The sequence below is a fragment of the Phyllobates terribilis genome, unplaced genomic scaffold (genome assembly GCF_046119375.1).
Source record: "Phyllobates terribilis strain yellow unplaced genomic scaffold, ASM4611937v1 Scaffold_1__5_contigs__length_1240528914, whole genome shotgun sequence".
NCBI lineage: Eukaryota > Metazoa > Chordata > Amphibia > Anura > Dendrobatidae > Phyllobates > Phyllobates terribilis.
In genome coordinates this window covers 358,076,293-358,364,650 of record NW_027362761.1, presented here as the reverse complement: position 1 = coordinate 358,364,650, position 288,358 = coordinate 358,076,293, and the positions used below count along the sequence as shown (strand labels likewise).

Sequence of the window (288,358 nt, the reverse complement as noted above, 5' to 3'; positions counted from 1 at the left end):
GGTGTCCAGATGCGAAGTGCGAAGCCGTGTGCTTCGGTGGCACAAGGACGCATTGCCGTGTGCTTGAGCGGCACCATTACGCAGGGCCGTGTGCTTCGGTGGCACTTATACGCATTGCAGTGTGTTTGAGTGGCACCAGTACGCATTGCTGTGTGCTTCGGTGGCACCCTTACGCTTGACCGTTTGCTTCAGTGGCTCCATGACGCATTGCCGTAGGCTTAAATGGCACCAGTATGCAGGGCCGCATGCTTCGATGGCACCCATATGCAGGACCGTGTGCTTCGGTGGCACCGGGATGAGTTGCCGTGTGCTTTCGTGGCACCGGCACACGAGACCGTGTGCTTCGGTGGCACCCGGGCGCGGATTGTGTGCTTCGGTGGCACCCAGTCGTGGAACCTTGTGCTTTGGTGGCATCCGGATGCAAGGCCGTGTGCTTCGGTGTCACCGGGACGCATTGCCGTGTGTTTCCGTGGCACCGGGACGTGTTTCTGTGTGCTTTGATGGCACCGGTATGCGGAACCGTGTGCTTCGGGGGCACATGGACGCAGAATGAGTGCTTCGGTGGCACCCGGATGTGGGACCGTGTGTTTCGGTGGCTCCAAGACGCATTGCCGTGTGCTTCCATGGCAAAGGTATGCGGGACAGTGTGCTTCAGTGGCACATGGATACGGGACATGTGCTTCAGTGGCACCTGGACGTGGGACCGCGTGCTTCAGTGGCACCGGAACGCGGGACCGTGTGCTTTGAAGGTGTCCGGATGCGAAGCCGTGTGCTTCGGTGGCACAAGGACGCATTGCTGTGTGCTTGAGCGGCACCATTACGCAGGGCCGTGTGCTTCGGTGGCACTGGTATGCGGGGCCATGTGCTTCTGTGGAACCTGTACACGGGGCCGTATTCTTCGGTGGCACCGATACGCATTGCTGTATGTTTGAGTGGCACCAGTACGCATTGCCGTGTGCTTCAGTGGCACCTTAACGCGGGACCGTGTGCTTCAGTGGCATCCGGATGTGGGGCCGTGTGATTCGGAGGCACCGGGATGCGTTGCCGTGTGCTTCGGTGGCACCGATACGCATTGCAGTGTGTTTGAGTGGCACCAGTATGCATTGCCGTGAGCTTCGGTGGCACCCTTACGCGGGACCATGTGCTTCGGTGGCACCGGGACGCATTGCCGTGGGCTTGAGTGGCACCAGTACGCAGGGCCGCGTGCTTCAATGGCACCCATATGCGGGACCGTGTGCTTCGGTGGCACCGGTACGCGAGACCGTGTGCTTCGGTGGCACCCAGATTCGGATTGTGTGCTTCGGTGGCACCCGGTCGTGGAACCGTGTGCTTTGGTGGCATCTGGATGCGGGGCTGTGTACTCCGGTGGCACCGGGACGAATTCCCGTGTGCTTCCATGGCACCAGTACGCGGGACCGTGTGCTTCAGCGGTACACGGATGTGGATTGTGTGCTTCAGTGGCACCCGGTCGTGGATCCGTGTGCTTCGGTGGCACCAGGACGCATTGCCGGGGCTTCAGTGGCATCAGTACGCAAGGCCGCGTGCTTCGAAGGCACCCATATGCGGGACCATGTGCTTCGGTGGCACCGGGATGCATTGCCGTTTGCTTCCGTGGCACCGGTATGCGAGGCCGTGTGCTTCGGTGTCAATCGGAGGCGGGGCCGTGTGCTTCGGTGTCAACCGGAGGCGGGACCGTGTGCTTCGGTGGCACTTATACGCATTGCAGTGTGTTTGAGTGGCACCAGTACGCATTGCCGTGTGCTTCGGTGGCACCCTTACGCGTGACCGTTTGCTTCGGTTGCTCCGGGACGCATTGCCGTAGGCTTAAGTGGCACCAGTATGCAGGGCCGCATGCTTTGATGGCAGCCATATGCGGGACCGTGTGCTTCGGGGGCACACGGACGCAGATTGTGTGCTTCAGTGGCACCCGGATGTGGGACCGTGTGCTTCGGTGGCACCAAGACGCATTGCCGTGTGCTTCCGTGGCACCGGTACGCGGGACAGTGTGCTTCAGTGGCACACGGATGCGGGACCGTGTGCTCGGTGGCACCTGGTTGCGGGACCATGTGCTTCGGTGGCATCCGGATGCGGGGCCGTGTGCTCCGGTGGCACCCGGGCGCGGATTGTGTGCTTCGGTGGCAATCAGTCGTGGAACCTTGTGCTTTGGTGGCATCCGGATGCAAGGCCGTGTGCTTCGGTGTCACCGGGACGCATTGCCGTGTGTTTCCGTGGCACCGGGACGTGTTTCCGTGTGCTTTGGTGGCACCGGTATGCGGAACCGTGTGCTTCGGGGGCACACGGACGCAGATTGTGTGCTTCAGTGGCACCCGGATGTGGGACCGTGTGCTTCGGTGGCAACAAGACGCATTGCCGTGTGCTTCCGTGGCACCGGTACGCGGGACAGTGTGCTTCAGTGGCACACGGATACGGGACATGTGCTTCAGTGGCACCCGGATGTGGGACCGTGTGCTTCAGTGGCACCGGAACGCGGGACCGTGTGCTTTGAAAGCGTCCAGATGCGAAGCCGTGTGCTTCGGTGGCACAAGGACCCATTGCTGTGTGCTTGAGCGGCACCATTACGCAGGGCCGTGTGCTTCGGTGGCACCGGTATGCAGGGCCGTGTGCTTTTGAGGAACCTGTACACGGGGCCGTATTCTTCTGTGTCACTCTGAGGCGGGACTGTGTGCTTCGGTGGCACCGATACGCATTGCCGTATGTTTGAGTGGCACCAGTACGCATTGCCGGGTGCTTCAGTGGCACCTTTACGCGGGACCGTGTGCTTCAGTGGCATCCGGATGTGGGGCCGTGTGATTCGGTGGCACCGGGATGCGTTGCCATGTGCTTCGGTGGCACCGATATGCATTGCCGTGTGTTTGAGTGGCACCAGTACGCATTGCCGTGAGCTTCGGTGGCACCCTTACGCGGGACCATGTGCTTCGGTGGCACCGGGAAGCATTGCCGTGGGCTTGAGTGGCACCAGTACGCAGGGCCGCGTGCTTCGATGGCACCCATATGCAGGACCGTGTGCTTCGGGGGCACACGGACGCAGATTGTGTGCTTCGGTGGCACCCGGATGTGGGACCTTGTGCTTCGTTGGCACCAAGAAGCATTGCCGTGTGCTTCCGTGGCACCGGTACGCGGGACAGTGTGCTTCAGTGGCACACGGATGCGGGACCGTGTGCTTCGGCGGCACACGTATGCGAGACCGTGTGCTCGGTGGCACCTGGTTGCGGGACCATGTGCTTCGGTGGCATCCGGATGCGGGGCCGTGTGCTCCGGTGGCACCCATATGCGGGACCGTGTGCTTAGGTGGCAACGGGATGCCTTGTCGTGTGCTACGTGGCACCGGTATGTGGGGCCGTGTGCTTTGGTCTCACTCAGAGGCGGGACCGTGTGCTTCGGTGGCACTGATACGCATTGCCATGTGTTTGAGTGGCACCAGTACGAATTGCTGTGTGCTTTGCGGGACCGTGTACTTCGGTGGCACCGGGATGTGTTGCTGTGTGCTTCGGTGGCACCGGTACGCGGGACAGTGTGCTTCGGTGGCACCCGGACATGGGACCGTGTGCTTTGGTGGCATCCGGGTGCAAGACCGTGTGCTTCAGTGGCACCGGGATGCATTGCCGTGTGCGTCCGTGGCACCGGGACATGTTGCCATGTGCTTTGGTGGCACTTTGGTGTGCTTTTTGTGGATGCGGGAACATGTGCTTTGGTGGTATCCGGATGCGGGGCCGTGTGCTTCAGTGGCACCCATATGTGGGACCGTGTGCTTCAGTGGCACCAGGATGCCTTGCCATGTGCTACCTTGGCACCGGTATGCGGGGCCGTGTGCTTCAGTCTCACCCGGAGGCGGGACCGTGTGCTTCGGTGGCATCAATACGCATTGCCGTGTGTTTGAGTGGCACCAGTACGCATTGCTGTGTGCTTCGGTGGCAACCTTATGCGGGACCCTGTGCTTCAGTGGCACAGGGATGTGTTTCCGTGTTATTCGGAGGCGGGACCGTGTGCTTCGGTGGCATCCAGACATGGATTGTGTGCTTTGGTGGCACCCGGATGTGGGACCGTGTGCTTCGGTGGCACACGGACGCGGATTGTGTGCTTCGGTGGCACCTGGACGCGGGAACGTGTGCTTCGGAGGCATCTGAATGCGGGGCCGAGTGCTTTGGTGGTACTGGGACGCATTGCCGTGTGCTTGAGTAGCACCAGTACGCAGGGCCGCGTACTTCGGTGGCACCCATATGCGGGACCATGTGCTTCGGTGGCACCGGGATGCGTTGCCGTGTGCTTTCGTGGCACCGGTACGTGAGACGGTGTGCTTCTTTGGTACCCCGACGCAGGGCCGTGTGCTTCCGTGGCAGCCGGACGTGGGACCGTGTGCTTTGGTGACATCCGAATGCAAGGTCGTGTGCTTCGGTGGTACCGAGATGCATTGCCGTGTGCTTCCGTGGCACTGGTACACGGGACAGTCTGCTTCATTGGCACACGGTTGCAGGACCGTGTGCTTCGGTGGCACCCGTACGCGAGATCGTGTGCTCAGTGGCACCCGGACGTGAGACCGTGTGCTTCGGTGGCACCTGGATACAGGACCGTATGCTTCTGTGGCACCGGTACGCGGAACCGTGTGTTTCGGTGGCACTGGACGCGGATTGTGTGCTTTGGTGGCACCCGGACGTGGATTGTGTGCTTCGTTGACACCCGTATGCAGCGCCGTGTGCTTCGGTGGCACTAGAATGCGGGACCGTGTGCTTCTCTGGCACCAGTACGCGGGATCATGTGATTCGTTGGCACCCGGACGCGGGGCCGTATACTTAGGTGGCACCCGTATGCGGGACCGTGTGCTTCGGTGGCACCAGAACACGTTGCCATGTGCTTCGTTGGAAACGGTACGTGGCACCATGTGCTTCAGTGGCACCCGGATGCGGGGCCGTGTGCTTCAGTGTCACCCGGACGCGGGACCATGTGCTTCGGTGGCACCCGTACGCAGGAATGTGTGCTTCGGTGGCACTGGGATGCGTTGCCGTGTGCTTCAGTGGCACCGATATGCGGGACCGTGTGCTTCGGTGGCACACGGATACGGGGCCACGTGCTTTGGTGGCACCTGAACCTGGGACCGTGTGCTTCAGTGGCACCCTTACACGGGACCGTGTGCTTCGATGGTACCTGGATGCATTGCCGTGTGCTTCGGTGGCACCCGAACGCGGGCTTCGGTGGCACCCGGACGCGAGGATATGTGCAGTGGCGTACCTCCAATGGCGGCAGGCTATTTGACTGCTTTGAGGCCCATTAGCCAGGGGGCCCCCATATCTGTCCATGGGCGGACATACCGGGGCCTGGAGGGTCAGAGGGTCCTTGCCGGGCGGCTAATATTGAGTGGAATCTGGCCTGCTTCTCGGAGCCCGAAGCTCCGGGGGGCCCATGGCCAGATTACCCTCTTCACACGCGGCGATGGGAGTGAGGAAATGGCAGAGGATCTGGAGAAATCCATCCTCTGCTTCCTGCCAGGTGCTTCCTCCATGACACAGACACGTGCAACTTGATGATGTCATCATGCAGCGTGCGCCTGGGTCAGGGAGAAGGTTGCTGGGAACAAGGATGCTGCAGGGGAGCGAGCTGAGAGGTAAGTTGTATTTTTTTTTTTATTGAAATGCTGGAGAGACGAATAGGAGAATGAGGGGAGTTGGGGGAGAGCAATGATGGGGATGGTAGCGATGGGGACAGCAATGATGGATGGTGGCGATGGGGAGAGCAATGATGGGGCTGATGGGGCTGGGGAGAGCAATTATGGGGCTGGGGAGAGCAATGATGGGTATGGTGGGGCTGGGGAGAGCAATGTTGGGGATGGTGGCGATGGGGAGAGCAATGATGGGGCTGATAGGGCTAGGGAGAGCAATGGTGGGGCTAGGGAGAGCAATGATGGGGTGGTGGCAATGGGCACAGCAATGATGGGGATGGTGGCGATGGGGAGAACAAAGGTGGGGCTGGGGAGAGCAATGATGGGGCTGATTGGACTGGGGAGAGCAATGATGGGGCTGGGGAGAGCAATGATGTGGTTGGGGAGAGCAATGATGGGAATGTTGGGGCTGGGGAGAGCAATGATGGGGCTGGAGAGAGCAATGATGGGGATGGTGGCAATGGGGAGAGCAATGATGGGGCTGGGGAGAGCAATGATGGGGATGGTGGGGCTGGGGAGAGCAATGATGGGGCTTGGGAAAGCAATGATGGGACTGGGGAGAGCAATGATGGGGAGTGTGGGGCTGGGGAGAGCAATGATGGGGCTGGGAATAGCAATGATGGGGATAGTGGCGATGGGGAGAGCAAAGATGGGGATGGTGGAGCTGGGGAGAGCAGTGATGGGGATGGTGGGGCTGGGGAGAGCAATGATGGGGATGGGGAGAGCAATGATGGGGCCAGGGAGAGCAATGATGGGGCTGGGGAGAGAAAAGATGGGGCTGGGGAAAGCAATGATAGGGCTGGGGAGAGCAATGATGTGGTAGGAGAGAGCAATGATGGGGTTGAGGAGGGCAGTGATGGGGTTGGGGAGGGCAATGATGGGGTTGAGGAGAGCAATGATGGAGATGGGGAGAGCAATGATGGGGATGGGGAAAGCAATGATGAGGATGGGGAGAGCAATGATGGGGATGGTGGGAGAGAGCAATGACGGGTTGCTGGGAGAGAGCAATGGTGGGGATGGGGAGAGCAATGATGGGGGTGCTGGGAGAGAGCAATGATGGAGGTGCTGGGAGAGAGCAATGATGGGGTTGCTGGGAGAGAGCAATGATGGAGGTGCTGGGACAGAGCAATGACGGGGGTGCTGGGACAGAGCAATGACGGGGGTGCTGGGAGAGAGCAATAATGGGGGTGGTGGGAGAGAGCAATGATGGGCGTGCTGGGAGAGAGATGATGATGGTGCTGGGAGAGAGCAATGATGGAGGTGCTGGGACAGAGCAATGATGACGGTGCTGGGAGAGAGCAATGCAGGGAGTACTGGGAGAGAGCAATGATGGGGTTGCTGGGAGAGAGAAATTATGGGGGTGCTGAGAGACATTATGGGGGTGCTGGGAAAGAGTAAGTATGGGCGTGCTGGGAGAGAGCAATTATGGGGGTTTCACTTTGCTTGTACTGTAAAGCCTTGTCTATTTTCCGTGTGTACATAGCCTTAAGGTTAATTGGGGAGAGTCACAGAGACTGAATAATTTATATTATTGGCCGGTGGAGATTATAATTAATGGGGGGCACAGTGCTGCTTATCACTTTATATTTTGATTACTAAGTGACTAATAGTATAATAATGGTGGGGTACATATCTGTATTCAGGGGAGCAGTGTGGAGGAGACACATGTATATATACAATATATGTGACCTTTTTATTTTTAGGGCTGCACTGATCATTGTCACTAGCTGGGAGATGTCGACATCAAGGTCTGACCAGACGGAGAAGAAACAGCAGAAACTGTCTCTGATCAGATGACACGTCACCGGTAAGTACCTGAATGTAAATATTATTCTGTATCTGCACTATAGGACTTGGAGTGATATACAGTACAGACCAAAAGTTTGGACACACCTTCTCATTTAAAGATTTTTCTGTATTTTCATGACTTTGAAAATTGTACATTCACACTGAAGGCATCAAAACTATGAATTAACACATGTGGAATTATATACTTAACAAAAAAGTGTGAAACAACTGAAAATATGTCTTATATTCTAGGTTCTTCAAAGTAGCCACCTTTTGCTTTGATGACTGCTTTGCACACTCTTGGCATTCTCTTGATGAGCTTCAAGAGGTAGTCACCAGAAATGGTCTTCCAACAATCTTGAAGGAGTTCCCAGAGATGCTTAGCACTTGTTGGCCCTTTTGCCTTCACTCTGCGGTCCAGCGGACCCCAAACCATCTCGATTGGGTTCAGGTCTGGTGACTGTGGAGGCCAGGTCACCTGGCGTAGCACCCCATCACTCTTCTTCTTGGTCAAATAGCCCTTACACAGCCTGGAGGTGTGTTTGGGGTCATTGTCCTGTTGAAAAATAAATGAAGGTCCAACTAAACACAAACTGGATGGAATAGCATGCAGCTGCAAGATGCTGTGGTAGCCATGCTGGTTCCGTATGCCTTCAATTTTGAATAAATCCCCAACAGTGTCACCAGCAAAGCACCCCCACACCATCACACCTCCTCCTCCATGCTTCACGGTGGGAACCAGGCATGTAGAGTCCATCCGTTCACCTTTGCTGCGTCGCACAAAGACACGGTGGTTGGAACCAAAGATCTCAAATGTCCATTCCTTGTGTTCTTTAGCCCAAACAAGTCTCTTCTGCTTGTTGCCTGTCCTTAGCAGTGGTTTCCTAGCAGCTATTTTACCATGAAGGTCTGCTGTACAAAGTCTCCTCTTAACAGTTCTTGTAGAGATGTGTCTGCTGCTAGAACTCTGTGTGGCATTGACCTGGTCTCTAATCTGAGCTGCTGTTAACCTGCGATTTTTGAAGCTGGTGACTCGGATAAACTTATCCTCAGAAGCAGAGGTGACTCTTGGTCTTCCTTTCCTGGGGCGGTCCTTATGTGAGCCAGTTTCTTTGTAGCGCTTGATGGTTTTTGCAACTGCACTTGGGGACACTTTCAAAGTTTGCCCAATTTTTTGGACTGACTGACCTTCATTTCTTAAAGTAATGATGGCCACTCGTTTTTCTTTACTTAGCTGCTTTTTTCTTGCCATAATACAAATTCTAATACTCTATTCAGTAGGACTATCAGCTGTGTATCACTTAACTTCTGCACAACACAACTGATGGTCCCAACCCCATTTATAAGGCAAGAAATCCCACTTATTAAACCTGACAGGGCACACCTGTGAAGTGAAAACCATTTCCGGTGACTACCTCTTGAAGCTCATCAAGAGAATGCCAAGAGTGTGCAAAGCAGTCATCAAAGCAAAAGGTGGCTACTTTGAAGAACCTAGAATATAAGACATGTTTTCAGTTGTTTCACACTTTTTTGTTAAGTATACAATACCACATTTGTTAATTCATAGTTTTGATGCCTTCAGTGTGAATGTACAATTTTCAAAGTCATGAAAATACAGAAAAATCTTTAAATGAGAAGGTGTGTCCAAATTTTGGTCTGTATTGTATGTTATCTGTAAAATCCTTTAGGCTGCATTGTCACATATGTGTGAAATGTCCGTGTGCTGCCAGCTTTTTTATCGGATGGTCCACGGACTCGTAGAGTTTTATAGATCCATTCACACATGAAAATCATGGATCTGAGAATGAGATCTGTGAGGGTCAGAGAATGTCCTGTTCTGAGCTGATTTTGAGGATCACAATAGGACATGCTCAATGCATCTGTAAATCAGGGCAGCACACCGACTCTGCACACAGATGCAGGAATGTAGCCGTATTATGTATAGCATACTCCCTTAGTATATAGTGTACTCACTTATTATGTATAGCGCCGTCCTTAGTTTTATAGTTTCATCTTGTATTATGTATAAAACCCTCCTTTACGTATCATACTCCCTAGCTCTAGGGGCTCACAGTTGGGGGATCATACTGTGTTGGGGTCACCATACTTTGCTTTGGGAGTTGAGGTGGGGTACAGTAGGGTCATTATACTGTGCATGTGGAGGAATTCACCATGGGGGTATCATACTGTGCTTGGGGTACACTTTTGTTGGCATCATACTTTATGGGGGCAATGAAAGAGGAATCTAGGACTTCAGGAGGAAAATTACTATGTAAAGGATGGAAAGTTATGAGATCTGCTCTTCTGTGACCCCGACAATTATTTTCATTTTTTTTGGGGGGGGGGGGGGGGGGGCAATTAGACCTTCTGCTATGGGGTCCCATGATTCCTATGTACGCCCCTTGATGTGTGCTTTGGTGGCTTCGGTGGCGCCCGGACGCATGACTGTGTGCTTTGATGGCACCGGTACGTGGGACCGTGTGCTTCGGTGGCACTGGGACGCATTGCCGTGTGTTTCAGAGGCATGTGGAAGTCGATCCATTAAACGGTCCACAGCAGGGGCACATTTATAAGATTATTTTAGCACAAGAAGATTTTATTTAAATATATCCAATTATGGAAGTTAAGTTATAACCCCTTTAAGTACCAGATGTGGAGCGGTAAGCAGAGTCACGGACAACTAGGACACAGCAAGGAGCTGCATCCAGGATCATGGCAGCAGGGACACAGCTGGGATCAGGTTCATGACCACAAGCTATAACAAGAAATGGTCCTTGGACATAACTGGTATACTGCAGGAGCAGATCATGGACTCAGAACTAGGAGATGTAAGGAACAGAGTCCAGGACAAATTCAAGTTGGGAACCATGGAAAGCGACCAGGATTAGGCGAGTGGTCACAGCATAGGCCAAATACAGGGAGTAATTGGCGTGGGCAGGACTTTGTTGCACCCTCAGTGAAATCACATGTGAACGCATACTCACACGGTGTCTGTTGTTGCAGAGATCAAAGCAGCGACAAGGTGCAACAAGATGTGGACACTAGACGATAAGAGGTGGCCGGAGCATGGAGGTCTGACACAGCAAACAGTGGCCAAACAAGGCCAAGTCACAGCAAGGACACAATCCAAGTAGCACTGCAGTAGCCAAGTAAGTCTTATTCTATTTCATCGGATGGGGCTGTATAGTCAGATGAAGACGCATGCAGTAAGGAAGGAAATATGTTTAAAACGTTAATAAAGTGTTTGAAAGCTGTGAAGTGTGGCTGAAAGCTCAGAACAGTGAGTTACTAGTCACAGCGCAGGATATGTTTATTGTCATCCACTTATACATTTGTAGTAAGAGCATCAGGGAAGGAGAGTACGTGGATGTTTTTTTTTTTTTTTACGCAAGTCTTGGTAGCGAAGCCAGACTTAGCCAGGTAGCGAGGAAGCAGAGGAGAAATTATTAATGGAATTCAGAAAAAATATATTTTTCCACTTTCAAGACTGTCCTATTTATGAATAGAAGTGGACTCACTAAAAGCACAGTGTAGGCTGCCAGCTGTCAAGGTGATTAGCTTATTAGTGGAAGTTCGAGAGGTGAATGCGGTGTAATGTGATGGTGATGGTCAGAAATTTTTAGTCATTGTTGGATTCTCTAAAGTTTACATGTAGGGTGATTCTGATGGGGAAGATCTCTTTCAGCCACATGCCATTAAAGCTTAGTTGGGATAAAGAAAAGGTTTCATAAGATCAGGGTTATGGACTAAATGAATGAAGATTTGGAGGTGTGCAAAAAAGTTCTAGCAGATTTTAATGAACCGTGGTGGCTCTGAAAACCGGGGTAGAAGGTGATCAGTAAGTATTGTAATACGATAATACTACATAGCATACATCTCGTATCTAGAAAGGTTTACAAGATAAAATGTTTGTCAGGACTTCTTCTTTAAAGATCTGTCACTTGCCATAAATATGGAAATATTTTACCTGGTCTAAATGATTTTGTTACCCTGAAGATGTTTTGGAAAAAAAATTACATATTTATGGCAAATGACAGTTTGTCTTTAAATCATGCATTTTGTAAGCTCTTTAATGCTACTGCACTTTGATCATTGTGGCCCAATATTTGTGCAACTTGCAACGTCACATGCTATTTCATACATATTGTTTTTTTAGCTCTGTCTTGTCAGTACATCACATTCATCTTATTCCCTTCTTGCTTTCCTAAACTGAAGGCTAAATATCTGTAACATACCTGGCGGCGTCCTTGCATGGTGGTCCATCTCCCACTGTGCAAGAGGGCGCACTTGATCTCCTGTCCAGAATGTCTCTCTGGCTTCCCTCCATGCTGTCTGTTTGTGTCTGTTTCTGCTGCTTAAGGGCGGCGCCCGATCACTTCCTGCCTTTTGTACCTGCTGTGGGTCACACCCCTTGTGCGTCCTCAGCCTATTGCTGTCTGTCACTTGGTATATAGCTCAGCAGCTCCCTTCTATCCCTGCCTGAGCATAGTGTTTCCTTCAGTGTGTGCTTGCACTCTGAAGGTGCCAGGTCCCGTCTCTTGTCTCCTGCTTTTTGTATCAGTTCCCGTGTCTGAACTGAGTCCTGTATGTCTCCTGCTTTGCGGTATCAGCTCCCGTGTCTGAACTGTGTCCTGTATGTCTCCTGCTTTGCGGTATCAGCTCCCGTGTCTGAACTGAGTCCTGTATGTCTCCTGCTTTGCGGTATCAGCTCCCGTGTCTGAACTGACTCCTTTCTGTGTTCTCTTGTCTGTCCTGTCTGAACACGCTCCTAGCCTGTTCCTCTCGCCTTCTAGTGGCCGATTTCCTAGACCCGCTCCTGTGTCTGGTCTGTCCTGTCTGAACACGCTCCTTGCCTGTTCGTTCCGCCTTCTAGTGGCCGATTTCCTAGACCCGCTCCTGCGTCTGGTCTGTCCTGTCTGAACACGCTCCTTGCCTGTTCGTTCCGCCTCTCTGGGGGCCGTATTCCCAGACCCGCTCCTGTATCCCTCTGCAGTGTCGGTCTCCTCCGTACACTCAGTTCCAGTCTGAACTCTCTCCTGTCCTTTACCTGTTTTGCCTCTATGTCCGTTCCCTTCCTTTTTCTGCAGAGTCTGAACTCGTACCTAACTCCTGCTTGTTGTCTCTGCAAGTACTGTGTGAGTATCTGGCTCTGTCTTTCCCTTCCTGTCTGTTCCGTGTGAACAGAGCCCTGTCCTCCCTGCTCAGCCTTGTCTGCACCCTAGCTGTGCTTGCCTGTAACCCTCTGCCTGTATTGTTCCTGAGTCCCGGTGTGTACTGGGTCCTATCCCGCCTGTGTTCCTACCTGCTAGTGCCTCCCTGTCTGCACTCTAGCTGTGCTTGCCTTTACCCCCCTGCCTGCATACCCGCCTGCCTGCATACCAGTCGTGCCTGCCTATACCCTCCAGTCTGTGTGCCAGCCTACCAGCCTGTTCCTGTATTCCCCTGTGTGGGTCAACAGCCGTGTCCGGGGTCTGTCCTGGAGTAGCACCTGGTCCCTCTGCTCGGTTCCTCCTTGGTGCACTGGCGTCGTATGCCGTCGTGCGACCCTGGTCGGATCGGGTGAATACTTAGTCACGCCCCTCCAGGCATTCACTCTCCGGCACGGTCCAGTGGAATCACTACCAATCACACGCACACGCCGCTTAGCCCGGGCGTGTGCATAACAGCATGCTCAGGCCATGGTTCCCGTTGAGCCCCACGGCCTTCGCTCTTTGAGAAGTTTTTCCAGCGAATACATGCATTAAAATAAAATAAATAAATTTTTTTTCCCCCTTTAGCTGAGTTCCAGGCGAATTACGCACCCGTCCAGATGGATCTATCAGCCCTCGTTCCTGCGGATCCGCCACGTTACTATGGGGATCCAAGACAGTGTCGTGCATTTGTGGAGCAATGCATGTTACACTTTAAGGCCTACCCTCTCTATTTTCCTTCCGATTGGGCTAAAGTGGCCTTTATGATTGACTACCTAGCGGGTGATGCCTTGAAATGGGTCACCCCCCTATGGGAAGCATGGGATCCTGTCATCCTTGACCTGCAGGCCTTCCTGGTGGCCTTTCGTATGGTCTTCGAGGACCCTAACTCTGAAGCCCCTGCTGAAGCTTCACTTCCCAATATCCCGGAGCAGCCCCGACGGGTAATGTGTGTGGGTAGCGCAATAGTCCTCCAGCCCAATGAGACTACTGCCCACCCAGAATCCTCACAGGGTGACTACGCTTTCCGGAATACTTCTCTCAACCTCAAGAGGCAGCCCAGACGTGCTAGACTTAGAGGCAAGCCGTCACGCCAGGGTCTGTCCTCCCTGAGACCTCCTGACCCCAACCTTGAAGTCCCTACTGAAGCTTCATCTCCCTGTATCCCGGAGAAACCCCAATGGGTAATGTGCGTGGGTAGTGCACCAGTTCTCCTGGCCGAAGAGACTTCTGCCCATCCAGACTCCACACAGGAGAACTTCCTGCACCCGGCATCAGATGCTTCTTTCTCTTTAACCGGTGTGCATGTCCAAGGATGCTCCAAAGCTGTGGTTACCTCAGAGTCTGTGCACCTCTACTACCTGGCGGAGGATCCCCTGTTGTCTCCTGAACCCTCCGGGATACCACTCGATGACAAATGGAGAGAGACTTCTCTACACCCGGTACTCAATACTTTGTCCGCTTCGTCCTGTGAGCCTGACAATGGGTACCCCAAAGTGGTAGTTACCTCCGAGTCTCTACACCCCTCCGACCAGGCGGAGGATCTCCAGTTGTCTCCTGAACCCTTCGGGGTGCTACCTGGTAGCGAAAGGACAGAGACTCTCCTATACTCTGTACCTGATACCTCGCTCGCTTCGTCCAGTGAGTCCAACTTAGTGTACTCTGAAGCAGAGGTTACCCGTGAGTCTCTACACCCCTCTGACCAGGCGGAGGACCGCCAGCTGTCTCCAGAACCCTTCGGGGTGCCACCTGGTGGTGAATGGACAGAGACTTTCCTATACTCGGTACCCGATACCTCGCCTGCTTCCTCCAGTGAGTCCGACCTAGTGTACTCTGAAGCAGAGGTTACCCGTGAGTCTCTACACCCCTCTGACCAGGCGGAGGACCGCCAGCTGTCTCCAGAACCCTTCGGGGTGCCACCTGGTGGTGAATGGACAGAGACTTTCCTATACTCGGTACCCGATACCTCGCCTGCTTCCTCCAGTGAGTCCGACCTAGTGTACTCTGAAGCAGTTGTTTTCTCTGAGCCTCTGCACTCTTCTGACCCGGCGGAGGACCTCCAGTTGTTTCCTGAATCCTCCGGGATACCACCAGATAACAAAGAGACAGTGACTTTTCCTCATTATGTACCTGATAACCCGTCTATTTCTTCCTGTGAGCTTGACAAGATGTACCTCGAAGCAGAGATTACCCTTAAGTCTCTGTCCCCCTCCAACCCAGTGAACGACTGGCCCTCGAATTCCCTGCGGAAGATTCTGGCAGGCCTGAAGAAGAGGGGGCGTAAGGGGGGAGGTACTGTAACATACCTGGCGGCGTCCTTGCATGGTGGTCCATCTCCCACTGTGCAAGAGGGCGCACTTGATCTCCTGTCCAGAATGTCTCTCTGGCTTCCCTCCATGCTGTCTGTTTGTGTCTGTTTCTGCTGCTTAAGGGCGGCGCCCGATCACTTCCTGCCTTTTGTACCTGCTGTGGGTCACACCCCTTGTGCGTCCTCAGCCTATTGCTGTCTGTCACTTGGTATATAGCTCAGCAGCTCCCTTCTATCCCTGCCTGAGCATAGTGTTTCCTTCAGTGTGTGCTTGCACTCTGAAGGTGCCAGGTCCCGTCTCTTGTCTCCTGCTTTTTGTATCAGTTCCCGTGTCTGAACTGAGTCCTGTATGTCTCCTGCTTTGCGGTATCAGCTCCCGTGTCTGAACTGTGTCCTGTATGTCTCCTGCTTTGCGGTATCAGCTCCCGTGTCTGAACTGAGTCCTGTATGTCTCCTGCTTTGCGGTATCAGCTCCCGTGTCTGAACTGACTCCTTTCTGTGTTCTCTTGTCTGTCCTGTCTGAACACGCTCCTAGCCTGTTCCTCTCGCCTTCTAGTGGCCGATTTCCTAGACCCGCTCCTGTGTCTGGTCTGTCCTGTCTGAACACGCTCCTTGCCTGTTCGTTCCGCCTTCTAGTGGCCGATTTCCTAGACCCGCTCCTGCGTCTGGTCTGTCCTGTCTGAACACGCTCCTTGCCTGTTCGTTCCGCCTCTCTGGGGGCCGTATTCCCAGACCCGCTCCTGTATCCCTCTGCAGTGTCGGTCTCCTCCGTACACTCAGTTCCAGTCTGAACTCTCTCCTGTCCTTTACCTGTTTTGCCTCTATGTCCGTTCCCTTCCTTTTTCTGCAGAGTCTGAACTCGTACCTAACTCCTGCTTGTTGTCTCTGCAAGTACTGTGTGAGTATCTGGCTCTGTCTTTCCCTTCCTGTCTGTTCCGTGTGAACAGAGCCCTGTCCTCCCTGCTCAGCCTTGTCTGCACCCTAGCTGTGCTTGCCTGTAACCCTCTGCCTGTATTGTTCCTGAGTCCCGGTGTGTACTGGGTCCTATCCCGCCTGTGTTCCTACCTGCTAGTGCCTCCCTGTCTGCACTCTAGCTGTGCTTGCCTTTACCCCCCTGCCTGCATACCCGCCTGCCTGCATACCAGTCGTGCCTGCCTATACCCTCCAGTCTGTGTGCCAGCCTACCAGCCTGTTCCTGTATTCCCCTGTGTGGGTCAACAGCCGTGTCCGGGGTCTGTCCTGGAGTAGCACCTGGTCCCTCTGCTCGGTTCCTCCTTGGTGCACTGGCGTCGTATGCCGTCGTGCGACCCTGGTCGGATCGGGTGAATACTTAGTCACGCCCCTCCAGGCATTCACTCTCCGGCACGGTCCAGTGGAATCACTACCAATCACACGCACACGCCGCTTAGCCCGGGCGTGTGCATAACAATATCTCCCTGGCATTCTGACCTCACGACTAGTCAACAAAAGCCTGGCCCCGAGGAGCAATCCTGGTCTTCAGAATTCGCAGGATGGGGAAGACCAAGAACAAGCATGGCCTTTGACAGAAGGGCAGCTTGACCTCACTCAAAGGAGTTTCAGAACAAAGACTGTTGCCTCTGCACCTTTTTTTTTTTTTTTTTAAATGGAGTTTTTATTTTAATGATTTTAATTTTCTGAGTGAATGCTAAACAAAGTTTTGGAAAATGACATTTATCTTGACTTGTGTCTTATTTACATTACTATTTTAGAATATTTGTTACATGACTTCTTTTAAGTGAGGCTTAGCTGAGGGTGTAACATCCTTTACCCATCCTCCGTTTTTATGGTAGGTTGGAGAATAGCTTTTTGGATGCTAAGGTGGCCATAGACACGAGTTACTATTGACAAGACACTTGTCTTGCCAACACATATCTTTTCTGACTTCCCCATATAATAGAATGATCAGTATGACTGAGGGTATATGTGTAGTCAATAGGGAAAGCCACTGCTAGACACTAGAGATGAGCAGATCGATGTGCGAGACTTCAGTTCAGCGTCCAGGTCATTCGTACCTGGCAGTTAGACAGAAGGCCCAAAAATCAATTACCTTTCGACGTCCCCAGTGCAGCATTTGATTAGTCAGGGCTGGCGTGACATAATTTGTGCAAGCCCTAGCTAAACAAAAGCTAAGCCGGAAGGCAAGAGATTCGCAGGACTTCGTTTTGCTGCTAGGTACTGCTGACCTGGACACTGGAACAGAGTCCCGCGAAAGTATCTGCTCATCTCTACTAGACACCTCTGTTCTCATCTCCCAATATGCAATGGAACGGGTATTTAAATATGTTACGGAAGAGTTTACTGTCTCAATAGACATCTAATGGTCAGTTGGTCCTTTATAAGTTGGCGGGAGTGGCCGACTTCACAACATATTGATGATCTATCTATAGAATATGTCATCAATATTGGCTCTGTGGAAGTCCGACACTCAGCACCTCCACCATGCAGCCTTTATCAGCTCTGGCGGCAGCCAGATTTACACAGGAGAAAAGAAGCTATTCTGCAGTAGCCACCAGTGGCAGCTACTCATTGAATGGAGGTACACAGGGGCGTAACTATCGCGGTTGCAGAGGGGGCAACCACAACTGGGCCTGTACAGGAGGGGTGCCCGCCGACCCCAGTGCCAACTTCAGTTGGATGTGTTTCCGAGGACGCACATTCAGCTGAAGTGTATTGCAGCTCAGAGACACTCCGGCTTCCTGCGCTGCAATACACGCCGTTGGCCAATCAGAGGCCAGCAGCTGACGTCGGTGTCGCTTGGCAGTGAAGTCATGCCTTACTATGGCAGGAACTCCGATGTCAGCTGCCGGCCTTGGCGCTGCCGACAGATGAGGACACCGCACGTCATGGGATTGGAAGAAGGTGAGAAGAATGTTTTTGTTTTGTTTTTTTCTATGTAGAAGCAGAATGGAGGACATGTATACCAGTATGAAGGACATGTATACCAGGATGGGGGGGCATGTATACCAAAATGAGAGACATGTATACCAGGAAGGGGGACATATATACCAGGAAGAGGGACATGTATACCAGGAAGGTGGACATGTATACCAGGAAGAGGGACATGTATACCAGGATGGGTAACATGTATATCAGCATGAGGGACAAGTACACCAGAATGAGAGGCACAGATACCAGGATGGGAGGTCATATATACCTTAATGGAGAACATGTATACCAGGATGGAGGACATGTATACCAGGATGGGAGGGCATGTATACCAGGTAGGGGGACAGGTATACTAGAATGGGGGACAGGTATAACAGGATGCGGGACATGTAGACCAGAATGGAGGACATGTATACCAGGATAGGGGACATGTATACCAGGATGGGGGGGGGCATGTATACCAGGTAGGGAGACAGGTATACCAGGATGGGGGACAGATATAACAGTATGCGGGACATGTAGACCAGAATGGGGGACATGTATACCAGGATAGGGGACATATATACCAGGATGGGAGGATGGGAGGGCATGTATACCAGGTAGGGAGACAGGTATACCAGGATGGGGAACAGGTATAACAGTATGCGGCACATGTAGACCAGGATGGGGGACATGTATACCAGAATGGGGGACATGTATACCAGGATGGGGGACATCAATACCAGGATGGGGGACACATATAACAGGATGGGAGACACGTATACCAGGTTGGGGGACACGTATACCAGGATGGCGGACACGTATACCAAGATGGGGGACATTCAGTGTGGAAAATAAGTATTTGATACACTGACGATTTTGCAAGTTTTCCAACCTACAAAGAATGGAGAGGTCTGTAATTTTTATCATAGGTACACTTCAACTGTGAGAGACAGAATCTAAAAATAAAAAACAGAAAATTATATTGTATGTTTTTTAAATAATTAAATTTCATTTTATTGCATGAAATAAGTATTTGATCACCTACCAACCAGCAAGAATTCTGCCTTTCACAGACCTGTTAGTTTTTTTTATGAGGCCCTCCTACTCTGCACTCATTACCTGTATTAATTGCACCTGTTTGAACTCGTTACCTATATAAAAGTCAACTGTCCACACAATCAATCACACTACAACATCTGCACCATGGCCAAGACCAAAGAGCTATCTAACGATACCAGGGATAAAGTTGTAGACCTGCACAAGGCTGGTATGGGCTATAGGACAATAGGCAAGCAGCTTGGTGAGAAGGCATCAACTGATGGCACAATTATTAGAAAATGGAAAGAACACAAGGTCAATCTTCCTTGGTCTGGGGCTCGCCTCGTGGGGTAAGGATGAGGTAAGGACAGGAATCAACACAGATCTACAAGGGAGGACCTGGTCAATGACCTGAAGAGAGTGGAGTCCACAGTATCAAACATTACTGTTAGTAACACACTACGCCATCATGGATTAAAATCCTGCAAGGCCCCCCTGCTCATGCCAGCACTAGTGATTAGCAAGAACTAAAATGCTCAGGTACTCATTGCTCGAGTCGAGCAAATTGGAATGCTCGAGTGCTCGATTCGAGCAACAAGCCCAATGTAAGTCTATGGGAAACTCGAGCATTTTTGCGGCGCCCCCCCCCCCACACACACACACCCCGTTGGTCTGCAGAGGGCCTAAAAATTGCCAAAATCGATGGGAACAGTGCTCAAATGACATGGGAACAGCATGGAGAAGACCCCTAGAAGCATCTCATACTCCCAGGTCACTGCTGTCAACAATGTTGGCAGAGTATTACGCCACTTTTACGGACTCAAAATAAAACATACAAAAAAGAAACCAAAATGGATTTTCCTGGGAAAAATGTTAAGGAACATCCTTTCCAGGGTAATGACTTGTATATAAGGCAAAATAAACTAAAACAAAAATGTTCCTTCACACCTTGGGTTATGTTCACACGTAGCGATTTTGATGCATTTTTGCACTTTTGCATTGCTTTCAACTGTGAAAAATATATTTACCAGTAAATGTCATTTTAACATTTTACTACCTTATCTTCCCATGTGGTGTGCAAGACATGATCAGAGAAATCCTGTTTCATTTATGAAGGAGGGTCTCTGAAAGTCACAAAGCCTATCTATCAGTCATGTAAGGTGTGGGAAAGACTTAGTGCAACACAAAGGGAAGAGGGAAAGGGAGCCCAGACTCTAGGGAAAGGGGGGAGTGGAGACTTCCTAGGCTGATCTAATATCACCCTGTCTCCACTAACATCCCTATATTGGTTCTTCACCAATTGCCGCACGTGAACCTCGCCCTGTCTTTCCCTGGCATTTGGCTCTGGCTAGGGAAGGGAGGGGGATAAGCGCTAGTCGATCCCCACTGACAGCTAAAGACAACAAGGGGGAACAGACAAGGAAAGATAGCTTAGCTTTTAGTCGACTTCAGAGAGATGAACACCCTTCTCATAGCTTCAGAGAAGATAAAGTAATGCACTTGCTCTGAGCCTTCACTGTTATGATCTGCAACATGCACTAAGGAAAGACAGGGGAAAGCTGTCCCTACAGTAAGACTAAGTTGAATCCCTACGATGTAGTGGGCTGCCTGTTCATAGTGAACAGACCCGCCTTAGTCCTCGGCTAGTCTGAACAAAGACCTATAGAATTAAGGGAGGAGTCCCTAAAAGAACTAAGGACTGGGACAAAAAAGGGACACCTCCTAAACAGAAGCTGTTGCAGAACACAAAAAGACAAACTGACAAAAAGTACTAGAGGTCCCAGAGGACCAAGCGAACTTGACAGAGAAAGTCACAGAAGCACCTGGCTAGAGAGACAGTCAAACACTGAAGTCCAACACAGCCAGAAAGGCGGAGCTGGAATATAAAGGCAGATGGTCACATGAAAGCAAACCACAAGATAGAAAAAACAAACAGGAGGATTCTAACAGTACCCCCTCTTTTATGAGGCCTCCAGGCCCAGGCCTATCCGGAAACCTCCTGTGGAAAGCTTTAGCAAGCCTAGGAGCAGAGACATCATCCGACCTTACCCAGGAGTTGTCATCGAGACCGAAACCCTTCCAGTAGACAAGATACTGTAATCTCCCTCTATGCCATCTAGAATTCAAGATACGAGAAATTTCATATTCGCCGTCTTCCACCACAGGAGGAACTGTGACAGTGGCCTCCCTATCAGATACGTCAGCCTTTTTCAACAATGAAACAGGAAACACAGGATTAATCTTCCAGGAAGTAGGGACATCCAACCTAACAGCAGACGGGTTAACAACCTGAAGCACTTTAAATGGACCCACAAACTTAGGACCCAGTTTTTTAGAAGGAATCCTCAACCGCAGGTTCTTCGAGGACAACCAAACCATGTCACCCACAGTAAACAAAACTTCTTTATGTTTCCTGTCAAAATACTTCTTGGACTTTTTGTTAGCCTTTTGAAGGTTACAGCGTACATTAGTCCAAACTCTCTCCAAATCACCGGAAAAAATCTCCTCCGGTAGCGCTGACCCCAATTTGGAGAACGAACCAAAAGACGGATGTCTCCCAGTACAACAAAAAAAAGGAGAACACCCAGCAGAGGAGGATGTATGATTGTTAAGAGCAAATTCTGCAAGAGGCAGAAACTCAGACCACACCTCTTGATTGTCCACCACAAAACAATGCAAAAACTGTTCAGCATCCTGGTTCTTTCTTTCAGTCTGTCCATTAGACTCAGGATGATAACCAGACAAAAATGACAATTTGACTCCCAACCTGTCACAAAAAGCACGCCAAAAGCGAGCCACAAACTGAGGTCCTCTATCAGAATCAATATCCGTGGGAACGCCATGGAGCTTGACAATCTCCTTAAACACCTTAGCGAGTGTCTTGGCGCAGGGCAACTTAATGAATGGAACCAAATGACACATCTTACTAAAACGGTCCACGACCACCCAGATGACAGTAAAACCCTCAGACACAGGAAAATCAGTAATAAAATCCATAGTGAGATCCGTCCAAGGCGCACTAGGAACCTCCAGAGGGCAAAGCAACCCCACAGCAGGAGTATGTGAAGCCTTTGACCTAGCACACACAGTACACTGACGCGCCCACTTGATGACTTCCTTCTGCCATCCAGGCCACCAAAAACTGCGACTGATAAGTCTCTAAGTCTCCGAAATTCCTGAATAACCTGCCAACCGAGACTCATGACACTCCACAAACAAATCTCTCCTAAAGGCTCTAGGCACGAACAACCTCCCATGGGGAGTGTTAGATGGAGCATCATCTTGAGCTTTCAGAATCCCATTCTCCAAAACGGAGTCCAAAGCCACCACCACAACTCCTTTCTGTAAAATGCTCTCCTCCTCCTCGGCACCGACCGTAGGAGAGAAGCTGCGAGATAAACCATCGGCTTTAACATTCTTAGTACCAGGGATATAGGTAACAGAAAAATGAAACCGAGAAAAAAAAAGTGCCCACCTAGCTTGACGGGCATTCAAGCGCTTGGCAGCATCCAGATAGATCAAATTCTTATGATCTGTGAAAACCTGAATAGGAAATCTTGCGCCTTCCAAAAAATGACACCAATGTTCAAACGTGAGTTTAATAGCCAGCAACTCCCGATTTCCAACATCATAATTCAGTTCGGTTTCTGAAATTTTTTTCGAAAAGAAGGCACAAGGATGTACTCCACCCTTGTTCTCCTGAGACAAAACTGCTCCGACCCCCACCGATGAAGCATCGACCTTGACCAAAAAAGGCTTGGCCTCATCAGGCTGCATAAGGATAGGGGCAGAACTGAACCTCTCTTTGAGATGCTCAGACGCTTCAATGGCCTCAGTAGTCCACTGGGCCGTATTCGCACCTTTCCTGGTGAGATCGGTTAGAGGTTTAACAATTACAGAAAAATTCTTAATGAATTTCCTGTAATAATTGGCAAAACCCAAAAATCTCTGTATAGATTTCAAACCAGCAGGCCTAGGTCATTCCTGCACAGCCTGGACCTTCACAGGGTCCATCTCAAAGCCCTCGCTGGAGACAATGTAGCCCAAAAAACAAATTTTCTGCACAGCGAACTCACATTTCTCCAGCTTAGCAAAGAGTGAATTATCACTCAATAACTGCAAAACTTCACGTACACTCTGCCAATGGGACTCTAGATCTGGTGAATAAATCAAAATGTCATCCAAATACACAACCACATTCTTACAAATCAAAGGTCTCAGGATGTCATTAATAAGGTTCTGAAAAAATGCAGGTGCATTGGTAAGACCAAAAGGCATCACCAGATTCTCAAAATGACCTACCGGAGTGTTAAAAGCAGTTTTCCATTCATCACCCTCCTTCACACATAACAAATTGTATGCTCCCCGGAGATCAATTTTGGAGAACCACTTGGCTCCCACTAACTGGTTAAACAAGTCAGGAATTAATGGTAATGGGTAGGAATTGCGTACGGTAATCTTATTAATTTCACGAAAATCCAGACATGGACGTAAGCCGCCGTCCTTTTTTTTAACAATGAAGAATCCTGCCACAGGCGACTTAGAAGGTCTAATGTGACCAGCAGCCAGACTAGTCTCTATGTATTCCTCCAAGGCCTTTCTTTCAGGGATAGTCAGATTAAACAAGTGACTTTTGGGAAGAGTAGCACCCGGAACAAACTCAATGGCGCAATCATAATCCTTATGAGGAGGTAAAACTTGCGACCCCTCCTCCAAAAAAAACCTCCAAAAATCTTGAATAGGTACCGGTAATTCCCCTTTTTCCACAGCTGCAATGCGACCATTACAACATTTATCATAGCACTTCGGACACCAAGACTTAATCACATTAGTAGACCAGTCCAATAAAGGGTTGTGCAGTTTTAACCAAGGCAATCCTAGAACAACTGCAGAGGGCAAATTATCCAAAACAACCAAGTCCAAAATTTCTTGGTGAACTCCATTGATAGTGAGAGGACATGCAGCAGTCTTGTGAGTAATACATTTCAAAGGAGTGTTATCAATTGCAACCACAGAAATAGGTGATGACAAAGGTTTGGATTTCAATTTAAGGTTTTCCAAAACCCCTTTCTCAATCACATTAAGTGTTGAACCACAATCCACAAATACCTGAAATTCAATCAAATCTCCCTGCAGAGTAGTACTCCCAGAAAGAAACACTCCTGCAGAGCGTAAACAAGCTATACGGGCGTAACTGACCTTTTTTTCCTCCTTTACTTAAACGACGCTCACAATACTTAATCAAATGGTCAGCTTTACCACAATAAAGACACACTCCCTCGGCGAATCTCCGGTCTTTTTCCTGAGAGCGGAGTGACATCCCCCCAACCTCCATCGGTTCCCCGCTGTCAGAGCAGATTTTCTGGGGACTGGGACCAGACATTACAGGAGTCTTTACCTCATTGAGCCTGCACCTCAGTCTCCTGTCTATACGAACAGCTAACTGCATAGCTTCCTGCAGAGTCTCAGGTGCAGGGAAAGCAATTAGCAAATCCTTAACCCTTTCACTCAGACCAGCAAGAAATAAACATCTCAGCCCAGAATCATTCCACTTAACTTCTGAAGCCCATCTCCTGAAGTGTGTGCAATAATTTTTTAACATCATCTGACCCCTGACCCCTGATTCAAAAGTCTAAGTTCTGATTCAGCAGATGAGATTCGATCAGGATCGTCATATAATAGCCCCATAGCAGAAAAAAATTCTTCAACAGACCTTAAACATGGATCAATAGGCTGGAGAGAAAAGGCCCACCCCTGTGGTTCATTGCGCAAAAGGGACATAATAAAACCAATGCGCTGTGATTCATTCCCAGAAGACATTGGTCTCAGACGAAAATATAACATATAAGCATTTTTAAAGGAAAAAAAATCTTGCTGTTTACCATAAAAAACATCAGGCAGTCCTACCTTGGGTTCCACAAAATGCGCTCCAGAACAGTTACTCACGTGTTGCTGAAGGTCGGCCACTTCCAGAGACAATCCCTGCAAGCGTTGAGCCAAATCCTGATCCCCAAATTTCTTTCCTTTTCGGGTTTTTTTGGGCTGGACTTACTGTTATGATCTGCAGCATGTACTAAGGAAAGACAGGGGAAAGCTATCCCTACAGTAAGACTAAGCTGAATCCCTACGATGTAGCGGGCTGCCTGTTCATAGTGAACAGACCCGCCTTAGTCCTCGGCTAGTCTGAACGAAGACCTATAGAATTAAGGGAGGGGTCCCTAAAAGAACTAAGGACTGGGACAAAAAAGGGACACCTCCTAAACAGAAGTTGTTGCAGAACACAAAAAGACAAACTGACAAAAAGTACTAGAGGTCCCAGAGGACCAAGCGAACTTGACAGAGAAAGGCACAGAAGCACCTGGCTAGAGAGACAGTCAAACACTGAAGTCCAGCACAGCCAGAAGGGCGGAGCTGGAATATAAAGGCAGATGGTCACATGACTGCAAACCACAAGATAGAAACAACAAACAGGAGGGTTCTAACATTCACAAGGAGTAATGTGAGTATTACCGGCACCTCCATCTAGCAGACAGCAGGTATTTATATACCCAGACCAGGGTATTTATTAGCAAGAGGAAGGTAGCCGTTGGGTCCTAGAGAGACAGCCTCTAAGAAGGTGTTTGTAATGCCAAACGAAGAGATCTCCTGCAACCAACTGCAGGGCGTCTGTCTGTCACTTCTGACACACCCGTGACAGTCTACTTTTATAAGGCCATCAGGCGGCCCTTACTATTCTTAAAGGGCCAGCAGTCAGCCCTTTACTATTGTTAGAGGGCCATCAGCCGATTCGCTTTGTTGTTCCCCTTATTAAAGAGTGGGTCTCCTATACTGTTATTGTGTATGTAGTGACTGCAAAGGCTGCCAAAAATTTGGACGCACCCCAATACCCCTTTGAAAAGACATAGAGGAGGGCATCAGTAAAAAAAATGTTCACATTATAAAGAAGTGCGTCTCCTATTGTGGTAATGCCCATGCAGTGATTGCAAGGGCTGCCTAAATTTGGGAAATACCCCAATGCCAATTTGAAGACACATAAAGGTGGGCCTCAGTAACGACATGTTCCCATTAGAAAGGAGCAGTTCTTCTATACAGTTATTGTGTATGCAGTGACTACAATGGCTGCCTAAATTTGGGAAATACCCCAATACCAATTTAAAGACGCATAGATGTGGGCCTCTGTGACTACATGTTACCATTAGAAAGGAGCTGTTCTGCTATATGTAATAAATGACCCAAAAGGGGACATTACAAACATTTCTGCATTCATAGAATTCTGTGGAATCATTTATGCTTTCATGTGTTACCTGGTGTCACTCTGTTAAATTAACCCCTTAAGGAGGGAGCCAATTATGTCCTTAATGACCGGGCCAAATTTTACAATTCTGACCAGTGTCACTTTATGAAGTAATAACTCTGGAATGCTTCAATGGATCCCACTGATTCTGAGATTATTTTTTTTGTGACATATTGTACTTCATGATAGTGGTAAAATTTCTTCGATATCACTTGTGTTTACTTGTGAAAAAAATGGAAATTTGGCGAAAATTTAGAAAATGTTGCAATTTTCAAACTTTGAGTTTTCACGCCCTTAAATCAGAGAGATATGTCACTCAAGATACTTAATAAATAACATTTCCCACATGGCTAATTTACATCAGAAGAATTTTGGAACCAAAATTTTTTTTTTTTCGGAAGTTCTAAGGGTTAAAAGTTAACCAGCGATTTCTCATTTTTCCAACAAAATTTATAAAACCATTTTTTTAGGGACCACATCATATTTGAAGTGACTTTGAGCGATCTATATGACAGAAAATACCCAAAAGTAACACCATTCTAAAAACTGCACCCCTCAAATGCTCAAAACCACATTTAAGAAGTTTATTAACCCTTCACGTGCTTCACAGGAACTGAAGCAACGTGGAAGGAAAAAATGAACATTTAACTTTTTTTCACAAAATGTTTACTTCAGACCCAATTTTTTTATTTTCACAAGGGTAATGAGAGAAAACGGACCACAAAATTAGTTGTGCAATTTCTCCTGAGCATGCCGATATCCCGTATGTGGGGGAAAACAACAAACCCCAAAAATGTTTTTCAGCCCCCAATTTTCAGTTTTCATAAGAATAACAGGAGAAATTGCCACATACCATTTTTTGTGCAATTCCTCCTGAGTAAGCCAATACCCCATATGTGGGGAAAAAACATGGCACAGCAGGGTTTGGAAGGGAAGGAGCACCATGTTTTGAATTTTAAAATTCGCTTGAATAATTAGTGGATGCCATGTCGCGTTTGGGGAGCCCCTGATGTGCCTAAACAGTGGAAAATCCCCACAACTGACACCATTTTGGAAACTAGACGCCTCAGGGAACTTACCTAGATGTGTGGTGAACACCTTGAACCCCCAGGTGTTTCACAGAAGTTTATAACATGGAGCCGTAAAAATAAAATTTTCACATTTTCCCCACAAAAATGTTTTTCAGCCCCCAATTTTGCATTTTCATAAGGGTAACAGGAGAAATTGCCCTGTAAAGGACATATTAATATTCATGCTATCCAAGTATACAGGACATATTGATACTCATGCTATAGCAACTCCATTTTGTCTGCTTGCTTTAAAATAATATTATACTCCTTGCATAACATGCATTCTTTCCTTCTTTTCTCATGCTTCACATGCATCTTTCCCACACTAACCTTTTCTCACAAGAACATTCTGTGAGACACCCTGCTCCCGTTATCTGACTAGTCTGAGCCGGGATGGGTAACCTTGTAAATTTCCATCATGCGCCGAACTAACGATGATATATGACCATATGTGTGTTTCCGTAATAATTGCACTAACATTGGCCTAAGCCTGTAGTACGACTGTAGATGATTGGCTATTAATAAACTCAAAACAATATAAAATGCTAAGTAGAAATAAACAGGATTAGAGATTCTCTGAATCCTCCCATACAGAGCACTGTCTCCGTTTGGTTTTCTGTGGATTGCGCAATCAACCTTGTAACATAATAATTTGACACTCACTTGGTCAACCGTGAAGGGACATTGGTGCCCTCCCTCAACAGCTTGGTGCCGTGACTCGGATCCCTAACCAGGGACGCCCTACCACCCCTGGACGTCCACAAAGAGAGACTTGCTTTCGACCTCCCCCACTGGAATTGGGACTGATCATCCCCCACAAAAAGCCACGGTAAGTGCACGAGTTCTTTACTAGTGATACTGACCGTTTGGCGTGGTTTCCACGTGTTGTGTGGTTGTTTGCAGTATCTCCGGACGTCTTGGTTGGATATAGTCAAAGGTGAGACTATAAGGGGTGTAGTCCCATTAGGGGTCTGATATTGATAAGTTTCAAAGCAGTATCACCTCGGATTGACAAGTGAATATTGTGTGAATCTTCCTTAATCTTCCTTCTTCCTTCTGACAAAGATCCTTAGGAGACTGAACACTGTTAGGTTCAGTCGCGGTAGGTGATCGAAGATTGGGTAGGACACGCACACAGATATACATATATCGAGTGTCCGGAGGGCTGCAGACGTGAGCCCTCCTCCTTTCACCTAGACCGTACGTGAGACTCCAGCGACGGGAGGGGTGAAGTCAGTGGAAAAGCAGCTGAGGTCTGGACTCGTGCTGTGCACAAATCAAGGATCTTTTGTCAGTTGTAGTGATTAATCAATGTTTCCGTGGAGCAGAAAGAAATTGTCTCCCCTGCAGGAGGGAGAGGATGTGATGAATATCATGGTCGGTCGAGAGGGGAAAAGATCATTTAAGAATGCACCAAAAGTGTTTAAGGTGTTAAATTAAACAGTTAACTAAAATATGCGAGCTACCAGATAAGGGCCGGTTGATTATGAAGAAGAAAAAGGGCAAGTTAGAAGATAAAGGATTGTTACAAATAGCTTTGGCTTGATATAGAACAGCAGAGGATTTGGCAAGGAAGGGTGGGTGGAGGAATAAAATACAGACAATAAGGGAAAGATGCTGTTACGGGGCCGGGTGGTGGAACCTCTGTGCCGAGGTGCAAGGAGGGACCCAGAGGGGCGTGACTAAGTATCCACCCGAACCGACCCTTGTCGTATGGCAGCTAACGACACCATGACCAGGGAGGATCCGGGCTGAGGGACCAGGTGCTACTCTGGGGACGACCTTGTAAGAGAGCAGGTGGCTCCCACGGGTCAGGTGGCTAGGACTGACCGGTATGGCGGATGGACACGGCAAGCAGGCGGAAGTCTCTGGTAGCTGACAGGTGGTCACAGTTCGAGAAAGCAGGGCAGGTAGCAGTCTTTAGGTTTACCAGGAAGATGGTCATAGCAAGTGACGGCAGGATCTCCAGGCAGGCTGGCAGGAAACAGGCAGGTGCTCCCAGGTGAGCGGGCAGACAGACGAGGCGGGTAACAGGCAGGTAATTGGTGGATGCTCCCAGGTGAGCAGTCAGACAGACGAGGCAGGTAACAGTCAGGTAACAGGTGGACGCTCCCAGGTGAGCGGTCTGACAGACGAGGCAGGTAACAGTCAGGCAACTGGTGGACGCTCCCAGGTGAGCGGTCTGACAGACGAGGCAGGTATCAGGCAGGTAACTGGTGGACGCTCCCAGGTAAGCGGTCTGACAGACAAGGTAGGTAACAGGCTGGCAGGCAGGATGAGAAGTCAGGCTAGCAGCGGAAACTGAGGGCTGAAGCACAGGTGAGACACAGTGCAAACAACTTTGCTAGGGCACCTCCATTTTGGAGGAGGTGCCTTATATATGGGAAGTCCTCCGGCTATTGGCCGGGGACTTTTTAGGAAGACGCGCGCCGTCCCTTTAAGAGGGGGGGGTGCGCGCGCGCCTTAAGCACTCTGCTGGAGGAGGAATGCGTGCCGGCCACAGCAGGGAACGGAGCGCAGGGAGAAGCCGCACCAGGTGCCGGGGGGCGAGAGAGACGGTGTCCCTGTCTGACATGGGGCAGAGACGCCACTGTGACGACAGAGACAGGAGCGCTGGAGGGACCCACGTGAGGAGCACGGAGGTGAGAGGGATGGCGTACCTGCCTAGCAGAGGGCAGGGACGCCGATGCTACAGTACCCCCCCCCCCTTTATGCCCCCTCCTCTTTAGGCCACAAAGAAATTTATCAAGGATCAGCGGGGCATGGATGTTCTCCCGGGGCTCCCACGTTCTCTCCTCAGGACCAAACCCCTTCCAATCCACTAGAAAAAAGGTCTTTCCTCTTACCCTCTTGGTGGCCAGAATGCTCTCTACCTCAAACTTGTTTTCAGCGGAAACCGGAGCAGGAGGCGTACCTGAAGACTTGGAAAAAGAGTTAAGTACCACGGGTTTGAGGAGAGATACATGGAAGGAGTTGGGGATCCGCAAGTTGGCCGGGAGTTTCAATTTATAGGCCACCGGGTTGATTAGCTTGATAACTTCCAGTGGGCCGATGAACCGGGGCCCTAACTTGTAGGAAGGAATCTTGAGCCGGACATATTTGGACGAGAGCCAGACCTTATCTCCAGGACGGAATTGGAGCGGATCCAGACGTCTCTTGTCAGCCTGTCTCTTCATCCGCTCGGAGGACTGAAGAAGTGCGGATCTGGTACTCTCCCAAATGGTGGAGAATTCGCTAACAAGAGATTCCGCGGCCGGGTTGTCCACCGAGGCGGAGACGGAAAACGGGATCCGGGGATGTTGGCCGTAGACTGTAAAAAACGGGGATTTGGAAGAGGATTCGCTCTCGTGATTATTGTAGGAGAATTCGGCCCACGGTAAAAGATCCACCCAATCGGAATGGTGGGCATTAACAAAGTGCCGGAGGTAACTGGTTAAGATTTGGTTGATCCGCTCTACTTGACCATTGGACTGTGGGTGATAAGCAGAAGAGAAGTCCAAGGTGACCCCCAGCAGTTTACACGTGGCTCTCTAGAAGCGAGAGGTGAACTGAACCCCTCGATCGGATACGATGTGGAGAGGAAGACCATGGAGACGGAAAATGTGATGAATAAAGTCCTTAGCCAACTCAGATGCAGACGGAAGACCCGGCAGGGGAATGAAGTGAGCCATTTTAGAGAAGCGATCAGCGACCACCCAAATGACCGTACAACCAGCAGAGACAGGGAGATCCATTATAAAGTCCATGGCTACATGCTGCCACGGGGCAGCAGGTGCGGGAAGAGGCAGAAGGCGGCCGGCTGGCAGATGTCTAGGAACCTTGTTGTGGGCGCAGGACGCACAGGCCGAGACAAAGTCTATTACCTCCTTGCGCAGGGTAGGCCACCAGTAATGCCGGGCAATAAGCTGGAGGGTCTTCTTTTGGCCAGCATGGCCGGATAGCTTAGATGAATGTCCCCAGTGCAGAACCTTCTTACGATCAGGTACTGTCATGAACGTCTTACCGGGTGGAAGACGATTCAGATCCAAGGGAGCCACTTGCATTACCTTGGCGGGGTCGATGATGTGTGTAGCATCGGCGTCTCTGCCCCGTACTAGGCAGAGACGCCGTCCCTCTCACCTCCCCGCTCCTGGCGCGCCGTCCTCCAGCGCTTCTCTCCCCGCTGCTTCCGGCACGCGCTCCTTCCCCGGCAGTGTGCTTAGGGCGCGCGCGCTCCCCCTCTCTTACAGGGACCGCGCGCGCCGTCCTAAGGAGTCCCCGGCCAATTGCCGGAGGACCTCCCATATATAAGGCACCTCCTCCAAAATGGAGGTGCCCGAGCAATGTTGTTGCAAAGCCTTTCAACTCTGCTTCAGCCCTCAGGTCCCGTTACCAGTTACCTGCCAGTTACCTGCCAGTCACCTGTCAGATTCCTGCCTGTTACTTATCTATCTGCGGTCCGACAGTCTGCCTACCAGCCCTGCCAGTCTGTCTATGGATCAATCTGCCCGCTCACCTGGGAGCGCTCACCTACTACCTGTCTGCTAGCCTACCTGGAGGCTCTGCCGTCACGTGCTGTGACCACCTGCCTGTCCAGAGACTCTTGCCCGCTCACCTGGGAGCGCTCACCTGCTACCTGCCTGTTAACCTACCTGGAGGCTCCGCCGTCACGTGCTGTGTCCACCTGCCTGTCCAGAGACTCTTGCCCGCTCACCTGGGAGCGCTCACTTGCTACCTGCCTGTTAGCCTACCTGGAGGCTTTGCCGTCACGTGCCGTGACCACCTGCCTGTCCAGAGACTCTTGCCCGCTCACCTGCTACCTGCCTGTTAGCCTACCTGGAGGCTCTGCCGTCACGTGCCGTGACCACCTGCCTGTCCAGAGACTCTTGCCCGCTCACCTGGGAGCGTCCACCTGCTACCTGCCTGCTAGCCTACCTGGAGGCTCTGCCGTCACTTGCCGTGACCACCCGCCTGTCAAGAGACTCTCCCCGTCACTTGCCGTGACCTCCTGCCCCTCTACCCAGAGACTTTCCCCGTCACCTGCCGTGTCCTCCTGCCCTTCTACCCAGAGACTGTCCCCGTCACTAGCCGTGACTACCTGCCCGCCTTCCCTGAGAGCCACCCGCTTCCTTACAAGGACTGCCCCCTTGTATAGTTGCTCAGAGGTTCCACCTCCCAGACCGGTTACAGTTTGCTCGGGCCATGGAACCCGGTGGCCCCCAGATCTCCGATCTGCACCAGGAAGTCTTACGTCAGAAAACTCAGCAGGAAGTGGTACTGTCCTATCTACGGTCCGTTAACTCTCGTCTAGGCGTATTGTGTGACTCGTCTTTGTCTACCTCTGGTCCAGCCGTGCCCATTCCTGCGGTACCACAATCCAGTCCCTTCATGGTACCCGACTATGGACCTCGGCTTCTGGCACCTCCACGCTTTGCCGGCGAACCTACTTTAGCCCGGGGTTTCATAAAGCAGTGCACCCTGCACTTTGAGCTATTGGCATACCAGTTCATCTCCGACCGGGCCAAGGTAGCCTTCATTATGTCCCATCTCACTGGGGAGGCACTGGCATGGCTAAATCCCCTGTGGGAGAGAGGGGATCCCCTGGTGTCCGACCTGCCGTCTTTCCTCGCTGCTTTCCGGAAAGTCTTCGATGAACCTGGACGGAAAACCTCTTCTGCCTCCTCTCTGCTACGTCTCCGCCAAGGGAGTCTCACCGTGGGCCAATATGCCATACGGTTCCGCACCCTCGCTTCTGAGCTTGCCTGGGAAAATGAGGCTCTGGTGTCCGTCTTCTGGGAGGGTCTTTCCGGTCGGATTGAGGACGAGTTAGCTGGTCGGGACATTCCTACCACTCTGGATGACCTGGTGTCACTAGCTACCCGGATTGGCATCCGGTTCCAAGAACGTGCCAAAGAGACTGCCTGTGAGAAAGACTTTTCTCGCTCTGCTCCTACTTCCCTGAGAACTGCCTCTCAACCAGTCACTCCGCGGGCGCACTCGCCTGAACCTATGCAGATCGACCAGACCAAGATGGTCAAATCTCGCCAAGAATCTCGCCGAGCCGAGGGAAGCTGTTTCTATTGTGGCAGTATGGAGCACTTCATCCGTTCCTGCCTGGAAAAGCCGGGAAACGCCAGTGTCTAGGACCGCTCGGAGAGGTCGTCCTAGACAAAAGTAAGCCCTCTCCGTCTCTGACTTTACCGGTCTCTATTGCTTGGGGAGAAAACTCGCCCACCTGGATTCTGGAGCTGCTGGAAACCTCATCTCCCAGTCTCTGGTAGAGAGATACTGTATTCCCACCAAGTCCCTGGCTGAACCATTGTCTGTTGCCTCCGTGGATGGAAGACTTCTCTCGGAGACCATCCTGCTCGTCACTGAACCCATAACCCTGCAGGTGGGAATGCTGCACTCTGAGGAAATCTCATTCCATGTGCTGTCCGGACTTTCTCACTCCCTGTTGCTAGGTCTACCTTGGCTCCAGACACACGAACCCGTATTGAACTGGCGATCCGGTGAAGTACTCCGATGGGGTCCAGACTGCCATAGGACCTGCCTGGTTCCGGTCCGCCCAGCTCGCCCTCCGCCTACTCCAGCTAATTTACCAGGTCTCCCGGCTCCTTACTGGCCCTATGCGGACGTCTTCGGTAAGAAGGAAGCAGAGACGTTGCCACCCCATAGGCCATATTACTGCCCGTTCGACCTGGTACCTGGCACCACTCCTCCCCGTGGACGTATCTACCCGTTGTCTGCAGCCGAGACCCGGGCGATGTCTGAGTACATTGAAGAGAATCTGGCTAGGGGATTTATCCGAAAATCTACCTCCCCGGCTGGAGCCGGATTCTTCTTTGTCAAAAAGAAAGACGGCTCGCTACGTCCCTGTATTGACTACAGAGGACTCAATCTCATCACAGTAAAAAACAAATACCCCCTGCCGCTCATCTCCGAATTGTTTGACCGTCTCAAGGGCGCCAGGATCTTCTTCAAGCTGGATCTACGAGGAGCATATAACCTGGTCCGTATCCGTCAAGGAGACCAGTGGAAGACGGCATTCAATACCCGGGACGGTCACTATGAGTACCTTGTGATGCCCTTTGGTCTCTGTAACGCCCCCGCTGTCTTTCAAGAGCTGGTCAACGACATCTTCCGTGACCTCCTGTACTCCTGCGTAGTGGTATACCTGGACGATATCTTGGTCTTCTCTCCGAATCTCCCCACACACCGAAGGGATGTTCGTCAGGTCCTGCTTAGGCTTCGGCAGAACCACCTCTATGCCAAATACGAGAAGTGCCTCTTCGACCAGACCTCCCTACCGTTCTTGGGCTATGTCATCTCCCAGACAGGTCTGCAAATGGATCCCGAGAAGCTCTCTTCCGTTCTAAAATGGCCTCGTCCTGAAGGTTTGAAGGCGATACAGCGATTCCTGGGCTTCGCTAATTACTATCGTCTTTTCATCCCACACTTCTCGTCTCGGACTGCTCCCATATCTGCGCTTACCCTTAAGGGGGCAAATCCCAAGATATGGTCGCCTGAAGCCAAGGAGGCCTTCCTTTCCTTAAAGAAAGCCTTCGCCTCTGCTCCCGTCCTGCACCGTCCGGACTGTAATAAACAATTCTACCTGGAGGTTGATGCCTCCTCCTCCGGAGCCGGAGCGGTACTCACCCAAAAATCTTCTACCGGGAGAATGGTAACCTGCGGCTTCTTCTCCAAAATCTTCTACTCGTCTGAGCGCAACTACTCCATAGGAGACCGTGAATTGCTAGCCATCAAATTGGCACTGGGGGAGTGGCGCTATCTGCTTGAAGGGGCTCTCTACCCGGTAATTATCTACACGGATCACAAAAACCTGGCATATCTCCAAAATGCCCAGAGACTCAATCCTCGCCAGGCTCGGTGGTCGTTGTTTTTTGCCCGCTTCGACTTCATTCTTCATTTCCGTCCGGCGGACAAGAACGTCAAAGCTGATGCCTTGTCCCGGTCCTTCCTGTCCTCCGATCAAGAGGAGGAGCCTACGCACATCATCGACTCCTCCAAGGTGATGAATGTGGCCCCCTTGGATCTGACTCGTCTCCCACCCGGTAAGACGTTTGTAGCTGTACCAGATCGGGAGAGGGTTCTTCGCTGGGGACATTCTTCTAAACTAGCTGGCCATGCTGGCCAAAAGAAGACCTTCCAACTCATTACCCGGCATTACTGGTGGCCTACCCTGCGTAAGGACGTGGTAGACTTCATCGCGGCCTGCTCATCCTGTGCCCGTAACAAAGTTCCCAGACATCTTCCAGCCGGCCATCTCCTGCCCCTTCCAGTACCTGCTGCTCCTTGGCAGCACATTGCTATGGACTTTATCACCGATCTTCCTATTTCTGCCGGTTGTACAGTCATTTGGGTTGTCGCTGACTGCTTTTCTAAGATGGCCCACTTCATTCCCCTGCCTGGTCTCCCATCTGCACCCGAGCTGGCTAAAGACTTTATCCGCCACATCTTCCGTCTCCATGGCCTGCCCCTCCACATCATGTCGGATCGTGGGGTTCAGTTCACCTCACGCTTCTGGAGAGCCACATGTAAGCTGCTTGACATCACCCTGGACTTCTCCTCCGCTTACCACCCACAGTCCAATGGTCAAGTGGAGCGGATCAATCAGATCCTGACCAGTTACCTCCGGCACTTCGTTAATGCACACCATTCGGACTGGGTGGATCTCCTACCATGGGCCGAGTTCTCTTACAATAACCATGAGAGCGAATCCTCTTCCAAATCCCCGTTCTTTATAGTCGGTGGCCAACATCCCCGATTCCACTTCCTGTCTCCGTTTCTGTGGACAACCCTGCTGCGGAGTCTCTTGTCAGCGAATTTTCTACTATTTGGGAGAGTACGAGGTCCGCTCTTCTTCTGTCCTCTGAGCGGATGAAGAGATATGCTGATAAGAGACGTCTGGATCCGCCTCAATTCCGTCCGGGAGACAAGGTTTGGCTCTCGTCCAAACATGTGCGGCTCAAAGTACCCTCCTTCAAGTTGGGCCCTCGATTCATCGGTCCCTTCGAAGTCCTCAGGCAAATTAACCCTGTGGCCTACAAATTAAAACTCCAGGCCACCCTACAGATTCCCAACTCCTTCCACGTATCTCTCCTCAAACCCGTTGTCTTTACCTCTTTTTCCAATAATCCAGGTGCCCCTCCTGCTCCGGTTTCCGCTGATGACATCTCTGAGGTAGAGAGTATTCTGGCCTCCAAGAGGGTAAGAGGAAAGACCTTTTTTCTGGTAGATTGCAAGGGGTTTGGTCCTGAGGAGAGAACTTGGGAACCCAGGGAGAACATCAACGCCCCGCTTCTCCTTGAAAAATTTCTTTCTGGCCAAAAAAAGAGGGGGCCTAAAGGGGGGGGTACTGTAGCATCGGCGTCTCTGCCCCGTACTAGGCAGAGATGCCGTCCCTCTCACCTCCCCGCTCCTGGCGCGGCGTCCTCCAGTGCTTCTCTCCCCGCTGCTTCCGGCACGCGCTCCTTCCCCGGCAGTGTGCTTAGGGTGCGCGCGCGCTCCCCCTCTCTTAAAGGGACCGCGCGCGCCATCCTAAGGAGTCCCCGGCCAATTGCCGGAGGACCTCCCATATATAAGGCACCTCCTCCAAAATGGAGGTGCCCGAGCAATGTTGTTGCAAAGCCTTTCAACTCTGCTTCAGCCCTCAGGTCCCGTTACCAGTTACCTGCCAGTTACCTGCCAGTCACCTGCCAGATTCCTGCCTGTTACTTATCTATCTGCGGTCCGACAGTCTGCCTACCAGCCCTGCCAGTCTGTCTATGGATCAGTCTGCCCGCTCACCTGGGAGCGCTCACCTACTACCTGTCTGCTAGCCTACCTGGAGGCTTTGCCGTCACGTGCTGTGACCACCTGCCTGTCCAGAGACTCTTGCCCGCTCACCTGGGAGCGCTCACCTGCTACCTGCCTGTTAGCCTACCTGGAGGCTCCGCCGTCACGTGCTGTGTCCACCTGCCTGTCCAGAGACTCTTGCCCGCTCACCTGGGAGCGCTCACCTGCTACCTGCCTGTTAGCCTACCTGGAGGCTCTGCCATCACGTGCCGTGACCACCTGCCTGTCCAGAGACTCTTGCCCGCTCACCTGGGAGCGTCCACCTGCTACCTGCCTGCTAGCCTACCTGGAGGCTCTGCCGTCACTTGCCATGACCACCCGCCTGTCAAGAGACTCTCCCCGTCACTTGCCGTGACCTCCTGCCCCTCTACCCAGAGACTTTCCCCGTCACCTGCCGTGTCCTCCTGCCCTTCTTCCGAGAGACTGTCCCCGTCACTAGCCGTGACTACCTGCCCGCCTTCCCTGAGAGCCACCCGCTTCCTTACAAGGACTGCCCCCTTGTATAGTTGCTCAGAGGTTCCACCTCCCAGACCCGTTACAGTGTGCTTAGGCTCCTCCTCTAGATCGGAGAACAGAAAGGATCGGGACAAGGCATCGGCTTTGATATTCTTGTCTGCCGGGCGGAAATGAAGAATGAAATCAGAGCGGGCGAAGAACAAAGACCACCGGGCCTGGCGCGGGTTAAGTCTTTGGGCACTCTGGAGGTAAGCCAAGTTTTTGTGGTCCGTATAAATTATTACCAGGTGAAGAGCCCCCTCGAGCAGGTAACGCCACTCCTCCAGTGCCAATTTAATGGCTAACAATTCTCGGTCTCCTATAGAATAATTGCGCTCAGACGAGGAGAAGAGTTTGGAGAAGAAGCCGCAGGTTACCATTCTCCCGGATGGCGACTTTTGGGTGAGCACCGCTCCGGCTCCGGAGGAGGAAGCATCTACTTCTAAGAAGAATTGTTTGTTGCAGTCCGGACGGTGCAGCACAGAAGCGGAGGAGAAAGCTTGTTTCAAAGAAAGGAAGGCCTCTTCAGCCTCGGGCGGCCATTCTTTAGGACTAGTGCCCTTACGGGTGAGCACGGAGATAGGGGCAGTCCGGGAAGAGAAGTGCGGAATGAAGAGGTGGTAGTAATTGGCGAAGCCCAGGAACCGCTGAATAGCCTTCAACCCCTCCGGTCGGGGCCACTTCAGGATGGCAGAAAGTTTCTCAGGATCCATTCGTAGGCCAGTCTGGGAGATGACGTAGCCCAGAAATGGAAGCGAGGACTGCTCAAAGAGGCACTTCTCAAATTTTGCGTAGAGGTGGTTCTGCCTGAGCCTGCGCAGGACCTGATGAACGTCCCTCCGGTGTGTGGGAAGATACGGAGAGAAGATCAAGATGTCGTCCAGGTATACCACCACGCAGGAGTAGAGAAGGTCACGGAAGATGTCATTGACCAACTCTTGAAAGACGGCGGGAGCATTACAGAGGCCGAAGGGCATTACGAGGTATTCATAGTGGCCATCCCCGGTGTTGAATGCCGTCTTCCATTCATCCCCCCGACGGATACGGACCAGGTTATACGCCCCACGGAGATCCAGCTTGGTGAAGATTCTGGCACCCCTCAGACGGTCAAATAATTCAGGAATGAGCGGAAGCAGGTATTTATTCTTCACCGTGATCTGGTTAAGACCTCTGTTGTCTATACAAGGACGGAGTGAGCCATCCTTCTTTTTAATGAAGAAGAAGCCTGCTCCCGCCGGGGAGGTAGATTTCCGGATAAATCCCCAGGCCAGATTTTCCTCGATATATTCAGACATGGCCCGGGTCTCGGCAGCGGACAACGGGTAAATACGCCCACGGGGTGGAGTAGCGCCGGGTACCAGGTCGATTGGGCAACCGTATGGTCTATGGGGGGGGGGAATGTCTCTGCTTCTTTCTTGTTGAAAACATCAGCATAAGACCAATAAGGAACCGGTAGGCCGGGTAGATTGGCTGGAGTAGGAGAAGAACGAGCAGGACGAACAGGCACTAAACAAGTCTTATGACAGTCTTGCCCCCAGCGAAGGACTTCTCCGGTCTGCCAGTTCAGCACGGGTGCATGTCTCTGGAGCCAAGGAAGGCCTAACAAAAGAGCGTGAGAGAGTCCAGGTAGAACATGGAAGAAGATCCTCTCAGAGTGCAGCATTCCCACCTGCAGAGTTATGGGTTCGGTGATGAGTTGGATGGTTAGCGGTAAGAGCCCTCCATCCACGGAGGTGACAGATAAGGGTTCAGCCAAAGGTTTAGTGGGAATGCGGTATTTCTCTACCAGGGACTGAGAAATGAGGTTTCCGGCAGCTCCAGAATCGAGTTGAGCTAGTTCAAAGTAGCGGTTCTCCCCACAGATGATAGAGACCGACAGCATCAGAGATGGAGGGGGTTTACTCTTGTCTAGGACGACCTCTCCGAGCGATCCTAGACACTGGCGTTTCCCGGCCTCTCCGGGCAGGAACGGATCCGGTGCTCCCTAGTGCCACAGTAGAAACAGCTCCCCTCAGCACGGCGTGACTCTTGACGGGTTTTGACCATCTTGGTCTGGTCGACCTGCATGGGCTCTGGCGAGTGCGGCCGGGGAGTTACAAAGGAAGAGACGGGTCTCTGGAAAGTGGGAGCAAGGCGGGGAAACCTCCTCTCACGGGTGACCTCTTTGGTACGCTCCTGGAACCGGATGTCAATCCGGGTGGCAAGTGTTACTAAGTCATCCAGGGAGGTAGGAATGTCCCGACCGGCGAGTTCATCTTTAATCCGGCCGGATAGGCCCTCCCAGAAGACGGACACCAGGGCCTCATTATCCCAGGCAAGCTTGGAAGCAAGGGTACGGAACCGTATGGCATATTGGCCGACGGTGAGACTCCCTTGGCAGAGGCGTAGCAGAGAGGAGGCAGATGAGGTCTTTCGTCCTGGTTCATCGAAGACTTTCCGGAAAGCCATGAGAAAGGCTGGCAGGTTGGACACCAGGGGGTCTCCTCTCTCCCATAGGGGATTCAGCCAAGCCAGTGCCTCCCCAGTGAGATGGGACATGATGAAGGCCACTTTGGCCCGGTCGGAGGTGAATTGGTGTGCCAAAAGTTCGAAGTGCAGGGTGCACTGGTTAATGAAGCCTCGTGCCAGACCGGGGTCTCCACCAAAACGAGGCGGGGCGGATAGGCGAGGACCGGGAAGGGATGCCATGGGATTGATGGGCAGCGACGCTGCCGGGGTAGGAGTCGTGTGACTGGAAGCAGGTCCCGATGAGGCAGTCAGTGTGTCCAGGTGGGAGTTAACATTACGCAGGTGGCTCAAAATGGACTCCTGTTGGGACCTCTGACGGGATAGTTCATGGCATAGGTCTGAGAGCGAGGGAGCTTGGGTGCCACCGGGTTCCATGGCCCGAGCAAACTGTTACGGGGCCGGGTGGTGGAACCTCTGTTCTGAGGTGCAAGGAGGGACCCAGAGGGGCGTGACTAAGTATCCACCTGAACCAACCCTGGTCGTACGGCAGCTAACGACACCGTGACCAGGGAGGATCCAGGTGCTACTCTGGGGACGACCTTGTAAGAGAGCAGGTGGCTCCCAAGGGTCAGATGGCTGGGACTGACCAGTATGGCGGATGGACACGGCAAGCAGGCGGAAGTCTCTGGTAGCTGGCAGGTGGTCACAGTTCGAGAAAGCAGGGCAGGTAGCAGTCTTTAGGTTTACCAGCAAGATGGTCACAGCAAGTGACGGCAGGATCTCCAGGCAGGCTGGCAGGAAACAGGCAGGTGCGCGGGCAGACAGATGAGGCGGGTAACAGGCAGGTAACTGGTGGACGCTCCCAGGTGAGCGGTCAGACAGACGAGGCAGGTAACAGTCAGGTAACAGGTGGACGCTCCCAGGTGAGTGGTCTGAAAGACGAGGCAGGTAACAGTCAGGTAACTGGTGGACGCTCCCAGGTGAGCGGTCTGACAGATGAGGCAGGTATCAGGGGGTAACTGGTGGACGCTCCCAGATGAGCGGTCTGACAGACAAGGCAGGTAACAGGCTGGCAGGCAGGACGAGAAGTCAGGCTAGCAGCGGAACCTGAGGGCTGAAGCACAGGTGAGACACAGTGCAAACAACTTTGCTCGGGCACCTCCATTTTGGAGGAGGTGCCTTATATATGGGAAGTCCTCCGGCTGTTGGCCGGGGACTTTTTAGGAAGATCCGCGCCATCCCTTTAAGAGGGGGGGAGTGCGCGCGCGCCCTAAGCACTCTGCTGGAGGAGGAACGCGCGCCGGCCACAGCAGGGAACGGAGCGCAGGGAGAAGCCGCGCCAGGAGCCGGGGGGCGAGAGAGACGGTGTCCCTGTTTGACATGGGGCAGAGACGCTGCTGCGATGACAGAGACAGGAGCGCTGGAGGGACTCACGTGAGGAGCGCGAAGGTGAGAGGGATGGCGTCCCTGCCTAGCAGAGGGCAGGGACGCCAATGCTACAGACGCCATGTTATGTGTATTACAAAGATACTGCTCTCCAGCCACCGCCCGATAATGGCAGACGGGGGGGATTAACCTGTACTAATTGTGGCCAGCGGAATCCATTGTTAGCAGATTATTGTGTTGCATGTCACGCACCCCGTCCAAGAGGCCCACCCCTCGCTACTACCCAAGCCACTCCTAGTGCCCCATCCTCATCCTGCAGCGGCCATGTTGCTACACCCATTACATCACCTCCGGCCTCTGACCAGATGTCCCTTTGGTGGCGGCCATCTTGGCGCACCCTTCCTGTAGTGTGCTTCCTTCTGGTGGCGGCCATCTTGGCACACCTGGAATACAGGCCACAATACACACTACACCCAGAATGTGTATGAGGAAGATCATCATGATCAGTGTGTGACAGAGCATTAGACGCCAATACGTATGAGAGTGGAAGAATAGCCCTAATCAGTTTGCAAAGAACATGTCTAGCTGTCTGCTGCTGTGGCAGCTGGACAACTCTGAGGTAGTACTATTACAATACGTGGATGATCTTCTCTTGTGTGCCCCCACGGAGCAAATGTCCATCAGGGCCAGTGTTAGCCTCCTCAAGCATGGAGTCATAGAAGTTATCGAAAGTGATCAAGGACCAGCCTTTTCCTCATGCGTATATCAAGAGATACTTACCATGATCGGATAAACAGTGGTGTTACATACTCCTTACCATCCACAGTCAAGTGGCAAGGTGGAGAGATTGAATGGCACACTAAAAAGGCAATTAACCAAAATGATGCAGGAGACTACGGCCCAGTGGCCTGAGCTCCTTCCCATTGCACTATATCACATACACACCACCCCCATAGGGAAACACAAACTGTCACCCTATGAGATATTATTTGGGTCACAAACAGCCATAGCTAGATTTACCCCACAACAATTATCAGAAGAAACAGATCATGTTGTGCAATATGTGATTCAGCTTGCCAAAGCACTAACTAACACCCATGCGTTAGTATCATCTTCTATTCCAGATCCAGCTGATGCAGAAGGTTGTCATACCCTCAAACCTGGAGATTATGTGTATGTGAAGAAGCATGTTTGGAAACACGGACTAGAACCATTGTATGACGGACCATACCAAGTGCTCCTGACAACCCCAACAGTAGTAAATCATGAATTTTCTGAATATAAGCCTAGTGATCCAACACGTGGCAATCCGGATGTTGGATATTGTAGCCCCCTGGGACAAATGTCTTCATGGTGTATGTTATCAAATAACACAGTTTTTATCGATTTGGTACATAAATTAGTATTACAGCACTCTGTTTTATGGGATCTGCCATCAGCTACATATTGGGTCTGTGGGAATAATGCGTACAAATGGCTCCCAGTCGGAGTAGGGGGGTCTTGTACGTTGGCCCGGCTAACTCCAGCCACTTATCTTATTCCCCATAGTAACGTAGATTTGAGAGCCATCCCTCTTCATACCATCTATAAACGTGCTAAGGACAACACCCCACGCCCATCAGGAAGACCTCATTTAGTACAAATGAGTATACCCAATAAGATAGCCAGTACTGTCTTCCTCTACCCTATGTTTACACAAATGTGGGACAAATTAGTGGAAGTCATTGATTACTTAGATGATCAGATTTGGAGTGTATTGGAAGTAATTAATACTACTGTTGCAGTGCAGAATCAACTTATTATAGTAGCTAATCAACATACTTTAGTGCTGGACTATTTGACAGCAGCTCAAGGAGGGATGTGTCAGGTTATAGGCCCAGCCTGTTGTCACTATATTGCCCCCACTCTACCATTCGGTTAAAGACTAAAATGGAAGACATTAGGAAACTCAGGGAAGAATATAACAAACTTAATGAATTGACCAAAAACAGTTGGTGGTCTGATACGTTTTCCTTTTTAAATCCTGCTAATTGGTTTAAAGGGATTGGAGGATGGATTGCTGGAATATTACAAGGAGTGTTGCATATTGCTGCTTGCATCTTGTTAATATATGTTTTACTAAAACTAGTCTTTTATTGTATCCCAATTTGCATGAGGAAAACCAGCCAATCATGAGAGAGCAAGGAGGACGCTGTCAACCAACATCCAGTGTTACTATACACGGACCTCCCAGATGTGACCAGCATTGAGGACCTGGACGACAAGGGAATGATGACCTTTACCCGCTTGCCCCGACCAACCTCACGTCTGAAGATCAGAGCTTTATGCTTATATCAACAAACAAGGGGGGATGGACATGCCGCGCCAGCCTCAATTGGTAACAAGAGCACTAATTGAGTGAAGACCAATGTCCCTCAGGCTCAAAACATGACCCTGGGAAAGCACCTCTATTGTTGATAATAACATAATTTTTAGGGGGGAATGTAAAGGACATATTAATATTCATGCTATCCAAGTGTACAGGACATATTGATACTCATGCTATAACAACTCCATTTTGTCTGCTTGCTTTAAAATCATGTTATTATACTCCTTGCATAACATGCATTCTTTCCTTTTTTTTCTCATGCTTCACATGCATCTTTCCCACACTAACCTTTTCTCACAAGAACATTCTGTGAGACACCCTGCTCCCGTTATCTGACTAGTCTGAGCCGGGATGGGTAACCTTGTAAATTTCCATCATGCGCCGAACTAATGATATATGACCATATGTGTGTTTCCGTAATAATTGCACTAACATTGGCCTAAGCCTGTAGTACTGTAGTACGGCTGTAGATAATTGGCTATTAATAAACTCAAAACAATATAAAATGCTAAGTAGAAATAAACAGGATTAGAGATTCTCTGAATCCTGCCATACAGAGAACTGTCTCTGTTTGGTTTTCTGTGGATTGCGCAATCAACCTTGTAACATAATAATTTGACACTCACTTGGTCAACCGTGAAGGGACGTTGGTGCCCTCCCTCAACAGCCCCATACCATTTGGTGTGCAATTCCTCCTGAGTAAGCCAATACCCCATATGTGGGGAAAAAACACTATTTGGGAGCACGGCAGGGCTCGGAAGGGAAGGAGCACCATTTGACTTTTTTAATGTAAAATTTGCTTGAATAATTAGCGGACGCCATTTCGTGTTTTGAGAGCCCCATATGTACATAAACAGTGGAAACCCCCCACAAGTGACCCCATTTTGGAAACTAGACCCCTCAGGGAACTTATCTAGATGTGTGGTGAGCACCATGAACTGCCAGGTGCTTCACAGAGGTTTATAACGTAGAGCCGTGAAATTAAAAAATCTAATTTTTTTCCACAAAAATTTACTTTTGGCCCCAATTTTTTTATTTTCACAAGGGTAACAGGAAAAAATAGACCCCAAAATTTGTTGCTTTTGAGTACATACCCTATATGTAGGGGAAAACTATTGTTTGGGCGTACGGCAGGGCTTGGAAAGGAAGGAGTGACGTTTGGAATGCAGACTTTGATGGAATGGTCTGCGGGTGTCATGTCGCGTTTGCAGAGCCCCTGATGTGCCTAAACAGTGGAAACCCCCCCAAAGGGACCCCATTTTGGAAACTACACCCCTCAAGGATTTTATCCAGGGGTATAGTGAGCATTTTGAACCCACAGGTACTACACAGAATTTGATAACATTAGGTAGTCATACTGAAAATTTTAATCTCTTTCACAAAAATGTAGTTTTAGCACCAAATTTGTAAGTGGATAATAGAAGAAAATGGACCCCATAATTTGTTATGCTATTTCTCCCGAACGCGATGATGCCCCATATGTCATCAGAAATTACTGTTAGGCCACACGTCAGGGCTGAGAAGGAAGCAGCACTATTTGGCTTTGGGAGCATAGATTTTGGAAGAATAGTTTGTGGGCGACATTTGCGGAGCCCCCAAGCTGCCAGAACAGCAGAACAACCTCAAAAGAGACCCCATTATAGAAATTACACATCTCAATGAATTCATCTACTGCTGCAATGACTATTATGTAACATCCAAGCCAGGCTTTATTCTGGAGAATTCCAAATATGCCAGTTTAGTGCCCATACATTGTGCCCCCATAAAGTGTAGTGCCTCCATACATTTCTCCTGATGACACACACCTTGTAAATTAAGTGCTCTCCCCACTATAATAATGTCAAACATGTGGCCGCTTACTGCGGTTTAGGCTCAGTGGGGCTCAGAAGGAGGGGGCATTTGGATTTAGGAGCACAGAATTCACTGGATTTTCTTTGAGGGGGCGGGAGCTGTCCCTTTTCCAGAGTCTTTGTTTTACCAGTAACGTGGGACCCCCTATAGTCCCAGTGACAGATGACAGACCTGAGAGGGGGCTGTTTTTGTGTGGGATAAATTAGGGGTTTTATTGGTAACATTTTGGGGTACATAATTTTTGATTGTTTCCAGAATAAGACAGGATCATCAGTCTACGCTGAGCACTTATGACAGGGTTTCCGTGAAAATCCCACAAAAATGCAATTCAGACGAAACCCCCAACGGAACCACCCACCACAAAGAGGCAGATGGAGACACTTTGGAGCTTGTTTGAAGTCTGCCCGTGGTCTCCATCTTTTTAGGCACACACAGATCTGTGGTCGTCCACACTTGTGCGCTAAAAAAGCCTAAAATGGTGGTACGCACGCTGGAGCAGAGACCAGTCCAAAGAGATTCCATCAGCCTCATAAGTGAGTGGCCCCATCTGGGTTTTTTGTCTGAATTGTGTTTTTGGTGAATTTACACAGAAACCCCAACGTAAGCGCAGGATAAACGTGAGCCAAGCCTTATTCTGATTTTTTTGGAGGCAGAATGAAGAACACAGCAGTACCAGAATATTTTTTTCAAGGTTCACCGAGCGGGTATAAGTGATTAGGCGGATTTATTCTTCGGGTCGGTGCGATGACTGCGATACCAGATTTATATGGTTTTTATTTTAGGTTTTGCAGCTATCACACAATAAAAATGCTTTTTTTATAAAAAAAAGTAGTTATTTTCGTTGCCATATTCTGAGAGCTGTAATTTTTTTATCTTTTGGTGAACAGAGCTGTATGATGGCTTATTTTTTGCGGGACGACTTGCAGATTTTTTTGGTACCATTTTGGGGCACATAGTAATTTTTGATTGCTTTTTTATTCAGATTTTTAAGACACAGAATGAACAAATACCAGCAATTCAGTTATTGTTTTTATTTTTTATTCTTTTGCACCTTTCGCCGTGCGGTAAAAGTGATAAGACCAATTTGTCTGCCGGGTCGGTACGATTACAGTGATACCAGATTTATATATTTTTTTTATACTTTGCTATTTTTACAGGCTAAAAACAGAATTTTACAAAAAAGAACTTGATTTTGCATCGTCGCATTCTGAGAGCTGTAACTTTTTTATTTTTTTGCCGAATGAGCCATATTATGGCTTCTTTTTTGACGGACGGTTTGGCGTTTTTATTTGTATAATCTTTTTTTTTACATACGACTTTTTGATCACTTTTTATTCACTTTTTGTGAGTCAATATGATGACAAAGCGTCATTTTTGGCGTGTTTTTTTATTCTTATTTTTTATGGCATTTGCCAAACGGACTAAATAACGCGACAGTTTTATAGAGCGTGTCGTTCCGGACATGGCAATACCAATTATGTGTACGTTTTTTCACTTATTTTTGTTTGATCACAAACGCTGAGTTTTGAGCGGCGAAACGGATTTTAGTGATTTGTGTATGCTTTTTGTGTGTTTTTTTTTTTACACATTTTATTTAACTTTTTTTTACTTTTTCACCAAGTCCCACAGTGGGACATGTGTGATTGTCACTTTGATAGCTGCTCTCAAACTCTGCAGCTTATTGCTGGATCTCACAGGCCTGAGATCACAAGATCTCAGGATACCATGGTAACCATCAGGACCGGCGATTCTCATCGCGGGGGTCCGATGGTTACTAAAGTGGTCACAAGACCCCCTGATAATCACTTAAATACCGCTGTCACGATTGACAGCGGTATTTAAGGGGTTAATCGGCCCCGATCGGCATCAAGAACGGCTGGGGCCGATACTGCAGGGTATCAGCTGTGATGCCTCCTCAAGATAACTGCTTAACCCTGCTGTTGTCTTCGGTCAAAAACGACCGATTTTGAACTTTAATATTTTTTAAAATATGCAAGATACGGTTCTGAAACTTGTGGTTGATTGACTATTCCTCATTTGAGGGGTTCTTACTATGCGTATTATTATATATATTTTTTTATATTTACTTTTTGCTCCACAATTTTTTATACACTTGTACTCTTCAGTCAAAAATGACCGATAGCCTTTTATAGTGATCTCCAGTCATTTTATGAGTAAAATAAAGGCGCTATAATCTCATTTTGGACTATATATTACATCTACTACTATTTATCAATTTATTTAGGTCCTTTTGGTCCATGCAGATTTACACATACATACATTTTCTCATTACAATACTGCTGATGGATTACCTTCCAGTATAGTTATGTGCCAAATATTTTTACCCTGCTGTTCCTGTAAAATAGTTCAATTCAGTTCTCAACATTTCATATTGTAAATGAACATATTCTCTTTTTTTACTTGTGTTCCCTGATCTAATTTCTGTGAAATGCTGACCTGAAAGAGTGCTAATAAATTCTGTCTGAAAAGTGTGTTTGCTTTACTCTGAGCTCTTATCCTAAAGGGTGGGGGTGGGGTTTATTTTATCTTATCAGTAGACATTTGCCATAGTAGTCTATCCAGTTTCATTTTCAGTCCAGCTGGAGAGAGAGCAGAAAGGACATTTACATTTACAGACAACAGAGTTCTAAAGGATCATCTTTACAGGTATGTAGCAGATAAACTATTTTTTTATTGTCAAAGTATTCAATTCTTTTGATTAGATGGTATAGTGTAAAGCAGCAATTGATAGAATGAGTGCATGCTTATATGGATGGTCTTGTTTGCGATGCTCCAGCACCACAATCGCAGGGGATTTCTCAATGTGTGATGGGGCCCTAATTGTGTTTTTTGTTGTAAAACTGGTAATAGTTTGTTCTCTCATTGTATTATTATTTTTTATGTATATTTTATGTTTTCATTCCAGAGTGTTGCCTCTTTGCCTAATGAGAAAACGTATAATGACTGATTTGGAGGACTTTGTAAATGCCTCTAATTCTGATGATGATGATGATGCCCTGCCTGAGAATGTGCCAGAAGAGGACCACATAAGTGATGGGGAATCCAATGGAGAGCAATCTGATTCTGAAGTGGAATCTGATGAGGAAACCCAGACAACTAGTGGGATCCAAGAAATCCTTTCAAAGAACAAAGATGTCATTTGGAACCTGCAGCCTTTTACTCAGTCTGGTAGAATGTCTTCTAAAGATGTCATAAAAGGTACACCTGGTCCTACCAGGTATGCTATATCAAGAATTGATGACATACAATCTGCATTCAAATTGTTTATAAATATTACCATACAAAACATCATAATCCAAATGTCCAACATTGAGGGACAACAAGTTTATGGCGAGAAATGGAATACTTTAGATTTGACAGCTCTAAATGCTTTCATAGGATTACTACAGTCATGGCCAAAAGTTTTGAGAATGACACCAAAATTATATTTTCACATGATCTGCTGGCCTCTGGTTTTTATTAGTGTTTGTCTGATGTTTATATCACATACAGAAATATAATTGCAATCATATTATGAGTACTAATAGGTTATATTGACAGTTAGAATGAGTTAATGCAGCAAGTCAATATTTGCAGTGTTGCCCCTTCTTCTTCAAGACCTCTGTAATTCTCCCTGGCATGCTCTCAATCAACTTTTGGACCAAATCCTGACTGATAGCAGTCCATTCTTGCATAATCAATGCTTGCATTTTGCCCGAATTTGTTGGTTTTTGTTTGTCCACCCGTCTCTTGATGATTGACCACAAGTTCTCAATGGGATTAAGATCTGGGGAGTTTCCAGGCCATGGACCCAAAAGCTCTATGTTTTGTTCCATGAGCCATTTAGTTATCACCTTTGCTTTATGGCAAGGTGCTCCATCATGCTGGAAAAGGCATTGTTGGGCGCCAAACTGCTCTTGGACGGTTGGAAGAAGTTGCTCTTGAAGGACATTCTGGTACCATTCTTTATTCATGGCTGTGTTTTTAGGCAAGACTGTGAGTGAGCCGATTCCCTTGGCTGAGAAGCAACCCTACACATGAATGGTTTCAGGATGCTTTACAGTTGGCTTGAGACAAGACTGGTGGTAGCGCTCACCTCTTCTTCTCCGAATAAGCTGTTTTCCAGATGTCCCAAACAATCGAAAAGGGGATTCATCAGAGAAAATTACTTTGCCCCAGTCCTCAGCAGTCCACTCCCTGTACCTTTTGCAGAATATCAGTCGGTCCCTGATGTTTTTCCTGGAGAGAAGTGGCTTCTTTGCTGCCCTCATTGAAACCAGTCCTTGCTCAAAGAGTCTCCGCCTCACAGTGCGTGCAGAAGCACTCACACCAGCCTGCTGCCATTCCTGAGCAAGCTCGGCACTGCTGGTAGTCCGATCCCGCAGCTGAAACAGTTTTAAGATACGGTCCTGGCGCTTGCTGGTCTTTCTTGGGCGCCCTGGAGCCTTTTTGACAACAATGGAAGCTCTCTCCTTGAAGTTCTTGATGATGCGATAGATTGTTGACTGAGGTGCAATCTTTGTAGCTGCGATACTCTTCCCTGTTAGGCCATTTTTGTGCAGTGCAATGATGGCTGCACGTGTTTCTTTAGAGATAACCATGGTTAACTGAAGAGAAACAATGATACCAAGAACCAGCCTCCTTTTAAAGTGTCCAGTGATGTCATTCTTACTTAATCATGACTGATTGATCCATTAACACAGGTGTGGGTGTTGATGAGGACAGGGCTGGCGATCAATCACTAAAACGATGTTAGCTGCTCCTTTTAAGGCAGGACTGCAATGATGTTGAAATGTGTTTTGGGGGTTAAAGTTCATTTTCTGGGCAAATATTGACTTTGCAAGTACAGTAATTGCTGTTAAGCTGATCACTCTTTGACATTCAGGAGTATATGCAAATTGCCATTACAAAAAATGAAGCAGTAAAAATTACTATTTGTCTCATTCTCAATACTTTTGGCCATGACTGTACTGTTAGCAGGAGTCTACAGGTCATACGGTGAGTCAACCAGTAGTTTATGGGATTCAGAAACTGGTTGCCACATATTTAGGGCCACAATGTCTGTGAAAAGATTTAATCGAATTTCAAGAGTCCTTCGTTTTGATAATAAAAGCAATCGAATTGAAAGAAGAGCCACAGACAAACTTGCCCCTATTAGAGATTTGTGGAACAAATGGGTAGAAAATCTACCAATATTTTATAATCCTAGTGACAATGTGACTGTAGATGAGCAATTAGTCTCGTTCAGAGGTAGGTGTCCGTTCAGGCAGTATATTCCAAGTAAGCCTGCAAAGTACGGCATCAAAATATGGACTCTGTGCGACAGCAAAAGTGCGTACGCTCTAAATGCACAGGTATACATAGGAAAACAAGCTGGAGAAAGAGCCGAAAAAAATCAAGGCATGCGAGTAGTCTTGGATTTGACCCAGGGACTCAAAGGACAAAATGTCACATGCGACAATTTTTTTTACATCATATCAATTAGGGCAGATGTTGATGAAAAGAAAAATGACCATGTTGGGTACTATTAGAAAAAATAAGCCAGAACTGCCGCAAGGTATTCTCAGTAAGAGAGACATTTATAGTTCTATGTTTTATTTTACTAAGGATACCACAGTAGTTTCTTACGTCCCAAAAAAACACAAGCAGGTAATTCTGATGAGCACAATGCATCATGATAGTGAAATCAGTAATAGAGATGACAGAAAACCGGACATCATTTTAGAATATAATGCTACAAAAGGGGCTGTTGATACTCTAGATCAACTGATAGGCACTTACACCTGTAAGCGCAAAACAAATCGGTGGCCAATGGTGATTTTTTTACAATATGCTTGATGTGTCAGCATACAATGCATTCGTGCTATGGAAGGAAATAGACCCAAATTGCAACAAAAATAAACTATATAAGAGAAGACTTTTTATAGAGGAGTTGGGAAAATCACTGGTTAGCCCATATATTGAAGAACGAAAGGTAACACCCAGAGCTGATGGAGCGGCAGCCATTGTCCACAGGATCCAACAGCAAGATAAAGAAAGTGAACCAACAGCTTACACCAGCACTGCTACAATACCCACGGACGCCACCAGCAACGCAACCAGCCTAAAATGGAAACGATGAGACTTCTGTCCAACATCAAGCAATCACAAATCAAATGTGATATGTTACAGATGTGGAAAATATTTATGCAAAAGACATGTCAATTATACCTGTGACAATTGCAAACAGTAAATTTTGCACCGTGTGACTTATTTATCATTTTACATTAAAAAAAACTGAACTGTTAATTTTTTTTGTTTTTTTTTTTTGTTGGAAAATAATATAATTACATTTAGTTTATTGTTATTAGTTATAGTTTACAGTTGGATGAATAATTATTTTTGTATGTGCAAATATGCAATATGCATAAATATTCCAATAAAGCCATGTTAAATGTTTTGACACAAAAAAAAATAAAAAGTAAGTTTTTCTTTCCATTTTTCATTTGTTTATAAACAACCAGGTTCACATACAATATAATACTGCAAAAATTATTCAATTAAAACACTTAAATTAGCTAAAAATCAAGACTTTATTAGGTCCGGGCAAAAATAACCGGAAGATAACAAGTGTATAGTGGTAACAAGGAGAATAGCAGGGTCTCTGACGCCTCTTTTGAAGATGTATCTAACAGCATTGAGCAGAATGCGTCTCCAAAACTTCCTGATATTTGTTTTATAGCAAATACAGAAAGCAGGCTCGGACTGGCCCACACAGAAATCAGTGAATCCTCCGGTGGGCCCTGATGCTAGCCGATGGATGTCCCCTCCTATCCTAGCACACAATGCACTGCTTAGCTAATCTGCATCCACAGTGGCAGACTCTCTCCTCCCTCTGCAGTGCCACTGCTATGTATTAGAGTCAGACTAACACCTTTGCAAAAGAAGTGTCACTAAACCTCTCCTACACAGATCTCAGTAAACTCACCTCTTCTGCCACTATAGAATCAGATTAGCTGAGCAGTGCATAGCTGTGCTAGGGACACTTCACCTGCAGAGATATCAATCTGACCAGCTCCCATCAGCCCCCTGCAATGTTTTCACAGGGAGCCAATGGGTCACCACAGCTGCCGCCCGGACATTCTCTCTCTTCTGCTGCTAGTGGTCGCATCAAGAAGACTTCTGTGAGCTTGAAGACTGGTAGGAAAAACAATTCTGCAACTTCAGCATCATGTAGGAAAAGCAGTTTTCATTTTTTAATTTTATTTAATGTGAACATTGTATGTAAAATAGAATAGTGGACCTATATACATCAATTTTGGGGGAGGTTGTTCATATGCTATGTGTAAGAGTGCTATACTTGCTACATTATGTGTGGGGGAGGGGAACTTGGCTGTGCATACTATGTGAGGGGGAGGAGGGGACTTGGCTGTGCATACTATGTGTGGGGGAGGAGGGGACTTGGCTGTGCATACTATGTGTGGGGGAGGGTGGACTTGACTATATGTGGTATGTGTGGGGCAGGAGTATTCTCTATGAATTTATTTTTTTGGTAGCAGCTTTATTGTAAATGTATGCTACATGTACTGTATGCAATATGTGGGCAGAAAGAATACTTTATAAACCATAAAATAGATCATATATGTTCAGGAGGGGGCTTTGCTGTAAATGTTATGTATAGGGTGAGGGCTGCACTTTTATTAGATAATTTACGTGGGGTAGAATCGCTTCTCGGCCTTTTGGCTAAGATTAAGTGTAGTATCTTTCGAAAAGGTGGCTTTGGCCGTCGGCCGCCCTAGTAGACTGATACATTATGCACACTGGGGTTTAGGCGCTTGTTAGTACGCCAGGTGGCTAATATAGTCATCTGGTGGAAATCATGGCCCCCAAGGATCGACGCCATTGGGCCAGGGAAAATCGAAAGCCCGAAGTGTGAAGTGCCCCAGGATTAGTGACCCTTAACTTGCCTTAACTCACTGGGCTTGGAAACCCCACTTGAGTTTTTGGCACATTTGCACAAGCACTTCAAATTTTCTTTCTTTGCACACACCCTTATTCTGGGCCTTCTGGCCTTAGCATGGGGAATTTTTCAATTCCCGGTTGAAGGTCCGGGCAGTATTATACTGTGAAACTTTCACTATTTATTTAATCTTTTTGTCACTGTGTGTCCACTTATTCACGTGTGTCCACGTTTTACTAGGATTTTGTTAGTATGCGGTTCCCTTACGGGTTCCTCTCTTGGCAGGTCTAGGGGGGGGTGTGGCCATCAGGTTCCACTCCCCCTGAACACCCTTGGCTCTCCTCTTTCGGGAGGAGAGCGTTGTTGGCTCCCCTCTTCCGGGAGGGGAGCACAGTCTTTGGCTCCCAGTGCCTTGCTCGGGTGAAAACTCGGGCAGGTGCTGGGGGTAAGATGGGTTGCCTCTGGCTTTGGCTGGAGGTGGCTATTTGTCCCTGTTCCTCGCTGTGGCCTTCTGGCTCGGAGGGACGGGGAATGGTTTGGGGGACCCTTCTCCTTTTGGAGAGGGTTTCAAGATGACCAGCATCCTAGTGCACTTTTTTTGTGGCACTTGTCACTTTTTTAAGCGCACTCGGGTTTAGACACGAATTCGGGCTTTCAAAAAAATAAAAAAAGAGGTCTCGGTTAGACATCTGTTATTTAAATCCATGTTCCATCCATGTTTTTTTTATGGACTGAATATGTACCCTTCTTAGACTATGGGGCCGTCCACATGTCCGTATTTTTTATTTTTTTTGCATGCAGTAAAAACTCACACTCTGACCAAACAGCAATAAAAATCTGATCCAGCACTCTGTTGCAAATCGTTTTAATTTATTTTTTATGTACCTGAAAAAAAACATACATTTGCATGAAGCCCAGTCTGTCCTAATGTAGCAGAATTTCTGTGGAGAATTTAAATAGCAAATCAGCAAGAATCCAAAAGAAAATCCACAAAAAAAAAATCTGCATTAAATTGCGTGATTTTTGGTGCAGATCTTTCTGGCAACTCACTATGGAAGACAGCAACGTGTAAAATAAAGAACTTGTATAATCTTCTCCCCTGGTACATTTGTGTCTCTTTGTAGTCTGAAAGTAAAAGGAAATTATATACTTAAATGATCCCTGTAGCTTGCCAGAACCGCTACCCATGTGCCCAACTGGTATTCTCAATTTCTATTACGGCCTGAAGGTCACGTGACTGCTGCAGTCAGTCAGTAGCCACATATGTGATAAAATCGTCACCACTGCGGCAACTGCACTTCCAGGCTGGGGCAGGGAGTAAGCCGGTGTCCCTGCATGGAGGGAGAAGGGGACACCATGCAGGGGCGCCGGGCATAGCGCTACACTTGTAGTGGTGGATGTAAGTTGAAAAATGCGCCAAGTTCATTAAGAGGCACACTCTGTTTTAAATGCTGTATGGTGCCTCAATGTGCATGACGTTTGAGTATAAACAGGTACAATTTACAATGTAAATTAACAGTCAGGAGGGCCCTGTGGGATCAATTCCTCCTGTGGTCCCTAGGCACCCCAGTCCGACACTGACAGGAAGTATAAGTAAAAAGAACAGTATGATCGTTGGTCAGAAACTTCTGATGATGATATTGAATGTATACCTTAATATACAGAACCTCTCTCACATCAAAAAGATTTCCAGGAAGATATTATTCCTGAGCCTCCCAGATTTTTACCAGAGGAAGTGAAGCATCTTCAGGAACTGACTCCCTCAAATAGGACAAAAAAGTCCTTTAGAAAGCGCTCTGGTTCAAATAGAGCTCTGTATGAAGCTGATGAAAATATGTTATGGCATCTAAAGGCTCATGAATACAACTGTAGTAGAGGGCAATGAATCATCAGGAGAATTCTTGCAGGATGTGCCAGAAATGAGGAAAGATTGCCATCTGCTGGCCAGGCAAAATCAAGCGGAACCAAGTTGTGCTAGAAGAGTTGAAGGGGGAGCAAATTCAGATGCCGGACCTGATCAGGTGACCCCAGGAAGGATTTCCTGAATATAAAAGTCCAGCGTGCCAAGACACAGGCAAATTTGGTGCCAGGCAGCAGAGTGGAGCAGACGTGCTCCAGAGGGACTGCAGAGCCCAGCGCAACAGGCCTCAGCTGGAGGCCTGCGCTGCACCAGAGTCAGACACCGCCTGAGAGGCTCCGGACTCCTCACAGAAGTGCCCTGAGCCCTGCGTATGTTGGTCAGAGTCAAGACCTGCACCCCACACTGAGTAAGTTCCTGCGACCTGACACCGCCTGTCAAGAGCCGAGGTCTGGATCCCCTTACCCCAAGCGTGAGAGACTACCATCAACGGTCAAGCCGAGATGAGCTGAGTTAGAACTGCAACAGGAGAGACGCGCCAGCAACAGCGGAGGAATCGCACAAGCGAACAAGGCAGTCACTTCCAACTCTCACCTACAGTACCGGGGACAGTTGGGATTAGGTTTTCAGATTGGGTGTGGGCCGATTGGTGCATGGGAGGCTAAATGAGATCTGATAGACTTTATCCAGAACAGACTTGCGGCCTAGCGTGAAGAACCAGTGACCTCCGCTAGGACCATACAAGGAGAGCTCACATGGTGACTCCCATGACTGGGTGCATCACACTTTTGCAAAGAACTTTACCGTTATTCACTGCAACTATATCTTATTGTTTTTCCAAGTTGCTGTTTATTATCCCTGTTACTAACCCCCTTTCATAATACTTGTTATACATATAAAGTGGTTTTTTCAATCCCTGACTGTTCTCACCTTCTGTCTCTGTGGATTACATTCCGGCACCTGTGTTACACAACAGCAAGACAAATCATGGTAATGTTGCTGTAACTAGAAATATTAAAGAACCTGAATGTGCTACAAGAACAATCCGCAAAGAGATTTCTAGATCTGACTTGGACCAAGTCTTCTCTGGAAACATAACAGTGTCAGATGATCTTACGCAGAACACTCTTAACATGGAAAATGTAAGGTTTACTTGTAATTTAAAGGAGATTTTACGAAAGTCGTTGAAGGAAAAATACATACAGTGGGTACGGTAAGTATTCAGACCCATTTCAATTTATCACTCTTTGTTTCATTGCAGCCATTTGGTAAATTCTAAAAAGTTACCGTATTTTTCGGACTATAACACACACTTTTTTCCTCCAAAATTTTGGAGTAAAGTGGGGGGTGCATCTTATAGTCCAAATACTATATACATGGCTGTGCGTGGTGGTGGGTGTGGGGGAGCGTCAGCGGGGGATCAACGTGGCACAGGAGGCAGCAGCCACCGGCTGCAGCCTACGCTGTGCCTGCTACTAAAGAAAATGAATATTCCCTGCTCCCCACGCCCATGGGCATGGAGAGCAATGAATATTCATTTTTCTTAATAGCCGGCACACTGGAGCCGCAGCACGGCTCCTGCTGCCGCTCTGCGGTCTGTGTGCCCGCTATTAAAGCTCATGAAATTCCCTACAACCCACTCCCATGGGTTGTAGTGAATATCCATGGTCTTTATTAGCAGGCACACTGACCACAGACTGGCAGCAGGAGCTGTGCTGCGGCTCCAGTGTGCCGTCTATTGAACAGACTGAATGGTCACTGCTCTCCACGCACAGAGTCCCGGCGTGGGGAGCAGTGACTATTCCAGCACAGCGTCACACACTGTGTGAGGGCGCATGGCAGGGACGCCATGAGCGCCCTGCCATGCGCGGCTCACACAGTGAGAGTGTCGGCAGCAGAGCGGGACAGTGCTGGAGGAGAGAGGAGGTGAGTATGATTATTTTTTTTTTTTGTAGGCAGCGTGATTGGGGCTCAGAGGGTGCCATGCATACCAGGATAGGGGCTCAGAGGGTGCCATGCATACCAGGATGGGGGCTCAGAGGGTGCCATGCATACCAGGATGGGGGCTTAGAGGGTGCCATGCATACCAGGATGGGGGCTCAAGGGGTGCCATGCATACCAGGATGGGGGCTCAAGGGGTGCCATGCATACCAGGATGGGGGCTCAAGGGGTGCCATGCATACCAGGATGGGGGATCAAGGGGTGCCATGCATACCAGGATGGGGGATCAAGGGGTGCCATGCATACCAGGATGGGGGATCAAGGGGTGCCATGCATACCAGGATGGGGGATCAAGGGGTACCATGCATACCAGGATGGGGGATGAGGGCCAGGTATACCAGGATGGGATGGGGGCCACTTATACCAGGAAGGAGGGGCCATACATACCAGGATGGAGGATATTAACAGAATTGGGGGACATTACCCCAATGCCAGTGTCAGCAGCAGACCCCCTCCCACATAACAGGGCATCATGACCACATTTTTTGCTTAATTTTTTTTTACTATTTTCCTCCTTTAAAACCTAGGTGCGTCTTATAGTCCGAAAAATATAGTAATTTTTTTTCTTATTAATGTACACTCTGCACTCCATCTTGACTGAAAAAAAACAGAAATGTAGAAATTTTTGCAAATTTATTAAAAAAGAAAAACTGAAATCACATGGTCATAAGTGTTATGCACACGCCCGGGCTAAGCGGCGTGTGCGTGTGATTGGTAGTGATTCCACTGGACCGTGCCGGAGAGTGAATGCCTGGAGGGGCGTGACTAAGTATTCACCCGATCCGACCAGGGTCGCACGACGGCATACGACGCCAGTGCACCAAGGAGGAACCGAGCAGAGGGACCAGGTGCTACTCCAGGACAGACCCCGGACACGGCTGTTGACCCACACAGGGGAATACAGGAACAGGCTGGTAGGCTGGCACACAGACTGGTGGGTATAGGCAGGCACGACTGGTATGCAGGCAGGCGGGTATGCAGGCAGGGGGGTAAAGGCAAGCACAGCTAGAGTGCAGACAGGGAGGCACTAGCAGGTAGGAACACAGGCGGGATAGGACCCAGTACACACCGGGACTCAGGAACAATACAGGCAGAGGGTTACAGGCAAGCACAGCTAGAGTGCAGACAGGGAGGCACTAGCAGGTAGGAACACAGGCGGGATAGGGCCCAGTACACACTGGGACTCAGGAACATTACAGGCAGAGGGGTACAGGCAGGGCAGGACAGGACTGCCGGAGCAGCGGGCAGAAGCAGGGCAGGACAGGACTGCCGGAGCAGAACGGACAGGACTCTGTACACACGGAACAGACAGGAAGGGAAAGGCAGAGCCAGATACCCACAGGGTACTTGCAGTGAAGTAGCGAGGGGACCACAAACTCACAAACGGGAGTACAGAGACAACAAGCAGGAGTTAGGTACGAGTTCAGACTCTGCAGAAAAAGGAAGGGAACGGACATAGAGGAAAAACAGGTAAAGGATAGGAGAGAGTTCAGACTGGAACTGAGTGTACGGAGGGGACCGACACTGCAGCGGGATACAGGAGTGGGTCTGGGAATACTGCCCCCAGAGAGGCGGGACGAACAGGCAAGGAGCGTGTTCAGACAGGACAGACAAAATACAGGAGCGGGTCTAGGTAATCGGCCCCTAGAAGGCGGGAGGAACAGGCTAGGAGCGTGTTCAGACAGGACAGACAAAATACAGGAGCGGGTCTAGGTAATCGGCCCCTAGAAGGCGGGAGGAACAGGCTAGGAGCGTGTTCAGACAGGACAGACAAGATACACAGAAAGGACTCAGTTCAGACACGGGAACTAATACCGCAAAGCAGGAGACATACAGGACTCAGTTCAGACACGGGAACTAATACCGCAAAGCAGGAGACATACAGGACTCAGTTCAGACACGGGAACTAATACCGCAAAGCAGGAGACATACAGGACACAGTTCAGACACGGGAACTAATACCGCAAAGCAGGAGACATACAGGACACAGTTCAGACACGGGAGCTGATACCGCAAAGCAGGAGACATACAGGACACAGTTCAGACACGGGAGCTGATACCGCAAAGCAGGAGACATACAGGACTAAGTTCAGACAGGCCTGGAAATACAGCCTCCAGGAAAGGCAGACAAGGAAACAAAGACGAGACCTGGCACCTTCAGAGTGCAAGCACACACTGAAGGAAAACACTATGCTCAGGCAGGGATAGAAGGGAGCTGCTGAGCTATATACCAAGTGTCAGACAGCAATAGGCTGAGGACGCACAAGGGGCGTGACCCACAGCAGGTACAAAGAGCAGGAAGTGATCGGGCGCCGCCCTTAAGCAGCAGAGACAGACACAAACAGACAGCATGGAGGGAAGCCAGAGAGACATTCTGGACAGGAGATCAAGTGCGCTCTCTTGCACAGTGGGAGATGGACCACCATGCAAGGACGCCGCCAGGTATGTTACAGTACCTCCCCCCTTACGCCCCCTCTTCTTCAGGCCTGCCAGAATCTTCCGCAGGGAATTCGAGGACCAGTCGTTCACTGGGTTGGAGGGGGACAGAGACTTGAGGGTAATCTCTGCTTCGAGGTACATCTTGTCAAGCTCACAGGAAAAAATAGACGGGTTATCAGGTACATAATGAGGAAAAGTCACTGTCTCTTTGTTATCTGGTGGTATCCCGGAGGATTCAGGAAACAACTGGAGGTCCTCCGCCGGGTCAGAAGAGTGCAGAGGCTCAGAGAAAACAACTGCTTCAGAGTACACTAGGTCGGACTCACTGGAGGAAGCAGGCGAGGTATCGGGTACCGAGTATAGGAAAGTCTCTGTCCATTCACCACCAGGTGGCACCCCGAAGGGTTCTGAACACAACTGGAGGTCCTCCGCCTGGTCGGAGGGGTGTAGAGACTCGGGAGTAACCTCTGCTTCGGAGTACACTAGGTCGGACTCACTGGACGAAGCGAGCGAGGTATCAGGTACAGGATATAGGAAAGTCTCTGTCCATTCACCACCAGGTGGCACCCCGAAGGATTCTGAACACAACTGGAGGTCCTCCGCCTGGTCGGAGGGGTGTAGAGACTCAGGAGTAACCTCTGCTTCGGAGTACACTAGGTTGGACTCACTGGACGAAGCGAGCGAGGTATCAGGTACAGAGTATAGGAGAGTCTCTGTCCTTTCGCTACCAGGTAGCACCCCGAAGGGTTCAGGAGACAACTGGAGATCCTCCGCCTGGTCGGAGGGGTGTAGAGACTCGGAGGTAACTACCACTTTGGGGTACCCATTGTCAGGCTCACAGGACGAAGCGGACAAGGTATTGAGTACCGGGTGTAGAGAAGTCTCTCTCCATTTGTCATCGAGTGGTATCCCGGAGGATTCAGGAGGCAACAGGGGATCCTCCGCCAGGTAGTAGAGGTGCACAGACTCAGAGGTAACCACAGCTTTGGAGCATCCTTGGACATGCACACCGGTTAAAGAGAGAGAAGCATCTGATGCCGGGTGCAGGAAGTTCTCCTGTGTGGAGTCTGGATGGGCAGAAGTCTCTTCGGGCAGGAGAACTGGTGCACTACCCACGCACATTACCCATTGGGGTTTCTCCGGGATACAGGGAGATGAAGCTTCAGTAGGGACTTCAAGGTTGGGGTCAGGAGGTCTCAGGGAGGACAGACCCTGGCGTGACGGCTTGCCTCTACGTCTAGCACGTCTGGACTGCCTCTTGAGGTTGAGAGAAGTATTCCGGAAAGCGTAGTCACCCTGTGAGGATTCTGGGTGGGCAGTAGTCTCATTGGGCTGGAGGACTATTGCGCTACCCACACACATTACCCATTGGGGCTGCTCCGGGATATTGGGAGGTGAAGCTTCAGCAGGAGCCTCCGGGTTAGGATCATCGAAGACCATTAGAAAGGCCACCAGGAAGGCCATTAGGTCCCGGAGGATCGGATCCTGTGTTTCATATAGGGGGTTGATCCATTCCAAGGCATCACCCGCCAGGTAAGACATAATAAAGGCCACTTTAGCCCAATCGGAAGGAAAATAGAGAGGGTAGGCCTTAAAGTGTAGCATGCATTGCTCCACAAATGCACGACACTGTCTTGGATCCCCATAGTAACGTGGCGGATCCGCAGGAACGAGAGCTGATAGATCCATCTGGACGGTGCGTAATTTCGCCTGGAACTCAGCTAAGAGAAAAAAAAAAAATTTATTTATTTATTTTAATGCATATATTCGCTGGAAAAACTTCTCAAAGAGCGAAGGCCGTGAGGCTCAACGGGAACCATGGCCTGAGCATGCTGTTATGCACACGCCCGGGCTAAGCGGCGTGTGCGTGTGATTGGTAGTGATTCCACTGGACCGTGCCGGAGAGTGAATGCCTGGAGGGGCGTGACTAAGTATTCACCCGATCCGACCAGGGTCGCACGACGGCATACGACGCCAGTGCACCAAGGAGGAACCGAGCAGAGGGACCAGGTGCTACTCCAGGACAGACCCCGGACACGGCTGTTGACCCACACAGGGGAATACAGGAACAGGCTGGTAGGCTGGCACACAGACTGGTGGGTATAGGCAGGCACGACTGGTATGCAGGCAGGCGGGTATGCAGGCAGGGGGGTAAAGGCAAGCACAGCTAGAGTGCAGACAGGGAGGCACTAGCAGGTAGGAACACAGGCGGGATAGGACCCAGTACACACCGGGACTCAGGAACAATACAGGCAGAGGGTTACAGGCAAGCACAGCTAGAGTGCAGACAGGGAGGCACTAGCAGGTAGGAACACAGGCGGGATAGGGCCCAGTACACACTGGGACTCAGGAACATTACAGGCAGAGGGGTACAGGCAGGGCAGGACAGGACTGCCGGAGCAGCGGGCAGAAGCAGGGCAGGACAGGACTGCCGGAGCAGAACGGACAGGACTCTGTACACACGGAACAGACAGGAAGGGAAAGGCAGAGCCAGATACCCACAGGGTACTTGCAGTGAAGTAGCGAGGGGACCACAAACTCACAAACGGGAGTACAGAGACAACAAGCAGGAGTTAGGTACGAGTTCAGACTCTGCAGAAAAAGGAAGGGAACGGACATAGAGGAAAAACAGGTAAAGGATAGGAGAGAGTTCAGACTGGAACTGAGTGTACGGAGGGGACCGACACTGCAGCGGGATACAGGAGTGGGTCTGGGAATACTGCCCCCAGAGAGGCGGGACGAACAGGCAAGGAGCGTGTTCAGACAGGACAGACAAAATACAGGAGCGGGTCTAGGTAATCGGCCCCTAGAAGGCGGGAGGAACAGGCTAGGAGCGTGTTCAGACAGGACAGACAAAATACAGGAGCGGGTCTAGGTAATCGGCCCCTAGAAGGCGGGAGGAACAGGCTAGGAGCGTGTTCAGACAGGACAGACAAGATACACAGAAAGGACTCAGTTCAGACACGGGAACTAATACCGCAAAGCAGGAGACATACAGGACTCAGTTCAGACACGGGAACTAATACCGCAAAGCAGGAGACATACAGGACTCAGTTCAGACACGGGAACTAATACCGCAAAGCAGGAGACATACAGGACACAGTTCAGACACGGGAACTAATACCGCAAAGCAGGAGACATACAGGACACAGTTCAGACACGGGAGCTGATACCGCAAAGCAGGAGACATACAGGACACAGTTCAGACACGGGAGCTGATACCGCAAAGCAGGAGACATACAGGACTAAGTTCAGACAGGCCTGGAAATACAGCCTCCAGGAAAGGCAGACAAGGAAACAAAGACGAGACCTGGCACCTTCAGAATGCAAGCACACACTGAAGGAAAACACTATGCTCAGGCAGGGATAGAAGGGAGCTGCTGAGCTATATACCAAGTGTCAGACAGCAATAGGCTGAGGACGCACAAGGGGCGTGACCCACAGCAGGTACAAAGAGCAGGAAGTGATCGGGCGCCGCCCTTAAGCAGCAGAGACAGACACAAACAGACAGCATGGAGGGAAGCCAGAGAGACATTCTGGACAGGAGATCAAGTGCGCTCTCTTGCACAGTGGGAGATGGACCACCATGCAAGGACGCCGCCAGGTATGTTACAATAAGTATACAGACACTTTGCTCAGACACTCATATTTAAGTCACATGCTGTCCATTAGCTTGTGATCCTCCTTGACATGGTTCTACTCCTTCATTGGAGTCCAGCTGTGTTTAATTAAACTGATAGGACTTCATTTGGAAAGGCACACACTTGTCTACACAACACCTCACAGTGCATGTCAGACTAAATGAGAATCATGAGCTCAAAGGAACTGCTCAAGGAGCTCAGAGACAGAATTGTGGCTAGGCACAGATCTGGCCAAGGTTACAAAATAATTTCTGCAGTACTCAAGGTTCCTAAGAGCACAGTGGTCTCCATAGTCCTTAAATGGAAGAGGTTTGGGACCACCAGAAGTCTTCCTAGACCAGGCCTGACCAAACTGAGCAATCATGGGAGAAGAGCCTTGGTGAGAGAGGTAAAGAAGAACCCCAGGATCACTGTGGCTGAGCTCCAGAGATGCAGTAGGGAAATGGGAGAAAGTTCCACAAAGTCAACTATCACTGCAGCCCTCCACCAGTCGGGCCTTTATGGCAGAGTGGCCCGAAGGAGGCCTCTCCTCAGTGAAAGACATGAAAGCCCACATATAGTTTGCTCAAAAACACATGAAGGACTCCCAGACTATGAGAAATAAGATTCTCTGGTCTGATGAGACGAAGATAGAACTTTTTGGTGATAATTCTAAGCGGTATGTGTGGAGGAAACCAGGCACTGCTCATCACCTGCCCAATACAATCCCAACAGTGAAACATGGTGGTGGCAGCATCATGCTATGGGGGTGTTTCTCAGCTGCAGGGACAGGACGACTGGTTGCAATTGAAGGAAACATGAATGCGGCCAAGTACAGAGATATCCTGGATGAAAACCTCTTCCAGAGAGCTCTGGACCTCAGACTTGGCCGAAGGTTCACCTTCCAACAAGACAATGACCCTATGCACACAGCTAAAATAACAAAGGAGTGGCTTCAGAACAACTCTGTGACCATTCTTGAGTGGCCCAGCCAGAGCCCTGACCTAAACCCAATTGAGCATCTCTGGAGAGACCTGAAAATGGCTGTCCACCAACGTTCACCATCCAACCTGACGGAACTGGAGAGGATCTGCAAAGAAAAATGGCAGAGGATCCCCAAATCCAGGTGTGAAAAACTTCTTGCATCATTCCCAAGAAGACTCATGGCTATACTAGCTCAAAGGGGTGCTTCTACTCAATACTGAGCAAAGGGTCTGAATACTTATGACCAATTGATATTTCAGTTTTTCTTTTTTAATAAATTTGCAAAAATTTCTACATTGCTTTTTTTTTAAATCAAGATGGGGTGCAGAGTGTATATTAATGAGAAAAAAATGAACTTTTTAGAATTTACCAAATGGCTGCAATGAAACAAAGAGTGAAAAATTTAAAGGGGTCTGAATACTTTTCGTGCCCACTGTATATGGACCTCGTTTTCAGACTATGTTCGACTCCAAGAGGATTCCTAGCTGTTTACATTCTACAATGAAGTGTAGAAATCCTCTGCTTATCACTGCGTTGCCCATACCGCAGGACAGACTTTAGGAGACTTGACAGCAGGCACTCAAGCACATACAATACTTCACCCTGCTATGAGGATGAATTATGGGATGAACCGGCGGTTACCTATTCAAGGACTATAAGAAAAGTTAGAACTTGAAAATATTCTCCATTTTACTTCAGTCGATTAAGGTATGAATCACCATTGGACAAATAAAATTCTGACATCTCTGTCATCCTTAATGAGTCCAATCACTTAAATTTGAGTAATGTTGGCTTTGGTAACGCTGCAGTAGATAGAACTTCAGCCAGTCAGCTAGCAGAGGAGGGTGGCCAGCAGGCAAGAATATCTGTACCAGTTTCCTCCAAGTCCCAATCTTATAAGAACATTATATCAGATGTGTGTACGTGTCTGCACTCAAGGTTACAGAATGTTGCAAGAGAGACTGAGCAAAAAATGTTTTTTTACATATACAGTTATTGCGTATGCAGTGACTGCAATGGCTGCCTAAATGTGGGAAATACCCCAATACCAATTTAAAGACACATAGAGGAGGGACTCCTAACAACAACTTGTTTCCATTAGAAAGGAGCTGTAATACACACGCCCGGGCTGAGCGGCGTGTGCATGTGATTCCACTGGACCGTGCCGGAGAGTGAATGCCTGGAGGGGTGTAACTAGGTATTCACCCGATCCGACCAGGGTCGCACGACGGCATACGACGCCAGTGCACCAAGGAGGAACCGAGCAGAGGGACCAGGTGCTACTCCAGGACAGACCCCGGACACGGCTGTTGACCCACACAGGGGAATACAGGAACAGACAGGTTAGGCTGGCACACAGACTGGTGGGTATAGGCAGGCACGACTGGTATGGAGGCAGGCGGGTATGCAGGCAAGGGGGTACAGGCAAGCACGGCTAGAGTGCAGACAGGGAGGCACTAGCAGGTAGGAACACAGGCGGGATAGGACCCAGTACACACTGGGACTCAGGAACAGAACCACAGATGTGGCGGACAAACACAGCAGAGTAAGGCCGCCCAGAGTGGTGAGCGAGAGCAGGGCAAGACGAGACCGCCTAGAGCGGTGAGCGAGAGTAGAGCAGGACGAGGCCGCCTGGAGCGGTGAGAGAGAGTAGAGCAGGACGAGGCCGCCTGGAGCGGTGAGCAAGAGTAGATCAGGACGAGGCCGCCTGGAGCGGTGAGCAAGAGTAGAGCAGGACGAGGCCGCCTGGAGCAGTGAGCAAGAGTAGAGCAGGACGAGGCCGCCTGGAGCGGTGAGCAAGAGTAGAGCAGGACGAGGCCGCCTGGAGCGGTGAGCAAGAGTAGAGCAGGACGAGGCCGCCTGGAGTGGTGAGCAAGAGTAGTCAGAGCAGAGTGAGACTGCCGGAGCAGTGAGCAAAAGGGTCAGAGCGGAGCAAGACTGCCGGAGCAGTGAGCAAGGCAGAGCACGCTAGAACCGCCGGAGCGGTGAGCAAGGCAGAGCAGGCTAGAACCGCCAGAGCGGTGAGCAAGGCAGAGCAGGCTAGAACCGCCAGAGCGGTGAGCAAGGCAGAGCAGGCTAGAACCACCAGAGCGGTGAGCAAGGCAGAGCAGGCTAGAGCCGCCGGAGCGGTGAGCAAGGCAGAGCAGGCTAGAACCGCCGGAGCGGTGAGCAAGGCAGAGCAGGCTAGAACCGCCGGAGCGGTGAGCAAGGCAGAGCAGGCTAGAACCGCCGGAGCGGTGAGCAAGGCAGAGCAGGCTAGAACCGCCGGAGCGGTGAGCAAGGCAGAGCAGGCTAGAACCGCTGGAGCAGTGAGCAAGGCAGAGCAGGCTAGAACCGCCGGAGCAGTGAGCAAAGGCAGAGCAGGGGGGACAGGGCTCTGTTCACACGGAACAGACAGGAAGGGAAAGGCAGAACCAGATACCCACGGCCCCTAGAAGGCAGAAGGAACAGGCTAGGAGCGTGTTCAGACAGAAACAGGCAAGATACAGGAACGGGTCTAGGAATGCAGCCCCTAGAAGGCCAAACGAACAGGCAAGGAGCATGTTCAGACAGGCCTGGAAATACAGCCTCCAGGATAGGCAGACAAGCAAACACAGAAGGGGACCTGACACATTCAGAGTGAAAGAACACACTGAATGAAACACAATGCTCAGGCATGGGTTAATTGGAGCAGCTGGTTTAAATACCAGGTGACAGACAGCAATAGGCTGAGGACGCATAAGGGGTGTGCCTGCAGCAGGTACAAAAAGCAGGAAGTGATCGGGCGCCGCCCTTAAGCAGCAGAAACAGAAGTAAACAGACAGCATGGAGGGAAGCCAGAGAGGCATTCTGGATTGGAGATCAAGTGCGCGCTCTTGCACAGTGGGAGATGGACCACTATGCAAAGACGTCGCCAGGTATGTTACAGTACGCCCCCCCCTTACGCCCCCTCTTCTTCAGGCCTGCCAGAATCTTCCGCAGGGAATTCGAGGGCCAATCCTTCACTTCAAGGAGATCACTTCCACTGTCCACAGGAAAAACTGGTCTCATCTGGTTAGCTAGGATGCTACCTCCTATCCAGCCATCCTCAGCAACAGACGAAACGGGAGGAGTACCAGGAACAGCACACAAGGAAGTCTCTGTCCACATATTTTCAGGTGGCACCTCAGAGGGTACAGAAGACACCTGGAGGTCCTCTGCCGAGTCAGAGGAGTGCAGAGACTCGGGGGTAACCTCTGCTTCAGAAAACACTAGGTCGGAATCACTGGACGAAGCATGCGAGGTATCGGGTGCCGAGTATAGGAAAGTCTCTGTCCATTCACCACCAGGTGGCACCCCGAAGGGTTCTGGAGACAACTGGAGGTCCTCCGCCAGGTCAGAGGGGTGAAGAGACTCATGGGTAACCTCTGCTTCGGAGTACACTAGGTCGGACTCACTGGATGAAGCAGCCGAGGTGTTAGGTACCGAGTATAGGAAAGTCTCTGTCCATTCGCTACCAGGTAGCACCCCGAAGGGTTCAGGAGACAACAGGAGATCCTCCGCCAGATCGGAGGGGTGTAGAGACTCGGGGGTAACCTCTGCTTCGGAGAACACTAGGTCGGACTCACTGGACGAAACGGGCGAGGTATCAGGTGCAGAGTATAGGGAAGTCTCTCTCCAATTGTCATCAAGTGGTATCCCGGGGGATTCAGGAGGCAACAGGGGGTCCACCGGTGTGGATTCTGGATGGGCAGCAGTCTCTTCGGGCAGGAGAACTGGTGCACTACCCACGCACATTACCCGTTGGGGCTTCTCCGGGATACAGGGAGTTGAAGCTTCAGTAGGGACTTCAAGGTTGGGGTCAGGAGGTCTCAGGGAGGACAGACCCTGGCATGACGGCTTGCCTCTACGTCTAGCACGTCTGGACTGCCTCTTGAGGTTGGGAGAAGTATTCCGGAGAGCGTAGTCACCCTGTGAGGATTCTGGGTGGGCAGTAGTCTCATTGGGCTGGAGGACTATTGCGCTACCCACACACATTACCCATCGGGGCTGCTCCGGGATATTGGGAAGTGAAGCTTCAGCAGGAGGCTCCGGGTTAGGATCATCGAAGACCATAAGAAAGGCCACCAGGAAGGCCATTAGGTCCAGGACGATAGGATCCTGTGCGTCCCATAGGGGGGTGATCCAATTCAAGGCATCACCCGCTAGGTAAGACATCATGAATCCCACCTTAACCCGATCGGTGGGAAAATAAAGAGGGTAGAACTTGAAGTGTAGCATGCATTGCTCCACAAATGCACGACTCTGTCTTGGATCCCCATAGTAACGTGGCGGATCCGCAGGAACGAGAGCTGATAGATCCATCTGGACGGGTGCGCAATTCGCCTGGAACTCAGCTAGAGAAAAAAAAAATTATTAATTTTTAATGCATGTATTCGCTGAAAAACGTCTCAGAGAGCGAAGGCCGTGGGGCTCAACGGGAACCATGGCCTGAGCATGCTGTAATGCACACGCCCGGGCTGAGCGGCGTGTGCGTGTGATTCCACTGGACCGTGCGGGAGAGTGAATGCCTGGAGGGGCGTAACTAGGTATTCACCCGATCCGACCAGGGTCGCACGACGGCATACGACGCCAGTGCACCAAGGAGGAACCGAGCAGAGGGACCAGGTGCTACTCCAGGACAGACCCCGGACACGGCTGTTGACCCACACAGGGGAATACAGGAACAGACAGGTTAGGCTGGCACACAGACTGGTGGGTATAGGTAGGCACGACTGGTATGCAGGCAGGCGGGTATGCAGGCAGGGGGGTACAGGCAAGCACGGCTAGAGTGCAGACAGGGAGGCACTAGCAGGTATGAACACAGGCGGGATAGGACCCAGTACACACTGGGACTCAGGAACAGAACCACAGATGTGGCGGACAAACACAGCAGAGTAAGGCCGCCCAGAGTGGTGAGCGAGAGCAGGGCAAAACGAGACCGCCTAGAGCGGTGAGCGAGAGTAGAGCAGGACGAGGCCGCCTGGAGCGGTGAGAGAGAGTAGAGCAGGACGAGGCCGCCTGGAGCGGTGAGCAAGAGTAGAGCAGGACGAGGCCGCCTGGAGCGGTGAGCAAGAGTAGAGCAGGATGAGGCCGCCTGGAGCGGTGAGCAAGAGTAGAGCAGGACGAGGCCGCCTGGAGCGGTGAGCAACATTAGAGCAGGACGAGGCCGCCTGGAGCGGTGAGCAAGAGTAGAGCAGGACGAGGCCGCCTGGAGCGGTGAGCAAGAGTAGTCAGAGCAGAGTGAGACTGCCGGAGCAGTGAGCAAAAGGGTCAGAGCGGAGCAATGCTGCCGGAGCAGTGAGCAAGGCAGAGTACGCTAGAACCGCAGGAGCGGTGAGCAAGGCAGAGCAGGCTAGAACAGCCAGAGCGGTGAGCAAGGCAGAGCAGGCTAGAACCGCCAGAGCGGTGAGCAAGGCAGAGCAGGCTAGAACCGCCAGAGCGGTGAGCAAGGCAGAGCAGGCTAGAACCGCCGGAGCGGTGAGCAAGGCAGAGCAGGCTAGAACCGCCGGAGCGGTGAGCAAGGCAGAGCAGGCTAGAACCGCCGGAGCGGTGAGAAAGGCAGAGCAGGCTAGAACCGCCGGAGCGGTGAGCAAGGCAGAGCAGGCTAGAACCGCCGGAGCGGTGAGCAAGGCAGAGCAGGCTAGAACCGCCGGAGCGGTGAGCAAGGCAGAGCAGGCTAGAACCGCCGGAGCGGTGAGCAAGGCAGAGCAGGCTAGAACCGCCGGAGCGGTGAGAAAGGCAGAGCAGGCTAGAACCGCTGGAGCGGTGAGCAAGGCAGAGCAGGCTAGAACCGCCGGAGCGGTGAGCAAAGGCAGAGCAGGGGGGATAGGGCTCTGTTCACACCGAACAGACAGGAAGGGAAAGGCAGAACCAGATACCCACAGGGTACTTGCAGTGAAGTAGCGAGTGGACCACAAACTCCCAGACGGAAGTACCGTGACAACGAGCAGGAGTTAGGTACGAGTACAGACTCTGCAGAAAAAGGAAAGGTACGGACATAGAGAAACACAGGAAACAGGCTAGAAGAATATACAGACAAGAACAGACACAGTAGCAAGATACAGGAGCGGGTCTAGGTATGCAGCCCCTAGAAGGCGGGAGGAACAGGCCAGGAGCGTGTTCAGACAGGACAGACAAGATACAGGAGCGGGTCTAGGTATGCGGCCCCTAGAAGGCGGAAGGAACAGGCTAGGAGCGTGTTCAGACAGGAACAGGCAAGATACAGGAACGGGTCTAGGAATGCAGCCCCTAGAAGGCCAAACAAACAGGCAAGGAGCATGTTCAGACAGGCCTGGAAATACAGCCTCCAGGATAGGCAGACAAGCAAACACAGAAGGGGACCTGGCACATTCAGAGTGAAAGAACACACTGAATGAAACACAATGCTCAGGCATGGGTTAATTGGAGCAGCTGGTTTAAATACCAGGTGACAGACAGCAATAGGCTGGGGACGCACAAGGGGTGTGCCTGCAGCAGGTACAAAAAGCAGGAAGCGATCGGGCGCCGCCCTTAAGCAGCAGAAACAGAAGTAAACAGACAGCATGGAGGGAAGCCAGAGAGGCATTCTGGATTGGAGATCAAGTGCGCGCTCTTGCACAGTGGGAGATGGACCACTATGCAAAGACGTCGCCAGGTATGTTACAGTACCCCCCCCTTACGCCCCCTCTTCTTCAGGCCTGCCAGAATCTTCCGCAGGGAATTCGAGGGCCAATCCTTCACTTCAAGGAGATCACTTCCACTGTCCACAGGAAAAACTGGTCTCATCTGGTTAGCTAGGATGCTACCTCCTATCCAGCCATCCTCAGCAACAGACAAAATGGGAGGAGTACCAGGAACAGCACACAAGGAAGTCTCTGTCCACATATTTTCAGGTGGCACCCCAGAGGGTACAGAAGACAACTGGAAGCCCTCCGCCGGGTTGGAGGGGGGCAGAGACTCGGGGGTAACCTCCGCTTCGGAGTACACTTGTTCAGACTCACTGGATGAAGCAGGCGAGGTATCAGGTACCGAGTATAGGAGAGTCTCTGTCCATTCGCTATCAAGTAGCACCCCGAAGGGTTCAGGAGACACCTGGAGGTCCTCTGCCGAGTCAGAGGAGTGCAGAGACTCGGGGGTAACCTCTGCTTCAGAAAACACTAGGTCGGAATCACTGGACGAAGCAGGCGAGGTATCGGGTGCCGAGTATAGGAAAGTCTCTGTCCATTCACCACCAGGTGGCACCCCGAAGGGTTCTGGAGACAACTGGAGGTCCTCCGCCTGGTCGGAGGGGTGTAGAGACTCGGGAATAACCTTTGCTTCGGAGTACACTAGGTCGGACTCACTGGATGAAGCAGCCGAGGTGTTAGGTACCGAGTATAGGAAAGTCTCTGTCCATTCGCTATCAAGTAGCACCCCGAAGGGTTCAGGAGACACCTGGAGGTCCTCTGCCGAGTCAGAGGAGTGCAGAGACTCGGGGGTAACCTCTGCTTCAGAAAACACTAGGTCGGAATCACTGGACGAAGCAGGCGAGGTATCGGGTGCCGAGTATAGGAAAGTCTCTGTCCATTCACCACCAGGTGGCACCCCGAAGGGTTCTGGAGACAACTGGAGGTCCTCCGCCTGGTCGGAGGGGTGTAGAGACTCGGGAATAACCTTTGCTTCGGAGTACACTAGGTCGGACTCACTGGATGAAGCAGCCGAGGTGTTAGGTACCGAGTATAGGAAAGTCTCTGTCCATTCGCTACCAGGTAGCACCCCGAAGGGTTCAGGAGACAACAGGAGATCCTCCGCCAGATCGGAGGGGTGTAGAGACTCGGGGGTAACCTCTGCTTCGGAGAACACTAGGTCGGACTCACTGGACGAAACGGGCGAGGTATCAGGTGCAGAGTATAGGGAAGTCTCTCCAATTGTCATCAAGTGGTATCCCGGGGGATTCAGGAGGCAACAGGGGGTCCTCCGGTGTGGATTCTGGGTGGGCAGCAGTCTCTTCGGGCAGGAGAACTGGTGCACTACCCACGCACATTACCCGTTGGGGCTTCTCCGGGATACAGGGAGATGAAGCTTCAGTAGGGACTTCAAGGTTGGGGTCAGGAGGTCTCAGGGAGGACAGACCCTGGCGTGACGGCTTGCCTCTACATCTAGCACGTCTGGACTGCCTCTTGAGGTTGGGAGAAGTATTCCGGAGAGCGTAGTCACCCTGTGAGGATTCTGGGTGGGCAGTAGTCTCATTGGGCTGGAGGACTATTGCGCTACCCACACACATTACCCATCGGGGCTGCTCCGGGATATTGGGAAGAGAAGCTTCAGCAGGAGCCTCCGGGTTAGGATCATCGAAGACCATAAGAAAGGCCACCAGGAAGGCCATTATGTCCAGGACGATAGGATCCTGTGCGTCCCATAGGGGGGTGATCCAATTCAAGGCATCACCCGCTAGGTAAGACATCATGAATCCCACCTTAACCCGATCAGTGGGAAAATAAAGAGGGTAGAACTTGAAGTGTAGCATGCATTGCTCCACAAATGCACGACTCTGTCTTGGATCCCCATAGTAACGTGGCAGATCCGCAGGAACGAGAGCTGATAGATCCATCTGGACGGGTGCGCAATTCGCCTGTAACTCAGCTAGTGAAAAAAAAAAATATTTATTCATTTTTAATGCATGTATTCGCTGAAAAACGTCTCAGAGAGCGAAGGCCGTGGGGCTCAACGGGAACCATGGCCTGAGCATGCTGTAATGCACACGCCCGGGCAGAGCGGCGTGTGCGTGTGATTCCACTGGACCATGCGGGAGAGTGAATGCCTGGAGGAGCGTAACTAGGTATTCACCCGATCCGACCAGGGTCGCACGACAGTGTAGCACCCTGAGGATTCGGCTGCTACAGGGGTATTGCACCTCAACCCAGAGGTGTGATATTCCACTCCCGGGTAAGGAAGGAGTGTGGAACTGAGCTCAGATAGACTGCATGCACTACATACATCCCATTCCAGAGGAGCAGGCCGACGGTACTCCCACTTAGAAATGTGCAGGTACAACCGAGCCTGTTCCTGGCTGGAGTGGGAGGGGGGTGGTACATCCCATGTAGTGTAGGGGCAGATAGGGGGAGCAGTCTGGGTAGTGATAGGAGCTCATTGGGTGCTGGTCACCTGAGCTCACACATAGAGGGATATATAAGGAGGGCACCAACTTAGATCAGGGTCAGACGCTGAGAACAAGTCAGTTGGAGAGAGAGAAGGAAACAGCAGCCCTGGAGAGAGAGAGAGGAGAAAGAAAGAGAAAGACCCAGAGGGGGAAGACTGAAGGGACCCAAGAACCCAAATTAGAGCACCGGGTGAGGAGTCAGCAAGAGGGTACCGGAACCCAAGCTGGTGGGGGTAAAGACATTCCCCAGCCAGAGACCGGAGACCGTGGGCAGTGTCTGTCACGGTCACCCACTACATTCACCCTGAAGGCAAACCACATGAAGGGTCAGGGAACCCAGGGCCAAGGGTGTCCCAAAAGAAGGCCCGAGGGAGCTGGACCTAGGTGAATCACTGGTGGGGACGGCTGAAGAAAGGACAGAGGGAGAGCTCAGGGCCACGCTCCGGACTTGTTTGGGGGTTGGCTGGATCCAGGACCTGGTGGACGCAGCACGGCTCGGGTGGTCACTAACAGCTGGAGTGACCGGAACATCAGCAGTAAGTAAACACCCTTAACTGCACAACCCGAGTCTGTCTTCATTGCCGGCTGCACCGCACCACCACAACCCCCATCCTCTGCGCCTGTCCCCTCTGAGGCTATACCCCTCCCGTTGGGGGTTATCCCACCAAGCTGCACATCCACCATCAGCCTCAGCGGACCCTGCTGCAGCGGCGGCCACAGTGACCGCATCACAACGGGTGGCGTAGTCGACACAAAAGAACTTTAATAACATCTGTAGGACTGCCACATAACACTTAGCTTGACGCCCTGGGCACGGGACCGGGTCACAGCCGCTCGGAGACTACAACCCCCCCCCATCTGATCCGGTGCCGGGTATTCCCCTCAAAAAGGAATATGTCCCAGGGGGCGCGTCAACTTTGGCGTAGTCGGCAGGATCACGTGCCCGCAACACCCGGGTACTGCGTGCCTGAAGAAAAGTGCAAGTTTACCTCAGAAAGAAGTCTCCCGCCGGTTCCGGAGGGTCCACGCCATCGGACTCCATCACCAGTCGTTTCCCGCCGATTGTCCGCCATTTCCAGCTTGTTCCCGCCATCTGCAGAGTTTCCCGCCACTGGGCGACGCTTCCCGCCAAAACCGCAGATTTCCCGCCTTGGAAGAGCAGCGGACGCCATTATGGGCGTGCCAAAGGAGGGCAGGAGGTCACCTCCCATCGTGGGCCAGGACAGAAAATGGCGCCAAAAGTGGAAACCGCCCCCACCAACAGAGACTGTGATGCTGGAGGTGTCTGTCAGCGTGAAAGAACTCCCCCTGGAGCTGACAGTCACCGAGTTGCCCCGGGACCGCCCTCTAAGGGGGAGGAGACGAAAGAGAAGAGAAAAGATGGGTGTCGCTTGGAGCAGTCTGGAGCGAGCGCACCCGGAGGCAGGAAGCCTGGAAAGGAGCAGCAGAAAAGCTCACCCGGAGATGGAAAGAGAGCAGAACAGCACCGGCCCGCTGGCCAGGAGTCTGCTAGAGACCAAGGAAGGAGGGCAGAGCAGCACCGGCCCGCTGGCCAGGAGCCTGCCGGAAGCCGAGCAGAGCAGCACCGACCCGATGGTCAGGAGCCTGCTAGAGTCCACAACCCCGCTAGGTCTAGCGGAGATCCTAGCGCAGCTCCCCCGAGACCGGGAGTGTGCACAAACTGCCCTGGAGGGCCTCGCAAGGAGGATGGCCCGGGTACAGCGTGAGATACTGGCGGAGTGGAGCCGGGAGATGGCTCAGCACGCAGAGACCAGTCAGCGGAGCACGCTACCCTGGAAGAGGAAGCAGACCGCCTCTGAGGATGGCGCAGGAGGACCCAAGGCCGGAGACGGCGCCGAGGAGGGAGCCGAACGCATGGAGGCAGGTAAAGGGGACGCCTATACCCCAAGCCGTGACACCGCTTACCTGCCCCAGCTCCCCGTCGCAGAGCCCGAAAGTCCCCCTGCTGTGCCCGTAACCGCCAGGTCACCGCCATGGACTAGGCCCCGACCGGAAGCCGCCGCAGCGACCCCTGTGACGTCACGCGCCCCGACCCGGAGCGTGACAAAGCAGGAATTACCACCAGCCTGGTCGCAAGGCCTAGTACCCCCGGGCGCCGCACCACCAACAGCGCCCCCTACCTCCGCGGAGCCTCCGGCCTGGCCGCAAGGCCAGGTAGCCCAGGGCGCCGCCGTCCTAACGGTGCCCTTCACCTTCCAGGTGCCCCAGGCCTGGCCGCAAGGCCTGGGCAACCCGGGCGCCACCACCACCGCGCCCGCGCCCGCAATACCTAGGGTGCCACACCTGGGGGAGGACCTCTTCGGCCAGCTCACATGGCCGGACGGGCGGCCCTTCATCTGGCCCGAAGGGTACCCTGAGCTGGAGCGGCAGCAAAGACTAGGGCCCTTGTGTGAGCCCCTAATCCCGACTCCGAAGCCCGTGGCTCGGGTCTCGCCTCCTCTAGCAGAAGCCCAATTCGTGTGGGACCCCACGGGAGAAGATTTGATGGGGTTCACCGGAGAAACTCGGGCAGCCGCAGCTGAACGTACAGAGTGTTGCCGTCAACAGCTGGCAGAGTTTAAGAGAGAACGGGAGGAGAGGCGGGTCAGAGAACAACAGGCCCAAATCCAGAGCGCGGAGCAGAAGAGCCGGACTAGGAGGAACCCTCGTGCAGCGCATTGTCCCCGCACCATCGGGACAGTGATAAAGTTCAACCCGCAGCATGGGTGGGGCTTTATTCGGGACCGTAACAACCGCGGTGACGTTTTTGTGACTCGCAGAGACGTCGAGTCCCACCTGCCGGAAGGTCACAAAGGCCGTGACCTCTACGTCGGAGACGAGGTCACTTTCACCCGGCACAAGTGTGCCAAAGGACCTTACGCCCTCCACGTACACCGCCTGACGGAGGAGGAGTTGCGGTGCGAGGAGGAGGAGCAAGAGGACCCGGACGGGTCTGAAGTAACAACCAGCTATAAGCAAAGAGCAGGAGGAAGACGCCGTTGAGTGCGGCAGAGCAGGTGTTGTAAATAGTTACCCAATCAGGGTATAAAGGAACTGGAACTGTTGTTGCTACTAAAATAGTCCCCGTTGGGACCAGTGAACTGTTTTACCCGTTAACCCCTTCATCCTGCAGGCTGAGGACTGTGAGCAGCCATTCCCTTCCCTCTACCTGGCCGAGGACTGAGAGCGGCCAACTTCCAACTTCCCCTGTATATAGTTGCGCGTCCTAAAGCGCCCCCTACCGGTTTTATAGGAAAACCAGTTTTTCTGAGAGACTGTCGTACTTTTCCCGGACACACGTTGCACAGTGTCCGGAGGAGGAACCTGAAACCAGAGACCAGAGAAGTCTACGAGAATGTTTTATATGAAAAGTTTTATATGATGTTTTATATGTTTATGTTTATAAAAATATGTATGTTTTTGGTGTTTTATGTCTTACAGCCCGAGGACGTGCTGTGATTTACCAGGGGGGAATGTAGCACCCTGAGGATTCGGCTGCTACAGGGGTATTGCACCTCAACCCAGAGGTGTGATATTCCACTCCCGGGTAAGGAAGGAGTGTGGAACTGAGCTCAGATAGACTGCATGCACTACATACATCCCATTCCAGAGGAGCAGGCCGACGGTACTCCCACTTAGAAATGTGCAGGTACAACCGAGCCTGTTCCTGGCTGGAGTGGGAGGGGGGTGGTACATCCCATGTAGTGTAGGGGCAGATAGGGGGAGCAGTCTGGGTAGTGATAGGAGCTCATTGGGTGCTGGTCACCTGAGCTCACACATAGAGGGATATATAAGGAGGGCACCAACTTAGATCAGGGTCAGACGCTGAGAACAAGTCAGTTGGAGAGAGAGAAGGAAACAGCAGCCCTGGAGAGAGAGAGAGGAGAAAGAAAGAGAAAGACCCAGAGGGGGAAGACTGAAGGGACCCAAGAACCCAAATTAGAGCACCGGGTGAGGAGTCAGCAAGAGGGTACCGGAACCCAAGCTGGTGGGGGTAAAGACATTCCCCAGCCAGAGACCGGAGACCGTGGGCAGTGTCTGTCACGGTCACCCACTACATTCACCCTGAAGGCAAACCACATGAAGGGTCAGGGAACCCAGGGCCAAGGGTGTCCCAAAAGAAGGCCCGAGGGAGCTGGACCTAGGTGAATCACTGGTGGGGACGGCTGAAGAAAGGACAGAGGGAGAGCTCAGGGCCACGCTCCGGACTTGTTTGGGGGTTGGCTGGATCCAGGACCTGGTGGACGCAGCACGGCTCGGGTGGTCACTAACAGCTGGAGTGACCGGAACATCAGCAGTAAGTAAACACCCTTAACTGCACAACCCGAGTCTGTCTTCATTGCCGGCTGCACCGCACCACCACAACCCCCATCCTCTGCGCCTGTCCCCTCTGAGGCTATACCCCTCCCGTTGGGGGTTATCCCACCAAGCTGCACATCCACCATCAGCCTCAGCGGACCCTGCTGCAGCGGCGGCCACAGTGACCGCATCACAACGGGTGGCGTAGTCGACACAAAAGAACTTTAATAACATCTGTAGGACTGCCACATAACACTTAGCTTGACGCCCTGGGCACGGGACCGGGTCACAGCCGCTCGGAGACTACAACCCCCCCCATCTGATCCGGTGCCGGGTATTCCCCTCAAAAAGGAATATGTCCCAGGGGGCGCGTCAACAGCATACAACGCCAGTGCACCAAGGAGGAACCGAGCAGAGGGACCAGGTGCTACTCCAGGACAGACCCCGGACACGGCTGTTGACCCACACAGGGGAATACAGGAACAGACAGGTTAGGCTGGCACACAGACTGGTGGGTATAGGCAGGCACGACTGGTATGCAGGCAGGCGGGTATGCAGGCAGGGGGGTACAGGCAAGCACGGCTAGAGTGCAGACAGGGAGGCACTAGCAGGTATGAACACAGGCGGGATAGGACCCAGTACACACTGGGACTCAGGAACAGAACCACAGATGTGGCGGACAAACACAGAAGAGTAAGGCCGCCCAGAGTGGTGAGCGAGAGCAGGGCAAGACGAGACCGCCTAGAGCGGTGAGCGAGAGTAGAGCAGGACGAGGCTGCCTGGAGCGGTGAGAGAGAGTAGAGCAGGACGAGGCCGCCTGGAGCGGTGAGCAAGAGTAGAGCAGGACGAGGCCGCCTGGAGCGGTGAGCAAGAGTAGAGCAGGATGAGGCCGCCTGGAGTGGTGAGCAAGAGTAGAGCAGGACGAGGCCGCCTGGAGCGGTGAGCAACAGTAGAGCAGGACGAGGCCGCCTGGAGCGGTGAGCAAGAGTAGAGCAGGACGAGGCCGCCTGGAGCGGTGAGCAAGAGTAGTCAGAGCAGAGTGAGACTGCCGGAGCAGTGAGCAAAAGGGTCAGAGCGGAGAAAGACTACCGGAGCAGTGAGCAAGGCAGAGCACGCTAGAACCGCAGGAGTGGTGAGCAAGGCAGAGCAGGCTAGAACCGCAGGAGCGGTGAGCAAGGCAGAGCAGGCTAGAACCGCCGGAGCGGTGAGCAAGGCAGAGCAGGCTAGAACCGCCGGAGCGGTGAGCAAGGCAGAGCAGGCTATAACCGCCGGAGCGGTGAGCAAGGCAGAGCAGGCTAGAACCGCCGGAGCGGTGAGCAAGGCAGAGCAGGCTAGAACCGCCGGAGCGGTGAGCAAGGCAGAGCAGGCTAGAACCGCCGGAGCGGTGAGCAAGGCAGAGCAGGCTAGAACCGCCGGAGCGGTGAGCAAGGCAGAGCAGGCTAGAACCGCCGGAGCGGTGAGCAAGGCAGAGCAGGCTAGAACCGCCGGAGCGGTGAGCAAGGCAGAGCAGGCTAGAACCGCCGGAGCGGTGAGAAAGGCAGAGCAGGCTAGAACCGCTGGAGCGGTGAGCAAGGCAGAGCAGGCTAGAACCGCCGGAGCGGTGAGCAAAGGCAGAGCAGGGGGGACAGGGCTCTGTTCACACGGAACAGACAGGAAGGGAAAGGCAGAACCAGATACCCACAGGGTACTTGCAGTGAAGTAGCGAGTGGACCACAAACTCACAAACGGGAGTACCGTGACAATGAGCAGGAGTTAGGTACGAGTTCAGACTCTGCAGAAAAAGGAAAGGTACGGACATAGAGAAACACAGGAAACAGGCTAGAAGAATATACAGACAAGAACAGACACAGTAGCAAGATACAGGAGCGGGTCTAGGTATGCAGCCCCTAGAAGGCGGGAGGAACAGGCCAGGAGCGTGTTCAGACAGGACAGACAAGATACAGGAGCGGGTCTAGGTATGCGGCCCCTAGAAGGCGGAAGGAACAGGCTAGGAGCGTGTTCAGACAGGAACAGGCAAGATACAGGAACGGGTCTAGGAATGCAGCCCCTAGAAGGCCAAACGAACAGGCAAGGAGCGTGTTCAGACGGGCCTGGAAATACAGCCTCCAGGATAGGCAGACAAGCAAACACAGAAGGGGACCTGGCACATTCAGAGTGAAAGAACACACTGAATGAAACACAATGCTCAGGCATGGGTTAATTGGAGCAGCTGGTTTAAATACCAGGTGACAGACAGCAATAGGCTGAGGACGCACAAGGGGTGTGCCTGCAGCAGGTACAAAAAGCAGGAAGTGATCGGGCGCCGCCCTTAAGCAGCAGAAACAGAAGTAAACAGACAGCATGGAGGGAAGCCAGAGAGACATTCTGGATTGGAGATCAAGTGCGCGCTCTTGCACAGTGGGAGATGGACCACTATGCAAAGACGCCACCAGGTATGTTACAGGAGCGTTTCTGCTATACAGTTATTGCGTATGCAGAGACTGCAACGGCTGCCAAAAATTTGAAGGCACTCCAATGCCCCTTGGAAGAGACATAGAGGAGGGCCTCATGAAAAATATGATCCCATTATTAGGAAGTGGGTCTCCCATACTGTTATGGCCTATGCAGTGAATGCAAGGGCTGCCAATAATTTGAACGCATTCCAATGCCCCTTGGAAGAGACGTAGAGGAGGGCCTCATGAAAAATATGTTCCCTTTATTAGGAAGTGGGTCTCTCATACTGTTATTGCCTATGCAGTGACTGCAAGGGCTGCCAAAAGTTTGGACGCACTCCAATGCCCCTTGGAAGAGACGTAGAGGAGGACATCAGTAAAAAAAATGTTCCCATTAGAAAGGAGTGGGTCTCCTATACTTGTAATGCCCATCCACTTAGTGCATGGGCTGACAAACATTTACCCCTGGGGGGTACACGGGCATCATAAACACCCTTAAAAAATATTATGTGGGTGTTGCATCACGGTCACCTTGGTGATATGGTGGTGGAGGATGAGGAGAAGGAGGAGGACAACAGCAAATAGCCAAAATCAGGAAGTGTATGCCCATGTTTGGGTGTGAAGAGGTGCATTGGAATAGATATCCTAAAAAAAGACACTGGATTTGAGTTTATGTTACGCTGCTATCATTCGGTGGTGTTGAGAAGTCGGGCCCAATCCAGCCCTTGTTCACTTTTATAAGAGTCAGCCTGTCAGCATTTTCAGTTGATAGGCGGATGCGCCAATTAGTTATAATTCCCCCGGTGGCACTAAAAACCCGCTCTAACAAAACGCTAGCGGCAGGGCAGGCCAGGACCCCCAAGACATAGAGAGCCAATTCATGCCACGTGTCCAGCTTGGATGCCCAATAATTATAAGGCACAGAGGAATCACGGAGGACTTTGGTACGGTCAGCAAGGTACTTCTTCAGCATCTTCCCAAACTTTTCCCTACTTGTGAGACTACCTTGTGAATCAGGGCTTGTGCCATGGGAGGGTCTGAGAAAACTGTTCCAGAGCTTTGACAGTGTTCCCCAACTGGATTGGAATTGTGTCTCTCTCGCCTGTACTCCTTGGTTATCCAAGGAACTGTGATCTCTGCCGCCAGCGTTTTCAGATGGGAATTTTTTTATATTCAATCTGTTTTATTAAACATCAATTAAGCATTAATTATTAATCATTTTGCAAATCAAGAAAAATATATTGTATTAAATTTTGAAGAAAATATAACACAATAGAATTATAGAAAAATGTCCAAAGTTCAAATGGGGTCACTTTTTTCAAATAATTCAAATGGTAGTATACTGAACAATATAATAGTTGGAAGGTAACCGCCTATAAGAGAATCATATATATTGAGGAAAATTCTATATTATTTCTGAAAAGCACATATAAGAAGAAAAAAGAAAGGAAAGGAGAAAAGAGAAAAGAAAAGGCAAAGGGTCAAGGGGGAGGGGGGAGGTCCTTATACCTGTGTGACTAATTATGAACACAATCACATGTATCTGTTGAAACTATTAGAATAGGTTATGAAAATCAGGTGAGTCCTAGAACAGAATCTATCCGCTCCAAACCCTTCTAAGTTTATCATTGGTTCCATTACATTCTGCAGACAGTTCTTCCATTCTACATAGATTCACCATTTCCTTGTACCAATCTAAGAAGTTAGGGGGGTTTTTAAGTTTCCAAAACCGTGGAATTACCGTCCATGCCGCTGTTATGCAAAATCGAAGTAAATCCTTCTTTTGTACACCTATTGAGGAAGGAAGGATTGACAGAAGGGCTATTTGAGGAGACCCCAATACTCTGTTTCTTGTGATACATTGGTAATTGTCAAATACCTTCTCCCAAAATGGTTTAATTTTAGAACACTCCCACCATATATGAATCATAGAACCCAGTTCACTTTCACATCTCCAACATGTTTCTGAAACTGTAGGGAACATTGCATGTAGTTTAGATGGGTAGTGATACCATCGTGTAAGTATTTTATAGTTCTTTTCTTGTGCAGTCCCAGCAATAGTGAGCTTATGTGTGAAGAGGAACCCTTTTGCCCACTCAAGAGGGGATAAACTAACCCCAAATCCCTTTCCTATGCTCGCTGAAAGGCCAGTTCTCCGTTCCCTCCTCTCGGCCCAATCCCTCATATATCACAGAAATAGCATGAGTCGGACCACTTTCCTGAAGGAACATATTTTCAAAGAAGGTGTAGTTTGAGAATGAATTTACGCTAGGATTGTGTGCTGCTAGAAAGGATCACATTGGCAAATATTGAAACCACTTGATTTTAACATTTGGGGATTTTGTTTGTAAAGATACCTACTTTTGTATCATGCCATTTTCCAAAATCTGAAATAATCGGGTGTCCTCCACTGCCCTCCAACCGAGGAAAGATCCGCGCAAATATCCGGGTATAAAGGAAGGGGTATACAATTTTGATGTGAGTGGGCTAATAGTTCTACTTGGAAACATATTTTTCCTCAGAAAGTGCCATTTTTTAAGTGTTTCCCTAGTTAGATTGTATTTGGCCAAGGTCACTGAGGCTTCTTGGCACCATGGTAAATGTCGTAAAGGGACTTCTGAGCCCTCCTGTTCCACCCCATCCATTGTTTAGAGTCTGCATGAAAGAGTGAATCTAAAATCCTCATCAAGGCAAAAGCCTGAAAGTACCTATAGAAATTCTCTAATCCTCCTAATGATTTGTGACGAGAGAGAACCCGTATGTTTATGTGGGGTTTAATCTTACCCCAAATGAATTTGATTAAAGCTGATCTTAGTTTACGAAAGAAGCTATGAGGTGGAGAGATCGGAACTGTTTGAAAAATATATAAAAAAACGAGGTAATATATCCATTTTGATGGCATTCATTCTTCCAAACCAAGATAGCTTCAGTTTGCCATATTTCAATAAATCTCAATATGTTCTGTGCAATAAAGCTTGATGATTAAGCTCAAATAATTTATTAGGGTTCGAGGGAATATAAACCCCTAAATATTTCAATGATTCTTTCTGCCATTTAAATGGGAATTTAGTCATAACTTGTGAGATTTCAGTCTGTGGAATAGATATATTCAAGGCCTCTGTTTTAGAGTAATTGACTTTAAAATTACTAACTGCTCCAAATCTATCAAATACTTTTAGGATCATTGGAAATTATATTTGTGGTTGGGATATGTAAAGAAGCAAATCGTCTGCATACAGAGCTGCTGTATAAGACTTAGATCCCACTTTGTATCCATGAATATTACTATTGTTTCTGAGGGCATTGGCCAAATGCTCCATTACCACTACATACACTACCTTTCAAAAGTTTGGGGTCACCCAGACAATTTTGTGTTTTCCATGAAAACTCATACTTTTATTTATCAAATGAGTTGCAAAATTAATAGAAAATATAGTCCAGACATTGACAAGGTTAGAAATAATGATTTTTAGTGGAAAGAATAATTTTCTCCTTCAAACTTTGCTTTTGTCAAAGAATGCTCCCTTTGCAGCAATTCCAGCATTGCAGACCTTTGGCATTCTAGCTGTTAATTTGCTGAGGTAATCTTGAGAAATTTCACCCCATGCTTCCTGAAGCCCCTCCCACAAGTTGGATTGGCTTGATGGGCACTTTTTGCGTACCATACGGTCAAGCTGCTCCCACAACAGCTCAATGGGGTTGAGATCTGGTGACTGTGCTGGCCACTCCATTACAGATTGAATACCAGCTGCCTGCTTCTTCCCTAAATAGTTCATGCATAATTTGGAAGTGTGCTTTGGGTCATTGTCCTGTTGTAGGATGAAATTGGCTCCAATCAAGCGCTGTCCACAGGGTATGGCATGGCGTTGCAAAATGGAGAGATAGCCTTCCTTATTCAAAATCCCATTTACCTTGTACAAATCTCCCACTTTACCAGCACCAAAGCAACCCCAGACCATCACATTACCTCCACCATGCTGGACAGATGGCGTCAGGCACTCTTCCAGCATCTTTTCAGTTGTTCTGCGTCTCACAAATGTTCTTCTGTGTGATCCAAACACCTCAAACTTTGATTCGTCTGTCCATAAAACTTTTTTCCAATCTTCCTCTGTCTAATGTCTGTGTTCTTTTGCCCATATTAATCTTTTCCTTTTATTAGCCAGTCTCAGATATGGCTTTTTCTTTGCCACTTTGCCCTGAAGGCCAGCATCCCGAAGTCGCCTCTTCACTGTAGACGTTGACACTGGCGTTTTGCGTGTACTATTTAATGAAGCTGCCAGTTGAGGAGCTGTGAGGCGTCGATTTCTCAAACTAGAGACTCTAATGTACTTGTCTTGTTGCTCAGTTGTGCAGCAGGGCCCCCACTTCTGTTTCTACTCTGGTTAGAGCCTGTTTGTGCTCTCCTCTGAAGGGAGTAGTACACACCTTTGTTGGAAATCTTCAGTTTCTTGGTAATCTCTCGCATGGAATAGCCTTCATTTCTAAGAACAAGAATAGACTGTCGAGTTTCACATGAAAGTTCTCTTTTTCTGGCCATTTTGAGAGTTTCATAGAACAAACAAATGTAATGCTCCAGATTCTCAACTAGCTCAAAGGAAGGTCAATTTTATAGCTTCTCAAATCAGCCAAACCATTTTCAGCTGGGCTAACATACATGTGCAAGGGTTTTCTAAACATCCATTAGCCTTCTTACACAGTTATCAAACACAATGTACCATTAAAACACTGGAGTGGTGGTTGTTGGAAATGGGCCTCTATACACCTATGTAGATGTTGCAATAAAACAAGACGTTTGCAGCTAGAATAGTCATTTACCACATTAACAATATATAGAGTGTATTTCTGATTCATTTAATGTTAGCTTCATTGAAAAAAAATGTGCTTTTCTTTCAAAAATAGAGAAATTTCTAAATGACCCCAAACTTTTGAACGGTAGTGTATAACAATGGGGACAAGGTCCACCCTTGTCTGGTTCTATTGTTAATTGCAAATGGTGCTGATGGGTTTTTATACAAGGCCATTATTTTCCGTAGGTAAGAAGGGCCCAAGCCTATCTGTTTCAAGGCTTCCTCCATAAACCCCCAGTGAACTCTATTGAAAGCCTTCTCTGCATCTATAGATTGAAGACCTAATGGAGTGGAGCCACTTCTTGCTTTGGAGATAATGAGTAGCATCTTAATGGTATTGTCCCTAGCCTCTCGTCCTTTGACGAAGCCTACCTGATCATTGTTGACTATAGAGGGGAGTAAAGGAGCTAACCTGTCAGCCAGTATTTTTGAAAATAGTTTAATATCTATATTTAATAAAGAGATTGGTCTAAAATTAGCAATTATTGAGGGGTCTTTTCCTGGTTTGGGAAGTACGCTGATGTGTGCCTCTAGAGATTGGGGGACAAATCCAGGGTTTCCATCAATTGCATTAAATGTTTTAGCCATTATTGGAGAGAGTTGCTCTCTAAACTGTTTGTAAAATGCCGACATAAAGCCATCTGGGACAGGACAGTTACCTGACAGGGAGGCCTGTATCGCAGAGTCAATTTCATCTATGGATATCACCTCTTCCAAAGCTTCCACCATTGAATTGCTCAACTTGAGTAGAGGTGTTTCATGGATACATTCTTTAATCTCATTGGATCGGTCTAAGAGGGACATGTCTGCAAATTGATTCTTAATATTCTACAAGTTCTCATAGTAAGACCGAAAAAGATCTACAATATTTTTGGGATTATGTTCATCCCTACCCTCTTTCCCCTTAACATTTGGGATAAATGTAGCCGTCATACGTGGGTGGAGCATTCTGGCCAATGGTCAGATGGGAATTTTTTTAATAATGCCGCAACAAGGACCTTCTGGTACTGCCCCATTTTAGCAGACCTGTCGGCCGCAGGAAAAAGAGATAGAAAGTCCTCCTTGTAGCATGGGTCTAGAAGTGTTACCAACCAGTAATGACTGGCACCCAAAATTTGGAGAACGCGAGGGTCACTGGAAAGGCAGCGTAACATAAACTCAGCCATGTGTGCCTGACTGCTAACAGGCAAGACTCACCAAGAGGACGACTAACCATGCTCTCCTCCTCATCCTCCTCCTCCCTGTCCTCAGGCCATCCACGCTGAACAGACGGTATGACAGTTGTGCGGGTAGTACAGTCTATAGCGCAGGAAACTAGCTCCTGTTCTTCCTTCTCCTCCTCATTGTTACTCAATCCATGTTGGGATGAGATGAGGTTGGGCTGTATGGAATCACCCTGATTGGTTCTTTGCTCCATCTCATCGTACTCCACCTGCAATGCCTCCTCTTTAATTGTGAGTAGCGAGCATTTCAGAAGACTGAGAAGTGGGATTGTGAAGCTAATTATGGTGTCATCACCACTCACCATCTTGGTAAAGTCCTCAAAGTTTTGGAGGATGGCACAGATGTCTGACATCCATGCCCACTCCTGAGGTCTTATGTGTGGAGGCTGACCTGAATACCGACGGCCGTGTAGATGCTGGTAGTCAATAACTGCCCTCTGCTGCCCACAAATCCTTCCCAACATCTGCATTGTTAAGTTCCAACATGTGGGGACACCACACACCGGTCGGTGAGCTGGAAGCTGCAAATGCTGCTGAAGCACGGCAAGGGTGGCGAAAGCTGTAGCTGACTTTCTAAAATGGGCACACACGTGGCGTAGATCCAGGTAGGTTTTGTGAAACTGCTGAACCACGGGGTTAAGCACATGGGACAGGTATGGTAAGCATGTGAGCTCGCCTCGCTTCAGAGCCGCCACCAGGTTTCAGCCATTGTCACACACGACCATGCCTGGCTGTAGGTTCAGCGGTGTCAGCCACAGATCTGCCTGCTCTTTCAGAGCTGTCCACAACTCTTCAGCATTGTGCGGTTTGTCACCTAAGCATATTAGCTTCAGCACAGCCTGTTGCAGCTTGGCCGAGGCAGTGCTCCCAGCTTCTGACTGATGTGGTCATTTCAAAGACGGAGACTGAAGAGGAGAAATGTGGGGGCAACCGTGATTGACCCAGGACCCGCGATCCTCGGCGTCAGGAGGACGTGTTTTGTCCCAAGGTCCGACTGGGTCCCGGCTTCCACTATAGTAACCCAGTGTGCCGTCAGCGAGATGTACCGTCTCTGCCCCCAAGCACTTGTCCACGTGTCCGTGGTTAGGTGGACTTTCCCAGTAACAGCATTGTTGAGTTCACGCCTAATGTTCTGGGACACGTGCTTGTGTAATGCGGGGACAGCACACTGGGAGAAAGAGTGGCGGCTGGGGACCGAGTTCCGAGAGATGGCCGCCGCCATCAGGTTGCGGAATGCTTCCATCTCCACGAGCCTAAAAGGAAACATTTTGAGTGCAAGCATTCGTGAAATGTGTGAGTTTAGTAGTGTCCTGTGGGGCGTTGGATACGTATTTGCATTTGCGTTCCAAGGACTGGGGTAGGGACAACTGAACACTGCGCTGGGACAAGGACGTTGACGTGGTTGCTGATGGTGATAGTTGAGAGTGTGCAACGACAGGTGCAGGGCGGGAAACATCTTCACGTGCACCATGGAGTGCACGCACAACAGTGGAACAAGCAGTTGTGTCACCCGCAGACACTGCTTCTGGACCCTGGTGTTCGGCCCTCAAAGTCGGGTGCTTTGCTGTCATGTGTCTGATCATGTTGGTGGTGGTCAGGGTGCTAGTTTTACTACCCCTGCTGATGCTGGCCTGACTGATGGTGCAAATGGCCTTTTTGGGGTTACCTGCAGAGTCTTTAACAAAAAAACCAGACTCGGGAAGACCTAACAGTTCTACTGGCAACTTCCGTCGTGTTGGTGTTCCCGGGATTGATTGCCCTTCTTGTGTCTGCGGCCACCACAGTGCTTGTTCCTGCCTGTTGTGGTGCTAAGCCTCCCTCCTCCTGTGTGCTGCTGTCCTCACTCTACATGTCATCTTGCCAGGTTGGGTCAGTGACTTCATCGTCCACTAACTCATCTTCCACTATCGCACCCTGGTCCTCCTCCTGACTTTCTGGCAATTGTGTCTCATCATCATCCACCTCTTGTGACAGTAATTGCACTTTCCCACCATTGCCTTCGTGTGACCGTGGCTGCTCAAATATTTAGGCATCGCTACATGGCTGGGTGAGAGGCCCAAATCTATAAATGGAAAAGTGAACAGCTCTTCGGAGTGTCCAAGTGTGGGATCAGTTGTCTCAGGGACCTCGGCATGGTGGAAGGAAGGAGGATCAGGGTGAGGAATATGTGGTCCAGACTCATGGCTACTGAGACTTGACCGTGTGGAAGACAGGGTGGTGGTGGTGGCAAAGTGACTGGAAGCATTATCTGCTATCCAACCAACAATCTTTTGACACTGTTCTGGGTTCAATAGTGGTGTGCTGCGGTCCCCTAGTAATTGGGATAGGAAGGTCGGGCGACAAGATGTGCGTGTTTGTTGTGGCACAATTTCAGCTTGTCCACGGCCTCGGCCTCTGAATGCATCATTCCCATGTTGTCCACTTCCCCGTCCCTTGCGACGCATCTTGCCCATTTTAAATGGATAATAATATTTTCCACATTCATTACAAATGGCTGGATTTGTACTTCAGCTATATGTGATAAGTCTGACGGACACCCACGGTTTTAAATAGCGGGCTTGTAGTTTACTATTCTTCACAGCCACCACTCGTGAATAGCTTAACTGACACACTGATGCAAAACTATAAATGGAGGACAATATTTGCCACGTTCACGACAAATTTCTGGATTTTTATCGCTGTAATATGGGATCACGTCTGATGATGGAAAAGATCTGGCTGTATTCTGCAATGCTATGGGAGCACTAAAATGGTATATTCTCTATTGCTTTAAGCAAATAATCAGGATTAAGAGAAAAAAAAATAGCTCTGGCCCCTGATATCTGGGGCTATGTCTACGGATATCTGTAACAGCATGAGCAGACAGAACTTGCAATAGATCCTCTTTGCTGTGTACACTGTCACAAACCCTACCTGCCTAACTCCTGCTTTCACCACTGAATATATGCAGCTGGATTAGTCCTCAGAAGGACTGTTAGTTCTGATGGATATATAAATATGTTGTGGAATTCCTATAGTAACTAATAAACAAGAAAATCTTTCCCTCACTCAGCAGCAGCTCTCCCTACTCTGCCTGTTTCCAGGTTGGACTGTGACGAGCATAGGGCCACCAGGTCTTATATAGACCCAATGACGCTATGCGGCCAGCCAATCACTGTAATGCCACAACCAACATGGCTACGGCATTACAGTGCGTGGCAGGCAATCCCTGCATGTTTATTGGCTCTCTAAAGAGCACCAAACATGCAGGACGGGGACCTAAGCTCCTGCTAGAGTAACCTCGAAATACTTGCCGAGCACAGAGCCTGTTGAGCACAGTGATACTCGGGCGAGTACCGAGCAGTGGCGAGTATGCTCTCACATCACTAGCAAGCACATGTCAAGGCGCGTTTGAAGTTCACCAATGACCATCTGGATGATCCAGAGGAGGCATGGGAGAAGGTCATGTGGTCAGATGAGACCAAAATAGAACTTTTTGGTATCAACTCCATTTGCTGTGTTTGGAGGAAGAAGAAAGATGAGTACAACCCCAAGAGCACTATCCCAACCGTGAAAGAATGGTGGGGGAAACCATACTTTGAGGGTGCTTTTCTGCAAAGGGAGGTAGGGGCTGTGTGCAGGGGGTGTGTACCTTGGATAATGCAGAACTGGGGGGGGGGGGGCAGTGGCTGTGTGCAGTGGGCTTGTACCTATGGGTAATGCAGAACTAGGGGGCAGAGGCTCTGTGTAAAGGCTTGTACCTTGGGTAATGCAGAACTGAGGGGCAGTGGCTGTGTGCAGGGGGCTTGTCCATTAGGTAATGCAGAACTGGAGGACAGGGGCTGTGTGAAGGAGACTTGAACTGGGGGGGGCAGGGGCTGTGTGCAGAGGTTTGTAAATGATGAGAGAGATCCAGCTTCAATGGTATAAAACTAGTATTCCTTTATTTTGTCCATTAAAAATAGGCAATTGATTAAACCAAACAAATAGGATTTATGGAGGGAAGGAAGGTGCAGAAGAGAGACAACTGAATGCATTTCGAGCACTCTACATGCTGTTAGATTCAGTTTGATAACAGAGAGACAGGGGTTGTGTGCAGGGGTTTGTACCTTGAGTAATGCAAAACTGGAGGGCAGGAGCTGTGTGCAGGGACCTTGTTCCTGTGGGTAATGCAGACCTGAGGGGCAGGAGCTGTGTGCAGGGGTCTTGTACATTGGGTAATGCAGACCTGGTGGGCAGGGGCTGTGTGCAGGGGGCTTGTACCTTGGGTAATGCAGAACTGGAGGGCAGGGAATGTGTGCAGGGGACTTGTATCTTAGGTAATGTAGAATTGGGGGGGTAGTGGCTGTGTGCAGGAGACGTACACTAGTGGATAATGCAGAACTGAGTGGCTGTGGGCAGGGCGCTTGTACCTTGAGTATTGCAGTAATGAAGGGGGCATGTGCTGTGTGTAGGGGACTTGTACCTTGGGTAATGCAGAAATGAGGGCAGGAGCTGTAATAAAGCTGCAGTGAGCTGATACGAGATGGTCTAATATGCTGAAGGTACAGGGCGATAAACGCTGATTACACTTACTAATGTTTTCAACAGGCCATATGTGTGCGGAACCCGCCGCCACCGTTTCGCCTATGCTTCTTCTATGCATCTTTTGTTTCGCCCCTCGGAAGATGCATAGACAAAACGGCGGCATTGGGGGTCTTACATCTGTAAGTGTAATCAGCGTTTATCACCCTGTTTCTTTCATTATTCACCATTTATATGTTGCACTTACTTTTGTATCAGCTCACTGCAGCTTTATTACTCTACAATAGGAGCTTGTTCAGTTCAGATTATGATGGCTGTTGTCTTTCTGCTATATGTATAAATTTTGGTAAAAGTAAAATATTTGCATATATTTCTGCCTAGGACATTTACTTTATTGCACTATGCACTTTATTTTGGCCCCTTTTTGAGCTAAATTAGGGTCTCTATCATTATATGCAAGTGTTGTTAGATTCTTGATATTGCTTGCAGGTGACAGCCTAAAACTCTATATCTGGACGGCTCATGGCCCATATGTGCACGGGTTATACGGTTCCCTTTTAACTTTTATTTTGCATCATTTGTTTTTAATTTCATTAATAAAAGCTTGATTTTATAATTACCTCTATTCCTCTTCTTGATTTCTGAGCCAGGGATATGGGCTCAGAATAGTGTTGATTGATCCATTTACCGAAGAGTGGTGAGTTACCTACCTTTTGGACATTGTTGGTTGTTTGTATGTAGTCTGTATCCATAGAGACATATAGGGCTATATAGAAGACACAGTAGGCTATATATCATGTAGACTATTCACAAAGTTGCTTCAGTTTTTCCCCCCAATGCTTAATCTTGGTACTCCATGGAGGTACTATTTGGGAATGGTGGAATTATGAGGGTATTGTATATTATTTGGGCACTGAATGCACCTAATATAGGAATGACAATTGTTCAGTTATGATTGGTATGATTATATTTTAGTTTGTTTGGAGCCACATTATTTTCCTTCCCATATGGAGCGGACACAAGGGTGTACTAACATGCCACAAATTGTTTACATAAATCTGCTACATACATTTAGGCTTGTCCTGCAGCCTAAGCCTTATTTCTTCAGAATCTGCCATGTATGAACATACTTGCAAAATTAGTTCTTCTATTAGCTTAATCAACAGCAACTGTAAGGTGCACAGGGCAGTAGTCATGGGCGAGGGGCTGCTGTGTTCCCACACCCTGACATCACACTCCTGTGCAGGCGTATTTCTCTGCCCTGACCAATGCAGAGAAAAGTACTGCAGTGCGCATGTGCTGGGCAAGGTCAAAGAGCACTGGCGCATGCACACTGCAGTACTTAAAGGGGAGTACTTAAAGGGGTATTTCCATCTCCAAGATCCTATCCCAATAATAATAATAGCAAATACCTTCAATTATAAATGTAGTATAGTTCTTCTGATTCGCTATGTCACTTACCTCATGTTCAGGCATTGCAGGACCTTAGGTATCTATGATTACGACCACTGATATAGTGACAGTTAGCTATTTGCTAGTGGCCATAACCATGGATACCTAAGGTCCTGCAATGCCTGCACATGAGGAAAGAGACAAAGCATCAGAAAAACTATACTACATTTCTAATTGGAGGTATTTGCTGCTATTATTATTATTACACCTACTACATATTGGAATATGATCTTGGAGATAGGAATACCCCTTTTTGCCCCAGCAACTTTACATTCATTTCATTACTTGAGAGCCATTATCCCTTCACTCAACTTATTCTTTGTTCCTGTGGGACAGCGGCTATGCTGGGGCCATCGCCTCTGTCAGGTTTTAGACACTTTCTAATCTAGTGCTGTGCACCTTGACCAGTGCTACATGCCGGGCTGTGGAGTCGGTAAGCCAAACCTATGACTCCGAATCCACAGCACGGCCTCACTACTGAGCGTGTACATAAAGTGCAGCACAGATTCATCTCAACTAAAAGCCGAGATCCTTAGATCAGGAACAGAACAGACATTTATAGGACAATGCAGAACTTTCCCATATTCTTATGAAAACATATACAGCACATCCTGCATTGTACTACTGTACCCAATTTATTATATATTTTAGGAGTCGAAGTCTGTCCATTTTATACCAACTCCACCAAAATGGACACCGACTCCACGACTCCACAGCCCTGGCTACATGTACAGCTCGACTGATCTCTAATGACAGAGCTGGTTATAATGGTTCCTAATTATGAGACTTTTTCTATATATTGCCTCTCTGGGTTCTGAAAATAGTAAAGGCACATTCTGCTTCCTGCAATGCAGATCTGTCCGGGGTTACTTCTAGAAAAGCTAGAAGAAGGGTTAATTAATGAGTAATAGGGCTTGTGTTACTGTGTGTGAGTAGAACACTGTGAATATCATTTTTTTTACTTTTTTATCCATTTTTTTTTACTTATATCTTTGACTGTTCACACATAGGGTAAGTACACGCACGCACACTTTGTATTTTCTGTCCGGAAAGTCACATTGTCCTACATTGAATATGGATGAGATTTTAAAATCTCATCTACATGTTGCGGTATGTTGACACGCGGTGCATATTTTTCTACAGATTTTACCCTTTTCAATGCATCCCAACAAAATTTGCTTGTAAAAATGTGTATTAGCATATTAGTGGCGCAAACATCTTCTGGTCATTGACCTCTCCCTATAGCTATAAAGTATTTATTTGAAATGTTTCCCATTACTTACATTTAACCCCCTTCTGACAAATGTAGTAATAGTACGTCCTTGTGCCCTGGGCCCATTGGGCCAGGGACGTACTATTAAGCAGAATGCGATCGTGCCCGCACACAAGCGGTGCTGGGCGATTGCCGCCGGGTGTCAGCTGATAGTACCGGGTGTCAGCTGTGACAATGTGTTAGGAGCGGTCCTGCACCGCTCCCTGGACATTAACCCCCAAAATGCTGCGATCTAAGTCAACCGCAGCATTCCGGTGGCAAGGGGAGATAAGCGCAGATACTTACCGCCTCACCAGCGTCCCGCGCTGTCTGTGCGGGGTCCCGGGGGTTGTCATGGTAACCCGATGTCGTCATGACGACATCCGGGTCACCAGACAGCAGGAAGTTAGGTAGACCGTGCTCAGTGCGTGGTCTAACTAACTTGTGGGCAGGGGCTGCAGCCTGAATAGCATAGAGATGCTGCTGCAGCCTTTCTATGCTATACATGCGATCTGGGTGAAAAAAATGAAAGTCCCATAGTGGGACAAAGTATAAAAGTTAAAAAAGTATTGTAAAAATATTAAAAAAATAATCCCCAAAAAATAAAAATATATTGTACCCATGAATAAATATTAGTCTGAAAAAAACAAAAACAATATAAGTACACACATTTTGGTATCACCGCGTCTGGAACAACCTGACCTACAAAACTGTCCCACTAGTTAACCCCTTTAGTGAACACGATAAAAAAAAAAATGAAACAAAAAACTATGCTTTATCATCATACTGCCAAACAAAAAATGGAATAAAACGCGATCAAAAAGACGAATGTAAATAAAAATGGTACAGCTGAAAACGTCATCTTGTCCCGCAAAAAAACAAGCCGCCATACAGCTCCATCAGCTGAAAAATAAAAAAGTTATAGCTCTCAGAATAAAACGATGTAAATTTTTTTTTTTTCTATAAAATAGCTTTTATTGTGTACAAGCGCCAAAGCATATAAAAAGATATAAATGCGGTACCGCTGTAAACGTACTGACCCAAAGAATAAAGCTGCCTTATCAATCTTAACACATGCAGAACGGCATAAAAAAATCCTAAAAAAACAATTCATGAATTGTTGGTTTTTGTTTATTCTGCCTCCCAAAAATTGGAATAGAAAGCGATCAAAAAATGTCACGGGCCTGAAAATGGTACCAATAAAAATGTCAACTTGTCCCGCAAAAAACAAGCCATCACATGACTCTGTGGAATAATTATACCTCTCAAAATATGGCGATGCAAAAACTAGTCTTTGCAAAAAAAAAGTGTCTTTTAGTGTGTGACAGCTTTCAATCATAAAAACCCGATATGAATCTGGCATCGCTGTAATCGCACCGACCCGAAGAATAAAGTCGTCTAATCACTTATACCGCAAGAGGAACGGCGTAAAAAATAAACTCTAGGGTTAGGGTTGTGCTAAGGTTAGGGTTGGGATTTTTTCAAAAGTAAAGAAAAAAAAAATGATGACGATATGACGACTAGTGTTGAGCGCAAGTGCTCGCTACTTGAGTTTGCATCGGGTATGCACCGAGTATTGCGGGTGCGCGAGTGACATGCTCGAGTCTCTACCCCACATGCTTTCCAAAATGGGGTCTTTTGTGGGGGGTTTCCACTATTTAGGCACATCAGGGGCTCTCCAAACGCGACATGGCGTCCGCTCTCAATTCCAGCCAGTTTTGCGATCAAAAAGTCACACAGTGCTCCTTCCCTTCTGAACCCTGCCGTGCACCCAAACAGTGTATTTCCCCACATCTGAGGTATTGGCGTACTCAGGAGAAATTGCACAAAAGTTTTTGGGGTCCATTTTCTCCTCTTTCCGTTGTGAAAATAAAAAAATTGGTGCTAAAACATCATTTTGATGGAAAAAGTTAGATTTTTTTATTTTCACGGCTCCATGTTATAAACTACTGTGAAGCACCTGGGAGTTCAAGGTGCTCACCACACATCTAGATAATTTCCCTGAGGGGTCTAGGTTCCAAAATGGTGTCACTTGTGGGGGGTTTCCACTGTTTAGACACATCAGGGGCTCTGCAAACGCAACATGGCATCCGCCAATTATTCAACCAAATTTTACATTCAAAAAGTCAAATGGCGCTCCTTCCCTTCCGAAACCTGCCGTGCGCCCAAACAGTGGTTTTCTCCCACATATGGGGTATCAGCTTACTCAGGAGAAATTGCACAACAAATTGAATGGTGCAATTTCTCCTGTTACCCTTATGAAAATGCAAAATTGGGGGCTGAAAAACATTTTTGTTGGAAAAATGTGAACATTTTATTTTTACGGCTCAATGTTATAAACTTCTGTGAACCACCTGAGGGTTCAGGGTGCTCACCATACATCTAGATAAGTTCCCTAAGGGGTCTAGTTTCCAAAATGCGGTCACTTGTGGGGTGTTTCCACTGTTTAGGCTCATCAGGGGCTCCCCAAAGCAACATGGCGTCCGGTAATTATTCAAGCAAATTTTACATTCAAAAAGTCAAATGGTGCTCTTTCCCTTCCGAATCCTGCCGTGCTCCCAAACAGTGGTTTTCCCCCACTTATGGGGTTTCAGCATGTTCAGGAGGAATTGCACAATAAATTTTGGGGTTCATTTTTTAATGATACCCTTGCGAAAATAAAAAAATTGGGGTCTACAGTAACATTTTTGTGAAAAAAAATAAATGTTAATTTTTTTCTTCCACGTTCCAAAAAATCCTGTGAAGCACCTGAAGGGTTAATAAACTTCTTGAATGTGGTTTTGAGCACCTTGAGGGGTGCAGTTTTTAGAATGGTGTCACTTTTGGGTATTTTCTGTCATAAAGGCCCCTCAAAGTCACTTCAAATGTGATGTGGTCCCTAAAAAAATGGTTTTGTAAATTTTGTTGGAAAAATGAGAAATCGCTGGTCACCTTTTAACCCTTATAACTTCCTAACAAAAAAAAATTTTGGTTCCAAAATTGAGCTGATGTAAAGTAGATATGTGGGAAAAGTTATTTATTAACTATTTTGTGTGACATATCTCTCTGATTTAAGGGCATGAAAATTCAAAGGTTGAAAATTGCGAAATTTTCAACCTTTTTGCCAAATTTCTGATTTTTTCACAAATAAACACAAGTGATATCGAAGAAATTTTACCACTTTCATGAAGTACAATATGTCACGAAAAAAAAACATTCTCAGAATCAGGGGGATCCATTGAAGCGTTTCAGAGTAATTACCTCATAAAGTGACAGTGGTCAGAATTGTAAAAATTTGCCCGGTCATTAACGTGCAAACCACCCTCGGGGGTAAAAGGGTTAAAGGGGTTTCCCATGAACAAGAGTTGATTTTAAACAATGCATCTTAGAATAATAAGTTCCACAATTGGATTTGTTTTAAAAAAAAGTTCCTGTCCTGAGATAATCTTATAAATGTTCCCCTGTGTAATGGCTGTGTCTTACCGTGCAGGAACATGATCTGATCATATCACATCTCCTGGGCAGAGGAGGAAGGAAAAGAGTATACAGACATTACAGCACAGGATCACAGCTGATTCTTCTTTCTTTGAAATAAAACATTGTTTAAAAACAGACAGAGAAATGTATTACCTCACAAAGAGAATTAGCTGTGATCATATGCTATAATGTCTGTATACGCTTTTGCTTCCTCCCCTGCCAAACAGATGTGGTATAATCAGACCATGTCCCTGCACAGTCAGACACTGACATTACACAGTACATAGCAGGGACACATTTATAAGATTATATCACCATAGGAACATTTTTTTAAACACATCCAATTGTTGTGAAAACCACTTTAATTTGAAGCCTCTGATGTACAGAAACGCATGTTTTATCGGAACACAGTAATTAGGTTCTAACAAGCTCTTAGGTAACATGGCTCTGCTTCTTCAGAAAACCATAACCAGGTCACAGGAACACAGGAAGAGACAATTGCCTCCATTTAGTATGTGTATGTATTATGTACAGTTGTAATCAAAATTACTCACCCTCCATAGAGAATTACTGTCGTTAGTAAAATTTACAAACTCTTTACAATAAACCAAAATTGAGTTTGTTACGCTCGCGCCCGGACTGACTGGCGTGAGCGTGATTAGTGATCCCACTGTACCATGAACCGAGGAGTGCCTGGAGAGGCGTAACTAAGTATCAACTCGGTCCGACCAAGGTCTCACGGCGGCTCAGTCGACTCCGTGAACCAGGGAGGAACCGAGCAGAGAGACCAGGTGCTACTCCAGGTCAGACCCCGGTCACAGCTGTTGACCCACACCGGGAAATGCAGGAACAGGCAGGTTAGACTGGCATATTGACAGGTGGGCACTGGTAGGCACGGCTGGTATGCAGACAGATGGATATTGACAGGCACAGTTGGTATGCAGGCAGGTGGGCACTGGCAGGCACGACTGGTATGCAGACAGATGGAAATTGACAGGCACAGCTGGCATGCAGACAGGTGGGCAAAGGCAGGCACGGCTGACATGCAGACAGGCGGGTACTGGCAGGTAGGAACGCAGGCAGGATAGGGACCAGTACAGACTGGGACACAGGAACGGAGCCGCAGGTGCGGTGGACAGTAGAGATGAGCGTTGTTCGAATCGAACTGTTCGCCAATCTCAAATTCGAGCTGTTTTGGACGGTGTTCGAGCCGTTCAGCGAACACGAACGATTTGAAAAAAATTTGGCTGTTTGAGGTTATGTTCGATAACTGTTCGTGCACCAAAATCATAACTGGATTTTTTCTTCAGTAATTCTGAAAATTAATGTTAATACGCAGTTTGAGTGTACAGCAGGGCGGGGGGAGGGGCAGGAGATGTATCTCTGCAGGAATAATGAAGATCTCCATTTTTTTTTTCTCTTTCCCGCATTTACAGTGGGGAGGTGCAATCTGTCAGCCTATCAGCAGCGCACACACAGAGCGAAGTGCTTTTTTTCACACAAGCAAGGGCATGTGTCATTGGCAGTGTATGTCACATGTCCTTGCCCTATAAGACCCAGCCATTTCCCCCGTCGCCACCATTTTCTCACTGCTGCAGCGGCGTGTTACACGACACCGTTGTTGCTGTGTGCGCTATACTTTGTTAATTTCAAGCCAATTTTCGCACAAATCTACAGATAGCTTGGGAGTAGGGAAGAGTTGTGATTGCAGTCCTTTTAAGGACTAGGTTACATCATTTCATACGACTTTTATCAGGCAGGTCTGTGCTCTTAAGTAGATAGGTTGGGAGTAAAGACTAATTGTAATTGCAGTCCTTTTCACGGCTAGGTTACATCAGTTCCTATCACTTTTTGCCAGGCAGGTATGTGCCAGTGCTGTGCAAGTTTTTTTCACAGCATTTGGCTAAATCTAGCAAAGCAAATCCTTTTGGCCTATTGCAGAGTGTGTTAGTCAGTGGAGTAGCCTATCTTTGTTGCAAGCTACACCACCTGTGTATACAATACAAATTTTTTTACTGCACCTAGTGAAGTAAAACCTTTTGGGCATAGCATCATTCTATTAGTCCATCTATACTAACCTCCACCAGGTTGCAAATTCAATATAATTTTTTTCTGCATCGAGCTCTGAAAAAATATTTAGGCTTCTAGCAGTGTGTGGGACTTGTTCTATTAGTCCATCTATACTGACCTCCATCAGGTTGCAAATTCAATATAATTTTTTTCTGCATCTAGCTCTGAAAAAATATTTCAGCTTGTAGCAGTGTGTGGGACTTGTTCTATTAGTCCATCTATACTGACCTCCATCAGGTTGCAAATTCAATATAATTTTTTTCTGCATCTAGCTCTGAAAAAATATTTCGGCTTCTAGCAGTGTGTGGGACTTGTTCTATTAGTCCATCTATACTGACCTCCATCAGGTTGCAAATTCAATATAATTTTTTTCTGCATCTAGCTCTGAAAAAATATTTAGGCTTCTAGCAGTGTGTGGGACTTGTTCTATTAGTCCATCTATACTGACCTATACTTTTGGCCTAATACCACAGTTTGGCCACTCAGCTCTGCTCGGTTCCCATCCATTGTTGTTTTGTGCAAACAACTCCAGAGTTGTGAATTAGTTAACCACCAAAATGAGTGGAAAAAGGCCTGCTGCTGGTGGAAAGGGGAATAGGCGTGTTGGGAAGGGGAAAAAAGGTTGTGTCCGTGGGGTAGGTGTTAAAGCAACAGTAACATCTGCAGAAGAAAGACCATCTTCCAGCCAAACTAAAATGTCTACTTCTTTTAGCGGACAATGTGATAAGATCCCTTTCTTACGGCCACGCCAAACGCTACAAATTCCAGATGAGGCACAAAAACAGCAGGTGCTTCAACGGATATCAAGTGCTCCTTTAAGTGGGCTCTCCTCCACCTCAACTTCAACATCACAAATACTCCAGTCCTCAGAGGTGTCACCCCAATCGCACTTGCTTCCGCACAGCTCCCAAGTCTCCAACTGCCCGTCTGAGTATGGGGCAGAACAGATGGTTGAGTTTGCAGAGCTGTTTACTCATACTATAGCCTGGGAATCAGAGGTCGGCTCCAGAGCTTCTGTGAATCCAGATGAGGAAATGATCTGCACTGATGCCCAGAATCTTTATGAGTCGGATCCAGGACCAGACGCAGAAGGTTCTGACCATAATGTAGACCCTCGTTCCCAAACTGTAACTCCTGTTGGTGGAGACAATGAGGAAGACGATGATGAGACTCAAATACCTGATTGGAGCGACAACTTTAGTTTTTTGTTAGGGCAGGAACAGGTTGGCTCTGAGGACGACGGGTGTGATAACACACAGGGTGATGATGATGAGGTTGGAGATCCCACTTACTGTCAACCCATAGTCAGCCAAGAGATGAGGTCAGCAGAGGAGGTGGAGGAGGATGCTAGTGACGACGAGGTCAGGTTGCGCCTTCCTGGACAGAGACGTAGTACTGGAAGCACGTCTACAACTGCATCCTCAAACAAAACTCTGCCTCTGACCACAAGTCGTGGTGGCTCTTCAGGTCGCATGGGTGCTAAGCCTTGCATAGCCTGGGCATTTTTTCAGATCGATAAAGATGACCCAACTCGTGTTATCTGTAACATTTGTCAGCAAAAGCTAAGTAGAGGCCAAAAAATACATAGTTTGAGTACTTCATGCATGAACCGGCACATGGACATGAAGCATAAGTTGCAGTGGGAAGCTCACTGTGCTACAATGCGGCCTAGCCGGCCGGGCAAACCACCGTCTGCCACATCTTGTGCATCCGCGGCCTCTTCATCCTCTGTGACTGGGGGGACAGCAGTCACACCTGTTTTGCCACCTCTTTACCCGCAACAGCCAGCGTGATTGGCAGGTCATCATTTTCTTTGGAGGTGGTAACACCAGCTGGTGTTCAGCGCTGTCCGACATCGATAGCACCACCTTTGGATCAAGGCAACCTAACATGTTCGCCTGCATCTTCCTCACAGTCCGGCAGTTTGCCGGGGACACCCTTCTCAACCCCGTCTAAGCACAACAGTCAGCCCTCGGTCCCTTAGATGTGGACAAGTAAAATACCATTTCCTCCTAGCCATGAGAAAGCTAAGAGGTTGAATTTCACCATCTGCAAGCTCTTGGCTACAGAAATGCTTCTTTTCCGCCTGGTGGACACAGAGGATTTTCGAGACCTTATGTCCGTCGCAGTGCCCCAGTACCAGATGCCCAGTCGGCACTACTTCTCAAATAAAGGTGTGCCTGCGCTCCACCAGCATGTCGCACACAACATCACCGCTTCTTTGAGAAACTCTGTGTGTGACAGGGTGCATTTCACAACAGACACTTGGACGAGTAGGCATGGACAGGAGCGTTACACGTCGCTGACTGGGCACTGGGTAACTATGGTGACAGCAGGACAAGGGGCTGCTGTCCAAGTCTTGCCATCCCCACGAGTTGTGCGTCAATCCTCTTTATCTCAAAGTTCCTCTACTGCTTCTGCCTCCTCAACCTCCTCTCGGTCCTCCACCTGCACCCAAAGCCTGTCTGGTCATGCCACAAGCTTTCTAACTGCGCAGAAGGGATCCTGCACACCTCCTTACGATGCTGGCAGCAGGGCTCAACGTCATCAGGCGGTTTTTACTTTGAAATGTCTGGGAAATGTGAGTCACACAGCTGAGGAGTTGTGGTCAGCTCTGGAGAACCAGTTTCATGAATGGTTGTCTCCACTGGACCTGAAACCAGGGAAGGCCGTGTGCGACAATGCTGAAAACCTGGGTGCGGCCCTTCGCCGGGGCAATGTCACACACGTGCCTTGTATGGCTCACGTGTTGAACCTGGTTGTCCAGCAATTTTTAGCCCACTATCCCGGACTAGATGGCCTTCTGCAGAGGGCACGTTCGCTGTGTGCTCACTTCCGCCGTTCGCATCCCGCAGCTCAGCGACTTACATCTCTACAGAAGTCGTTGGGCCTGCCACTTCACCGGCTAAAATGCGATGTGCCTACCCGGTGGAATTCAACTCTGCACATGTTGCAGCGACTGTGGCAGCACCAACAAGTCCTGGTGCAATACGTTCTGACGTATAGCCTGGGCCCACGAGATCCAGAGGTGGGGCAAATCACACTGGAGGAGTGGTTTCAGATCAGGGACCTATGCACCCTTCTGCACAGTTTTGAAATGGCGACGAAGATGTTTAGTGCTGACGATGCCATTATCAGCATGACTATTCCGGTGATTTACAAGCTGGAGCACATGTTAAACAGAATTCGGAGTCAGGTGGAGGAAGTTGAGGAGGAGGAGTTGTATGCGGAAGGGCTAACATCTGCAAGGTCCAGACGGTTGGCAGCACCAAGGCGGCAGGCATGTGAGGGTGGGGGAGATGGTTTTACCAGGGTGCATGGTAGCAGCCAAGCTAGTGAGGAAGGTGCAGGAGCCCAGGAAGAAGTGGAGGACGAATTGATGGAAGACTCATCAGATGAGGGAGACCTTGATCACATTTCTGTTGTGCGAAGTTGGGGGAGAGGACAGAGGAAGGAAGCATGATTGTTACCTCGCCACCAACACAACAGGGACTTGGTGCTCCTGGATGAGCAAGACACATGAGTGCCTTCTTGCTGCACTACCTGCAACATGACCCTCGAATTGTGAGAATTAGAAATAATCCTGACTACTGGGTTGCCACACTGTTAGATCCCCGGTACAAAAGTAAATTTGCAGAAATTATTCCTGCCATAGAAAGGGATGCACGCATGCAGGAGTATCAGCAGAGACTGTTGCAGAATCTTACATGTGCTTTTCCACAAAACACCAGTGGTGCACGTAGTGAATCTCACAGTTCCAACTTGCCAACCGTGGGACCGTCGAGTGTTCAGCACTCAAACCGTAACAGAAACACAGTATGTGCTGGTAAAATCAATTTTGCGGAATCATTTCACCACTTTTTTAGCCCATCCTTTGCAAGTCCACAGGAGACAAGAAGTCTGACACATAGTCAACGTCTAGAGACGATGGTACAGGAGTATCTCCAAGTAAACATTGAAGCCATGACTGTGTCACTGGACCCTTGCTCTTTTTGGGCTTACAATCTGTATAAATGGCCGGAGCTCGCCACTTACGCCTTGGAGATCTTGTCATGCCCTGCAGCCAGCGTTCCGTCTGAACGTGTGTTCAGCGCTGCTGGTGGTGTGCTGACAGATAAGCGCACGCGGCTCTCCACTGATAATGTAGACAGACTCACGTTCATAAAGATGAACAAATCATGGATCCGAAACGACTTTTGTACCCCTGTGTCATCCTGGGGAGAGTAAAAGCTTGATGATTTGTTAAAATCACCTCACCAACCGTTTTAAGCTTTAAAATTACTAATCATGTTTATCTGTATCTTGGCTGGAAAATAATTTGGGCCTTGTAGCAGTGTGCAGTACTGATTCTATTAGCCCATCTATACTAAGCTCCACCAGATTTAAAATTACTAATCATGTTTATCTGTATCTTGGCTGGAAAATAATTTGGGCTTTGTAGCAGTTTGCAGTACTGATTCTATTAGGCCATCTATACTAAGCTCCACCAGCTTTCAAATTAATAATAATTTTTAGCTGCATCTAGCCCGGAAAATAATTTTGGGGCTCCTAGATGCGCAAGACACATGAGTGCCTTCTTGCTGCATTACCTGCAACATGACCCTCAGATTGTCAGAATTCGAAGTAATCCTGACTACTGGGTTGCCACACTCTTAGATCCCCCACACTCTTCGATCAACCTTTTCATTTTAATAAAGAACAAAAAAATGGTCATTTTTGAAATTATAAGCATTACCAGGTTATTAGAAACTGAAATCAAACAGTTTTCAACTCAAAACTTTATTCTAGGTGATGTTACATTTGCACACAGGACCCCTTGTTCGAAAGGAGCTTCTGAACTCTCTCGTCCATTGAATTTGTCAGGTTTTGGATGGTTACTGCTTCAATTGTTTTGCATGAGGACAGAATACCCTCCCAGAGCTGTTGCTTAGATGTGAACTGCCTCCCGCCATCATGGACACTCCTTTTGATGATGCTCGAGGTTCTGAATGGGGTTGAGGTCAGGGGAGCATGGGGGTCACACTATAAGTTTGTCCCCTTTTATGCCCATATCAGCCAGAGATGCAGATGTGTTATGTGCAGCATGAGACGGTGCATTATCATGCATGAAAATGATCTTGCTGCGGAATACACGGTTCTTCTTCTTGAACCATGGCAGGAAGTGCTGTTTGAGAAACTCCACATACATTATGGAGTTCATCTTTACCCCTTCAGGGATCCTAAAGGGGCCGACAATCTCTCTCCCCATGATTCCAGCTCAAAACATTACTCCACCTCCTCCTTGTTGGCGCTGTAGCCGTGTTTGCGTGGGGTGTCCATCAACCAGCCATCCTCCACTCCATCCATCTGGACCATCGAGCGTTGCACGGCACTCATCGGTGAACAAAACAGTTTTGAAGTCAGTCTTCATGTATTGTTTGGCCCACTGGAGCCGTTTCTGCTTGTGTGCAGTGGATAGAGGAGGTCGACAGGATGGCTTACGCACAGCTGTAAACCTCTGAAGGACTCTGCATCTTGTTGTTCAGGGGACGTTGGAGGCACCAGCAGCTTCAAAAACTTGTCTGCTGCTATGACAAGGCTTTTTTGTCGCTGCTCTTTTAACCTGACGTAATTGCCTGCAGGAAAGAGTCCTCAATTTGCCCTTATCAGCAACAACACGTGTGTACTGTGAATCAGTTACATACTTCTTGATTGTGCGATGATCAGGATGAAGTGTCTTGGCAATGTTGATTGTAGTCATGCCTTGACCTAAACACTCCACAATTTGTTGCTTCTCAGCAGCCGACACATCCTTTTTCTTTCCCATTTTGGCAGAAAATGTAGGCTGCTTAATAATGTGGGACAGCCTTCTTAAGTAGTCTTGCCATTCATTGGACACACCTGCCAAACTAATTAGCACAGGTGTCTGCAATTGCTTACAGTGATATAAAGAGCCCTGACACACAGCACCATCAATGAGTTTAACTGACAAACAAAAAAATTCTTACCTTATCACTCCTAAACACTTTTTGCATAATAATTTGGAACACAGTGTACATGTGCTTTTCCACAAAACACCAGTGGTTCACGTAGTGAATCTTACCGTTCTAACTTGCCAACCGTGGTCTGTATGGAGTTGTTCAATTAAGGGCCCAAAATTAAGATAACATAGACGGGAGAGGTCTCTATGAATACGAATTCCTAAGTATTTGATACCCTGTGAGGGCCAGGCAAAGGGAAAGTTGGACTGGATGGAATCCTGTATGGATTTGGGAGGGAGACATCGAGGGCCTCAGACTTCGCTGCATTGATTTTAAAATTTGACCATGTAACAAAGTGATCTATTTCAGCCATAACAGCAGGGATGGATATATGTGATTGAGTGATATATACTAGGACATCATCAGCAAATGCAGACCACTTGTACTCGGTGCCTCCCACCTCAATCCACCTAATATTGGGGTTATGGCGAATTGATGAGAGCAGGTGCTCCGTCACTAGGATGTATAAGAGAGGGGACAGAGGACATCCCTGCCTTGTCCCACTGGTGATTATGAAAGGTGATGAAAATGTTCCATTTATCTTCAGCCTAGGTGACGTATTACGATACAGGGCCGTGATTTTGCCTATAAAAGGGTCCACTAGACCCCTTACCCCAAGCTTTTTAAGGGAATAATATATGGCGTGCCAGGAGACTCCATGGAGTGCTTTCTCAGCATCCAACGAGAGTATCTAATTACAAATTTTTAACTGCATCTAGCCCAGGAAATACTTTGTGCCTAGTAGCAGTGTCTGCTAGTCAGCGGATTATCCCAGCTGTTAAGCAAGCTACACCACCTGTTACATAGTTACATAGTTTATGAGGCCGAAAAAAGACAAGCATCCATCCAGTTCAGCCTATTTCTTGTGCACTGCAGCTATTCCGCAGCATTGATCCAGGGGAAGGCAACAAAAAACCATGCGGTATAGGCCAATTTACATCATTGAGGAAAAATTCACTTCCCGACACCAATCTGGCAGTCAGATTAAATCCCTGGATTAATTAACTAAGCATAAGATGTAATTTTATTGTTCTCAAGAAAGGCGTCCAGGCCTCTCTTGAACTCTTTAAGTGAGTTGGACATCACCACTTCCTCTCCCAGAGAGTTCCAGAGTCTCACGGCTCTGACCGTAAAGAATCCCCTTCTATGCTGGTGCAGGAACCTCCTTTCCTCCAGACGCATAGTGTGCCCCCTCGTCTTTGTCACCATCCTTGGTATAAACAGGTCATGGGAGAGATCTCTGTACTGCCCCCTGATGTATTTATACATGTTTATGAGGTCTCCCCTAAGCCTTCTCTTTTCCAATGTAAATAGGCCTAATTTTGACAACCTCTCTGGGTATTCTAGTCCCTCCATTCCCTTTATTACCTTAGTCGCCCTCCTTTGTACCCTCTCTAGCTCCAATATGTCTTTCCTGAGCACCGGAGCCCAGAACTGTGCACAATATTCTAAGTGCGGCCTTACCAGCGCTTTATACAGAGGAAGAACAATGTTCTCATCATATGCCCCTATTCCTCTTCTGATGCATGCCATGACTCTATTTGCCTTCGCAGCTGCTGCCTGACACTGGGCACTCCAATTTAATTTGCTATTAACCAAGACGCCCAGGTCCTTCTCCATGTCAGATTTCCCCAACGGTTTCCCATTTAATAGGTATGGGTGACTGCTGTTTTTCTTTCCCATGTGCATGACCTTACATTTATCGGCATTGAACCCCATTTGCCATTTTTTGGCCCAACTCCCCAATTTATCTAAATCCTCCTGTAGCTGTGCCCTATCCTCATCTGTATTAACTACTTTACAAAGTTTAGTATCATCTGCAAATATTGCTATTTTACTATGCAACCCTTCTACTAGATCATTAATAGATATATTAAATAATATAGGGCCCAAGACAGACCCTTGAGGCACTCCGCTAGTAACCCTGACACACCCTGAGCTTACTCCATTGATAACCACCCTCTGCTTTCAATCACTCAGCCAGCTATTTACCCACTTGCACACATTATCCCCCAGACCAAGCATTCTCATTTTATATACCAACCTTTTGTGTGGCACGGTATCAAACGCTTTGGAGAAGTCAAGGTATACAACATCCACTGACTCTCCCCGGTCCAGCTGTGAGCTCACCTCCTCGTAGAAGGCCATCAGGTTTGTTTGGCAGGAGCGATCCCTCATGAATCCATGTTGATATGGAGTTAGACAGTTATTATCATTAAGATATTCTACAATAGCATCTCTAAGAAATCCTTCAAACAATTTACCCACAACAGACGTTAAGCTGACTGGTCTATAGTTCCCAGGTTCACTTTTAGACCCCTTTTTGAATATTGGTACCACATTTGCTTGGCGCCAGTCTAGTGGGACAGTCCCTGTCCATAAAGAGTGCTTGAATATAAGATACAGCGGCCTGTCTATCACATTACTTAATTCTTTTAGTACCCGGGGGTGTATGTCATCTGGGCCTGGTGACTTGTCTATTTTGATATTATTTAGGCGTTTCTGAACTTCCTCCTGGGTTAGGTGGGTGATATTTAGCGGAGGGTTTACTTTATCACTCTGCATTTCCTCCGATAAATTGTTTTCTTTTGTGAAAACAGTGGAGAAGCTATTGAGTAGGTTTGCTTTACCCTCATCGCCCTCTATGATTTTACCCAGGTTATTTTTCAATGGGCCAACGCCATCAGTTTTAATCCTTTTACTGTTTATATAGTTAAAGAACAGTTTGGGATTAGTTTTACTTTCCTTGGCAATTAGTCTCGCTGTCTCTTTTGCTATTCTTATTTGTTTCTTACAGATTTTGTTTTTTTCCCTATAAGATATTAGCGCTTCCTCGTTGCCTTCTTGTTTAAGTTTACCGAAAGCCCTTTTTTTGTTTTTCATTGCCCTCTTGACTTCCTTATTTAGCCACATTGGCTTCCTCCTATTCCTAGCCCTTTTATTCCCATTTTATTCCCTGTAGTTTGGACGCTTAATTTTTTCAAAGGAAATGGTTCGGGCCCCCGGGACACTCAGTGAAGAGCATCGGGGAGGCACCCCAAGGCATGGGGGCTGGGACTGGCGGTAGGACGCCTTGCGGTGGACCGCCGAGCTCGATGCTTATAAAAGCTTTTTAACTGCAGCAGCTTTAGTGGACGCTACTGGAGCTGGAATTACGCTGTTGCTGGCATGAGACTTGCCCTCCAATAGATCCTTGTAAAAGGATTTAAAGTGTATTCATTAAAATTAGAGAGAGACAATTTAAATTAAAAAGCTAAGACCTGCCTCCACCACAGGGGGGCTAGCTCGACCCACCAGCGGTCAGGCACCAGTATTGGGAGAGGGGGGCTGGCTGTCAGGGTCCACCGCAGCTCTGGCACAAACCCGGCGACACGGAGGTTGCACGGGCAGGAACGGACTGGCCGTGTCGGCTTCGCACTTTTTTGGTTTTAGAAGGGCATGACATGCCTATATCTGTGTCTCCCCCTCCTTTTACTCCTCTCCACCTGTTTTCTTTTCGCATGACTATATGTACTTGTCACTTTTCCATGTGTTAGTTGTGTCTTCTGAGCAGTTTGTCAGCTTTTAGACACCTTTGAAGGTGTTTTCTATGTATTTTTGTTTACCCTGCCATTGGTTTTAACGGTGTTCGACGAACAGTTCGACGAGCAGTTCGGCGAACATACGGGTGTTCGATGAACCGAACCGAACTCGAACACTACGGGGGTGGCTCAACACTAGTGGACAGCAGAGCGAAACAGCAGATGCGGTATACAAGCAGAGCAGAACCGCCGGAGCGGTGAACAAACAGAGCAGGGCGAAACCGCAGATGCGGTGAACAAGCTGAGCGGAGCGAAACCGCAGGTGCGGTGACCAAGCAGAGCGGAGCGAAACCGCAGGTGCGGTGACCAAGCAGAGCGGAGCAAAACCGCCGGTGCGGTGAACAAGCAGAGCGGCGCAAAACCGCCGGTGCGGTGAACAAGCAGAGCGGCGCAAAATCGCAGGTGCGGTGAACAAGCAGAGCGGCGCAAAACCGCATGTGGGGTCAACAAGCAGAGCGGAGCAAAACCGCAGGTGCGGTGAACAAGCAGACCAGAGCAAAACCGCAGGTGCGGTGAACAAGCGGAGCAAAACCGCAGGTGCGGTGAACAAGCAGAGCGGAGCAAAACCGCCGGTGCGGTGAACAAGCAGAGCGGAGCAAAACCGCCGGTGCAGTGAACAAGCAGAGCGGAGCAAAACCGCCGGTGCGGTGAACAAGCAGAGCGGAGCAAAACCGCCGGTGCGATGAACAAGCAGAGCGGAGCAAAACCGCAGGTGCGGTGAACAAGCAGAGCGGAGCAAAACCGCAGGTGCGGTGAACAAGCAGAGCGGAGCAAAACCGCAGGTGCGGTGAACAAGCAGAGCGAGCAAAACCGCAGATGCGGTGAACAAGCAGAGCGGAGCAAAACCGCCGGTGCGGTGAACAAGCAAAGCGGAGCGGAACCGCAGGTGCGGTGAACAAGCAGAGCGGAACCGCAAGTGCGGTGAACGAGCAGAGCGGAACCGCAGGTGCGGTGAACGAGCAGAGCGGAACCGCAGGTGCGGTGAACGAGCAGAGCAGAACCGCGTGTGCGGTGAACAAGCAGAGCAGAACAGAGCAGAAGGTGCAGGCAGACAGGACAGGGCTCTGTTCACATGGAACAGACTGGAAAATACAGGAAGATGGTTAGAACACAGGAGGTAGATACGGAGGAAGGGAAAGGGGACAAGCAGAACTAGATACACACAAGGTACTTACAATGAAGTAGCGAGTGGACACAAAACTCACAAACAGAAGTACAGAGACAACGAGTTGGAGTTAGGTGCAGGTTCAGACACTGCAGGAAAAGGGAAGGTTCGGACATAGAGACAAACAGGTAACGGGCTAGGACACTGTTCAGACAGGAACTGAACCGGGAACAAGATACAGGAACGAGCCTGGGAACTCAGCCCCCAGGGTGGCAGAAACAGACTAGAAGTCAGAGATACAGATAGCAGCCCTGGGTACTCAGCCCCCAGGGTGGCGGAAACTGACTAGAAGTCACAGGTACAGGTAGAGGCCCTGGGTACTCAGCCCCCAGGGTGGCAGACAGACTAGAGTCAGGACAGGACCTGGCAACTCACAGTTGCACAGAACAGACTGTAAGAAAGTGTTGCTCAGGCACCTCCTACTGTGTGGATGGGGTTTAAGTATCCAGTGACTCACAGCAATAGGCTGGGGAAGCATTAGGACTGCGCACACTGTAGCTTTAAGAATCAGAAAGCAACAGCACCGACGCCCTAAGCCAGCAGACAAGAGACATACAAACAGCAGGTACTGGAGCAAAAGTGTGCAGCCTGGCCTTAAAGGTAAGATTGCGGACTTGCATGGTGGGAGATGGTAAGCCATGCAAGCACGCCACCAGGGATGTTACAGAGTTCTTCAAATTCAACACGTTGAACCCGATTGATCAGTGTTGATGCCATAAAGCACTTTAAAAAATTGCTAACATTTTTGCACAGCATGAAGTTGTGCACGGTGTTGTGACTTTTGCTGTTTTAATGCCAATTTTGGGCAGCTCTGGCAAAATGGGCAGAACTGGGGAGGAGCCGGGGACAAGGCTTAGCTACACCGACCCACTAAACTCATGGAAAGGGGTAATGTTTCTTACTCCAGAAATGTTACTACAGTCCCTGCTCCTGTTAAGATGCGTAAGAGCAGCAAGGGTAACTAAAACATAACTTTTAATCTAATCACTTAATAAATGGACATACCTTGATAAAAAGCTACAAAGAGAACAAAGTCCTGTATGGTCACTACTGCCATGCAATAACATCCAAAAGGTATGTATGGTGCCACATCAGGATGTATTATTGCACTAATATATAACAAGTAATGACATAAATATACACCAACAATCACCCCAATGGTGAATTAGATATAGTAAAAACATATATAAATTGGAACGTCCTCACCCATCAATGAATTGAGTTGTCAGTAGTAGGTTATCATGGATCCCCAGTTGATGGAGCAGGAGTACAACAGAAGGGTCCCAGCAGTAGTTTCAGGAAGGCATATGGTTCTGCCCCTATTAAACCCTGATGGGGTACTGCACTACCCTGGTTCCCCTTTTGCTCCTGCCCTGACAAGGGCAGTCCACCGCTACCACTGCGATAAGAGGCCCTGCACTTGCCCTTCAAAAAATGCCTCACATGCGTCCCGACGCGTTTCTTCTTTCCTCAAGATTACTCAGGGGACATATATGCATGATAAGAAGGTTACTAGGCTATAGTGCTATAATAAGAGCCACATTACTCTCCACTATCCTCGCAATAAGGGATGTGGAACAAGGAATGTATCAGGGATATATATGGCAGGGTAAGTTAGATAGAAACAAGAACATGTGGTCACTGATATCCATCTGTCCAATCAACCAGCTTCCAGATATGGGAATGTGGATTGTAAGTCACACACACATACACCATTCACTATCAATGTGGACAGAAATGTGTGCTCATCCAGGAACGCACTCAGGTCCGGGTGAACCGCACGCATCACTTCCGGGCGTGGACCCATTATAAAGCTCAGTGCCAGTGGTACAGTAGCTGTGCTGACACGCATGCTGGACCGCATGCGTCATTTCCGGTTCTTACCGTTTGGCTCTAAGGTAGCGTGAGACCCGCGATAAGTGAGTGAAACGCATAGTGAGACGAACGCGTCACTTCCGGAGGCGTCACAGTGGTGACGTCACATCAGGTGCCGTTCATAAACTATTTTCTATAAGTGAGGCACACATTCCATCAGGCATCATTCGAAAGGTGTGACAATAAATGACGTCACACATGGTACCACTGGTGGTACATAGGTGATTCATGACCCTAAAGCACAATTAAGTGTGGGCAAACGAGAAATGGATATTGAAAGTACATAAATATATACGTAAGATGATCTATGCAATATATAGATCATATGAAGAAGCAATGCATAGACTGGTGGAAAGCAAAATGTATAAAACTTAGTCCATACATGAATAGAGGCTGGTGTAATGAGGGATAAATATTCATCAAGAATGTCAATATATGAGATAATAGGATTACCTTTGGCAGGGTGGAGGAGAGGAAAAAATGAACTATGATGATATATGGTGGGCAGGGCAAATATGAGTGAACCCGGAAGATGTTTTCACAATAACAGAGAGTGTAAGGATAATGGGGGTATAAAGACACAGTAAGTTTATATAAAGCAACTATATGTAAGTTGCTCATTAAGACCTTTGGGTGTAACAGTGTCCAGGTAGAATATCCATTTTGTCTCAGCCTGAAGCACAAGCCTGTCCCAGTCCCCCCCCCCCTCTGAGGTTTAGGTACCCGATCAATACCCATGAATTTGAGTACCTTAACATTACCTCCATGGTGCTTATTAATGTGTCTGGCTAGAGGCGTGTCCCTGGCATGTTCAATGTCCCCAAGGTGCTAGCCGATACGACGTCTGAATTCCAGAATAGTTTTCCCTATGTATTCCATGCCGCTGTTACGCACACGCCCGGACTGACTGGCGTGAGCATTAGTGATCCCACTGGACCATGAACCGAGGAGTGCCTGGAGGGGTGTAACTAAGTATCAACTCGGTCCGACTAAGGTCACACGGCGGCTCAGTCGACTCCGTGAACCAGGGAGGAAACGAGCTGAGGGACCAGGTGCTACTCCAGGTCAGACCCCGGTCACAGCTGTTGACTGACACCGGAGAATGCAGGAACAGGCAGGTTAGGCTGGCATACAGACAGGTGGGTACTGGCAAGCACGGCTGGTATGCAGACAGGTGGGTATTGGCAGGCACGGCTGGTATGCAGACAGGTGGGCACTGGCAGGCACGGCTGCCATGCAGACAGGTGGGCACTGGCAGGCACGGCTGGCATGCAGACAGACAGGCACTGGCAGGTAGGATCGCAGGCAGGATAGGGACCAGTACAGACTGGGACACAGGAACGGAGCCGCAGGTGGGGTAGACAAGCAGAGCAGAGCAAAACCCGCAGATGCGGAAGACAAGCAGAGCAGAGCAAAACCTGCAGATGCGGTAGACAAGCAGAGCAGAGCAAAACCCGCGGGTGCGGTAGACAAGCAGAGCAGAGCAAAACCTGCAGGTGCGTTAGACAAGCAGAGCAGAGCAAAACCTGCAGGTGTGGTAGACAAGCAGAGCAGAGCAAAACCTGCAGGTGCGGTAGACAAGCAGAGCAGAGCAAAACCCGCAGGTGCGGTAGACAAGCAGAGCAAAACCCGCAGGTGCGGTAGACAAGCAGAGCAGAGCAAAACCCGCAGGTGCGGTACACAAGCAGAGCAGAGCAAAACCCGCAGGTGCGGTAGACATGCAGAGCAGACCAAAACCCGCAGGTGCCGTAGACATGCAGAGCAGACCAAAACCCGCAGATGCGGTAGACAAGCTGAGCAGACCAAAACCCGCAGATGCGGTAGACAAGCCGAGCAGAGCAAAACCCGCAGCTGCGGTAGACAAGCCGAGCAGAGCAAAACCCGCAGGTGCGGTAAACAAGCAGAGCAGAGCAAAACCAGCAGGTGCAGTAGACAAGCAGAGCAGAGCAAAACCCGCAGGTGCAGTAAACAAGCAGAGCAGAGCAAAACCCGCAGGTGCGGTGAACAAGCTTGAGCAGATCGAAACCGCAGGTGCGGTGAACAAGCTGAGCAGAGCGAAACTGCCGGTGTGGTGGACAAGCAGAGCGGAGCGAAACCGCAGGTGCGGTGGACAAGCAGAGCAGAGCAAAACCGCAGGTGCGGTGAACAAGCAGAGCAGAGCGAAACCGCAGGTGCGGTGAACAAGCAGAGTAGAGCGAAACTGCAGGTGCGGTGAACAAGCAGGGCAGAGCAAAAACCGCAGGTGCGGTGAACAAGAAGAACCAGATACACACAAGGTACTTACAATGAAGTAGCGAGTGTACACAAAACTCACAAACAGAAGTTCAGAGACAACGAGTTGGAGTTAGGTGCAGGTTCAGACACTGCAGGAAAAGGGAAGGTTTGGACATAGAGAGAAACAGGTAACGGGCTAGGACACAGTTCAGACAGGAACTGAACCAGGAATAAGATACAGGAACGAGCCTGGGAACTCAGCCCCCAGGGTGGCGGAGACAGACTAGAAGTCACAGATACAGGTAACAGGCCTGGGTATACAGCCCCAAGGGGCGGAAACAGACAAGATACAGGACAGGACCTGGCAACTCAGTTGCACAGAACACACTGAATGAAAGTGTTGCTCAGCACCCCGTACTGGGTGGAGGGGGTGTAAGTATCCAGTGACTCACAGCAATAGGCTGGGGAGGCATTAGGAGTGTGCACACAGTAACTATAAGAATCAGGCAGTAGCCGCGCCGCCGCCCTAAGCAATCAGACAAGACACACAGCAGGTACTGGAGCAAAGTGTGCAGCCTGGATTGATAGGTAAGATGGCGGACTTGCATGGTGGGAGGTGGTAAGCCATGCAAGCACGCCGCCAGGGATGTTACAGCCGCACTCACAAGTGGCCTTATAGACCACCCCCTGTGTGCGGCAATTGATGAAGTGTCTGATTGCGTAGGTTTTGTTGGTGATATTACTCTTGAACTGTGAGCCCGTGTTAAGATATGGGCATGCTACGCAATTGTTGCACTTAAAGCAACCTTTATGATTATCAAGCCATGTAGGGGTACAGGGCATACTGTAATGGCTATGAATAAGTCTGTCACTGCTGGATCTACCCCTCCTAAATGTAATCTGAGGTCCATCTGTCAATAAATTTTTCAGATCATCGTCCATCTGTAGTACAGACCAATGACTAGCAAGGATTTCACGTATGTGACGAGCACCATTATCATAGGTGGTAATAAATCTAATGTTCTTATCATCACTAGTTATTTTTCTAGGTCTAAGTAGATCCGGGCGATTTTGAGCTTTTGCAAAATGATAAGCACGCCTCAACACATGATCTGGGTATCCTCTCTCTCTAAATCTTGTCCTAAGTTCCCTTGCCTGCTGTTCAAAGGATGCAATGTCTGTGCAGTTTATCCTGATTCTCAGGTATTGCCCCTTGGGTATACCCCTTTTTAAATGTACGGGGTGATTACTCTCCCATCTCAGGAACGAGTTTGTTGCCGTGGGCTTTCTAAATGTACATGTCCCAATCTCGCCAGTAGTTTTTTAACTGATCAAAATATCCAGAAATGGTAAGGTGGTGTCCTCTAGAACTGAGGTAAAGAACATGCCGATGTCATTCTTATTGAGCGCAGAGATGAAAATGTCAAACTCATCCTGATTGCCCTTCCAAACTACAAACACATCGTCAATATATCTTGTCCATAATTCAATCTTGTCGGTATAGTTGTCCAAATCTCCACCAAAGACAGCTGTCGCCTCCCACCAGCCCAGGAACAAATTTGCGTAAGATGGCCCATCGCAGTGCGCCTGAGCTGGTGGAAGATCCTGCGGTCAAAGAGGAAGTAATTTCTGGTCAGACAAAACCTCAATAATTTAAGTACGAACTCGTTGTGTGCCTGGTATTGGCAAACTCTCATGCTCAGGAAATACTGCACGGCAGCAAGGCCATTATCATGGGGAATGGACGAGTACAGAGATTCTACATCGATACTGCCCAGGTGGACATCTGGGTCAACCGTTAGTCCTTCCAGTTTAAGTAGAAGGTCTGTGGTATCTCGCACAAAGGACTGAAGTGCCGTTCCAAAAGGCTTGAGAACAGAGTCCAGATAAATGCCACAGTTTTGTGTTAAACTATTAATGCCTGATACAATAGGTCTACCCTTCAAAGTCTTCACCCCCTTATGTATCTTAGGTAGGCAATAAAATGTTGCTGTAACGACATGTTTAGGTAACATAAACTCATATTCTGCTTTGTTAATTACTCCAGTCCTCCGTCCTTCGTCCAGTATCACTTTCAGTTCCTTAGTGTATTTTTCAGTGGGGTTAAAAGGTAGAATCTCGTACCCTTGTCAGTCATTCAGGAGAGTCTCACACATCTGTTTGTAGTGGGGGGTGTCGAGGACAACCACATTGCCGCCCTTGTCAGAGGGCTTAATGACAATGTGGTTGTACAACCCTTGCCGTATTAGTACGCACATATGCGTACCCCCCGTTCAGTGAGGGCTCCGGCGCTGAGCCCTCACTGAACCGAGCACATGTCAGCTGATTCTTACAGCTGACATGTGCCCGCAACAGCCACGGGTGGAATCGCGATCCACCCGCGGCTGTTAACATGTTAAATGCCGCTGTCAATCTCCGACAGCGGCATTTAACGCGCACTTCCGGGTAGCGTGTCATAAGCCCTGCCCATCGGCGACCCCGTCACGTGATCGTGGGTCACCGATGGGTGGGCATGACAACCCAGGGTCTGCAGCAGACGCCTGTGGTTGTCATGATCTGGTCGCTATGAACGCCACCTAGTGGTCGGCGCTCATAGCACAGGACCATTTTTGCTGCATGCAGGGGATCTGCTGGTCCCCTATATGTAGCAGAGCCGATCGGACAGTTGCTGCTTCTAGTCTCCTATGGAGACTATTGAAGCATGCAGTAAGTGAAAAAAAAAGGTTTTAAAAATTTAAAAAAAAAATAAAAAAATATAAAAGTTTAAATCACCCCCCTTTCGCCCCATTCAAAATAATATATATATATATATATATATATATATATATATATATATAAAAAAAAACCTACATAGACATATTTGGTATCGCCGCGTTCAGAATCGCCAGATCTATCAATATTAAAAAAGAATTAATCCGATCGGTAAACGGCGTAACGAGAAAAAAATTCTAAACGGCAGAATTACGTTTTTTGGTCGCTGCAAAATTGCAATAAAATGCAATAACGGGCGATCAAAACATTGTATCTACCCCAAAATGTTATCAATAAAAACGTCAGCCCGTCGCGCAAAAAATAAGCCCTCACCCAGCCCCAGATCACGAAAAATGGAGACGCTACAGGTCTCGGAAAATGGCGCTATTTTTTTTTTTTTTACCAAATTTTGGAATTTTTTTTCACCACTTAAATATAAAAGAACCTATACATATTTGGTGTCTATGAACTCGTAATGACCTGTAGAATAAGAATGGCTGGTCAGTTTTAGCATTCAGTGAATGTGGTAAAATAAATAAATTAAAAACAACTGTGGTATTGCACTTTTTTTGCAATTTTACCGCACTTGGAATTTTTTTCCCGTTTTCCCGTACACAATATGGTAAAACTAGTAATGGCATTGAAAAGTACAACTCGTCCCGCAAAAAATAAGCCCTCACATGGCAATATTGACCAAAAAATAAAAACGCTATGGCTCTGGAAACAAGGGGAGCAAAAAACGAAAATGCAAAAACGGAAAATGCTCCAGGGCTTAAGGGGTTAAAATTAGTTCAGAACCAATCATCTCAGATTTATCAAGATTATAGCCATGGAAATGTTTTTGTTCCACCATGGCCTTAAGGTCCTGAGTGACCAAGTTATTAAAGATATCAATAGCTAAGAGGTCACTGGTAGGTGGTGGCGTCTTAGTGCTTTTAGATCGGAGAGAAGTAAAGGGTCCTGTTATGGATCCGGGTGGTGGAACCTCTGTGCCGCGGTGCAAGGAGGGACCCAGAGGGGCGTAACTAAGTATCAACTCAGACCGACCCTGGTCGTAAGGCGGCTAACGACTCCGTGACCAGGGAGGGACCGAGCAGAGGGACCAGGTGCTACTCTGGGGACGACCTTGTAAGAGAGCAGGTGGCTCCCACGGGTCAGCAGACTGGGACTGACCGGTATAGCGGAAGGACACAACCAGCAGGCAGAAGTCTCTAGGTTAGCAGACGGGTAGTCACGGCAAGTGACAGCAGGAGCCTCCAGGTAGGCTATCAGGTGGTCACGGCAAGTGACGGCCAAGCAGGCAGAAGTCTCTAGGTGGGCAGGCGGGTGGTCACGGTACGTGACGGCAGAGCAGGCTGAAGTCTCTAGGTTAGCAGACGGGTGGTCACGGCACGTGACGGCAGAGCCTCCAGGTAGGCTAGCAGGTAACAGGCAGGTAACAGGCGAATGCTCCCAGGTGAGCGGGCTAGCAGGCACGGCAGGTAGTAGGGAGGTAACTGGCAGGTGCTTCCTGGTAAGCAGGCGGACTTGCCCATAGACAGACTGGCGAGTTGAACGGAAGGCAGACTGTCGGGCTGGAGAGTAGTCAGACTGGCGGACTGGAACAGTAGTCAGGCTGGCAACTGGACCTGAGGGCTGAAGCAGAGGTAAGTATGCTGTGCATCAACTTTGCTCGGGCACCTCCATTTTGGAGGAGGTGCCTTATATATGGGAGGTCCTCCGGCTATTGGCCGGGGACTACTTAGGACGGCGCGCGCGGCCCCTTTAAGAGAGGGGGAGCGCGCTCGCGCACGCCCTAAGCACAATGCCTGGGAAGCTGCGCGCGCCGGCAGCAGCAGGAAGAGGAGCGCAGGAGGACGCCGCGCGGGGAGGTGAGAGGGACAGCGTCTCTGCCTGGCAGGGGGCTGAGACGCCGATGCTACAGGTACTAAGCCCAACAAATTTGGATTTGTTTAACAGTCTCACTCCAGGTAATAATTCGTCCGCAATGCCTAGGTCGGTGCAGACACAATGATCCTGTCTAGCAAAATGCTTTCTCCAACGAAGCTTGCGGAGGAACAGGTTAAGGTCTTTAATGGAATGGAAAAGGTCAAAGTCAGAACTGGGGAGAAAAGATAATCCTTGGCCAAGGACTCCCTTTTCCAGATCATTAAGCGGTCTTGTAGAGAGATTAATGATCTGGATATCAGATTTCAGTTGTGATTTTGTTGCATGCGACTCCTTATTGGGTAGGGTTGATCTAAAAAAAGGGGGGGGGAGAATTAAACTGTCTATCATTAGACCTTGGGGTGCCCCATGTTCGGCCCCTCCCTCTCCCTCTAGGATTCCGTACCCTCGGAGTCCGAACATTCGTTCTCTGTAGACGATAGATCTGTCTCTCTCTCAAAGTTGTTAGGCTTAGTGTTAATAACTAGGTACACTTTGTTATCCTTGAAATCTTGGATATCTCTAGAATATTGCTTATGTTTCCTTTCTTTTAGATGGTATTGGAAACGTTCTACTGTATTCTGTAACTTTATTTCATTAGTAGAGAAATCCGGCTCTGACATGAATCTTTTAGTGATATCAACTAGTGTTGAGCGAGCACTAAAATGCTCGGGTGCTCGAAGCTCAGGCCGAGCTCACCGTGATACTCTGGTGCTCGACCCGAGCAACGAGCCCAATGTTAGTCTATGGGAGACCCGAGCATTTTTGCGGCGGCACCCCCGCAGTCTGTAGAAAGCCTAAAAAGTGCCCAAAACAATAGTGACAGTGCTCAAAAGACATGGGGACAGCATGGGCATTGCCCCAGGAAGCATTTCTGACCCCCAGGTCACTGCTGTCAACAACTTGGTCAGAGGTATTAAGCCACTTTAACGGGCTCACAATAAAACGTTCAAAAATGAAACTGAAACAGTTTTCCTGTGAAATATGTTAAGGAACTTCCTTTCCAGGGTAAAGACTTGTGTATAAGGTAAAATAAACAACAAAAAACAAAAATACTCCTCCACACCTTGGGCTATGTTCACAAGTAGCATTTTTTATGCGTTTTTGCACTTTTGTATTGCTTTCAACCGTGACAAATGCATTCACCGGGAAATGTCATTTTAACATTTTACAAACTTATCTGGCCATGTGCTGTGTGACACATGCATACAGTGCTGAAAAGACATGGGAACAGCATGGGGAAGACCCCTGGAAGCATCTCTGACACCCAGGTCACAGCCTAAAAGTGTGCCCATCAGAAGTCATCCTTTCCGCATCAGAAGATGCAGACTTGCAACTATCCCCATGCAAGTCCTTGTCCCAGGGCAGTGTTCAATTGTACCTCCCCCATTCCTCGCAATGCAAGCGCAAGTATGCAGCTTGCCACCCATCCACCCCCAGGCTGCAATACTATACTGCTAGCTTGCTTGCACTTGAAATGGGGCCTTTCAGTTTGGAGGAGGCCGAAGCTGGCCACTACCTCATGGCTGCTTCGGCAGCGAGGTATCCATACTCAGTCCCCAGCCACCCGGCGGCCGGGTATCCACGCTCGGTCCCCAGCCGCCAGGGGGCGGCCGGGTGTCCATACTCGGTCCCCAGCCTCCCCTATTTCTCCTTCAAACTTCCCCCACACTTTTCTTAGCCTGGTCTGCTTTAGGGCAGCATTGGACGAGCCGATCAGAGAACCAGACTCCTCCGGTGGGCCCTGGCTTCTCCATCAGGGGAGTTGAGAGTGCCAAGATGAGGAGCATGATGATGATGATAGAAGTTAGTGTCTGCTTTGTTTTCTTGGAATGCAAGTGCATGTATGTAGTAGCAGCTAGGCCTGAGGTGGTCAGCGTTTTGGCGCATATCCTACCTCCTCCGAGGATTGCTGGATGTTTTCCTGCTACTATCCCAGTTCTATGGCTCCCGTTAAAACAAAGCTTCAGGTGATGAATGATGGATGAGGTGGTGGCAAAGGAGAAAGAGCAGGAGGAACAGGGACCATTCACATCAATATCAGGCCAGTCAACCACACATGTCTTGTAGGATATGTTTCTGTACCAAAAGGAGCGGTTCGGCTACACAGTTAAAGGGCATGCAGTGAGTGCAATGCCTAACAAAAATTTCGAGGCACTCCAATGCCCCTTGGAAGTGACATGGAGGTCAGAGGGCCTTAACTAAACCGTTTTTTCCATTTATAGCAACTGGGTCTCCTGTGCACTGTTGGCCTAAGCAGTGAATGGAAGGCTTTCCAAAAATTATGAGGAAATGCAATGCCCCTTGAAACAGATGTGGATTACAGCATACTAAAAACCTTCTACCCATTATTGGGGAGTGGGTCTCCCTTAGTGTTCGCCTATGCTTTGAAAAGCAAAAGCTCACTAAAATTAGGAGGAAATGCAATGCCCGTTGGAAGAATGGTGGTCGCAGCGGAATAAAAAGACAATATCAATGCCCCTTGGAAAAGTGGTGGAGGTCGCTGTAGCTTAACAAAACGGTTTTAATGCCCCTTGGAAGAGAAGTGGATGTCGCAGTGGAATAAAAAGACAATATCAATGTCCCTGGGAAAAGTGGTGGAGTTCGCAGTAGCTTAACAAGACGGTTTTATTGCCTCTTGGAAGAGACGTGGAGGTCGCAGTAGCTTAACAAGACGGTTTTAATGCCCCTTGGAAGAGACGTGGAGGTCGCATTAGCTTAACAAGACGGTTTTAATGCCCCTTGGAAGAGACGTGGAGGTTGCAGTAGCTTAACAAGACGGTTTTAATGCCCCTTGGAAGAGACGTGGACGTTGCAGTAGCTTAACAAGACAGTTTTAATGCCCCTTGGGAGAGATGTGGAGGTTGCAGTAGCTTAACAAGACGGTTTTAATGCCCTTTGGAAGAGACGTGGAGGTTGCAGTAGCTTAACAAGACGGTTTTGATGCCCCTTGGAAGAATGTTGGAGGTCGCAGTAGCTTAACAAGACGGTTTTAATGCCCCTTGGAAGAGACGTGGAGGTCGCAGTAGCTTAACAAGACGGTTTTAATGCCCCTTGGAAGAGTGGTGGAGGTCACAGTAGCTTAAAAAGACTGTTTAAATGCCCCTTGGAAGAGACGTGGAGGTAGCAGTGGATTAAAAAGACAATATCAATGCCCCTGGGAAAAGTGGTGGAGGTTGCAGTAGCTTAAGAAGACGGTTTAAATGCCCCTTGGAAGAGCCATGCAGTATAGCATCTTAAAAACATTATTCTCATCATTGGGGAGTGGGTCTCCCAGTGTCTTAGCCTATGCCTTCCAAGCAAAAGCTGCCAAAAATTAGGACGGAGGAACTTGCAATGCTGGCAACACGGACCAAGGTCACCCTGGTGTTATAGTGGTGGTGGAGGCTGAGGATAAGGAGAAGAGCAAAATACAGCCGAAATGAGGAAGCGTATACCCATGTGTGGGTGTGAAGCGGTGCATGGGAATACACCTCCCGAAATAACACAGTGGATTTGACTTTATGTTACTCTGCTGTCATTTGGTGGTGATGAGAAGTCTGGCCCAATCCAGCCCTTGTTCATTTTGATAAGGGTCAGCTTGTCAGCATTGTCAGTTGACAGGCGAGTGCGCTTATCTGCTATAATTCCCCCAGCGACACTAAAAGCACGCTCCGATAACACGCTAGCGGTAGGGCAGGCTAGGACCTCCAAGGCGTACAGAGCGAGTTCATTCCAAGTGTCCAGCTTGGATACCCAATAATTAAAAGGCACAGAGGAATCACGGAGGACGCTGGTACGGTCAGCAAGATACTCCCTCACCATCTTTTGAAACTTTCCACTCCTTGTGAGAGTACCCCGCGCCTCAGGGCCTGTAAGCTGGGCGGGTCTCAGAAACCTGTCCCAGAACGTTGACAGTGTTCCCCTGCCTCTGCTGGATTGAAGTTGCGTCTCTCTCACCTGTACGCCTTGGTTGGGCAACGAACTGTGACCTCTGCCGCTGGCGTGTTCAGATGGGAATTTTTTTAACAGTTCTGCAGCAAGGGCCTTCTGCTACTGCCCCATTTTTGTAGACCTCTCCACCTCAGGAGTAAGAGAGTGAAAGTTCTCCTTGTAGCGGGGGTCTAAAAGTGTCACCAACCAGTAATGACTGTCACCCAACATTTTGACAACGCGAGGGTCATGGTTAAGGCAGCATAACATAAAGTCAGCCATGCGTGCCAGACTGGTAACGGGCAAGACTTCCGTGTCCTCACCAAGATGATGACTGACCAGGCTCTCCTCCTCCTCCCCCCTGTCCTCAGGCCACCCACGCTGAACCGACGGTATGACAGTTGTACAGGTACTACCGTCTACAGCGCATGATACCAGCTCCTGTTGTTCCTCCTCCTCCTCTCCCACACTGTCCCCCAATGCACGTTGGGATGAGATGAGGCTGGGCTGTGTGTAATCGCCCGCTATGGCTTCTTGATCCATCTCATCATACTTTGGCTGCAATGCCTCCTCTTTTTTTTTTTAAATCAAATATTTTTTATTGTTAAAATTTTTTTTGTAACACAACAGTAAAACAAATAAAACAACCCAACCAAAGAAGGGACCCAGTCCCTATTCTATCCCTCCCCCCACAACACATTGCCCTTTCAAACAAAACATTTTGAGTTAAATGTTCCACAGTTCTGTCCACAGCAAATTAACAATCTTACAGTATGAATAGTCACAATTGTATTAAGGGGTATCTAACTCTTGCTTTGGAGCAGTTGTATACGTGCCTTAAGCAGTCCAATGTAGGATTTTGCACCTGTCAAGTAATCTATACATCAATCATAGCAGAAAAAGTCGAAATCTATGCAGTTCTCTGGATGCTAGGCCAGAGCCGTCAATCCATGGAGCCTATATTTTTTCAAATTTAGAGATGGCCTTCCTTTTCAGATATATACTTTTTTCCAGATTTAATAACCAATTAATCTTATTTATAAATTCCGTCACCGTAGGCGCCTGCTCTGATAACCAATGTTGGACTATTAGTTTCCTAGCCATGTATAACATGCGTGCCACCGCTAATTTGCCATGTGCGTCAGTGCTCAGATCTTCTATATATCCCAGTATACATACTAATGGTGAGGGATCTGAATCGACTATGTTCTATCAATGATCGCTATTACATCCCTCCAGAAGTTTTCCAGAGCAGGGCAGGTCCACATCATATGAAGCATGTTAGCCGGGGATGTTTTACATCTAGCACATAGGGAGTCTGGTCGAAGCCCTATATCGTGGAGAAACTAGGGTGTTCTATATGACTGGTGCAGTACCTGTAAGTGGGAGAATCTATAGGACTCACTCAGAGATAACTGGGGAACTCTTTCCAGTATTTCAGACCACAGCCCCTCATCAATAGGGCCTATCAAGCCCTCCCATTTTTCTTTTGATCTTATGGGGTGTTTTGCTAATACCAGGTCCAGCAGACCCCTATAAAGCAATGAGATTAGCCCCCCAGAATTATGTGACCTAGCCATTCTCTGTATTATAGCATTTTGAGGAACTCCATTATTTAGGACAAGACCCTCTGCCTGATATGCATGTCGTAACTGAAGGTACTTATAAAATTCGGTGTTGGGCAATCCATATTCATTTTGTATCTGTGAAAACTCCTTGAGTGAATCTCCCGCTAAAACATGAGTGAATCTTTCTAGTCCTTTTAGACTCCAATTTTTAAACCCTTCCAATTTATATAGGTTAGGGAGCCATGGCGTTTCCCACAGTGATGTAAATTGTGAGATCCCTTGTATCCCCTATAATTTCCTCACTGCCCACCAAAGTTTGTGTATTAACAGCATAGTTGGGGTTCTACAAGAGGGTGTCTTAAATTTGTGAGCCTCCAATGCTTCATAGAGTCTGAGTGATTTAAAATGTGATTGGAGTAGAAGACGTTGAGCCCCCCCCTCCCCCTCCAGGGTCGTCCCACCCACGAATATGCTGGAGCTGAGCTGCCATATAGTAAACCCATGGACTTGGGACAGCAAGGCCACCCATTGTTATATCTCTTTTCAAAGTTTCCAGTTTAATTCTTGGAGCTTGTTTTCCCCAGATTAAGTCCCTGAACATGCAGTTTACTTTAAGGAAATAACTCTGGGGAAGCCATATTGGAGAATTATCCAATACATATAGCAATTGTGGCATCCAGATCATCTTGACCAAGTTAGTGCGGCCCACCACTGACAGTGGCAATTTAGACCACGTGTCCAGTTTACACTTGAATCTGGCCAGTATTGGGTTGAGGTTTAGTTTCTCATAGTCAGTGACTTTAGATGTTACATTAATACCCAAATATTTAAATTCATTGACCACTTGTAAGCCCGAGTCAGTATAGTGAGGTGCATTAATGTTCCCATTATCTATTGGAAGCAGTACTGACTTAGTCCAATTAATCGCCAAACCCGAAAATTTCCCAAACTTCTCGATGGTCTCCATAGCTACAGATAATGTTTTGGAGGCTTCCGCTAAAAATAGTAGTGCATTGTCAGCATAAAACGCAATTTTCTCCTCTATATTCCCTCTACGAAATCCCATTATGCCAGGGTGCATCCTGATAGCCGCAGCTAGTGGTTCAATGGCCAGTGCGAACAGTAAAGGGGACAATGGGTGTAGCATCGGCGTCTCTGCCCTGTACTAGGCAGAGACGCCGTCCCTCTCACCTCCCCGCTCCAGGCGCGGCGTTCTCCAGCGCTTCTCTCCCCGCTGCTTCCGGCATGCGCTCCTTCCCCGGCAGTGTGCTTAGGGCGCGCGCGCTCCCCCTCTCTTAAAGGGACCGCGCGCGCCGTCCTAAGGAGTCCCCGGCCAATTGCCAGAGGACCTCCCATATATATGGCACCTCCTCCAAAATGGAGGTGCCCGAGCAATGTTGTTGCAAAGCCTTCACTCTGCTTCAGCCCTCAGGTCCCGTTACCAGTTACCTGCCAGATTACTGCTTGTTACCTGCCAGTCACCTGCCAGATTCCTGCTTGTTACCTGCCGGATTCCTGCTTGATACCTGCCTGATATCCGCTTACCTGCTTGCAAGCCTGCGGTCCGACGGTCTGCCTTCCGACACCTGTCAGTCTGTCTATGGACCAGCTTGCCCGCTCACCTGCTACCTGCCTGCTATCCTACCTGGAGGCTCCGCCGTCACGTGCTGTGACCACCTGCCTGTCCAGAGACTCTTGCCCGCTCACCTGGGAGCGCTCACCTGCTACCTGCCTGCTAGCCTACCTGGAGGCTCCGCCGTCACGTGCTGTGACCACCTGCCTGTCCAGAGACTCTTGCCCGCTCACCTAGGAGCGTCCACCTGCTACCTGCCTGCTAGCCTACCTGGAGGCTCTGCCGTCACTTGCCGTGACCACCCGCCTGTCTAGAGACTGTCCCCGTCACTTGCCGTGACCTCCTGCCCTTCTACCCAGAGACTGTCCCCGTCACTAGCCGTGACTACCTGCCCGCCTTCCCTGGGAGCCACCCGCTTCCTTACAAGGACTGCCCCCTTGTATAGTTGCTCAGAGGTTCCACCTCCCAGACCCGTTACAGTTTGCTCGGGCCATGGAACCCGGTGGTCCCCAGATCTCCGATCTGCACCAGGAAGTCTTACGTCAGAAAACTCAGCAGGAGGTGGTACTGTCCTATCTACGGTTCGTTAACTCTCGTCTAGGCGCATTGTGTGACCTGTCTTTGTCTACCTCTGGTCCAGCCGTGCCCATTCCTGCGGTACCACAATCCAGTCCCTTCATGGTACCCGACTATGGACCTCGGCTTCTGGCACCTCCACGCTTTGCCGGCGAACCTACTTTAGCTCGGGGTTTCATAAACCAGTGCACCCTGCACTTTGAGCTATTGGCATACCAGTTCATCTCCGACCGGGCCAAGGTGGCCTTCATCATGTCCCATCTCACTGGGGAGGCACTGGCATGGCTAAATCCCCTGTGGGAGAGAGGGGATCCCCTGGTGTCCGACCTGCCGTCTTTCCTCGCTGCTTTCCGGAAAGTCTTCGATGAACCTGGACGGAAAACCTCTTCTGCCTCCTCTCTGCTACGTCTCCGCCAAGGGAGTCTCACCGTGGGCCAATATGCCATACGGTTCCGCACCCTCGCTTCTGAGCTTACCTGGGAAAATGAGGCTCTGGTGTCCGTCTTCTGGGAGGGTCTTTCCGGTCGGATTAAGGACGAGTTAGCTGGTCGGGACATTCCTACCACTCTGGATGACCTGGTGTCACTAGCTACCCGGATTGGCATCCGGTTCCAAGAACGTGCCAAAGAGACTGCCTGGGAGAAAGACTTTTCTTGCTCTGCTCCTACTTCCCTGAGACCTGCCTCTCAACCAGTCACTCCGCGAGCGCCCTCGCCTGAACCTATGCAGATCGACCAGACCAAGATGGTCAAATCTCGCCAAGAATCTCGCCGAGCCGAGGGAAGCTGTTTCTATTGTGGCAGTATGGAGCACTTCATCCGTTCCTGCCCGGAAAAGCCGGGAAACGCCAGTGTCTAGGACCGCTCGGAGAGGTCGTCCTAGACAAAAGTAAGCCCTCTCCGTCTCTGACTTTACCGGTCTCTATTGCTTGGGGAGAAAACCGTCACTTTGAACTCGCCCACCTGGATTCTGGAGCTGCTGGAAACCTCATCTCCCAGTCTCTGGTAGAGAGATACCGTATTCCCACCAAGCCCCTGGCTGAACCATTGTCAGTCGCCTCCGTGGATGGAAGATTTCTCTCGGAGACCATCCTGCTCGTCACTGAACCCATAACCCTGCAGGTGGGAATGCTGCACTCTGAGGAAATCTCATTCCATGTGCTGTCCGGACTTTCTCACTCCCTGTTGCTAGGTCTACCTTGGCTCCAGACACACGAACCCGTATTGAACTGGCGATCTGGTGAAGTACTCCGATGGGGTCCAGACTGCCATAGGACCTGCCTGGTTCCGGTCCGCCCAGCTCGCCCTCCGCCTACTCCAGCTAATTTACCAGGTCTTCCGGCTCCTTACTGGCCCTATGCGGACGTCTTCGGTAAGAAGGAAGCAGAGACGTTGCCACCCCATAGGCCATATGACTGCCCGATCGACCTGGTACCTGGCACCACTCCTCCCCATGGGCGTATCTACCCGTTGTCTGCAGCCGAGACCCGGTCCATGTCTGAGTACATTGAAGAGAATCTGGCTAGGGGATTTATCCGAAAATCTACCTCCCCGGCTGGAGCCGGATTCTTCTTTGTCAAAAAGAAAGACGGCTCGCTATGTCCCTGTATTGACTACAGAGGACTCAATCTCATCACAGTAAAAAACAAATACCCCCTGCCGCTCATCTCCGAATTGTTTGACCGTCTCAAGGGCGCCAGGATCTTCTCCAAGCTGGATCTACGAGGAGCATATAACCTGGTCCGTGTCCGTCAAGGAGACGAGTGGAAGACGGCATTCAATACCCGGGACGGTCACTATGAGTACCTTGTGATGCCCTTCGGTCTCAGTAATGCTCCCGCTGTCTTTCAAGAACTAGTCAACGACATCTTCCGTGACCTCCTGTACTCCTGCGTAGTGGTATACCTGGACGATATCTTGGTCTTCTCTCCGGATCTCCCCACACACCGAAGGGATGTTCGTCAGGTCCTGCTTAGGCTTCGGCAGAACCACCTCTATGCCAAATACGAGAAGTGCCTCTTCGACCAGACCTCCCTACCGTTCTTGGGCTATGTCATCTCCCAGACAGGTCTGCAAATGGATCCCGAGAAGCTCTCTTCCGTTCTAAAATGGCCTCGTCCTGAAGGTTTGAAGGCGATACAGCGATTACTGGGCTTCGCTAATTACTATCGTCTTTTCATCCCACACTTCTCGTCTCGGACTGCTCCCATATCTGCACTCACCAGTAAGGGGGCTAATCCCAGGACATGGTCGCCTGAAGCCGAGGAGGCCTTCCTTTCCTTAAAGAAAGCCTTCGCCTCTGCTCCCGTCCTTCACCGTCCGGACTGTAATAAACAATTCTACCTGGAGGTTGATGCCTCCTCCTCCGGAGCCGGAGCGGTACTCACCCAAAAATCTTCTACCGGGAGAATGGTAACCTGCGGCTTCTTCTCCAAAATCTTCTACTCGTCTGAGCGCAACTACTCCATAGGAGACCGTGAATTGCTAGCCATCAAATTGGCACTGGGGGAGTGGCGCTATCTGCTTGAAGGGGCTCTCTACCCGGTAATTATCTACACGGATCACAAAAACCTGGCATATCTCCAAAATGCCCAGAGACTCAATCCTCGCCAGGCTCGGTGGTCGTTGTTTTTTGCCCGCTTCGACTTCATTCTTCATTTCCGTCCGGCGGACAAGAACGTCAAAGCTGATGCCTTGTCCCGGTCCTTCCTGTCCTCCGATCAAGAGGAGGAGCCTACGCACATCATTGACTCCTCCAAGGTGATGAATGTGGCCCCCTTGGATCTGACTCGTCTCCCACCCGGTAAGACGTTTGTAGCTGTACCAGATCGGGAGAGGGTTCTTCGCTGGGGACATTGTTCTAAACTAGCTGGCCATGCTGGCCAAAAGAAGACCTTCCAACTCATTACCCGGCATTACTGGTGGCCTACCCTGCGTTAGGACGTGGTAGACTTCGTCGCGGCCTGCTCATCCTGTGCCCGTAACAAAGTTCCCGGACATCTTCCAGCCGGCCATCTCCTGCCCCTTCCCGTACCTGCTGCTCCTTGGCAGCACATTGCTATGGAATTTATCACCGATCTTCCTATTTCTGCCGGTTGTACAGTCATTTGGGTTGTCGCTGACCGCTTTTCTAAGATGGCCCACTTCATTCCCCGGCCTGGTCTCCCATCTGCACCCGAGCTGGCTAAAGACTTTATCCGCCACATCTTCCGTCTCCATGGCCTGCCCCTCCACATCATGTCGGATCGTGGGGTTCAGTTCACCTCACGCTTCTGGAGAGCCACATGTAAGCTGCTTGACATCACCCTGGACTTCTCCTCCGCTTACCACCCACAGTCCAATGATCAAGTGGAGCGGATCAATCAGATCCTGACCAGTTACCTCCGGCACTTCGTTAATGCACACCATTCGGACTGGGTGGATCTCCTACCATGGGTCGAGTTCTCTTACAATAACCATGAGAGCGAATCCTCTTCCAAATCCCCGTTCTTTATAGTCGGTGGCCAACATCCCCGGATTCCACTTCCTGTCTCCGTTTCTGTGGACAACCCTGCTGCGAAGTCTCTTGTCAGCGAATTTTCTACTATTTGGGAGAGTACCAGGTCCGCTCTTCTTCTGTCCTCTGAGCGGATGAAGAGATATGCTGATAAGAGACGTCTGGATCCGCCTCAATTCCGTCCGGGAGACAAGGTTTGGCTCTCGTCCAAACATGTGCGGCTCAAAGTACCCTCCTTCAAGTTGGGCCCTCGATTCATCGGTCCCTTCGAAGTCCTCAGGCAAATTAACCCTGTGGCCTACAAATTAAAACTCCCGGCCACCCTACGGATTCCCAACTCCTTCCACGTATCTCTCCTCAAACCCGTTGTCTTTAACTCTTTTTCCAATAATCCAGGTGCCCCTCCTGCTCCGGTTTCTGCTGATGACGTCTTTGAGGTAGAGAGTATTCTGGCCTCCAAGAGGGTAAGAGGAAAAACCTTTTTTCTGGTGGATTGGAAGGGGTTTGGTCCTGAGGAGAGAACTTGGGAACCCAGGGAGAACATCAACGCCCCGCTTCTCCTTAAAAAAATTCTTTCTGGCCAAAAAAAGAGGGGGACTAAAGGGGGGGGTACTGTAGCATCGGCGTCTCTGCCCCGTACTAGGCAGAGATGCCGTCCCTCTCACCTCCCCGCTCCAGGCGCGGCGTCCTCCAGCGCTTCTCTCCCCGCTGCTTCCGGCACGCGCTCCTTCCCCGGCAGTGTGCTTAGGGCGCGCGCGCTCCCCCTCTCTTAAAGGGACCGCGCGCACCGTCCTAAGGAGTCCCCGGCCAATTGCCAGAGGACCTCCCATATATAAGGCACCTCCTCCAAAATGGAGGTGCCCGAGCAATGTTGTTGCAAAGCCTTCACTCTGCTTCAGCCCTCAGGTCCCGTTACCAGTTACCTGCCAGTCACCTGCCAGATTCCTGCTTGTTACCTGCCAGTCATCTGCCAGATTCCTGCTTGTTACCTGCCAGTCACCTGCCGGATTCCTGCTTGATACCTGCCTGATATCCGCTTACCTGCTTGCAAGCCTGCGGTCCGACGGTCTGCCTCCCGACACCTGTCAGTCTGTCTATGGACCAGCTTGCCCGCTCACCTGGGAGCGCTCACCTGCTACCTGCCTGCTATCCTACCTGGAGGCTCCGCCGTCACGTGCTGTGACCACCTGCCTGTCCAGAGACTCTTGCCCGCTCACCTGGGAGCGTCCACCTGCTACCTGCCTGCTAGCCTACCTGAAGGCTCTGCCGTCACTTGCCGTGACCACCTGCCTGTCTATAGACTGTCCCCGTCACTTGCCGTGACCTCCTGCCCTTCTACCCAGAGACTGTCCCCATCACTAGCCGTGACTACCTGCCCGCCTTCCCTGGGAGCCACCCGCTTCCTTACAAGGACTGCCCCCTTGTATAGTTGCTCAGAGGTTCCACCTCCCAGACCCGTTACAATGGGCAGCCCCGCCGGGTACCCCTCCCCAGTTCAAAGGCTGAAGTAAGACGCCCATTTACCCTTAATCGTGCCAATGGCCTCTCATATAGTAGCTTGATCTATGAAATAAATCCAGCGCCCATACCAAATTTCTCCAAAACTACCCATAGATATTCCCATTCAACAGAGTCAAATGCTTTAGCGGCGTCTAGCGAGCAAATAACCCTGTCTCCTGCATTGTTCACTGGCAGCTGAAGATTAAGAAATAGTCTACGGATATTAACGGCTGTAGACCTAGCTGGCATAAAGTCCGATTGATTACTATGTATAACATTAGATATTATGTTATTTAACCTGGAAGCCAGAACTTTTGCTATAATTTTAATATCCGTAGGTAGCAGGGATATAGGCCTATAGGATTCGGGAAGCAATGGATCCTTACCCGGTTTGGGTATCACTACGATAACTGTTTCTCTCATTGAGAGGGGCAGAATGCCTTCCCTGGCTGCCTCCTGGAAGGTGCACAGCAATTGAGGTAGTAATATATCCCCAAATTTTTTGTATATTTCCATAGGGAACCCGTCCAACGCTGGTGATTTATTATTGGCCATTGCAGCTGTGGGCATTTGTAACTCCTCTAATTGCAGGGGGCTATTTAAGTATTTTTTATCTGCTTCAGAGATAGCTGGAAGATCAATCCCCTCCAAATAAGTCAGCATTTGTTCTCTGCTAAACCGTGTTTTGGTTCTGTATAAGTCCTGATAAAATTCTCTGAAAGTATTTGATATTTGATCTGGCTGATTGCACCTTCCTTATTTTTTAAAGCGCCTATAAAGGATGTCCCTATTTGAGCCCTTGCAATCATAGCCAGTAAATGCCCTGCCTTTTCCCCTTCTTCATAAAAATGTGTTTGGGAGAATAGTCGCTTATTCTTGGCCTTCTCCCTAATGTGTGTGGAGTATGCCTCCTGCGCCTCTTTCCAGGTCATTAGGTCCTCCTCTGTACCTGATAGGACAAATTTATTTTCCGTGAGTCTAACCCTGTCTTGCAAGAATTCCCCAAATTGTTTAGTTTTAGTTTAGTTTTAGTCTTGGATCTATTTCTAGCTTGTATCAGGACTCCCCTCAGACAGGCCTTCATAGCGTTCCATAGTGAGTTCTGCATCACAGAGCCGTTATTTTCTATAAAATAGTTTTGAAGAGCTGATGTAATCAAATTTATGTCTATGATTTGCAACCAAAAGTGATTCATGGACCATCTAGTAAGGGTAGCTTCCAATCTGGGCAAAAGACATAGGCTCATCATCAGGGGTGAGTGGTCCGACAGTACTCTAGGTAAATATTCCACCCTTTCCACTAAATGGAGAATGTGTTCTGTTCCCAGTACTAAATCTATGCGGGAGAGGGTGTTATGTGATTTAGAGTAGCAGGAGAATTGTTGTGTTTTGGGATATTTAAGACACCATATATCAGTCAAGGATAACTCTGATAGGAGTTCACCAAACTTAGTTATGGGGGTAGCCTCTGTAGCTGTGTCTGATCTGAATCTATCCCAGTATGGGTGTACAATATTGTTAAAATCTCCCATGCATAGCACAGGGACCCTCGGTACTTTGTCTATGAGTGATGCAATTTCCTTCATAATGATATTATTATAGGGAGGGGGAATGTAGACTGCCACTAGTAGTAATTCTTTGGTGAATATTCTACAATGAATCCCAATTAATCTGCCCTCCTCATCCACCTTAGCGGATATCAATTCAAAAGGGATAGAGGTATGTACTAAAATACTGACGCCCCTCGAGTAACTTGAAAAGGTAGAATGAAAACTATGGCTGATCCATGAACGCTTCAGGGCCGCTATATTACTTTTTTCTAGATGCGTTTCCTGCAGACATACCACTGCTGGTGAATTTCCCCGTATATATTCCATGACAGCCGTCCTCTTTAAGGGGTCTCCCAACCCTCTCACATTAGGATATAACGCATAGGGGATGGACAGGATACGTATGACAAGCGTTAACATAACTCCGGTTCCCAAATACAAGGTCATGATAATACCCTTTTTTCCATACAAGATCACTGTAATCCATACGGGTGGCAGAACTGCGCAACACAATCTATAAACATACAACTTACAAAAACATACAAACAGAAAAAATACCGATCCATCCAGAAAAATCAGATAGATGGGGGTACCAGTCCAACTCGCATCCGCACATGAAGCAAGCGAGCAACCTACTAAAAGAGAAAAATAAATGTTTCTTGGGAGCCTGCCATTTTAGGATAATAGACAGAATATCCATTTTCCACTGGGCCATGGGTTACTTGGTAAGAATTATGACTCCAACAGTCAATCAGATATCTTCTGATGGCACATGACTTAAGTTATACGTCTTCATTCAACGTTGTGGGTTCTGTCGAAGTTGCTGTTTATTTAGATCAAGCCAGCGGAGTGCTTCCTTAGGATTTTCAAAAAAGGAGGTCCCTCCCAGGGAGGCCACTCTGAGTTTCGCCGGGTAAAGCATGGAGTATGGTATTTGTAGCTGGCGTAGCCGGCGTTTCACATCCACAAATTGTGCCCTGCGTTTTGACACTTCAATGGAGTAGTCAGGGAAAAAGGACACCTTTTGGCAGTTGACGGAGATGTCCCCTTTATCACGAGCTGCCTTAAGGATGCCGTCACGGTCCTTATAGTGGAGCAGCTTCATTAGGACTGGCCGCGGCGGGGCTCTGGGTAACAGCCGAGTAGGAACTCTGTGCACCCTTTCCACAGCAAATAGAGGGGTCAGGTGTTCTGCCCGAAACAGGGAGAGCAGCCATTTCTCAAAATACTCAGTAGGGTTATTGCTCTCGGTTTTTTCAGGGATGCCAATTACCCTTATATTCTTCCGCCTGAGTCTGTTCTCCAGATCGTCAGTTTTAGCTAGCAATGCCAGGATCTGTTGGTCATGTCTGTGATTGTCACTGATAATTTGAGGTTGTTTATCCTCCAAATCACCATTTCTCCTCTCAGCTGCTGTGGTGCGATCTGTTACTTTCTGCAGCCCCTGTCTCATGTAGGAAAGTTCTTCCTTAATCTCACCCATTTGATTACTAAAGGCCCCGTCACACTAAGCGATGCAGCAGCGATCCCGACAATGATACGACCTGTCAGGGATCGTTGCTGCATCGCTAATACATCGCTGGTGAGCTGTCAAACAGGCAGGCTCACCAGCGATCAGGGGAGCAGCGATATCGTGGAAAGAATCGTTCCACGATGTCCTGCTCCCGTTACCAGCCTGCTGCTTAAGCAGGAGCAGGCTGGTAACTATGGTAAACATCGGGTTACTAAGTGCGCGTGTGCCCCTAGTAACCCGCTGTTTACCATGGATACCACTCTGCTACGGTGCGCGGGAGCCTCCGCGCACCGTAGCAGAGTGGTATCCATGGTAAACAGCGGGTTACTAAGTGCGCACGTGCCCCTAGTAACCCGATGTTTACCATAGTTACCAGCCAGATCGTTGGTCCCGCTGGTCACACACAGCGATGTGTGCTGGCCAGCGGGAGGCCAACGACCAAAAAATGGTCCAGGACACTTTGCAGCGATCAGCGACCTCACAGCAGGGGCCTGATCGTTGCAAAGTGTCACACATAGCGACATCGCTGTTGAGGTCGCTGGTGAGTCACCAAAACCGTGACTCAGCAGCAATCTCGCTAGCGATATCGCTATGTGAGACGGGGGCTTTAGTTAGGACAGGACAGATCAATACTGTGTAGCAACCATGAAAACATACTTAATTGTAGGGTCTTCTGTCTGCTGGGTTGAGAGAGTGCTGAAGGGGTTAACCTCTGGCCACAGCTGCAGGCTGTTATCTGAGGTGTCAGTGTTATCTGTATTGTCCCAATCTCCTGGGAGAGCAGAGAAGCCATTAGCCATCCCCTTCATCTGTGTCTGCACTGTATTACTCAAGGGGGCTGCTCTGTTTGTCCTAACATAACTAGCTAGTTTAACTGCAGCATTCATGGAAGAAGACTTGCCTTGTGCATCAGGGGATGTGGAAAGCTTTAGTTTCTCAGCGCCATCTTGAGACTGTCTGTCTGCTCCTGAAGTCACCTCACGTGCCTTCTGCCTGCTTTCCCAGCCATAAAAAACTCCTCTGTTGTGCACTGATGGTTACAGGAGCTCAGAGGGAGATGTTATCTCTGGTTTTATTACTATTTAGGGCCCAGTGGAGACTTTTACAGGCTATTACTCCTGGAGCTGATCTGTCCTGTGACTGCTCACATGTCCAGCCAAGCCACGCTCCATGCCTCCTCTTTAATTCTCCGCATAGAGCGTTGCAAAAGACAGACAAGTGGGATGCTGACGCAAATGACGGCGTCATCGCCACTCACCATCTTGGTGGACTCCTCAAAGTTTGTCAGGATGGTACATATGTCAGACATCCAGGTCCACTCCTGAGGTCTTATGTGTGGAGTCTGACCTGAATATCGACGACCTTGTTGCAGCTGGTACTCCACAACTGCTCTCTTCTGCTCACAAAACCTTTGCAACATGTGGAGGGTAGAGTTCCAATGTGTGGGGACATCACACACCAGTCGGTGTGCCAGAAGCTGCAAACACTGCTGCAACACAGCAAGGGCGGTGGAAGCTGTAGCCGACTTGCGAAAATGAGCTGACAGGCGGCGTACTTTGACAAGCAGATCTGGCAACTGGGGGTATGATTTAAGAAACCGCTGAACCACGAGGTTAAGCACATGAGCCAGGCATGGTACGTGTGTGATCTCGCCTCGCCTCAGAGCCGCCACCAGGTTACGGCCATTGTCACACACGACCATGCCTGGATGTAGGTTCAGCGGCCTCTCTGTCAATCTCTTCACTGGCTCCCCATTGCCCAGAGAATTCAGTTCAAAACTCTAACCATGGCATGCAAAGTCATCCACAACCTGTCTCCCCCATACATCTGTGACCTAGTCTCCCGTCACATACCTGCACGCAACCTCCGATCCTCACAAGATCTCCTTCTCTACTCCCCTCTTATCTCCTCCTCCCACAATCGTATACAAGATTTCTCCCGTGCATCCCCCCTACTCTGGAACTCTCTACCCCAACACATCAGACTCTCGCCGACCGTGGAAACCTTCAAAAGAAACCTGAAGACCTACCTCTTCCGACAAGCCTACAACCTGCAGTAACCACCGCTGCACGACCAGCTCTACCCTCACCTACTGTATCCTCACCCATCCCTTCTAGAATGTGAGCCCTCGCGGGCAGGGTCTCCGCTCCTCCTGTACCAGTCGCTGACTCGTTTTGTTAAGATTATGTAAATGCTTTTGTTATGTATATCCCTATCACATGTAAAGCGCCATGGAATTAATGGCGCTATAATAATAAATAATAATAATGAGCCAGGCATGGTACGTGTGTGATCTCGCCTCGCCTCAGAGCCGCCACCAGGTTACGGCCAATGTCACACACGACCATGCCTAGATGTAGGTTCAGCGGTCTCAGCCACAGATCTGCCTGCTCTTTCACAGCTGTCCACAACTCACAAGCAATGTGAGGTTTATCACCTAAGCTTATGAGTTTCAGCACAGCCTGTTGCCGCTTGGCTGAGGCAGTACTGCAGTGCTTCCAGCTTGTAACTGATGTGGTGATATCTGAGATGGAGGCTGAACATGAGCAGGATGATGCGCAGGAGCTGTATACTGTGGGGGCAACTCTGACTGACATAGGGCCCGCAATCCTCGGTGTTGGGAGTAGGTGTTCCGTCCCAAGATCCGACTGGGTCCCGGCTTCCACTATGCTTACCCAGTGTGCCATCAGGGAGATGTACCGTCCCTGGCCACAAGCACTTGTCCACGTGTCCGTTGTCAGGTGGACTCTCCCAGTAACTGCGTTGATGAGGGCAAGGCAGATGTTTTGGGACACGTGCTTGTGTAGTGCGGGGATGGCACACCGGGCAAAATAGTGTCGGCTGGGGACCGAGTACCGAGGGACGGCCACCGCCATAAGGTTGCGGAAGGATTCTGTCATCACCAGCCTAAAAGGCAGCATTTCCAACGCAAGCAGTCATGAAATGTGTGAATTTAGGACTGTGGCCTGTGGGGCGTTGGCTGCGAATTTGCGCTTTCGTTCAATGCTCTGGGAAATGGACAATTGAACGCAGCGGTGGGACGTGGACGTTGATGCTGTTTCTTGAGAAACTGCCATAACAAGTGAAGACTGAGAGGAGGGGGCATCTTTGCATGCAGTATGGACAGGGGATTGCCTTGCATGCGCAACAGGGGGTTCTATCACATGCACAACAGCGGAAGAAGCAGTGGTGACACCCGCTGACACTGGTCGTGGACCCTGGGGTTTGCACCACAAAGTCGGGTGCTTTGCTGCCATGTGCCTGATCATGCTGGTGGTGGTCAGGCTGGTAGTTTTGTCACCCCTGCTGATGCTGGCATGGCAGGTGGTACAAATGGCCTTTTTGGGATTATCAGCAGAGTCTTTAAAAAAATTCCAGACTCTGGAAGACCTACCGGTTGTACTGGCAACGTCCCTCGTGTTGGTGTTACGGGGAACTGTTGCCCGCCTTCTGTGTGCGGCCACCACACTGCTTCTTCCTGCCTGTTGGGGTACTCTGCCTCCCTCCCCCTGTGTGCTGCTGGCCTTGCTCTGCGTGTCTTCCTGCCACGGTGGGTCAGTTACTAGATCATCCACCACCTCCTCCTCTTCCACTTGCGCACCACGATCCTCCTCCTCACTTCGTGGCAATTGTGTCTCATCATCGTCCACCTCTTGTGACAAATTGCCAGCGTCGACTTCCTGTGGCCGTGGCTGTTCAAATATTTGGGCATCGCTACATGGGATCTCCTCTTCCAGGAACTGGAAGTATTATCTGCTATCCAATTAATAACCTGTTCACACTGATCAGTTCGCAATACTGGTGTTGTAGTGTGCTTCCCTAGTAATTCGGTCAAGAAGTGGGAGCGAGAAGATGTGGCTGTTGGTTGTGGCACATTTTCACCTTGGCCATGGCCCCGTTCTCTACACGCACCATCACCAGACTGTCCAGTTCCACGTCCCTTGCCATGCGCCTTGCCCATTGTAAATGAAGTAAAATAGCTTAAACTCGCACTATCAATGGAAAAAGGGTAATAAAAAGGAGATTAGAACCGTGGAAGAGGAAAACCACAGTTCTATTTCTCTGGCCTACACCAGAATCTTTTAAACAGATATATTTGTGACTGAACAGACAGGGAGACACTATTACTGTTTTTTTTTTACGTAAAACAGGCCAAAAGCTGGATAATACAGAGATTTGAACCGTGGAACTGCAAAACCACAGTTCTAATTTACTGGCGTATACCAGACTTTTTTAAATAGATATATTTGGGGCTGAACAGTCAGCGACACACTCAAACTGTTTTTTTATGTAAAAAAGACCCAAAAGAGGATAATACAAAGATTTGACCCGTGGAACTGCAAAACCACAGTTCTATTAATCTGGCCTACACCAGACTCTTTTAAACAGATATATTGGTGTCTGAACAGTCAGCGAGACACTATTACTGTTTTTTTTACGGCAAAAAATGCCAAAAGCAGGATAATACATAGATTTGACCCGTGGAACTGCAAAACCACAGTTATAGTTATGTGGCGTACACCAGAATCTTTCAAACAGATATATTTGTGTCTGAACAGTCAGGGAGACACTATTACAATTTTTTTATGGCAAAAAATGACAAAAGCAGGATAATACAGAGATTTGACCCGTGGAACTGCAAAAGCACAGTTCTATTTTTCTGGCCTACACCAGACTCTTTTAAACAGATATATTGGTGTCTGAACAGTCACAGACACACTCTTTTTTTTTGGGGGGGGGGGGATACCAAAAGGTTAATAAGACGCGTATTTGGACAGTCTGACTGAGGAAAAAAGCAAATACTGAATTTAGATGGAAAAAATAATAATTTTTCCTGGCCCCTGAGACTGGGGTGATAAGTCTAGCAATTTGACCAACAGGAGCACACAGGACTATAATGCAGCGTTTGCTGGTATAACCACTGCGTCTCCTATACAGCCTGCCAGCCTGATATCTGGGATGGATATTAGTCCTGAGAAGGACTGTTTGTTTGATTTGGCAGGCTTTAGAGACCCTACACTACCTATTTCACACTATATATCTCTCCCTAACTCAACAGCACTGACCCTACACTGGCTGATCCGGAGCGACTGTGTCCAAGACGGCGGCGCCCGGTTTTAAATACTCGAGGTGACGCTGTGCGGCCAGCCAATCACTGTAATGCCCACAAACAACATGGCTGTGGCATTACAGTGACTGGCTGCATGTTCATCCCTGCATGTTCATTGGCTGTGTAAAGAGCGACAAACATGCAGGGCGGAGACCCAAGCTCCCGTCCGAGTAACCCGGAAATGCTCGGTGCTCGCCAAACATCCCAAGTAGCGTGACGCTCGGGCGAGTACCAAGCAGCGTCGAGCATGCTCGCTCAACACTAATCTCAACCTGTTCTTTTAATTTTTCATTTAGGAGAGACAATGATTGTTACTACTCCTCGAGGAGTAACTACATAAAGCGTAATGAACTGCAGGTGGCTTCCTGTTCCCACTTAGCAGTGAATTCAGGGCTCCTGTGTTTGGATCCTGCTATCAGGTTAATTCGCAGGCCCCGTGGTACTATCCCTGCTTTAATATAACTTTCCAAACTACGCACCTCCCACCATGTAGAAATCTGATCTTTATATGTCTGTGTGAGCTCCCTGAATGCTGTATGGGTATACCCCGTCATATAACACAGCATTCAGGGAGCTCACACAGACATAGCCATGTCCACAAGTCTCAGCCAGTGACGGAGCGCAGCCGACAGAATCATCAGAATGTACAGCACAAAAGTGGCAGAAATGATAACAGCCGTGTTCTCCAGTGACCTTAGACCAGGGGTCTCAAATTCGGCTGGGTATATGGGCCGCACATGGAAAAAATTTGAATTTGGGGGGCCGCATTCTTTGCAGGTCAAAGAGACATTTTTAGTGATACCATTTTTTTTTGTATACACCTTTTGAACATTTTTGCCGTGTTTATTTGGGTTGTAATGGATGTGGTGATAATAAACGTGCACTTCTTTAGTGCCAAAATATTTTTCATGCTTTATTTTTATTTTTAATTTTTTTTTTTTTACTTTTACAATTTTGTTTCCCCCAATTGGCCACATACATTAATATTGTCTTACAATTAGCACCATATAGTAATTCTGGCAAACATCTTGCAGTAATGCTCCCCATCCTGTGGCTATGTCCCCCATCCAGGTCCGCATGTTGTGGCTATGTCCCCCATCCAAGTCCCCATGTTGTGGCTATGTCCCCTATTGTGCTGTTCTTCACACACATAAATAAAAAAAAAAAAGATTATGTCCTTTCTGCACATGTGGTCCGCAGGGACCACAGAGTCAGACCCCTTGACGATCCCAACCTGGTCCAGGAGGAGCCTTCGACAGCAGCGCTACATTGCCGCACACTGCGCGCAGAGACGGTCTCCAAGCACAGCATTACCAATGCCAGCCACCAGCCTGTCAGAGGCCAGCAGCTGATATCTGCGTATGGCAGTGACGTCATACACCGTTGCGCTGGCATGCAAATGTCAGCTGCTGGCCTCTGATTGGCCGGCGGCTGGCATTCGTAATGCTGTGCTGGGAGACCGTCTCTGCGCGCAGTGCGCGGCAATGCAGCGCTGCTGTCGACGGCTCCTCCTGGACCAGGTCGGGATCGTCAAGGGCTCTGACTCTGTGATGCCAGTGGGCCACATAAAGCAGCCTCAGGGGCCGCATGCGGCCTGGGGGCCACGTGTTTGAGACCTCTGACTTAGACATTCCTGTAATAATTTGTCACTTCTGTGTTGTACATTATAGTGACTGTCGGGGGCGCTCTTTTACGCCTCTCCCCGCAGAGCTCCACCCACTCTTCACAATGTCTGTGCTGCAGACAGGACTGTGGACAAATGGGAAGAGTCACATTCTGGCAAAACTGAACAATCAGCGATAAGGGGAATTTTTTATATTACATAAAGTGACAATAAAAATGTAAGTTTCATTAATCAGGAAAAAAAAGAATTTTGCCCAAATCCATAAAATATATAACAGTGTAAAAATACATAAATTATATAACAATGTAAAAAAAATCATTTTTGACTAGTGATGTTTGCTCCATTAAAAACATGAGCAATTGCATAAAAAAGCATAAGAAATAATTAAAAGGCCAGAAGAGGCGACTAGACAGCAGTGAGTATGAGGATCCTGGAATCAGCGCCATCTAGTGGTGTCAGTGCTGAACTGTACAGTGGAGGGGATTACTGAGACCCTCACTCCAGTATTCAAATACATTGGCGGCGCCAGCAGTAAGTGAATGAGAGAATCACTTCCCTATGACTGAATACAGCAGGTAGGACAAAGTCTATATAAAGTTATAACAGCATTATACTACCACCGATTTTAATGAAAAAAGCTTGTTAGTGACGCACATTGCATCACTAACAAAGCAATGGGGGCAGTGTATATAGTAACTAGGACGTGACAGGTTCCCTTAAATAACTTGTAGACTAGAGACGTTTATTAACCCCTTTCTGGCCCAGGGCGTATTAATACGTATCTGTGCCCTGGGCCTTATTGGCCTGATATGTATTAATACGCCCTGCCGGGTGTCAGCTGATTGTTACAGCTGACAGCCGGTGCTATGTGCAGGCGCTGATACTTACCTTCTCTGCCGGCGTCTCGCGGCGTCTGAGTCCGGTCCCGGGTGTTGCCATGGTGACCCGACGTCATCATGACAACATCCGGGACACCAGGAGGCAGGAAGTTACTTTGGTCATGCGCAGTACACGACCAAAGTAACTTCTCCCTGTGCAGCGCTGACAGGCTGCATGGCATAGGGAGCTGCAGCTCTCTATGCCATGCAGCCGATCAGGCTGCAAAAAGTGAAAGTCCCATAGTGGGACAATGTGAAAAAGTAATAAAAATGTCAGAAAGTGAAAAAAAAAAAAATGAAAATAATAATAATAAAAAAATAAATAAAAATATATTGTACCCATAAATAAATAATCTTATGACAAAAAAAAACAAAAAACAATAAAAGTACACATATTTGGTATCGCCGCATCCGGAACGACCTGACCTATAAAACTGTCCCACTAGTTAACCCCTTTAGTGAACACGGTAAAATGTGATAAAAAGACGAATGTAAATTAAAATGGTACCGCTGAAAACGTCATCTTGTCCCGCAAAAAACAAGCCACCATACAGCTCCATCAGCCAAAAAATAAAAAAGTTATAGCTCTCAGAATAAAGCAATGCAAAAACAATTCTTTTTTCTATAAAAGTTTTTATTGTGTAAAAGCGCCAAAATATAAAAAAATATATAAATGTAGTACCGCTGTAAAAGTACTGATCCGAAGAATAAAGCTACCTTATCAATTTTACCACACGCAGAACGGCATAAAAAAAAAACAAAAAAAACAATTCCTGAATTGGTTTTTGTTTATTCTGCCTTCTAAAAATCAGAATAGAAAGCGATCAAAAAATGTCATGTGCCCGAAAATGGTACCAATAAAAAAGTCAACTTGTCCCGCAAAAAACAAGCTGTCACATGACTCTGTCGGCCAAAATATGGAAAAATTATAGCTCTCAAAATATGGCGATGTAAAAACTAGTCTTTGCAAAAAAATGCGTCTTTTAGTGTGTGACAGCTGCCAATCATAAAAACCCCATATGAATCTGATATCGCTGTAATCGCACCGACCCGAAGAATAAAGTCGTCTAATCACTTATACCGCACGAGGAACGGCGTAAAAAATAAACTTTTGGGTTAGGGTTGTGCTAGGGTTAGGGTTAGAGTTGGGCAAGGGTTGGGCTAGGGTTAGAGTTGAGATTTTTTCAGAAGTAAAGAAAAAAAAATGACGACGATATTGCGACTAATGTTGAGCGCAAGTGCTCGCTACTTGAGTTTGCATCGGGTGCTCAGGTATGCACCGAGTATAGCGGGTGCTCGAGTGATATGCTCGAGTCTCCGCCCCAAATGTTTTGCAGCTGTTATACAGGCAAAAAAACCTTGCGGGGATTTCCTGCCATGCACAAGTGATCCCCTCATATTTTTTTTTGGGTGTCTAATAACTGTGAAACATACTGGGTGGGGACTCGAGCATGTCACTTGAGTACCCGCGATACTTGGTGCATACCTGAGTACCTGATGCAAACTCAAGTAGCGAGCACTTGCACTCAAGACTAATGACAACTTATTCAATATGATGACCTAATGTTATCAAATTCTGTGTCGTACCTCTGGGTTCAAAATGTTCACTATACCCCTTGATAAAATCCTTGATGGGTCTAGTTCCAAAATAAAGTCACTGGGGGGAGGGGGGATGGTTTCCACTGTTTAGGCACATCAGGGACTCCCAAAAAGCAACATGGCGTCCGCTAATTATTCAAGCTAATTTTACATTCAAAAAGTCAAATGGCGCTCCTTCCCTTCCGAACCCTGCCATGCGCCCAAACAGTGGTTTTCCTCCACATATGGGGTATCGGCTTACTCAGGAGAAATTGCACAACAAATTGCATGGTGCAATTTCTCCTGTTACCCTTATGGAAATGCAAAATTGGGGGCTGAAAGGCATTTTTGTTGGAAAAATGTGAAAATTTTATTTTTATGGCTCAATGTTATAAACTTCTGTGAAGCACCTGGGGGTTCAAGGTGCTCACCACACATCTAGATAAGTCCCCTGGGGGTCTAGTTTCCAAAATGGTGTCACTTGTGGAGGGGTTTCCACTGTTTAGGCACATCAGGGGCTCCCCAAACGCAACATGGTGTCCTCTAATTATTCAAGCAAATTTTACATTGAAAAAGTCAAATGGGGCTCCTTCCCTTCCGAACCCTGCCGTTCGCCCAAACAGTGTTTTTTTCCCACATATGAGGTATCTGCATGCTCAGGGGAAATTGCACAACAAATTTTGGGGTCCATTTTTTCCTGTTACCCCTGCGAAAATAAAAAAAAATTGGGTCTAAAGTAACATTTTTGTGAAAAAAGTTAAATGTTCATTTTTTTCTTCCACATTCCAAAAATTCCTGTGAAGCACCTGAAGGGTTAATAAACTTCCTGAATGTGGTTTTGAGCACCTTGAGGGGTGCAGTTTTTAGAATGTTGTCACTTTTGACATTCAAATCAAAAATTTGATTTCAAATGTGATGTGGTCCTTAAAAAAAATGGTTTTGTAAATTTTGTTGTAAAAATGAGAAGTCGCTGATCAACTTTTAACCCTTATAGCTCCCTAACAAAAAAAAAATTGGTTCCAAAATTATGCTGATGTAAAGTAGACATGTGGGAAATGTTATTTATTAACTCTTTTGTGTAACATATCTCTCTGATTTAAGGGCATAAAAATTTAAGTTTTGAAAATTGCAAAATTTTACAAATTTTCGCCAAATTTCCAATTTTTTTCACAAATAAACGCAAGTGATATCGAAGAAATTTTACCACAATCATGAAGTACAATATGTCAAGAAAAAACAATCTCAGAATCAGGGGGATCCATTGAAGCGTTCCAGAGTAATTACCCCATAAAGGGACAGTGGTCAGAATTGTAAAAATTGGCCTGGTCATTAACATGCAAACCACCCTCGGGGGTAAAGGGGTTAAAACTAATGCACAGTACAAGTCAACTTTCACTGAACTGCAAAGCTGATGGAGGCTTCAGATCTTCTACCATTACCTGTATTCATGGTGCCTGACAGCAGTGTGGATGGTGCATATGTCATCTCCCCCCATGTAACCCATTAACCCTACACAGCCCGCTCTCCCCCGGACCCCATACTATTTCGACCAGACATGTCCTTTATTACGAGGTTTCAATGCAAAACCATTAACCCCTCACTCTCCGTCTGCACAGCTTTGCAGCAGCTATGCCGCACTTCAGGTCGCTGTACCACGTGACTTTGCGTGTCATGTGACCGGCTGACAACAGAAGGTCCTTACTGAGAAAAGAAACTCACTGCTGTCCTGGAGGTGAGCGCGGGGTGCACACATATGTGGGGATCCTGTGGGGTGGGAGGGATATCGCAGCTTGGCCACACTCGGGGGGTCTGTGACGGGCGCGCACTATTATAGGTGTGTGTGTATGTGGGGCACACGCCATTATAGATGTGTGTGTGTATGTGGGAGGAGCACGCTATTATAGATGTGTGTGTATGTGGGGGGCGCACGCTATAACGGGCGTGTGTGTATGTGGGAGGAGCACGCTATTATAGATGTGTGTGTATGTGGGGGGCGCACGCTATAACGGGCGTGTGTGTATGTGGGAGGAGCACGCTATTATAGATGTGTGTGTATGTGGGAGCAGCACGCTATTATAGATGTGTGTGTATGTGGGGGGCGCACGCTATTATAGATGTGTGTGTATGTGGGGGGTGCACGCTATTCTAGATGTGTGTGTATGTGGGAGGAGCACGCTATTATAGATGTGTGTGTATGTGGGGGGTGCACGCTATTATAGATGTGTGTGTATGTGGGGGGTGCACGCTATTATAGATGTGTGTGTATGTGGGAGCAGCACGCTATTATAGATGTGTGTGTATGTGGGGGGCGCACGCTATTATAGATGTGTGTGTATGTGGGGGGTGCACGCTATTCTAGATGTGTGTGTATGTGGGAGGAGCACGCTATTATAGATGTGTGTGTATGTGGGAGGAGCACGCTATTATAGATGTGTGTGTATGTGGGGGGTGCACGCTATTATAGATGTGTGTGTATGTGGGAGCAGCACGCTATTATAGATGTGTGTGTATGTGGGGGGCGCACGCTATTATAGATGTGTGTGTATGTGGGGGCGCACGCTATTATAGATGTGTGTGTATGTGGGGGGTGCACGCTATTCTAGATGTGTGTGTATGTGGGAGGAGCACGCTATTATAGATGTGTGTGTATGTGGGAGGAGCACGCTATTATAGATGTGTGTGTATGTGGGGGGTACACGCTATTATAGATGTGTGTGTATGTGGGAGGAGCACGCTATTATAGATGTGTGTGTATGTGGGGGGCGCACGCTATTATAGATGTGTGTGTATGTGGGGGGCGCACGCTATTATAGATGTGTGTGTATGTGGGGGGCGCACGCTATTATAGATGTGTGTGTATGTGGGAGGAGCACGCTATTATAGATTGTGTGTATGTGGGAGGAGCACGCTATTATAGATGTGTGTGTATGTGGGGGGCGCACGCTATTATAGATGTGTGTGTATGTGGGGGGTGCATGCTATTATAGATGTGTGTGTATGTGGGAGGAGCACGCTATTATAGATGTGTGTGTATGTGGGAGGAGCACGCTATTATAGATGTGTGTGTATGTGGGAGGAGCACGCTATTATAGATGTGTGTGTATGTGGGGGGCGCACGCTATTATAGATGTGTGTGTATGTGGGAGGAGCACGCTATTATAGATGTGTGTGTATGTGGGGGGTGCATGCTATTATAGATGTGTTTGTATGTGGGAGGAGCACGCTATTATAGATGTGTGTGTATGTGGGGGGCGCACGCTATAACGGGCGTGTGTGTATGTGGGAGGAGCACGCTATTATAGATGTGTGTGTATGTGGGGGGTGCACGCTATTATAGATGTGTGTGTATGTGGGAGCAGCACGCTATTATAGATGTGTGTGTATGTGGGGGGCGCACGCTATTATAGATGTGTGTGTATGTGGGGGGTGCACGCTATTCTAGATGTGTGTGTATGTGGGAGGAGCACGCTATTATAGATGTGTGTGTATGTGGGAGGAGCACGCTATTATAGATGTGTGTGTATGTGGGGGGTGCACGCTATTATAGATGTGTGTGTATGTGGGAGCAGCACGCTATTATAGATGTGTGTGTATGTGGGGGGCGCACGCTATTATAGATGTGTGTGTATGTGGGGGCGCACGCTATTATAGATGTGTGTGTATGTGGGGGGTGCACGCTATTCTAGATGTGTGTGTATGTGGGAGGAGCACGCTATTATAGATGTGTGTGTATGTGGGAGGAGCACGCTATTATAGATGTGTGTGTATGTGGGGGGTGCACGCTATTATAGATGTGTGTGTATGTGGGGGGTGCACGCTATTATAGATGTGTGTGTATGTGGGAGGAGCACGCTATTATAGATGTGTGTGTATGTGGGAGGAGCACGCTATTATAGATGTGTGTGTATGTGGGAGGAGCACGCTATTATAGATGTGTGTGTATGTGGGGGGCGCACGCTATTATAGATGTGTGTGTATGTGGGAGGAGCACGCTATTATAGATGTGTGTGTATGTGGGGGGCGCATGCTATTATAGATGTGTGTGTATGTGGGGGGCGCACGCTATTATAGATGTGTGTGTATGTGGGGGGCGCACGCTATTATAGATGTGTGTGTATGTGGGAGGAGCACGCTATTATAGATGTGTGTGTATGTGGGAGGAGCACGCTATTATAGACGTGTGTGTATGTGGGGGGTGCACGCTATTATAGATGTGTGTGTATGTGGGGGGTGCACGCTATTCTAGATGTGTGTGTATGTGGGAGGAGCACGCTATTATAGATGTGTGTGTATGTGGGAGGAGCACGCTATTATAGATGTGTGTGTATGTGGGGGGTGCACGCTATTATAGATGTGTGTGTATGTGGGAGGAGCACGCTATTATAGATGTGTGTGTATGTGGGGGGCGCACGCTATTATAGATGTGTGTGTATGTGGGGGGCGCACGCTATTATAGATGTGTGTGTATGTGGGAGGAGCACGCTATTATAGATGTGTGTGTATGTGGGAGGAGCACGCTATTATAGATGTGTGTGTATGTGGGAGGAGCACGCTATTATAGATGTGTGTGTATGTGGGAGGAGCACGCTATTATAGATGTGTGTGTATGTGGGAGGAGCACGCTATTATAGATGTGTGTGTATGTGGGAGGAGCACGCTATTATAGACGTGTGTGTATGTGGGAGGAGCACGCTATTGTAGACGTGTGTGTATGTGGGAGGAGCACGCTATTATAGATGTGTGTGTATGTGGGAGGAGCACGCTATTATAGATGTGTGTGTATGTGGGGGGCGCACGCTATTATAGATGTGTGTGTATGTGGGGGGCGCACGCTATTATAGATGTGTGTGTATGTGGGAGGAGCACGCTATTATAGATGTGTGTGTATGTGGGAGGAGCACGCTATTATAGATGTGTGTGTATGTGGGAGGAGCACGCTATTATAGATGTGTGTGTATGTGGGGGGTGCACGCTATTATAGATGTGTGTGTATGTGGGAGGAGCACGCTATTATAGATGTGTGTGTATGTGGGAGGAGCACGCTATTATAGACGTGTGTGTATGTGGGAGGAGCACGCTACTATAGATGTGTGTGTATGTGGGGGGTGCACGCTATTATAGATGTGTGTGTATGTGGGGGGCGCACGCTACTATAGATGTGTGTGTATGTGGGGGGTGCACGCTATTATAGATGTGTGTGTATGTGGGGGGTGCACGCTATTATAGATGTGTGTGTATGTGGGAGGAGCACGCTATTATAGATGTGTGTGTATGTGGGGGGTGCATGCTATTATAGATGTGTTTGTATGTGGGAGGAGCACGCTATTATAGATGTGTGTGTATGTGGGGGGTGCATGCTATTATAGATGTGTTTGTATGTGGGAGGAGCACGCTATTATAGATGTGTGTGTATGTGGGGGGTGCACGCTATTATAGATGTGTGTGTATGTGGGGGGTGCACGCTATTATAGATGTGTGTGTATGTGGGAGGAGCACGCTATTATAGATGTGTGTGTATGTGGGGGGCGCACGCTATTACAGATGTGTGTGTATGTGGGAGGAGCACGCTATTATAGATGTGTGTGTATGTGGGGGGCGCATGCTATTATAGATGTGTGTGTATGTGGGGGGCGCACGCTATTATAGATGTGTGTGTATGTGGGGGGCGCACGCTATTATAGATGTGTGTGTATGTGGGAGGAGCACGCTATTATAGATGTGTGTGTATGTGGGAGGAGCACGCTATTATAGACGTGTGTGTATGTGGGGGGTGCACGCTATTATAGATGTGTGTGTATGTGGGGGGTGCACGCTATTCTAGATGTGTGTGTATGTGGGAGGAGCACGCTATTATAGATGTGTGTGTATGTGGGAGGAGCACGCTATTATAGATGTGTGTGTATGTGGGGGGTGCACGCTATTATAGATGTGTGTGTATGTGGGAGGAGCACGCTATTATAGATGTGTGTGTATGTGGGGGGCGCACGCTATTATAGATGTGTGTGTATGTGGGGGGCGCACGCTATTATAGATGTGTGTGTATGTGGGAGGAGCACGCTATTATAGATGTGTGTGTATGTGGGAGGAGCACGCTATTATAGATGTGTGTGTATGTGGGAGGAGCACGCTATTATAGATGTGTGTGTATGTGGGAGGAGCACGCTATTATAGATGTGTGTGTATGTGGGAGGAGCACGCTATTATAGATGTGTGTGTATGTGGGAGGAGCACGCTATTATAGACGTGTGTGTATGTGGGAGGAGCACGCTATTGTAGACGTGTGTGTATGTGGGAGGAGCACGCTATTATAGATGTGTGTGTATGTGGGAGGAGCACGCTATTATAGATGTGTGTGTATGTGGGGGGCGCACGCTATTATAGATGTGTGTGTATGTGGGGGGCGCACGCTATTATAGATGTGTGTGTATGTGGGAGGAGCACGCTATTATAGATGTGTGTGTATGTGGGAGGAGCACGCTATTATAGATGTGTGTGTATGTGGGAGGAGCACGCTATTATAGATGTGTGTGTATGTGGGGGGTGCACGCTATTATAGATGTGTGTGTATGTGGGAGGAGCACGCTATTATAGATGTGTGTGTATGTGGGAGGAGCACGCTATTATAGACGTGTGTGTATGTGGGAGGAGCACGCTACTATAGATGTGTGTGTATGTGGGGGGTGCACGCTATTATAGATGTGTGTGTATGTGGGGGGCGCACGCTACTATAGATGTGTGTGTATGTGGGGGGTGCACGCTATTATAGATGTGTGTGTATGTGGGGGGTGCACGCTATTATAGATGTGTGTGTATGTGGGAGGAGCACGCTATTATAGATGTGTATGTGGGGGGTGCACGCTATTATAGATGTGTGTGTATGTGGGGGGTGCACGCTATTCTAGATGTGTGTGTATGTGGGAGGAGCACGCTATTATAGATGTGTGTGTATGTGGGAGGAGCACGCTATTATAGATGTGTGTGTATGTGGGGGGTGCACGCTATTATAGATGTGTGTGTATGTGGGAGGAGCACGCTATTATAGATGTGTGTGTATGTGGGGGCGCACGCTATTATATATGTGTGTGTATGTGGGGGGCGCACGCTATTATAGATGTGTGTGTATGTGGGAGGAGCACGCTATTATAGATGTGTGTGTATGTGGGAGGAGCACGCTATTATAGATGTGTGTGTATGTGGGAGGAGCACGCTATTATAGATGTGTGTGTATGTGGGAGGAGCACGCTATTATAGATGTGTGTGTATGTGGGAGGAGCACGCTATTATAGATGTGTGTGTATGTGGGAGGAGCACGCTATTATAGACGTGTGTGTATGTGGGAGGAGCACGCTATTGTAGACGTGTGTGTATGTGGGAGGAGCACGCTATTATAGATGTGTGTGTATGTGGGAGGAGCACGCTATTATAGATGTGTGTGTATGTGGGGGGCGCACGCTATTATAGATGTGTGTGTATGTGGGGGGCGCACGCTATTATAGATGTGTGTGTATGTGGGAGGAGCACGCTATTATAGATGTGTGTGTATGTGGGGGGTGCACGCTATTATAGACGTGTGTGTATGTGGGAGGAGCACGCTATTGTAGACGTGTGTGTATGTGGGAGGAGCACGCTATTATAGATGTGTGTGTATGTGGGAGGAGCACGCTATTATAGATGTGTGTGTATGTGGGGGGCGCACGCTATTATAGATGTGTGTGTATGTGGGGGGCGCACGCTATTATAGATGTGTGTGTATGTGGGAGGAGCACGCTACTATAGATGTGTGTGTATGTGGGGGGTGCACGCTATTATAGATGTGTGTGTATGTGGGAGGAGCACGCTATTATAGATGTGTGTGTATGTGGGAGGAGCACGCTATTATAGATGTGTGTGTATGTGGGAGGAGCACGCTATTATAGATGTGTGTATGTGGGAGGAGCACGCTATTATAGATGTGTGTGTATGTGGGGGGTGCACGCTATTATAGATGTGTGTGTATGTGGGAGGAGCACGCTATTATAGATGTGTGTGTATGTGGGAGGAGCACGCTATTATAGATGTGTGTGTATGTGGGAGGAGCACGCTATTATAGACGTGTGTGTATGTGGGAGGAGCACGCTATTATAGACGTGTGTGTATGTGGGAGGAGCACGCTACTATAGATGTGTGTGTATGTGGGGGGTGCACGCTATTATAGATGTGTGTGTATGTGGGAGGAGCACGCTATTATAGATGTGTGTATATGTGGGAGGAGCACGCTACTATAGATGTGTGTGTATGTGGGGGGCGCACGCTACTATAGATGTGTGTGTATGTGGGAGGAGCACGCTACTATAGATGTATGTGTATGTGGGGGGCGCACGCTACTATAGATGTGTGTGTATGTGGGAGGAGCACGCTATTATAGATGTGTGTGTATGTGGGGGGCGCACGCTACTATAGATGTGTGTGTATGTGGGGGGTGCACGCTATTATAGATGTGTGTGTATGTGGGAGGAGCACGCTATTATAGATGTGTGTGTATGTGGGGGGTGCACGCTATTATAGATGTGTGTGTATGTGGGAGGAGCACGCTACTATAGATGTGTGTGTATGTGGGGGGCGCACGCTATTATAGATGTGTGTGTATGTGGGGGGCGCACGCTATTATAGATGTGTGTGTATGTGGGGGGTGCACGCTATTATAGATGTGTGTATATGTGGGAGGAGCACGCTACTATAGATGTGTGTGTATGTGGGGGGCGCACGCTACTATAGATGTGTGTGTATGTGGGAGGAGCACGCTACTATAGATGTGTGTGTATGTGGGGGGCGCACGCTACTATAGATGTGTGTGTATGTGAGGGGCGCACGCTATTATAGATGTGTGTGTATGTGGGGGGTGCTCGCTATTATAGATGTGTATGTGGGAGGAGCACGCTATTATAGATGTGTGTGTATGTGGGGGGCGCACGCTACTATAGATGTGTGTGTATGTGGGGGGCGCACGCTATTATAGATGTGTGTGTATGTGGGAGGAGCACGCTATTATAGATGTGTGTGTATGTGGGAGGAGCACGCTATTATAGATGTGTGTGTATGTGGGGGGTGCACGCTATTATAGATGTGTGTGTATGTGGGGGGCGCACGCTATTATAGATGTGTGTGTATGTGGGGGGTGCACGCTATTATAGATGTGTGTGTATGTGGGAGGAGCACGCTACTATAGATGTGTGTGTATGTGGGGGGCGCACGCTATTATAGATGTGTGTGTATGTGGGAGGAGCACGCTATTATAGATGTGTGTGTATGTGGGGGGTGCACGCTATTATAGATGTGTGTGTATGTGGGGGGTGCACGCTATTATAGATGTGTGTGTATGTGGGAGGAGCACGCTATTATAGATGTGTGTGTATGTGGGGGGCGCACGCTATTATAGATGTGTGTGTATGTGGGGGGCGCACGCTATTATAGATGTGTGTGTATGTGGGAGGAGCACGCTATTATAGATGTGTGTGTATGTGGGGGGCGCACGCTATTATAGATGTGTGTGTATGTGGGGGGCGCACGCTATTATAGATGTGTGTGTGTGTGTGGGGGGCGCACGCTATTATAGATGTGTGTGTGTGGGGGGGCGCACGCTGTTATAGATGTGTATGTGGGGGGGCGCACGCTATTATAGATGTGTGTATGTGGGGGGCGCATTCTATTATAGATGTGTGTGTATGTGGGGGGCGCATTCTATTATAGATGTGTGTGTATGTGGGGGGCGCTTGCCATTAGAGGTGTGTGTGTGTCGGGGGCGCACGCTATTATAGATGTGTGTGTATGTGGGGGGCGCACAATATTATAGATGTGTGTGTATGTGGGGGGCGCTCGCCATTATAGATGTGTGTGTGTGTGTGTCGGGGGCGCATGCTATAACGGGCGTGTGTGTGTCGGGGGCGCACGCTATTATAGATGTGTGTGTATGTGGGGGGCACACGCCATTATAGATGTGTGTGTCGGGGGCGCACTCTATTATAGATGTGTGTGTGTGGTGGGGGGGGCGCACGCTATTATAGATGTGTGTGTATGTGGGGGGCGCTTGCCATTATAGATGTGTGTGTGGGGGGGGGGCGCACGCTATTATAGATGTGTGTGTATGTGGGGGGCGCTTGCCATTAGAGGTGTGTGTGTGTGTGTGGGGGGGGCGCACGCTATTATAGATGTGTGTGTGTGGGGGGCGCACGCTATAACGGGCGTGTGTGTGTGGGGGCGCACGCTATAACGGGCGTGTGTGTGTCGGGGGCGCACGCTATTATAGATGTGTGTGTATGTGGGGGGCGCACGCTATTATAGACGTGTGTGTATGTGGGGGCGCTTGCCATTATAGATGTGTGTGTGTGTGGGGGGGGGGCGCACGCTATAACGGGCGTGTGTGTGTCGGGGGCGCACGCTATTATAGATGTGTGTGTATGTGGGGGGCGCTCGCCATTATAGATGTGTGTGTGTGTCGGGGGCGCATGCTATAACCGGCGTGTGTGTGTCGGGGGCGCACGCTATAACGGGCGTGTGTGTGTCGGGGGCGCACGCTACTATAGATGTGTGTGTATGTGGGGGGCACACGTCATTATAGATGTGTGTGTCGGGGGCGCACGCTATTACGGGCATGTGTGTGTGTATGTGGTGGGCACACGTCATTATAGATGTGTGTGTCGGGGGCGCACGCTATTACGGGCATGTGTGGGGGGGGGCGCACGCTATTACTGGTGTGTGTGTGGGGGGGGCGCACGCTATAACGTGTGTGTGGGGGGGGCGCACGCTATAACGTGTGTGTGGGGGGGCGCACGCTATTATAGATGTGTGTGTATGTCGGGGGCGCTTGCCATTATAGATGTGTGTGTGGGGGGGCGCACGCTATTATAGATGTGTGTGTGGGGGGCGCACGCTATTATGGGCGTGTGTGTGGAGGGGGCGCACGCTATTATAGATGTGTGTGTATGTGGGGGGCGCTTGCCATTATAGATGGGCGTGTGTGTGGGGGGGGGCGCACGCTATTACGGGCGTGTGTGTGGAGGGGGCGCACGCTATTACGGGCGTGTGTGTGGAGGGGGCGCACGCTATTACGGGCGTGTGTGTGGAGGGGGCGCACGCTATTATAGATGTGTGTGTATGTGGGGGGCGCTTACCATTATAGATGTGTGTGTCGGGGGCGCACGCTATTATAGATGTGTGTGTGTGTCGGGGGCGCTTGCCATTATAGATGTGTGTGTGGGGGGGCGCACGCTATTATAGATGTGTGTGTGGGGGGCGCACGCTATTATGGGCGTGTGTGTGGAGGGGGCGCACGCTATTATAGATGTGTGTGTATGTGGGGGGCGCTTGCCATTATAGATGGGCGTGTGTGTGGGGGGGGGCGCACGCTATTACGGGCGTGTGTGTGGAGGGGGCGCACGCTATTACGGGCGTGTGTGTGGAGGGGGCGCACGCTATTACGGGCGTGTGTGTGGAGGGGGCGCACGCTATTATAGATGTGTGTGTATGTGGGGGGCGCTTACCATTATAGATGTGTGTGTCGGGGGCGCACGCTATTATAGATGTGTGTGTGTGTGTGTCGGGGGCGCACACTATTATAGATGTGTGTGTATGTGGGGGGCGCTTGCCATTATAGATGTGTGTGTCGGGGGCGCACGCTATTATAGATGTGTGTGTGTGTGTGTCGGGGGCGCACGCTATAACGGGCGTGTGTGTGTGTCGGGGGCGCATGCTATAACGGGCGTGTGTGTGTGGGGGGGGGCGCACGCTATTATAGATGTGTGTGTCGGTGGCACACGCTATTATAGATGTGTGTGTATGTGGGGGGCGCTCGCCATTATAGATGTGTGTGTCGGGGGCGCACGCTATAACGGGCGTGTGTGTGTGTGGAGGGTGCACGCTATTATAGGCGTGTGTGTATGTGGGGGGCGCTCGCCATTATAGATGTGTGTGTCGGGGGCGCACGCTATAACGGGCGTGTGTGTGTCGGGGGCGCACGCTATTATAGATGTGTGTATGTGGGGGGCACACGCCATTATAGATGTGTGTGTGTGTGTCGGGGGCGCACGCTATAACGGGCGTGTGTGTGGGGGGGCGCACGCTATAACGGGCGTGTGTGTGGGGGGGCGCACGCTATAACGGGCGTGTGGGGGGGGACGCACGCTATTACGGGCGTGTGGGGGGGGCGCACGCTATTACGGGCGTGTGGGGGGGGGGCGCACGCTATTACGGGCGTGTGGGGGGGCGCACGCTATAACGGGCGTGTGTGTGTCGGGGGCGCACGCTATAACGGGCGTGTGTGTGTTGGGGGCGCACGCTTTAACGGGCGTGTGTGTGTCGGGGGCGCACGCTATAACGGGCGTGTGTGTGTTGGGGGCGCACGCTATAACGGGCGTGTGTGTCGGGGGCGCAAGCTATAACGGGCGTGTATATGTGGGGGGCACACGCCATTATAGATGTGTGTGTGTGTATGTGTGTCGGGGGCGCACGCTATTATAGGCGTGTATGTATGTGGGGGGCGCACGCCATTATAGATGTGTGTGTGTGGTGGGCGCACGCTATAACGGGCGTGTGTGTATGTGGGGGGCGCAAGCTATAACGGGCGTGTGTGTATGTGGGGGGAGCACACCATTATAGATGTGTGTGTCGGGGGCGCACGCTATAACGGGCGTGTGTGTGTCGGGGGCGCACGCTATAACGGGCGTGTGTGTGTCGGGGGAGCACGCTATAACGGGCGTGTGTGTGTCGGGGGCGCACGCTATAACGGGCGTGTGTGTGTCGGGGGCGCACGCTATAACGGGCGTGTGTGTGTCGGGGGCGCACGCTATAACGGGCGTGTGTGTGTCGGGGGCGCACGCTATAACGGGCGTGTGTGTGTCGGGGGCGCACGCTATAACGGGCGTGTGTGTGTCGGGGGCACACGCCATTATAGATGTGTGTGTCGGGGGCGCACGCCATAACGGGCGTGTGGGGGGGGGGCGCACGCTATTACGGGCGTGTGTGTGTGTGTGGGGGGCGCACGCTATTACGGGCGTGTGTGGGGGGGGGCGCACGCTATTACGGGCGTGTGTGTGGGGGGGGCGCACGCTATTACGGACGTGTGTGTGTGTGGGGGGCGCACGCTATTACGGGCGTGTGTGTGGGGGGGGCGCACGCTATTACGGGTGTGTGTGGGGGGGGCACGCTATTACGGGCGTGTGTGTGTGCGGGGGCACGCTATAACGGGCTTGTGGGGGGGTGCACGCTATTACGGGCGTGTGTGTGTGGGGGGCGCACGCTATTACGGGCGTGTGTGTGTGTGGGGGGAGCGCACGCTATTACGGGCGTGTGTGTGGTGGGGGCGCACGCTATTACGGGCGTGTGTGGGGGGGCGCACGCTATTACGGGCGTGTGGGGGGGGCGCACGCTATTACGGGCGTGTGTGTCTTTGGGGGGCGCACGCTATTACGGGCGTGTGTGTGGGGGGGAGCGCACGCTATGACGGGCGTGTGTGTGGTGGGGGCGCACGCTATTACGGGCGTGTGTGGGGGGGGCGCACGCTATTACGGGCGTGTGTGGGGGGGCGCACGCTATTACGGGCGTGTGTGTCTTTGGGGGGCGCACGCTATTACGGGCGTGTGTGTGTGGGGGGCGCACGCTATTACGGGCGTGTGTGTGTGGGGGGCGCACGCTATTACGGGCGTGTGTGGGGGGGGCGCACGCTATTACGGGCGTCTGTTTGGGGGGCGCACGCTATTACGGGCGTGTGTGTGGGGGGGGCGCACGCTATTACTGGCGTGTGTGTGGGGGGGCGCACGCTATTACTGGCGTCTGTGTGTGGGGGGCGCACGCTATTACGGGCGTGTGTGTGTGGGGGGGGCGCACGCTATTACGGGCGTGTGTGTGTGGGGGGCGCACGCTATTACGGGCGTGTGTGTGTGTGTGGGGGGCGCACGCTATTACGGGCGTGTGTGTGTGTGTGGGGGGCGCACGCTATTACGGGCGTGTGTGGGGGGGGCGCACGCTATTACGGGCGTGTGTGGGGGGGGCGCACGCTATTACGGGCGTGTGGGGGGGGCGCACGCTATTACGGGCGTGTGTGTGGGGGGGGCGCACGCTATTACGGGCGTGTGTGTCTTTGGTGGGCGCACGCTATTACGGGCGTGTGCGTCTTTGGTGGGCGCACGCTATTACGGGCGTGTGTGTGTGGGGGGGCGCACGCTATTACGGGCGTGTGTGTGTGTGGGGGGGCGCACGCTATTATGGGTGTGTGTGTGTGTAGGGCGCACGCTATTACGGGCGTGTGTGTGTAGGGCGCACGCTATTACGGGCGTGTGTGTGTAGGGCGCACGCTATTACGGGCGTGTGTGTGTAGGGCGCACGCTATTACGGGCGTGTGTGTGTAGGGCGCATGCTATTACGGGCGTGTGTGTGGGGGCGCACTCTATTACGGGCGTGTGTGTGGAGGTGGCGCACGCTATTATGGGCATGTGTGTAGGGCGCACGCTATTACGGGCGTGTGGAGGGGCGCACGCTATTACGGGTGTGTGTGTGTGGAGGTGGCGCACGCTATTATGGGCGTGTGTGTGTGTGGGGCGCACTCTATTATGGGTGTGTGTGTGGGGGCGCACGCTATTATGTGTGTGTGTGGGGGCGCACGCTATTATGTGTGTGTGTGGGGGCGCACGCTATTATGTGTGTGTGTGTGGGGGCGCACGCTATTATGTGTGTGTGTGTGTGGGGGCGCACGCTATTATGTGTGTGTGTGGGGGCGCACGCTATTATGTGTGTGTGTGTGTGGGGGCGCACGCTATTATGTGTGTGTGTGTGGGGGCGCACGCTATTATGTGTGTGTGTGTGGGGGCGCACGCTATTATGTGTGTGTGTGTGGGGGCGCACGCTATTATGTGTGTGTGTGGGGGCGCACGCTATTATGTGTGTGTGTGGGGGCGCACGCTATTATACGGGCGTGTGGGGGCGCACGCTATTACGGGCGTGTGCGTGGGGGGGGGCCCACGCTATTATGGGCGGGCGTGTGTGTGCGTGGGGGGGGGGCACACGCTATTATGGGCGGGCGTGTGTGTGTGTGGGGGGGGGCACACGCTATTATAGGTGTGTGTGGGGGGCGTATACAGTGTCCAGTACTGTGCAAATGTTTTTGGCATGTGTACAAAAAATGCTACAAAGTAAGAATGCTTTAATAAAAATAATTATTAATAGTTTATTTTTGTCAATAAAAAGTAAAGTGAATGAACAAAAGAGAAATCTGAATCAAATCAATATTTGGTGTGATCCCCGCTTATACTCTGCCTTCAAAACCTCAATTCTTCTAGGTACACTTTCACACTGTTTTTGATGGAACTCTGCAGGGAGCTTCTTCCAAACATTTTGGAGAGCTAACCACAGATCTTCTGTGAATGTAGGCTTGAGCAAATCTTTCTGTCACTTCATGCAATTCCAGACAGACACTGTGAAGTTTTGATCAGGGCTCTGGGGGCCATATCTTCACTTCCAGGACTTCTAGCTTTTCTTTACACTGAAGATAATCCTTAGTGATATTGGCTGTATGTTTGGGGCCATTGTCCTGCTGCAGAATAAACTTGGAACCAATTATATGCCTCATTGATGTTATTGCATAATAGATAAGCATCTGCCTATATTTCACTATATTGTGGAAACTCAAAGTTGCAAGGAACCTCCACCATATTTCACTGTACCCTGCAGACACTCATTATTGTACCGCTCTCCAGCCATTTGGGAACAAACTGTCTTCTGTTACAGCCAAATCTTTCACACTTTTACTTTTCAGTCCAGAGCACCTGCTGATATTTTTCTGCACCACAGTTCCTATGTTTTTGTGCATCGTTGAGTCATTTAGTCTTGTTTCTATGTGGAAGGTTGGCTTTTTGGCTGCCATTCTTCCATGAAGACCACTTTTAGCCAGACTTCTCCGAACAATAAATAGGTGTAGCTGGGTCTCACTGGCTGCTCCCAGTTCTGAGCTGATGGCACTGGCTGGACATCTGGACAAGTTTCCTAAGTCGACATCTGTGCTTATGGTTCTTAATATTGCCATTTTTTAGTTTCCTCAATGTTGAGAAATACAGGCAGATTTTACCCATTATACAATACCATCTGGGAGGCATCTGATTGGCTTCAAATTTATTCTGCAACCGTCCTGGAAGTGATGACATGGCCCCCACAGAGCCCTCATCTCCACATCATTGAATCTGGGATTACACAAAGAGACAGAAGGATTTCACAAGTCTACATCCAGGGAAGATCCCTGCTGAGTTCCTTCAAGTACTGTGTGCGAGTGTACCTAGAAGAATTGATGCTGTTTTGATGGCAAAAGATGGTCACAACGAATATTGATTTGATTTAGATTTCTCTTTTTTTCATTAACTTTATTTTTATCCTATCTAAAACTTTTCCACAGTACTGCTTATGTCATCAACTCTGGCAGAGCTGTTGAGCTGAGTTACTGGCTGCAGCGTTATCCATGTGATGACAGCGCTGCAGACAATAACAGTAGCAGCAGCAGAGACTCTGCACTGGACCTGGAGAGGGGGGTAAAGCACAGGTTTTTTTTTTAACAAACTATAGCTAGGAGGGAGGGGTTTCCTTAAATGTTGCATGGCAATGTATCCGTGGGTTCATTTGTCTCAGGTGTGCTAGGGACTGCTGGCTTCATGTGTAGCAGTTCCACAACCTGTCCATCTGTAGATATTTTCCTTTTCATCCATTTGATTCCAGATACCTGATATTTTAGGCTTAGTATTTCCCTGTGATAACACCAGTGTCATCCTCTGTGCTTAAAATCCATAAGCAGGTACAATACCCCCATTAGTGACCATTTTATTTTACTGCCAAATTCCTAAGCATAAACTCCAGACATCCCGATAGTGACATTGTGCCAGACACAGTTGGCAGCTTTCCATGAATGCAGGAAAGATGGTGTAATCGCTGGACTACTCATCCAGAATAAGTTGTTTGCTTTTTGCAGGGGGTAAATGCATTTCAGGGCTGTGCTAGACCATCTTAAGGATGAAATCCCCATAAATAAAGGAGACAAGTTGTGGGTTCGCTTTTTTAAAAAGGTAAATTAATGAATAAATAACATTAGGTTTACATAAAGCTGGCATACATTGATCCATGATTAATAAACATGTCTGGCTTCTGACCCCAGTCTACTGAAACTACTTTAGGGTCCATGCAGACGTTCATGGATCTCGTTCCAAACTCGGACCGCAATGCACGGCCTGACCGCAGGTCTCCTGACTAGAGATGAGCAAAACTGAGCTTAAAAGTTTGAGGTTCATACCGAACACTTACGCCACGGCCCCACTATTAGTATTTGGTCAGTATTTTTTCTACGGAATGGGAGACAAAACCAGGTGAGGAACAATCAGAGAAAAGGTATCATAGAAACAAGTCACCAATTCTGCATTTATCACCCACTTCTGGTTTTGGCTCCCACTCCTGAGAAAAATACTGACCGAATACTGACCAAATACTGATAGTGGGACTGTGGCCTTAGAGAGAGAGGGAGGGAAAGAGAATTTTTCAGCTCCAAAGTTCGGGTCCCCATTGTTTTCATTGAGGTTCAGGTTCAAGTTCGGATACAGTTCTGGTACCTGAACCGAACTTTGGAGTAAAGTTCGGGTCGAGTACCAGAACCCGAACTTCCATGGGTCCACTCATCCCTATTCCTGACCCGAGCGTCTTATATTATTGTGAGGCTGTCACGCTTGGTTTGGGAGAGCTGTGACCTGTCCGTGCTCGACCTGATTTTGCACAGATGTCTGCATGAGAAGCTATCAATCAGGAAATTACCTATTGTTTAAATCAAGATTTTTGTGTTAAATGTATTTTTAAAACCACCTGCTATTTTTTATTTTTTTTAGCACAATTTGTAATAAAATAAAAAATATAATTTTTTTACATTGGTCTCTTGGTTTTATATTAGACTCTAACTTCCTGTTTCAGGATATTCACATGTACATTAGCCGCAGGTCATTGTGGAGGGAGAAGGAGCAGGGGCAGCTGTGACATTGCCTGTTGTGGATACTATGTAATCAGCTGTGTATACAGGTGTTACCTGTTATTGCAATCCTGCCTCTGATGATAAGGAGTGTGCTGAAATCTCAAGACAAAGTATGAGTCCAAAAAATGGCAAGATTACTAATTTTATTTTTTTATGAAGATTGTGTTATGTAAAAAAAAATGGCAAAATAAAAAGGAAAAAAAGGAAAACAAAAATCTGATTTAGGCTATGTGCCCACGATGCAGAAATGCTCAGGATTTTTCTCCCTGGCAGAAAAAATGCATGCGGATTGTACATGCGTTTTTCCTGCCAGGGACAAGGGGAAGTGAAGCGTTCTTCACATGCATTTCCGCATGCGGGTTGACAAGCGCTTTCCAAGCGATTTTAGCATCACTTGGAAAGTGCTTGTCAACTTGGTCACACTATATAAATCCATGCAAACGGCATGGATTTATATACTGTGACCGAAAGAATGGTAAAAAATAAATATATACTTACCTTCTGATGGCCCCCGCAGTCTTTTTTCCCTCCGTCCTGGCTGCCAGCAGCGGTACACTGAAGGACCTGCCGACATCAGCGTTGCGTGACCCGTCACATGACTATGACGTCAGCGCAGGTCCTTCAGTCCATCGCTAGCTGCCGGCATGAAAGGAGGAGTGCAGCGGGAGCCGTCAGAAGGTTAAAATAAAAAATAAAGATTATATTTTTCTATTTTTCACAGTTTCTATGGTACCCGGGTCCGGAGGAGAGTCTCCTCTCCTCTAGACCTGGGTACCATCCGCACATTGAACGCGTGCATTTCGCATGTTCTTATCTAGTGAAGCGGAATAAACGCGTTCTAATGCAAGTCAATGGCAGCGAAAACGCAGCACTTCCGCAAAATAATTCATAGTGCTGCCGTTTTTTTCTGCAATGATAATCCGCATTGGAAATTTCCGCAGCATGTGCACATGCAGATTATCATTGGGGAACATGACAGGCCTTCTACCATGCATTTTTTAAGCGTTTCTGCAGCGTTTTTGCCGCTGCGGAAACGCTTAAAAAACTCATCGTGGGCACACAGCCTTATAGTGATTATTAGGTGTTATTCTGATGATAGCTTCTCCTTAATGAAAGCACTAATGGTCTGCTCCTCCTTCTAGACCTTTCCTCTACATTTGACAGTCGACCTTACATTTTTTGTTATAAACTGTCATATATTGACATTGCAGACTTGTCCCTCTCCCAGGTTTCCCCATGCTCCACCAACCATACATTCCCATTTATGCCTCTTTCTTTTACATTCTCTCTGTTTCCCGCTAAGCTCTGACCTTGTTCCTCTACGCTTCTCCATTCACTCTTGGGCCTGAGACAGCTCTTAGAAACTCATGTTTTTCAGTACCAGGTTTATGCTGATGACACTCAAATCTACCTCTCTGACCCAGATGTCACCTCTCCCAGCTATATCTTCTTTCTCCTCCCGCTTTCTGGAACTCAACATAAAGAAAACACTTTATCTTTTCACTATTCTGCTCAAACCAGGGCCGGCGTCATCACCCGGGCAAGTGCCGGGGCCCTGAGCAGGCAGGGGGCCCCACTGGCGGTCACGCACCCCGCCGGGCTATGGGCGGAGGAGAGCGGTGTCAGCGCCTGCCCTTCGCCGCTTGCTCAGGGCCCCGGCAGCCGGATACTTACCTCTCCCCGTGCCTCTGCAGATCCTCCTCTGCGCTCCCTGTGACGTCTCAGGTCAGAGGGCGCGGTGACGTCTGTCCACCACGCGCTCCCCTGAGCCGTTACAGGGAGCGCAGAGCGGGACGACGTTGGCAACGCTGGAGTCCGGACCCGAGCAGCGGGCAGCAGGTGAGGAGGAGGGAGGTGAGTATTTGATTTTTTTTTTTTTAATGTATGGAGGCATGGGGCATAATATGGGGGGGGGGGGTTACATCCTGCATGGGGCATAATATGGGGGGGTGACATCTTGCATGGGGCATTATAAAGAGAGGGGGGGTGACATCCTGCATGGGGCATTATAGAGAGGGGGGGTGACATCCTGCATGGGGCATTATAGAGAGAGGGGGTGTGACATCCTGCATGGGGCATTATAGAGAGAGGGGGGGTGACAGCCTGCATGGGGCATTATAGAGGGGGGGGTGACAGCCTGCATGGGGCATTATAGAGAGAGGGGGGGGTGACAGCCTGCATGGGGCATTATAGAGAGAGGGGGGGTGACAGCCTGCATGGGGCATTATAGAGAGAGGGGGGGGGTGACAGCCTGCATGGGGCATTATAGAGAGAGGGGGTGACAGCCTGCATGGGGCATTATAGAGAGAGGGGGTGACATCCTGCATGGGGCATTATAAAGAGAGGGGGGGTGACATCCTGCATGGGGCATTATAAAGAGAGGGGGTGGTGACATCCTGCATGGGGCATTATAGAGAGAGGGGTTGACATCCTGCATGAGGCCTTATAAAGAGGGGGGGTGAAATCCTGCATGGGGCATTATAAAGAGAGGGGGGTGACATCCTGCATGGGGAATTATAAAGAGGGGGGGGTGACATCCTGCATGGGGCCTTATAAAGAGGGGGGGTACATCCTGCATGGGGCATTATAAAGAGGAGGGGTGACAGCCTGCATGGGGCATTATAAGGTGGGGAACAGCCTGCATGGGGCATTATAAGGGGAGGGGACAGCCTGCATGGACCATTATAAGGGGGGGGGACAGCCTGTATGGGGCTTTATGTGGGGAGTAACAGCCTGCATGGAGCATTATAAGGGGGGGACAGCCTGTATGGGGCATTATGTGGGGGGTAACAGTCTGCATGCAGCATTATATGGGGGCCAGTATCCTGTATGGAGCGTTATAAGGGGACCAGTATCCTGTATGGAGCGTTATATGGGGGCCAGTATCCTGTATGGAGCTTTATAAGGGGACCTGTATCCTGTATGGAGCGTTATATGGGGGCCAGTATTCTGTATGGAGCCTTATATGGGGGCCAGTATTCCGTATGGAGATTTATATGGAGACCAGTATTCTGTATGGGGGCCAAGTATTCCGTATGGAGCCTTATATGGGGGCCAGGATTCCGTATGGTGCCTTATATGGGGGCCAGTATTCCATATGGGGCCTTATATGGGGGCCAGTATTCCGTATGGGGCCTTATATGGGGGCCAGTATTCCGTATGGGGCCTTTTATGAGGGCCAGTATTCCGTATGGGGCCTTATATGGGGGCCTGTATTCCGTATGGGGCCTTATATGGGGGCCAGTATTCCGTATGGGGCCTTATATGGGGGCCAGTATTCCGTATGGGGCCTTATATGGGGGCCAGTATTCCGTATGGGGCCTTTTATGAGGGCCAGTATTCCGTATGGGGCCTGTATTCCGTATGGGGCCTTATATGGGGGCCAGTATTCTGTGTGGAGCGATTTGCTGGTTTCTGAGCTATTGTGGAATTTACAATAGATATCACTCATGTAATGTAAGAAGTGAAATCTTTGCATTGTACTATATTTATATATTTCTCTGCGGTATCTGTACATCATGAATCGTGGTATGTATTAAAGGGGCCCACTGAGACTCTTTCGCCCGGGGCCCAGAAAAACCTGGAGCCGGCCCTGGCTCAAACCGTCACCCACCCTGATATCTAACGACATTAACAGCTCGTGACTTTTCTCCCATTGAGGAATCTCTTACCATTCAAGCTGTAACTGTTATGATCTGCAACATAAACTAAGGAAAGATAGGGGAAAGCTGGCCCTACAGTAAGACTAAGCTGAATCCCTACGATGTAGCGGGCAGCCTGTTCCTTGTGAACAGACCCGCCTTCGTCCTCGGCTAGTCTGAACGGAGACCTATAGAATAAAGGGAGGGGTCCCTAAAAGAACTAAGGACTGGGACAAAAAAGGGACACCTCCTAACAGAAGTTGTTGCAGAGCAAAAAGACAAACTGACAAAAAATACTAGAGGTCCCAAGCAAACTAGACAGAGATAGGCACCGAAGCACCTGGCTAGAGAGACAGACAAAAAACACTGAAGTCCAGCAAAGCCAGAAGGGCGGAGCTGGAATATATAGGCAGCTGGTCACGTGACCGCAAAACACAAGATAGCAAAAACTAACAGGAGGGTTCTAACAGTAACCACCTCTTTCCACCTTCAACTCAAACTCATTTCTTTATCAATTTCTCTTGTAAAAGTGACAGCACAGATTGGCACCACTCCAATACAAGCATGTGATGGCTTCAGTGTTGGTTAAGGAGCACCAGTAGGTAGCAGTGCAATCCAAACGCGTAGCAGTAAAAGAATTAGAAGTGGCACTCGCCAACCATTAAATCTTTTCTTTTTTATAGCTTGTCAACCGGTGCAACTTGACTCCTCGTGCACCGCTTTTGTCTTGTTTAATGGGGTGTGCAGACTCACGAGTAACCAAAAGGAAAGATTTATTGGTCAGTGAGTACCATTTGTAATACCTCTACTACTCCTTATTTGATGAACATTTTTTGAATTTGCTAATTAGCACATGCCCTTATTATCTCCCTTCTAGATTATTGCACCATCCATTTCTATCACCAACCATCTAACACTCTTGAACCCCACCACCAATCCATCTTAATTTCCCCTGCTATTATGAACATATACAGTGCCCTGAAAAAGTATTTATACTGTGTGATCTTTTCCACATTTTTTTTAAAAAGGTTGTCCACTATATCATTGATAACGTGTCCTTAGGATAGGACATCAATGTTTGATCAGTCGGACCTGCTCAATGGCGGAGCTGCTCCATTTTCTGATAGTGGCCAGGTACTACACATCCGCCTCCTATTCAAATCAATAGGTGGAAGATGTGCCATACCCTGCCGCGGCCACTATCAGAAGATGGCGCAGCTCCACCATTGAGCAGGTCCGATCTATCAGACACTGATGACCTATCCTACTCCAAGAGCTACAATGGAGGGTTTAGAACAAAGCATATTCATGTGTGTGAACGGCCCAGTCACAGTCCAGACCTAAATCCTGCTGAGAATCTGTGGTAAGACTTAAATATTGCTGTCCACAGACGTCTCCATCCAATCTCACTGAGCTGGATTTAGTTTGTGAAGAAGAATGGGCAAAAATGTCAGCCTCTATATGTGCAAAGCTGGTAGAGACCGACCCCAAAAGACTTGCAGCAGTAGTTGAAGTGAAATTACAAAGTATTGACTCAGGGGGGCTGAATATAAATGCATGTCACAATTTTCAGAATTATATTTGTAAAATATTTAGAAAACCATATATCATTTCCTCTACACTTCACAAATACTTGCTACTTTGTGTTAGTATTTCACATAAAATCTCATTAAGATACATTTAAAAGGGTTGTCCGGTACTTTTAAAAATATGCCAATGTGTTTTAATGATAAATAGAAGCTTCTTTGTAATTACCTCCTGGTGCTTTTTCTGCCTGTGAGCGGCGCTATCGGTGGCCGCTCACAGGCATCACGTGACCCCGCGCTGACGTCACGTCAAGTGAGGCGTGACTCAGCGCTGGGGTCCCCGCGGTTGCGGCTGGGTTGTGGGCGGGGTTATTCCCGCGTCACACCCAGCATCCACCGCTCTTTCCCAATGAATGGGGACGGAGAGCGCGCGGTGGATGCCGGGTGTGACGCGGGGGGTAACCCCACCCACAACCCAGCAGCCACTGGTGGAACGCAGAAGAGGGACCCTCGGCTGCAGCCTGGACTTGTCGTGACGTCAGCGGATGTCAGAGTCGGCTGCAGCCGGGGGTCGCTTGCTGCTTGTGAGCGGCCACCGATAGCGCCGCTCACAGGCAGAAACAGCACCAGGAGGTAATTAGAAAAAAGCTTTTATTTATCATTAAAACACATTGGCATATTTTTAAAAGTGCTGGACAACCCCTTTAAGTTTGTGGGTGTAACATGAAAAAATGTGGAAAAGTTCAAGGGGTATGAATACCTTTTTCAAGACATTGTAGAGATACTATGTGAAGAGTAAAAGAGTCAATTGTACAAATGGACCTTTATGTAGTGCCGGCGTCCCTGCCCTCTGCTAGGCAGGGACGCTGCCCCTCTCACCGCTCTGCTCCGTGCCCGGCATCCTCCCCCCGCTCTGCTCTCAGCGCGCGCTCCTTCCCGGCCCCTGTGCTTAGGGCGCGCGCGCGCGCGCTCCCCTCCTCTTAAAGGGGCCGCGCGCGCCGCCCTAAAGAGTCCCCGGCCAATGGCCGGAGGACTTCATCATATATAAGGCACCTCCTCCAAAATGGAGGTGCCCGAGCAATGTTGTTTGCACCTGTGTCTCACCTGTGCTTCAGCCCTCAGGTCCCGTTGCCAGTTACCTGCCAGTTACCTGCCAGTTTCCTGCCAGTTTCCTGCTAGTTACCTGCCTGATTCCTGCCTGAATACTTGTTACCTGCCTGCCTGCCTGAGGTCCGACGGTCTGCCTTACAACTCCGGTCAGTCTGTCTAAGGACCAACTTGTCCGCTCACCTGGGAGCGCACATCAGCTACCTGCCTGCTTGCCTGAGGTCCGACGGTCTGCCTTACAACTCCGGTCAGTCTGTCTATGGACCAGCTTGCCCGCTCACCTGGGAGCGTTTCTCCGCTACCTGCCTGCTTGCCAGCCCGGAGGCTCCGTTGTCACGTGCTGTGACCACCAGCTATCTCAGAGACTCTTGCCCGCTCACCTGGGAGCGCATCTCCGTTACCTGCCTGCTTGCCAGCCCGGAGGTCCCGTTGTCACGTGCGGTGACCACCAGCTATTCCAGAGACTCTTGCCCGCTCACCTGGGAGCGCTTCTCCGTTACCTACCTGCCTGCCAGCCCGGAGGTTCCGCCGTCACGTGCCGTGACCACCTGCTATTCCAGAGACTCTCGCTTGCTCACCTGGGAGCACACATCTACCATCTGCCTGCTAGCCTACCCGGAGGCTCTGCCATCACAGGTCGTACCTACCCCTTACCCAGAGACTGCCCTGATCACTTGCCGTAACTCCCTGTCCGTTCATCCAGAGACTGCCACCCGCTCCCTTACAAGGGCCGCCCCCTTGTATAGTAGCTCAGAGGTTCCGCCTCCCGGACCCGTTACAGTTTGCTCGGGCCATGGAACCCGGTGGCACCCAAGCTCCCTCGCTCTCGGACCTCTGTCTTGAACTGTCCCGTCAGAGGTCCCAACAGGAGGCCATCCTGGGTCACCTGCGGAATGTTAATACTCGCCTGAACACCCTGTCTGATCCACCAACAACCTCCGCCAGTGCCATATCTTGCAATCCGGCAGCTCCGCTGCCCACTAATACTATGGTATCCTACCCCGGACCCCGGCTCTCTGCACCTCCTCGCTTCGGAGGCGACCCCGTCCAGGCTCGGGGCTTCATAAATCAGTGCACCCTGCACTTTGAACTTTTGTCCCATCAGTTTAATTCCGACCGGGCCAAAATTGCCTTTATCATGTCCCATCTCACCGGGGAGGCCCTGGCCTGGCTAAATCCTCTATGGGAGAGAGGAGACCCCCTGGTGTCCAACTTGCCTGCTTTTCTCTCGGCTTTCCGGAAAGTCTTCGACGAACCCGGACGGAAGACCTCATCCGCATCCTCTCTGCTACGCCTCCGTCAGGAGGGTCTCACCGTGGGCCAATATGCCATACGGTTCCGCACCCTTGCCTCGGAGCTGGCCTGGGATAACGACGCTCTGGTATCCGTCTTCTGGGAGGGTCTGTCCGGTCGTATTAAAGATGAACTTGCTGGTCGGGACATTCCTACCTCTCTCGATGATCTAATAACCCTTGCCACCCGGATTGACCTACGGTTCCAAGAGCGTGCCAAAGAGGTCACCCGTGAGAGAAGGATTCCACGTTTAGCTCCTACTTTCCAGAAACCCGTCATTCCCTCCGTCTCTCCCCAGGTACACTCTCCTGAGCCTATGCAGGTCGACCAGACCAAGATGGTCAAAACCCGTCAGGACTCACGCCGTGCCGAGGGGAGCTGCTTCTACTGTGGCAGTAAGGAGCACCGGATCCGTGCCTGCCCGGAGAGGTCGGGAAACGCCTGTGTCTAGGTTCGCTCAGAGAGGTCCACCTAGACAAGAATAAATCCTCTCCATCCCTGCTGTTGTCTGTTTCGATCATCTACGGGGAGAACCGTTATTTCGAACTAGCCCAACTTGACTCTGGAGCAGCCGGGAACCTTATTTCACAGTCCCTGGTTGAGAAATACCGCATCCCCACCAAACCTCTGGCTGTACCCTTGTCTGTCGCTGCCGTGGATGGGGGCCTCTTACCTCGCCCCATTCAACTCATCACCGAATCCATTACCCTGCAGGTGGGAATGCTGCATTCTGAAAGTATCTCCTTTCATGTTCTGCCTGGACTCTCTCACGCCCTCTTGCTAGGTCTGCCCTGGCTCCAGAGACATGCACCCGTGCTAGACTGGCAAACCGGAGAGGTCCTTCGCTGGGGACAAGACTGTCATAAAACCTGCCTGGTTCCCGTCCATCCCGTCCGTCCTTCTCCTACCCCAGCTAATCTACCTGGACTTCCGATTCCTTATTGGTCTTATGCAGATGTCTTTAATAAAAAGGAGGCAGAGACATTACCACCACATAGACCATACGACTGTCCCATCGATCTGCTACCCGGTACTACTCCTCCCCGTGGGCGTATCTATCCTTTATCCGCTGCTGAGACCCGGTCAATGTCCGAATATATTGAGGAGAATCTGGCCAGAGGATTCATCCGGAAATCTACCTCCCCGGCGGGAGCAGGCTTCTTTTTCGTCAAAAAGAAGGACGGCTCTCTCCGTCCCTGTATAGACTATAGAGGCCTAAACCTGATCACGGTGAAGAATAAGTACCCCCTTCCGCTCATTCCAGAATTATTTGATCGTCTGAGGGGGGCTAGGATCTTCACCAAACTGGACCTTCGTGGGGCGTACAACCTGGTTCGTATTCGTCAGGGGGATGAATGGAAGACGGCATTCAACACCCGGGACGGCCACTATGAATACCTGGTAATGCCCTTTGGTCTCTGTAACGCTCCTGCCGTCTTTCAAGAGTTGGTCAATGACATCTTCCGGGACCTTCTCTACTCCTGCGTAGTGGTGTACCTGGACGACATCTTGGTCTTCTCTCCGGATCTCCAGACTCACCGGAGGGACGTTCGTCAGGTCCTGCTCAGGCTAAGGCAGAACCATCTCTACGCTAAATTTGAGAAGTGCCTCTTTGAGCAGACCTCGCTTCCGTTTCTGGGCTACATTATCTCTCAGACCGGCCTACAAATGGATCCTGAGAAACTGTCTGCCATCGAGAAATGGCCCCGACCGGAGGGGTTGAAGGCCATTCAGCGATTCCTGGGCTTCGCCAACTACTACCGCCTCTTCATACCACACTTCTCTTCCCGGACGGCCCCAATTTCTGCGCTCACCCGTAAAGGTACTAATCCCAAAGAGTGGCCACCCGAAGCAGAGGAGGCCTTTCTTTCCCTTAAACAGGCCTTTTCTTCCGCCCCGGTGCTGCATCGCCCAGATGGCAACAAGCAGTTCTTCCTGGAAGTTGACGCCTCCTCCTCTGGAGCCGGAGCAGTACTTACTCAAAAATCATCTTCCGGGAGGATGGTAACTTGTGGCTTCTTCTCAAAACTCTTCTCCTCCTCAGAGCGCAATTATTCCATAGGAGACCGAGAGTTATTGGCCATCAAACTGGCATTGGAGGAGTGGCGTTACCTGCTCGAGGGGGCTCTTCACCCGGTAATAATTTACACTGACCACAAGAACTTGGCTTACCTCCAGCATGCCCAGAGACTTAACCCGCGCCAAGCCCGGTGGTCCTTGTTTTTTGCTCGTTTTGATTTTGTCCTTCATTTTCGCCCGGCTGACAAAAACGTCAAGGCGGACGCCTTGTCTCGATCCTTTCTGGTGTCTGATCTCGAGGAGGATCCGAAACACATCATCGATCCCGCCAGAGTAATGCAGGTGGCTCCCGTGAGTCTAAATCGTCTTCCTCCTGGTAAGACGTTCGTACCAGTACCTGATCGGGAGAAGATCCTACACTGGGGTCATTCGTCTAAACTAGCTGGCCACGCCGGTCAGAAAAAGACCCTCCAGCTTATTACCCGGCACTACTGGTGGCCTAACCTGCACAAGAATGTAATTGACTTTGTTTCTGCCTGTGTGTCCTGCGCCCGCAACAAAGTTCCGAGACACCTGCCGGCCGGCCGCCTCCTACCTCTGCCAGTACCTGCTGCCCCCTGGCAGCATATAGCGATGGACTTCATAACTGATCTGCCCGTCTCTGCCGGTTGTACGGTCATTTGGGTGGTCGCTGACCGCTTTTCCAAGATGGCTCACTTCATTCCACTGCCAGGTCTTCCGTCTGCACCCGAGCTGGCTAAAGACTTTATCCGCCACATCTTCCGTCTTCATGGCCTGCCCCGTCACATCGTGTCGGATCGAGGAGTACAGTTCACTTCCCGTTTCTGGAGAGCCACTTGTAAATTGCTGGACGTCACCCTGGACTTCTCCTCCGCTTACCACCCACAGTCTAATGGTCAAGTGGAGCGGATCAATCAGAACCTGACCAGTTACCTTCGGCACTTCGTTAATGCCCACCATTCTGACTGGGTGGATCTCCTGCCATGGGCCGAATTCTCGTACAACAATCACGAGAGCGAGTCTTCCTCCAAATCCCCGTTTTTTGTAGTCTACGGTCAGCATCCTCGGATCCCGTTTCCCGTCTCCACCTCGGTGGACAATCCGGCTGCGGAATCTCTTGTTAACAAATTTTCCTCCATATGGGAGAGTACCCGATCCGCACTCCTTCTGTCATCCGAGCGTATGAAAAGACACGCTGACAAAAAACGTCTGGACCCTCCTCAATTCCGCCCTGGGGATAAAGTCTGGCTCTCGTCCAAATATGTCCGGCTCAAGATCCCTTCCTATAAGTTAGGGCCTCGGTTCATCGGCCCACTGGAGGTCATCAGTCAGATCAACCCGGTGGCCTATAAATTGAAACTCCCGGCCAACTTACGGATCCCTAACTCCTTCCATGTGTCTCTCCTCAAACCTGTGGTGCTTAACTCTTTTTCCAAGTCTACAGGTACGCCTCCTGCTCCGGTTTCTGCTGAGGACGAGTTTGAGGTAGAGAACATTCTTGCCACCAAAAGGGTAAGAGGAAAGACCTTTTTTCTGGTAGATTGGAAGGGGTTTGGTCCTGAGGAGAGAACGTGGGAGCCCCGGGAGAACATCCATGCCCCTCTCATCCTAGCTAAATTTCTGTCTGGCCTAAAAAAGGGGGGGCCTAAAGGGGGGGGTACTGTAGTGCCGGCGTCCCTGCCCTCTGCTAGGCAGGGACGCTGCCCCTCTCACCGCTCTGCTCCGTGCCCGGCATCCTCCCCCCGCTCTGCTCTCAGCGCGCGCTCCTTCCCGGCCCCTGTGCTTAGGGCGCGCGCGCGCGCGCTCCCCTCCTCTTAAAGGGGCCGCGCGCGCCGCCCTAAAGAGTCCCCGGCCAATGGCCGGAGGACTTCATCATATATAAGGCACCTCCTCCAAAATGGAGGTGCCCGAGCAATGTTGTTTGCACCTGTGTCTCACCTGTGCTTCAGCCCTCAGGTCCCGTTGCCAGTTACCTGCCAGTTACCTGCCAGTTTCCTGCCAGTTTCCTGCTAGTTACCTGCCTGATTCCTGCCTGAATACTTGTTACCTGCCTGCCTGCCTGAGGTCCGACGGTCTGCCTTACAACTCCGGTCAGTCTGTCTAAGGACCAACTTGTCCGCTCACCTGGGAGCGCACATCAGCTACCTGCCTGCTTGCCTGAGGTCCGACGGTCTGCCTTACAACTCCGGTCAGTCTGTCTATGGACCAGCTTGCCCGCTCACCTGGGAGCGTTTCTCCGCTACCTGCCTGCTTGCCAGCCCGGAGGCTCCGTTGTCACGTGCTGTGACCACCAGCTATCTCAGAGACTCTTGCCCGCTCACCTGGGAGCGCATCTCCGTTACCTGCCTGCTTGCCAGCCCGGAGGTCCCGTTGTCACGTGCGGTGACCACCAGCTATTCCAGAGACTCTTGCCCGCTCACCTGGGAGCGCTTCTCCGTTACCTACCTGCCTGCCAGCCCGGAGGTTCCGCCGTCACGTGCCGTGACCACCTGCTATTCCAGAGACTCTCGCTTGCTCACCTGGGAGCACACATCTACCATCTGCCTGCTAGCCTACCCGGAGGCTCTGCCATCACAGGTCGTACCTACCCCTTACCCAGAGACTGCCCTGATCACTTGCCGTAACTCCCTGTCCGTTCATCCAGAGACTGCCACCCGCTCCCTTACAAGGGCCGCCCCCTTGTATAGTAGCTCAGAGGTTCCGCCTCCCGGACCCGTTACACTTTATACAATCGCCTCCTTCGGTCTGAATGCAACATCTTTATCGTTTTTTCATATAATACAGATGCTGTTCTATGCACCTTAACGGATGTGCACTTAGAATCATAGAATCATAGAATCATAGAATGGTAGAGTTGGAAGGGACCTCCTGGGTCATCTGGTCCAACCCCCTGCTCAAAGCAGGATTCACTAAATCATCTCAGACAGATGTCTGTCCAGCCTCTGTTTGAAGACGTCCATTGAAGGGGAACTCACCACCTCTCGTGGCAGCCTGTTCCACTCATTAATCACCCTAACTGTCAAAAAGTTTTTTCTAATATCTAATCTGTGTCTCCTCCCATTTAGTTTCATCCCATTGCTTCTAGTCTTTCCTTGTGCAAATGAGAATAAAGATGATCCTTCTACAATGTGACAGCCCTTGACATATTTGTAGACAGCTATTAAGTCTCCTCTCAGTCTTCTTTTTTGCAAGCTAAACATTCCCAAATCCTGCAACCGTTCCTCATAGGACATGGTTTGCAGACCAGTCACCATTCTGGTCGCTCTTCTCTGAACTTGCTCCAGTTTGTCTATGTCTTTTTTAAAATGTGGTGCCCAAAACTGTACACAGTATTCCAGATGAGGTCTGACCAAAGAGGAGTAAAGACCGATAATGACTTCACGTGATCTAGACTGTATGCTTCTGTTAATACATCCCAGAATTGTATTTGCCTTTTTTGCTGCTGCATCACACTGTTGACTCATGTTCAGTCTATGATCTATTAGTATACCTAAGTCTTTTTCACATGTACTGTTGCTTAGCTCTATTCCTCCCATTCTGTATATGCTTTTTTCATTTTTATTGCCCAGATGTAGTACTTTGCATTTTTCCCTGTTAAAAACCATTCTGTTGGTTGCTGCCCACTGCTCCAGTTTATTTAGGTCTTTTTGAATCCTCTCTCTCTCTTCTCTAGCATTAGCTATCACTCCTAGCTTTGTGTCATCAGCAAATTTAATCAGCTTACCCTCAATTCCTTCATCTAAATCATTGATAAAGATGTTGAACAATACAGGTCCCAGGACGGAGCCCTGTGGTACCCCACTTGAGACATTCATCCAGCTGGATGTGAAGCCATTTACAACCACCCTTTGAGTCCGATCACTAAGCCAGTTATGAATCCACCTAACAGTTGCCTGGTCCATTGCATACTTGGTCATTTTTTCAATAAGGATGGTGTGAGATACTTTGTCAAATGCTTTGCTGAAGTCAAGATATACTATATCTACAGCATTTCCCTGATCCACCCAGTCAGTGATTCTGTCATAGAAGGAAATTAAGTTAGTCTGACATGACTTGTTAGTTACAAACCCATGCTGACTCTGGTTAATCACTTCATTCTTATCCATGTACTTACATACATGTTGTTTAATAATTTGTTCAAAGATCTTTCCTGGTATAGAAGTCAGACTCACCGGCCTATAGTTCCCTGGGTCCACCTTCTTCCCCTTTTTGAAGATAGGAACAACATTTGCTCTTCTCCAGTCTTCTGGGACTTCTCCTGTTCTCCAAGAATTTTCAAAGATTATGGAGAGTGGTTCTAAAATTTCTTCTACGATCTCCTTCAGTACTCTGGGGTGTAATTCATCTGGACCTGGAGACTTGAACTCATTTATGTTAGCTAAATATTCCCTCACAATCTTTCGGTTTACAGATAACTTGGATTCCTCTATTCCTTTAAAAGGACAGTGAAGATCAGTTGATGTTACATTTTCTTTCTGAGAGAAAACTGATGCAAAATAGGAATTAAAAAGTTCGGCCTTCTCAACATCCTCTCTTACCATTTCTCCATTTTCATCCTGTAAAAATCCTATAGCATCTTTGACTTTTCTTTTACTTTTGACATACCCCCAAAATCCTTTTTTATTGCTTTTGACATCTCTTGCAAGCCTTAATTCATTGTCAGCTTTAGCTAACCTGATACGTGCCCTACAGGATCTGCAGACTGCATTATAATCTTCTTTAGATATGCCTCCCTCTTTCCATTTAATAAACATTTCTTTCTTTCTTTTTAGCATGTGTTTAAGTTCTGTGTTCATCCATCCTGGTTTCCTTAAATGCTTCCCATTCTTCCTACTTTTCGGGATTGTTAACGATTGTGCTTTGAGAATCTCATTTTTAAAAATTTCCCATCCTTCCTGGACATTTTTGTCCTTAAGGACATCCAGCCATTGGATCCCTCCTATTCTCTTTCTGAGTCTCTTAAAATCTGCCTTTCTAAAATCTAACCTTGAAGTTTGAGTCTTCACATGTCTTCCTCCTCTAGTTATCCAAAATTCTATAATAGCATGATCGCTGCCTCCTAGGGTCCCAGCCACCTTTACCTCCTCAACCATTTCCTCCCTGTTTATAAGGATTAGATCCAAAGTAGCAGATCCCCTTGTTTTCTCCCCTACCTTTTGGAAGATAAAGTTGTCAGCAAGAGAGGATAAGAATTTGCTTGACCTGTTAGTTTTACTTGAGAGAGATTCCCAACAAATGTCTGGATAGTTGAAATCTCCCATGACCACTACGTCATATTTTTTGGAGAACTTGGTCATTTGATACATAAAGAGTTCATCCATATCTTCAGCTTGCCCAGGTGGCCTGTAGTAAATGCCTACAATGGTGTCCTTTCCGTTGTTCTCTCCTTGTATTCTTACCCAAACAGTTTCCACAGAACTCCCAGTCTCTGAAGCTTCAATCTCTGTGCAGATATACGCTTTTCTAACATACAATGCAACACCTCCTCCTCGTTTATCAAGTCTGTTTCTTGCAAATAAGTTGTATCCTTTTAGCCTTTTATTCCAATCATGTGTATCGTCCCACCAAGTTTCAGTGATTCCAATGACATCATATTCCTTTTGCTGCATTAGTAGTTCCAATTCTCCTTGTTTGTTGCCCATGCTTTGTGCATTTGTATAAAAACATTTTAGTTTGTGATTGGTTTCTCTTCCTCCCATATTTTTATTATTTAAATTGTTTTGTCTTTGTTCTTCTTTTCCACTTCCAGTAGCAGAGATCTCAATAGTATTTGTCAGCTGTATGGCTTTTTCTGGCCTTTTGCTTCCCTTCCCACATTGTTCTAGTTTAAAGCTCTTCTGATGAGTGTAGCAAGGCGACTTCCAAATACATGTTTTCCAGTCTTCGTAAGGTGCACCCCATCTCTAGCAAGTAGTCCATCGTATAGGTAATTCATTCCGTGATCCAGAAATCCAAATCCTTGTTGACGGCACCATCGACGTAGCCAGTTGTTCACCTGTAGAATCTTATTCCACCTCATTGTTCCATGGCCATCCACTGGGAGGATGGATGAGAAGACCACCTGCGCTCCCAATTCTTTCACTTTCTTGCCTAAGTCTTCAAAGTCACTGCAGATGGTTTCCAGGTCATTTCTTGCGGTGTCATTTGTCCCCACATGTATTAGCAGGAATGGGTAGTGATCTGTAGGTCTGAAGAGTCTTGATATCCTGTCAGACACATCTTTAATTTTTGCTCCTGGAAGACAGCACATTTCTCTTGAGGTTATGTCTGGTCTGCAGATAGCGGCCTCTGTTTCTCTTAACAGGGAATCCCCCATGACCACCACTCTCCGTTTTTTCTTCACAACATTCTTCTTTCTCCATCCAGGAGGATTCTGAGAGCTTACAAGGTTATTCATTGCTGGCAAAGTCTTATTTTACTGTATTTCTTCATGGTTCTCCTGCGTGAGAGCCTGGTACTGGTTCCTGAGCAGTATGGGTGCTGACTGCCTCTCGATAGTCCTGCTTCTCTGGGTCACATGCTTCCATTCCTCTGTTTCGTCAGGTGCAGTTCGAATTTCTTCTCTTTCTGAATCATGAAGAGATAATTCTGCTCTGTCTAAGAACTCTTCACCTTCCTTAATGATTTTCAAGGTAGTTAACCTCTCTTCTAGATTTCGCAACTTTTCCTCCAACAGGGACACAAGCTTGCATTTCTGGCATGTGAAGTTTGGCTTTTCCACTGGCAAGTCTGTGAACATGTAGCAGGATATGCAGCTCACCAAATGGCTCCTGGACTCTTCCATGTTCTTATTGTTAATGTTCTGAAAACAGTGAAAAAAGCTTAAAAAAAAGCTTCAAAATGCGTGCGCCGGTAGGCGCGCGGTTTACCGATGTCCTCTTTTCAGCTCCAACAGCCAAAATCCAGTGTTCTTTGAGCTCGCGGAGACTCTTCACTTACCCCAAAATGCAGTGGGAATATGCAAATTATCTCCTCAGGACTCCTCCCCTGGTTTACCGATGTCCTCTTTACAGCTCCAACAGCCAAAATCCAGTGTTCTTTGAGCTCACGGAGACTCTTCACTTACCCCAAAATGCAGTGGGAATATGCAAATTATCTCCTCAGGACTCCTCCCCTGGTTTACCGATGTCCTCTTTTCAGCTCCAACAGCCAAAATCCAGTGTTCTTTGAGCTCGCGGAGACTCTTCACTTACCCCAAAATGCAGTGGGAATATGCAAATTATCTCCTCAGGACTCCTCCCCTGGTTTACCGATGTCCTCTTTACAGCTCCAACAGCCAAAATCCAGTGTTCTTTGAGCTCACGGAGACTCTTCACTTACCCCAAAATGCAGTGGGAATATGCAAATTATCTCCTCAGGACTCCTCCCCTGGTTTACCGATGTCCTCTTTTCAGCTCCAACAGCCAAAATCCAGTGTTCTTTGAGCTCGCGGAGACTCTTCACTTACCCCAAAATGCAGTGGGAATATGCAAATTATCTCCTCAGGACTCCTCCCCACTTTTTGTGGCCCCCCCCCTGTATTACCTGTACTGATATATACAATACAAATGTATTATTACGACTATTCTAATATTTTTTTGTTCCTTGACAAATACAAGCCTCCTAAATTATTCCAGTATTTGCATTGGTGTAGCGATTTCTTCTATTTTCTAGCATGTTTTTAACCCCTTTACAACCCAAGGTGGTTTGCATGTTAATGACCAGGCCAATTTTTACAATTCTGACCACTGTCACTTTATGAGGTAATTACTCTGGAACGCTTCAATGGATCCCCCTGATTCTGAGAATGTTTTTTCGTGACATATTGTACTTCATGATTGTGGTAAAATTTCTGCGATATTACTTGCATTTATTTGTGAAAGAAACGGAACTTTGGCAAAAAGTTTGAAAATTTTGCAATTTTCAACATTTTAATTTTTATGCCCATAAATCAGAGAGATATGTCACACAAAATAGTTAATTTCCCACATGTCTACTTTACATCAGCACAATTTTGGAACCAATTTTTTTTTTTTATTGGGGAGCTATAAGGGTTAAAAGTTGACCAGCGATTTCTCATTTTTCCAACAAAATTTACAAAACCATTTTTTTTAGGGACCACATCATATTTAAAGTCACTTTGAGGGGTTTTTATGACAGAAAATACCCAAAAGTGACACCATTCTAAAAACTGCACCCCTCAAGAACTTTATTAACCCTTCAGGTGCTTCACAGGAATTTTTGGAATGTGGAAGAAAAAAATTAACATTAAAGCTTTTTCACAAAAATGTTACTTTAGACCCAATTTTTATTATTTTTGCAGGGGTAACAGGAAAAATGGACCCCAAAATTTGTTGTGCAATTTCTCCTGAGTAAGCACATACCCCATATGTGGGGGAAAACCACTGTTTGGGCGCACGGCAGGGTTCGGAAGGGAAGGAGCGCCATTTGACTTTTTGAATATAAAATTTGCTTGAATAATTAGCGGATGCCATGTTGCATTTTTGGAGCCCCTGATGTGCCTAAACAGTGGAAACCCCCACTAGTGACACCATTTTGCAAGCTAGACCCCTCAGGGAACTTATCTAGATGTGTGGTGAGCACCTTGAACCCCCAGGTGCTTCACAGAAGTTTATAACATTGAGCCATAAAAATAAAATTTTCACATTTTTCCCACAAAAATATTTTTCAACCCCCACTTTTGCATTTTCATAAGGGTAACAGGAGAAATTGCACCATGCAGTTTGTTGTGCAATTTCTCCTGAGTAAGCAGATACCCCATATGTTGGGGGAAACCACTGTATCTAGATGTGTGGTGAGCACCTTGAACCCTCAAGTCCTTTGCAGAAGTTTGTAACATGGAGCCGTGAAAATAAAAAAATCAAACTTTTTCCACAAAAATGATGTTTTAGCCCCAATGGACCCCAAAAACTTTTGTGCAATTTCTCCTGAGTACTCCAATACCCCATATGTGGGGAAAATGCAGTGTTTGGGCGCACGGCAGAGTTCAGAAGGGAAGGAGCACTGTGTGACTTTTTGAACGCAAAATCGGCTGGAATCGAGAGCGGACGCCATGTCGTGTTTGGAGAGCCCCTGATGTGCCTAAATAGTTGAAACCCCCCACAAGTGACCCCATTTTGGAAACTACACCCCTCAAGGATTCTATCAAGGGGTATAGTGAACATTTTGAACCCAGAGGTGCGACACAGAATTTGATGACATTAGGTCATCATATTGAATAAGTTGTCATTAGTCTTGAGCGCAAGTGCTCGCTACTTGAGTTTGCATCGGGTACTCAGGTATGCACCATGTATCACGGGTGCTCAAGTGAAATGCTCGAGTCCCCGTCCGCATGTTTCACGGTTATTAGACACCCCAAAAAAAACATGCGGGGATCGCTCGTGCATGGCAGACAATCCCCGCGAGGTTTTTTTGCCCGTGAAGCATATGGGGCGGAGACTCGAACACCCGCGATACTCAATGCATACCCGAGCACCCGATGCAAATTCAAGTAGCGAGCACTTGCGTTCAACACTATTTGCCATATCGTCGTCTTTTTTTATTTTTTTTTTTACTTTTGAAAAAAAAAAAAAAACAACCCTAACCCTACCCTAGCCCAACTCTGACCCCAACCCTAACATTAGCACAACCCTAACCCCAACCCCAGCGTTTATTTATTACGCCGTTCCTAGTGCGGTAAAGTGATTAGACGACCTTATTCTTCGGGTCGGTGCGGCTACAGAGATACCAGAATGATATCGCGTTTTTATGATTGACAGCTGTCACACACTAAAAGACATATTTTGTAAAATCTAGTTTTTGCATCGCCATATTTTGAGAGCTATAATTTTTCCATATTTTGGCCGACAGAGTCATGTGATGGCTTGTTTTTTGCGGGATGAGTTGATGTTTTTATTGGTGCCATTTTCAGGCATGTGACATTTTTTGATCTCTTTCTATTCCAGCTTTTGTGAGGCAGAACAAACATAAAGCAACAATTCAGGAATTGTATTTTTATTTTTTTATTCTACTCCGCGTGTGGTAAAATTGATAAGGCAGCTTTATTCTTCGGGCCAATACGTTTACAGCAGTACCACATTTATAACGTTTTTCTATGTTTTGGCGCTTTTACACAAGCTATTTTATAGAAAAAAATATTTTTTTGCATCGCTTTATTCTGAGAGCTATAACTTTTTGATTTTTCGTATGATGGAGCTGTATGGCGGCTTGATTTTTGCGGAACAAGATGACGTTTTCAGCGGTACCATTTTATTTATATTCGTCTTTTTGATCGCGTGTTATTCAATTTTTTGTTTGGCGGTATGATGATAAAGCATTGTTTTTTGCTTCGTTTTTTATTTATTTTTTTTACCGTGTTCACTGAAGTGGTTAACTAGTGGAACAGTTTTATTGGTCAGGTCGTTCCGGATGTGGCGATTCCAAATATTTGTACTTTTATTGTTTTGTTTTTTTTTCATAATAATATTTATTGATGGGTACATTATATTTTTATTTTTGGTGGATTATTATTTATTTATTTTTTTACTTTTTTTTTTTCACTTTCTGAGAGTTTTTTTTTGTTTTTTTTACTTTGTCCCACTCTGGGACTTTCACTTTTTTTTATTTTGATCGCCTGCATAGCATAGGGATGGAGCACAATCCCTGTGCCATGCAGGCAGTCAGCGCTGCACAGTGAGATTGTTTGGTCATGCACTGCGCATGACCAAAAAATTTTCCTACTGTCTGGTGACCCGGATGTTGTCATGACGACATCAAGGCGTCATGGCAACACCCGGGAAGCCGTGGCAGACAGCGCTGGAGGCCGGAAGAGGAGGTGAGTATTGCGATCACCTCCCCATAGCCACCGAAATGCTGCAATCGACTTTGATCGCAGCATTGCGGGGGTTAATGTGCCGGGAGCGGTGCGGGACTGCTCCCTGCACATAGTACCGAGTGTCGGCTGTGACAATTAGCTGACACCTGTGTTCGTGCGCGCGATCGCGATGACGTACTAATACCGGTCAGGCTCTTAAGTCCCAGGGCACAGACGCTTATTAGTACGTCATGGGCTTTATTAAGATAAATTTTCAGTAAAGTTGATTACATAGTTGTTTGATCCTTTTGTTGTGTGTTTTTTTTTGTAAAGTAGATAAATATATATTTTTTTTGTGCAGTAAAAATGTCACGTTCTGGTGCAATTTTGAAATCCAGCACTTCCAAATCTGGAAAAGCGAAAGGGCTGAAGGACATTCATCTAGATGAAGAGGTGGAGATTGCTGTTAATATCGCATTGGACAGATTTTGTGATGGTGATCAGAAAGGTATATCGTCAGGACCATTATTCTATTACTTTGTAATTTCATTATGTGAACGCTTCATTGTACAGCGAAAATAGATGCACGTATATAGTTTACATGCCTGACTCCTATATTTTTACCCTCTTGTTCATAAATCTGTTGTTTCCTTGCTGTGGATCCTTTCCTCATAAAGTGAGTGACTCATGTAATAAATGGATGTCAGAGAATTTGTGCTTATGGAATACCCAGATAATAAAAAGTAACATTGTACTATCAATTATGAAGAAAAATTCCAAGTGTTGGCAACTAAATAAAATCTTCAAAACTTTATTTCAGAACATAGAATTAACATTCATAGTGGTAGACTAGATAATGCTCAGACGCGTTTCAGGCGTCAATTAATAATTCAACCACTATAACTCTGCCATTGGAGGAGCGCAGGAGCTCTGAAGCTGGCTGAATCCAGTGTAGGAGCATGTGCTCTTTACCTACTGCCTAATAAACTGGCCAATGCTGGTAGACTGCAGATGTGGTGAGCAGTATATTATAGAATTTCAGTATTTTGCGGAATATCAGACGCACTGAACCATAAGACGTACCCCAAATTTTGAGGAGGAAAATTTTCTTTTTCATGTGTCAAATGGGGGTCCGTCTTATAGTCCGAATTTAGCTTATTGGGGGGAGGGCGGTGGAGCAGGGTCACAGGAGGCAGGGTTGCCGCTGCAGGAAGCCGGTAGCGGCAGGAATGAGGCGATGCTGCTGGCCCTGGGCAGGGAGGAGGAGTTGTCCCGGTATTGCAAGGCAGGAGCCATTGATCTCCCGGAGGTGGGCTTTAAGAAAATGTCGGCGGTGCAGGCAGGATCGAAGTCCCGCTCTGCACATTGATCTCCTGGCTTGGGTGCTTCAGGAAATTGGCTGCCGGAGGCAGCTCATGCGCAGATTGAGTTCTCGTCTCGTCATTGAGCCGAGATATAGATTTGCGCATATGCCGCCTTCAGTGGCCATTTTCCTGATGCACCCAAGCCAGGAAATCTATGTGCAGAGTGGGACTCCGCTCCTGCCTGCACCGCCAATATTTTCTTGAAGCCCACCGCCGAGACACCCCTCCTCAGTCCAGGGCCTGCAGCATTGCCTCACTCCTGCCGACACTGGCTTCCTGCAGTGGCGACCCTACCTCCTGTGACCCCTCTCCACTGCTGCTGCCACCCCCTCCCCACTGAAAGCTATATTTACACTATAAGGCACCCCCCCCCATTTTTCTCCCAAATTTGGGGGAAAAAAGTACATCTTATAGTTTTCAAAATCTGGTAATAATCCTTTCTTTCCTGAAAACAGAGAAAAACTGAAAGAAAACAAAGAGGATTGTTAATAAGTGAATTGCAAAGTTGCTTGTTTTTACAAGAACTTTACAATTTACAGTACAGACCAAAAATTTGGACACACCTTCTCATTTAAAGATTTTTCTGTTTTTTCATGACTTTGAAAATTGTACATTCACACTGAAGGCATCAAAACTATGAGTTAACACATGTGGAATTATATACTTAAGAAAAATGTGTGAAACAACTGAAAATATGTGTTATATTCTAGGTTCTTCAAAGTAGCCACCTTTTGCTTTGATGACTGCTTTGCACACTCTTGGCATTCTCTTGATGAGCTTCAAGAGGTAGTCACCGGAAATGGTTTTCACTTCACAGGTGTGTCCTGTCAGGTTTAATAAGTGGGAATTCTTGCCTTATAAATGGGGTTGGGACCATCAGTTGTGCTGTGCAGAAGTCAGGTGGATACACAGCTGATAGTCCTACTGAATAGACTGTTAGCTTCTTTTTTCTTGCCATAATACAAATTCTAAGTAAAGAAAAACGAGTGGCCATCATTACTTTAAGAAATGAAGGTCAGTCAGTCCGAAAAATTGGGAAACTTTGAAAGTTTCTCCAAGTGTAGTTGCAAAAACCATCAAGCGCTACAAAGAAACTGGCTCACATGAGGACCGCCCCAGGAAAGGAAGACCAAGAGTCACCTCTGCTTCTGCGGATAAGGTTATCCGAGTCTCCAGCCTCAGAAATCGCAGGTTAACAGCAGCTCAGATTAGAGACCAGTGTCTTTGTGCGATGCAGAAAAGGTGAACGGATGGACTCTACATGCCTGGTTCCCACCGTGAAGCATGGAGGAGGAGGTGTGATGGTGTGGGGGTGCTTTGCTGGTGACACTGTTGGGGATTTATTCAAAATTGAAAGCATACTGAACCAGCATGGCTACCACAGCATCTTGCAGCGGCATGCTATTCCATCCAGTTTGCGTTTAGTTGGACCATCATTTATCTTTCAACAGTACAATGACCCCAAACACACCTCCAGGCTGTGTAAGGGCTATTTGAACAAGATGGAGAGTGATGGGGTGCTACACTAGATGACCTGGCCTCCACAGTCACCAGACCTGAACCCAATCGAGATGGTTTGGCGTGAGCTGGACCGCAGGGTGAAGGCAAAAGGGCCAGCAAGTGCTAAGCATCTCTGGGAACTCCTTCAAGATTGTTGGAAGACCATTTTCGGTGACTACCTCTTGAAGCTCATCAAGAGAATGCCAAGAGTGTGCAAAGCAGTCATCAAAGCAAAAGGTGGCTACTGTAACATACCTGGCGGCGTCCTTGCATAGTGGTCCATCTCCCACTGTGCAAGAGCGCGCACTTGATTTCCAGTCCAGACTGCCACTCTGGCTTCTTTTCATACTGTCTGCTTTGCTCTGCTCTGGCTGCTTAGGGCGACGCCCGCCGAACTTCCTGTTTCTTGTAGCTGCTGCAGACACACCCCTAATGCGTCCTCAGCCTATTGCTGTCTGTCACCTGGTATTTAAACCAGCTCCTTGAAATCCGTGCCTGAGCATCTTGTTCTGTCAGTTGGCTTCTTGTCACTGATGTGCCAGGTCCTGTCTATGTTTCCTGCCTTGCGGTATCAGTTCCCGTGTCTGAACTGAGTCCTGTCTGTGCTCTCTAGCCAGCTGTCTTTCTGCCTTTCCTGGAGGCTGTATTTCCAGGCTTGTCCGAACACGCTCCTAGCCTGTTCGTCCCGCCCTCTGGGGGCCGCATACCCAGACTCGTTCCTGTATTTGTTGCTGTACAGTTCCTGTCTGAACTGTCTCCTAACCTGCTTTCTGTTTCTCTCTATGTCCGTACCTTCCCTTTCTCCTGCATTGTCTGAACCAGCACTTGGCTTTACCTTGGCTCGTTCCTGTATTTTGTTGCTGTTACAGTTCCTGTCTGAACTGTCTCCTAACCTGTTTCCTGTTTTTCTTTATGTCCGTACCTTCCCTTTTTCTGTAGAGTCTGAACCTGCACCTAACCTCCTACTCGTTGTCGCTGTACTTCCGTTTGTGAGTTTAGAGTCCACTCGCTACTTCATTGCAAGTATCTTGTGTGTATCTGGTTCTGCCTTCCCCTTCCTGTCTGTTCCGTGTGAACAGAGCCCTGTCCCCTCTGCTCTGCCTTGCTCACCGCTCCGACGGTTCTAGCCTGCTCTGCCTTGCTCACCGCTCCGGCGGTTCTAGCCTGCTCTGCCTTGCTCACCGCTCCGGCGGTTCTAGCCTGCTCTGCCTTGCTCACCGCTCCGGCGGTTCCAGCCTGCTCTGCCTTGCTCACCGCTCCGGCGGTTCTAGCCTGCTTTGCCTTGCTCACCGCTCCGGCGGTTCTAGCCTGCTCTGCCTTGCTCACCGCTCCGGCGGTTCTAACCTGCTCTGCCTTGCTCACCGCTCCGGCGGTTCTAGCCTGCTCTGCCTTGCTTACCGCCCCGGCGGTTTCCGCTCTGCTCTGCCTTGCTCTCAGCTCCTGCGGTTTCCGCTCTGCTCTGCTTTGCTCACTGTTCCGGCAGTCTCGCTCTGCTCTGACCCTTTGCTCGCTGCTCCGGCAGTCTCTCTCTGCTCTGACCCTTTGCTCGCTGCTCCGGCAGTCTCGCTCTGCTCTGGCCCTTTGCTCGCTGCTCCGGCAGTCTCGCTCTGCTCTGACCCTTTGCTCACTGCTCCGGCAGTCTCGTCCTGCTCCACTCTTGCTCACCGCTGCAGGCGGCCTCGTCCTGCTCTACTCTCGCTCACCGCTCTAGGCGGTCTCGTCTTGCCCTGCTCTTGCTCACCGCTCTGGGCGGCCTCACTCTGCTGTGTTTGTCCACCGCATCTGCGGTTCTGTTCCTGAGTCCCAGTCTGTACTGGGTCCTATCCACTCTGTGCTCCAACCTGTCGAACCTGCCAGTACCTCCCTGCCTGCATACCAGTCGTGCTTACCAGCATCCACCCATCTGCATACCAGCCGTGTCTGCCTATACCCACCAGTCTGTGTGCCATCCTAACCTGCCTGTTCCTGTATTCCCCGGTGTGGGTCAACAGCTGTGTCCGGGGTCTGACCTGGAGTATCACCTGGTCCCTCTGCTCGGTTCCTCCTTGGTGCACTGGCGTCGTATGCCGTCGTGCGACCTTGGTCGGATCGGGTGGATACTTAGTTAAGCCCCTCCAGGCATTCATTCTCCGGTACGGTCTAGTGGAATCACTACATATACACACACACGCCAGTCAGTCCGGGCATGTGCATTACAGCTACTTTGAAGAATCTAGAATATAAGACATATTTTCAGTTGTTTCACACTTTTTTGTTAAGTATATAATTCCACATGTGTTAATTCATAGTTTTGATGCCTTCAGTGTGAATGTACAATTTTCATAGTCATGAAAATATAGAAAAATCTCTAACCCCTTTACGACATAGGGCGTATTAATACTTATCTGTGCCCTGGGCCTTATGGATCAGATACGTATTTATACGCCCTATCTTTAATGCGGCACCGCGACTGAAGTCGCGGTGATAGCATTAAAATTCCGGTGCCTTCTTACCTTAGGGTAGATGGCGCCGGCATCTCGGGGGGTGTCGCCGCCCCTTCACACTCACGATCGCTGTGATTCTAAGAGCACCGATCCTAGGCTGTGGCATAGTAACCCCAGCCCTCTCCCCAAACTGCTAGGATCGGTGCGATCGCCGATCAAATCGATCGCACTGATCACAGCGGGACCGCGCAGTAACAGGGCGGTCACGGGGCGGTGACCGGCTTGTGACCTGCCTGTCACCTCCCCATGAACCCTGTGATGTCATATATCCCCCAGCCAGCCCCCAGCCAGCTCTGATTGGAGCGATCGATGATGACCGATCGCTCCAATCAGAGTACCTGAACATAGGTGACAGGGCGGTCACAGGGCGGTGACCGGCTTGTGACCTGCCTGTCACCTCCCTGTGACCCACTGTGGTGCATGCCCAGGCCCCAGCCATCTCTGATTGGTGCGATCGATGTCATCATTGATCGCACCAATCAGAGTACCTGACCGGGAGGTGACCGGCCTGTGACCTGCCTGTCACCACCCTGTCACCCCCCTGTGACCGCCCTGCAGATCCTCACACTTGGTGAGGATTTCTACAGAGCGGTCACGGCTGATCTGGGCTATGCTGGGCCTTGTAGTGCCACAGAATCTTCTGTTACACTACAAGACCTTTCTCCTACCTGCTCCAGTCGCTGCTGCTGCTCCGGCATCCTGCTGCGGTCTCCAGGGTCCTGGATCTCCTGCTCCGGCGTCCTGCTGCAGTCTCCAGGGTCCTGAATCTCCTGCTCCGGCGTCCTGCTGCTGTCTCCAGGGTCCTGAGTCTCCAGCTCCTTATCCTGCTGCTGCGGATCCTGCTCCAGAGCCTCTTCCAGAACCTGCTGCTGATCCTGCTGAAAGAACAGAGAAAACTTTGGTAAGTCCATCTCTGTTCTCCCCTCATCCCCCCCTCCCCCCCTCCTTTAACCCCCAATCCTCCTCCCCCCCAGTTTTTTTTTTTTTTTCGTGCGTCCTGCAGCGGCCTAGCGCTGAGCAGTGTCTACGTCACTGATCAACGTTCGTGCTCGCTGCTTTTCAGGACTTTTTCTTGTCCCTGTCAATCCCCCCCCCCACCTTTGCACCACATCCGCGCACACACCCAACAGCTGCCGAGAGTTGATTGGTGACATAGTTCACCGATCCGCACTCATGCTCGCTGTTTGCACCACCTACAGTAGTTCCTTTTTTTCTTTTTTTTTTTTTTTTTTCTTCAGAAAAAAAAAGTTCACACCAAGCACACTGACACACACACACTCTAAATAAAGTACTGACACACACACACCACATACACGAGAAAAAAAAAATGTCCGGCTCATCCCAAACTCGCTATTCAGCGGAGGAGGCATACGCTATTGTTGCCTCCGACACTGAGACTGACAGCGAGGGCGAGGATCCCACATTTCTTTACTTTTCCGACGCCTCATCGTCCTCCTCTTCCTCCTTTTCTTCCTCCTCTTCCTCCTCCTCTTCCTCCTCAGGTGCTGCCGGACCACCCCGCAGTCGTCGCAGGAAAGAAGATGTTCCATCGCTCCCCACTACTGATCCCGTATCGACCTTGCCCCCCGAAAATTTTGAGCCACTGATTTCTGATTTCGTGGCAGAATCAAGAATCAAGTTTGACACCAACGGCCTCACAGAAATAGACTTTTTCAAAGTTTTTTTCTCTGAGGATTTTATAAACCTCATGGTGGGCCAAACTAATTTGTATGCTCATCAATTTTTGGAACAAAACCCCTCTTCATCATTTTCTAACTGGTCTCCTGTAGACGCAGAAGAAATGATGAAGTTTTGGGGCCTGGTCCTTCATATGTTGATCCTGAAGAAAACAGAGGTTCGGCAATACTGGAGTGTTGACGTTTTGTATAACACTCCAGGGTTCCGAATGGTCATGACCCGGACACGTTTTGAGGCCATCCACAAGTTCTTGCATTACCAAGATAATGCAAGGTGTCCTGCACGCGATGACCCGAACTTTGATCGTCTTTTCAAAGTTCGGCCGGTCATCGAGCACTTCAACAACAAGTTTGGTGAAGTGTACGTGCCCCAAAGGGACATCTGCGTGGATGAGTCCTTAATTTCTTTTAAGGGGTGGCTTGGATTCCGGCAGTACCTGCCCAGTAAAATGTCCAGGTACAGGATCAAGCTGTATAAACTTTGTGAGAGTACCTCAGGGTACACTCACAAGTTTAGAGTTTATGAAGGGAAGGACTCCCGGATTGAATGCCCCCCTGTTCTGGGAGTGAGTGGGAAAATTGTGTGGGACTTGGTGCACCCACTGCTGGATAAAGGTTATCACCTGTACGTGGATAACTTTTATACAGGTATCCCGCTCTTCAAGTCCCTCTCTGCGCGACATACCGCAGCTTGCGGTACTGTCCGCAAAAATCAGAAAGGCCTCCCAAAGACGCTAATTGGGCAGCTGCTCAGAAGGGGTGAGAGCAGAGCCCAATGTAGCGACCACCTGTTGGTGGTCAAGGACAAGAGGGATGTCCTTCTCTTGACCACCATATATGGTGATGGCAGCACCCTCAGCACTGTAAGAGGTTCCACTACACAGGTCGCCAAACCAGACTGTGTAGTGGGGTACAACAAGTACATGGGGGGAGTTGATCTCTCCGATCAAGTCCTCCAGCCGTACAGTGCTTTGAGAAAGGCCAAGGTATGGTATAAGAAGCTGGCCGTGCACATTGTTCAGATGGTAATGCACAACGCTTTCCTTCTGTCAAAATGTGCAGGCCAGACTTCTGCGTCGTATCTTCACTTTCAGGAGACAGTTATCAGGGCCCTGATAATTGGCAGTGGTGGCGGAGCGGGCCCCACTACTTCTGGAACTGAAGGACCTCGAATTGTACCGGGCCAGCATTTCCCGGGGCAGATCCCTCACAGTGGAAAAAAAAGGTAAGTCACAAAAGAAGTGCAGAGTGTGTTACCGAAGGGAAATACGCAAGGACACCATTTACCAATGTGACACCTGCCCCGACAAACCTGGCCTCTGCATGAAAGACTGCTTCAAAAGGTACCATACTTCCATGGACTATGGAATTAATTTCTGACGTATGACAACCTGACGAACACTACACAGCTGACGTAGTGTTCGTCAGGTTGTCATGCTTCAGTTGTGTAGTGTTTGTCAGGTTGTCCTACACAACTGGCGTATAACACTACATTATAAAATTGACAAATCAGGTATCCGTTCCAAAAAGGGGGCACTTGTTGGGCATTTCCACTGTTTAGGCACATCAGGGGCTCTTAGAATGTGACATGACGCCCCCAGACCATTCCATCAAAGTCTGCATTCCAAAGCGTCACTCCTTCCCTTCCGAGCCCTGGCATGCGCCCCAACAGTAGTTTTCTCCAACACATGGGGTATCTGCGTACTCAGGAGTAATTGCACAACAACTTTTGGGGTCCAATTTCTCCTAGTACCTGTAGCGCTGGCGTCCCTGCCCTCTGCTAGGCAGGGACGCTGCTCCCCTCACCGCTCTGCTCCGTGCCCGGCGTCCTCTCCCCGCTCTGCTGTCAGCGCGCGCTCCTTCCCGGCGTCCTCCTCCCGCTCTGCTCTCAGCGCGCGCTCCTTCCCGGCCCCTGTGCTTAGGGCGCGCGCGCTCCCCTCCTCTTAAAGGGGCCGCACGCGCCGTCCTAAGGAGTCCCCGGCCAATGGCCGGAGGACTTCATCATATATAAGGCACCTCCTCCAAAATGGAGGTGCCCGAGCAATGTTGTTTGCACCTGTGTCTCACCTGTGCTTCAGCCCTCAGGTCCCGTTGCCAGTTACCTGCCAGTTACCTGCCAGTTACCTGCCAGTTTCCTGCCAGTTTCCTGCTAGTTACCTGCCTGATTCCTGCCTGAATACTTGTTACCTGTCTGCCAGTCTGAGGTCCGACGGTCTGCCTTACTACTCCTGTCAGTCTGTCTAAAGGACCAGCCTGCCCGCTCACCTGGGAGCGCATATCAGCTACCTGCCTGCTTGCCTGAGGTCCGACGGTCTGCCTTACTACTCCGGTCAGTCTGTCTATGGACCAGCTTGCCCGCTCACCTGGGAGCGCTTCTCCGTTATCTGCCTGCTTGCCAGCCCGGAGGCTCCGTTGTCACGTGCTGTGACCACCAGCTATCTCAGAGACTCTTGCCCGCTCACCTGGGAGCGCATCTCCGTTACCTGCCTGCTTGCCAGCCCGGAGGTCCCGTTGTCACGTGCGGTGACCACCAGCTATTCCAGAGACTCTTGCCCGCTCACCTGGGAGCGCTTCTCCGTTACCTACCTGCCTGCCAGCCCGGAGGTTCCGCCGTCACGTGCCGTGACCACCTGCTATTCCAGAGACTCTCGCTTGCTCACCTAGGAGCACACATCTACCATCTGCCTGCTAGCCTACCCGGAGGCTCTGCCATCACAGGTCGTACCTACCCCTTACCCAGAGACTGCCCTGATCACTTGCCGTAACTCCCTGTCCGTTCACCCAGAGACTGCCACCCGCTCCCTTACAAGGGCCGCCCCCTTGTATAGTAGCTCAGAGGTTCCGCCTCCCGGACCCGTTACAGTTTGCTCGGGCCATGGAACCCGGTGGCACCCAAGCTCCCTCGCTCTCGGACCTCTGTCTTGAACTGTCCCGTCAGAAGTCCCAACAGGAGGCCATCCTGGGTCATCTGCGGAATGTTAATACTCGCCTGAACACCCTGTCTGATCCTGCAACTACGGCCAGTACCTTGGTATCCTTTTCCGGACCCCGGCTCTCTGCACCTCCTCGCTTCGGAGGCGACTCCGTCCTGGCTCGGGGCTTCATAAATCAGTGCACCCTGCATTTTGAACTATTGTCCCACCAGTTTAACTCCGACCGAGCCAAAATTGCATTCATCATGTCCCATCTCACCGGGGAGGCTCTGGCCTGGCTAAATCCTCTATGGGAGAGAGGAGACCCCCTGGTGTCCGACTTGCCTGCCTTTCTCACGGCTTTCCGGAAAGCCTTCGACGAACCCGGACGGAGGACCTCATCCGCATCATCTCTGCTACGCCTCCGTCAGGGAAGCCTCACCGTGGGTCAGTATGCCATACGGTTCCGTACCCTTGCCTCGGAGCTGGCCTGGGATAACGAAGCTCGGGTATCCGTCTTCTGGGAGGGTCTGTCCGGCCGTATTAAAGATGAACTTGCTGGTCGGGACATTCCTACCACTCTCGATGACCTAATAACTCTTGCCACCCGGATTGACCTACGGTTCCAGGAACGTGCCAAAGAGGTCACCCGTGAAAAGGGGCTTCCACGTCTGGTTCCTACTTTTCTGAAACCCGTCACTCCTTCCGTTTCTCCCCAGGTACACTCTCCTGAGCCTATGCAGGTCGACCAGACCAAGATGGTCAAATCCCGTCAGGACTTTCGCCGTGCCGAGGGGAGCTGCTTCTACTGTGGCAGTAAGGAGCATCGGATCCGTGCCTGCCCGGAGAGGTCGGGAGAACGCCTGTGTCTAGGTTCGCTCAGAGGACTTGATCTAGACAAAAATAAATCCTCTCCATCCCTGCTGCTGTCTGTCTCAATCATCTGCGGGGAGAATCGTTATTCCGAACTAGCCCAACTTGACTCTGGAGCAGCCGGAAATCTTATTTCACTGTCCCTGGTGGAGAAATACCGCATCCCCACCAAACCTCTGGCTGTACCCTTGTCTGTTGTTGCCGTGGATGGGGGCCTCTTATCTCGCCCCATCCAATTCATCACCGAATCCATTACTCTGCAAGTGGGTATGCTGCATTCAGAGAGTATCTCCCTTCACGTTCTGCCTGGACTCTCTCACGCCCTCTTGCTAGGTCTGCCTTGGCTCCAGAGACATGCACCCGTGCTTGACTGGCAAACCGGAGAAGTCCTTCGCTGGGGACAAGACTGTCATAAAACCTGTCTGGTTCCCGTCCATTCCGTCCGTCCCTCTCCTATCCCAGCTAATCTACCTGGACTTCCGATTCCTTATTGGTCTTGTGCTGATGTCTTTGATATGGAGGAGGCAGAGACATTACCACCTCATAGACCATGTGACTGCCCCATCGATCCCGCCAGAGTAATGCAGGTGGCCCCCGTGAGTCTAAATTGTCTCCCTCCTGGTAAGACGTTCGTATCGGTACCTGATCGGGAGAGGATCCTACACTGGGGTCATTCGTCTAAACTAGCTGGCCACACCGGTCAGAAAAAGACCCTCCAGCTTATTACCCGGCACTACTGGTGGCCTAACCTGCACAAGGATGTTATGGACTTTGTTTCTGCCTGTGTGTCCTGCGCCCGCAACAAGGTTCCGAGACACCTGTCGGCCGGCCGCCTTCTTCCTCTGCCAGCACCTGCTGCCCCCTGGCAGCATATAGCGATGGACTTCGTAACTGATCTGCCCGTCTCTGCCGGTTGTACGGTCATTTGGGTGGTCGCTGACCGCTTTTCCAAGATGGCTCACTTCATTCCCCTGCCAGGTCTTCCGTCTGCATCCGAGCTGGCTAGAGTCTTTATCCGCCACATCTTCCGTCTTCATGGCCTGCCCCGTCACATCGTGTCGGATCGAGGAGTACAGTTCACTTCTCGTTTCTGGAGAGCCACTTGTAAATTGCTAGACGTCACTCTGGACTTCTCCTCCGCTTACCACCCACAGTCTAATGGTCAAGTGGAGCGGATCAATCAGAACCTGACCAGTTACCTCCGGCACTTCGTTAATGCTCACCATTCTGACTGGGTGGATCTCCTGCCATGGGCCGAATTCTCGTACAACAATCACAAGAGCGAGTCTTCCTCCATATGGGAGAGTACCCGGTCCGCACTCCTTCTGTCATCCGAGCGTATGAAAAGGCACGCTGACAAAGGACGTCTGGATCCTCCTCAATTCCGTCCTGGGGATAAAGTCTGGCTCTCGTCCAAATATGTCCGGCTCAAGATCCCTTCCTATAAGTTGGGGCCTCAGTTCATCGGCCCACTGGAGGTTATCAGTCAGATCAACCCGGTGGCCTATAAATTGAAACTCCCGGCCAACTTACGGATCCCTAACTCCTTCCATGTATCTCTCCTCAAACCTGTGGTACTTAACTCTTTTTCTAAGTCTACAGGTACGCCTCTTGCTCCGGTTTCTGCTGAGGACGAGTTTGAGGTAGAGAACATTCTTGCCACCAAAAGGGTAAGAGGAAAGACCTTTTTCTTGGTAGATTGGAGGGGGTTTGGTCCTGAGGAGAGAACGTGGGAGCCCCGGGAGAATATCCATGCCCCTCTCATCCTAGCTAAATTTCTGTCTGGCCTAAAAAAGGGGGGGCCTAAAGGGGGGGGTACTGTAGCGCTGGCGTCCCTGCCCTCTGCTAGGCAGGGACGCTGCTCCCCTCACCGCTCTGCTCCGTGCCCGGCGTCCTCTCCCCGCTCTGCTGTCAGCGCGCGCTCCTTCCCGGCGTCCTCCTCCCGCTCTGCTCTCAGCGCGCGCTCCTTCCCGGCCCCTGTGCTTAGGGCGCGCGCTCCCCTCCTCTTAAAGGGGCCGCACGCGCCGTCCTAAGGAGTCCCCGGCCAATGGCCGGAGGACTTCATCATATATAAGGCACCTCCTCCAAAATGGAGGTGCCCGAGCAATGTTGTTTGCACCTGTGTCTCACCTGTGCTTCAGCCCTCAGGTCCCGTTGCCAGTTACCTGCCAGTTACCTGCCAGTTTCCTGCCAGTTTCCTGCTAGTTACCTGCCTGATTCCTGCCTGAATACTTGTTACCTGTCTGCCAGTCTGAGGTCCGACGGTCTGCCTTACTACTCCTGTCAGTCTGTCTAAAGGACCAGCCTGCCCGCTCACCTGGGAGCGCATATCAGCTACCTGCCTGCTTGCCTGAGGTCCGACGGTCTGCCTTACTACTCCGGTCAGTCTGTCTATGGACCAGCTTGCCCGCTCACCTGGGAGCGCTTCTCCGTTATCTGCCTGCTTGCCAGCCCGGAGGCTCCGTTGTCACGTGCTGTGACCACCAGCTATCTCAGAGACTCTTGCCCGCTCACCTGGGAGCGCATCTCCGTTACCTGCCTGCTTGCCAGCCCGGAGGTCCCGTTGTCACGTGCGGTGACCACCAGCTATTCCAGAGACTCTTGCCCGCTCACCTGGGAGCGCTTCTCCGTTACCTACCTGCCTGCCAGCCCGGAGGTTCCGCCGTCACGTGCCGTGACCACCTGCTATTCCAGAGACTCTCGCTTGCTCACCTAGGAGCACACATCTACCATCTGCCTGCTAGCCTACCCGGAGGCTCTGCCATCACAGGTCGTACCTACCCCTTACCCAGAGACTGCCCTGATCACTTGCCGTAACTCCCTGTCCGTTCACCCAGAGACTGCCACCCGCTCCCTTACAAGGGCCGCCCCCTTGTATAGTAGCTCAGAGGTTCCGCCTCCCGGACCCGTTACAGTACCCTCGTGAAAATATAAATATTGCGGCTAAAAGAGCGTTTTTGTGGAAAAAAATGATTTTTTTTTTTCACGGCTTTACGTCATAAACCTATGCAAAACACTTGGGGGTTCAAAGTGCTCACCACACATCTAGATAAGTTCCCTGAGGGGTCTAGTTTCCAAAATGGGGTCACTTGTGGGGGAGCTCCAATGTTTAGGCCTACAGGGGCTCTCCAAACGCGACATGGTGTACGCTAACAAATTGGAACCATGTCGCGTTTGGAGAGCCCCTGTGTGCCTAAACTTTGGAGCTCCCCAACAATTGACCCCATTTTGGAAACTAGACCCCCCAAGGCACCTACCTAGATGCATAGTGAGCACTTGGAACCCCCAGTTGCATCATAAATTGTTACGGGTCCGCGTGGTGGAACCTCTGTGCCGAGGTGCAAGGAGGGACCCAGAGGGGCGTGACTAAGTATCCACCCGAACTGATCTTGGTCGTACGGCAGCTAACGACACCGTGACCAGGGAGGATCCGGGCTGAGGGACCAGGTGCTACTCTGGGGACGACCCTGTAAGAGAGCAGGTGGCTCCCACGGGTCAGATGGCTGGGACTGACCGGTATGGCGGATGGATACGGCAAGCAGGCGGAAGTCTCTGGTAGCTGACAGGTGGTCACAGTTCGGGAAAGCAGGGCAAGTAGCAGTCTTTAGGTTTCCCAGGAAGGTGGTCACAGCAAGTGACGGCAGGGTCTCCCGGCAGGCAGGAAACAGGCGGGTGCTCCCAGGTGAGCGGGCAGACAGACGAGGCAGGTAACTGGTGGACGCTCCCAGGTGAGCGGTCTGACGGACACAGCAGGTAACAGGCGGATGCTCCCAGGTGAGCGGGCAGACAGACGAGGCAGGTAACTGGTGGGCGCTCCCAGGTGAGCGGGCTGACGGACACAGCAGGTAACTGGCGGATGCTCCCAGGTGAGCGGGCTGGCAGACAGGGCAGGTAACAGGTGAGCACTCCAGGTGAGCGGGCTGGCAGGCTCGGCAGGTAACGGGCAGATAACAGGCTGGCAGGCAGGACGAGGAGTCAGGCTAGCAGCGGGACCTGAGGGCTGAAGCAAAGATCAGACACAGTGCAAACAACTTTGCTCGAGCACCTCCATTTTGGAAGAGGTGCCTTATAAATGGGAGGTCTTCCGGCAATTGGCCGGGGACTCCTTAGGACGGCGCGCGCGGTTCCTTTAAGAGAGGGGGAGCGCGCGCGCCCTAAGCACACTGCCGGGGAAAGAGTGAGCGCCGGCAGCAGCGGGGAAAGAAGCACTGGAGGACGCCGCGCCAGGAGCGGGGAGGTGAGAGGGGCGGCGTCTCTGCCTAGCAAGGGGCAGAGACGCCGATGCTACAGTACCCCCCCCTTTAGGCCCCCTCTTTTTTTGGCCAGAAAGAAATTTTTCAAGGAGAAGCGGGGCGTTGATATTCTCCCTGGGTTCCCAAGTTCTCTCCTCAGGACCAAACCCCTTCCAATCTACCAGAAAAAAGGTCTTTCCTCTTACCCTCTTGGTGGCCAGAATACTCTCTACCTCAAAGACGTCTTCAGCGGAAACCGGAGCAGGGGGAGCACCTGGATTGTTGGAAAAAGAGTTAAAGACAACAGGTTTGAGGAGAGATACGTGGAAGGAGTTGGGAATCCGTAGGGTGGCCGGGAGTTTTAATTTGTAGGCCACTGTATTAATTTGCTTGAGGATTTCGAAAGGGCCGATGAAGCGAGGACCTAACTTGTAGGAGGGTATCTTGAGCCGCACATGTCTGGAGGAGAGCCAAACCTTGTCTCCTGGACGGAATTGAGGCGGATCCAGACGTCTCTTATCAGCATAACTCTTCATCCGCTCGGAGGACTGAAGAGGTGCGGACCTAGTACTCTCCCAAATGGTAGAAAACTCGCTGACAAGAGACTCCGCGGCAGGATTGTCCACAGAAGCGGAGACGGGAAACGGAATCCCGGGGTGTTGGCCATAGACAATAAAGAACGGGGACTTGGAAGAGGATTCGCTCTCGTGGTTATTATAAGAGAATTCCGCCCACGGAAGGAGGTCCACCCAATCAGAATGGTGGGCATTAACAAAGTGCCGGAGGTAGCTGGTAAGGATCTGATTGATCCGCTCCACTTGACCATTGGACTTAGGGTGGTAAGCGGAGGAGAAGTCCTGGGTGACGTCCAGCAGTTTACATGTGGCTCTCCAGAAGCGTGAGGTGAACTGAACCCCACGATCCGACACGATGTGGATGGGTAGGCCATGGAGACGGAAGATATGGCGGATAAAGTCCTTAGCCAGCTCAGGTGCAGACGGGAGACCAGGCAGGGGAATGAAGTGAGCCATTTTAGAAAAGCGGTCCGCGACCACCCAAATGACAGTACACCCGGCTGAAACAGGGAGATCGGTAATGAAGTCCATAGCGATGTGTTGCCACGGGGCAACAGGTATGGGAAGCGGCGGCAGGAGATGACCGGCTGGTAAGTGTCTGGGAACTTTGTTGCGGCCACAAGATGAACAGGCAGAGACGAAGTCTACCACATCCTTACGCAGGGTAGACCACCAGTAATGCCGGGAAATGAGCAGAAAAGTCTTCTTTTGGCCGGCATGGCCAGCTAGTTTAGAAGAATGACCCCAGCGAAGAACCTTCTCACGGTCAGGAACCGCCACGAACGTCTTGCCGGGTGGAAGACGAGTCAAATCTAAGGGGGCCACATTCATCACCTTGGAGGGGTCGATAATGTGCATAGGCTCCTCCTCTTGGTCGGAGAACAGAAAGGATCGAGACAAGGCATCAGCTTTGACATTCTTGTCCGCCGGGCGGAAATGAAGGATGAAATCGAAGTGGGCAAAAAACAAAGACCACCGGACCTGACGTGGATTAAGTCTCTGGGCATTTTGGAGATATGCCAGATTTTTGTGATCCGTGTAGATGATCACCGGGTATAGAGCCCCTTCAAGCAGATAGCGCCACTCCTCCAGCGCCAATTTGACAGCCAGCAGTTCTCGGTCTCCTATGGAATAATTGCGCTCAGAGGAGGAGAAGATTTTGGAGAAAAAGCCGCAGGTTACCATTCTCCCGGATGAAGACTTTTGGGTGAACACCGCTCCGGCTCCAGAGGAGGAAGCATCAACCTCCAGGTAGAACTGTTTGTTGCAGTCCGGACGCTGCAGCACAGGGGCAGAGGAAAAGGCTTGCTTCAGGGAAAGGAAGGCCTCCTCAGCTTCGGGTGGCCATACCTTGGGATTTGCTCCCTTACGGGTGAGCCCAGATATGGGAGCAGTCCGAGACGAGAAGTGTGGAATGAAGAGACGATAGTAATTAGTGAAGCCCATTAATCGCTGTATCGCCTTCAACCCCTCTGGACGGGGCCACTTTAGGACAGCAGAGAGCTTCTCGGGATCCATTCGCAAGCCTGTCTGGGAGATAACATAGCCCAGGAATGGAAGAGAGGTCTGCTCAAATAGGCACTTCTCGTATTTGGCATAGAGGTGGTTCTGCCTGAGCCTAAGCAGGACCTGACGAACATCCCTCCGGTGTGTGGGAAGATTCGGAGAGAAGACCAAGATGTCGTCCAGGTATACCACCACGCAGGAGTAAAGAAGGTCACGAAAGATGTCGTTGACCAGTTCTTGGAAGACGGCGGGAGCATTGCAGAGGCCGGAGGGCATCACTTTGTACTCATAGTGTCCGTCCCGGGAATTAAATGCCGTTTTCCACTCGTCTCCTTGACGGATACGGACCAGGTTATACGCTCCACGTAGATCCAGCTTTGAGAAGATCCTGGCGCCTTTAAGGCGATCAAATAACTCGGAGATGAGCGGAAGGGGGTATTTATTTTTAACCGTGATCTGATTGAGTCCTCTATAGTCGATACAGGGGCGTAACGAGCCATCCTTTTTTTTGACAAAGAAGAATCCGGCTCCAGCCGGGGAAGTAGACTTCCGGATGAATCCCCTAGCCAGATTCTCCTCTATGTACTCGGACATGGCCCGGGTTTCAGCCATAGACAACGGATAAATACTCCCACGGGGGGTAAGTGGCGCCAGGTACCAGGTCGATCGGGCAATCATATGGCCTATGAGGTGGCAATGTCTCTGCTTCCTTTTTACCGAAGACGTCAGCATAGGGCCAGTAAGGAGCCGGAAGACCGGGTAAATTAGCTGGGGTAGGTGGTGGACGAACCGGACGAACCGGAACCAGGCAAGTCTTATGGCAGGCCGCCCCCCACCGGAGTACTTCACCGGAATGCCAGTTCAACACGGGTTCATGTGTCTGGAACCAAGGTAGGCCTAGCAATAGGGAGTGGGAGAGTCCGGGTAGCACATGGAAGGAGATTACCTCAGAGTGCAGCATTCCCACCTGCAGGGTTATGGGTTCCGTGACGAGCAGGATGGTCACTGGAAGGAGTCTTCCATCCACGGAGGCGACTGACAATGGTTCAGCCAGAGACCTGGCTGGAATCCGGTGTTTCTCAACCAGGGACTGGGAGATGAGGTTTCCAGCGGATCCAGAATCCAGGTGGGCGAGTTCAAAGTGACGGTTCTCTCCCCAGGAGATAGAGACAGACAAAGTCAGGGTTGGAGAGGACTTTTGTCTAGGGCGACCTCTCCGAGCGGTCCTAGACACTGGAGTTTCCCGGCCTCTCCGGACAGGAACGGATCAGGTGCTTCTTACTGCCACAATAGAAACAGCTCCCCTCGGCTCGGCCTGACTCTTGGCGAGATTTGACCATCTTGGTCTGATCGATCTGCATGGGCTCGGGTGAGTGCGCCCGGGGAATGACAGAAGAGGAGACAGGTCTCTGGAAAGTAGGAGCAAGGCGGGGAAACTTTCTCTCACGGGTGGTCTCTTTGGTGCGCTCTTGAAACCGGATGTCAATCCGGGTAGCCAGCGACACCAGGTCATCCAGGGTGGTAGGAATGTCCCGACCGGCGAGCTTATCTTTAATCCGACCGGAAAGACCCTCCCAGAAGACGGACACCAGGGCCTCGTTATCCCAGGCAAGTTCAGAAGCGAGGGTGCGGAACCGTATGGCATATTGGCCCACGGTGAGACTCCCTTGGTGGAGACGTAGCAGAGAGGAGGCAGATGAGGTCTTACGTCCCGGTTCATCGAAGACTCTCCGGAAAGCAGTGAGGAAAGACTACAGGTCGGACACCAGGGGGTCCCCTCTCTCCCACAGGGGGTTAAGCCATGCCAGTGCCTCCCCAGTGAGATTGGACATGATGAATGCCACTTTGGCCCAGTCGGAGATAAACTGATGAGCCAAGAGTTCAAAGTGCAGGGTGCACTGGTTTATGAAGCCCCGAGCTTGAGCTGGGTCGCCTCCGAAACGAGGAGGTGCAGAAAGCCGGGGTCCGGAGCAGGATGCCATGGTATTGGTGGGCAGCGGCGCTGCCGGGGTGCGAGTGGTGCAACTAGCGGTGGTTGGTGGTGGAGCAGCCAGTGTGTCCAGGCTGGAGTTGACATTCCGCAGGTGGTTCAGGATGGACTCCTGCTGGGATCTCTGACGGGAGACTTCATGGTATAGGTCAGAGAGCGAGGGAGCTTGGGTGCCACCGGGTTCCATGGCCCGAGCAAACTGTTACGGGTCCGGGTGGTGGAACCTCTGTGCCGAGGTGCAAGGAGGGACCCAGAGGGGCGTGACTAAGTATCCACCCGAACCGACCTTGGTCTAATGGCAGCTAACGACACCGTGACCAGGGAGGATCTGGGCTGAGGGACCAGGTGCTACTCTGGGGACGACCTTGTAAGAGAGCAGGTGGCTCCCACGGGTCAGATGGCTGGGACTGACCGGTATGGCGGATGGATACGGCAAGCAGGCGGAAGTCTCTGGTAGCTGACAGGTGGTCACAGTTCGGGAAAGCAGGGCAAGTAGCAGTCTTTAGGTTTACCAGGAAGGTGGTCACAGCAAGTGACGGCAGGGTCTCCAGGCAGGCAGGCAGGAAACAGGCGGGTGCTCCAGGTGAGCGGGCAGACAGACGAAGCAGGTAACTGGTGGACGCTCCCAGGTGAGCAGGCTGACATACACAGCAGGTAACAGGCAGATGCTCCCAAGTGAGCGCGCAGACAGACGAGGCAGGTAACTGGCTGGTAACTGGTGGGCGCTCCCAGGTGAGCAGGCTGACGGACACAGCAGGTAACAGGCGGATGCTCCCAGGTGAGCGGACTGGCAGACAGGGCAGGTAACAGGCAGGTAACAGGTGAGCGCTCCAGGTGAGCGGGCTGGCAGGCTCGGCAGGTAACGGGCAGATAACAGGCTGGCAGGCAGGACGAGGAGTCAGGCTAGCAGCGGGACCTGAGGGCTGAAGCAAAGATCAGACACTGTGCAAACAACTTTGCTCGGGCACCTCCATTTTGAAGGAGGTGCCTTATAAATGGGAGGTCCTCCGGCAATTGGCCGGGGACTCCTTAGGACGGCGCGCGCGGTACCTTTAAGAGAGGGGGAGCGCACGCTCGCCCTAAGCACACTGCCGGGGAAAGAGCGCGCGCCGGCAGCAGCGGGGAGAGAAGCGCTGGAGGACGCCGCGCCAGGAGCGGGGAGGTGAGAGGAACGGCGTCTCTGCCTAGCAAGGGGCAGAGACGCCGATGCTACACAAATTAATCCGTAAAAAATAAAGTGTTTTTTTTTCCACTTTTTCATTTTTACGAATCAATTTGTGAAGCACCTGGGGGTTCCAAGTGCTCACTATGCATCTAGATAGGTGCCTTGGGGGGTCTAGTTTCCAAAATGGGGTCACTTGTGGGGGAGTTCCAATGTTTAGGCACACAGGGGCTCTCCAAACGCGACATGGTGTCCGCTAACAAATTGAATGGAAAATCGGCTCAAATTGTTAGCGGACACCATGTTGCGAAAGCCCCTGTGTGCCTAAACATTGGAGCTCCCCCACAAGTGACCCCATTTTGGAAACTAGACCCCCCAAGGCACCTATCTAGATGCATAGTGAGCACTTGGAACCCCCAGGTGCTTCACAAATTAATCCGTAAGAATAAAAAAGTGCTCACTATGCATCTAGATAGGTGCCTTGGGGGGTCTAGTTTCCAAAATGGGGTCACTTGTAGGGGAGCTCCAATGTTTAGGCACACAGGGGCTCTCCAAACGAAACATGGCGTCCGCTAATTATTTAAGCAAATTTTACAATCAAAAAGTCAAATGGCGCTCCTTCCCTTGCGCCCAAACAGCAGTCATCAAAGCAAAAGGTGGCTACTTTGAAGAACCTAGAATATAAGACTTATTTTCAGTTGTTTCACACTTTTTTTGTTAAGTATATAATTCCACATGTGTTAATACATAGTTTTGATGCCTTCAGTGTGAATGTACAATTTTCATAGTTATGAAAATACAGAAAAATCTTTAAATGAGAAGGTGTGTCCAAACTTTTGGTCTGTACTGTATATATATATATATATATATATATATATATATATATATATATATATATATATATATATATATATGCCACATCCTGATATATATGCCCCCCCCCCTTCCTATTATGTGTGGCCCCCATCCCCATCCTGGTATGCATGGCACCCCCATCCTGGTATGCATGGCACCCCCATCTCCATCACGCTGCACACACACACCAAAAAAAAATTAAGGATTCTACTCACCTCCTCTCTGCTCCAGCGCTGCATCCTGCTCTTCTGCCAGCTGGTGATCTCACCTTGTGAGCAGCGCATAACGTCACTGCCATGCACCCTCACACGCTGAGGTCAGCTGCTGGAATATTCACTGCTCTCCATGCCGGGACTAAGGGCTTTGGGGGCAGTGAATATTATTTTTCCTTATTAGCGCGCACAGTGGTAGCCTCAGCCTCAGCCGCGGCTCCTGCAGCGGCTCGGTGATCACAAGTGTCTGCTATTAAGAGAATGAATATTTACTGCTCTCCACTCCCATGGGTGTGGGGAGCAGTGAATATTCATTCTCTTTAACAGCGGGCACAGTGTTAGCTGCAGCAGGCGGCTCCTGTCTCCTGTGACCCGCTGTTCCGCCTCTGCCGCTCCCCCCACACCATCCACAGCCGGACCGTACATCCGGACTATAAAATGCCCCCCCCCCCACACTTTCCTCCAAAATTTTGGAAGAAAAAAGTGTGTCTTGTAGTCCTTAAAATGCGGTAGTTATGTGAACTCTGTGAAGCTGTGCATAATAGAGGTAAGCCCTGAACATATGATTTTGAAAGGAATCTTCTTGGGTTATGGATTTAGTTTGGGGCCATATCTGGTGGAGTTTGCCAGATTTATGAATTTTTAATTATTGTTTGTAGAGAGCCGTGAAATGAACAAAACCAGTGGTCGGTTAAACAATGGCATCCCCCAAGTCCCTGTGAGAAGAGGGGAATCTGACTTTGACTCTTTCCGTCAGTCTTTACCAGTATTTGAAAAGCAAGAGGAAGTTGTTCAGATTATTAAGGAAAATAAAGTTGTTCTGATTGTTGGAGAAACAGGATCAGGAAAAACCACCCAGGTAGGACATACATTTTTCATTGAAAAATCTAAATAACCTTAGGGTACAGGCATACAAAAATATTCTAAAATTATTAGCATCCATGTATTGATATATCTTGTGGGTTTTCTTGTTAGCAGTTACGTAATTTATTTTTAGCGTTTCTGGACACTGCAACTTAAAGGATGGCTTCAATAACTTTGGCCGAAAATGATTTCTTCAATCAGTGTAGGCAAAGCTATTCTTTTCTATCTGCCATAAATCCGCTTAGCATGTATGAACTGACAAGCATGCATGCGTTCTCAGCTGGGACTTATCGCCCTTGTGAGTAAATGGATAGTGCATGTGGAAACTCAACATGTTCAACCTTAAGCATTAGAGTTGGTGCTAATTGATTTGCAGGACTCTGTCCAGTGACTCATATGTGATATTGCACAGGCTGGCTAATTAAAAGTAGCCACAGATGCTGTCAGGTAAGAGACAGTTCTTCAGTCTCTCATCTAGCCCCAGAGATTATGGTCATGGCCGCTGTTCAACGTCCTGGGAATCAGTGTGCAACAAAATGAGGGTAAAGGGATGTGAGGACAGAGGCAATTGGCTGGCATGGATGGAAAAAACCTCATAAGTGACACATGAGCAAAAAGTACAGACAAAGTTCTTTTGTAACCAGTGATTAATAATCAACAGTAGAGGTGGAGTAGTTAAGACCTAATGACAGGTTTGCAAATATATTTATAATCAACATGCCAGATACAAAACAGTATTGGAACCTTATTGGTATAACATAATTGGGGTTGATCAAAAAAACCTCAACAATCACGAAAAAAGGTCATCTTAATCCAACATGGATAAAACATGTATCAGAATAAATTGCTCCAACCTCAATTGTTATCAGCAGAGGTAAGTATTCTCAGGGTCTATGAAAAAACACCAGTGATGGCGGTATGTGTGGGCTCTAGAAGTTGTACCCAACAGGATAGCTGCATATGTAAAAAGCGCAAATGTACAGCGTTTTACCCAGGGGAAAAAAAAAAAAAAGGGAATAGTGGATGAATGAATTCCAGGGTGATAGATAGATGTTGGTAAAGCTGTCACAAGAGAAAGTATCGTAATCCATATTGCAGCAGCAAATCACACCATGTGGGTCTCATACTTACAGTGCCGACAGGAAGCCAATGCCTCGTGCTCACACACCGCCCTCTGCCCTACGCGCGTTTCGGCTGGGAATGCCTTCGTCAGGGGGTGGTGAATGACGGGAGTGCAGGGAATTAAAAGGCAGCAATGGCCAATGACAGGTGGGGGAGTGTGTGTGAGGAACCAATCACTGCAGGAGGGCGTGTTGCCGGCAGCTGCATGACGCGGTTGCTGTGGATGCGGCGGTGGGGCGGCGCTTGACACGCGTCATACCACGCCCTCCCGCAGTGATTGGTTCCTCACACACACTCCCCCACCTGTCATTGGCCATTGCTGCCTTTTAATTCCCTGCACTCCCGTCATTCACCACCCCCTGACGAAGGCATTCCCAGCCGAAACGCGCGTAGGGCAGAGGGCGGTGTGTGAGCACGAGGCATTGGCTTCCTGTCGGCTCTGCAAGTATGAGACCCACATGGTGTGATTTGCTGCTGCAATATGGATTACGCTACGGTCTCTTGTGACAGCTTTACCAACATCTATCTATGACCCTGGAATTCATTCATCCACTATTCCCCCCCCCCCTGGGTAAAACGCTGTACATTTGCGCTTTTTACGTATGCAGCTATCCTGTTGGGTAAAACTTCTAGCGCCCACACTAAGTATGGCACCCACATACCGCTATCACTGGTGTTTTTTCATAGACCCTGAGAATACTTACCTCTGCTTATAACAATTGAGGTTGGAGCAATTTATTCTGATACATGTTTTATCCATGTTGGATTAAGATGACCTTTTTTTGTGATTGTTGAGGTTTTTTTTGATAAACCCCAATTATGTTATACCAATAAGGTTCCAATACTGTTTTGTATCTGGCATGTTGATTATAAATATATTTGCAAACCTGTTATTAGGTCTTAACTATTCCACCTCTACTGTTGATTATTAATCACTGGTTACAAAAGAACTTTGTCTGTACTTTTTGCTCATGTGTCACTTATGAGGCTTTTTCCATCCATGCCAGCCAATTGCCTCTGTCCTCACATCCCTTTACCCTCCTTTTGTGTTTTTAATATACTTATTGTGATCCATTTGTGTTTTCTTTTTGTCAATAAAGTATTTATTTTTCCTACATTTGGATGTTTTTCAAAGTTTTTTCTCCTCTTTTGTTCTCTGTATGGCCCATATTAGAGGTCTGATTGCAGATATCTGGTTTTATAAAATCTGTTTTCCAGAGGCTTGGCATCTGCGGGACACCAAGCAAACCCCTCCTATCTGCTTACTATTCCCCTAAATCGCTGCCTCTGTGCTAAATTACCATATTCCCCCCCTCCCCTGCATGTCACAGGGCCCTGTGACCTGCCCTGCTCTGCCTCCCCTCCCACGCATGCGCAAAGCACCGCTCCCATGGAGCGCGCTCTGTTTCCCTCCGGCCCCGTTTGGCTGCGTACTGCGCTGCAGCCTTGTATTGCGCAATCGACAGTGAGTCACTGAGACTTCAACTCCGCTGGCAGTACACAGCCAAACGGGGCCGGAGGGAAATAAAGCGCGCTCCATGGGAGTGGTGCTTTGCGCATGCGTGGGAGGGGAGGCAGAGCAGGGCATGTCACAGGTCCCTGTGACGAGCAGGGGAGGGGGTGAATATGGTAATTTAGCACACAGGCGGCGATTTAGGGGAATAGTAAGCAGATAGGAGGGGTTTGCTTGGCGTCCCCCGGATGCCAAGCCTCTGGAAAACAGACTTTATAAAATCAGATTTCTCTGCAATCAGACCTCTGCTATGGGCCATACAGGTAAGTATAGATTTACTTTTCTATCACCTGTATGCCCATAGTAGAGGTCTGATATCGCCCAGGGCGGTGACACCCTACCTTTAAAACTGCAGGTGTGGTTGGGGGCGACACACAGGTTCATTTTGTTTAGTATTTGTTATTGTGTTTATTATTTAGCACAGTGACCACTTTTTTGTCTTGATGTGACTTCTTCCTCTAAATGTTTTGTCTGTAAGATTTCCCAGTTCCTTCTTGATGATTGCTACAGAAATGGAACTGCTTGTCGAATCTTCTGCACCCAGCCGAGGCGCCTGGCTGCAATTGCTGTTGCTGAAAGGGTTGCTGCTGAAAGGGGAGAGAAAATTGGTCAAACCATTGGTTACCAGATTCGTTTAGAGAGCCGGTATGTTCATTACTTCACTAATTTTCTAAGACTAGTCCTAAATTATAACTCAGCCAAACCTGATTTCATTGCAATCCACTGCAAGGCTAGAGTTTTTGAAGCCTATAAAAATGAAATTCAAACAGAACCTGACCAAGTATAAAAATGTAATTGGTAGCCAAAATCTGCAACATCTGTTTGCCCTTGTGAAGTCAGCCTTTTTTGTTGGACACAACAGCTCGGTATGAAGGAAAGAGCAAGACCACTTTATTTTTTAATCCGCTCTTGGTTTTGGAATTTAAAACTACTTTGAAAAACCTGAAAGTGTGATCTCCTCGTAAACTACTAACAGCTGAAATGAATAGCATTCATTATGTTGTTACAAGGGTATGTGTCAAGGGAAGGCATATACAGTGGGTACGGAAAGTATTCAGACCCCTTTAAATTTTTCTCTTTTTCATTGCAGCCATATGGTAAATTCTAAAAAGTTCATTTTTTTTATCATTAAAGTACACTCTGCACCTTATTTTGACTGAAAAAAACAGAAATGTAGAAATTTTTGCAAATTTATTAAGAAAGAAAAACTGAAATATCACATGGTCATAACTATTCAGACCTTTGCTCAGACACTCATATTTAACGCACATGCTGTCCATTTCCTTGTGATCCTCCTTGAGATGGTTCTACTCCTTCATTGGAGTCCAGCTGTGTTTAATTAAACTGATAGGACTTGATTTGGAAAGACACACACCTGTCTATATAAGACCTCACAGCTCACAGTGCATGTCAGACCAAATGAGAATCATGAGCTCAAAGGAACTGCCCAAGGAGCTCAGAGACAGAATTGTGGCAAGGAACAGATCTGGCCAAGGTTACAAAAGAATTTCTGCATTACTCAAGGTTCCGAAGAGCACAGTGGCCTCCATAATCCTTAAATGGAAGAAGTTTGGGACCACCAGAAGTCTTCCTAAACCTGGCCGTCCAGCCACTGAGCAATCGTGGGAGAAGAGCCTTGGTGAGAGAGGTAAAGGAGAACCCCAAGATCACTGTGGCTGAGCTCCAGAGATGCAGTAGGGAGATGGGAGAAAGTTCCACAAAGTCCACTATCACTGCAGCCCTCCACCAGTCGGGCCTTTATGGTTGAGTGGCACAACGGAAGCTTCTCCTCAGTGCAAGAGATATGAAAACCCACATAGAGTTTGCTCAAAAACACATGAAGGACTCCCAGACTATGAGAAATAAGATTCTCTGGTCTGATGAGACGAAGATAGAACTTTTTGGTGATAATTCTAAGCAGTATATCTGGAGAAAACGAGGCACTGCTGATCACCTGCCCAATACAATCCCAACAGTGAAACATGGTGGTGGTGGCATCATGCTATGGAGGTGTTTTTCAGCTGCATGGACAGGACGACTGGTTGCAATTGAAGGAAACATGAATGCGGCCAAGTACAGTACAGAGATATCCTGGATGAAAACCTCTTCCAGAGTGCTCTGGACCTCAAACTTGGCCAAAGGTTCACCTTCCAACAAGACAATGACCCTAGGTACACAGTTAAAATAACAAAGGAGTGGCTTCAGAACAACTCTGTGACCATTCTTGACTGGCCCAGCTAGACCCTTGACCTAAACCCAATTGAGCATCTCTGAAGAGACCTGAAAATGCCTGTATACAAACGTTCACCATCCAACCTGACGGAACTGGAGAGAATCTTCAAGGAAGAATGGCAGAGGATCCCCAAATCCAGGTGTGAAAAACTTGTTGCATCATTCCCAAGAAGACTCATGGCTGTACTAGCTCAAAAGGGTGCTTCTACTCAATACTGAGCAAAGGGTCTGAATACTTATGACCATGTGATATTTTAGTTTTTCTTTTTTAATAAATTTGCAAAAATTTCTACATTTCTCTTTTTTTTTTTCAGTCAAGATGGGGTGCAGAGTGTACTTTAATGAAAAAAAAAATGAACCTTTTAGAATTTACCAAATGGCTGCAATGAAACAAAGAGTGAAAAATTTAAAGGGGTCTGAATACTTTCCGTACCAACTGTAAAACGCAGCACGTTCTTGAAGTTGATGTCCTGGAAACAGTAAAAGTGGGGAATGATAAAGATTTTAGCGGCTTTAACAAAGGCCAAATCACAATGACTAGAGGACTGGCATTTCCTAAATGTGGGGTATTCCCAGCTTGTAGTGGTTCAGGGAAGAACAACCTGTGCTCATGCTGACAAGTGTCTGCAATGAGAAAATTCGCGTCAAATTTGGACCATGATGTTATAGAATAAGGTGTCTGGTTTGATGAATCACCTTTTCTTTTACATAATGTGGATGACCAGGTGTGTGCTTTGCTTACCTGCAATAAAGATGGAGTACATGAAGACGGTACGCTGGTGGAGGCAGTGTGATGCTCTGCTTGTATTTCACTGGAAACCTTTGGGTCCTTGCACTCATGTTTATGTTGACATGTTCCATATACCCAAACATGATGGCAGGCCAAGCACATGACAGTGGTGTTGCCTAGTAGAAGTTGCCTGTTTCAGCAGGATAAGGCACCTTGCCACACTGCAGCCTTTGTTCGGGAATAGTTTGAAGGTTATGACAAAAAGTTTGGGTTGTTGTCTTGGCCTCCAAATTACTTTAATGTCATTTTGAGTGAGCAGCTGCCAAATATGCTGGAAAACAAAGCTGAATCCTGAAGGCCACACCTCATAACTTACAAGACCTAAAGGATCTTCTGCTATTATCTTAAAGGCAGATATCACAGGATGCCTTCAGCGGTCTTGTGGAGTCCAGGATGTGATGGGTTACAGATATTTTTGGATTATATGAGTGGGAGCTACATAATGATTTGACCAAGATAAAAAAAATAAAGATTTCCTTCAGCAACAGGTTAAATGGTGTCTAAATGGAGTTGTAGAACGTCTGGAATTATTGACACCACAAGGTATACGATACAGACCAAAAGTTTGGACACACCTTCTCATTTAAAGATTTTTCTGTATTTCCATGACTATGAAAATTGTACATTCACACTGAAGGCATCAAAACTATGAATTAACACATGTGGAATTATATACGTACCAAAAATGTGTGAAACAACTGAAAATATGTCTTATATTCTAGGTTCTTCAAAGTAGCCACCTTTTGCTTTGATGACTGCTTTGCACACTCTTGGCATTATCTTTAAAAATCAAGAGGTAGTCACCGGAAATGGTCTTCCAACAATCTTGAAGGAGTTCCCAGAGATGCATAGCACTTGTTGGCCCTTTTGCCTTCACTCTTCTTTCCAGCTCACCCCAAACCATCTCGATATGGTTCAGGTCTGGTGACTGTGGAGGCAAGGTCATCTGGCGTAGCACCCCATCACTCTCCTCCTTGGTCAAATAGCCCTTACACAGCCTGGAGGTGTGTTTGGAGTCATTGTCCTGTTGAAAAATAAATGATGGTCCAACTAAACGCAAACCGGATGGAATAGCATGCTGCTGCAAGATGCTGTGGTAGCCATGCTGGTTCAGTATGCCTTCAATTTTGAATAAATCCCCAACACTGTCACCAGCAAAGCACCCCCCACACCATCACACCTCCTCCCCCATGCTTCACGGTGGGAACCAGACATGTAAAGTCCATCCGTTCACCTTCTCTGCGTCGCACAAAAACACGGTGGTTGGAACCAAAGATCTCAAATTTGGACTCATCAGACCAAAGCACAGATTTCCACTGGTCTAATGTCCATTTCTTGTGTTCATTAGCCCAAACAAGTCTCTTTTGCTTGTTGTCTGTCCTTAGCAGTGGTTTCCTAGCAGCCATTTTACCATGAAAGCCTGCTGCACAAAGTCTCCTCTTAACAGTTATTGAAGACATGTGTCTGCTGCTAGAACTCTGTGTGGCATTGACCTGGTCTCTAATCTGAGCTGCTGTTAACCTGCGATTTCTGAAGCTGGTGACTCGGATAAACTTATCCTCAGAAGCAGAGGTGACTCTTGGTCTTCCTTTCCTGGGGCGGTCCTCATGTGAGCCAATTTCTTTGTAGCGCTTGATGGTTTTTGCAACTGCACTTGGGGACACTTTCAAAGTTTTCCCATTTTTTCGGACTGACTGACCTTCATTTCTTAAAGTAATGATGGCCACTCGTTTTTCTTTACTTAGCTGCTTTTTTCTTGCCATAATACAAATTCTAACAGTCTATTCAGTAGGACTATCAGCTGTGTATCCACCAGACTTCTGCACAACACAACTGTTGGTCCCACCCCATTTATAAGGCAAGAAATCCCACTTATTAAACCTGACAGGGCACACCTGTGAAGTGAAAACCATTTCCGGTGACTACCTCTTGAAGCTCATCAAGAGAATACCAAGAGTGTGCAAAGCAGTCATCAAAGCAAAAGGTGGCTACTTTGAAGAACCTAGAATATAAGATATATTTTCAGTTGTTTCACACTTTTTTGTTAAGTATATAATTCCACATGTGTTAATTCATAGTTTTGATGCCTTCAGTGTAAATGTACAATTTTCATAGTCATGAAAATACAGAAAAATCTTTAAATGAGAAGGTCTGTACTGTACATTACTACAATATATAAAAAATAATTTCATAAATTGTTCTGTTTAAAACATTTAAATTAAAAAAATATTTTGCTTTCTCTTAAATAGGGTTTCTCCAAAGACGCTCCTCACCTTTTGCACTAATGGAGATCTCTTGCGTACTCTGATGGCTGGAGATACTACACTTTCAACAGTAACTCACGTCATTGTGGTAAGATATACTGCTTAGCTACAGCTGCACTGTGAATATTAATATAATGCTGATAAATTGGAGGCAGATGAATGATAGAAGGTGACTTCCAGTTATGAAATACTTTGATGGTTGGGATCTGTGCAATGTGACCCCCTCCACCCATCAGTAGCTAGAAAAAGGATGTAGATAGTGGTCTTCATTCAGGAGAGGTGAAGGGCTGTAAATGTAATATATCGCCAGCCTCCAGCTTTTTTAGCATTCACAGTAAGGCTCAGTTGTCACATCATTTTTCACTTTCATACACATTGACAGGATTTTCCTAACATATATTCCACTGCATAGGTATAACGTGGCATGCATTGGCATTGAATCCCATTATAAAAATTAAGTATACAGTCATGGCCAAAAGTATTGAGAATGAGACAAATAGTAATTTTTCCAAAGTTTACTGCTTCATTTTTTGTAATGGCAATTTGCATATACTCCTGAATGTCAAAGAGTGATCAGCTTAACAGCAATTACTGTACTTGCAAAGTCAATATTTGCCCAGAAAATGAACTTTAACCCCCAAAACACATTTCAACATCATTGCAGTCCTGCCTTAAAAGGAGCAGCTAACATCGTTTTAGTGATTGATCACCAGCCCTGTCCTCATCAACACCCACACCTGTGTTAATGGATCAATCAGTCATGATTAAGTAAGAATGACATCACTGGACACTTTAAAAGGAGGCTGGTTCTTGGTATCATTGTTTCTCTTCAGTTAACAATGGTTATCTCTAAAGAAACACGTGCAGCCATCATTGCACTGCACAAAAATGGCCTAACAGGGAAGAGTATCGCAGCTACAAAGATTGCACCTCAGTCAACAATCTATCGCATCATCAAGAACTTCAAGGAGAGAGCTTCCATTGTTGTCAAAAAGGCTCCAGGGCGCCCAAGAAAGACCAGCAAGCGCCAGGACCGTATCTTAAAACTGTTTCAGCTGCGGGATCGGACTACCAGCAGTGCCGAGCTTGCTCAGGAATGGCAGCAGGCTGGTGTGAGTGCTTCTGCACGCACTGTGAGGCGGAGACTCTTTGAGCAAGGACTGGTTTCAATGAGGGCAGCAAAGAAGCCACTTCTCTCCAGAAAAAACATCAGGGACCGACTGATATTCTGCAAAAGGTACAGGGAGTGGACTGCTGAGGACTGGGGCAAAGTAATTTTCTCTGATGAATCCCCTTTTAGATTGTTTGGGACATCTGGAAAACAGCTTATTCGGAGAAGAAGAGGTGAGCGCTACCACCAGTCTTGTCTCATGCCAACTGTAAAGCATCCTGAAACCATTCATGTGTGGGGTTGCTTCTCAGCCAAGGGAATCGGCTCACTCACAGTCTTGCCTAAAAACACAGCCATGAATAAAGAATGGTACCAGAATGTCCTCCAAGAGCAACTTCTCCCAACCGTCCAAGAGCAGTTTGGCGCACAACAATGCCTTTTCCAGCATGATGGAGCACCTTGCCATAAAGCAAAGGTGATAACTAAATGGCTCATGGAACAAAACATAGAGATTTTGGGTCCATGGCCTGGAAACTCCCCAGATCTTAATCCCATTGAGAACTTGTGGTCAATCATCAAGAGACGGGTGGACAAACAAAAACCAACAAATTATGGCAAAATGCAAGCATTGATTATGCAAGAATCGACTGCTATCAGTCAGGATTTGGTCCAAAAGTTGATTGAGAGCATGCCAGGGAGAATTACAGAGGTCTTGAAGAAGAAGGGGCAACACTGCAAATATTGACTTGCTGCATTAACTCATTCTAACTGTCAATATAACCTATTGGTACTCATAATATGATTGCAATTATATTTCTGTGTGTGATCTAAACATCAGACAAACACTAATAAAAACCAGAGGCCAGCAGATCATGTGAAAATATAATTTTGGTGTCATTCTCAAAACTTTTGGCCATGACTGTACAGCATATAGCTGCAAACTTTAGACATGTTTTTAATGCGCTTCAACATAGTCTCTCTCTTGCAGATTATTAATCCCCACTACTGTTCGTTTCATGCTTCCATTATAGCTAGTGTTCTTCATCTACAGTATAATAATCTTATTTTACTCTCCCTTCCTTCAGGAAATACTAGTTCTCCTGTTTCGGATCCAGCTGGTGTAGAAAATGTTTCAGGCAATTCAAATAGTCTTCCCTCCAGAAAGAAGACTTTCTATCTAGTGCCACCTTTAGAGAATAGCAAAGTACAGGTGGCACTAGAGGGTTTCTTTCCTTCTGGAGGAGAGCTAATTTACTTCTTTAAATTAATGTACATATTACAGAAAGTCCTGGTGAATCAGGTTCATTTGGTCTCTGATCTCAAAAATTAAATAATATGTAATCTATACTGGCTCAATAAGTGCTGCTGATGGTAATAGAAACCGCGAAGAATGAACAATTCTGTGCACAATCATTCTTATGAAAGCCTACGATAGTTCGCTTACATTGACATCTTACTATTATCGCCCATCAAGTCGTGTTACTGGCAGAGTCAGATTATTATCTACCAGCATAATTTCGGCCTCTATGTTTATATATTTTATTCTCCTAACTATGGTGTTCGCTGTGTCCTTAATTTGCACCCAATGTATATATGCTGCAGATTTGTAGGGCTCATCTGATATCCTGGTTATTGAGTTTGTTTATTTCTGCAGATCTTTAAGTACTTCCGAACTGCCTATAGACGATAAATGTTCTGGCGGTCTGCGTTAGACTCTGCAGTGACGCTCCCATATGTTGCTGCATTGCAGTGCACTGCACACGATCATGCAGCTGCAGAAGCGGGGACCGACCTGCCAGAGACAGCCAGACTTCCCATAGAGAAGGCGGCTCAGATGGTTTATTACCGACTATACCTTCCATATCAGTGTATACACAGCACTAACTGCATTTCTTCCTCAGGAACCAGTGGTCAGGTCATTTGTTCGTTGGGTGTAAGGAGGGCTTAGGTGCTGCTGGGTCCTAGGAGACCCAGTCGGCTCTGATAAGCAGCCAGGAGGCTGCATTTCTACTATAACTGGGGCTAATGTACTAACCCCAGTTACAGGGTAAATAAGAAAAAAAATATTTATTGAAATGCCTCCTAAAGGCCTTTTTGACCATATGTGGGGCACAGTATGTGAACTAAATGAAAAATACATACAGTGGTGGCCAAAATATTGGCACCCTTGCAATTCTGTCAGATAATACTCCTTTTCTTCCTGAAAATGATTGCAATCACAAATTCTTTGGTATTATTATCTTCATTTAATTTGCTTGCAAGGAAAAAACACAAAAGAGAATGAAGCAAAAATCAAATCATTGATCATTTCACACAAAACTCCAAAAATGGGCCAGACAAAAGTATTGGCACCCTCAGCCTAATACTTGGTTGCACAACCTTTAGCCAAAATAACTGCGAACAACCACTTCCGGTAACCATCAATGAGTTTCTTACAATGCTCTGCTGGAATTGTAGACCATTCTTCTTTGGCAAACTGCTCCAGGTCCCTGATATTTGAAGGGTGTCTTCTCCAAACTGCCATTTTGAGATCTCTCCACAGGTGTTCTATGGGATTCAGGTCTGGACTCATTGCTGGCCACGTTATAAGTCTCCAGTGCTTTCTCTCAAACCATTTTATAGTGCTTTTGGAAGTGTGTTTTGGGTCATTGTCCTGCTGGAAGACCCATGACCTCTGAGGGAGATCCAGCTTTCTCACACTGGGCCCTACATTATGCTGCAAAATTTGTTGGTAGTCTTCAGACTTCATAATGCCATGCACACAGTCAAGCAGTCCAGTGCCAGCAATTGCTGTTGCTGAAAGGGTTGCTGCTGAAAGGGGAGAGAAAATTGATCAAACCATTGGTTACCAGATTCGTTTAGAGAGCCGGTATGTTCCATTACTTCACTAATTTTCTAAGACTAGTCCTAAATTATAACTCAGCCAAACCTGATTTCATTGCAATCCACTGCAAGGCTAGAGTTTTTGAAGCCTATAAAAATGAAATTCAAACAGAACCTGACCAAGTATAAAAATGTAATTGGTAGCCAAAATCTGCAACATCTGTTTGCCCTTGTGAAGTCAGCCTTTTTTGTTGGACACAACAGCTCGGTATGAAGGAAAGACCAAGACCACTTTATTTTTTAATCCGCTCTTGGTTTTGGAATTTAAAACTACTTTGAAAAACCTGAAAGTGTGATCTCCTCGTAAACTACTAACAGCTGAAATGAATAGCATTCATTATGTTGTTACAAGGGTATGTGTCAAGGGAAGGCATATACAGTGGGTACGGAAAGTATTCAGACCCCTTTAAATTTTTCTCTTTTTCATTGCAGCCATATGGTAAATTCTAAAAAGTTCATATTTTTTATCATTAAAGTACACTCTGCACCTTATTTTGACTGAAAAAAACAGAAATGTAGAAATTTTTGCAAATTTATTAAGAAAGAAAAACTGAAATATCACATGGTCATAACTATTCAGACCTTTGCTCAGACACTCATATTTAACGCACATGCTGTCCATTTCCTTGTGATCCTCCTTGAGATGGTTCTACTCCTTCATTGGAGTCCAGCTGTGTTTAATTAAACTGATAGGACTTGATTTGGAAAGACACACACCTGTCTATATAAGACCTCACAGCTCACAGTGCATGTCAGACCAAATGAGAATCATGAGCTCAAAGGAACTGCCCAAGGAGCTCAGAGACAGAATTGTGGCAAGGAACAGATCTGGCCAAGGTTACAAAAGAATTTCTGCATTACTCAAGGTTCCGAAGAGCACAGTGGCCTCCATAATCCTTAAATGGAAGAAGTTTGGGACCACCAGAAGTCTTCCTAAACCTGGCCGTCCAGCCAAACTGAGCAATCGTGGGAGAAGAGCCTTGGTGAGAGAGGTAAAGGAGAACCCCAAGATCACTGTGGCTGAGCTCCAGAGATGCAGTAGGGAGATGGGAGAAAGTTCCACAAAGTCAACTATCACTGCAGCCCTCCACCAGTCGGGCCTTTATGGTTGAGTGGCACAACGGAAGCTTCTCCTCAGTGCAAGAGATATGAAAACCCACATAGAGTTTGCTCAAAAACACATGAAGGACTCCCAGACTATGAGAAATAAGATTCTCTGGTCTGATGAGACGAAGATAGAACTTTTTGGTGATAATTCTAAGCAGTATATGTGGAGAAAACGAGGCACTGCTGATCACCTGCCCAATACAATCCCAACAGTGAAACATGGTGGTGGTGGCATCATGCTATGGAGGTGTTTTTCAGCTGCATGGACAGGACGACTGGTTGCAATTGAAGGAAACATGAATGCGGCCAAGTACAGTACAGAGATATCCTGGATGAAAACCTCTTCCAGAGTGCTCTGGACCTCAAACTTGGCCAAAGGTTCACCTTCCAACAAGACAATGACCCTAGCTACACAGTTAAAATAACAAAGGAGTGGCTTCAGAACAACTCTGTGACCATTCTTGACTGGCCCAGCTAGACCCTTGACCTAAACCCAATTGAACATCTCTGAAGAGACCTGAAAATGCCTGTATACAAACGTTCACCATCCAACCTGACGGAACTGGAGAGAATCTTCAAGGAAGAATGGCAGAGGATCCCCAAATCCAGGTGTGAAAAACTTGTTGCATCATTCCCAAGAAGACTCATGGCTGTACTAGCTCAAAAGGGTGCTTCTACTCAATACTGAGCAAAGGGTCTGAATACTTATGACCATGTGATATTTTAGTTTTTCTTTTTTAATAAATTTGCAAAAATTTCTACATTTCTCGTTTTTTTTTTCAGTCAAGATGGGGTGCAGAGTGTACTTTAATGAAAAAAAAAATGAACCTTTTAGAATTTACCAAATGGCTGCAATGAAACAAAGAGTGAAAAATTTAAAGGGGTCTGAATACTTTCCGTACCAACTGTAAAACGCAGCACGTTCTTGAAGTTGATGTCCTGGAAACAGTAAAAGTGGGGAATGATAAAGATTTTAGCGGCTTTAACAAAGGCCAAATCACAATGACTAGAGGACTGGCATTTCCTAAATGTGGGGTATTCCCAGCTTGTAGTGGTTCAAGGAAGAACAACCTGTGCTCATGCTGACAAGTGTCTGCAATGAGAAAATTCGCGTCAAATTTGGACCATGATGTTATAGAATAAGGTGTCTGGTTTGATGAATCACCTTTTCTTTTACATAATGTGGATGACCAGGTGTGTGCTTTGCTTACCTGCAATAAAGATGGAGTACATGAAGAAGGCACGCTGGTGGAGGCAGTGTGATGCTCTGCTTGTATTTCACTGGAAACCTTTGGGTCCTTGCACTCATGTTTATGTTGACATGTTCCATATACCCAAACATGATGGCAGGCCAAGCACATGACAGTGGTGTTGCCTAGTAGAAGTTGCCTGTTTCAGCAGGATAAGGCACCTTGCCACACTGCAGCCTTTGTTCGGGAATAGTTTGAAGGTTATGACAAAAAGTTTGGGTTGTTGTCTTGGCCTCCAAATTACTTTAATGTCATTTTGAGTGAGCAGCTGCCAAATATGCTGGAAAACAAAGCTGAATCCTGAAGGCCATGTAACATACCTGGCGGCGTCCTTGCATGGTGGTCCATCTCCCACTGTGCAAGAGCGCGCACTTGATCTCCAGTCCAGAATGTCTCTCTGGCTTCCCTCCATGCTGTCTGTTTGTGTCTGTTTCTGCTGCTTAAGGGCGGCGCCCGATCACTTCCTGCTTTTTGTACCTGCTGTGGGTCACACCCCTTGTGCGTCCTCAGCCTATTGCTGTCTGTCACCTGGTATATAGCTCAGCTGCTCCCATCTATTCCTGCCTGAGCATAGTGTTTCATTCAGTGTGTGCTTGCACTCTGAAGGTGCCACTTCCCGTTCTGTGTTCTCTTGTCTGCCTATCCTGGAGGCTGTATTTCCAGGCCTGTCTGAACACGCTCCTAGCCTGTTCCTCCTGCCTTCTAGGGGCCGATTACCTAGACCCGTTCCTGTATCTTGTCTGACCTGTCTGAACACGCTCCTAGCCTGTTCCTCCCGCCTTCTAGGGGCTGATTACCTAGACCCGCTCCTGTATCTTGTCTGTCCTGTCTGAACACGCTCCTTGCCTGTTCGTCCTGCCTCTCTGGGGACCGTATTCCCAGACCCGCTCCTGTATTCCGCTGCAGTGTCGGTCTCCTCCGTACACTCAGTTCCAGTCTGAACTCTCTCCTATCCTTTACCTGTTTTGCCTCTATGTCCGTTCCCTTCCTTTTTCTGCAGAGTCTGAACTCGTACCTAACTCCTGCTTGTTGTCTCTGTACTCCCGTTTGTGAGTTTGTGGTCCACTCGCTACTTCTCTGCTAGTACCCTGTGGGTGTCTGGCTCTGCCTTTCCCTTCCTGTCTGTTCCGTGTGAACAGAGCCCTGTCCCCCCTACTCAGCCTAGCCTGCTCTGACTCCTTTGCTCACCGCTCCGGCGGTTCTAGTCTGCTCTGACTCCTTTGCTTACCGCTCCGGCGGTTCTAGCCTGCTCTGACTCCTTGCTCACTGCTCCGCAGCCTTGCTCCGCTCTGACCCTTTTGCTCACTGCTCCGGCAGCCTTGCTCCGCTCTGACCCTTTTGCTCACTGCTCCGGCAGTCCTGTCCTGCCCTGCTTCTGCCCGCTGCTCCGGCAGTCCTGTCCTGCCCTGCTTCTGCCCGCTGCTCCGGCAGTCCTGTCCTGCCCTGCTTCTGCCCGCTGCTCCGGCAGTCCTGTCCTGCCCTGCTTCTGCCCGCTGCTCCGGCAGTCCTGTCCTGCCCTGCTTCTGCCCGCTGCTCCGGCAGTCCTGTCCTGCCCTGCTTCTGCCCGCTGCTCCGGCAGTCCTGTCCTGCCCTGCTTGTGCTCGCTGCTCCTGCAGCCCCGTCCTGCTCTGTTCTTGCCCACCGCTTCAGGCGTTCCCTCTCTGCTGTGGTTGTCTACCGCATCTGCGGTTCTGTGACCCAGTCTGTACTGGGTCTTAACCTTTCTGTGCTCCAGCCCGTCCTTTCGGCCAGTACCTCCCTGCCTGCATACTCGCCTGTATCCACCCATCTGCATACCTGCCGTGTTTGCTTACATCCACCAGTCTGTGCCAGCCTAACCTGCCTGTTCCTGAGTCCCAGTGTGTACTGGGTCCTATCCCGCCTGTGTTCCTACCTGCTAGTGCCTCCCTGTCTGCACTCTAGCTGTGCTTGCCTGTACCCCTCTGCCTGTATTGTTCCTGAGTCCCAGTGTGTACTGGGTCCTATCCCGCCTGTGTTCCTACCTGCTAGTGCCTCCCTGTCTGCACTCTAGCTGCGCTTGCCTTTACCCGCCTGCCTGCATACCAGTCGTGCCTGCCTATACCCTCCAGTCTGTGCGCCAGCCTAACCAGCCTGTTCCAGTAATCCCTGTGTGGGTCAACCCCCGTGTCCGGAGTTTGACCTGGAGTAGCACCTGGTCCCTCTGCCCGGTTTCTCCCTGGTGCACTGGCGTCGTATGCCGTCGTGCCATCTTGGTCGCATCGGCCAGATACTTAGTCACGCCCCTCCAGGCACTCTCCGGTTCATGGTCCAGTGGAACCACAACACCCGCACACGCCAGTCAGTCCGGGCGTGTGCATAACAGCATGCTCAGGCCATGGTTCCCGTTGAGCCCCACGGCCTTCGCTCTCTGAGAAGTTTTCCAGCGAATACATGCATTAAAAATAAATAAATAAAATTTATTTATTTTTTTTTTTCTCAGCTGAGTTCCAGGCGAATTACGCACCCGTCCAGATGGATCTATCTGCTCTCGTTCCTGCGGATCCGCCACGTTACTATGGGGATCCAAGACAAAGTTGTGCATTTGTGGAGCAATGCATGCTACACTTCAAGTTCTACCCTCTATGTTTTCCCACCGATCGGGTTAAGGTGGCATTCATTATGTCTTACCTGGCGGGTGATGCCTTGGAATGGATCAACCCCCTATATGAAACACAGGATCCGATCCTCCTGGACCTAATGGCCTTCCTGGTGGCCTTTCTAATGGTCTTCGATGATCCTAACCCGGAGGCTCCTGCTGAAGCTTCACCTCCCAATATCCCGGAGCAGCCCCGATGGGTAATGTGTGTGGGTAGCGCAATAGTCCTCCAGCCCAATGAGACTACTGTCCACCCAGAATCTTCACAGGGTGACTACGCTTTCCGGAATACATCTCCCAACCTCAAGAGGCAGTCCAGACGTGCTAGACGTAGAGGCAAGCCGTCACGCCAGGGTCTGTCCTCCCTGAGACCTCCTGACCCCAACCTTGAAGTCCCTACTGAAGCTTCATCTCCCTGTATCCCGGAGAAGCCCCAACGGGTAATGTGCGTGGGTAGTGCTCCGGTTCTCCTGCCCGAAGAGACTTCTGCCCATCCAGACTCCACACAGGAGAACTTCCTGCACCCGGCATCAGATGCTTCACCCACTTTAACCGGTGTGCATGTCCAAGGATGCTCCAAAGCTGTGGTTACCTCTGAGTCTGTGCACCTCTACTACCTGGCGGAGGACCCCCTGTTGCCTCCTGAATCCTCCGGGATACCACTCGATGACAAATGGAGAGAGACTTCTCTACACTCGGTACTCGATACTTTGTCCGCTTCGTCCTGTGAGCCTGACAATCGGTACCCCAAAGTGGTAGTTACCCCCGAGTCTCTACACCCCTCCGACCAGGCGGAGGACCTCCAGTTGTCTCCAGAACCCTTCGGGGTGCTACCTGGTAGCGAAAGGACAGAGACTCTCCTATACTCTGTACCTGATACCTCGCTCGCTTCGTCCAGTGAGTCCAACCTAGTGTACTCCGAAGCAGAGGTTACTCCCGAGTCTCTACACCCCTCCGACCAGGCGGAGGACCTCCAGTTGTCTCCAGAACCCTTCGGGGTGCTACCTGGTAGCGAAAGGACAGAGACTCTCCTTTACTCTGTACCTGATACCTCGCTCGCTTCGTCCAGTGAGTCCAACCTAGTGTACTCTGAAGCAGAGGTTACCCGTGAGTCTCTACACCCTTCTGACCAGGCGGAGGACCGCCAGTTGTCTCCAGAACCCTTCGGGGTGCCATCTGGTGGTGAATGGACAGAGACTTTCTTATACTCGGTACCCGATACCTCGCCTGCTTCGTCCAGTGAGTCCGACCTAGTGTACTCTGAAGCAGATGTTTTCTCTGAGCCTCTGCACTCTTCTGACCCGGCGGAGGACCTCCAGTTGTTTCCTGAATCCTCCGGGGTACCACCAGATAACAAAGAGACAGTGACTTTTCCTCATTATGTACCTGATAACCCGTCTATTTCTTCCTGTGAGCTTGACAAGATGTACCTCGAAGCAGAGATTACCCCCAAGTCTCTGTCCCCCTCCAACCCGGTGAAGGACTTCCAGTTGTCTCCTGTACCCTCTGGGGTGCCACCTGAAAATATGTGGAGAGAGACTTCCTTGTGTGCTGTTCCTGGTACTCCACCCGTTTCGTCTGTTGCTGAGGATGGCTGGATAGGAGGTAGCATCCTAGCTAACCAGATGAGACCAGTTTTTCCTGTGGACAGTGGAAGTGATCTCCTTGAAGTGAACGACTGGTCCTCGAATTCCCTGCGGAAGATTCTGGCAGGCCTGAAGAAGAGGGGGCGTAAGGGGGGGGGGTACTGTAACATACCTGGCGGCGTCCTTGCATGGTGGTCCATCTCCCACTGTGCAAGAGCGCGCACTTGATCTCCAGTCCAGAATGTCTCTCTGGCTTCCCTCCATGCTGTCTGTTTGTGTCTGTTTCTGCTGCTTAAGGGCGGCGCCCGATCACTTCCTGCTTTTTGTACCTGCTGTGGGTCACACCCCTTGTGCGTCCTCAGCCTATTGCTGTCTGTCACCTGGTATATAGCTCAGCTGCTCCCATCTATTCCTGCCTGAGCATAGTGTTTCATTCAGTGTGTGCTTGCACTCTGAAGGTGCCAGGTCCCGTTCTGTGTTCTCTTGTCTGCCTATCCTGGAGGCTGTATTTCCAGGCCTGTCTGAACACGCTCCTAGCCTGTTCCTCCTGCCTTCTAGGGGCCGATTACCTAGACCCGTTCCTGTATCTTGTCTGACCTGTCTGAACACGCTCCTAGCCTGTTCCTCCCGCCTTCTAGGGGCTGATTACCTAGACCCGCTCCTGTATCTTGTCTGTCCTGTCTGAACACGCTCCTTGCCTGTTCGTCCTGCCTCTCTGGGGGCCGTATTCCCAGACCCGCTCCTGTATTCCGCTGCAGTGTCGGTCTCCTCCGTACACTCAGTTCCAGTCTGAACTCTCTCCTATCCTTTACCTGTTTTGCCTCTATGTCCGTTCCCTTCCTTTTTCTGCAGAGTCTGAACTCGTACCTAACTCCTGCTTGTTGTCTCTGTACTCCCGTTTGTGAGTTTGTGGTCCACTCGCTACTTCTCTGCTAGTACCCTGTGGGTGTCTGGCTCTGCCTTTCCCTTCCTGTCTGTTCCGTGTGAACAGAGCCCTGTCCCCCCTACTCAGCCTAGCCTGCTCTGACTCCTTTGCTCACCGCTCCGGCGGTTCTAGTCTGCTCTGACTCCTTTGCTTACCGCTCCGGCGGTTCTAGCCTGCTCTGACTCCTTGCTCACTGCTCCGCAGCCTTGCTCCGCTCTGACCCTTTTGCTCACTGCTCCGGCAGCCTTGCTCCGCTCTGACCCTTTTGCTCACTGCTCCGGCAGTCCTGTCCTGCCCTGCTTCTGCCCGCTGCTCCGGCAGTCCTGTCCTGCCCTGCTTCTGCCCGCTGCTCCGGCAGTCCTGTCCTGCCCTGCTTCTGCCCGCTGCTCCGGCAGTCCTGTCCTGCCCTGCTTCTGCCCGCTGCTCCGGCAGTCCTGTCCTGCCCTGCTTCTGCCCGCTGCTCCGGCAGTCCTGTCCTGCCCTGCTTCTGCCCGCTGCTCCGGCAGTCCTGTCCTGCCCTGCTTCTGCCCGCTGCTCCGGCAGTCCTGTCCTGCCCTGCTTGTGCTCGCTGCTCCTGCAGCCCCGTCCTGCTCTGTTCTTGCCCACCGCTTCAGGCGTTCCCTCTCTGCTGTGGTTGTCTACCGCATCTGCGGTTCTGTGACCCAGTCTGTACTGGGTCTTAACCTTTCTGTGCTCCAGCCCGTCCTTTCGGCCAGTACCTCCCTGCCTGCATACTCGCCTGTATCCACCCATCTGCATACCTGCTGTGTTTGCTTACATCCACCAGTCTGTGCCAGCCTAACCTGCCTGTTCCTGAGTCCCAGTGTGTACTGGGTCCTATCCCGCCTGTGTTCCTACCTGCTAGTGCCTCCCTGTCTGCACTCTAGCTGTGCTTGCCTGTACCCCTCTGCCTGTATTGTTCCTGAGTCCCAGTGTGTACTGGGTCCTATCCCGCCTGTGTTCCTACCTGCTAGTGCCTCCCTGTCTGCACTCTAGCTGCGCTTGCCTTTACCCGCCTGCCTGCATACCAGTCGTGCCTGCCTATACCCTCCAGTCTGTGCGCCAGCCTAACCAGCCTGTTCCAGTAATCCCTGTGTGGGTCAACCCCCGTGTCCGGAGTTTGACCTGGAGTAGCACCTGGTCCCTCTGCCCGGTTTCTCCCTGGTGCACTGGCGTCGTATGCCGTCGTGCCATCTTGGTCGGATCGGCCAGATACTTAGTCACGCCCCTCCAGGCACTCTCCGGTTCATGGTCCAGTGGAACCACAACACCCGCGCACGCCAGTCAGTCCGGGCGTGTGCATAACAGGCCACACCTCATAACTTACAAGACCTAAAGGATCTTCTGCTATTATCTTAAAGGCAGATATCACAGGATGCCTTCAGCGGTCTTGTGGAGTCCAGGATGTGATGGGTTACAGATATTTTTGGATTATATGAGTGGGAGCTACATAATGATTTGACCAAGATAAAAAAAATAAAGATTTCCTTCAGCAACAGGTTAAATGGTGTCTAAATGGAGTTGTAGAACGTCTGGAATTATTGACACCACAAGGTATACGATACAGACCAAAAGTTTGGACACACCTTCTCATTTAAAGATTTTTCTGTATTTCCATGACTATGAAAATTGTACATTCACACTGAAGGCATCAAAACTATGAATTAACACATGTGGAATTATATACGTACCAAAAATGTGTGAAACAACTGAAAATATGTCTTATATTCTAGGTTCTTCAAAGTAGCCACCTTTGGCTTTGATGACTGCTTTGCACACTCTTGGCATTATCTTTAAAAATCAAGAGGTAGTCACCGGAAATGGTCTTCCAACAATCTTGAAGGAGTTCCCAGAGATGCATAGCACTTGTTGGCCCTTTTGCCTTCACTCTTCTTTCCAGCTCACCCCAAACCATCTCGATATGGTTCAGGTCTGGTGACTGTGGAGGCAAGGTCATCTGGCGTAGCACCCCATCACTCTCCTTCTTGGTCAAATAGCCCTTACACAGCCTGGAGGTGTGTTTGGAGTCATTGTCCTGTTGAAAAATAAATGATGGTCCAACTAAACGCAAACCGGATGGAATAGCATGCTGCTGCAAGATGCTGTGGTAGCCATGCTGGTTCAGTATGCCTTCAATTTTGAATAAATCCCCAACACTGTCACCAGCAAAGCACCCCCCACACCATCACACCTCCTCCCCCATGCTTCACGGTGGGAACCAGACATGTAAAGTCCATCCGTTCACCTTTTCTGCGTCGCACAAAAACACGGTGGTTGGAACCAAAGATCTCAAATTTGGACTCATCAGACCAAAGCACAGATTTCCACTGGTCTAATGTCCATTTCTTGTGTTCTTTAGCCCAAACAAGTCTCTTTTGCTTGTTGTCTGTCCTTAGCAGTGGTTTCCTAGCAGCCATTTTACCATGAAAGCCTGCTGCACAAAGTCTCCTATTAACAGTTATTGAAGACATGTGTCTGCTGCTAGAACTCTGTGTGGCATTGACCTGGTCTCTAATCTGAGCTGCTGTTAACCTGCGATTTCTGAAGCTGGTGACTCGGATAAACTTATCCTCAGAAGCAGAGGTGACTCTTGGTCTTCCTTTCCTGGGGCGGTCCTCATGTGAGCCAATTTCTTTGTAGCGCTTGATGGTTTTTGCAACTGCACTTGGGGACACTTTCAAAGTTTTCCCATTTTTTCGGACTGACTGACCTTCATTTCTTAAAGTAATGATGGCCACTCGTTTTTCTTTACTTAGCTGCTTTTTTCTTGCCATAATACAAATTCTAACAGTCTATTCAGTAGGACTATCAGCTGTGTATCCACCAGACTTCTGCACAACACAACTGATGGTCCCACCCCATTTATAAGGCAAGAAATCCCACTTATTAAACCTGACAGGGCACACCTGTGAAGTGAAAACCATTTCCGGTGACTACCTCTTGAAGCTCATCAAGAGAATACCAAGAGTGTGCAAAGCAGTCATCAAAGCAAAAGGTGGCTACTTTGAAGAACCTAGAATATAAGATATATTTTCAGTTGTTTCACACTTTTTTGTTAAGTATATAATTCCACATGTGTTAATTCATAGTTTTGATGCCTTCAGTGTAAATGTACAATTTTCATAGTCATGAAAATACAGAAAAATCTTTAAATGAGAAGGTCTGTACTGTACATTATTACAATATATAAAAAATAATTTCATAAATTGTTCTGTTTAAAACATTTAAATTAAAAAAATATTTTGCTTTCTCTTAAATAGGGTTTCTCCAAAGACGCTCCTCACCTTTTGCACTAATGGAGATCTCTTGCGTACTCTGATGGCTGGAGATACTACACTTTCAACAGTAACTCACGTCATTGTGGTAAGATATACTGCTTAGCTACAGCTGCACTGTGAATATTAATATAATGCTGATAAATTGGAGGCAGATGAATGATAGAAGGTGACTTCCAGTTATGAAATACTTTGATGGTTGGGATCTGTGCAATGTGACCCCCTCCACCCATCAGTAGCTAGAAAAAGGATGTAGATAGTGGTCTTCATTCAGGAGAGGTGAAGGGCTGTAAATGTAATATATCGCCAGCCTCCAGCTTTTTTAGCATTCACAGTAAGGCTCAGTTGTCACATCATTTTTCACTTTCATACACATTGACAGGATTTTCCTAACATATATTCCACTGCATAGGTATAACGTGGCATGCATTGGCATTGAATCCCATTATAAAAATTAAGTATACAGTCATGGCCAAAAGTATTGAGAATGAGACAAATAGTAATTTTTCCAAAGTTTACTGCTTCATTTTTTGTAATGGCAATTTGCATATACTCCTGAATGTCAAAGAGTGATCAGCTTAACAGCAATTACTGTACTTGCAAAGTCAATATTTGCCCAGAAAATGAACTTTAACCCCCAAAACACATTTCAACATCATTGCAGTCCTGCCTTAAAAGGAGCAGCTAACATCGTTTTAGTGATTGATCGCCAGCCCTGTCCTCATCAACACCCACACCTGTGTTAATGGATCAATCAGTCATGATTAAGTAAGAATGACATCACTGGACACTTTAAAAGGAGGCTGGTTCTTGGTATCATTGTTTCTCTTCAGTTAACCATGGTTATCTCTAAAGAAACACGTGCAGCCATCATTGCACTGCACAAAAATGGCCTAACAGGGAAGAGTATCGCAGCTACAAAGATTGCACCTCAGTCAACAATCTATCGCATCATCAAGAACTTCAAGGAGAGAGCTTCCATTGTTGTCAAAAAGGCTCCAGGGCGCCCAAGAAAGACCAGCAAGCGCCAGGACCGTATCTTAAAACTGTTTCAGCTGCGGGATCGGACTACCAGCAGTGCCGAGCTTGCTCAGGAATGGCAGCAGGCTGGTGTGAGTGCTTCTGCACGCACTGTGAGGCGGAGACTCTTTGAGCAAGGACTGGTTTCAATGAGGGCAGCAAAGAAGCCACTTCTCTCCAGAAAAAACATCAGGGACCGACTGATATTCTGCAAAAGGTACAGGGAGTGGACTGCTGAGGACTGGGGCAAAGTAATTTTCTCTGATGAATCCCCTTTTAGATTGTTTGGGACATCTGGAAAACAGCTTATTCGGAGAAGAAGAGGTGAGCGCTACCACCAGTCTTGTCTCATGCCAACTGTAAAGCATCCTGAAACCATTCATGTGTGGGGTTGCTTCTCAGCCAAGGGAATCGGCTCACTCACAGTCTTGCCTAAAAACACAGCCATGAATAAAGAATGGTACCAGAATGTCCTCCAAGAGCAACTTCTCCCAACCGTCCAAGAGCAGTTTGGCGCACAACAATGCCTTTTCCAGCATGATGGAGCACCTTGCCATAAAGCAAAGGTGATAACTAAATGGCTCATGGAACAAAACATAGAGATTTTGGGTCCATGGCCTGGAAACTCCCCAGATCTTAATCCCATTGAGAACTTGTGGTCAATCATCAAGAGACGGGTGGACAAACAAAAACCAACAAATTATGGCAAAATGCAAGCATTGATTATGCAAGAATGGACTGCTATCAGTCAGGATTTGGTCCAAAAGTTGATTGAGAGCATGCCAGGGAAAATTACAGAGGTCTTGAAGAAGAAGGGGCAACACTGCAAATATTGACTTGCTGCATTAACTCATTCTAACTGTCAATATAACCTTATTGGTACTCCTAATATGATTGCAATTATATTTCTGTGTGTGATCTAAACATCAGACAAACACTAATAAAAACCAGAGGCCAGCAGATCATGTGAAAATATAATTTTGGTGTCATTCTCAAAACTTTTGGCCATGACTGTACACTCTATGTTGATGCTTTTTGCCAGAAAGCTCTACTTTTGTCTCATCTGACCGGAGAACATTCTTCCAAAACGTTTTAGGCTTTCTCAGGTAAGTTTTGGCAAACTCCAGCCTGGCTTTTTTATGTCTCGGGGTAAGAAGTGGGGTCTTCCTGGGTATCGTACCATACAGTCCCTTTTCATTCAGACGCCGACGGATAGTACGGGTTGACACTGTTGTACCCTCGGACTGCAGGGCAGCTTGAACTTGTTTGGATGTTAGTCGAGGTTCTTTATCCACCATCTGCACAATCTTGCGTTGAAATCTCTCGTCAATTTTTCTTTTCCTTCCACATCTAGGGAGGCTAGCCACAGTGCCATGGGCTTTACACTTCTTGATGACACTGCACACGGAAGACACAGGAACATTCAGGTCTTTGGAGATGAACTTGTAGCCTTCAGATTGCTCATGCTTCCTCACAATTTGGTTTCTCAAGTCCTCAGACAGTTCTTTGGTCTTCTTTCTTTTCTCCATGCTCAATGTGGTACACACAAGGACACAGGACAGAGGTTGAGTCAACTTTAGTCCATGTTAACTGGCTGCAAGTGTGATTTAGTTATTGCCAACACCTGTTAGGTGCCACAGGTAAGTTACAGGTGCTGTTAATTACACGAATTAGAGAAGCATCACATGATTTTTCAAACAGTGCCATTACTTTTGTCCACCCCCTTTTTTAGTTTTGGTGTGGAATTGTATCCAATTTGGCTTTAGGATAATTCTTTTTGTGTTTTTTCATTGAAGACAAATTAAATGAAGATAATAATACCAAAGAATTTGTGATTGCAATCATTTTCAGGAAGAAACTGAGTATTATCTGACAGAATTGCAGGGGTGCCAATACTTTTGGCCACCACTGTAAATAAAAAATGATTAAATAAAATGCAAGTAAAAAAAAAAAAATGCTGCAAATCCAGATCACTGTTATTAGCCCTGCCCGGTTTCTGATTTATAAAAATAATTGTTACAGACAGGGGAAACTTTATGAATGTATTTTAGTAGTCTTTTGTGGTCAGAAAAAAAATTTGGAAAAACAGACACATATTTTCCATATTTTACCACCAATACTGTCCGCTATAAGTATAAAAAAAAAAAAAGGGAATATGACAGCGTCATTAAGAACTATGCCCCATGTTTCACAAAAAAAAGATGTAAAGATGATTTAAATATCCGAACGAGAAAATAATTTACCGCTCTTTAAAAACCACACTTACGAAAAAACTAAAATGTGCCCGTTCTTGAAGTGGTTAACACACAAAACCATAGTAATGTTATATTGCTCCTGTTTCCTAAATGATAAAAGCACTCTATAAAGCGGCAGCTCTGGAGTTTTCTCATTAGGTAAAAGAAATAAGCATTGTAAATAAAAATCCAATCCATATTTACAGCGATAATTACCTGTAAAGCAGATGGACGTCAGATCTGCTGTGGCTTACAAACTAGGAGCTTGTAAGTGGTGAACTGACGCGGTTGGGATCATGCAGTGTATTGTAAATGAAGCCTTTATATTTGTTTTGTCTCATGAAGTGATGATTGATGTTCCTGCCACAATCAAATCCATCACCATCGATCTAATAATTAAAATGTGGCTAGTGTCACATGACAGTTTTTATCAGTCTTGTTTATTGCTCTCGTTTTGCCCTGTAAATCCAGGTGCAGTGATTTTTTGGTTGTTCCTTAGTGCACAACAGTATAAGCAGGACACAGTTATGTTCCCATGTTATGTAAGCATTACAGTTGCTGGTATGATTTATGCATGTGATTCAGAGTTTTATTTAATACTTTATTTGATAGATATATTAATCATAGATGATTATATGTATATACAGGTGCCTTCTTTTCTGTAATTTTTCATGAAGATGTATATTTTTGCTGCCTCGTGGAAAAATTGATTGCTTAATTAATTACACAAAAACAAAATTACTCTGTCGCCTCATTGGGGAACACAGGACCATGGGTGTTAAGCTGCTGTCCACTAGGAGGCGACACTATGCATAATCTGAAAAAGATTAACCGTGGCTCCTCCTCTGCAGTATACACCCCTGGACGGCGTCAGCCTTCTCCAGTTTTTGCTTAGTGTCGCATAGGAGGTACACCTAAAACTTTTACTCAGCTTTTTCCGACGGGATTACAGATGAAGAAAAGTGGGTCTCCTGCGAGACTCCCGGCATGGCTCCTTCCTCTGACCCCTATTACGGGGTGCACAGTTGAAGTCGAAATGGCTATTCACCATGTCGCTCCTTCCCCAGCCCCTCGGGTGCTGGTTCGAAGTCGAGACCCCCCCTCCTTCCCCAATTCCTTTTGGTTTCTGGCTTGAGGTCGAGGCGAGGATAAAGCCCCCTGATGGTGACAGCAGCACCCTCCCTAATCCCCCTCTGGGGGCATTAGGTTAAAACGCCTCAGGTAGGGCCTGTACAGGCAGCACTCTGCAGCTCCCAGTAGCCAGCACACTGCAGCTGAATCCAGGGACCCCAGCCCTGCTGCGGGCTCCTGTCGGGGCCGGGGGGGGAGTGCAGGCAGGCATGGCACAACACAGGCACAGGCCTTCCTGCACCCTGTCTCTGCGGCAGCACCAGCTCTATGGTGCCTCAGGGGGACTTTTCACAGGGCCCCCCTTCCGCTTACACCCCCACTGCTATCCTGCCTTTAAATCCGGGGGGGTCCGGTTCAGATCCGGCCCCCTCCCGGACTTCCGCGCCGGCCTGGAGCCCCTTTGGGCATCAGGCATCTAATTTAGACCGCGGCTTTGGCCTAGCCGAAGCCGCCACCCCCTCTCCGCCACCCGGATGACAAATATGACACTCTACAGTGTCATAGAAGGGGCGGATCCAGACTGAAAGGGCACGATTTCACAGCAACTGCCGCCTTTTTCAGCTCTCCGCCCCCCTTCTTCCTTAAGCATTACTCCGGCGCCCATTATCTGCTGCAGGAAAAAGAATTAACCCTGCAGCTACCGGTCGGCAGATACAGATCAGGCCTGCCGTCTCCGGGGAGGCACAGGACTGTGGATGTTCGGCGCCGGACCTAGAGGCACACTGGTGGGGTAAGATCACAGCTGGAGTTTTTTCCCTATAAGCTCCTCTGCATAGCCAGGGCCCTCTGCATAGCCACCCCTGTACACTATGTCGGGCTCAAGGTCCAAGAGAACCAGGCAGGACTGCTATTATGCACTCTTTACAGCCTGCAGTAATACTGTCCCCAGTGGCAGCATGTACCCGCACTGCCAGGACTGCATCCAGACTGCTGTGCCAGAGCCCCAAGAAGCCCCTGCCAATGCTTCGGTGTCTAATGCCACCCCGGAATGGGTCACTCAGATGTCGCAATCTATGACACAGTCTATAGATAACCTCACATCCACATTGCTTCAGGCTCTGCAGAGTCATGCCTCGGCTATGAACGCTACCCAGCAAAGGAAGAGCTCCACTCAGGGACATGACGGCACGGGCACATCCACGTCTAGATCAGGACGCAAGCGGACCCACAGGTCACTTTCATCTGCGTCATCCCATACCACACGGTCATCCGCCTCTAGGGAGAGATACCGTAGTCCCAGGTAATCTAGACCTTCCCCTGCCAGGGACAGACAATGCAGATCTCCACAGCCATCCCTGACCAGAGAAGGCCTCCGCCCCGGTTCACCCAGCAGGAGACTCCTTAGCGATACACAGGATTCGGAAGACATCTGTGATTCCGACTCAGACAAGGAAACTCAAGGGTCCCTAATCCCAATCCCCCCTAGCAATACAGCGCTAGTTGATGATGTAATCTCATCCATCCATCGGGTGCTGGACATTTCTGATCCGCCCCCGGAGGCACCAGGACACAAGATTTCCTTTGAAGGACTTCTGAAGCCGCCTAAGGTCTTCTTTGATCACCCAGAGTTTAAGGCGATCCTTAAAAAGCAGTTCTCACAACCTGAGAAGAAGTTTACCAATCGCAAATATCTGGAGGCGCGGTACCCCTTCCCACAGGAGGACACCAAACAATGGACAGATCCACCTGAAGTGGATCCCCCAGTCTCTAGGCTAGCAGCCCAGTCACTCCTTTCACTGCCAGATAGCTCAACCCTCAGGGACACAGCAGACCGGCAGGTAGAACGCATGGCTCGTTCAATTTTCGAGGCCGCAGGGGCCTCCCTGGCTCCCGCGTTCACTTCAGTTTCGGCTGCCAAGGCCGTGCTGGCTTGGACCCAAAATGTACAAGCTGGCCTACAAGTATCTGCTCCTGAGCTGTCGGACCAAGCGGCCCAAATAGCAGTTGTAGCAGATTACATGCTTCATGCAGCTCTGGATTCTGCAAGGGGTGCGGCGAGGATAGCATCAAACGCCATCACGATTCGGCGTATCCTCTGGCTGCGGGAATTGAAAGCAGACGCAGCCTCAAAGAAGTCCCTCACACACCTCCCATACCTCAGTGGTCGACTTTTTGGTGAACAGTTGAACACGATGATATCTAACGCCACCCCCAACTGAAGCCCAAACGCACTTACAAGAAGCTTAACCAAACTCGATTCCAATCCTTTCGGAGCTCTTCGGGCTGGTCCGTCTCGCGACCAGCACAAAATAGCAACCGCGCACCACGCAGGCACAACTCACGGTCGACTCAAAAGTCGACCAGGCCTGGCAGTCAAGAGCAGGCCAGTCAAAGTTCAAAGGAGGAAAATCTCAGATTTCCTCCTCATCATGACTCACGGACTCCCACCTGTAGGCGGCCGTCTTTTGCTCTTTCATCAAGTCTGGCTGCCTATTACAGAAGACAGATGGGTCAGAGAACTAGTGTCTTCGGGATACAAGATAGAGTTCACTTCCAACCCACCAAACAGACTATTTCTTTCTGTTCCCCCAAAACCGCTAGCCAAGGCTCGTGCCTTCCACCAAGCGGTCTCCTCGCTTCTTCAAGCAGGAGTCATAGTACTGGTCCCTGCAGCCGAGCGCTTCCGAGGGTTCTACTCAAAATGATTCGCAGTCCCCAAGAAAGGAGGCGGCGTACGGCCCATTCTGGACCTAAAACAGCTCAACAAATATGTACGGGTACGTCACTTCCGCATGGAGTCCCTTCGGTCCATCATTGCGTCCATGGAGAAGGGAGAATTTCTCACCTCCATAGACATACAAGACGCATACCTGCATATACCAATTGCACCCGCCCATCAGAGATTTCTCAGGTTTGCAATCGACCAGGACCACTACCAGTTCGTGGCTCTCCCGTTCGGACTCGCCACGGCTCCCAGAGTGTTTACCAAAGTCATGGCAGCCACCATGGACGTCCTGCACTCCAGAAGAATAGCAGTCTTTCCATACCTGTACGATCTCCTTATCAAGGCTCCCACCTTCAAGGACTGCGAGCTTAGCGTCTCAATCACAATCGACACTCTGAGTCGCCTGGGCTGGTTAGTCAACCTACAAAAGTCATCACCAACCCCGAGTCAGTCTCTTACCTTCCTGGGAATGTTATTCAACACCTTCAGGGGTCTAGTGCTCCTTCCCAAGGACAAGGCACTGACTCTCCGTTTAGGAGTTCGCACCCTCCTCAGCAAATCCCCTCGATCTCTCTGGTTTGCCATGAGAGTCCTTGGCTGGATGGTGGCGGCAATAGAAGCGGTCCCATTTGCCCAGCTTCACCTCAGGCCTCTCCAACTAGCCATCCTCAAGTCATGGGACAGGAACCCTTTTTTTCTCGACAGGGAGTTCCACCTGACGTTGTCAACCAGGAGGTCCCTGCACTGGTGGCTCAAGCCAACCTCACTAAAAAAGGGGAAATCCTTTCTCACGGGTCAATGGAAGGTTCTGACTACCGACGCGAGCCTGACGGGTTGGGGTGCGGTACACCTACACCACAGAGCACAGGGCAAGTGGTCCCCAGCAGAAGGGACCATGCCCATCAACATCTTGGAAATTCATGCCATCTTCCTGGCGTTGAGAGCCTTCCATCACTTACTGGCAGCCTCTCACATCAGAGTACAGTCGGACTATGCCACGGCTGGGGCATATGTGAATCACCAAGGGGGACCCGCTGTGCCCAGGCGATGCAAGAAGTGACACACATTCTCCACTGGGCCGAAGTAACAGGTTCAGTTCTCTCTGCGGTCCACATTCCGGGTGTGGACAACTGGGAAGCAGACATCCTTAGCCGGCAAGGAATGGACTCGGGAGAGTGGTCTCTCCATCCCAAAGTTTTTCGCCAGATCTGCCATCGCTGGGGGACTCCGGACGTGGACCTAATGGCATCCTACTTCAATGCCAAGGTCTCCAACTTCAAGGCCAGAACACACGACCCGCGGGCGCTAGGAGCGGACTCCCTGCTTCAGGACTGGACCCAGTTCCAGCTCCTGTACATTTTTCCACCTCTCCCCCTGATATCCAGAGTGGTGAGGAAGATCAAGGAAGAGGGGGTTCCAACCATCCTAATCGCACCGGACTGGCCCAGACGTACATGGTACGCCGACATCGTACAGCTCACAGCAGACGTCCCCTGGCGTCTCCCCGACCGCCCAGATCTTCTGTCACAAGGCCCGTTCTACCACCAGAACTCAGGGGCCCTCAGTTTCACGGCGTGGCCATTGAGACCTGGGTTTTAACCCAGTCAGGGTTCTCGCCTGACGTCATTGGAACCATGATCAGGGCACGGAAGCAAACCTCTGCTAAAAAATTTTACCGTACCTGGAAAGCCTTCTTTACCTGGTGCGAATCTCGTGGCCAGACCCCATTCCCTTATTCCCTCCCCAGGGTACTTGGGTTTCTCCAATCGGGTCTGGAGGCCAGACTGTCCCTGGCCTCCCTTAAGAGCCAGGTGTCCGCTCTCTTAGTGCTTTTTCAGAGGTGCATTGCTAACCAGCCGCAAGTAAGGACATTTCTTCATGGGGTTTCCCGATTGGTTCCCCCCTACAGACGACCACTAGAAACGTGGGATCTCAACCTGGTGCTGACAGCATTGCAGGAAACACCTTTTGAAACCATTAGGGAAGTCCCACTCCGCCTTTTATCCCAGAAAGTGTTTTTTCTTGTGGCAATCACCTCGCTACGCAGGGTGTCTGAACTGACAGCACTCTCCTGCAGACGACCCTTCCTGGCTTTTTACCAGGACAAGGTAGTTCTCCGTACGGTCCCATCCTTCCTTCCGAAGGTTGTGTCCAACTTCCACCTCAATGAGGAAATTTCACTGCCATCCCTCTGTCCGGTCCCGGTTCATAGAGTGGAGAAGGCTCTGCATACGCTTGACCTTGTAAGGGCATTACGCATCTATGTGTCTAGGACTGCGCCCTTCCGGAAGTCTGATTCTCTTTTCCTTCTTCTGGAAGGCGGCCGCAAGGGTCTGCCAGCTTCCAAAGCTACCTTTGCCAGGTGGATCAAATCCACCATACAAGAGGCCTACCGCCTCAAAAATTCTCCTCTTCCAGCAGGTATTACGGCACACTCTACACATGCGGTAGGGGCCTCCTGGGCCATTCGGCACCAGGCCTCGGCACAAGTGTGTAAAGCAACCACCTGTACTAGCCTACACACGTTTACCAAACACTACAGGGTTCATACCCAGGCCTCAGCAGACGCGAGCCTGGGTAGACGTATTCTGCTGGCGGCGGTGCCCCAATTATAGGGGCCTGTCTACACAATATTCGTCCATTGCTTCCCACCCAGGGACAACTTTGGGACGTCCCATGGTCCTGTGTCCCCCAATGAGGCGACAGAGTAAAGGAGATTTTTGTGTACTCACCGTAAAATCTCTTTCTCTTAGCCTCTAATTGGGGGACACAGCTCCCACCCTGTTGCCCGTTCCGGGCCGTTGTTATGTTGAGTTCTCATATTGTTTTTTTTTTTGAGCTCGTACATAGTTGCCTTCTTATAGGCATGGTTATGTTATCCATGTTACGTTCCTCCTATTGCTTTTACACAAAACTGAAGAAGGCTGACACCGTCCAGGGGTGTATACTGCAGAGGAGGAGCCACGGTTAATCTTTTTGAGATTATGCATAGTGTCGCCTCCTAGTGGACAGCAGCATAACACCCATGGTCCTGTGTCCCCCAATTAGAGGCTAAGAGAAAGAGATTTTACGGTGAGTACACAAAAGTCTCCTTTTTCCAAAATTCTTAATTTCTTCTGTATCTCTGAATCTCCACTCCCTCACCTCTGGGTCTGGCTCTGCTCCTGGACACCTCCTGTAGCCTTCTGGTCTCTTCCCCTGTGATGTTACCTTCAGAGCAGTAGTATATGTGACATTTTAGTTGGCAGAAACAAGTTGGGGTCAGTGGGGGACCGGTCAGGTGACTGCATTGCAAAAATCATATAAAGAAATGGCATTAATACTGGTGATTTAATAAATGAAAGGTTTTGTCCACTACTTGAACAACCCCTTCTTGATCTGAATGGATCTGAATGTTTACCTCCGATAATATAAACACGCTCCTACTCCCCTTCAGTGCCGGCCCTGTTCCATTGGTGTCGACAGTCACTTTCCTGGGGATCACATGCAGTTGTTATAGCCATGTGACCAGTCGGCGCGGGTGTCACTGTCCCCGCCTTTGGGTGTATTAGTAATGAAGAGAAAGTGAGCAGTTGGACATAGGGCTCATGTGTCATAAAAAACGCAATTGAGCCCTGGGTATGCGAGCGCCAACAGCGGTGGAACGGTGCCAACATCGGAAGTGAGTCTAAGTGTATTTATTTTTATGGAAGCAAACATTCAGATTGAGAAGAGGTTGTCCTAGTAGTGGACAACCCCTTTAATTATAGCTTGGATAGTCCCTTTAAAATAAGACAAATATGTAATCTTTTAACTTTGCATAAAATATGTTCAAAGGGGTATTATTGTTTTAGAGTAATGATGACTTATTGCTAGGACATGCCTTCACTTTGGTGGTGGTCTGACCTCTAGGGCCCTCACCAATCCTACGAACAGGGAGAAGTTAGCACTTTGCAGGAAACTATATCTAGTCACATTCACTAAAATACATCTGAGCTGCAGTTCCCCTGTACAGCAGTGGACAGGCACCTCTGGGCAACAAAAACAGTCACTTTGCTGGTGTTGTGGCCCCTTGTTTTTAATTATCAGTGGAGATCTCAGAAGTGGGACACTCACTCAGCTTAAACTCCTGACTTATCCTAGCGATTTATTAAATTGGAGAACTGCTTTAACTGCTCCTGAACTGGACATAGACTTTTACTGTCTGGTGGTCCGCATTTTACTCTGCAGTGACATTCTAAGACATCATTGCAGAGAAAGAAGCTGAGATCCGCATTTTACTTTGTACTGGAGGTCCGCATTTTACTTTGTACTGACGTTTTAAAACATCATTGCAAAGTAAGCAGCTGCAGGAGTGAGGAGCAGACTGTCAGAATCAGCCGGACTCACCATAGAAAATGCAGAGATGGTACTACTTTTTCACCAGTCTAATTCAGAGAGCTGAACTTTATTGCAATTTCCACATCATGTCTTTATTTTGATTGGGCTGCTGAGCTGTTTTCAATTTCATTTCATGTAATAGGATGAAGTTCATGAACGTGATCGGTGCAGCGACTTCCTGCTAACTAAACTCCGAGATTTAATTCAGAAACATCCAACTTTGAAACTTATTCTCTCCAGTGCTTCATTGGACATAAACTTGTTCTTTAGATACTTTGGAGGGTGTCCTGTCTTGTACAGTAAGTAGCTTTCCAAATGAAACCTTGTAATTCAAATTACTAATGTCCAAATAATCCTGATAATCTGGTCTTTGATTTTTAGCTATATGAATTCATTTCTGAGATCGCTATCCTTTATGCTAAGTACCTTTCTTCCTGCATTTTGTGTTAGCATTTTATTTTTCTCTGCTTGGCAATTTCTTGAAACTTAGATAAGTTTTATGTACTCTGCTATGACTGTCTAAGGCATCACCTGCGCCATCACATTGCATTAAAACATTTTTTATCTTGTTTGATTTCCAATTTCTTTTCTTAACAAAATAGCCTGTACACTTTCATTTTTATGGGATACAGGAGTCCTCCTTGTTTTATAAGTGGAAATTTTACTTATGGGAAGACTTCATTCTTGCTAATGGTCACATTGTAAAGTCTTAGTAAATACAGCTGTCATTGTACCCCAAGTATTGTAGATGGCAGAAGTAAAGCCTTCATCATGCACCGAAAATTTGGCTTCTAATGTTATAAGCTTGTTGTGTATGTATGGAACGCTGTGGACAGTGCTGTTGGGTTGAAGCTGGGGACTGACCTCTTTGTTGGGGATTTCTGGAGCTCTTTTACACTTGTGATATCCCATACAGTAAAGAAAAGGGGGAATGTGAAGATGGACAGCAGCTCCGTCAAATACTTGCTTGTATCTTTTATGTATTCAGAATCAGCTGTATAATATGTCTGCACCTGTACCTTATATTCAGATTGTAAAATCCAAATCTAGACACTTTTTAGCTGATAGAATGAAAAGTATATACAACCCCTGGCAAAAATTATGGAATCACTGGGCTCGGAGGATGTTCATTCAGTTGTTTAATGTTGTTGAAAAAAAGCAGATCACAGACATGGCACAAAACTAAAGTCATTTCAAATGGCAACTTTAGGGCTTTAAGAAACACTAAAAGAAATCAAGTTTAAAAATGTGGTACTCAGTAAGGGTAATTTTTTTCAGACCAAGCAGAGGGAAAAAATTATGGAATCACTCAATTCTGAGAAAAAAAATTATGGAATCACCCTGTAAAGTTTCATTTCCAAAACTAACACCTGCATCAAATTAGATCTGCTCATTAGTCTGCATCTAAAAAGGAGTGTTCACACCTTGGAGAGCTGTTGCACCAAGTGGACTGAGGATTATCAAACTCTTAAAGCCCTAAAGTTGCCATTTGAAATGACTTTAGTTTTGTGCCGTGTCTGTGATCTGCTTTTTTTCAACAACATTAAACAACTGAATGAACATCCTCCGAGCCCGGTGATTCCATAATTTTTGCCAGGGGTTGTAGAGTGCTGGTAGTATGCTTCTTAGAGTCTTGCCTAATTATTTCACCATGGCAGAGATTTGGGATATTTATACTCTCCTGTCGGGTCTGACATCGAATGGTGAGAGACGCAACTGCAGGCTGGGCAGGATGGTGGCAGAGTTGCCTTCCGATGCTCTGCAGGTATCAAGCATAGGCCTTATTCTCATTAATGGGACCATGCTTTCCCCACAACAGCTATAAGATAAGGAACAGTCAATTATTTTTTTTTCCCCCAGTGCATAGGCTCATGTACTCAGCCATGGACGTGGGGTGGAGGCGGGGGAAGTGGAGTCGAATCTGTCCTTAAGGAAAATGCTTACTAATTTTATTTCTAAAAGAAAGTGCTTATGGTTTTCACCTGATTAATATTGTTATGTTTCTGTCACCTGAAGTACCAGGACGACCCTTTGAAGTAAAAGAATTGTTTTTAGAGGATATTTTAAGAACTATGGGCTACAGAAATAAGGACATGCTGAAATACAAGAAAGAGAAGCAGTGTGGTATGTACTGATACTCATTATACGTAGTGAATTGCTGCATGGTATACTCATTTTGTATATAAAAATTTGGAGAAAATTAAAAAAAATACAACTAGAAGATACAAGTTCCCAAGTACATGGACTGGTGTAGTGATTGATCCTGCAGCTACATCGTCCGGGGGTCACAGCAGGCTGCAGTGACTGAGAAAAATAATTTTAGTAGCAGGAAGGAAGAAAGGGAAAACTAAGGAGGCATTACAGCTGAGAGGTGTGAGGTAAGTGCACACACATTGTGTTTTGCTGCTTATTTGCAGGTTTTTTTTTTACTAACGTGTGTACACATGCCCTAATGAGTCAAAAATCCGCAGCAAATCCGCACGTTTTTGACGCAGCTAATCTGCCAGAGAAAAGTTATCAGCAGATTTGGTGCAGAAAACACACAACGTGTGTGCACTTGGGGAGGGAATTTCTGAATTTTTCTAAGGAGTCATCCTGAAAGTAAGAAGACAGAGCAACATGAAAAGATTGGAAATAAAACAAAAAGCTAATACATGTTTTAAAGGTGCAGATATTATATCCAAAATATGGGTGTAAAACTAAACCTTCATCTTAAAAGTGGGGATGAGACACTTTGTGTAAGGTATAAGGAACTGAGCACCAGATTCAGTCCTGAGCTAATGCACACTAAATTTCATAGGTAAATAGGAGAACATCTAGATCTGGATAACCATACATCTACATTACATGTGTTTTCTCTATAATAATGTCTTTGTCACAGAGGAAAAGCAAAAGACAACTCTGTCTGAATGGCACTCGGCAAAAGAGAACAGCGTAAAGAGCGACACCCAAAGGCAGAGGAGCATTACCAGCATCGCAGTGGATTATGATCTGCTGGATGACGGAGGGGACACTGTGTTCAGTCAGCTGGTAAGGTGGAGTTACTTACTTAGGCAGCCGAAATAAAACTAGGTAGTAGTTTTGTAATTATTTTTTTCTTGAAACTGATGGTTAGAATATAAGGGGTATTCTTTGCTCCTAACTCTAATATTTTGATATCTCATATATGCCACATTTTGAGCTAGTCTTAAAGCTGTCATCAGACCATGCTGCTCTATGTAAGAATAGCATAGTATGGGGACCGTTATGTTTGATAACTAAGAGTGCTAAAGGCATACACTGGGAATATAATGAATAAGTCTGGTGTATTCATGAGAAGAACTCCTCCCTGTATATCTCACCTGTTATTGATGATCATCAGCTATGGATCTGCATATATGACAGCCCATCAGACACTGAGTAAAGCATGGGGGTGCTCTTGTCATGACTACACCAGCACCAGACTCATCAACTCTCCTTTGTATTCTTTGAATGCTCCTATTAACCAAATAACATTTCTGTGCAGTTTTGGCTAATAGAGTGATCCTGACTCTAATCTGCTGCCTATACATAAAGCAGAATAGTCTGCTTTGATTCTGATGTATAATAAAATATGCTTGACAATAAAATATATGACCGAAGACATACAGTCCCTGTAGCAGCTTGGTAACTTTGACTTCTGCTCTCTATCGCTTTCCATTAAGACTGAGAAGGATGTGAATTGTTTAGAGCCGTGGCTGATAAAGGAAATGGACTTGTGTCTCTCTGATATTTGGCTCCATAGAGACCTAGATGCCTTTGCACAACTGTTCCAATTAATATTGACAGAAAATGTCAGTGGTAAGTTCATATCTTCTTTACTAGTAGTAATATTTCTCGGTCGATCTAATGCATTTTTTTCTTTTGCCTGTTGAGCATCCTCCATTGTGGACATTTGTGACTTCTTACATGAGAATGGGAATGGATTTTGTTTTCTAAGCTCCCTACTGTTCCCTTTCCCACAAGTTTGACCATAAACATTATATAAACTTTGGCATAAAGCTGTACTCTCTCTACAGTTTGGCTTAACCTAGGGAAAGGTCACTGGCTTCTAGGCCCCGCTATTCATAATTTGCATTAATTTGTGCCTATTATACGATGTTATAAGATTCTGCTGAAAAAAATTTTTTTTGACTCGATATTAATTTGTTTGCATCATATATATTTATATATTAAGCATCAGACTGTTTTTTCTTATTTACTAGTCGACTACAGACACAGTGAATCAAGCGCTTCACCATTAATGGTGGCTGCTGGTCGAGGCTTTTTGTGCCAGGTAGAGCAACTTATTGGCATGGGAGCCAATGTCCACAGCAAAGCTTCCAATGGATGGTAATTACCCATTCCTCTATTAATTTTATTTTGAGTACTAGATAGTATAGATAGTGTTCATCCCACTTTACCTTTTGAGCAGTTTGTGGCTGTAGGACATGTGACATAAGCCATCTATCCTCACTGATTGTGGCTGTAGGATACGTGACATAAGCCGTCTATCCTCACTGATTGTGGCTGTAGGACACGTGACATAAGCCGTCTATCCTCACTGATTGTGGCTGTAGGATACGTGACATAAGCCGTCTATCCTCATTGCTTGTGGTTGTAGGACACATGACATAAGCCGTCTATCCTCATTGATTGTGGTTGTAGGACATGTGACATAGGCCAACTATCCTCACTGATTGTGGTTGTAGGACATGTGAGATAAGCCATCTATCCTCACTGATTGTGGTTGTAGGACATGTGACATAAGCCATCTATCCTCACTGATTGTGGTTGTAGGACATGTGACATAAGCCGTCTATCCTCACTGATTGTGGCTGTAGGACACGTGACATAAGCCGTCTATCCTCACTGATTGTGGTTGTAGGGCACGTGACTTACACTGTCTATGCTCACTGATTGTGACTGAAGGACACGTGACATAAGCCACCTATCCTCACTGATTGTGGCTGTAGGACACATGACATAAGCCATTTATCCTCATTGCTTGTGGTTGTAGGACATGTGACATAAGCCATCTATCCTCATTGCTTGTGGTTGTAGGACACGTGACATAAGCCGTCTATCCTCACTGATTGTGACTGAAGGACACATGACATAAGCCGTCTATCCTCATTGCTTGTGGTTGTAGGACATGTGACATAAGCCATCTATCCTCACTGATTGTGACTGAAGGACACATGACATAAGCCATCTATTCTCACTGATTGTGGCTGTAGGATACATGACATAAGCCGTCTATCCTCACTGCTTGTGGCTGTAGGACACGTGACATAAGCCGTCTATTCTCACTGATTGTGGCTGTAGGACACGTGACATAAGCCGTCTATCCTCACTGATTGTGGCTGTAGGACATGTGACATAAGCCATCTATCCTCACTGATTGTGGTTGTAGGACATGTGAGATAAGCCATCTATCCTCACTGATTGTGGTTGTAGGACATGTGACATAAGCCATCTATCCTCACTGATTGTGGTTGTAGGACATGTGACATAAGCCGTCTATCCTCACTGATTGTGGCTGTAGGACACGTGACATAAGCCGTCTATCCTCACTGATTGTGGTTGTAGGACACGTGACTTACACTGTCTATGCTCACTGATTGTGACTGAAGGACACGTGACATAAGCCACCTATCCTCACTGATTGTGGCTGTAGGACACATGACATAAGCCATTTATCCTCATTGCTTGTGGCTGTAGGACACATGACATAAGCCATTTATCCTCATTGCTTGTGGTTGTAGGACATGTGACATAAGCCATCTATCCTCATTGCTTGTGGTTGTAGGACACGTGACATAAGCCGTCTATCCTCACTGATTGTGACTGAAGGACACATGACATAAGCCGTCTATCCTCATTGCTTGTGGTTGTAGGACATGTGACATAAGCCATCTATCCTCACTGATTGTGACTGAAGGACACATGACATAAGCCATCTATTCTCACTGATTGTGGCTGTAGGATACATGACATAAGCCGTCTATCCTCACTGCTTGTGGCTGTAGGACACGTGACATAAGCCGTCTATTCTCACTGATTGTGGCTGTAGGACACGTGACATAAGCCGTCTATCCTCACTGATTGTGGCTGTAGGACATGTGACATAAGCCATCTATCCTCACTGATTGCTTTTGTAGGACATGTGACATAAGCCATCTATCCTCACTGATTGCTTTTGTAGGACACGTGACATAAGCCATCTATCCTCACTGATTGTGGTTGTAGGACACATGACATAAGCCATCTATCCTCCCTGATTGTGGTTGTAGGACACATGACATAAGCCATCTATCCTCACTGATTGTGGCTGTAGGACACATGGCATACACTGTCTATCCTCACTGATTGTGGCTGTAGGACACGTGACATAAGCCGTCTATCCTCACTGATTGCGGTTGTAGGACACATGGCATAAACTGTCTATCCTCACTGATTGTGGTTGTAGGACACGTGACATAAGCCGTCTATCCTCACTGATTGTGGTTGTAGGACACATGGCATAAACTGTCTATCCTCACTGATTGTGGTTGTAGGACACGTGACATAAGCCATCTATCCTCACTGATTGTGGTTGTAGGACACGTGACATAAGCCGTCTATCCTCACTGATTGTGGTTGTAGGACACGTGACATAGGCCGTCTATCCTCACTGATTGTGGTTGTAGGACACGTGACATAAGCCGTCTATCCTCACTGATTGTGGTTGTAGGACACATGGCATAAACTGTCTATCCTCACTGATTGTGGTTGTAGGACACGTGACATAAGCCGTCTATCCTCACTGATTGTGGTTGTAGGACACGTGACATAAGCCGTCTATCCTCAGTGATTGTGGCTGTAGGACACGTGATATAAGCCGTCTATCCTCACTGATTGTGGTTGTAGGACACATGGCATAAGCCATCTATCCTCACTGATTGTGGCTGTATGACACGTGACATAAGCCGTCTATCCTCAGTGATTGTGGCTGTAGGATACATGACATAAGCCATCTATCCTCACTGATTGTGGTTTTAGGACACGTGACATAAGCCATCTATCCTCACTGATTGTGGCTGTAGGACACGTGACATAAGCAGTCTATCCTCACTGATTGTGGCTGTAGGACACGTGACATAGGCCGTCTATCCTCACTGATTGTGGTTTTAGGACATGTGACATAAGCCATCTATCCTCACTGATTGTGGTTGTAGGACACATGGCATAAACTGTCTATCCTCACTGATTGTGGTTGTAGGACACGTGACATAAGCCATCTATCCTAACTGATTGTTGTTGTAGGACACATGGCATAAACTGTCTATCCTAACTGATGCATCATTTTCTCTTTAAGAGACCATTATATCCTGCATTAGTAACCTTAATTTACTGAAATTGTGGATTGTTGTTTACAGGGTTATTTTTCTTTCATAATAGGCTCTAATAGGTTTATGAATGGTAGTCTGATAAAAGTGTTTTTTATATAAGGTTTGTAAAGGTTAAAAACCTCAAGCTAAGTTTTACTGCCCCATCGCTGCTCCAGAATTGTCTCTTCACCACTCCTCCCATTTTTTGTTGACAGGCTGCAACAATGACATCACAAATATAGCACATTTGACCCCCTGCAGCTATTCATTGTACTCACCAGTTGTGTGCCCACTTCTTCTGCATCACCGCTCAGCCCAGTGATTGGCTGCAGGTGTCACGTGTTCTGCAGTTGTGGCATCAATGCTGCAGCCTGTCAACTAGGAGGCAGCACTGGAGTAGCTGTGGGCGAGTAAACTATATAGCTTATGTTAAACCTTTGCAGGCCTAATCACTTAAAACATGTATTCTTGGAAAACCTCTTTACGGTGGCCATATTCATTAGTTGCATATTTTGTTGTTTTCAGTTAAGAATAGTAAAATAAAAGTTTTCCATCCTGCGATTAGCAGCAGTGCACTGAGAAGATGTAAAAGCTACACATGACCTCAGTGTCGTCACATGTAGGCACCGAGTTCAGGGTGGTCACTTGTATGAGATTATCCGTCTACATTTTAAACAAAAATATTTCCAAATTTGTTTCCAATAGGACGGCTCTGGACTGGGCGAGACATTTTGGACAGACAGAAGTCGTTGACCTCTTGGAATCATACAGGTAAACCTGATTTAATAGGTCTAATTTTTTTCCTCAAGTAATTTATATTGGACTGAATAAAATGCTAAATTTTCCTTGTGTTAATTGTATGCCGGGTAGGCCTGCTTTAGGCCTGGGTCCCACTGTCAGCATTACTTCAAATGACTCTAATGTTTCACTATGGAAATAAGTTAGTGTGTGAAAATTGCCAAATATCTCTTATGCTCCAATTTCCTAGCAACTTTCCTTTCCATAGGAAAAGACTGAATTTTCTAGCAAATTGCAATGAACGTTGTTTGGAGCCTTAGTAATAGACAAAACCTATTGACATGCCCTTGAAGGGCATAATGATTACAGAGCTTTAAAGGGGTTATGCCTTTTAAAATTGTATTGTACCATAGGTTTGCTGTGGTCTAAAATATCAAAAGTATCTGCTACTCGCTTATCCTGGTGCAGCGCTGCCTCTCTATTGCTGCTCCAGTCTTTGTTGAACGTTGCAGTAGTGAAGCCACGTCTGCAGTGCTGCAGCCAATCCCCTAGCAAGAACAAGACACTGAGCTTGGTGATTGGTTACAGTGGTTACAAGGGTTGGGGGCATTATATCACCACTGCAACCAGTCAATAAAGTCTGGAGCTGCGATGGAGAAGAAGCACTTAAAGGGGTTTTCCCACGAACAAAGTTAATTTTACTCGATAGATCCTGGAATAATAATAACTTCCACAATTCGATGTTATTAAATAAAATGTTCCTGTGCTGAGATAATCTTATACAGTGGTAGCCAAAAGTATTGGCACCCCTGCAATTCTGTCAGATAATACTCAGTTTCTTCCTGAAAATGATTGCAATCACAAATTCTTTGGTATTATTATCTTCATTTAATTTGCTTGCAAGGAAAAAACACAAAAGAGAATGAAGCAAAAATCAAATCGTTGATCATTTCACACAAAACTCCAAAAAAGGGCCTGACAAAAGTATTGGCACCCTCAGCCTAATACTTAGTTGCACAACCTTTAGCCAAAATAACTGCGAACAACCGCTTCCGGTAACCATCATTGAGTTTCTTACAATGCTCTGCTGGAATTGTAGACCATTCTTCTTTGGCAAACTGCTCCAGGTCCCTGATATTTGAAGGGTGCCTTCTCCAAACTGCCATTTTGAGATCTCTCCACAGGTGTTCTATGGGATTCAGGTCTGGACTCATAGCTGGCCACTTTATAAGTGTCCAGTGCTTTCTCTCAAACCATTTTATAGTGCTTTTGGAAGTGTGTTTTGGGTCATTGTCCTGCTGGAAGACCCATGACCTCTGAGGGAGACCCAGCTTTCTCACACTGGGCCCTACATTATGCTGGAAAATTTGTTGGTAGTCTTCAGACTTCATAATGCCATGCACACGGTCAAGCAGTCCAGTGCCAGAGGCAGCAAAGCAACCCCAAAACATCAGGGAACCTCCGCCATGTTTGACTGTATGGACCGTGTTCTTTTCTTTGAATGCCTCTTTTTTTTTTTTCCTGTACACTCTATGTTGATGCTTTTTCCCAAAAAGCTCTACTTTTGTCTCATCTGACCAGAGAACATTCTTCCAAAAAGTTTTTGGCTTTCTCAGGTAAGTTTTGGCAAACTCCAGCTGGCTTTTTTATGTCTCGGGGTAAGAAGTGGGGTCTTCCTGGGTCTCCTACCATACAGTTCCTTTTCATTCAGATGCCGACGGATAGTACGGGTTGACACTGTTGTACCCTCGGACTGCAGGGCGGCTTGAACTTGTTTGGATGTTAGTCGAGGTTCTTTATCCACCATCCGCACAATCTTGCGTTGAAATCTCTCGTCAATTTTTCTTTTCCGTCCACATCTAGGGAGGTTAGCCACAGTGCCATGGGCTTTAAACTTCTTGATGACACTGCTCACGGAAGACACAGGAACATTCAGGTCTTTGGAGATGGACTTGTAGCCTTGAGATTGCTCATGCTTCCTCACAATTTGGTTTCTCAAGTCCTCAGACAGTTCTTTGGTCTTCTTTCTTTTCTCCATGCTCAATGTGGTACACACAAGGACACAGGACAGAGGTTGAGTCAACTTTAATCCATGTTAACTGGCTGCAAGTGTGATTTAGTTATTGCCAACACCTGTTAGGTGCCACAGGTAAGTTACAGGTGCTGTTAATTACACGAATTAGAGAAACATCACATGATTTTTCAAACAGTGCCAATACTTTTGTCCACCCCCTTTTTTAGCTTTGGTGTGGAATTATATCCAATTTGGCTTTAGGACAATTCTTTTTGTGTTTTTTTCATTGAAGACAAATTAAATGAAGATAATAATACCAAAGAATTTGTGATTGCAATCATTTTCAGGAAGAAACTGAGTATTATCTGACAGAATTGCAGGGGTGCCAATACTTTTGGCCACCACTGTAAATGTGCCCCTGCTATGTACTGTGTAATGGCTGTGTCTTACCATGCACGGAACATGGTCTGATCATACCACATCTCCTGGGCAGGGGAGGAAGCAAAAGAGTATACAGACATTACAGCACAGGATCACAGCTGATTCTTCCTTTGAAGGAAAAGATTGTTTAAAAACAGGAAGGGAAATGTTTTACATCACAAAAAGAATCATATGCGATCCCCTGCTGTCCTGTCTTTATCCTCTTTTTTACTTCCCCCCTGCACAGGAGCTGAGGTATCATCAGACCATGTTCCTGCACGGTCAGACACAGCCATTACACAGTACACAGCAGGGGCACATTTATAGGATTATCTCAGCACAGGAACATTGCGGATCTCGCTAAGGTATCCCAGTCCCTTGTATCCGTGCTAGACCGGCTGCCTATTCCCCCCCACTAGATCTGCTAGCGGATCTCGGGACCCATCGGCTAAGTCCACTTGCAATAGCCTTAAAATTACTAGGCAAGAGAGTCAATCCAGGTCCTCCTCCTGCTCCCTGTTTTACCCTGGCACCTCTCGGTGGATAGCTTCCCCCCGTCGTCCTCCCCTGATTCACCTGCTGAACTGGACTCGGACATAGTCTCCGACGCCGACTCATATCCGGACTCTGACCTTGATTTTAACATGAGAGACATGGTACAGAGCCTCATTGTGGCGGTGAATCAGACTTTTCACATCAAGAATTCTTCTACGGAACCCGCTGAACAGGCAGCATCCTTCAGATACTCTAAACCAGCCGTCGGGTTTTTGCCCCACATAAGGAATTTGAGGAGGTTCTTTCCAGAAAAAGGGAACATCCGACACGATACTTCCAGAGAGGTAAGCGGTATCCTGTATCCCTTCACCTCTGACCTTATGGAAAACTGAACCAGTTCCCCGTCGGTGGATCTTCCAGTTTCCAGGTTGTCCACTAACACAGTCCTGCCCTTATGGATGGAGAATCCCTCAGGTTCTCCAATGACAGACTCATAGAGTCGTTCGCCAAATCTGCCTTTGAAGCAGCTGGCTACACATTAATCCTGCCTTTGCCACCACATGGGTGTCAGTCCATTTCTGCATGGGCTAAGCAACTCCGTCAAGGCATCCTCGCTGGAACACAACCTAATGAGATAGCTGATTTCGTGAACCAGATCTCTCATGCGGGAAAGTATCTGGTCTCTGCCTCCCTGGACGCCGCCTCTTGCGCTGGTCATGCGGCCAGTAATATAGTGGCCATACGCAGAACCATCTTGCTAAAGGCATGGCAGGCGGGCTTGTCCTCCAATAAGTCCCTCACCAACTTGCCTTTTTAGGGATCTCGACTATTTGGAACCAGGCTGGACCAGATTATAAAGGAGGCCACTGGAGCTACGAGTGCTCTGCTTTCTCAGGCAAAAACCTCGGCGCCCGCCCCTGTAGCGTAAGTTTCGACCCTTTTGGTGCTTCTCGGCTACGGAAGATTCCTCCCTTCAGGGAAGGCATCAGGCACCTCAGGAAAGAAAAAGGGTTTCCTTCAAAGTGTCTCCTTCCTGGCGTCCCCGCAATGCGCAGTGCAGATCCTCCAGGAATCGACCTGTCAGGTTCTCCTTCACATGACGCTCAGGGATTCTCCCAGGCTGGGCAGCTATCTCCTGTTTGTCAGGGATGTTTGGCTCGTCTCCGTCGAGGACGCCTGGGTCAGAGAGGTTGTATCTTCAGGATACAAAATAGAATTATTTTCGTGGCCCTGAGATCGTTCCTTCGAATCCCATCCCCCAATGGAATGGATCCCTCTCTGGTTCCGGGTTTTTTGCAGATATTGCCTCTCTCTTCAGATCAGACGTCATTGTTCCTGTTCCATCCCAGGAATGTTTCACAGGCTTTTAGTCGAACCTCTTTGTAGTTCCAAAGAAGGACGGGTCGGTTGGAGCCATCTTGTATCTAAAATTACTGACAGAAGGGTTGGTCTTCGCCATTTCAGAATGGAATCCCTTCTTTCAGTAAGAGCTTCCATGGAGTCACGAGCGTTCCTGTGCTCGGGAGACATCCAAGACGCCTATCTTTATGTCCCTATCTTTCCAGGGCATAAGAAGTTCCTGCGCTTTGCGGTACGACAGGACCCCTTTCAGCTCGTTGCCCTGCCATTCAGTCTCACAACCGCTCCAAGAGACTTCACAAAGATAATGGCAGCAGTGATGGCCCTCCTATGGATCAGGGGCCTTGTGGTCATCCCTTGCCTTGACGATCTCCTCATCAAGGCTCCTAATTTTTCCCTTCCCAGGAAAGTGTCCATCACTCTCAATAGCCTATCTTGGCTCGGCTGGATAGTCAACAGGGAAAAATCCTGTCTTGTCCCCACTCAGCGATTTATATTCCTAGGCATGCTGTTCAACCCTCTTCAGGCAAGGTTCTTCCTCCCCAAGGAGAAGAGAGCTGCCCTCCAACGGGGTGGGGGTTACACTGTCTTCAGGCCCCTTGGCCTCCATCTCTCTGTTCTGCCATGGAGGTCCTGGGAAGGATGGTGGCGGCGGCAGAGGCAATTCCAATCTCACAATTCTGCACCAGACCACTTCAGCAAGCCATCCTATCCCAGTGGAACAGATCTGTTCTCTCTCTGGACCGTCCATTTCGGATCTTGTCTTGGGTCAGGGCATTCCTAAATTTGTGGCTGTCATCCCCGCTCATTCATCAGGGTTGATCCTTTCCTCCCATTCACTTGAAAGTGATGACAACGCATGCCAGTCTCCTCGGGTGGGGAGTGGTTTTCCACAACCTGACGGTCCAGGTGCGTTGGTCGCCGGATGAGTCCTCCCTACCAATCAACATCTTAGAGATGAGGGCCATTCTTCTGTCCCTTCTTCACTGGCGGAATCTTCTCAGGGGCCTCCTTTTCCGAGTGCAGACAGACAATAGCACAGCGGTGGCATATGTCAACCACTAAGGAGGGACCCGGAGTCCTTTGGCGCTAACCAAAGTCTCCAAGATTCTTCTCTGGGCAGAGAGCAAGGTTCTGGCAACATCTGCAGTACACATCCCGAACATAGAGAATTGGGCCGCCGACTTTCTCAGCCGCGAGGGTCTTGCGGCGGGAGAATGGTCCCTACATCAGGATGTCTTTCTTCAGATGTGTCTAAGGTGGGGCACTCTAGATGTTGATCTCATGGCGTCTCGGTTGAACAGAAAGGTTCCACAGTTCGTCTTCAGGTCCTGCAACCCTCTCGTGGTGGGACTTGGCACACTGGCGATTCCCTGGTCGCAATTCACTGTCTCCTACCTGTTCCCGCCTCTTCATATTCTTCCCACGCTGCTAAAGAAGATCAAAGCAGAAAGGGTGCCTGTCATTCTGATAGCACTGGATTGGCCCTGGTATGCCGAGGTCGTCAACCTTCTTGCAGACGCTCCTTGGAAGCTTCCAAACAGACCAGATCTGGTTTCCCAGGGCCCCATCTTCCACTGGAATTCTCGCTCGCTCGATTTGACGGTTTTGCTGTTGAAACCGTGGTTCTAAGAGCTTCTGGGTTTTCGGGACGAGTGATTCAGATGAGAATCCGGGCTCGGAAGCAGTCATCATCTCGAGTCTACTACCGGACTTGGAGAGCTTTTTTCCGTTGGTGTTAGACTAATCACACCGCGCCTATGACTTTCTCCCTGTCTTCGATTCTGGCTTTTCTTCAGACAGGACTTGACGCAGGCCTTGCTCTCAGCTCTCTGAAGGGCCCAGGTCTCCGCTCTATCTATTCTCTTCCAGAAGAATTTGGCTTCTCGCCCTCAGGTCAGAACTTTGCTCCAGGGAGTGGCCCGCGTACTGAACTGCAGTCGATCCCTGGGACCTGAACCTAATTTTGGAGGCCATTAGAGGTTCTCCCTTTGAACCACTACGTTTAGTATCTGTCTTTTTTCACTTGGAAGCTGGCGGTTCTATATTGTCTCTCTCCTTTCCTTGTTCTCCATCAAGACAAGGTAGTTTTGGGACCGGTGCCTTCTTTTCTTCCAAAGGTGGTTTCCACCTTTCATCTCAATGAGTACATTGTCCTCCCTTCCCTTTGTCCAACTCCGACTCTCCCCCTGAAACACTCCCTGAATAGATTGGACCTGGTCAGGGCAGTTCGAGTTTACCTTGCTAGGACCGCCCCCTTCCGGAGAACGGACTCTCTCTTTGTTATCTCTGAGGGGCGCAGAGAGGCCTTCCGGCTTCCAAGGCTACGATTGCTCACTAGATCCGGACGTCAATCTTAGTGGCGTACCGGACTAAGAACAGAACACCTCCATCTGGGATTAAGGCCCACTCTACCAGTGCGGTGGGCACCTCCTGGGCCGTTCGTCATAGGACGTCCGCCCTACAACTCTGCAAAGCGGCCGCCTGGTCTTCCGTTCACACGTTTGCCAAGTTTTACAGGGTCCATACCTATGCTTTGGCAGATGCCAGCCTAGGTAGGAGAATCCTGCAGGCGGTAGTGGTTCGTTCTCCTACCTGAATGGAGTTTTCTGCGGTTTCCCTCCCCAGTGACTGCTTTGGGACCTCCCATGGTTTCCTATGTCCCTCAATGAAGCGATAGAGAAAACAGGATTTTTGGTTACTCACGTAAAATCTGTTTCTCGGAGCCTTCATTGGGGGACACAGCACTCTCCAATGTTTGACAGCTTTACTAACTGTTTTTAAGGTTACAGTTCGCATTTGTGTATTTCTCTTTTAAATGTTGCGTCTACTGCTTGTACACTAACTTAATGCCAGTCGGTGGGGTGTACACTGCTGGGGAGGAGCTAACTTTTTTTGTGCATAGTGTCAGCCTCTTAGTGGCAACAATATACACCTATGGTTTCCTGTGTCTCCCAATGAAGGCTCTGAGAAACAGGTTTTACTGGGAGTAACCAAAAATCCTGTTTTAGACCTCTAAAATCCTAAGGTACAATAAAATGTTAAAAAGGACAACCCCTTTCTGACGTATGACCTAATAGAACGTCATGGTGACCTGGGCCTATTGGACCAATGACGTATTATTAGGTCATATGGCGATCGCGCCCGCACACAAGCGGTGCGGGGCGATCGCCGCCAGGTGTCAGCTGATAGTCACAGCTGACACCCGGTGCTATGTGCAGTGAGCGGTCCCGCACCGCTCCCGGCACATTAACCCCATCAATGCTGCGATCTAAGTCGATCGCAGCATTGCGGGGGCAAGGGGAGGTGATCGCAATACTCACCTCCTCTCCCGGCCTCCAGCGCGGTCTTGCACGGCTTCCCGGATGTTGCCATGACGACCCAATGTCGCCATGACAACATCCGGGTCACCAGACAGGAGGAAGATATTTTGGTCATGCGCAGTACATGACCAAAATATCTTCTGCATCTGCAGCACTGACAGCCTGTATAGCACAGGGATGGTGCTGCATTCCTGTGCTATACAGGCGATCAGAATAAAAAAATTTCTTCTGCTGGATAACCTGTAGACATTGTTGTTACCCAGTTTCTTCTAAACCAAAGGACGAAACCCTGGGAGCTAGATCTGCGCTCTTGGCTGTCAGAAAACTTCTGCTGACAGAACACTTCCTGTTCAATTGTCTTTCAAAATGTTACTTTCTGTGTATATTCTTTTGTTGATTGTGGTGCTGCTCCTAATTTTTTTGATACCATGGTGGTTAGAGAGCTTTGTTTACCTTCGAGTTACCTAAACCAGTTAAGGATAGGTAGAAAAGAACGAGCGCTCCTGTGTATGGAAGAGTTGGGTGAGATAGCAGCCTGCTCATTGATCGACCAAACTATCATTTGGCTGACAGATATGTGACTTTTATTGGGTGCTTGAATCGTAAAAAGGTATTTCCTTCAGGAACTATGTTGAATGACAATCACCATAAATCATTATAGCCTCATCTTCTTCTGTTGGGCTACTTTCTTTTTTCTTTTTCTTTGTAGAATAAAAGATGGCGTGGATCATTCTTGTATTAAGGACTGTAAAAAATTCTAAACAAAAGAAAAATCAATGCCAATTACTATTCTTTCCTGATGTTTATAGCCAATGGTTGGTGACTTGTTTAGCAATCTTCAGTCTATTATTTAATTTGCTTTAGATAATGGGATCAGGGGCATAATGATCACGGTCACAAAGGGTGTAACTGCGACCAGGCCCATGCGGGAGAGTGATCCGCCAACGCCAGCATACACACTGCTCAAAAAAATAAAGGGAACACTTAAACAACAGAATATAACTCCAAGTAAATCAAACTTCTGTGAAATCAAACTGTCCACTTACGAAGCAACACTGATTGATAATCAATTTCACATGACAGACTCTACAACCCACAGAAGTTGCTCAGGTAGTGTAGCTCATCCAGGATGGCACATCAATGCGTGCTGTGGCAAGAAGGTTTGCTGTGTCTGTCAGCATAGTGTCCAAAGGCTGGAGGCGCTACCAGAAGACAGGCCAGTACACCAGGAGACGTGGAGGGGGCCGTAGGAGGGCAATAACCCAGCAGCAGGCTTGCTACCTCCGCCTTTGTGCAAGGAGGAACAGGAGGAGCACTGCCAGAGCCCTGCAAAATGACCTCCAGCAGGCCACAAATGTGCATGTGTCTGCACAAACGGTTAGAAACCGACTCCATGAGGGTGGTATGAGGGCCCGATGTCCACAGATGAGGGTTGTGCTCTCAGCCCAACACCGTGCAGGATGCTTGGCATTTGCCACAGAACACCAGGATTGGCAAAGTCGCCACTGGCGCCCTGTGCTCTTGACAGATGAAAGCAGGTTCACACTGAGGCCATGTGACAGACGTGACAGAGTATGGAGACGCCGTGGAGAGCGATCTGCTGCCTGTAACATCCTTCAGCATGACCGGTTTGGCAGTGAGTCAGTAATGGTATAGGGTGGCATTTCTTTGGAGGGCCGCACAGCCCTCCATGTGCTCGCCAGAGGTAGCCTGACTGCCATTAGATACTGAGATGAGATCCTCAGACCCCTTGTGAGACCATATGCTGGTGCAGTTGACTCTGGATTCCTCCTAATGCAGGACAATGCCAGACCTCATGTGGCTGGAGTGTGTCAGAAGTTCCTGCAAGATGAAGGCATTGAAGCTATGGACTGGCCCGCCTGTTCTCCAGACCGGAATCCGATTGAGCACATCTGGGACATCATGTCTCGCTCCATCCACCAACAGACTGTCCAGGAGTTGGTGGATGCTTTAGTCCAGGTCTGGGAGGAGATCCCACAGGAGACCATCCGCAACCTCATCAGGAGCATGCCCAGGCATTGTAGGGAGGTCATACAGGCACGTGGAGGCCACACACAATACTGAAACTCATTTTGACTTGTTTTAAGGACATTACATCAAAGTTGGATCAGCCTGTAGTGTGTTTTTCCACTTTAATTTTGGGTGTGACTTCAAATCCAGGCCTCCATTGGTTAATACATTTGATTTCCATTGATGATTTTTGTGTGATTTTGTTGTCAGTATATTCAACTTTGTACAGAACAAAGTATTCAATGAGAATAGTTCATTCATTCAGATCTAGGATGTGTTATTTGAGTGTTCCCTTTATTTTTTGAGCAGTGTATTTCAGCTGGATATACTTCCGAGGACTCACAGCCAGCTGAAATGATTTGTGGCACAGAGACCCGCTGTGTCCCTGCACTGCAATGCACCATGCTGGCCAATCAGAGTCCAGCACCTGACGTCGCCATGCAAGTCATTGACTGCACATGGCAGTGACGTTATGTGCTGACGGTTGCTTGCACGCTGACGTCAGCTGCCAGACTCTGCGCTGGCTAGAGGAGAGGATGCAGCGTGTCGTGGGAGCAGGGAAAAATGAGTAAAATGTTGGGTTTTTGTTATGTGTTAAAGAACAGCAGCAGAACAGAGGCATATATACCAGGATGGGGGACATATATATCAGGATAGGGGACATGTATACCAGGATTGGCAACATGTATACCAGGATGGTGAACATGTATACCAGGATGGGGGACATATATACCAGGATTGGGGACATATCTACCAGGATGGGGGACATATATACCAGGATGAGGGGCATGTGTATCAGGGTGAGAGACATATGTACCAGGATGAGAGACATGTATATCAGGATGGGGAACGTATATACCAGGATGGGGGACATATATACCAGGATGCGGGACATATATACCAGGAAGAGAAACATGTACATCAGGGTGGGAGACAAGTATACCAGCAGTGTAGGACTGGGTTGGCAAGGTACCACCAGTAACAATGACTCTAGGGGCCCACTTTTCAGCTATATGAAAATATTACATTACCCTCTTTCATAAATTTGCTTATACTTCTGTATAATAAGAAGCTAGCTGTCATGGGTGTGTCAGGTGTAATAGTTCTGGATCTATCTGTAGAAGATCACTGCGCTTGGCATTGCAGACACCTACTTAATCCTTACTTTAAGACCCAGCGGTGACCTCCCTCCTGCGGCTTTGACACACTCTTGCATGGGAGTTAAAATCTCTCAGTTTGCTTCAGGCAATCACCGGTGATACTTCTATGTTCTTTTGTGCATGTCTGGAGCACTATCTATTGGCTGGCTTCCTCTCTGGTGCCTCTTTGTTTGTCTACCTTGTTGTCTTTCGTTTGTAGTGGGGTCTGACCAGTGTTCACCCCTCCCAATCTAGGGCCAAGCTCTAGGGATATACAGGGTTTAGGGTCCTGCTCGGCAATTGGTGTGGAACCAATATAGGGACGGAAGGGTAGGCAGGGTGTTATTAGATCTGCCTAGGGGTCTCCACTCCCCCTTTCCCTAGTCTTTGGGCTTCCTCTCCCTCTTCCCTTTGTGTTGCACTTAGTCTTTCCCACACCTTGCGGGACACTAGGTAGTTTGTTGAATTAATGATGAGACGTTGCTTTTGTCTGTACATAGAGAATCAAATGTGTTGGTCCAACTACTGCTCATGTTGGGTGGTAAGTGGCTTATTTCTGCTCAGGGACCCATCGGGGGATTCACCTGTGGGCCAGTTCGATCCTGTATACCAGGATGGGAGACATATATACCAAGATGAAAGATATACAGTATCTATATGCTGTCCGGATCCTTAGACTGGTATGGTTTTATATATTTTTATCCATGATTTGGATCAAGAACAAACATGTCGCTATTATTGTTTTGCAGGTGCACGCTTTGCAAAAAAAAAAACGTGAACAGACCTATAAAATGTAATGGGTTCGTTTTCAGACATCTGAAGGAACGAACGTTCTAGTAATTGACTTAATACCGCTTTTCCTGTTTCTTGTGATGAAATTTCTTACAAATTGTTACTCATTCACTAAACTGCAAATTTCAAGATTACACTCGGTGTATTACGTTGAAGGCTCAATAAATATATACAATCAAAGCTCAATCCTATTTCCTAGCGAATGAATCAAGCGTCATCAGGGAGAGGTTTCTGATGTAGTCATGTCCCGGCATACTCTAGAAGTACTTTATTACATCTGATATCGCAACTCTAACCTTAGTGTTTGTCATAGCAAATGGAATTGCATCTTCGCACCTTGAGTTTATAGCTCTACTGATCACTTGTTTTGTATTTATTACAGATAAGGCTGACAGAGTCAGAGCTACACATTAATATTGCACCTTTAATAGCTGTCAGCCAAATGTTCCTCATCAGCTATTCCTCCTGACCTCTTCTCCAGATACGAATGCGAATGCAGGCTCAGTTCAGCTATGCAGGAAGGTCTTTGTCAGGGGCTTATTCCTCTTTAGAATGAAACGATGGGTCATTGATAGTGATGAGTGAGCATGCTCGCTACTGTTCGGTGCTCGCCCGAGCATCTCACTGCTCGAGATGCTCGGCGCTCACTGAGTATTTCCAGAGTTGCTCGGCGGGAGCTCAGGTCTCCTCCCTGCATGTTTGGCGCTCTTTACAGAGCCAATGAACATGCAGGGATTGCCTGCCACTCACTGTAATGCCGCAGCCATGTTGGTTGTGGGCATTACAGTGATTGGCTGGCAGCACAGCGTCATCAGGTCTATATCAGACCTGGCGCCGCTGTGCTCGTCACAGTCTACTCCGGAGTCAGACAGTGTAGGGAGAGGTGCTGCTGAGCTAGGGAGAGATTTGCTTGTTTATTAGGTAGTGTAGATAGAACAGAAGTACAGTATTTTACACATATCCATCTTAACAAACAGTCCTTCTGAGGACTAATCCATCTGCAGACATATCATGCAGGCAGTGTATGTAGGCAGGCAGTGTATATAGCAGACTGCAGTGCATATATACCACAAGAGGCTCCATTCCAGTTTTTTCTGTTGCTGCTACATATTTCTAGACATAGGCCCAGGTCTCAGGGGCCAGGAATAATTTTATTTTGGATCTTAATCCTCATTATTTGCTTAAAAAGCAATCCGGAGAACACCGTTTTTCTGCACCATTTGCTTGTTGGCACTGCAGAATACAGCCAGGTTCTTTCCATATTACAGCACTAAAAATCCAGCTATTTAAAACTGTGGTTTGTTCGTCACACGGATCACATATAATTGCGCTGAAAATATTGCCATTTTTGGCCTCCATTGAAATTTTGTTTCAGTGTGTCAGTGAAACTGTTGACACCAGTTTGCTGTTCAAAATAGTTACCTACAGGCCAGCTATTTAAAACTGTGGTTTGTCCGTCACACGGATCACATATAAGTTCGCTCCAAATTCAGCCATTTGTAGTGAGCATGGACGATATTGTCCTCCATTTAAAATGGGCAAGGCACGTGGCTAGGGATGGGGAACTGGACGTGATGGTGATGGTGCATGCAGAGGCCGAGGCCGCGGGCAAGCTGAAATTGTGCCACAACAAACACCCACATCTTCTCGCTCGACCTTCCTGTCCCAATTATTAGGGGACTGCAGAACACCACTATTGAACACAGAGCAGTGTGAAAAGGTTATTGGTTGGATAGCAGATAATGCTTCCAGTCACTTAGCCACCATCACCCTGTCTTTCACACGGTCAAGTCTCAGCAGCCATGAGTCTGGACTGCATATTCCTCACCCTGAACCTCCTTCCTCCCACCATGTCGAGTGCCCAGAGACAGCTGATCCCACACTTGGACACTCCGAAGAGCTGTTCACTTTTCCATTTATAGATTCGGGCCTCTCGCCTGGTCCACTTGAAGCGGGGCAAGAGGAGATCGCATGTAGCGATCCCCAAATATTTGAGCAGCCACGGTCACACGAAGGCGACGGTGGGAAAGTGTCACAGGAGGTGGACGATGATGAGACACAATTGCCAGAAAGTCAGGAGGAGGACCAGGGTGCGGAAGTGGAAGATGAGGTGGTGGATGATAAAGTAACTGACCCAACCTGGCAGGAGGACATGCAGAGCGAGGACAGCAGCACACAGGGGAGGGAGGCAGAGCACCCCAACAGGCAGGAAGAAGCAGTGTGGTGGCCGCAGACAGAAGGCAGGCAACCGTTCCCCGTAATACCAACATGAAGGAAGTTGCCAGTACAACTGTTAGGTCTTCCTGAGTCTGTTTTTTTTTTATAAAGACTCTGCCGAAAACCCCAAAAAGACCATTTGCAGGCCAGCATCAGCAGGGGTGGCAAAACTACCAGCCTGTCCACCACCAGCATGATCAGGCACATGGCAGCAAAGCACTCGACTTTGTGGGCCAAACCCCAGGGTCCAGGAACAGTGTCTGTGGGTGGCACCACTGCTTCTTCCGCTGTTGTGCATGCAAGCCAATCCCTTGTCCATGGTGCATGCGAAGATGCCTCCTGCCCTGCACCTGTCGTTGCACATTCTCAACTAGCAGCATCAAGAAGCAAGTCCACATCCTTGTCCATGTGCAGCGTTCTGTTGTCCATACGCCAGTCCTTGGAACGCAAGCGCAAATACGCAGCCAATGCCCCACAAGCCACATTACGCGACTGTTTGCGCTCGAAATGTTGCTTTTTAGGCCTGTGGAGACGGAAGCATTCCGCAACCTGATGGCGGCGGCCGTCCCTCGGTACTCGGTCCCCAGCCGCTACTATTTCTCCTGGTGTGCCGTCCCCGCATTACAAAAGCACGTGTCCCAAAACATTAGCCGTGCCCTCAACAATGCAGTTACCGGGAAAGTCTACCTAACCACGGACACGTGGACAAGTGCTTGTGGGCAGAGACAGTACATCTCACTGACGGCACACTGAGTTAATATAGTGGAAGCCGGGACCCAGTCGGACCTTGGGACGGAACACGTCACCCCGACGCCAAGGATTGTCAATCAGGGTTGCCCCCACAGTCTACAGCTCCTGCACCTCATCCTCCTTAGCCTCCTCCTCCTCTTGAGCCTCCATCTCCGAAATGACCACATCAGTCACAAGCTGGAAGCACTGCAGCACTGTCTCGGCCAAGCGGCAACAGTCTGTGCTGAAGCTAATATGCTTAGGTGACAAACCGCACAATGCTGAAGAGTTGTGGACAGCTCTGAAAGAGCTGGCAGATCTGTGGCTCACACCGCTGAACCTACAGCCAGGCATGGTCGTGTGTGACAACGGCCGGAACCTGGTGGCGGCTCTGAGGCGAGGCGAGCTCACACAAGTACCATGCCTGGCCCATGTGCTTAACCTCGTGGTTCAGCGGTTTCTCAAATCCTACCTGGAGCTGCCGGATCTGCTTGTTAAAGTACGCCGCCTGTGTGCCCATCTTAGAAAGTCACCTACAGCTTCCGCCGCCCTTGCCGTGTTTCAGCAGCTTTTGCAGCTTCTGGCGCACAGATTGGTGTGTGATGTCCCCACGTGTGGAACTCTACACTGCAGATGTTGGGAAGGATTTGTGAGCAGAAGAGGGCAGTTGTTGAGTACCAGCATCAACAAGGCTGTCTGTATTCAGTTCACACTCCACACTTAAGACCTCAGGAGTGGACATGGATGTCAGACATATGTACCATCCTCCAAAACTTTGAGGACTCCACCAAGATGGTGAGCGGCGATGACGCCATAATTAGCGTCACCATCCCACTTCTCTGTCTTCTGAAACGCTCTCTGCTCACAATCAAAGAGAATGCATTGCAGGCGGAGCACGATGAGATGGAGCAAGGAACCATACAGGGTGATTACACACAGCCCAGCCTCATCTCATCCCAACGTGGATTGGGTGACAATGAGGAAGAGGAAGAGGAGGAAGAACAGGAGCTAGTTTTAGACAGTACTACCTGCACAACTGTCTTACCGTCTGTTCAGCGTGGATGGACTGAGGACAGAGAGGAGGAGGAGGAGGAGAGCATGGTCACTCGTCATCTTGGTAATGACACAGAAGTCTTGCCTGTTAGCAGTCTGGCACGCATGGCTGAGTTTATGTTACACTGCCTTTCCCATGACCCTCACGTTCTCAAAATTTTGGGTGACAGTCATTACTGGATGGTGACAATTCTAGACCTACGCTACAAGGAGAACTTTATATCTCTTATTCCTGAGGCTGACAGGTCTACAAAAATGGGGTAGCACCAGAAGGCCCTTGTTGCGGAACTATTAAAAAAATTCCCATCTGAAAATGCTGGCGGCAGAAGTCACAGTTCATTGGACAACCAAGGAGTACAGGCAAGAGAGACACAACTCCAATCCAGCAGAGGCAGGGGAACACTGTCAAAGTTCTGGGAGAATTTTCTCAGCCGCTCCCATCGCACAGGCCCTGAGGCACGAGGTACTCTCACAAGGAGTACAAAGTTTGGGAAGATGCTGAGGGAGTACCTTGCCGACCGTACCAACCTCCTTCGTGATTCCTTTGTGCCTTATAATTATTGGGTATCCAGTGGAATGAACTGGCTCCCTACGCCTTGGAGGTCCTGGCCTGCCCTGCCGCTAGCGTTTTATCAGAGCGGGTTTTAAGTGCCACTGGTGGAATTATAACCAGCGGCTTCCGCCTGTCAATTGAAAATGCTGACTCTTATAAAAATGAACAAGGGCTGGATTGGGCCAGACTGCTCAACACCACCGAATGATAGCAGCGTAACATAAACTCAAATCCAGTGTCTTTTTTGGGAGGTGTATTCCCATGCACCTTTTCACACACTGACATGGGTATACGCTTCCTGATTTTGGCTATTTGCTCTTGTCCTCCTCCTTCTCCTCATACTCATCCTCCACCACAATATCACCAGGGTGACCGTGGTCCATGATGAAACAGCCACATAATTTTTTTAAAGGGTGTTTATGATGCCCGTAAAAAGCAAAAATGTATACAGTATGTCCATGTATACCCCCCCAGGGTATGCACACTTAGTGCATGGTCATTACAAATATAGGAGACCCGCTCCTTTCTAATGGGAACATTTTTTATGAGGACCTCCTCCACGTCTCTTCCAAGGGGCATTGGAGTGCCTCCCAATTTTTGGCAGCCCTTGCATTCACTACATAGGCCAACACTATGGAAGACCCACTTCCTAATAATGGGAAAAAATTTTCATGAGGCCCTCTACGTCTCTTCCAAGGGGCATTGGAGTGCCTCCCAATTTTTGGCAACCCTTGCATTCACTGCATAGGCCAACACTATGGGAGACCCACTTCCTAATAATGGGAACATTTTTTCATGAGGCCCTCTATGTCTCTTCCAAGGGGCATTGGAGTGCCTCCCAATTTTTGGCAACCGTTGCATTCACTGCATAGGCCAACACTATGGGAGACCCACTTCCTAATAATGGGAGCATTGTTTTCAGGAGACCCTCTGACCTCCACGTCTCTTCCAAGGGGCATTGGAGTGCCTCCAAATTTTTAGCACCCCTTGCATTCACTGTAAAGGCAAACACAATGAAGACCCACTTCCTAATAATGGGAACATTGTTTTCAGGAGGCCCTCTGACCTCCACGTCTCTTCCAAGGAGCATTGGAGTGCCTCCAAAGTTTTGGCAACCCTTGCATTCACTGCATAGGCAAACACAATGGGAGACCCACTTCCTAATAATGGAAACATTTTTTTTCAGGAGGCCCTCTGACCTCCATGTCTCTTCCAAGGAGCATTGGAGTGCCTCCAAAGTTTTGGCAACCCTTGCATTCACTGCATAGGCAAACAAAATGGGAGACCCACTTCCTAATAATGGGAACATTGTTTTCAGGAGACCCTCTGACCTCCACGTCTCTTCCAAGGGGCATTGGAGTGCCTCCAAATTTTTAGCAACCCTTGCATTCACTGTAAAGGCAAACACAATGAAAACCCACTTCCTAATAATGGGAACATTGTTTTCAGGAGGCCCTCTGACCTCCACGTCTCTTCCAAGGAGCATTGGAGTGCCTCCAAAGTTTTGGCAACCCTTGCATTCACTGCATAGGCAAACACAATGGGAGACCCACTTCCTAATAATGGAAACATTTTTTTTCAGGAGGCCCTCTGACCTCCATGTCTCTTCCAAGGAGCATTGGAGTGCCTCCAAAGTTTTGGCAACCCTTGCATTCACTGCATAGGCAAACAAAATATATGAAACAAGAGGGGATTGTAGGGAGAGAAAATAGGAAGCGCAGGCTTCTAAGTGTAGTAGTTAGATTCCAAGGGTATATACTCAGTATAAATCCACTCACCTATTTGGTATCTTGAGGTAAAGCATGTAAATCCAATCAGTGGATCACTCCATTCCTCTTTCCATTCAGTTTGCTGCAGAAATCTGGGAGCTGATGAGAGCACTGGACAGAGCTTTCATAGGCAATACCACTTTGTAAATGTTTTTTCCCAGCAATATGCGCTCCTGAAGGATGATGATGGAACTTGATATTCGGATTCAAAGAATTTTTATTTCAAACTAAAATACAACCGGTTTCGACTTCTTTGAGTCTTCCTCAGGTATAACATCATGCATATAAACAAATCTATCTACACACTTTTTATAGCAGATATCCTTGCTTGTCATTTTGGGTGGAGACTGAAAGATCTGTTTTTCAGACACACCCAGATACTCAGATATGCAGGATTTTGCACTCTGAGGAATCTAACAAAACCCATATACTAAATGACTTTCATACAGTTTAAAAAAAAAAAAAAAAAAAAATTTTACACACAAATTTTTTTTTATTTTTTTTTTTTTTCCTTTTTTTTTTCTCCTTTCCTTCCTTCCTTCACACAGAAAGTATTTTCTTTTCTAAAAACACTATAAATATAATTATAATTTTACCATATATAAAATGTCTTCTAAAATGTTATTGAACATACTAAAAGTTTGATTTCATACAGAAATGTAAAATCCTGCAAAAATGTACATTATGACAAAATTTAAAACCTTTTCTTTCTTCATATTAAAACCATTATCAAATACAATTTAGTAGAAAAAAAAAAAAAAATATATATATATATATATACATATATACACATACATACATATATATACACATACACACATATATATATACATACATACACACATATATACATACATGCACACATGCATATATACACACGAAAAAATATGTATACATATGCATGCACATGCATACCTGTCGACATTTGCATGTCAAATACCCTCTATAATATCATTTAATCCATCTGGGTATAATGTACCCAGACGGAAGATCCAATATGATTCTTTCCGGTTTAAATTTTGTACCCTATTAGTACAATTCTCAGGTATTTGCTCCAACGGGGTCACGGAAATATTAAATATTTTATTATGCTTCAAACATAAGTGCCGAGATAAGCTCTGTTTTAAAAACCCATTTTTGGTATTGTGCCTGTGGCCATTCATACGGGATCGTAGGGACTGGATGGTCCGACCCACGTATTGCAGGCCACAGGTACAGGTAATGACATATATTACAAAATCACTATCACATGTTAATTTTTGTGTGATTGCTATAGTTTCACCCGTACTGTACGATGTAATGTACTGAGTCATATGATTGATGATTTTGCAGGTACAACATTTTCGGGAGCCACATCGATGGACCCCCGATTTGAAAGCATCCGTTTTATTTGTCCTAGTTTTTTCTTTTTTCTTAATACATTCCTGTTCCCCATCTTTGGTCATTCTGAGATTACTAGGGGCAATTATACCCTTCACTGTTTGGCCCCTACGAAAGGTAATATTGGGTCTATCTGGTAGAAGTTTTTTCAAAAATGTATCCTTTTTCAACAAGTACCAGTATTTATTTAAAATGTTTCTTATCTCCGTATTACTACGATTGAAAGCGGTAATAAAGTTATACTGCCACCCATCTTTTTTTCTTTCCTTATTCTTATTAATTATCTGCTTGGGCTTTTCTCCTCCTTCCTTCGTTATCCCCTCCTCCACATCCTTATTTTTGTTATTCTCTCTAGATAAGCACTCCTGCTGAGTTCTTGCTAGATTAGTTCTGTATGCTGCCATAATTAATCGTTTTGGATATTTCTTATCTGTAAACCTATTGATCAGAATTTTTGATTGTTCCACATAATCTTCCTTATTTGTATTATTTCTCCTAATTCGACGAAATTGGCTATAAGGAATGTTTTGCTTCCATTTTTGATGGTGTGCGCTCCGAAAATCAAGGAAGCCATTAGTATCAGTTTTCTTAAAGTACGTTTTAGTGCTGATTTTTTTATTTTTATGGGATATTTCTAAATCGAGGAAATTTATTTTTTCTTTATTGACCTGTGCAGAAAACGTGATCCCCCAGTCATTCCTATTTAATGTCGTGATGAATTCTCGAGCTTCAACCTCAGTACCTTTCCAAAAAATGATTAGATCGTCAATATAACGACGATAATATAATATGTTGTTACAGTGGGGGTGCTGACACAAGGGCGATGAGGACTCGAAGCATCCCATGAAAAGATTTGCGAAACTTGGGGCTACCCGAGTCCCCATCGCTGTGCCAAGCCGCTGTATATACAATTGCCCCTGGAAAGTGAAAAGGTTATGTTCCAATATAAATTTTAGACCCATTATTAAAAATCGTCTCTGATTTTCTGGCATATCTACTATCCCATTCAAATAATGTGAAACTGAATTGATTCCCAATATGTGTTCAATATTGGAGTAGAGAGCATGTACGTCTAAGGTTATGAACATGTAATCTTCTTCCCATGCAAAATGTTCACATTCTTTTATTAATTGACTGGAGTCTAGGAGAAAAGAGGGTAATTTTCTAACTAGATCCTGTAAGTGCAGATCGATGTAATGTGACAGTTGACTGGTTAGTGACCCTATACCCGAAATAATCGGTCGTCCGGGAGGTTTCACAGGGTCTTTATGCACCTTTGGCAGGTGATAAAAGAGGGCTGTATTTGGATTTTTGTTAGTCAGGAATCGTTTTTCCCTTTTATTTATGATGTCTTGTTTGAAGGCAGTGTCTATCAACCTATGATATTCTTCAATATGTTTTTTGGAAGGGTCATCATCTAATTTTTTATAATATTTTGCGTCTGATAATATATAGTATGCTTCCTCCAAATAGTCATCTCGGTCCTGAATGACAATACCCCCTCCTTTATCTGCCCCTCTAATCACGATTTTTTCATTGTCCTTTAGTTTTATTAAGGCTTCTTTTTCTTCCTTTGAAATATTCGTTTTTTGAATAGATCTTTTATTCCTGGTTCTTACTCCAGAACTCATGTTTTCTGTTTTCCCTTTTTGTATGTTTTTCTCTCCAGTCCTATTTAATCCCCGAAATTCCTCGGATACCAAAGCGTAAAAAGTATCCAAATGGCTGCCCCGGTGGTGAGTGGGGTTAAAATTGGATTTGGGGCGGACATTTTTATGTATACTATTACTGGGTTGTATGGTATCAGCTTTTTCAATAGTTTTTCCTTCATTCGTATCTTTACACCCTGCTGTTCGATCCATTATAGCAAAATGTCTAATAAGTGTTAATTTGCGGACATATTTATTTAGATCTAGGAATAAATCAAAAGGCCTGGCTCTCTGTGTGGGACAGAAGCCCAGACCTTTAGATAGAATTGCTTCTTCAGCCTTAGAGAGTTGGTATTTAGATAAATTAAATAATTTTATCGTACTGTTCTCTACATTCCCTTCAATATTATTCTTTTTTATACACCTCCTTCTTATGGGGAGACCACAGTTTTTTTCTTTTCTCCCTCCTCTAGAACCTCTGGTCCTCCTTTTCTTTTTGAGGATTGCAACGGTGTTGGAGGAAAATACTTTGTGATCAGATTCTTCTTTTGTACCTGTATTGGAGACGCTACCAGCGAGCCAGTCTCCAGACTGGGTAAAATGATCTCCGTGGGTGGTCGTGTTGGTCTTGGTACAATCTCTAAAAAAGATATATTTGAATTTGCTGGAGAAGGTGATGGTGCTTGCACTACTGTGGTGTAAAGATTAGGTGATTCAGTGGTATTATGTGTTGTGAAAATACTATAGTTAGAGCATAATTCAGATATGTGATTCTGTGGTCATATTATTACCTGTGATTTTGTATTAGACTCTACTAAATTGGGAGAAAGAAAGGAGAAGAGTGAATTGTTGAATTCCTCTTCCTCCATAATTGATATATCTCCCTCAGAATTATGTGTACTAGTCTCCTCGCTAGCTGCCCCATAAATTCTTTTCTTATGTAACGGTAGAGAAATCGCACCTGGAGTGGAAGATATGACCCTAGTATTTTGTTTCTCTGGTTCCAAAATATTATTATTTTTATTCATGTTATTTTTGATATTCATTTTTGGAATAGCCCCTGCTTCCAACGCAGTAAAGGTGAAACTATAGCAATCACACAAAAATTAACATGTGATAGTGATTTTGTAATATATGTCATTACCTGTACCTGTGGCCTGCAATACGTGGGTCGGACCATCCAGTCCCTACGATCCCGTATGAATGGCCACAGGCACAATACCAAAAATGGGTTTTTAAAACAGAGCTTATCTCGGCACTTATGTTTGAAGCATAATAAAATATTTAATATTTCCGTGACCCCGTTGGAGCAAATACCTGAGAATTGTACTAATAGGGTACAAAATTTAAACCGGAAAGAATCATATTGGATCTTCCGTCTGGGTACATTATACCCAGATGGATTAAATGATATTATAGAGGGTATTTGACATGCAAATGTCGACAGGTATGCATGTGCATGCATATGTATACATATTTTTTCGTGTGTATATATGCATGTGTGCATGTATGTATATATGTGTGTATGTATGTATATATATATATGTGTGTATGTGTATATATATGTATGTATGTGTATATATGTATATATATATATATATATATATATTTTTTTTTTTTTTTTTTCTACTAAATTGTATTTGATAATGGTTTTAATATGAAGAAAGAAAAGGTTTTAAATTTTGTCATAATGTACATTTTTGCAGGATTTTACATTTCTGTATGAAATCAAACTTTTAGTATGTTCAATAACATTTTAGAAGACATTTTATATATGGTAAAATTATAATTATATTTATAGTGTTTTTAGAAAAGAAAATACTTTCTGTGTGAAGGAAGGAAGGAAAGGAGAAAAAAAAGGAAAAAAAAAAAAAAAAAAAAAAAAAATTTGTGTGTAAAAATTATTATTTTTTTTTTAAACTGTATGAAAGTCATTTAGTATATGGGTTTTGTTAGATTCCTCAGAGTGCAAAATCCTGCATATCTGAGTATCTGGGTGTGTCTGAAAAACAGATCTTTCAGTCTCCACCCAAAATGACAAGCAAGGATATCTGCTATAAAAAGTGTGTAGATAGATTTGTTTATATGCATGATGTTATACCTGAGGAAGACTCAAAGAAGTCGAAACCGGTTGTATTTTAGTTTGAAATAAAAATTCTTTGAATCCGAATATCAAGTTCCATCATCATCCTTCAGGAGCGCATATTGCTGGGAAAAAACATTTACAAAGTAGGCAAACAAAATGGGAGACCCACTTCCTAATAATGGGAACATTGTTTTCAGGAGACCCTCTGACCTCCACGTCTCTTCCAAGGGGCATTGGAGTGCCTCCAAATTTTTAGCAACCCTTGCATTCACTGTAAAGGCAAACACAATGAAGACCCACTTCCTAATAATGGGAACATTGTTTTCAGGAGGCCCTCTGACCTCCACGTCTCTTCCAAGGGGCATTGGAGTGCCTCCAAAGTTTTGGCAACCCTTGTATTCACTGCATAGGCAAACACAATGGGAGACCCACTTCCTAATAATGGAAACATTTTTTTTCAGGAGGCCCTCTGACCTCCACGTCTCTTCCAAGGAGCATTGGAGTGCCTCCAAAGTTTTGGCAACCCTTGCATTCACTGCATAGGGAAACAAAATGGGAGACCCACTTCCTAATAATGGGAACATTGTTTTCAGGAGACCCTCTGACCTCCACGTCTCTTCCAAGGGGCATTGGAGTGCCTCCAAATTTTTAGCAACCCTTGCATTCACTGTAAAGGCAAACACAATGAAGACCCACTTCCTAATAATGGGAACATTGTTTTCAGGAGGCCCTCTGACCTCCACGTCTCTTCCAAGGGGCATTGGAGTGCCTCCAAAGTTTTGGCAACCCTTGTATTCACTGCATAGGCAAACACAATGGGAGAGCCACTTCCTAATAATGTAAACATTTTTTTTCAAGAGGCCCTCTGACCTCCACGTCTCTTCCAAGGAGCATTGGAGTGCCTCCAAAGTTTTGGCAGCCCTTGCATTCACTGCATAGGCAAACACAATGGGAGACCCACTTCCTAATAATGGGAACATTGTTTTCAGGAGGCCCTCCTCTAAGTCTCTTCAAAGGGGTATTGGGGTTCGTCCATATTTTCAAAGGGGTATTGGGGTGCGTCCAAATTTTGAGCAGACCTGCCACTCACTGCATGCGCAATAACAGTATAGGAGACAATATATTTAGTAATGGGAACAACAAAGCATAGCCGGCTGATGGCTCTCTAAGAATAGCGAGGGCCGACAGCTGGCCCTTTAGGAATAGTAAAGGCCGCCTGATGGCCCTATAAAAATAGGCTTTGTGACTTTCAGAGTCCCTCCTTCATAAATGAAATAGGATGTGTCTGATCATGTCTCACACACCACATGGCCAGATAAGGTTGTAAAATGTTAAAATGACATTTCCCGGTGAATGCATTTGTCACGGTTGAAAGAAATGCAAAAGTGCAAAAACGCATCAAAAACGCTACGTGTGAACATAGCCCACGGTTGGAGGAGTATTTTTGTTTTTGGTTATTTATTTTGCCTTATATACAAGTCATTACCCTGGAAAGGATGTTCCTTAACATATTTCCCAGGAAAATCCATTTTGGTTTTGTTTTAGTATCATTTATTGTGAGTCCGTAAAAGTGGCGTAATACCTCTGACAACATTGTTGACAGCAGTGATCTTGGAGTCAGAAATGCTTCCAGGGGTCTTCCCCATGCTGTTTCCATGCCATTTGAGCACTGTTTCCATTGATTTGGACAATTTTTAGGCCCTCTGCAGACCGCCGGGGGGAGCCGCCTGAAAAATGCTCGAGTTTCTCGTAGACTTACATTGGGCTCGTTGCTCGGGTCGAGCACCCGAGTATTCCAATTTGCTCGAGCAGAGCATCGAGCACCCGAGCATTTTAGTGTTCGCCCATCGCTAATCCTGAGTGAACATGGGCCTTCACAACAATTCTTTGTTGAATCGAATACGGTATATTGGACACAGTCGTCTACAACCCTACTGCCCCCAGTTAATTGGAAGGATATGTTGGGTCTTATGTGTTTCTTAAACTGGTCTGGTAAAATGAAAGATGAGTTGTAACTGGCTGCTATGGACCACAAATACCGTTTTACTTTAAGACAGATTTAATAAATGAAGTCTATAAGAATTATCCTTTTCAAACCACATAAGGGTAACACGACTTATTTTTCATGGCCCACCCTATAGGTAGTGGGCAGGTAAATATGGCTTACATTTTACCTGCCCACTACCTCGGGCTTGTTGCTCGGGTCGAGCACCCGAGTATTCCAATGTGCTCGACCCGAGCAATGAGCACCCGAGCATTTTAGTGCTCGCCCATCAATATTCAATGATCCTTCTTACCCTCAAAATCATCTGGTAGTAAAAAGTCAGGAGTTCCCAGTGGACATGAGATTGTCCAGTGGAAATTGATGGATTTGGCTAACTTTGCTCTAACTTGAATGCACTATCCCTTAAAGAAGCCCTCCCATGAACTTCTGTTTTCTCAAAATCTGTGTATATGTGCATGTAATGTAGTGTATGTATTAATATACTCACCTATCACTGCTTTCTCTGGGATCCAGTCTCTTTTAAAATGTACATGTCTTTGGAGTCTCGTTCTGACGCTCCATATGTTTAAATTGAAAAAGTCACTTCCACGTCACGCAGAGCGCAGAGTGACCTGGAGAGTCTGCAGAGCGTTGAAGTCACTGAGAAGTGGAGCAGAATGGCCCTGAATACTGGAGAAGGCAGGGGTAGGTGAGTATATTAACACACTCGCACTACACTACATGCACATACACACATAGTTTGTGAAAGGTCTGTGGGAGGATTTCTTTAAGTCTATAAGCAATTGAATTAGTATTGCACCAAATTATTTTGGTTTCAGAAACATCACTTCAAGTTTTGGGACCTAATGTAAAATTTGTTAAAGGTCCCACACCTGCCATGTGCCATTTATAATACGGTGTCTTCTTCTGTGGCTGAGAGACCTTAGAGCCCCTTCGGGCCCCAGAGGCCAGATGAGATTGCTACTACTGTATATGTTATGGCTAAGTCCTTGTGTGTCACCCTGGCCTGGATGCCACAAAATGTAATAAAGCTGTGTCTGAGAGCAAGGGGGAGGTTCTCTAGTCAGGGGAACATTAGCATGCAATGCCTCCTGTCTCAGGCCAGTAGGGGGAGCTGGCTGCCCCTATAAAAGCTGGTACTGGGGGCAGGGTTAGAGAGAACTTGTCCCAGAGCAGAGCAGGGACAGACAGTTGTATTGCACCTAAGAGGAAGTGTGGCAGGAGGAGAGCCACAAGCCAGAGACAAGAGGCGAAGTGAGCCTGTCTTGGCAGATAAAGGACTTAATTTACCAGACTTTGGTGTCTGAGGCTGGGAGGATTCCACATTCTCCAGCAGATAACCATTCCGCAGGGGACTGTATATTCCTTGGCCTAAGAAGCCTGAAGGCCCTGCCACAACAGAAGGGACCAGGAAAGCCGTACAAGGCTGGGAGCAGAAAGGAACCCACGTCGCAGGTCATACAGGCGAGAATACACGGAGAGCTCGGAAGCGTGGGCTGTTATCCTATAAGGAGGAGATAGTCAGAAGGAGCGCAGAAAGCACGGTAGGCCTACACCCTCACCCTGACCAGGGCCAATCTCCCAATTGCTCTCAGACATCCAGGTCCCCTCCTAGCCGGGACTGTTTATGGGTCAGTTTACCTGTTTTAGTAAAGACCCTGGACTGCAACCTGTTGTCTGTGTGCTCCTTGCTCCTCCAGCACTATCAGCACCGGGACTCTCACCATCATCACTCCCACCATCCACCACACTGCCCTCGGGCCGCACTCTTCCCGTGGGGAGTCACACCATCCCAGCTGCATACATCATCAGCCCCAGCGGTCTGCCTTGCAGCGGCGGTTCCTAATGACCGCAAATCCACGGGTGGCGTAGTCGGACATAATCAACAGCACATAACGGACTACCACTGGTCTGACCACCCTGAGCCACGGAACCGGGTTGCCACTACTACTCCCATCGTTCCCCTATTGCCCGGATCCGAGTGCCCCACTGCCCAGGGGGCGAGTCACTTGCTTGACTCAAAAGTAGTTCTTCACTGGAGCCCACAGTAAATCAGCAAGTTAAATTATAGGATTTTTATTTTGTTTGGAACTTTGACATTGATGGCCTATCTTTAGGATAGGTCATCAATGTCTGATCGGTGGGGGTGCGACACGCGGCCCCACCGCCCATCAGCTATGCCCGGTGTTGGTGGTGGACGAAACTGCTCAGATACGGCGCTGCACAGCTTCATTGAGGGAATAGTGGCTGCGGCCACGTACTGCACATCCCCCCCCTATTGATTTGAATAGGTGGCATATCTGCAGTACCTGGCCACGGCCACTATACAGTCGATGGGGCTGTGCTGTGCAGCTCCGTAATTGAGCAGTTCGGGCCGACACTGGGAACAGCTAATAAGCGAAGGAGCCAGGTGTCATCCCTTCGCTGATCAGACACTGATGACCTATCAATGTCTGATCAATGGAGTCATTGTTGACCTAAGGATAGGCCATCAATGTTAAAGTCCCGGACAGCCCCTTTAAGTAAAAATTAGGTAGCTATCCATGACAGAGTTATATACTGTGTTAGCTGCTGTAAACACCTGTCCATTAAACTAAAATCCCTTTAGTCTTTTTGAATACCTGAAGCTATATGGAACTCATAATATTAATAATGTCATTTGTAAAGCACATAGCCCTGTATTCATTAAACAGTTTGGCCAGAATTCTTTTTGGTGCTTTTTGAAAAGTGGGAAGAGATTTGCTGGGGGCGTGGATGAGCGTGGCCGGCAAATTCATCATAATTTATGCCACAAAAGGTATAAATTACTACAAAAATGTGCTTCAGTCCCTTAGTTAAAAGTCTGGAGTACATGGTGCAGTGGTGCATAGCAGTTGTATAATGCCCCAATGCACTAAGGGGTACACTCCTCTTAATGAATGTGACATATCTTACTTCAGCGCACTCTTCATCAAGGCATGGAAAACACCAGTCTTGATGAATCAAAGCCATAATCTTGTACCATTCCCCCACAGGGTAATCTTGAATGATAGACCTATGCAGTGTGACTTTCAATGAGAATACCATGTATATTATCTCACATGTCATGAGAACTATACTACCACTTACATATCCTTACAATATGGGTAGTGTTGTTAGATCTGCTAATACTTGGTTAGGCTGTAGTTTTTACAGTGTTTTTTTTCTGCAGACAGCAAAAAAGCTGCTTACAGAAAGCAGGCTATGCTGCATTTTTGCTGCTTTTTTAAGCATTTTTGCTACATTCTGCTATTTTTCTATAGTACATGTTTAATGAAATTAGTTTTATTCACCAAAAACACAGCAAAAACAATGCAAAAACATATAGCTGCATTTTTTGCAGCATTTTTGTACTTTATCATTGCTTTCTATGGGTGAAAAGTGGTGCAAAAATACTGAAAAATGGACATGATGCAGATTTCAAGAATGCTGCAGTTTTTCAATTCAGTCAGGAAACAAAAACAAGTGTGTGCATGAAATTTCTGACATCTCATAACTTTTGATGGTACTGTAAAAAGCAGCTTTTAATCTGCATAAAAAATGCTGGAAAAAAACTAGAGTGTGAACATAGCCTTACAAAGAAAAAAAATCTTTTCTAACCTTTCCTACCTATTGATGGACATAGGTACTGAGGGGAAAAAAAAAGCAAGATAAGTTGGTGATCAAAACAAAGTGGGGTAAAATTATCGGTCGGATTGAAGATTTATGTAAATAATGGGGAAATTGGTAGATATTTAAATATGCGACCTGAAGAATACGATTTCATAATTTCCACAGCAAACAGAGATTATATATATTGTGGTAAAGTGACTTGCTTGGCTGTATACGGCTGTATACGGAGGAAGACAAGGAACACTGTCTGTTTAAATTTCAGGTTGATTTATTCAATGCCATAAAGATGCAGCACAGTCCGTATATCGGCCTGTGTCCGGCCATTCAGGGTTAACCACACACGGTTCAGCACAGCACATGCAAGCTCCTCTCTGGAGCAGGTTTCTCCAGACACTGAACACACCTGAGTGTAAAGGCTGGTTACTTAAAGCCTATACCACTCCCTGGAGTGGAGATATGGTGGATGGCTTCCCGCCCTGCACTTAGCCATCCACGTAAAAACATGCCCTTTTTAACGGGTCTGGGAGGTGGAACCTCTGAGCAACTATACAAAGGGGCAGTCCTTGTAAGGAAGCGGGTGGCTCCCAGGGAAGGCGGGCAGGTAGTCACGGCAAGTGACAGGGACAGTCTCTGGGTAGAAGGGCAGGAGGTCACGGCAAGTGACGGGGACAGTCTCTTGACAGGCGGGTGGTCACAGCAAGTGACAGCAGGGTAAGAGTCTCTAGACAGGCAGGTGGTCACGGCAAGTGACAGCAGGGAAAGAGTCTCAAGATAGGCTAGCAGGCAGGTAGCAGGTGAGCGCTCCCAGGTGAGCGGGCAAGAGTCTCTGGACAGGCAGGTGGTCACGGCAAGTGACGGCAGAGCCTCCAGGTAGGCTAGCAGGCAGGTAGCAGGTGAGCCCTCCCAGGTGAGCGGGCAAGAGTCTCTGGACAGGCAGGTGGTCACGGCAAGTGACGGCAGAGCCTCCAGGTAGGCTAGCAGGCAGGTAGCAGGTGAGCGCTCCCAGGTGAGCGGGCAAGAGTCTCTGGACAGGCAGGTGGTCACTGCAAGTGACGGCAGAGCCTCCAGGTAGGCTAGCAGGCAGGTAGCAGGTGAGCGCTCCCAGGTGAGCGGGCAGGAGTCTCTGGACAGGCAGGTGGTCACGGCAAGTGACGGCAGAGCCTCCAGGTAGGCTAGCAGGCAGGTAGCAGGTGAGCGCTCCCAGGTGAGCGGGTGGGCAGATCCATAGACAGACTGACAGGTGTTGGTAGGCAGACTGTCGGACCGCAGGAATGCAAGCAGATAGACAGGAATCAGGTAGGTATCAAGCAGAGATCTGGCAGGTAACTGGCAGGTATCTGGTAATGGGACCTGAGGGCTGAAGCAGAGTTGAAAGGCTTTGCAACAACGTTGCTCGAGCACCTCCATTTTGGAGGAGGTGCCTTATATATGATGAGGTCCTCCGGCCATTGGCCGCGGACTCCTTAGGACGGCGCACGCGGCCCCTTTAAGAGAGGGGGAGCACGCGCGCGCACGCCCTAAGCACAGAGGCCGGGAAGCAGCGCGCGATGCCAGCAGAGCGGGAGGAAGCCGCCGTGCACGGAGCGGAGAGGTGAGGGGAACAGCGTCCCTGCCTAGCAGGAGGCAGGGACGCCGACGCTACAGTACCCCCCCCTTTAGGCCCCCCTTTTTTAGGCCAGAGAGAAATTTATCAAGGATGAGAGGGGCATGGATGTTCTCCCGGGGCTCACATGTTCTCTCCTCAGGACCAAACCCCTTCCAATCCACTAGAAAAAAGGACTTTCCTCTTACCCTTTTGGTGGCCAGAATGTTCTCTACCTCAAACTCGTTTTCAGCGGAAACCGGAGCAGGAGGCGTACCTGTAGACTTGGAAAAAGAGTTAAGTACCACGGGTTTGAGTAGAGATACATGGAAGGAGTTAGGAATCCGCAAATTGGCTGGGAGTTTCAATTTATAGGCCACCGGGTTGATTTGTTTGATAACTTCCAGTGGACCGATGAACCGAGGCCCTAACTTGTAGGAAGGAATCTTGAGCCGGACATATTTGGACGAGAGCCAGACCTTATCTCCAGGACGGAATTGTGGTGGATCCAGACGTCTTTTGTCAGCCTGTTTTTTCATCCGCTCGGATGACTGAAGAAGTGCGGATCTGGTACTCTCTCAAATGGAGGAAAATTCGTTAACGAGAGATTCCGCAGCCGGATTGTCCACCGAGGTGGAGACGGGAAACGGGATCTGAGGATGCTGACCGAAGACTACAAAAAACGGGGATTTGGAGGAAGATTCGCTCTCGTGATTATTGTAGGAAAATTCGGCCCACGGTAAAAGATCCACCCAGTCGGAATGGTGAGCATTAACAAAGTGCCGGAGGAAACTGGTTAAAATTTGGTTGATCCATTCTACTTGGCCATTGGACTGTGGGTGATAAGCAGAAGAAAAGTCCAAGGTGACCCCCAGCAATTTACACATGGCTCGCCAAAAGCGAGAGGTGAACTGAACCCCTCGGTCGGATACGATGTGGAGAGGAAGACCATGAAGACGGAAGACATGATGGATAAAGTCTTTAGCTAACTCTGATGCAGACGGGAGACCCGGCAGGGGAATAAAGTGAGCCATTTTGGAAAAGCGGTCAGCGACCACCCAAATGACCGTATAACCGGCAGAGGCAGGGAGGTCCGTTATAAAGTCCATAGCTATATGCTGCCACGGGGCAGCAGGTACAGGAAGAGGAGGGAGACGGCCGGCTGGCAGATGTCTCGGAACTTTGTTGCGGGCGCAGGACACACAGGCTGAAACAAAGTCTATTACGTCCTTGTGCAGGGTAGGCCACCAGTAATGCCGGGTAATAAGCTGGAGGGTCTTTTTCTGACCACCATGGCCAGCTAGCTTGGACGAGTGTCCCCAGTGTAGGACCTTCTCACGATCAGGTACAGTTACGAACGTCTTACCGGGTGGAAGACGATTTAGATTCACGGGGGCCACCTGCATTACTTTGGCGGGGTCGATGATGTGTTTAGGCTCCTCCTCAAGATCAGAGACCAAAAAGGATCGGGACTAGGCATCAGCTTTGATGTTTTTGTCAGCCGGGCGAAAATGAAGAATGAAATTAAAGCGGACGAAGAACAAGGACCACCGGGCTTGGCGTGGGTTAAGTCTCTGGGCACTCTGGAGGTAAGCCTAGTTCTTGTGGTCCGTGTAAATTTTTACCGGGTGAAGAGCCCCCTCGAGCAGGTAACGCCACTCCTCCAGTGCCAGCTTAATGGCCAACAATTCTCGGTCTCCTATAGAATAATTGCGCTCAGAAGAGGAGAAGAGTTTGGAGAAGAAGCCGCAGGTTACCATTCTTCCAGAAGACGACTTTTGGGTAAGTACCGCTCCGGCTCCGGAGGAGGAAGCGTCGACTTCTAGGAAGAATTGTTTGTTGCCATCCGGACGATGCAGCACAGGGGCGGAGGAAAAAGCTTGTTTTAAGGAAAGGAAGGCCTCCTCTGCTTCGGGCGGCCATTCTCTGGGATTAGCGCCCTTACGGGTGAGCGCCGAGATAGGGGCAGTCCGGGAAGAGAAGTGTGGAATGAAGAGGCGGTAGTAGTTGGCGAAGCCCAGGAACCTCTGAATAGCCTTCAACCTCTCTGGTCGGGGCCATTTCTGGATGGCAGACAGTTTCTCAGGATCCATTCGTAGGCCGGTCTGAGAGATTATGTAGCCCAGAAACGGAAGCGAGGTCTGCTCAAAGAGGCACTTCTCATATTTAGCGTAGAGGTGGTTCTGCCTGAGCCTGAGCAGGACCTGACGAACGTCCTTCCGGTGAGTGAGGAGATCCGGAGAGAAGACCAAGATGTCGTCCAGGTACACCACCACGCAGGAGTAGAGAAGGTCACGGAAGATGTCATTGACCAACTCTTGAAAGACGGCGGGAGCGTTACAGAGACCGAAGGGCATTACAAGGTATTCATAGTGGCCGTCCCAGGTGTTGAATGCCGTCTTCCATTCATCCCCCTGACGAATACGGACCAGGTTATACGCCCCACGGAGGTCCAGCTTGGTGAAGATTCTAGCCCCCCTTAGACGGTCAAATAATTCAGGAATAAGCGGAAAGGGGTATTTATTTTTCACCGTGATCTGGTTAAGGCCTTTATAGTCTATACAGGGACGGAGTGAGCCGTCCTTCTTTTTGACGAAGAAGATGCCTGCTCCCGCCGGGGAGGTAGATTTCCGGATAAATCCCCGGGCCAGATTCTCCTCAATATATTCAGACATGGACCGGGTCTCAGCAGCGGATAAAGGGTAAATACGCCCACGGGGAGGAGTAGCGCCGGGTATCAGGTCGATTGGGCAGTCGTATGGTCTATGAGGGGGTAATGTTTCTGCTTCTTTTTTATTAAAGACGTCCGCATAAGACCAATAGGGAACCGGTAGGCTGGGTAGATTGGCTGGGGTAGGAGAAGGACAGGCAGGATGAACGGGAACTAAACAAGTCTTATGGCAGTCCTGTCCCCAGCGAAGGACTTCTCCAGTCTGCCAATCAAGCACGGGTGCATGTTTCTGAAGCCAAGGTAGGCCTAGCAAGAGGGCGTGAGAGAGTCCAGGCAGAACATGAAAGAAGATGCTCTCAGAGTGCCGCATTCCCACCTGCAGAGTTATGGATTCGGTGATGAGTTGGATGGGATGTGGTAAGAGGCCCCCATCCACGGCGGCGACAGATAAGGGTACAGCCAGAGGTTTGGTGGGAATGTGGTATTTCTCTACCAGGGACTGAGAAATGAGATTTCCGGCAGCTCCAGAGTCAAGTTGAGCCAGTTCAAAATAACGGTTCTCCCCGCAGATATTAGAGACCGACAGCATCAGAGATGGAGAGGGTTTACTCTTGTCTAGGGCGACCTCTCTGAGCAATCCTAGACACAGGCGTTTCCCGACCTCTCCGGGCAGGAACGGATCCGGTGCTCCTTACTGCCACAGTAGAAGCAGCTCCCCTCGGCACGGCGTAACTCTTGACGGGTTTTGACCATCTTGGTCTGGTCGACCTGCATAGGCTCGGGTGAGTGCGCCTGGGGAGTAACGGAGGAAGTGACGGGTTTCTGGAAGGTAGGGGCAAGGCGTGGAAACCTCCTCTCACGGGTGACCTCTTTGGTGCGCTCCTGGAACCGGATGTCAATCCGGGTAACAAGTGTTATTAAGTCGTCGAGAGTGGTAGGAATGTCCCGACCGGCGAGTTCATCTTTAATACGGCCGGACAGACCTTCCCAGAAGACGGACACCAGGGCGTCGTTATCCCAGGCAAGCTCCGAAACAAGGGTACGGAACCGTATGGCATATTGGCCCACGGTGAGACTTCCTTGACGGAGGCGTAGCAGGGATGAGGCGGATGAGGTCTTCCGTCCTGGTTCGTCGAAGACTTTCCGGAAAGCCATGAGAAAGGCTGGCAGGTTGGACACCAGGGGGTCTCCTCTCTCCCATAGAGGATTTAGCCAAGCCAGCGCCTCCCCCGTGAGATGGGACATGATGAAGGCTACTTTGGCTCAGTCGGTGGAAAACTGGGGTGCCAACAGTTCGAAGTGCAGAGTGCACTGGTTAATCAAGCCCCGTGCCTGGCCGGGATCTCCGCCAAAACGAGGCGGGGCGGAGAGGCGGGGACCGGGAAGAGATGCCATGGTATTGATGGGCAGCGGCGGCGCCGGGGTAGTAAGTGTGCGAGTGGAGGCCGCTCCCGATGAGGCAGTCAATGTGTCCAGGCGGGAGTTAACACTACGCAGGTGACTCAGGATGGAGTCCTGTTGGGACCTCTGACGGGAAAGTTCATGACATAGGTCCGAGAGCGAGAGAGCTTGGGTGCCACCGGGTTCCATGGCCCGAGCAAACTGTAGCGGGTCTGGGAGGTGGAACCTCTGAGCAACTATACAAAGGGGCAGTCCTTGTAAGGAAGCGGGTGGCTCCCAGGGAAGGCGGGCAGGTAGTCACGGCAAGTGACAGGGACAGTCTCTGGGTAGAAGGGCAGGAGGTCACGGCAAGTGACGGGGACAGTCTCTTGACAGGCGGGTGGTCACAGCAAGTGACAGCAGGGTAAGAGTCTCTAGACAGGCAGGTGGTCACGGCAAGTGACAGCAGGATAAGAGTCTCTAGACAGGCAGATGGTCACGGCAAGTGACAGCAGGGAAAGAGTCTCAAGATAGGCTAGCAGGCAGGTAGCAGGTGAGCGCTCCCAGGTGAGCGGGCGGGCAGATCCATAGACAGACTGACAGGTGTTGGTAGGCAGACTGTCGGACCACAGGAATGCAAGCAGATAGACAGGAATCAGGTAGGTATCAAGCAGAGATCTGGCAGGTAACTGGCAGGTATCTGGTAACGGGACCTGAGGGCTGAAGCAGAGTTGAAAGGCTTTGCAACAACATTGCTCGGGCACCTCCATTTTGGAGGAGGTGCCTTATATATGGTGAGTTCCTCCGGCCATTGGCCGGGGACTCCTTAGGACGGTGCGCGCGGCCCCTTTAAGAGAGGGGGAGCGCGCGTGCGCGCGCCCTAAGCACAAAGGCCGGGAAGCAGCGCGCGCTGCCAGCAGAGCGGGAGGAAGTCGCCAGGCACGGAGCGGAGAGGTGAGGGTAACGGCATCCCTGCCTAGCAGGAGGCAGGGACGCCGACGCTACACCCTTGTAAACCTGGCTCATTAACCCTCTCTGCATCTAATATGCAGGAGCAACTTCGATGTGAAACATATCTCCTCTCTGACACTCTGCCAGTGACTTTGTCACAAAATACATCAACAAATATCTAAACCCAATGTGAATGGCTATATACAGAGTCACAATTTATATAATAAAATATAATTTTTATTTAAACATAATTAACCCCTTTAAAGCCTGAGGCGTATTAGTACGCCACAGGCCATCACCCTCCGATTCAGTGAGGGCTCCGGCGCTGAGCCCACACTGAACCGGGCACGTCAGCTGATTTATACAGCTGACATGTGCCCGCAACAGCCGCGGGTGGAATCGCGATCCACCAGCGGCTGTTAACCAGTTAAATGCCGCTGTCAATCTCTGACAGCGGCATTTAACAGCGCCGTGCCGGAAGCGCGTCACTTACCCCGCCCATCGGTGACCCCGAACATGAAAATGGTTAGAGGAATGGTTGTTAGCAAGGCTGCTTTTTAGTGACTGCATCACTGGCATCAACCTTCAATTTTTAGCTTACATGACCATACAACTTACCAAATACCAATCCCCATACCAAAAAGTATTGGCATGCACACACCTGCCATTTTAAAAATACACCACGTAACCGTGACCTAATGTACAGAAATTGCTTTTCTGTGTAGTAATGCAAAAATAATTTTTTTTTTTAAATTATATGTCGCCATAAGAACAACAGATGTATAAATGTTACCTATAAATTTACATTCTCTAAACCAGGGTTCCCCAACTCCAGTCCTCAAGGCCCACCAACAGGTCATGTTTTCAGGATTTCCTTAGTATTGCACAGGTGATGGAATTATTGCCTGTGCAGGTGATGCAATTATCACCTGTGTAATACTAAGGAAATCCTAAAAACATGACCTGTTGGTGGGCCTTGAGGACTGGAGTTGGGGAACCCTGCTCTAAACCATCCGCCATTGCGTTTGGACATTCCTTTAGTCTGTTCTGTTTTAGGAACAGACAAATGGAATTAAAGGGCAATCCCCAGCTTCATTAATGGATATTGTCAGATACTGTTTGTAAATACAAACAATTTTGCAATTTACGGCTTATTAAAATGTTCAGCTGTTCTTGAAATACTAACACTAGTGGAGAAATATTGAACTTGACGGACCTAACAGTTATTTACAGCTCGTTGCCTTGGAGACGGACCACCGCTGTTCGGCAGCAGAGCATGCGTACTGCTTGCGAACTGGCCAGGGTGGTTATCCCGTAATACCAGCCAGTTACAGTATAGTGATAAACCAGACAGCAGTGGTGGTCGGGCTCCTAGGCAACAAGCTGTAAACAAAAGAAAAGTTAATCTGAATAACGAATGCAAATTTTAATTAATAGCAAACTGCAAAATATGATTGATTTTACAAGTAGTACTCTATGATATCTACCCATGAAGATGGGAATAACCCTTCAATGGCCAAAACTAATGCATTGCATAGGTGATGCAAAACGAAGCAAAATGGCCCAACTGATTATTATAATTTGGTTTCCATCTGGCTTCTGTTATGTGTCAATTTATAGAAACGAGAAAAAAAAAACAAGTTTTGCATGATGCAATTTTTCATTCATTCTAAAAATAGACAAAATAGAGGCCAGATAAACCCCATAATATTCAATGGAGCCCCTCTGGTTCTACTTGTATGACTTATGAAACGGATCGGTTTGACACTAACTTTGTTTGTCTGTTCCGATAACAAAACAGACAAACAAATGTCAAAGTGCAAGTGTGAATATAGCCTAAGATTCATTTGTTGCGCCAACGTTCTACCTGTCACCATATGAAAATAAATTTACTCAATATGAATTAATGAAGATCAAGGCTTGGCAATTTTAATTAAACTCAGACACCCCAATATTGGTTTCTCTGCTTTGCAGTTAAAAATCATAAGATCACAATTTTCCTTTTTATTTAATTCCAAAAACTATTAGAAATCAGGGTTGTGGGGTGCATGCCAGGACCTTGCCTGTAAGTTTGGACCCAAATCCTGGAAGTGGTAGAGTGTTAGGTCATTTATATAAGGCAGATTCCACAGATCCGTGAAACACAGATCGTTCTTGCATTGGAAGATGCGGTCTATGTTTCACAGATGAGCGATTTAGAACGTTTTTTTTTTTTTTTACAAATTTTACTGAGTTATGTTTTGAAAATAATTTTGCTATGGACTATATCTTTTTTTTAAACAGATCTTGTTGATATATACTCATTAAAGCTAAACCGCATGCAAGATTGATTCCATTATTTTGGTTTGTTTTTTTGGAACATGGTTATCAAATTCAGAATTTTTAGTGAAAGGGACAAAACTAAGACAGCAGATAAAAAGACATGACCATCCACCCTACAAAAAACATACAATAAACTAATATATGAAGGAAAAAAAGCCTTCAATGATTTTATGATAGGTTAGAAATTCAGAAGAAAATTATCAATAAACAATAATTTAGAATGGTAGTAAGAGTAAAAAGAAATAAGATGATTTTAACAAAAATATTAGAATCTCCCTAATAGGAGAGGATGCATGGTTATAGAAATGACACCATGAACCCTGAGAAGTGAATCTCTGGAATTACTAAAATAAATCAGCTGTGGCTCATGGTCAGTCTCTATAGCATATTTAGCAGAAAAACAAGATTTTTATGAGCATAGTATATTTTATATATATATTTCAGGCAAACAGTACAAAGACATACACAACATATCTTGCGGTAAATACATTTGGGAGAGAAAAAAAAGCACTAAATGAATTATTTTTTTCGTATTTATGTTTGCAGCCCATTTAAAAACCCTTTGAGGACCAAGGCACATATATGTCCCATAGTTTTAAACTGGAAAAAAATTTGATTGAATAAAATTTAAGGTCCTCGAAGGTTTAAGTAGGTCATAAATTCATATGAATACTTGCTCATACAATTGCACATGCCAAAAGATGAAGAAGAACAGAATCAAAAATATGACATTAAGTGGAGCACTTACAGGTATTTAAGGTGAAAGAGACCAGCAAAGGCATCGTCTCGAATGACAGTAAATGAGTTAGAATTCAGCAAGCTGAAAATGAAGACAGCAGGTTAGAAGCGAACCAGACTTTATGGTGCTCAGAATTAGTCAAGCAGAATTTATTGACTGCTCTTGCAAAGCACTGAGACTCCCGCTGTGTATAGATGGCGCCGTGCGGCCTCCTGCTGTGTATAGATGGCGCCGTGCGGCCTCCCGCTGTGTATAGATGGCACCGTATAGATGGCTACGTGCGGCCTCCTGCTGAGTATACGTGTATAGATGGCTACGTGCGGCCTCCTGCTGAGTATAGATGCTGCACGGCGCTCCCCCCAGAGACAGCAGGAGGCCGCACAGCGCCATCTATACTCAGCGGGAGGCCACACGTAGCCATCTATACACAGCAGGAGGCCGCACGGCGACATCTATGCTCAGCGGGGGGGCCGCACGTAGCCATCTATACACAGCGGGGGGCGCACGTAGCCATCTATACACAGCGGGGGGCCGCACGGCGCCGTCTATACACAGCGGGGGGCCGCACGTAACCATCTATACACAGCGGGAGGCTGCACGTAGCCATCTATACACAGCGGGAGGCCGCACGGCACCCCCCCCCGAGACATCAGGAGGCCGCACGGCGCCAACTATACTCAGCAGGAGGCCGCATGCAGTCATGCACACACACAAATATATACAGACACGCATAAACACATTTGAAACACAAAAATACATACAAACTGACATCACACAATGACATCTGCCCACACACACACACACACAAACACAAACAGACAGACAGACATCACACACAAACACACACACCTGCCCACACACACACACACCTGCCCACACACACACACATGCGCACACACACACATGCGCACACACACACACACACCTGCCCACACACACACACACCTGCCCACACACACACATACATGCGCACACACACACACACCTGCCCACACACACACACACACACCTGCCCCCACACACACACACCTGCCCACACACACATGCCCACACACACATCTGTGTGTGTATGTATAGTGTGTGTGTGTGTGTGTATAATTTGTGTGTATAATTTGTGTGTATTTTTTTTTTAAGTTAAAAACAAGTAAAATGCATGTGGCATCAATATCAAGACTCCAGATATAAGGGCCTATTCACACTGAATTTTGCAATGCATTCATCTCCTCTTTCCAGGCTTCTATCTAAATCCCTGAAAAATGGCATTCAGATGTGCCTTGACATAGCCATTGATTTGAACAAAGGCAAACCGAGGCTAAAGTCTGAATCTTTATGCTCCATTTGCTCTGCTTTCAGATGTCTCATTTCAGACAGCACAATCCTGAATTTCAGGGATTCAGTTGTAAGCCTTGTGTAAAGACCTGAATGCAGCGCTGAATGTAGTGTGAATAGGTCCTTACATCCTACACCACCTCAGGGGATTGTTGTTATGGAGTATTGCCCCTGGGTGGCCGCAGTTATGACCACCACCAGGGCTTGCAGTCACCCACCCTAGCTTTGGTATTCTGGGGAGCTGGTATAATGAATATCTGAGAAGAGCCCTAGAGAAGCAAGAACATTGGACAACCAAGAGGTGGTGGCCTCAAGTCAGGTGTAGTGTTCAACAGGGCAAGACTTTCTAACCTGCCCACACACACACACACACACACACCTGCCCACACACACACACACACCTGCCCCCCCACACACATACACACATATACACACACACACCTGCCCACACACACACACCTGCCCACACAGACACACACACACACCTGCCCACACAGACACACACACACACCTGCCCACACACACCCACACACACCTGCCCACAAACACACACACCTGCCCACACACACCTGCCCACACACACACACCTGCCCACACACACACACACCTGCCCACACACACATCTGCACACACACACCTGCCCACACACACACACCTGCCCACACACACACACACACACCTGCCCACACACACACACACCTGCCCCCACACACCTGCCCACACAGACACACACACACCTGCCCACACACACCCACACACATCTGCCCACACACACACACATCTGCACACACACACATCTGCACACACATACACACTCACCATCCCCCGGCTCCATTCCTCCTGCCTGCTCTCTCTCTTCTCCGGTGCAGCACTGCAGGCCGGGGCGCACTGTGTGACGTCAGAGCTAGGAGACACGGCCGTGCACAGGGCCGTGTCTCCTAGCAGTGACGCGGCCGGGCCAGCACAGGGAAGTTAACTGCTGCAGTGCTGGCCCGGCCGATGAAGAAGTAGCGGCGGCCGCTGCTGGGGGAGCGGTACGGGGCCCCCCCTCCCGTCACTGCTACCGGTATGTGCCACGGCGGCCCGCACATATAATGAGGGCAATCCGGCATTAGACACCCCGCCCGGAGCCGCGGGCCCCATGCAGGCTCGGGGCCCCAGGCGGTCGCCCGGATTGCCCTCATTATAATCCGCCTATGGTGGCAGATGTATGACTGAGTCCGTGCACTCATCATGTGGCAGATGTATGACTAGGTCCGTGCACTCATCCATGTGGCAGATGTATGACTAAGTCCATGCACTCATCCATGTGGCAGATGTATGACTAAGTCCGTGCACTCATCCATGTGGCAGATGTATGACTAGGTCCGTGCACTCATCCATGCAGCAGATGTATGCAGGAGCTGCCTGCCATGAAAGCATGCACTGTCTTGCCTGCTCAGGTGCATTCACAGTGCCCAGCACGACTGTGGTTCTTCTGACCTTAAGGCCATGTTCACATGTAAAATACTGACCAAATACTTAACATCAGTATTTGTAAGACAAAACCAGGGGTGCATAAAAAATGCAGAAGTGGTGACGTGTTTCTATTATACTTTTCCTCTGGTTGTTAGCACTCCTGGTTTTGGATTACAGAAACTGACAAAGCGATAGAGAAATACTGAACGTGGCCTAAAACAACAGCCTCATTGTCATATAAGAGGTTCTTAGTGTTCGTCAGGTACTGCAGCAACAGCACGGATTGTAAACTATGGTCATGTGAATGCAGCCCAACACTGTGCGCAGTTCGTTGTGCACATGGACAACACATTGCCTCTGCACACGATCCGGAGACACAGCGGATTTGATGCTGCGAGATGTGCAGCGTCAAGCCCACAGCGTCCATATGTTACAGCATAGTGGATGGGATTTCTAGAAATCCCATGTCCACTATGGGTCCCCATGCACCTGTGGATCACCCGCAGAAACTGACATGCGGCGCGTCTTTCCAGACCGCAGCATGTCAATATCTGTTGCGTGTCCGCATGCGGACTTTCCTCATAGACCTAAACTGTAAGAGGAAAGTTCACATGTGAAAAAAAATAGCGCCTCTCATTTGGATAATGAGCAGAAGCCTCCTCGGCTATTCCTGAGTGTCGGGGCCACGGGCTGGTACGCATCGTGCGCACATAGCCTGACACTCACTTGAAGACCTCATAAGAGTACACTCAAATTGGAACCATATACAGTGCCTACAAGTAGTATTCAACCCCCTGCAGATTTAGCTGGTTGATACATGCGGAATTAACTTGGCATTGTGACATTTGTACTGTAGATCAGCCTGGAAGTGGGAAATGCACTGCAGCAATTTTTTTTTTTTTTAAAACGTTAAA

General features: G+C 48.5%; 2 protein-coding genes across 2 annotated transcripts; both read left to right on the top strand.

Moving 5' to 3' along the window:
* The first annotated feature begins 145,189 nt into the window (after positions 1-145,189).
* Positions 145,190-214,332, top strand: LOC141264686 (3'-5' RNA helicase YTHDC2-like). Its single transcript, XM_073676974.1, has 6 exons — positions 145,190-145,265; positions 182,313-182,459; positions 203,972-204,171; positions 207,290-207,456; positions 212,083-212,185; positions 214,294-214,332. The coding sequence occupies exons 2-6, from the start codon at positions 182,318-182,320 to the stop codon at positions 214,330-214,332; spliced, it is 651 nt and encodes a 216-aa protein (XP_073533075.1). The 5' UTR covers positions 145,190-145,265; positions 182,313-182,317.
* A 1,666-nt stretch (positions 214,333-215,998) lies between these two features.
* LOC141261667 (3'-5' RNA helicase YTHDC2-like) lies at positions 215,999-258,095 on the top strand. The gene is made up of 9 exons (XM_073676232.1): positions 215,999-216,077; positions 226,837-226,939; positions 238,403-238,559; positions 240,277-240,384; positions 241,142-241,290; positions 241,944-242,079; positions 242,484-242,610; positions 246,336-246,401; positions 254,689-258,095. Exons 2-9 carry the CDS (start codon positions 226,895-226,897, stop codon positions 254,738-254,740), a joined length of 840 nt encoding a protein of 279 aa, XP_073532333.1. The 5' UTR covers positions 215,999-216,077; positions 226,837-226,894; the 3' UTR covers positions 254,741-258,095.
* Positions 258,096-288,358: the final 30,263 nt, after the last annotated feature.

Coding starts and splice junctions, on each gene's coding strand:
- LOC141264686 (XM_073676974.1), top strand. CDS start 182,318: ATGTCACGTTCTGGTGCAATTTTGAAATCCAGCACTTCCAAATCTGGA. Junction 182,460..203,971: donor TTGTGATGGTGATCAGAAAG/GTATATCGTCAG, acceptor TATTGTTTGTAG/AGAGCCGTGAAATGAACAAA. Junction 212,186..214,293: donor CAGTAACTCACGTCATTGTG/GTAAGATATACT, acceptor CCCTTCCTTCAG/GAAATACTAGTTCTCCTGTT.
- LOC141261667 (XM_073676232.1), top strand. CDS start 226,895: ATGGCTGGAGATACTACACTTTCAACAGTAACTCACGTCATTGTG. Junction 238,560..240,276: donor AGGGTGTCCTGTCTTGTACA/GTAAGTAGCTTT, acceptor TGTCACCTGAAG/TACCAGGACGACCCTTTGAA. Junction 246,402..254,688: donor GACCTCTTGGAATCATACAG/GTAAACCTGATT, acceptor TTTTCTTTGTAG/AATAAAAGATGGCGTGGATC.